The 288,358-nt window shown below is 42.9% G+C and overlaps 5 protein-coding genes, 1 long non-coding RNA gene and 1 other non-coding gene across 18 annotated transcripts; 6 read left to right on the top strand and 1 right to left on the bottom strand.

The window, feature by feature from the left end:
- The first annotated feature begins 15,260 nt into the window (after positions 1-15,260).
- Positions 15,261-31,598, top strand: LOC101387325 (uncharacterized). The gene is made up of 3 exons (XM_014794379.2): positions 15,261-15,508; positions 18,350-18,476; positions 26,720-31,598. The coding sequence occupies exons 1-3, from the start codon at positions 15,476-15,478 to the stop codon at positions 29,209-29,211; spliced, it is 2,652 nt and encodes an 883-aa protein (XP_014649865.2). The 5' UTR covers positions 15,261-15,475; the 3' UTR covers positions 29,212-31,598.
- Positions 31,599-93,712: 62,114 nt separating this feature from the next.
- LOC147912691 (U6 spliceosomal RNA) lies at positions 93,713-93,819 on the top strand. The gene has a single exon (XR_015549667.1). It is a non-coding gene; the product is annotated as a U6 spliceosomal RNA (small nuclear RNA).
- Positions 93,820-95,258: 1,439 nt separating this feature from the next.
- On the top strand, positions 95,259-114,429 carry LOC106800304 (uncharacterized). Of its 3 annotated transcripts, none has more exons than XM_087420974.1 (3): positions 95,259-95,470; positions 98,899-99,020; positions 109,301-114,429. In XM_087420974.1, the coding sequence occupies exon 3, from the start codon at positions 109,560-109,562 to the stop codon at positions 112,044-112,046; it is 2,487 nt and encodes an 828-aa protein (XP_087277100.1). In that variant the 5' UTR covers positions 95,259-95,470; positions 98,899-99,020; positions 109,301-109,559; the 3' UTR covers positions 112,047-114,429. The 3 variants fall into 3 exon arrangements, with proteins under 3 accessions (XP_087277100.1, XP_087277098.1, XP_087277099.1); XM_087420972.1 differs by having other exon boundaries at positions 98,894-99,020; XM_087420973.1 differs by having other exon boundaries at positions 98,894-99,020; positions 109,284-114,429.
- Positions 114,430-137,188: 22,759 nt separating this feature from the next.
- On the top strand, positions 137,189-155,898 carry LOC101388360 (uncharacterized). Its single transcript, XM_087420980.1, has 3 exons — positions 137,189-137,436; positions 140,733-140,859; positions 148,034-155,898. Exons 1-3 carry the CDS (start codon positions 137,404-137,406, stop codon positions 150,160-150,162), a joined length of 2,289 nt encoding a protein of 762 aa, XP_087277106.1. The 5' UTR covers positions 137,189-137,403; the 3' UTR covers positions 150,163-155,898.
- On the top strand, positions 140,784-273,280 carry LOC147912689 (zinc finger protein 211-like). Of its 9 annotated transcripts, none has more exons than XR_015549400.1 (5): positions 186,916-187,424; positions 190,134-190,260; positions 227,169-227,271; positions 230,784-231,983; positions 269,052-269,113. XR_015549400.1 is itself a non-coding variant. In XM_087420926.1 (4 exons), the coding sequence occupies exons 2-4, from the start codon at positions 169,680-169,682 to the stop codon at positions 200,121-200,123; spliced, it is 2,658 nt and encodes an 885-aa protein (XP_087277052.1). In that variant the 5' UTR covers positions 166,271-166,369; positions 169,587-169,679; the 3' UTR covers positions 200,124-200,318. The 9 variants fall into 9 exon arrangements, 5 of the variants coding, with proteins under 5 accessions (XP_087277053.1, XP_087277052.1, XP_087277054.1 ...); XR_015549399.1 differs by lacking the exon at positions 230,784-231,983 and adding an exon at positions 272,714-273,113 and having other exon boundaries at positions 186,923-187,424; positions 269,052-269,124; XR_015549398.1 differs by lacking the exon at positions 230,784-231,983 and adding an exon at positions 273,143-273,280 and having other exon boundaries at positions 186,931-187,424; positions 269,052-269,124.
- Positions 160,374-166,345, bottom strand: LOC147912690 (uncharacterized). The gene is made up of 3 exons (XR_015549403.1): positions 165,949-166,345; positions 165,380-165,481; positions 160,374-164,141 (listed from the first exon to the last, which is right to left on the bottom strand). It is a non-coding gene; the product is annotated as an uncharacterized LOC147912690 (long non-coding RNA).
- Positions 273,281-273,353: 73 nt separating the features above from the next.
- Positions 273,354-281,426, top strand: LOC101389156 (zinc finger protein 552-like). 2 transcript variants are annotated; one of them, XM_087420988.1, is made up of 3 exons: positions 273,354-273,485; positions 276,765-276,886; positions 278,303-281,426. In XM_087420988.1, exons 1-3 carry the CDS (start codon positions 273,361-273,363, stop codon positions 279,607-279,609), a joined length of 1,554 nt encoding a protein of 517 aa, XP_087277114.1. In that variant the 5' UTR covers positions 273,354-273,360; the 3' UTR covers positions 279,610-281,426. The 2 variants fall into 2 exon arrangements, with proteins under 2 accessions (XP_087277114.1, XP_014649882.1); XM_014794396.2 differs by lacking the exon at positions 273,354-273,485 and adding an exon at positions 273,516-273,679 and having other exon boundaries at positions 276,760-276,886.
- Positions 281,427-288,358: the final 6,932 nt, after the last annotated feature.

Here is a 288,358-nt window from a genome sequence, read left to right as displayed (position 1 = left end):
TCACAGGTTTAGATCCCAGGCATGGACCTATGCATGGCTTATCATGCCATGCTGTCGCAGGTGCCCCACATCTAAAGTAGAGGAAGATGGGCATAGATGTCAGCCCAGGGTCAATCTTCAGCAAAAAGAGGAGGATTCACAACAGATATTAGCTCAGGGCTAATCTTCCTCACCAAAAAAAAAAAAAAAGATTGTTTTTCAACAAAAAAATTTTAACCAGAGACCCTGATTGATGGGCAAGTTCGTCTACTTGCTCTGGAGAGCAGAAGACACTTAATGAAATCCTCCCTGTGTCTCCACACAACCCCTGTGACCAGGGGAAGTTTTGGGCTGCCATTGCCTGTGAAGCATGGCAGTTCTTCAAGGGCTGCAGCGTTCAATAACCACGGCACTGTGGTCTCTGTGGCTCAAGGAAAGTGTTAATTCCCACACTGTGTCTATTGGCCTGCATTTTGTTACTTAAACTCATTTTATGATTTCCCTTCAAAATGACTCCCAGTCTTTGCCATTTCTCCTGCTCTTACTTCCATTCAGTGTTCCAGTTCTAGGATATATTTTTGTTAGAGCTGAGATTTCATGTCCACAGACCACACAGGATTACTGCTAGTGGGGTCAGCTCTTCCCCTGCCCCACACTGGAATCTCCACAAGTTGACGTGCATGTTTGTGAAGAGTCAGTTTCTTCCCCCCAAATTTAATCCTTGTTGCCCTCTTTTTAATCAAAGACGTAATTGATAATGTAATGGAAACTACTAAAATATGATTACAAAAAAGAAATTCTCATGTCTGTAAGTCCTAAATTAAATGCCAAAAATAAAAAATTGGAAGCTATTAAGAAATGCCATTGAGGTAGAAGTGGGTGATAAATCTATCCAAGATTATATAAATCTGTGAGTATTCTGAACTCAGATTTGCAACATTTTTACATGTTCAAACTATATTAAAGAACACCACTTGTAAATCATCTTTGGGTAATTATGGTTTATGGCAGGAAAGGAAAAAATGTAGCCTCTTATTAGAGGAATTCAACCCACAGTAAAACTTGGGCAAATTAGTATATGTTATAGTTAAAAAGAATGGAGTATAATTTTAATTTTGTTTGCATTTGTGATCATTTGTGAGAAAACATATTTTATAAATTTTTACTTATTCTCAGTACTGACTCTTCATACATATGGCCAGCATTTTTTTTTCATTTATCCAACTGATTAGTATCAATAATGAAGTGATTATCAAGTTTTCTCTGTTACATTCTACATATTTACATATTTTATTCTGATTTAACATTAATTTTAGTTTCATTTTTTTGAAATAAAATGGACTCTGGTCTGTGCCATATGTGGTCGTGCTTCTCCCTATCCAAATATGTGAAAAATATACATAATTATTTGATCTAAGGTCTTTGTCATTTTTTACTTTTAGATCTTGTTTTTAAAGCTCTCTACTGTGTGAAGTCAACGTTTACCTTTATTCTATTAACAAAGTCTCAAAAAATTTTAATATTATATAATAATTTTCCCAAGTAATTCAAATTTGAATTGACTGTGTTTGTGTGTGGGCATGCATGTATAGACATCCTGTTATGTTTCATGGAACTAACTGTAGATTTCTGTGTCAGTGAAAGATGTTGCTAATACACTTTATCTTTGTTGGGGCAAATTCTCTTCATGGCATGATTTAAACTTACATTCATTTTTATTAATTTTTAAAATACCTTGAAATTACTAGAGGAATTTTAGAGAGATTACTATTTGGTTGGGATTACATTCATAAGATACATATTTTTGAATTGAATTGAAGTCTTCAGTTTTCTCTCTCAGTCCACAGTGTGTCTCTGCTGCTATTTTATTTTGATCTTAATATATTAAGAATTTTCACTTTTGCTTCATTATCACGTACAATTATTTAATTTTAGTGTTACTTTGCAAAATTATTGCCCTATGTAAGATAATTTCCTTTTTTATTTTAAAGATAATATTGCTTATAGACATGAAATCTGTTGATATCTGATTATTTTTTCTAGCCTGTATGTGTATCATAAACTATGTATTAGTTCTAATCATGTTATATGATTCTATAGTATTTTTGCAGTAAACAAGCATATCAACTCTCAATATGAATGCTTAACATTTTAATTTACAGTGATGACATCTCAATGATATTCTTCCTTCCCCATGAAATGACCACAACAGGAAATTAGTGAGTCAGTACAGTTATGGCTGCTGTAGTTGTCTTGTTCCTGATCCACTTGAGAATATCTCTGTATTTCACCACCCAGGACTGAACTATCCATGCATTTCTGAAAGTAAGACACGTTCTTGAAGGGAATGTATACCCTTAAAATGTTGTTGAGTTTATTATTTTCTTAGTTTGTACGTCTGCATTTTTATCATTGCCTAAAGATGCTTTTATTTTATGTAACACACTGGCCATCTAAGTGTCTCATCCAAAATAGAGCAGTTTTGTGTGCTACACAGAATTTCCTTTTTGTCTATTTTCCATCTTTCAACATTGGGAGGTTTTCTATAACAAGATAGAGTCTTCTGTTATTTTGGAAAATGTGCTTATCTGAAAACACATTTGAGTAACTGGCTAAGCTTAGAAGCACTTGTATATTAGGCAGCATTTACTTTCTCCACATTGCTCAGTGTCTTTTTCTTTGGTCTTTCTGGATACAGAATTCATTTGAATCTGTGGCTCCTGAATTTATGAAAACACTTATAAATATTATAAGAATAAAATGCTGGGCCGGCCCTGTGGCTTGGTGGTTAAGTGCGCGCGCTGCAATGCTGGTGGCCCGGGTTCGGATCCCGGGTGCACATCGAGGCACCACTTCTCCGTCCATCCTGAGGCCGAGTCCCACATACAGCAACTAGAAGGATGTGCAGCTATGACATACAACTATCTACTGGGGCTTTGGGGGGAAAAAATAAAATAAATAAAATCTTTAAAAAAAAAAAAAAAAGAATAAAATGCTGTAACAAGGAAAAACATTGAATAAAAATATATTCTCTTAGAGTGAAACAAAGATATCACCAGTGGCAAAAGATTCCAAAAATTACTGATGGAAGGAAGTTTATGAAAGCTGCTATAGCTGCTTTATAAAGCTAAATGTGTGAGATATACAAAGAGAGAATAGCCTAATAAACCCCATAAATGAGTCAGGAGCTTCAAAAGTTAAATATCAGCACACACCCTTCTCATTTAATCTTTTCCCCACCCATGTTTCTCTAATGGATTATTTATAGAAAATCCCAGGTATATCGTTACATCAAAAACCAAAGAACCGTGAATGTATCTCTAAAAGATGGGATTCATTCGTGAGCAGAACATGGACAAGATTTTCACACCTACAAAAATAACAATAACATCAAATACACAGTCAGGGTTCACACTTTCTGAATTTTCTCCAAAAAAAGGTTTTTTAAAAAATTTAGATCATTTGACTCAGGATCTCAGTGTTGTACCTACATGGCATTTACCTGTTTTGTCTTTTAGGACTCTTTTAATTAATATCTCTTCCTCTTTTTTTTCCTGCTTTTTCCATTTTCATGAAGAAGAAAATGGATCATTTGTTTAGAATAATTTCCATCATTCTGCTAGCTAATCGTGGCCTTTTGATGTTGTCTAACACGTTCTCCAGATTGCTAATAAATGCATGATTTGCTCTGGAAGATAATCAAAAGCAGGTTCAGCTTTTTGTCAAGGATACTTCAGAGGCAGTGCAGAGTCCTCCTCATTGCCTACAGTGCGTGCCATTATGACAGGCTGTCGCCCTGTCTGTGATGTGAAGATTGACCAGCAGATCCGTGTGTGTTAGCGTCTCCCTGATATCAATTTCCCACTAGCCTGTGATTCGTTGATTTCATGAGAGGGATGAGAGAGAGAGCATCACTGATGATCATTCTGTGCATCTGTTACTATATTAGAGGAAGCAAAATGTTGATATTCCATTACTATTTCTGCATTTTCACTTACATTTCTTCTACAAAGAACTTTTGCTCATCCTCTACTTGGTTACCCTGAAATAGTCTGTACTGAAAATACAGGAGAAATTATTCATATTTCCCTTCATTTTTCGGCTTCCAGAATAGTCAATTCCTTAACTAACTTTCTGAAATCTTTACTACTGTGGCTTTCTATCATTAAGAGCATGTGGACATTTAAAATACTTGTTGGTGGTGTTCAGGTCAGGCCACCCCAAGATGCACCACTCTGGTATGCAGATTATTTTGAGCTGAAGACAATAAAGACTCAGAAGACTCAGGAAGAACATTTTAGTTTCTCCTCCCAAACTGCCTAAAGAATTTCACATAGAAGATCTGTTTCAGGAAGGAGCCAGTATCATATGATGGCTGTAGTATAATGTAAAATAAGACACTGCAATAGGAAAGATAGGAAAGGCATCAAGCAAATTTTATCAAAATTTCTGTCTCTCCCTGGCCACATTCTCTATAGGTGACCCTGAAAAGAGTTGTCAGACAAACATTTGCATTTCTATCTCCATGTGAATTGTCTTCTTCCCCTCTAAAATCCCAAACCACTACCCGCTCAACACCTTCCATGCCTTTAGCTACAATACTTAAGCAAGCAGCTTAGAGAGAATGATGAGCTGCTCATTTCTGAGTTTCTCCCGCATATACGTGTTATTAAACTTGGTATTATTTTCTCCTGCTCACCTGTCTTTAATTATTTGGCCAACAATAAGAACCTTAATGGACAGGGCGGAGGGGGAATCTCTCTCTCAATTAGGTACTTTTATTTGATGCTTAATTTGTATCATTATTGTGGAGCAGAGTCTTTTCAAGTTGAATCCTGTGGCATCCTCATCCTAAAGTGACTCCGGTCGTCTGGTAGAATCTCCTCGTGTCCTGGTTTGAATAGATGTTCCATACTGAATTTCCTGCCCTAAATCTGGAACTGGCAATTTTTAAAAAGACACTATTGTCTTTTAATAAGAATATGCATTTGGGGAACACGGCCTGAGTAAGTGGAATGGTAATTACTCAGGAGAAGGTGGTTATCTGTAGATCCATTTAATGGAAAGAGAGAGATTATACATATATGGTTTAAATCAAATACAGATCAAAGTAATGGTTTTTCTTCCAAGCAAATTTAAAATTATATATTTTTCGCTTAAATTCTTTTCCTTTCAATTTCGTTTTTCCCCTTTTGATCAAAGTGTCTCTTCTCACTTATATAATATGCTTACTTGTTAACTAAAATATTAATATCAATATTTTATGAAAATATAATAAAATTCAAAGATATTTGTAGGTATTTTGCATAGATATATTTCAGTAGAAATATACAGTAAAAACTTATTTTTTTAAATAAACTTGAAGTATTAATATTTTGTATGGATAGACTACAAATTTATTACAGAGTCAGGTTTATATATTTTATTTTAATTTTGCCGTTACATTTGGTTGATTGTTTTAACTTCATTGTGATGTAATATTGTTTGATAATTATGTAAAATATTTATATTTGTCAAATAGACAAAACTATAACTAAAGTAAATTCAGCTATATCTACTTTCTATTTCTGTCCCTCCATGCTGTTTCATCTCTGCCCCTCTATATCATTATTCTTGCAAGTTTCTAGTTTCTTTGAAAATAGATTTGTAATGCAATTGAATGTATATGTGCGCATGTGTTTATTTACATTTATTTTTATATCTATTCCTTCACAATCAAAAGAATAATTGTAACTGATTATACACTCTCTTCCCCATCTCCCTTTTTTCCCTTAAGAATGTGCTGTGGAGGTAACTTCATACATGTATAGAGATAATCTTTACTCAGTTTTGTGACTGTAGAGAAATATACTGTGTGAATGATGCATTGTTTATTCAAACAACCCCCTTTCTGTGGACATTTAGACTGATCCCACCATAAGACCTTAATTAATAACCAGTGCACTCACAACCACATATTCTTAAAGTCCACGTAAAGTGAGAAAATGTGTTACCAAAAGAGGGGAAACATGTTACATTGAGCAGTAGATACAGCTCAGCAGAAGCAGGTAACATATTTGTATTTGTTTATCTTTCTACCATTTCTTTTTATCTCAAATGAAAATCAATATCTCCTAGATATGAGAGTGATGGGCATGCCCACTTGGAAATGGGAATTATCTTCCTCACTCAGATTGGAGCTGGGATCCTGGAAAACGCCTCCCTCCTTTGTCTTTATAACTTCACTTTGCTCACTGGATACAAGATGAGACCCACAGATCAGATTCTTAACCAACTGGTGTTAGCCAAGAACTTGGCTCTTTTCTTCAGAGGGATCCCACAGACAATGGTAGCCTTTGCGTTGAAATATTTCCTGGATGATGTTGGGTGTAAGCTTGTCTTCTATTTATACAGAGTGGCCAGAGGGGTTTCTCTCAGCACTACCTGCCTTCTGAGTGGCTTTCAGGCCATTGAGTTTTGCCCCAGAACCTCTTTTTGGATGGAGTTCAGAAATAGATCCCCAAAATGCATTGGCTTCCATAGTTTTTCTTTCTGGATCCTACAACTCTTGGTAAATGTCTGCATTCTTATGAGAGTGATTGGCCCCAGAAACAGCAAAAATGTAAGTGTGAAAACAAATTATGGCTCCTGCTCCTCACTCATGCCAGACAGATTTATCAGCTTGTTACAGGCAGTTATATTATCTTCCATTGTTGCTATGGGTGTGGGTTTCATGATACAGACTAGTGGGTACACAGTGTTTGTCCTGCACAGGCACAAGCAGTGAGTCCAACACATTCACAGCAGCAGACTTTGCCCCAGAACTTCCCATGAGGCCAGAGTCATACGCACCATGCTGATCCTGGTGAGCTTCTTTGTCTACTTTTACTGTCTCTCCTCCATTTTGACTGTTTGTATTACTGTAATTGTGAATCCAGGCCACTGGCTTGTGGACACCTCTCTGCTAATAGCTTCACATTACCCAGCCTTCAGCCCCTTTGTGCTCATCAGCAGCGACACCTGAGTCTCTCAGTTAGTCTTTGATTTCTGCACCAGAAAATGTTTTTTTCTCATCTAGTTCAACAGCTATAACTCTTATGATTTCTGCAGTTTGATCAGTTATTCATTAATATTTTTAATTTTTTAAAATTAGATAACTATCAGGTACAAACTTTCTGCTAGAACCTGTGATATAATGGTGAATAAGTACAACTCTGCCTTTCTAGATCTAATAATGTAACCAAAATTCAAAATTTTTACACAGTTAAATAGAACTTAATCTAATTATGTTTCATTAGCTAATGGGGAGTCCTGGGAAAGTTTTGAGTATGTACAATGGAAAGAAACATCATATTTGGGGGGAAAGAGTTGTGTCACTATGTACTTATTTTTCATGTGGTTACCTGAAAAACATTATGAACTTTTAGAGCATATTTGAATTTTTTTTATTTTGTTTATTTATTTTTCCCCCAAAGCCCCAGTAGATAGTTGTAGGTCATAGCTGCACATCCTTCTAGTTGCTGTATCTGGGATGAGGCTTCAGCACGGCCGGAGAAACAATGCATCGGTGCGCACCCAGGATCTGAACCCCGGCCGCCAGCAGCGGAACGCACACACTTAACCGCTAAGACATGGGGCCAGCCCTAGAGCATATTTGAATCCAGCAGTTTCACATAGAGAAAAAAATCACCTGGTTAGACCTCTGCATGTGAATTTACACACAGTTTTCAGTGATCTGAAGAAATCCACCATGTTTGGAATGTAGAGAGTGAGGAGGCATACAGTGGGAGGGGAAGCAATAAATATATGTAATGACTGGTTCTGAAATGTATTATAGGACCAGTCTAGAATTCTAACGCTTGTCCTAAGAATAGTGACAGGCCCATTATAAGGTCTAACCAGATGCCCAAATTCAGCAGCTCTATAAATTATTTAGTAAATGTTCAACAAATGAATGGATAAAGAAGATATGTTATATATATACAGTAGAATATTATTCAGCCACGAGAAAGAAGGATATCCTGTGATTGGCGACAACATGGATGGACCTTGAGGGCATTATGCTAAGTGAAATGAGCCAGACACAGAAAGACATATACTGTATGATCTCACTTATATGTGGAATCTAAAAAAGCTGAACTCGTAGAAACAGAGTAGAATGATGGTCACCAGGGGCTAGGGGTTGGGGAGATTGGGGAGATTTGATCAAAGGACACAAACTTGCCATCAGAAGATGAATAACTGCTGGGGATCTAATGCACAGCATTGTGATTATCGTTAACAACACTGTATTATATACTTGAAAGTTGCTAAGAGAATAGATCTTAAATGTTCTCACTACAAAAAGAAATGATAATTATGTGCATAACAGCAGTAAACATACTGCAATATATAAGTCTATCAAATCAATATGTTGTACACCTTAAACTTACATAATGTTATATGTCATTATATCTCGATTTGAAAAAGATACGTTATGTATTTTATTAAAATTTTATGTTTTCACAACATTCAATTTAGTCTTTTTCCATGGTATTAATTGGTTTGAAGAGAAATAATTTTCATTTTGGAGGTTCAGATTTTGTTAAACAATATTCAAATATAAACTTTTTTTGCTCGGTCATTGCCAATACATGGCAAAAATTTTGACATAACTCAAATTATATTTTCCTTTTTTCTATTATTTATCACCAAAAAAGTTGTTTCTTTTCAACAATCTTATCTCCTTTCATTGAAGTCTTCTCATGTTTTCTAAAAGACTTTTAATATACCTAATTTTCACAATAGATCAGGTATTTGTGCAATTTTTTGTTGTTTATTTATATAACACCTTTAGTTTCATTTCATTTCCTGGGAACGAAAAATCTTTAATTTATTGCACCAAAATTATGAGCTTAAACAATTTTCCTAATCCAGAACTCTTACATTAATGTTGGTTTATCTATTCCAGTCATTTTCAAATGCACCTGGAAAGCCTGTTAAACCCTGATTACCAGCCCCACCTCCAGAGTTTCTGACTGAGGAAGTGAGGGTTAGCATGCATAAATTTGCATTTGTAACAATTCCCAAGGGATGCTGATATGCCTCATCTGGGAACTGCATTTGTGAAATACACACTGGATCTATCCCAATTTATCACAGCTCACACAATTTATGAACATTTTTTGCCCATGTTTGTGCTGCATTCTAAGAAGTGTCTTTTCATTTGATTGACTCAGTTTATTCAAGAGTTTCAACCAGGAAATGATTTTGTATGTTTCATATATGATTTCAAAACTTTATAATTAACTAACAATAGTCATGAACAAATAGTTCCAAACTGTAGTCCTTTGGTCATTTTTAAATCCAATTCCTTCCTGAATAACTATCAATCAGTAATATTACTCTACTTTAAGCTAAGTAAATTCAGATTTAATGGAAAACATGTAGGACTGTATAGGCTGTGGTTTGTTTCACTCTGAAAACTTCACGGAACTATACATTATCTTACATGGAATTGAAGATTTTCTATTTTGTTATTCTTCTGTTAGAGTCAAACTTGAAAAAATGAGCAGCACAGTGCTGTATTGTGTGAGTTTTTAAAACTCTCAGGATCACTTTTTGTTTTGTCGGGGGAAGAGGGTGAATCCCCCTCTGCCCTTTTCTTTAAGGTTCTTATGGCTGGCCAAATAATCAACAAGACAGGTTAGCAGGAGAAAATAATACCAAGTTTAATAACACGTATACATGGGAGAAGCTCAGAAATGAGCAACTCATCCCTCTGTCTAAGCTGCTTGCTTAAGTATTGCAGCTAAAGGCGAGGAGCCTGTTGGGGGTGGGTAGTGGCCTGGGACTTCAGAGGGCAGGAGGACAGTTCTTTTCAGGGTCATCTATAGATAATGTGGTCAGGGAGAGACAGAGCTTTTGATAAAAGAGGCTTGGTGCCTTTGCTATTGTAATCTCTATTCTACATTATCTTTACAGCCATCATGATAGAAGATCTGTTCCAGGAAGGAGCCACCATGTCAAATTCTTTAGGCAGTTAGTGGGGGAGGTCAAATGTCCCTAGAGAAAACAACCAAGGTAAAGAGATAGATTTCAGGGTGGCCAAATCTTGATCTCCCACAGTTTCTTTCAAATACATTCTTAAGAGATATATCAGGAGTACAGCAGACCAAGATACACTTTCAAACTCTGGCACTGACTATTAGCAAACTATTAGTTTAAAGTGGGAAAATAAAGGTTAAATTGAGGAAGTAAAACTTAAGACGAGAGATGTGTAAAGAGTTCTTCTTGACTTACTCTCCTTACTTAAATACTTTCTCTGTTAGTGCCTTCGATGCTGGCAGTGAGTGTGGTAAAGACTCTTCTGACTTTTAGCGTTGAATACTTGTACTAATCTTCCCTTCTAAAATAACATGCTGGCTACATAGGAAAAGATCTCGGTTTAAAGGTTATTTTTTCTTCAATTATTTAGAAGCCTTACTACTTTCTAGTCTTGCGCCTTCTGATATTGTTGAGAAGTCTGAACTCAATTTCATTATTCTTCATGGGTGATCCATTTTTTCATACTATAAGTTTGTAAAACTTTGTCTTTAAAGTTTTTTAAATTTTATAATAATTTTTATCTAGGCATGGATCTTCCCTTTTGAACTCTTTCCTCCTCTTGGCAATATTTCCTCTTTTATTTGTATTATTATCTAGATATAGATGACTTGCATGTACTAGACAGTAGGAAACACGAGAAAACCATGGCACTGGAAAAGGATGGTACTGTCGGGGGAAGAGGGAGAATCTCCCCCTGCCCTTTTCCTTAAGGTTCTTATGGCTGGCCAAATAATCAATAAGACAGGTTAGCAGGAGAAAATAATACCAAGTTTAATAACATGTATACATGGGAGAAACTCAGAAATGAGCAACTCATCCCTCTGTCTAAGCTGCTTGCTTAAGTATTGCAGCTAAAGGCGAGGAGCCTGTTGGGGGTGGGTAGTGGCCTGGGACTTCAGAGGGCAGGAGGACAGTTCTTTTCAGGGTCATCTATAGATAATGTGGTCAGGGAGAGACAGAGTTTTTGATAAAAGGGGCTTGGTGCCTTTCCTATTGTAACCTCTATCCTACATTATCTTTACAGCCATCATGATAGAAGATCTGTTCCAGGAAGGAGCCACCATGTCAAATTCTTTAGGCAGTTAGTGGGGGAGGTCAAATGTCCCTCAGAGAAAACAATCAAGGTAAAGAGATCTATTTTAGGGTGGCCAAATCTTGATCTCCCACAGTACGTGAATAGCTAAATCAGCAATGAAGTGAGACAGAAATCTGACAGGCAGACCTAGGTGCATGAGGGAGTGTTACACAAGATGTATGTGTTACCAAACCAGGTTCGTTTTGCCTGCCCAAAAAGCCTATCACCAAGACGACAAGATTGCAGAGAGAGAGGGTTTAATCACAGGGCAGCCACGTGAGGAAACAAGAGAATGAGTCTCAAATCCACCTCCCCGAAAACAGGGGCTCAGGGATATTTATCCAGAAGGGGGCAAGGTGGTCTGAAATGTGGAGATATATGATTGCAGGTGAGGAGAGGTGAGGTAATTGATGATCTGCTCAGGTGTAGTCAGACTTAATGCCTCTTCATAGGACGCATGTTCACAAAACATGGCGGTGTTGGCATGACCTGAGGGTGGAGTTTTTATCTTCTTGATGTCAAAAGGTCACTTATCGGACATCCGCGTGGGCCCAGGTGATGAGTGGGTGGTCTCAACCAGCCTGAAGTGGACAAGGGGTTCTAATTCCTGAAAAACAGCTCAAACATCCATTACCATGGTGACCCAGGCTTCAAGGAGATGTTATCTATAGGAATCTAGTGGGAGTCAGATAGCATATTGCCTAAACAGCACAGTTAACAATGGGCAGGTAAACAGCTAAAAGCTATAGTCAGTAATTGCAAAAAGGAAAAAAACTTTAGTCTTTAGTTCCTAGCTACTTAATCATCAATGGTCAACTTTTTGCCGGTTTCATACCTTGCTTCAGAAATCAACGATGTATTGTGTGATGTTTAGTACCCTGTGTCACTGTTCCTTTAAATGGCTTCCTTCAATGTTTCCCATTAGGCAGAAAACCACAGGGTCAGTTCTCTCCAGACTCACTTTGCTATAGAATCACTGGCTTATTGATGCTTCTGAGAAATGCCAAACCTGTTTTAGAGCTTTACCCTCATTATTTCCACTCTTTGTAAGCTCATCCTCCCATCCCCTTGCATCACATTCCTGCTGATGCCTTCCCTGGACCTTTCTGCTTTGCACAGACCAAGAATGAAAGGATGGCCTCTCATTTCCCAGAAAGCCCTCACCCATTTCACCACACATCTGCACACTGCATCAAGGACCACCTGACAGATGACAAAAGTAGAACTGCAAAGATTTCAAGGCATATTAAGAATTTATTCACGGAGCCAAGATATATATTGCCTTGAGAAAAATGTGTATCCATCACGGATATTGTTTAATAATGCATAATATTAATTTTTGCATTAATTAATATGCATAATATTAAACAATATCCGTGATGGATACACATCCACATGTCAATAATAGTAAACATTGTCTATAATGGCTGAGTCCTCCCTTTTCACTGCTGTGGCCCTTGCTCCCACTCCAGAAGTCGGGCACACCCCCCAGGCAGCCAGCAGCAAGTCTCCACAACTCTAGGCCCAGGAGAAGTCCTCCCTGCAAGGGGAAGTCCTCCCTGCAAGGGGAAGTCCTCCCTGCACTGACCAAGTCCTCCTGGCAGGCCAAGGCCACATTTCTACCTCCACGTGTGGCTGTCAGGAGGTGCCCAAGGAACCCGCCAGGTCTTGAGCCAGGGTCTTCCCAGGTGGTCCCTTTACCACCCGATTTTTCAGCCTGGAGATCTGAGAGCACAGGAGTGGTCCCACACTCAGGAGGGGACGTTCGGGGATCAAGGGGCAATGGTAGTCCCCAACTGGAGTCCATGGTGTAAAAAGACAGTCGGATGCAATGCAAACCCTAAAAGAAGGTGGCAGCTTTAGGTGTCCAACTGGTTGAGATAAGGAAGTACCTGGTGTAAAATGAGGAAGCAGATTTTTTGTGTGTGTGTGAGGAAGATCAGCCCTGAGCTAACATCCATGCTAATCCTCCTCTTTTTGCTGAGGAAGACCGGCTCTGAGCTAACATCTATTGCCAATCCTCCTCTTTTTTTCCCCCAAAGCCCCAGTAGATAGTTGTATATCATAGTTGCACATCCTTCTAGTTGCTGTATGTGGGACACGGCCTCAGCATGGCCAGAGAAGTGGTGCGTCGGTTCGCGCCTGGGATCCAAACCCGGGCGGGCAGTAGCGGAGTGCAAGCACTTAACTGCTACGCCACCGGGCTGGCCCAAGGAAGCAGATTTAGGTTGTGCAAGATATATTGTTAAGTCAGCAAAGCAAACTACAGATCTGTATACAAAGTATGACTTCCTTGTAACTAAACAAAAAATAACTTGTATAGGAATATATATGAATGCACAGGCACACACGTGGTAGTCTAGTTGTTAAGATTCTGGCTCTCATCCCTGAGGCTGGGTTTGTTTCCTGGTCAGGGAACCACACCACCCATCTATCAGATGTCGTACTGCGGGGGCTGCATGTTGCTGCGATGCTGAAAGCTAGGCCACAGTATTTAAAATACCAGCAGGGTCACCCATGGTGGACAGCAAAGCTTCCAGACTAGACAGACTAGGAAGAAGGACCTGGCCACCTGCTTCCCAAAAAATTGGTCATGAAAACTCTGTGAATAGCAGTGGAACATTGTCTGATATAGTGCAGGAATCAACTGGAAGGAATTAACAAACAAATAAAACAGGTACACACATATGCATGAAACCGAGAATGAAGGAGTTAAAAATCTTCCTTGGGCTAGAAGAAGAGAAAAAAAAACTTTGAGATAAGCTTTGCTAACTGCAGCTGTGCATACTCAGCATAATCAGCTGTTGTTCAAAACTAACCAGGTCTTTCTTCCCTTCCTTAGTGTATGAGTGAGCTGTCTTTCCCAGGAAGTCAAGGTCCAGATGTCAAGGTTCAACCTCACAAGGCCAAACACAGGCTGAAGATGAAAACAAATCAAGACAGTCCAGACAGTCAAGGGAAAAGAAAGTCAGTCTTCAAGGCCAAACGCAGGCTGGTGAGAAGGTGCTAACCAGCAAGGCCACATGCTCTCCCTCCCCTACCTAAAACCCCAGCTAAAAACCCTTACCTTTTCCCCTTTGAGGAGGTGGATCTGAGTTTTAACTGCCATCTCCTCGTCTGGCTGCCTTTTGACAATAAACGTCTTTCCTTGCCACAAGCCTGGCATTCCAGTTATTGGCCCTTCTGGGCAGCAGGTAAACAAACCTGTGTCTCTGTTTGGTAACATGCATCCACGTGCAGATAGAATTCTAAAAAGATACCATGCTGCAAAGATTGATTCTCTCCAGGAGTAGAATTATCAGAAACTTTTGACTTTCCGTTTTATAAATGTACATAGTACAGTACTTCTTAGTAAACAACAGTTAATTTGATTTTTATACATTAAAAACTTTCCACGTATATCAGGAAAAAGAGTGTGCATGTATAAAACAGTTACAACTATGTTATATGGGTAAAAAAAATTCTATGTTTTATGGATAAGACAGCGTTTCTCACTGAGTTGGGCACAATCACTGACTATACAGGCAGGAGAGACGTTTTCTCTGGAGACCAGAGACCCAGATCCCACCTTGTCCATCTGCTTCATAGCCGCCTAATATCTCCTCTTCCATCTTCTCCATCATGGTCCTGAATGGTGTCTTTTCTTGTCCCAGACTGAATCCACCACAGGTCACAAAAATGACTTTAACACTTCAGGCTGCATGTGTTTGAAGTGCAATAAAATAAGGTTTATTTGCTTCTAGCTACCAGTGGATGACCACTGTAGTCGGCTTCATGGAGTCTGAAATAATGTCTCAACACTTAAGTGATCAGTAGCGTTGAGGACTCTTAAGAACACTTAAGATTCCCCAGAAATCGGCCTGCCGCCCCTTTAAGAAGGAGCAAAGCTCCTTCCCCGCTCTGTAAACACAGTGAGGTCATTTCCCAGCGGCCTTGCGCAGCTGCTGGGCCGCTTCTCTGGGAAATTCTCTGAGCTGCTTACTGGCCTGTGCTGCTGTGGGAACCACATTACCCAGAAAGCTATGCGTTGAGCGGCAGCGGGATTCCTCCAATGAAATTCCAGAGAGGGGGCATTTACGGGAGGGCGAACCTCCTTGAGGTGGGTCTTCTGGCGTTTTTGTGGCGGTCGTTGTAGCGGCTTTCCGGTCCCTTCACCCGGTGAGAAGCTCCGGCTCCGGATCGCCAGGTGGGGACGGAGGTCACGGACAAACAAGGCGCCACAGGAGGCGCTGTCCGCGCTGCACAGGGCGGGTCAGAGGCCCGGCGACGCCGCCTGGGGGACCCGGGACAGGGACCGCCGTGCCCGGGTCTCCTCCTCTCCCGCCGCTCCCGGCCCCGCTCCGCCCCCGGAGTCCGATGGCGGCGGCCGCGCGGAGGGAGCCGGCTCAGGTCAGTGCTCGTGCTCCGCGCCCTCCCCGCCCTCAGCCCAGCCCAGCCCTAGAGCCCCGAGTGCGGGCGCCGCTCACGGGCCTGCAGCCCAGGCCCCGGTGTCCGGGACGGGGAGGCGCTCGTGGGGCCTGTTTCTGAGAGCCGGGGTGACGGGTGTGGGAGAGGGTCCCAGGGGAGGGCCCAGCGGGGGAAAAGTGTGGAAGGCGATTGAGCGGGAGGAGTCGGGGACCCAGGGGTTGTGTTCTGTGTGGAGTGAACAGAGTGTGAGGAGGAGTGTCACCTGGACTGGAGGCTGAGGAGCTGTTCCTTCTCCGAGGGCCCTGGGAGCCGTGGAGGGTTGTGAACAGAAGAGGGACACTGTGTGTGTTCTGGTTTAAATAGTTTTCCCAAAGCTGCTCAGCGAGAGAACACACTGGAATGGGGGTGATGAGGCCAGTGAGGCACAGGGGGGTTGAGTCCTCGTCTAAGGTCGCAGAGCTGGTAAGAGGCAGCCCTGAGGACTGAGGCACAGAGGTTAGTCCCTTAGTCCGAGGTCACCAGATTCCAGGGCTGGGCTGGGATACAGGGGAGGCCTGTGCATCTGGATCCCAGCCATGGTTGCCTGTCTCTTCCCACAGATTCTGAAGGTTGAAAAAGCACTTAGGGAACCTACACAGGGAAGGAGAGGGCGTCCCAGACCCTCCGTGGTCCTGACACCACCTGTGTCAGGGATTTTGGTGACTCGAGCCTCTTCCCTTGCTATTTCCCTGGCTTTGGGGTGTAGGCACCCTGGGGATACCCTTAAGCCCAGGGTCCTGAGTGAGGCCAAGGGTAACGTGGAGGTGTTTCCATTTCTGGCAGACAGTGTAAAACACGTGTGAAAGGTTATCCCAGGAACAGATACCAGGAACATAAGTGTGTGCAAATGCTTGGAGATGTGACTGAGCTGGAGACAGGGGACAGCAGGTTTCCATTCTTTCTGTTAAGAAGAAAGAGCAGGGGGTCAAGAAAAAGGCCTGTAGTGTGGCTACCTGAGAAGTTGGGCGTCTGTTAGGGAGGTAAGGGGAGGTTTGGATAAGGGGAAGGAGCTGGTCTTACCCAGGTTTAACAGGCTCCATCTGACTGCACAGTGCAGACCAGACTTTTGAGTTAAGCCAGGAGGCAGGGAGACCAGGAGGAGGCAGCTACTGTAATCCAGATGAGTGTTGATGGAGCAGAGTGGTGGCCATAAAGATGGGCAAAAAGTTGGACTCTGTCCGTTTTCTTAACAAGGGTCAAGGAGATCTTTTGGGTGTTGTAGGTGAGGGAGACAAAGGGAAGAGTCAGGGATGACTGCGGTGTCACTGGTCATAGAAGCTGAAAGGATGGAAGCTCCAACTGGGATGTGGAAGTTCATGACAGATTAATTTTCCTTGGGAACATCAGAAGGTTTTTTTGGCACTGTTAAGAGTGTGACATTTCAGAGAACAGTGAGTGGGGGCATCAGATGGGCAGCTGGACACACAGATCTGGAAATCTGAGGAGGGGTTCAGGATGGAGACATCGAAAAGTGGTGTCTATTGTTGGACCAGGAAGGAGCTGTGCATCCCATTTAGGTGGGGGAATGCAGGTCGTCATGGTGATGCTATTCGCTGGTCAGAAAGAGGAGGATGCAAGATGGTGAGTGGTTTTCTTGCTGTCCACCTAATGAGGTGCAGAGGTGCACACAAACCCGGGTGAAGGGGAGAAGTGGTCATGGTGACCGTATGGGAGAGAGCATGGTCTGGCAGGTGACTAAGGCTTCCGTGGGATGAGTGGACCTGAGATGTCTGTGGAGGCAGAGGAGTAACTGAGACAAGATGACACTGAGGCCAGGGCTCCCACTCCTTCACTAATGTACAGCTTCACCAGAATTTTGTGGTGAGCTTCAGTAGGGTCTGGGGTGTTCAGTGTTGATGGTGAATGAGGTGTAAGGCAAATGTGGTCATTTGTGAGAGTCACTGTGCCTGACACAGAGACCATCAGGGCTGGGGTTTTAAGGAAGGTTGAGTGGAGAGAGGAGGGTTGTAGTCTCTGAGGAGACAGGAAGTGCAGCACATAAATGGAAGTAGGTCTTGGGTATCTGTAGTTCACACGTGCTTCTGAGTGGTTAATATTGAAGCAAGGATCAGAGGTATAGAGGAGGCCTTCAGAGCAGCCTTTGGGGATTTCCTTAAATACAGAGCTGTGAGAGTGCAACTGTGCGCACTGAAGAATTGTGAGAGGTATAATCTACAGAATGATGTGCACATCAAGAGGACGTGTGAGCTGATGGCCCTAGGGCTATGGTGTTGGAGACTGAAGGCCTCCAGTTTGGCTGTGTCCTGGAGTCCAAATGTGGAGACTCCAGGGGAATTGATTGACAGGATAGGTGGGACCCTACAGGCCAGGACCAGAGCTTGGATGACGTCTCTGTGCCCCCCTGCCTGATGTTTCTGAGGGCTGAACACAGTGAATAAAGAGACCCTGGGGGGCCGGCCCCGTGGCTTAGCGGTTAAGTGCGCGCGTTCCACTGCTGGCGGCCCGGGTTCGGATCCCAGATGCGCACCGACGCACTGCTTCTCCGGCCATGCTGAGGTCGCGTCCCACATACAGCAACTAGAAGGATGTGCAGCTATGACATACAACTATCTACTGGGGCTTTGGGGGAAAAATAAATAAATAAATAAAAAAAAATTAAAGAGACCCTGGGGATAGGGCGGGCATTAATGGCACCTAGGCCTGGAATTCCTCTGAGGTGGGGAGCTCTGGAGGAGGATGCGTGTGGAGTAGATATGTGGGGAGATGGATTATGGGATCCCAGAGAGACGATGTTGATGGTTTCATCTGTCCCGATCATAACAGGACAGTGTGACCTTTCATGATGTTGCCGTGTACTTCTCCCAGAAGGAATGGAGGCTCCTTGATGAGGCTCAAAGACGCCTGTACCTGGATGTGATGCTGGAGAACTTTGCACTCATATCCTCACTGGGTAAGACTCTCACGGCCTCACCAGTGATCTGGACTAGGCTCTGTTCCCCGCTCCACAGCCCTTCTCAATCGTTTCATGTGGACAGTGGACTTTAATTGCTTTCTCGGTTTTCTGGGTCGTTGCTGTGTTGCTAGGACTGGGGTGTTTGCCCTGCCCTCTTCTCTCCCCTGCAGCCCTGATAACCTGCTGTATGGAACCCTCTTGGGAAAGGATTCCAGGTTGGTAGTATTGCAGTGAGCTTAATGGATTCCACCGTGCTTGCCCCTCCTCTCTAGGTCACTGTATCCAGATCCATATCATTTCTGTGTCCCAGGTTTTGATCCCTTGTTTTCCCTGACATTTCCTCATGGTTGCTTGTGCCAGGCGTGCAGGCATTGTCATGGTCACTGCTTACCTGAAGCATGGGCTACTTTTCAGCACCCTCCTGCGTGGTTTGTAGTGTTTAGGTCTGTTTTCCTTTTTTTTTTTCCAGGCTTACCTAGATATAAAATTGTATACTGTCATTCCTTGGTATCTTCAGGAGGTTTGAGTGGTTCCAGGATCCCCCATGGACACTAAAATCTGAGAATGCTCAAGTCCCTTATATAAAGTGGCATAGTCTTTGCATATAACCTATGTACATCCTCCTGTATAAATCATTAAATCATCTCTAGATTACTTATAATACCTGGTACAATGCAAATGCTATGTAAATGCCTACACATAACTTCATTCATGTGGATTCAGTGTAGTGGTGGTGCATGGCAAATTCAAGGTTTGCTTTTTGGAACTTTCTGAAATTTTCTTTTTTCAGATATTTTTGATCCATGGTTGGTTGAATCCATGGATATGGAACCCATGGATATTGAGGCTGACTGTATATTAAAGTGCACAACATGATGATTTGATATATGTATACATTGTGAAAAAATTGCCACAATGAAGTTAAACTTCATCATCTCATAAAGTTACCTTATTATTATTATTATCATCATCATTATTATTATCATCCTTTGGTAAGAATGCTAAGATCTACTCTCAGTAAATTTCAAGTGTTATTAACTATAGTCACCATGCTGTACATTACATCCTCAGAACTTATTCATCTTATAACTGCATGTTTGTACCTTTTGACTAATGTCTCCCCATTTCCCCCATGCCCCAGCTCTTGGCATTCTACTCTCTGTTTCTATGATTTTGATTTTTTTTCTTTTTTTACATTCCAACCACAGTGAATAAGGGTTCCCTTACATCTGCACCCTCACCAACACTTATATCTGCTCTTTTTGATGGTAGCCATTTTTTTTTTAATTTTTTTTTTCAATTCTTATTTATTTATGTTTTTCCCCCAAAGCCCCAGTAGATAGTTGTATGTCATAGTTGCACAGCCTTCTAGTTGCTGTATGTGGGACGTGGCCTCAGCATGGCCGGAGAAGCGGTGCGTCGGTGCGCGCCCGGGATCCAAACCCAGGCCACCAGCAGCGGAGCGCGCACGCTTAACCGCTAAGCCACGGGGCCGGCCTGACGGTAGCCATTTTATCAGGTGTGAGGTGATATCTCACTGTGGTTTTGATTTGTATTTTCCTGATGATTAGTGAGGAAGAGCATTTTTTCATATACATGCTGGCCGTTTGTGGATCTTCTTTCATAGAACGTCTGTTCATGTCCTTTGCCCATTTTTAATTGGATTGTTCTGTTGCTGTTGAGTTGTATGAGTACTTTATATATTTTAGATATTAACCCCTTATGATATACAACATTTGCAGATATTTTCTACCTTTTCATTTTGTTAATTGCTTTCTTTGCTATGCAGAAGATTTTTAGTTTGACATAGCCTGACTAGTTTATTTTTGCCTTTGTTGACTGTGCTTTTGGTGTCATATCCAAAAAATTGTTGCCAAAATCAATGTCAAGGAGGTTTTTCTCTGTTTTTTCCAAAGCATTTTACATTTTCATGTCTTACATTTAAGTCTTTAATCCATTTCGAGTTAATTTTTGTGAGTGGTGTAAGGTAGGTTTCTTTTTTTTTGCACGTGCATATCCAGTTTTCCCAACACCATTTATTGAAGAGACTATCCTTTCCCCATTGTGTATTCTTGGCACCCTTGGCAAGGAGTAGTTGATCATATATGTATGGGTTTGTTTTTGGGCTCTATATTCTATTTCATGGGTCTGTGTGTCTGTTTTTTCAGTGCCATACTGTTTTATTACTGTTGTTTTGTAATATAGTTTAAAATCATGAAGTGTGATGCCACTAACTTTGATCTTGATCAAGATTGCTTTGGCTATTTGAGATCATCTGTGTTTCGAATTTTAGGATTCTTTTTCTATTTCTGGTAAAACTGCCATTGGAATTTTGGCAGAGATTGCATTGAATCTATAGGTTGCTTTGGGTAGTAGAGATATTTGAGCAATCATAATTCCTCCAATCCAAGAACATGGAATATCTTTCCCTTTATTTGTGTCTTCAGTTTCTTTCATCAATGTCTTACAGTTTTCAGTGTACAGATCTTTTGCCTCCTTGGTTAAATTTATTCCTAAGTATTTTATTGTTTTTCATTTTGTTGTAAATGGGATTGATTTCTTAATTTCTTATTGAGATATTTTATTGTTGGTGTATAGACACAGCTGATTTTTGTATTTTGATTTTATGTTCCGCAAATTTACTGAGTTCATTTATTCATTCTGACAGTTTTTTAGTAGAATTTTTTATGGTTTTCTTTATGTAAGATCACATCATCTGCAAATACAGACAGTTTTACTTCTTTTTTTCTAATTTAGATACCTTTCCCTTTTTTTTTTTTTGCCTTTTTGCACTCGCTAGACTTCCAGTACTATTTTAAATAGCAGTGGTGAGGGTGGGTATCCTTGTCTTGTTCCTGATCTTAGAGCAAGAGCTTTTAGCTTTTCATTGTTGAATATGCTGGTAGCTGTGGGCTTATCATGTATGGCCTTTTTGATATTGAGGTACATTCCTTCTATACCTAATTTTTTGAGAAGTTTTTCCATGAAAGGATTCTCAATTTTGTCAGATGCTTTTTCTGTATCTATTGAGATGATCATATGATGTTTTGCCTCCTTCTGTTTATGTGGTATTTATTCATTTCCTTATGATGAACATCCTTGCGTCCCAAGGATAAATCCCACTTGGTGACAGCTTATGATTCTTTTCGTATGCTGTTGAATTGGGTTTCCTAGTGTTTTGTTGAGTTTTTTTACACTTATCTTGATCAGGGATGTTGGTCTGAAATTTTCTTTTCTTGTAGTGTCCTTGTCTGGCTTTGGTGTCAGGTTAATGCTGGCCTCCTAAAATGGATTTGGAAATGCTCCTCTTCAAATTTTTGGAAGAGTTTGAGAAAAATTGATGTTAATCCTTCTTCAAATGTTGATAGAATTCATCAGTGAATCTATCTGTTTGTGGCCTTTTCTTTCTTGGCAGATTTTTGATTACTGATTTAATTTCATTACTTGTCACTGGTCTATTCAGATTTTCCGTTTCCTCATGATTTTGTGTTGGTAGGTTGTATGTTTCTAGGAATTGATCTGTTTCTTCTAGGTTATCTAATTTGTTGGCATATAACAGTTTATAGTAGTCTTATGATCCTTTGTGTTTTTGTGCTGTCAGTTGTAATTCCTCCTCTTTTACTTCTGAGTTATTTTATTTGAGTTTTCTCTCTATTCTAAGTTAGTCTAGCCAAAGGTTGGTCAATTTTATCTTTTCAGAAAACTAACTCTTAGTATTGTTGATCTTTCTATTGCTTTTATAGTTTCTTTTTTATTTATTTCTGCTCTGATCTTTGTTTTGTTCTTTATTCTGCTAACTTTGGTCTTAGTTTGTTCTTTGAAGTGTAAAGTTAGGTTGTTTACTTGAGACCTTCCTTTTTTCTTAATGCCAGCATTTATCACTCTAAACTTTGCGATTAGAACTGCTTTTGCACGTTCCATATGTTTTGTTTCATTTTTGTTTGTCTCAAGATATTTTTTGCTTTTTCCTTTGACCAATTGATTGGTCAAGAGTGTGTTGTTTAATGCCCACATATTTGTGAATGTTTTAGCTTTCATCCTGTTACTGATTTCTAGTTTTACCCATTGTGTTAGGAAAAGGTACTTGATATGATTTCACTCTTCCAAAATTTGTTAAGACTCTGTGGACCCAGAATTTGTTAAGAGGATAACATAGGATCTGTCCTAGAGAATATTCTGTGTGCACTTGAGAAGAACGTGTATTCTGCTATTGTAGGATGGAATGTTCTGTATATGTCTGTTAGATCCATTTGGACTCAAGTATCATTCAGTTCAAATATATCCTTGTGAATTTTCTGTGTGGATATCCACGAGTCGTTGAAAAGGGGGCTATTAAAGTTCCCTCTTAATATTCCCTTGCTATCTTTTCTGCCTTCAGATCTGGTTGTATTTGCTTAATAATTTAGATGCTCTGATGTGTGCTGCATGTATACATACAGTTGTTACATTCTCTTGATGAAGTGACTCTTTTATCATTATATAATGATTTTCTTTGTCTCTTGTGACAATTTTTGACTGAAAGTCTATTTTATCTCATATAAGTATAGTTACTCCTGCTCTCTTTGGTTTCCGTTTGTGTGGAATATCTCTTTCAGTGCCTTCACTTTCAGCCTGTTTGTGTCCTTAAAGCTGAAGTTACTCTATTGTAGGCAGCATATAGTCAGATCTTGTTTTTTTCCCCCCTTCAGCCACTGTATGTTTTTTGATTGGAGAATTTTTTTAGGACCTACTATTGCCATTTTGTTAAATATTGTCTGGCTGTTTTGTAGTTCCTTGGTTCCTTTCTTCCTCTCTTGCTGTCTTCCTTTGTGATTTCCCATGGTGGTATGCTTTCACCCCTTTCTCTTTTGTGTATCTACTATAGGTTTTTGCTTTGTGGTTACCATGAGGCTTATATAAAACATCTTATAATCATAGCGTTGTATTTTAAGCTTATAACTTAACTTCCATCCCATACAAAAACTCTACTCTTTTGCTCCCCCCCACATACATTGTATGTCTTTGCTGTCACAATTTACATCTTTTATATTGTGTGACCGTTAACAAATTATTGTGGGTATAGTTATTTTTCATACTCTATCTTTTATCATTTATACTAGAGTTGAGTGCTTAACACACTATTACATAATAAGAGTATTCTAAATTTGACTATATACTTACCTTTGCCACTGTGTTTTATATTTTCATGTTACTAATTAGTGTACTTTCATTTCAGCTTGAAGAAGTCCCTTTAGCATTTCTTGTAGGGTAGGTCAAGTGGTGATGAACTCCCTCAGCTTCTGTTTGTCTGGGAAAGTCTTTTTCTCTCCTTCATTTCTGCAGGGCAGCTTTGCTAGTAAAGTATTCTTGTTTGCAATATTTTTCTTTCAGTACTTAGAACATCATCTCACTCTGTCCTGGTATGTAGTGTTTCAGCAAAGAAAACTGCTCATATCTTTATGAGGGTTGTCTTGTATATGTTGAGTTTGTTTTCTCTTACAGTTTACAGAAGTGAGTTTTGTTATGTGTCTTGGTGAAGTCCTCTTTGGATTGAATTTGTTTAAAGACTTATGAGCATCATGTACCTGGATGTCTGCTTCTTTCCCCAGATTTGAAGAGTTTTCATCCATTATTTCTTTCAATAAACTTTCTTCCCCTTCCTCTCGCTCTTCTCCTTCTCGGGCTCCCATAATGCAAATATAGTTTTGTTTTATGACATCCACTACTTTATGTAGACTTTCTTCACTCTTTAGTTCTTTGGTCTTTTTTCTTCTTTCACTGGATAGGTGAAGGTAGGTCAGAAGACCTACCTTCAGTTTCAGATTCATTCTTTGGATTTATCAAGTTTGCTATTGCATTTTTTTCATTTATTATAGTCTTTAGTACCATCATTTTTGTTTAGTTCTTTTTTATATTTTCAATTTTTCTGTTGGAAATCTTGTTTTGTTTGCTTAATGTTTTCCTTATTTTGTTGAATTGTCTATCTCTGTTTTCTTGTAGCTTGCTGAGCTTCCTTAAAAAATTATTTTGAATTCTTTGACAGTTCATAGATGAACATTTCTTTGGAGTGACTGGTAAATTATTGTGTTCTATTGGAAGTGTCATGTTTCCTTGATTTTCGTATTTCTTGTAGCTTTGTGCTGATGTCCGTACATTTCATGAAGCAGTCACTTCTTCCAGACTTTACAAAAGGTTTTGGTGGGGAAGCTCTTCACCCCGTGTGGGTGCGAGTGTGTCATCTTGGTGGGGTGTGGTGGTTCATACTACAAGAAGGCCTAGTGGCTTAGTGTCTGTGCAGCTCTGTCACCTGAGGTCAGCATCAGCGAAGATTGCAGGGGTCCTCAACAGCGAAGGCTATGGGTGTGCTCAGCAGGGGAGAGTGCTGATGGAGGGACCTCCTGATCTCTTTGTCCCATGGGAAATATGTTGACTGAGGGTTTCCCTGTTGATGCCAAGTCTGGCTCTTGGGTGCCTTCATGGTGGTGGTGATATTGATGTCTGATGTGGAGGCACCTCTCGTGCAGCTATGGCTCTGGGTTCTAGTGTGCAAAGAGACACGAAGCAATAGCAGTTCTAGGGTCCCAGATGCTGAATAGCCTGCAGCAGCATTGACTTCACTGTGTAAGATGCAGTCACACTCTGAGTGGTGATGAAGCCTGTGACCCGAGCACGGCTGAACACAGAGAGACAGAGTCTCTGGAGTCTGAGGAGCTGTCTGGCCCACAGCAACCATGGCTCTGGTGTCTGAGGTACAGGTGCTCAGGTGACAGTCGTGGAGTCAGGTTGTGGAGTATTGGCAACCGTGGAGCAGTTGTGGCTCTAATGTCTGTGACATGTGCAGGATTGAGAGGGGTGACAGCTGTGATCCTGAAACAGAGAAATAGCTCCTTCATTTAGGGGGCAACTCTGGGAGGTGTCTCATGGCATTAGATATTGGTTACCTTAGTGAGAAAGCTGCCCGTGTTCTCTGCAGAGCAGTCAGCTGGAATCCACACCTGTAAACCCTCGGCCTCCTCTACTGTGCACACTGTGGGTTCAGCAGCTGTAGTGAGGGCTGCGGAGGTTCTCTGCAGCAAAGGCTGCTGGGGTCCTCTGCAGAGCAGGTTATTGGGGACTGTGATGGCATCTGCCCTCTGGCTGATACCCCCAGCCCCTGCCCTTCTTCTTAGTTCCTGTTCATCTCCAGGTGTCTTCACTAAGTCAGTGTCCCCAGTGATCTTTTTTGAGTGGTTATTCTCCTTTGTATGTTCCGATGTGTTGCTGTGGTATCTTAATTGGGCTCTTGAGCCCTCCAGGGGCCAATTTTGTTCATAGATAGCTGTCTAATTGTTTCTTGTTGGTGGCAGAGGCTGGTTTCCTCCTCTAGCCTGCTGAGATCACTCACTTAGATCTCTTTTCTGTGATGTGTTGTGGGCTGAGTTGCTCTGAGTGTGTGCCATTCACCTCCTGTCATTCCCTTAGGCTTTGTATCCTCCATGTCCCGTGTAGTTGCCCAGCTAAGGCTTAGGGGAAAGAGTTCTTGGTGCCTCACAGGATGGATATGACTGCAGCCATAGCAAGGTGGGCTCAGAGGGGGCCTGGCCCTGGGAGTAGCATCTGGGGAGCGTGTGACGTCAGGCCCATATTCAGATCATAGCAGGAGCCTATCCTGTTCAACCAGATTTGGTGCCATTGCTGGTAGCCACACCCCACTTTTACCTTTCCTTCCCCCTATTGACACTTTGCCAACTTGTGCATTCTACTATTTGTCTACTGTGACTTCCAGCCCAGGGAGAATCGCCATGTCTCTGGACTTCACATATGACCCGTTTCTCTCACCACTCCTGCAGTGCTCTCCACCGTTGGCATTCACATGTTGGGCTCTGAGGTGTGAACATATCCCTGTATTCACATTGAGCAGCAGCTAATGCGTTGTGATTGGATTTTCATGGGCTTGGATGCACCCTTCTACTGAGCCTCACATCAGCAGCAGAAAAGGTCCTGCAGGAAGCTGTGGACAGAAAACTAGGTGTAGACCCTGCTTCTCTTACTTCTGTCATACCCTGTCTTTGAATCCTTCCCCTGGTGAGGTCTCCACCAATCTGTGACCTTAGGGGCCCAGTGATGCAGAGCAGTCAGCTGCTCCTTCAACTGAATTCTAACTTCCTTGTCTTGAAAAGCATCCCATAGATTCATTGTGAGATGAGAGAGATGCACACTTGTGATGGGGTTGCCCCTCTCTGTAGTCAACACGTACTTCATCAGGGTTTCTTTGTGTTCAGGTTGCTGCTGTGGAGCAGAGGATGTGGAGGCTCCCTTTGAACAGAGCGTTTCTGTAGAAGTTTCATCTGCCAGGACTCCCAAGGCAGCTCCATCTTCCCAGAAGACCCACCCCTGTGAGACATGTGGTCCAGTCTTGAGAGAGATTTTCCACTTGGCTGAGCAGCAAGGACCACAACACAGACTGCAACTGTTGAGGTGTGGGGCTTGTGCAAAACAATTTGATTTCAGTGCAAAGTTTCAACAGCACCAGGAGCAGCACACGGGAGAAAAACACCTCAGAAGCAGTGTGGACAGGGCCTCGTTTGTGAAGAGCTGCAGATTCCATGTGTCAGAGAAGCCCTTTCCCTGGGGGGAGGTTGGGAAGGACTTCCTGGCCAGCTTGGGACATCAGCAACAACTGACCACTCATACTGTGGAAAAGCCAAACAAAATCACCCAGTACGAGGCCACTTTACCAGGCAGAAAAAGTCATTACACCTGGGGAGAATACAAGAAAGCCTTCAGCCCCAAAGGCACACTTGTTCAGGACCAGGGTGTCCACTCTGGAAGACAGTGTTTTCTGTGCCATGAGTGTGGGAAAACATTCAGGTACAAATCCTCATTTGTTGTGCACCAGAGAGTCCACACTGGAGGAGGGCTTCATGTGTGTGAAGAATGTGGGAAATCTTTTATCACTCGTACTGCTCTCCGGTATCATCACAGAGTTCACACTGGAGAAAGGCCTTATGAGTGTAGTGAATGTGAGAAGTCCTTTACCCGAAAAAATGACCTCTTTATACACCTAAGAGTTCACTCAGGAGAAAGGCCTTATGGGTGCACTGAATGTGGGAAATCTTTTACCTTTAGCTCCAGCCTTCGTTATCACCACAGAGTGCACACAGGAGAAAGGCCTTATGAGTGCCGTGAGTGTGGGAAATCTTTTAACGATAGGTGGACACTCATTCGACACTGGAGAATTCACACAGGAGAAAAGCCATATGTGTGCAGTAAATGTGGGAAATCTTTTACCTTTAGCTCCACCCTCCGGTATCATCAGCGAGGTCACCTTGGAGAAAGGCCTTATGAGTGCAGTGAATGTGGGAAATCTTTTACCTCTAGCTCTGCCCTTCGTTATCATCAGAGAGTTCACACAGGCGAAAGGCCTTATGAGTGTAGTGAATGTGGGAAATCTTTTATCTCTAAGTCTTATCTCCATTCTCATCAAAGAGTTCATTCTGGAGAAAGACCTTATGAGTGCAGTGAATGTGGGAAATCCTTTATCCAAAGAAATAACCTCACTTTACACCAGAGAGTTCACACAGGAGAAAAGCCTTACAAGTGTAGTGATTGTGGAAAATCTTTTAACAATAGGGTGACGCTCATTCAACACCGGAGAGTTCACACAGGAGAAAAGCCTTATGAGTGCAGTGAATGTGGGAAATCCTTTACTACTAGCTCTGCCCTCCATTATCATCAGAAATTTCACACAGGAGAAAGTCCTTATGAGTGCAGTGAATGTGCGAAATCTTTTATCTCTAAATATGACCTTCATTCTCATCAGAGAGTTCATTCTGGAGAAAGGCCATATGAATGCAGTGAATGTGGGAAATCTTTTACCTCTACCTCTGGTCTTGGTTATCATCAGAGAGTTCACTCAGGAGAAAGGCCTTATGTGTGTGGTGAATGTGGGAAATCTTTTATCTTTAGCTCCAAACTCCGTTATCATCAGAGAGTTCACACTGGAGAAAGGCCTTATGAGTGCAGTGAATGTGGGAAAACTTTTAAGGATCGATCCCAATTCAATAAACACCAGAGAGTTCACACTGGTGAAAGGCCTGATGAGTGTAATGAATGTGGGAAGTCCTTTACCCAAAAATCTTCCCTCTTAATACACCAGAACATTCATAGTAGAAAAAAGTCTTATGAGTGCAGTGAATGTGGGAAATCTTTTACCTCTACCTCTGGCCTTGGTTATCATCAGAGAGTTCACTCAGGAGAAAGGCCTTACAAGTGCAGTGAATGTGGGAAATCTTTTATCTTTAGCTCCAAACTCCGTTATCACCAGAGAGTTCACACTGGAGAAAGGCCTTATGTGTGCAGTGAATGTGGGAAATCTTTTTTCAGTAGCGACACCCTCTCTTATCATCTGAGAGTTCATGCAGGAGAAAGGCCTTATGAATGCAGTGAGTGTGGGAAATCTTTTACCTCTAGTTCCACTCTCCGTTATCATCAGAGAGTTCACACAGGAGAAAGGCCTTATGAGTGTAGTGAATGTGGGAAATCTTTTATCTCTAGCTCCAACCTCCGTTATCATCAGAGAGTTCACACAGGAGAAAGGCCTTATGAGTGCACTGAATGTGGGAAATCTTTTATCTCTGGCTCCAAACTCCGTTTTCATCAGAGAGCTCACACTGGAGAAAGGCCCTATGACTGCAGTGAATGTGGGAAGTTTTTTATGCGAAAATCTACCCTCTCTAGACACCGGAAAGTTCACACTAGAGAAAGGCCTTAGATGGGCAAGGAATGTGCAATTTTCTTTGCAGTGGAATGACACCACTGGGAACTATGTGAAGAGCCATCTGTCTGAATTGATTCTCATACATCTGAACATGCACAGTGGGGAGATTTCCTGTAAGTTTCAGTTATGTGGGAAGCTTGTGTAAATACGTTGCCCTTTCTAACCTGTCTCTTTCTAGATTGATGTCACTCCTAGTTTCTGTAGACCAAGCCATTTCACCTCTACCACCTGGCAGGTCCACACAGTGTGCATCAGTCACGACCCCAGTGTGCTCAGGGAAGCTGACCTCTGTTCTCCCATGTATTAGAGCAAGTTAGGAGTAGCCTGAGCCCTTAGGGCTCAGCTTTCCCTCTGCCTTGACTTCCTTCAATATGGACCTGAATCACTTGCCCCACAGAATACCATGAGTTGCACTGGCAGCTTACAGAGAATAACTACTTTTTTTAGGGACATGTGGTCTCACCTGATACTTGGGATGAATTTTTCTAGCTTCCAAGTCACGAACTCAAACTGCCTGCCGCACATTGCTTTGTTTTGTACAATGATGAAGGCCTCGTAGTTTAAATTCCTCCTTGATCTTAGGTGTTCTGTTTACTGTGTGGAGTTGTTCATAAATAGATTCGGGCTCTACAAGCATGAAGGGGTGAACAATTTTTTATGGGCCTCAAACTTTGTGTGCCTGAAGAGAGACAGTATGATGGTAGAAAGTAACTTGCCGGTTTTGACCAAATTTCCATTGCTGCCTATAGCCTCCCAGGAGAGACTGCAGGGCTTTCTGGTCCTCATTTGAGGCCTGGATGCTGTGTGTTCCAGGAGTCTCAGTGATGACCTTGAGGAGAGGGCTGGTGAGAACCTCAAGTGCATCTGAGAGCAGCATGAATTTTTTCCCTTCCTCACAGGAGGTCTCACAGGGGACACAGGCACTGTGGAGGGGATATCTTCCCCAGATCTATGCAGAGCCATGTGCCCTGATGTCCACAGTTGGTTGGATGAGGGTCACTGGTTGTAAGACCATTGGGTCCAGGGGAAACCATAATTGGTACAGAAACACAGGCATAACAGGGAGTGGAGGAGACTGCAGCCAACCAGATGGAATGTGCCTCTTCTAGAAGTACATCCAGAAATGTTTCAGTGAAGGTGACTGTGCAGGATCAGTTTGTACATAAATCTCGGGACCTGTTTGTCTTGTGTAGCTGAAGTCATTTTCAGAGAATATAATAAAAATAATTGAAAGGTTTTGTGGAGTTCTGTAGCCTCTCAGTGATGTTCACCTCAAGGCCATTACTGCACAGGCAGGAAAAAGAGAAAAAGGGTATTCGTGCTTGACTGATGTGGCTCTTATGACGCAGGCAGCATTCCTGTTGACTTGAGTGGCAGTGTCCTTTATTGCTTCCCATATTTGCTACCACTGAGGGAAGACTGACCCTCCCAGATGGCATGAGGAGAGAGTTGGTGGAGTCAGTATAGGGTTGTTAGTGCCATCAATTCAATTCTGACTCCTAGAAACCCGGTGTACAGCAGAGTGGAACCCTGCCCAGTGTTTTTGCCCGTCCTCTCACTTCTTGGCACTATAACAGACAAGGCTCCTCTGCAACTCATAGGGTTTTCATGGCCAATTTTTTCAAAAGTGGGTGGCCAGGTCCTTCTTCCCAGTCTGTGTTAGTCTGGAAACTCTGCTGAGACCTGTCCACCATAGGTGACCCTGAAGGTATTTGAAATACGGGTGGCAAAGCTTTCAGCAACATGCAGGCACCACAGTATGACAGCCGACAAATGGGTGGTGGGGTTCCCGGACTGGAAATGAACCCGGCACAGCAGTGACAGCGGTGAATCTTAACTGCTAGACCACCGCAATGTTGTGTTGTAAACTTATTTTCCAGTTGAGTGGGACGTACAGATTTTTTTTTCTCTTGAGCCAAATTTTAAAGCTTTATTATGGTATAATTTCCATGTACTAAACAGCATGTATTTTAAATGTACAATTTGATAAGTTTTGACATAGGTACGAACCTCTGAAACTATCATAGTCCTGATAATGACCTCTGTCTTGGTATATTTACCTCATGTCCTGTTATGTTCTTTCCTCACCCTTCCCACCTCTCCAGCTAACCACTCATTTACTTTCCTTACAATAGATACTTTTACATTTTCTTGAATTTATATGATTGGAATCATAAATTGTTTATTCTATTGTTTTTTCTGGTTTCATTTATGTTTCATAATTTGAGATTTATGAGTGATATTATATGAGTAGCTCATCTTTTCTTTTGCTGAGTGATATTCTTTGGAAATACCACTGTTAGGTTATCCATTCATCTGTTTATGGGCTTTTTGGTTATTTCTGTATTTTGAGTATTGAAAATAAAGCTGTTACAAACATTTGTGTCAGCTCTTTATATGGTATGTGTTCTTTTATCAATAACGTAGAGTGCAGTGTCTGAGTCACGGGGTAGATGAATTTTTAACTCTTGAAGAAACTGCCAGCCCGTGATGTACTGTGATTGCTCTGTTTTGCACTCCCAGCAGCAGTGTGTGCAAGTTCCATTTCCTCCAAGTCCCTGCCAATACTTGATATGGTCAGTCTTCAATTTCAGCCTTTTGGTAAATGTGTCATGTTATCTCAGTGTGGTTTTAATTGCATTGCTGAAAGGATTTGTGACTTTGAGTATTTTTCATGTCTTATTTGCCAATTTTTGTCTTGTGTACAATTTCTGTTATGCCTATTTTCTTTCATATGAGTTACCGTTTCCCTTTTCATTTTCAAATAAGACACTGAAACAACAAAGACATGTTGGAATTTTTCTCCTAAATGGCGTTAAACATTTTCCTGTATGGAGTCATTGTTTCTAAATACTAGAAGGATGTTTCCTCATTGTTTTTCCTCAGACTTTTTGTGTCTCACATAATGTCATGGCCAGAAACACCATGCACGGTTAAGTTTCGTCTGCATTATTACCATAATCTCCATCACTTAAGTCCAGGCATTCAGTAATACAGTAAATCTACCCCCGGTTTGCAGTGTTTGCCAATTTCCACAGTGTAAATTCTCCCCCATGGAAGTGGGATGTGCTAAGAGAAGGAGCGGAGGAATTCCACTCGCCTCCCATGGTGTTGGGCAGAAAACCAAACTTGGCGTGTGCGGGCGACTTGACAAGGCCAGGCAGACAGCTGGGGGGCTGCGGGAAGGTGGGAGGTTGCAGAGGCATCACAGGCGGGAGACATTAGAATCCTGACGGGTCAGAGGAGAGGGACCTCCCTGAACATCCTGGGGGGTCTTGGAGATCCCTAGTGGCCTGGCCTTAGTGACAAGGCATCAGAGCAGACACCTTCGGTTCCCAGTTGCCTCCTCCGACCCGACCCGGGACCTTGTAAAGGCTTCTCACCCTCTGGACGCTCTCTGTCCCGCCCTTTTCCTCGTTCCCTCTGTGCTCACTGCCTGTTGGTCTCCAACCGGGGTTCCCCTTCCGTGCGTTTCCCACCCCTGTGAGCTGCTTTTCCACACACCCCGGCTCCGGGAGGACTCCTGCCTTCCCGGGTGGGGGCGGCGGGTCGAGGGGCCTCCGGGCGCCCCACGCGAGCTGTCCCGCCGGGCTCTCCCTACTCCTGCTTCCCGGGGCCCCTGGGGAGGTCTTGTCCTCCGCGGCCCCACGTGCTTCCAGTCACTAGAGCCTCGTGGGGTCGGAGGTCGCATCTGGAGGGGACGGTAGGAGGGGGCGAGCCAGGTCGGGCGCAGGGTGGGGTGCTGGGGGCCCACGAGGCAGCGCAGACCCACGGTGCCCGGGGCGGGCGGCCCGGAGGAGACAGCCGGGGTGGTCGCACCCCGCGGACAGGGTTCAGGAAGGAACCACCGCGCCGCGCCCGCTTCTGCCTCTGAGGCGACGCCGCGCCCAGCGCTCCCGCCCCCAGCAGCGCCCTGCCCTCCGCCCCACGGCCCGGGGACGCTCGGAGCCGCTCGGGCGCCCCCTGGCGGCGCGCGTGACCGTCGGGACTCAAGTCCGCGGTTCGGTTGTCCGCGGTGTGTTGTCGACGGAGAAATGGATGTCAGACGGCGGACCACAGAGGCAGAAAGCGCAGAGAACACTCAGCAGAATGAATGCCAGAAAGCTCCATGTAGCTTGTCATTTTCAAATTGCAGAAAATCAAGTTGAGGACATAATCCTGAAAGAAGCCAGAGGGGACAAATACCTTCCTTTACCTGTAGAGGAACAAGATAGGAATTACACCCAACTTCTCCTCAGGAACCATGCAAGCAAGAAGAGAGAGATGAGATATTTAGTGTTGAGAGAAAAAATCACCTTCCTAGAATTCTATACCTGACGAAATTATCCTCCATTAGTGCAGGGGAGACAAAGCCTCTGTCAGACAAACAAAAAGTGAGGAGGTTTGTTGCCGGTAAACCTGCCACCTTAGTCCATTCCGGTTGCTGTAACAAAATACCACAGACTGGGTAGTTTATAAAAAATAAGTGTTTATTTCCCACAGTTCTGGAGGCTGGGAAGTCCAAGGTCAAGGTGCCGGCCTGGGCGAGTCTCTGGTGAGGACCCTCTTCGTGGTTCATAGCCCTTCTTGCTGTGTCCTCACATGGTGGAAGGAGCTGGGGATCTCTCCAGAGCCTCTTTCATAAAGACACTGATCCTGTTCATGAGGGCTCCAACCTCGTGACCTAAGCCCCTCCCAACCGCTCCAGCTCCTAATACTTCTATTAGGATTTTTATATCTTTAGGGGTCAGGATTTCAACATATGAATTTTGGGGGGACATAAACATTCAGACCATAGCATCTGCCTTGCAAGAAATTTTAAAAGTGCTTCTTTAGAGACAAGGAAAATGATCTGGTTCAGAAACTTGGATCTACATAATGAAAGGAAGAGTATCAAAGAAGGAATAAGTGAAAGCAAAATAAAAAGTATTATTTTTCGTCTTAATTGATCGAACAAAGACCAATTTGTTCAAAATAGTAATACCAACAATGTATTCTATTATGTATGCTTATATTATGAGTATGTGTGTGTATATATATGCTTATTATGCTTTTATATAAGTGGAAATTATGACATCAATGATAGAAGGGACTGGAGGGAGGAATTGGGGTTATTTTGTTATTAAAAGATACTCACACTACCTGGGAGGTGGTATAGTGTTATTTGAAAGTGGACTTGCATTAGTTGTCAATGTTGATTGCAAATTCTGGGACAACAACTTAAAAAGATAAAAAAAGAAGTATAATTGATATGCTAAGAATCGAGAGAACAGGGAATCATATAAAATGTTCAGTTAAAACCACACAAAGGAGAAAAAGAGTGGAAGACAAAAGTGGAAATTAGTAACAAATATGGTAGATATTACTCCAACTGTATCAATAACCTCTTTGAATGGCAAAATACTAATTTATAGACCAATTCAAAGAAATTTTCCCAGTGGTCAAAAACCAAGATCCTGCTATAGGTTGTCTACAGAAACTGCGATGATACATTTGCACTGTTTTAAGCCTCGAAGTTGGCAGTAATTTGTTACAGGGGCAATAAATAATGAATAGAGGGACAAACATGGAAAGAAATGAAATAATCGAGAAAGACAAAGTTAAAGGAAGTCAGCGAGTGCTCACTTCTTTATGAAGGTTCTGACTGTGTGATGCTGTGGGGTCAGTGTGGGTAAGGAAACTGCTTTATTTACTGTGGCGTCATTGCTTAGCAGTATCCATTAGCTGTTATCAGGCAAAGGTATAATTGTGTATTGATGTTTCCTCCTAAAATTATTCAGGATGATGGGGTTAGAAATGACCTTAGGACTACAGGGGCCAAAAGTTAGTTGGTGGCCTATTTAGCTAACTGGAAAGCATTCAAGTCATTCTGGTTTAACGAAACCCACCCTTGACCTGATTGGGACATTTCTGTGAATGGAAGTATGGGAACCATAGGGTCTCATCACAGCCTATTGCATGAACCTAAGCCCAATAACTATTCACAGAGTGTATGCAATTTTATAAATATGAAATCATACTCCAAGAATAATATGAGGGTGTGGAATTAAACAAGCTTTTAAATGTCGTCATTGACCTTGAAACAGACACATAGATCAATGGTACAGAATAGAGAGCCCAGAAATAAATCCGTCCATATATGGTGAATTTATTTGTGACACAAAAGCCAAGAATACACAATGGAGAAAGGATAGTCTCTTCAATAAATGGTGTTGGGAAAACTGGACCCCTATCTTACACCATAGATAAAAATCAACTCAAAGTGGATGAAAGACTTGAATGTAAGACCTGAAACCATAAAACTCCTAGAAGAAAATAGGAGGTAAGCTCCTTGCCAGTGGTCTTGGCGATGATTTTTTTTTAATTTGACACCAAAAGCAAAGATAAACAAGTGAGACTACATCAAACTAAAAAGTTTCTGTACAGCAAAGGAAACCAGCAACAAAATGAAAAGAGAACCTACTGAATGGGAGAAAATATTTGCAAATGATATACCTCATCAGGGGTTAATATCCAAAATATGTAAAGAACTCATATAACTCCATAGGAAAAAAAAGCTAATTAAAAAATGGGGAAAGGAACTGTATAGACATTTTCCCAAAGAAAATATACAAATGGCCAACAGGGACATCAAAACTAAGTCACTAAATATCAGGATTTGCAAATGAAATCCAGAATGAGACTTCACCTCACACCTGTTAGAATGGCTACCATCAAAAAGACAAGAGACAAGAAGTGTTAGCGAGGATGTGGAGAAAAGGGAACACTTGTGCAGTGTTTTTGGGAATGAAAATTGGTGCAGCCCATGGAAAAGAGTAGCAAGGATCTTCAAAAAATTAAAAATAGAATTCCATGCCTCACAGCAATTCTAACTATGGGTATAATTCCAAAGGAAATGAACACAGGATATCAAAGCAATATGTGCACTTCCGCGTTCATTGCAGCGTTATTCACAAAACCGAGATATGGAAACAACCTAAGTGCCCATCAATGAATGAATGGATAAGGAAGATGCTGTATATATATGTGTATGTGTATATATATATATATATATATATATATATATATATATATATACACACAACGCAATATTATGCAGCCATGGGAAAGAAGGAAATCTTGCCACTTGTGACAACATCGATGGATCTTCAGGACATTATGCTAAGTGAAATAAGTCACACAGAAAAAGACAAATACTGCGTGGTATCACTTATATGTAGATTCTTTAAAACAAAAAAATTCAAAGTCACTCTCAGAAACAGAGTAGAAAAGTGGCTCCTGGGAGCTGAGGGGGTTGTGGGAAATAGGGGAAGTAGGTGAAAGGGCACAAACTTTCAAGTATAACAGGAACAAGGTTGGAGGATCTAATGAGGATCTAAGACACGGTGAGTATAGCTGATAATGCTGTATTATATAATGGAAATTTGCTTAGGGAGTAGAACTTAAATATTCTCACACACACAAAAGATAAATAGGTGATGGATGTGTTAACTTGGGGAAATCCTTTCACAATGTACACATGTATCAAATCACCAACATACCATGTACACTCTACTATCTTACAATTTTATGTCAATTTTAACTCAATAAACCTGAGATTAAAAAATAAAATAAAATAAAAATTTTAATGTAAATAAAAACATAAAAAAGTCAAACCCCCAGACATGCGTTTCTTGATCAAACAAATATCAAATCTATTTGATACTTTCTAAATAATCTCCAAGAGAAAACTCCAGACCCTGACAGACTTACAGAAAGAAAGTTCCATGGATCATTCAATGAAAGGATGTATCCAAACTTATTCAGAATCTTTCAGAGATTCCTATTCCCCAGCTCATGATATGGTGCTAGAATAGCGTTGTTGTAAAACTTAATTAAATTCAGCTGTGCTGGGCCGGCCCCGTGGCTTGGCGGTTAAGTGCGTGCGCTCCGCTGCTGGCAGCCCGGGTTCGGATCCCGGGTGCGCGCCGACGCGCCACTTCTCTGGCCATGCTGGGGCCGGGTCCCACATACAGCAGCTAGAAGGATGTGCAGCTATGACATACAACTATCTACTGGGGCTTTGGGGGGAAAATAAATAAATAAAATCTTTAAAAAAAAAAAAATTCGGCTGTGCTTACGGAATGTAGTACAAGGTGGAAGCATCTCAGGAATTCAAAAATATTTCATTGTTGTGGTGAACATGATGTAATCTATGCAGAAATAGAAGTACAATGATGTACACCTGAAATTTTTACAATGTTGTAAACCAATGTTACTGCAATAAACAAAAAATTAAAAAAAAAAATTTCATTGTTGAAAAATACATTAAGATCATCCAACATGTTAATAGATTGTAAACATCATGTGACTATCTTAATAAATGCAGAAAAGATAAATACAAATCCATTCACATTAGAAACACCACACTATGCATAGAAATATACACCTTTAATTAGTTGAAATTTATTGATGAAAACACTGCAATAAATCTAAATTTTAGTAAGAAAATATCAGAAATTTTGGCTTTCAAATTAGCAACCATGGACCTGCCTGGTGGTGCAAGCGGTTAAGTGCACGTGCTCCGCTGCGGCGGCCTGGGGTTCACTGGTTTGGATCCCAGGCGTGCACCAACGCAGTGCTTGGCAAGCCATCCTGTGGCGGTGTCCCATATAAAGTGGAGGAAGATGGGCATGGATGTTAGCCCAGGGCCAGTCTTCCTCAGCAAAAAAAGAGGAGGATTGGCAGATGTTAGCACAGGGCTGATCTCCTCACAAAAAAAAAAAAAAAAAAATTAGCAACCAAACAAGGTTGTCATTATTAGTGCTTAAATTAAATATCCTACCAGAAATTCTAGCTGGGGCTATGACACAGACAAAAAAGAATTAAAATAATTGGAATACCACTTACAGATATATAATTTCTCTAAAATTGTATGATTGTCTACATAGAAAATTTTCAATAGCTAACATGTCATGAATATCTGGTGTACTTATGATGGTTCATCAAGTTTGCCATATATAAGTATCCAAAAATAAATTACTCTTCCACAAGTGAGAATCATAAACCAAAAAGGAAATTTTAAAAAATTATTTGCCTTATAACCAAAAAAAATACTGATACCTGAAAAATTAACAAAACGTTTGTGTGCTAGAGACTGCAAATTTTCTACTAACATTTCTCTCCTTCCTGGGCCTATGCCTGCCCGCTCACATTCCTGTCTCCTTCTGGCTGGGTCATGAGATTTCCATTTTGGATGGAATAGGATCAAAGGGCATGTGCCATCCCTGGATCTCAGGGTGTTGACCTGGCCTCCACCACACTCTCAGCCAGGGGCCATCTGAGACACTGCCCAGCACACTGGCTCAGAGTCCAGCCGTCCATCAGCACCAAAAAACCTGTCGAGCCAGTGTCCTCTCTCTTTTTTTTTTTTTTTTTTGTGAGGAAGATCAGCCCTGAGCTAACATCTGTGCTAATCCTCCTCTTTTTTGCTGAGGAAGACCGGCTCTGAGCTAACATCTATTGCCAATCCTCCTCCTTTTTTTTTGCCCCCCAAAGCCCCAGTAGATAGTTGTATGTCATAGTTGCACATCCTTCAGTTGCTGTATGTGGGATGTGGCCTCAGCGTGGCCGGAGAAGCGGTGCATCAACGCGTGCCTGGGATTGAACCCAGGCCGCCAGTAGCGAAGCGCACGCACTTAACCGCTAAGCCACGGGCCGGCCCGCGAGTGCCATCTCTTGAAAGTGGATTCTTTATCAGCCATCAGTCTTTCCCAGCTCATGTCACTTGGACTGCCCAGAGTTACCTCAAGGCAACATCTGCAAAATACAGGAAATCCTCGTTATTGGTAAACGCAGAGCAAGTAATAATTGCCACTGAACCAAGGGGTTGGGGACTTTTGTCCAGGAATAGCAGTCACTAGCTCTGCGTCCTGATGTGCACAGAGCTCACCGTTTTCATCTAGGGTCTCCATATATGTGCCTAGAAACTGGCCAACACATAGTATTTAATCATTCATTTCTTGAATGAATGTGAATAAACATGATCACTGCCTGGGGCTTTATTCTACACTGGTCAAATCTGGACACGCACCCAACCTTCTGAAATGGGTAAATGGATAAACAAATGTGTTATGTCCACAGAATGAGATACTACTCAGCAACAATAAGGAGTTAACTATTGCTAAATGTCGGAGGGTGGAGGAGTCCCAAGAACATCATGCTAAGTAAAATAAGCCAAACACATGGCATATATTCCATTTATACAGCATGTTTGAAAAGGTAACAGAAACCTAATGAGAGAAATCAAATCAGTGGTCATCTGGGGCTGGGGTTGTAGGGGACACTGATGGCAGTGGGATACAAGGAATGTTGAGGGAGATGAGAAGGTTCTATATTTTGGTTATGGTGGTGGCTACACAAGTACAAACATTTGTCAAAACTCAAAGAATTGTATACTTCAAATGGGTGCACTTTCTTGTTTTTAAATCATGCCTCAATGAAGTGGGAAAAAACTCTTAGCTTGTTTAAATGCTCACCAGAATTAACAGCCTAACCTTCTCATTGTCCAAAATGGGACACCGTCACAGAGAGGGCTACCTCTGTGTGGGAGAGAGGAGAAGGGAGTTACCCAATGTCACACAAATTGGAAGTGTCAGGCCTGAGGCCAGAATGCAGGTCTCCTGACACCCAAGCAAGTTTCCTTCACACTCCTGCCTCCCAGATGAAGGCCGTGTCTGCCTTCCCTGAGGGAACATGGGCACTTCCCTCCAAAGACAGGCCCTGGTCAGGGGGCCACAGGGCGCTGTTCACTCCCACCTCCAGGTGACCATAAAGCCTGGTCTGCTGGTTGACTTGTTCAATAGTTTGCATCGTGAGGATAAGCTCAGCCTGCCAGGGTGGGGATGGGTGGAGAGTCGTCCCCCAGGGTTCTTCTACCTGTCTCCAAGGTTGGTCTCTGAAACTGCTGAGAGACAGAGACTTCTGAATATATTCAAGGATGTTGAAGCCTAAGGGAGCACTGAAAAGACTCAGGAGAGTTCAGATATCTTCATTTCTCCCAGTTAGAATTTTTCTTTTCTTTTGAATTCTCAAGGAGAGAACCTCACCTGTCAGATAAGTTCTTCATTTTCTGTGAGCTCACTGGACCATGACACATCCCCAGATGGAAAAGTGAGTCTGTGAAAAACTTAGTAAGAAGAGTTTTGGACATCCACTTGTCCTTGGAGGAGGTTAATAATTAGGTGGGTGAAAAGAATTCATAACTTTTGCAGTTGTCTGTTGTTGCATGAAAACATGACACCAAACATAAGTGGTTTAAAGTATCAGTGCATTAACTCTCAAAATTTTGGGGTCAGAAAATCAAACAGGGCTCAGCTGGGTGAGTCTGCTCTTCCATGTGGCATCAATGGAAATCACTTGGTGATACTCGGGTGGTGCGTGGGTTGGTTTAGAGGGTCTGGGATGACCTCACTCACATTGCTGTGCCTTTTTATGGATGGCTGGAAGGGTGGGCTCTGTGGGAACTTTCAACCAGGGCACTTACACATGGGTAGACTTCTTACACGGGAGTCCAAGGTGTTTCAAGAGACCCACACAGAAGCTGCAAACTCTGTGTCTTGTTCTCAGAAATTAAAAAAAAAAAAAAGTTACATCCACCAATTCTTTTTGTCAAGCAAGTCATCGAGTTTCAGGGTGAAATGAAATAGACTCACTTTTCAATGGGAAGAATAGCAAAGAATTTGCTGTCTTCCTTCATATACCACAAACACCTCCTGAGAGCTCTGTGGCAACGGGGATGCTGTGATGCATGGCCCAAGGACCAGTTGGGTAGGAAGATCAAAATAATCATAACATGATGCTGCACTAAATGATGGAGATTGGAATCTTATGGGAACACTGAGGATAGAGCAATGGTTAGTGAAGCCTTTGTTACCGAGCTCTAAGGGATTGGTGACCCCCAAGTGGGTCCTTTTGCCTGGAGCCACTCTCACCAATAGAACAAGATCGGGTTTGGAATAGCAGAGGAGAAACTTTATTCATTGATCAATGAATGGAGGAGGCAGAGTTCATGCTCTAAAACACCTTCTTCCTCAAGGGAAGGTGAGCAGGGTTCTTATGGGATGTGAAGGGGGAGGGGTCTCCACATCATTGCTCGGGGTTGGGGGCTTTTGGGGCATGCACAGATCTTCTCTTGTAAAAGGTACTTTTTGCACAAGTTTCCTTTTGTGCATGGCACCTTTTGCACACGTTTCATTTCGCACATGGCACCCCATCTCCATCTTGGACTTTTCTGGTTTGGTCTGGTTCTGCCATTTGTTCATCTGGCATTTTTCTTCCTTGGTTCCTATAGGCAAGTACAACTTAAAAACAAAGCATTAGACATGGAAAATATTTTAGGGACTTCCCTAATGACAAAATCCCTCCTCTGACTATGTCCTGTTCCTCATTCTTGAGGTGCAATGGATAAAGTTCCATCTTTCTTAACTGCTTCCAGCTGACCAGGGGCATCATCATAGGGGCCTGTAGAGGAGCAGAACTTATCCCTAGCAACTTTTAGATATGTTTGATTGTCATCTGGCTAGACTCCTAACCTCTCATATCCCTGAGTAATACCATGTGGAGTTTAATTAGTCTTTTGCTAGCAAAGGAAACCAGACAGTTTAGGATGCAAGGCCCAAAGAGTAGAAGAAGCAGAATAGCCCCTAGAGGCCCAAAAAGTGATAGAAACCAAGTCAGGTTTGGAAAAGCCTGTTTAACCCCCAGATCTATTTTGTTAGGTCTGGTTGCCCTTTTTCATTTAACCAATTAGACTCTTTTTGTAGCCTAGTGGAACTGTACATATAGGCACTCCAGGGAGAGCACAGGTCAGGGTGAGGAGAAGTATAGTTATGAGAGATGATAGAAAAGGAGTCCCAGCACCTCCATGAGGGTGGGATGCCAGGCCACCAAGGACTTATCTTTGTGTCTCCAGAATAAGAGCTTCAGGTCTAAGAGGTGCTCATAGGAGAAGTCAGGATGGCTTGGAGTTTCCAAGTCTTCCAGTTTGGGGGCTCTCTTGACTTGGGTATGGTGCACCTGAGGGGTGACTCCCTGTAATTTTAGGGCAGAGAAAGTGGTTAGAATCACCAGATAAGGCCCATTCCACTTAGGATTGAGCTGGTCCTGTGAGCTCCCAGTTTGCCATGATTTTAGGTATACCCAATCCCTGGGCTGGAAGGAATGGAGGGTCAGGTCCATGCAACCAGGCAGGACCTGCTTGCCATATGCTGTGAGTACCTTCACTGTTTCTTCTACCTGAAGGGCACACTCTAGTTGTTCTCCTATACCTCTAATATTCCCCGGTTTGCTTTTTGACAGGTGAATTGGAGTGTTGCATGCTAATTGGCATGGCCTGATGAGGCCTTGATTGATCCAGTTCTTTATGACAGGGGCATGATGTTTAGGGCATCCTATCTGAGAGGATATTGTTTAACATTTGGGCGCTTGTGCCCAGATTTTAGTTCAACAATCATGAGGTCTGCTCAGACAGCATATCCCATTTTTCCTTGGGACCAAACTCAAGGATTTACCTCTGGTAATACCATTATTTCCCTTTAAGTCTTTTGACTCAGTCTCTTTTGTTAAGAGCATAATCAGCTGGTGGCTGAAAGCTGAGGAGACATTTACTTCCAAATGGTCCCCTTTCAAATAAATGGAGGCTCCTAATTTATGCAGTAGGTCCCTACCCAGTAAAGGAATAGGGCATTCTGGCATGTATAAAAAGGAATGGGTTAACTGTTTTTCACCTAATTTGTAGCTTAAGTGTTTAATGAACCACTTGTTCTCTGGGGCCCCTGATATCCCCACCATATTACATCTCTGGCTAGTAAGTTTGGAGATTTGTAGCCAGATATTTGAGGAAACTAGAAGAATTTAAGATCCATTCCAGTTTACAGGTAGAAAATAAAAACCTCAAAGACAATTAACAGGAGTAGAATCTAATATCCACAAATATGTATTATAGCTTCTACTGAAACATAATTTTTCTAAAGTCATCCTCAGTTTTACCAAACATAGCCAAATTAAGACTAATTAGTTTGTAAAATAAGTCTAGTTTCAATAAACTTGGCCCAATTATTTACATAAGTACAGCAAGAATAGCAATTGATCATATAGGCTCATTTAAATCTCCTTTGCTGGAATTTTTTATAAGGAATCTCAGATTGAATTTTAAAGGCCTCTTGCTGGAAAGCAAAGCCAAGGATTCATCATCAGACTCTGCCTATAATACCTATAGATTTGGGTGAATTCCTCTCTTCTCTTGAGGTTCCTTGTGTCTGTCATGGAAGTGACCTTCTTTACTCACCCAGTAAGGTTACTGGGAACCCTGTAAACAAGGTACCAGGCCAATATTTCCATGTGGCTTTATTCCATAAACTCCAATCTTTGTCCCTTAGCTGTCTTGTCATATCTGAGTCTGAACTTATGCAAATAACTATATTGCCATGAAAATAAGAATATTCACTCACTAAGAGTTTCCAAATTCTGGAGGGATCAGGTAGGGAGAAAAGATAAATGTTTCAATTCTGCTTACAAGGGTATAATTTACCAAATTGCTATAAGTCATAGTTAGCTTAAGAGAAAATAGAAAAAGGTTTTCTTAAATCTGAAAAAAACAAAACATTAAAAAATCAGCAATATTTTAAATGAAAAAATATTTCATTTGTCCCATGTAATCAATTCTTGATCTTCTGTTAGCAGTTTCATGAAGTCATCAGTTTTTCTGTTAGAGTTCTGTAATTTCTACCCAGTTCAGTATTATGATCTGAAAGTTTGTCAGAAACCTGTATTCTAGAATAAGTGTCAAGAGTCCTTTCCATGAATCTCTCTGAAGATGAAACATTTTTTCAAAAGCATCAGAGTAAAACAAAACTATCTGTAAATGACAAAAGACTTAAAAATGGCAATTGGCAAAGCAATTAGGTTATTTCTGTGACATATAACACTTTAAAATAACTAGAATTATGACTGACAACCAAGGCAGATCAGAATTTTAGGAATGTTATGCAATTTTTTAAACACTCATAACATTTACCAACATTATATCATAGGTTCCTATGAAACAATGCTTAGTTATCCATTTAACCATGGTGACAATTAAAGATTGTCAGAAAATTAAATAGCTGGAAGAAAAACTTTAGCACCTGTGATTAAAGACCTGATAAAAACAATGCAGGAAATTTAATTTTATGAAACATAAAATCCTACCCTTCTGGTAGACTACTCAAAGAAAAAACCTTTTGTAATCTCTATATCAAAGCAGACTACAAGTTTAAGAAAATTATCCTTTTAAGAGAGGGAAAAACACAAATTCTAATTTTATACCAGCTTACTTTTGACATTAAAACTCATTTAATTAATTAGATTCATTTCAATCTTACCCAACTTGACCATGCATAACACTTTTTCAGGGTTCCTCTTCCACAAACGTTCTATAACTTTCTTTTTACATTCAGAATTTGTCCCATGCCTTTTGTTTGTTTGTTTGTTTTTAGTACTTTAGGACAAATTTATCTTTCTTAACAAAACAAACAAAAATATTTCCATTCTTTATACCTTCTTTACTGAAAACATACATCTTACTTTCATTGAATACAAAGATGTTTTCCTTATTAAGTTTTAATCACATATATTAATTAGAATTCTTAACCCTTACAGACCTTAATTTTTAGTGAAAACTAAGAAGAAATTATAAACTGTCTTTTCCATTAGCATTCTGTGGCTTGGCAAATTTATAAATACTTTTTATAATTTCTAGAAACATGTTACTTCATAGTACAATCTTTTAATAAAATACAAGACATGTTTACTAACAGAACCACACATCTTTTAGTTTCTCTGTAATAAGAAGCCAAATGTAGATAAACTTGGACATGTTTAGCAATAATGTTTTAGTATTTTATCATATTTGAAAATGATCTAGATATGCAATGAATTTTTATCATTTAATTTCACTTAGCAAAACTTCAAAGTTTCAAGTTACCAAAGAGATTTTGAAAGTTATTTTAAATACATATGCCATAATTATTGTTAAAAAGTTCACCCAACATTCTTATCTTTTTCACATCTACTTAGTTTACTTGTTCCCAACAATTATGTAGATAGCCTACAAAATTTCATGAGACATTAGAGAAAATTAGCTATCATTTTGTTATTATTTTTGCTAACCAGTTTTATAACAGAGATAACATGAGCTTATTTCACTAATAAAGGCTACATGTCTGCATCATGTCTGATGCTGATAACTCTAAAGACATGCCTATTTTAATCAAACTGTTGCCAAACACAAACACAGATTCTTTTAACCACCACACAGTAGGACCAATAACTGAAATGCCAGGCTTGTGGCAAGGAAAGAGGTTTACTATCAAATGCGGCCAGAAAAGGAGATGGGAGTTAGAACTTAGATCCACCTCCTCAAAGGGAAAAAGATAGGGGTTTTTTTCTGTGGTTTTAGGCAGAGGAAAGAGAGCATGTGCTGGGGTTTTAGGTAGAGGAGGGTGCATGTGGCCTTGCTGGTTGGTGTCTTCCCACCAGCCTGCATTTGGCCTTGAAGACTGAATCTTGATGTCTAGACCTTGAATTTCTGAGAAAGACAACTCCCTCACTCACTAAAGAAGGACAGAAAGACATGGTTAGTTTTTTTTATTTTTTCATTTTTTTTATTTTGGTGAGGAAGATCAGCCCTGTGCTAACATCTGCCAATCCTCCTTTTTTTTTTTTCTGAGGAAGATTGGCCCTGGGCTAACATCAGTGTCCATCTTCCTCCACTTTATATGGGACACCGCCACAGCATGGCTTGCCAAGCAGTGCGTCGATGCATGCCCAGGATCTGAACCAGTGAACCCCGGGCAGCCGCAGTGGAGTGCATGCACTTAACCACTTGTGCCACTGGGTCAGCCCCCTAGACATGGTTAGTTTTTTTGTTTGTTTTGTTTTTTTTCAATTTTATTTATTTATTTTTCCCCCCAAAGCCCCAGTAGATAGTTGTATGTCATAGATGCACATCCTTCTAGTTGCTGTACGTGGGACACGGCCTCAGCATGACCAGAGAAGCGGTGCATCAGTACGCGCCCGGGATCCAAACCTGGGCCGCCAGCAGCGAAGCGCACGCACCTAACCACTAAGCCACGGGGCCGGCCCAACATGGTTAGTTTTGAACAACAAACATGTTGAATTTGTACAGCTGCAGTTAACAAAGCTTATCTCAAAGTTTTTGCTCTAGGGAAGATTTTTTAACTCCTTAGTTCTCAGTTTCAAAACCAACAAACTTAAATAAGCTTTGTTTCATATCACCTTAACTTGAAAGACTTGGGTTAGTTTCTATTACATTTAGAAATAATTTATGTAAGCCCTTACTTTAAGCCAATTAAGCAGAGCTCTTAATTTTGGCAATACATCTGGAGGTTGTAAAATATCACATATAGACACACACATAAGCAAAAGACAGATACAACAAAGATTTTATAGCCTGTGTTTTAAAATTTTTCCTTAGATTTTTGGGCAAGGGTGCTTTCAGAGCAGTCTGCAACTCCAAAAGCTTCTTTTCCCATTTTTTTTTTTTCTCTTTCAGTCTTAGGAATCTGGAATGGCCTAGATAATAGCTCCCAGAGAGGTCACAAATTTTTGAGATTAACAGGGGAAGTTAGTTACTTATCAAAGGACTGACACACCCATCCAGTTACATTATCCTTAATTTGCTTGGTTCCCCTCTGGGTACATAGTTTTATTGTAATTTAGGGAAGAAGGCCTAAAAAGTTTCTATCAAGTTTTAAATATCAGCTTCTGATTTGGCCAAACTTCTGATCATAAGTTACTAAATCTTGTCAAGTTTCAGCTGGTTCAAACAATAATTATTCCTGACAGCATTATACAACTCCATTAATTTTTTTTTATTTTAGTTTTCCCTTGACTGTTTAAGGTTAGCAGTTTCCCAGAAAATCTCCCAGAGTCTTGTTAACCCTGGGAGGGGCTCATATTGGGTCATCCCCCAAAGGTAGATTACGGGGGTTTCTGTAAAGCCATGACTCAATACGTTCACTTCTTGAATGATCTTACCTAACTGGAACAGTCCTTCTAACAGCCAATGTACAAGTTTTGGAGGCTCAAAGGAGCCTCAAAGTGGCCACTGTAATTTTAAATTATCCCGGGTTATCTTCATCCAAAGATTCTTTTCTTTTTGCAGTAAGGATCCTTTTTATAGCTGTTTTTGAAGTCAATTTGACCATTTTAAAATGAGATCTCCTTTACCATGCTTAATTAACATTGCCTGAAGGGTGGATTTATATGCCCTCATAATATCAGGCAAGGGAAACGTTTCCCAGTGAGATGCAATATTTATCCCCACAATATAATTTAGAATATAATCAAGCATAAGAGGTGTAATCACTTTTATGTAAAGCCCATCATTCCTGGCCAGTCCTGTTGGAAGAAGGTTAGTGCAAAGACAAAAACCCTGAACAGCTGTTCTTACCTCCTTCCAGCACCACCTCAAAATCTCCCACTGAGGTGTCTTGGCCATGAGGATTGGGCGCCCCTAACCGTGACCTGGGGTGATCAGGCATCCCTGATCCCTCACCTAGTCCATCCCTCACAGACTAGTACCTGTCCTTGAGAGAGGGGCTGCTTTAAGGGACTGGCAAAACCATTCCCAGGGAAAGAAGCTCCTTCAGTCCTTTTCTGAGGAAAAGAGCTCCCTCAGTCCATTCCTGCGGAGAAGCCCCTCTTCTCCCTCAGTCCTGCATGTACACACACCTTCTGTTCTGATGCTAAACCAAAGGTAGACTTTATGTTGGCTTGTAAGAGATACTCCTTGACTCAAACCAAGCGGCAGAAGACAAAAGTTAAGTGCAGCTGCAGGTGCTGGCTTGGTAAGAGTCAGTGGGGAAAGTCCAGTGGCCAAGCACCGGGCAGGACAGTCCTGATTTCCCTTCCACTCACGTACCTCCGACAGCATAGGTGAGTCAGCCCGGCACGTGCTTCCACAGCCCATTGCTTCACCCACTGGGAGCCAAGAGGCCAAATTCAAGAAGAGGAGCGAGTGACTATTCCAGTCCCTTTGTTGTTGCCATATTTTGTTACTGATCCCTAAGGGACCAGTGACTCGCAAGTGGGTCCTTTTGTCCAGAGCTGCTCTTGCCAATAGAACAAAATGGGGTTTGGAATATCAGGGCAGAAACTTTATTCATTGATCAATGAATAGAGGAAGCAGAGCTCATGCTCTAAAACACCTTCTCCCCAAAAGGAAGATGAGCAGGGGGAAGGGTCTCCACGTCATTGATCAGGGCAGGGGGCATTTGGGGCATACACACTTCTTCCCTTATTGTACACAGCACCTTTTGCACAAGTTTCTTTTTGTGCATGGCACCTTTAGCACATATTTCCTTTTGAGCACGGCACCCCATTGCCATCTTGGATCTTTCTGGTTTGGACTGGTTCTGCCATTTGGCCATCTGGCATTGTTCTGCCTTGGTTCCTATAAGCAAGCACAACTTAAAAACAAAGCATTAGATATGGAAAATGTTTTAGGGATGTCCTTGCGTGACACCTTGGGTAATAGAGAAGTGTTCTCAGCGGTAACCTTGGAGGAGAGATGAGATGTGCTGAGGGAAGAATCAGGCACCAGTTTCATCACACTTGCCTCTTTCTCCAGCATGGGAGGTCCATTGGAGCAAAAGCTCTGTGTCTGTTCTGTCCACAACTGCAGCCACAGAACTTCACACAGAGTGTCATTTGTTCACTAAGTGTTAATGAGAAGAGATGAGCAGATATGAAAATGCACACAGCTGCAAATATAGAGTGTCAAGAGATTTTCACATATTGAGGTATATGGGGTAGCTATTTGGGTTCAAAACTGATTCGACTTGAACTAAAAAGCCTGACTTAAGGCCTATCAAACATACATTGTACATCTGCTTTAACCATTAAAGAATGCACTCTCTTAAGACAAGAATGCATACTTCCCCTCCTACTCTTGTATAGGTAACACCTATCAGTAACTCCCTTATTAATCTCTTGCCTGACATCCGGGTCACGATGACCTGCTAATTTGCAACTGAATGCCTCTTTGAAACTTTGATGAAAATGTATCCTGGGTGTGTTTAATGTATGTTCTTTGTTCTAAAAAGATATAAGACTATACTGAAAACCATGCTTTTCTGGAACACTTTCTTTCTTTCTGGAAAATGCCTTCCCGGGTTATAATCCTCACTCTGGCTCAAGTAAAACTCACCTTATTTCCCTTATCTATAGATATGTATCTATCTTATCTGTAGAATAGTTATTCGTTATTTTGTGTCAACAATAGAATATTCAAAGAAGGCGAGCAGACATAGGAGGCTGAAGGTTTTTGTGAATGGAGAGAGTTGATAGGGGTGAGGCTGCAGACGGAAGCTTAACACCATGTCTCACAACTTAAAAAATAAATAGAATAATAAACATTCATAACATTTTCAATTGTAAGGTTAGATGTTCATATGATGTAACAGTTAAATAAGACATTATACAACTACTTACCATGGTTTAGTTGGGAGTAAAACATGCATTCAAACTGAGGAGTATTTTTCACTTGGGTGTGTAATTTTCACAGGAATGTGAGCCGCCCTGGCCACAGCCTTCCCACCTTCAGTTGAGGCCAACTTCATCCTTGCTGTTGCTGAGTCCACAAACCTAGGGACCATCCTTGATTCGTTCTTGTTCTCACTCCCCACATCCAGTCCTACAGACGTCTTGCTGGCTCTGTCTTCACAATGTATCCACAGTGGGACCACTTTCCATCACTGTCTCTGCGACTAGCCTGGACAGTGCCACCATGTTCTCTTCCCTTGGTTTGCTCATTGGTTGTCTGACTGTTCTTCCTCTTCCTCCCCTTCTTCTCTGCAGCGTATTCTCCCCTCACCAGTCAACATGAACCTTTCAATGGGTGAATCACATAGTGTCTATTTTGGTCAAATCCTGTAATGGCTCCCATTTTACTTAGAGAAAATTCAAAATTCTTGTAGAAACCTAGACCGCCTTACATGTCTTCCTCCCATGTTTTTCTCTGACCTCCTCCTTACCTTCTGCCCCCCACCTGGTTCCACGTGCACTGGCCCTTGGCTTTCCTGGGACATGACACTGCTGCTTCCTGGGTTGGGGTGATATACAGATGAGATCTGCCTGGCTTACTTCTCATCTTTTTTCAAGCAGTGTCTGAAATAGTCACTTGTCCATGAGGTCACCCATTACTACCCAGGTGATATTGCTTCCTCCCCTCAATCCCTGCTCATACGCTAACCCAGCTCTTTTCTTTTAATTCCAAGGCACTTACCATCTTGTAACATACTGAAGATTTTATTTATTATTTGTTATTGTCCATCTTTCTCATCTCTAATATTGGCTCAGTAGAGGCAGGTCTTTGCAAGTCATCTTTCCTGGTCCCCCTCAGACGCCAAGAACAATGTGTGACAGACATCGATGCTTCACCCATGCCTACTGAAGCTGTGAGGAAAGGTGTCTGCACTTTCTCCAAGGTTATTTCTAACACTCTGGCATTTTGTTCCTAATCAACACTTTCTTTCCTTCTCCCTTCCAGGCTGCCACTGTGCAAAGTTACCAGAGTTGAAAAATAATCATATTTTGGAGGCAAACACCTCAGGTTGACAAGAAACAATGTGCAGTCTTGTTCTCAGCTTCCTTCTCTCCCTCCCCAGACCTCGGTGTCCGTGTCTCCCTGTCACTTTCACCTGGTCTTTTCCAGGCCCCTGAAAGATGTTTTCCCTTTCCGTTTCTCAGTCTCTCTCTCTCTCTTTCTAGTTGGTTAATCATGACAAATTGTTCCTAATCACTTTTGGTAATTTGCACATTTCTCAATTGTTTTTCTGAGAAAATTTCCACTCCCCATGGAGACACTGTGCCTGCACTTCCAAGGGGAATGATAATCAGTCCCCAGCAGGGAGGTGACCTCATTGTGTCCCCAGCCTCATCTCGGGGACAAGATGCCCCCTTTGCACTTGTGCTCAGGCTGTGACCATGGTAGCTACTGTCCCAGCAGCAGCAGCATTTGGTGAGTGGGCCTTCTTTTTAGACAGAGAGATGGATTCCTAGTGACAAGAGATTTTCACATATTGAGGTATCTGGGATAAATAATCAGGTTCAAAACTGATTCAGCTTGAACTAAAAAGCCTGACTTATGGCCTATCAAACATACATTGTACATCTGCTTAACCATGAAAGTAAAGAATGCACTCTCAAAATAAGAATGCATACTTCCCCTCCTACACCCTATTGGTAATGCCCGGATTAGTCCCTTTCCTGACATCACGGTCACAGTCACGTTGACCTGCTAATTTGCAATTGAATACCTCTTTGAAATTTTGATAAAAATGTATCCTGGGTGTGTTTAATGTATGTTCTTTGTTCTAAAAAGATGCAAGACTGTATGAAAACCATGCTTCTCCAGAAGGCTTTCTAATGCCTTCCCGGGTTATAATCCTCACTCTGGCTCAAATAAACTCACCTTATTTCTCTTTTCTATAGGGTGGTTATTGGTTATTTTGTATCAACACCAAGAAAGCAGAATGTTTCTCTAGAAACCTCCTAAGAAATATGGTGTGGACGTGACTCCTCTCCCCACCCCCGGAGTTGAAACTGAGCACAGAAAAAGACATGAAGGAGCGATATTTTCTGAGGGTTCCTGAGAGGTAGAGCTAACCCCACCTTCCTGTCCCCGGGTGCCTGGCGTGTCCTGTGCCCCTTCTCTGTCAGTGCCCCTTCTGGAATCCTCTCCCTGAGTGCAGACACCCTCCCTCACGCCCCCGCTCCTGCTGACAAGATGCTGCCAGTGTGTTCAGCGCTCAGCTGCTGTGTACACACCTGGTGTCTGGTGGCACCTAGGACAGAGGACACTCATGACATCTGTGCTGGTGTGTCGGGCTTTGCTGGCTGTGACAGTGTGTCTGTGAGAACTTTCTGTGATCAATGCAAAACTGGAGACCTCCGTCTCCTTTACTCTGGGTTCTGTGGAGCAGGATGCACTTTCTTGCACCAGTACTTTCATCTCTATAGAACATTTCTGGGATAAGTGTGAGGAAGGTAAACTATATCTCCCATGTAGTGAAATAGGAATCTCATTTTTTTTGAAAGTGAGAGAGATTGCCAGGCTTAGGGAGCAGGAGTAGTCAGGGATTACAAATGTGTTAACGTCTCACTGCAACTCTGACCTGTAACCAGATAAAAGTGCTGTGATGGTCTGCGAACCTCTGCATCTGCTCCAGACCCACTGTGGCGTCTGAAGCTGTCGCCCCACTGGGTTTTCAGCAGTGAAAGCTTCGACCGCTCCCAGCTGGGAGAGCTGTGGAGCCGGCATCTCCCCATCACTGCGCGGGAAGGAAGATGTGCCCGGTGCCCCCGAATTGTGCCTCCGTAGGAAACACTTTGATGAAGGGAAGGAGAAAGGTCTTTGTTTTTCCATGAATGAGTGCAGTTCTTGAAGGGCACCCAGATCCACAACCACAGCTGGTCCAGGATTTGGAGATTTTCTTGCTCAAAAATATTTACCAAAATTTAGCTGTTCTCTTTCTTATTTGATAGTCTGGCCTGCATATAATTCAAATTTATTTTTATGACTCCTTGATAATTTCTCAGGGCATTCTCCTATTTCTCTTATTTGGATTTTTGATAGATTTCTACTACACTTTCAATGTGTGTAGTATGCTTTCTTTATTCCTAAGAGAAATTTGAACAGATCTTTGTGCATGTATGTGAAATGCATGTTCTTTTCTCATCCACTTTTCTCTCCCTCTTCTCTCACACAGAGGTTAATATATTATTGACTGTTGTGCATCGTTCCAGAAACATTTTTGATTTTTTAGCACCTATTTCTTTTAACTAATTTGTACTCCATCTGGATTCTACTATTTCCCACATTTTAATGCTGGGTAAATCACTTATTGTAATTTAATAATTTTTTTTTTTTTTTTTTGGTGAGGAAGATCAGCCCTGAGCTAACGTCTGATGCTGATCCTCCTTTTTTTTTTTTTTTTTGCAAAGGAAGACTGGCCCTGGGCTAACATCCGTGCCCATCTTCGTCTACTTTATATGGGATGCCGCCACAGCATTGCTTGACAAGTGGTGTGTCTGTGCGTGTCTGGGATCGGAACCTGCGAACCCTGGGCCGCTGCAGCAGAACTTGAGCACTTAACTGCTACACCACCAGGCCAGCCCCAATAACTTGTTAATTATTAAAGTAAACAAGTAAAATAGTATTTCAAAAATAAAGACAGTTGTTTTGTTGAATCCTAATTTGAATTCTACGGAAAACATCTAAATTTTAGGTGATTATAAAATTTTCTGTCAAATTGAATATGACTATAAAAATTTATTTTGGGGCCAGCTGGGTGGCGCAAGTGGTTAAGTGTGCACGCTCCGCTGCGGCGGCCCGGGGTTCACAGGTTCAGATCCCAGGCGCGCACCGATGCACGGCTTGGCAAGTCATGCTGTGGCCGCGTCCCATATAAAGTGGAGGAAGATGGGCATAGAGGTTCGCCCAGGGCTGGTCTTCCTCAGCAAAAAAAGAGGAGGATTGGCAGATGTTAGCACAGGGCTGATCTTCCTCACAAAAAAAAAAAAAATTTATTTAATAATATCATGTCAATGCAGAAGGATTCTATTCTCATTCTGCTTAAGTAATGCTGAACTGAGAAACCATGATTAATTCACTGAATTTTGTCTAGACATGATCATGCAAAACTTAAGATGATCATTATACAAATGATTAAGCTTAAGCTGTGACCCTAAGTTAAACATTTGGCAAAAAAAAAAATGTATTTTTAAATGAAAAATGATACCTCTTTTAAAATTTACTTTGTATGTGCATGATAATTTTGAGGGAAACACATTTTATATTTGATAGTACTTTTTGTCCTAAGAAAGGCTTGTTTATATAATTTCTCTGCTTAGAAAACATATGCTCCTTTATCTAATTGTTTAGGATGGGCACTTAAAATCTTATCAACAACCTCTCTTTTATATTTTGTTATATAAAATATTTTCTAATGTTCTGTTTCATCTTTATATTTTTGTGTCTTTCATTTTATGTGAGTTTTACTAGTATATATATTCTAATATTCCTAGATTATTGTATGGCGCCACACTTTTTTTCTATTGCTTAATGTGTATTTGCCACAACTCATGTTTCAAAAAAAGTACACACATTCCTATATGATTAATCTATGGTATTTTAATTTGTATATTTATATGCCAGTATATGAATAGGTTTATTTATCTCGATGGCATACACTAAAAATGTGCCGTTTTTCTACCTGTGTCCAAATATTTTTATACTATGTATTTAATAACATTTTTGCAAGTAATTTTATCTCATTTTTAGTTATACACTAAATTGATAATATTTTTTATACCTTAAGTCTTAGCTCTCTATTTTTAAAAAATTTAAAAATTTAATAGATCTAATGACTTTTCTATCTCTGTATCTATTTTCCTATCTACCTACCTACCAAATACTTAAAATTATTTTTTGGATTCTCTGTTCTATATCCTTGGTTCACTATAAACAAGCTGTATTTGTAATTTAAAAAACATATTTTTCAGAACTACTCCATTACATTCAATTTCATTTTCTATCTTCTCCTTCTCCTCCTTCCCCTCCTCCTCCCCCTCCTTCTTCTCCTTCTTCTCCTTCTTCTTTGTCTTTGTCTTTGTCTTCCTCTTCATCCTCATCTTCGTCATCTTCATCTTCATCATCGTCTTCTTCTTCTTCTTTTCTCCAGCACAGGATATTTGGGAATGTTGCATTTAGTTATAAATTACATGGTTTATACATGCTGATATTTAGTTGATCAAAATATTTAAAATATCAAAGCACTCCATGCAAGATAATTGTTTCTCTCTGCATTTCTTTAGATGCTATTTTAAGTTCTTCATTTTCCTTTTTTTTTAAAGATTTTATTTATTTATTTATTTTTTCCCCCCCAAAGCCCCAGTAGATAGTTGTATGTCATAGCTGCACATCCTTCTAGTTGCTGTATGTGGGACATGGCCTCAGCATGGCCGGAGAAGCGGTGCGTCGGTGTGACCCCGGATCCAAACCCGGACCTCCAGCAGCAGAGCGCGCGCATTTAACCGCTAAGCCGGGGGCCGACCCAGTTCTTCATTTTCTTGAAATATTTATTCCATATTTATTTAATTCTGTGGTTGTTCTGTACATTTGCACACGTTTTCTCAAAGCACTTTTTTTGTCATGTTCAAATATAACATGGTCTCTAGAGAGAAAAATTTGTAAATTATTCATTTTACCAGCATTTGTGCATTTTCTAAACTCTTATAACTATTAATAATTCATTTTATTCCATTTACTAATTAGCAATTGATTTCACAATTATTCAACTGAGTCATCTCCACGGGTTAAAAGGTAAATGTGTGATGACCATAGAATTCAGTATGGTTGTACTTTTGCCTTCTGAATTGTTCTTGTTACAGATACTGGATACTGAATTTTTAAAATGGTAGATTTCAACATGTGGTCTTATTTCTGAACGATTTTCATGTGCTGCTAAGTATAACCACTGTAATACTTAAAAGGGTGATTTTTAGTGTTGGAAAAAAGGAAAATTTTACCAGAGATAGTGTTCCCTTGAGAAACCTCAGCTTTATCCATTACTGGGGTCTGAAAGTGGAAGTCAATAAGTGTCACCTAAATAGTAAGTAGATTGTGTCTGTTTGCTTTGGGTTTTAAATGGAAATTTGTTTTTTTACAAAAATTAAGGGGGGGCGGCCAGCCCCGTGGCTTAATGGTTAAGTGCTTGTGCTCCGCTGCTGGCGGCCCGGGTTCGGATCCCAGGCGTGCACTGACACACCGCTTCTCTGGCCATGCTGAGGTGGAGTCCCACATACAGCACCTAGAAGGATGTGCAGCTATGACATGCAACTATCTACTGGGGCTTTGGGGAAAAAAAAGAGGATTGGCAATAGATGTTAGCTCAGAGCTGGTCTTCCTCAGCAAAAAGAGGAGCATTGGCATGGATGTTAGCTCAGGGCTGATCTTCCTCACAAAAAAATAAAAATAAAATAAATAAAAAATAAATAAAACAAATAAAAAGATTTTAAAAAATTAAGGAGGGGCCAGCCCGGTGGCGTAGTGGTTAAGTTCGAGCATTCCACTTAGGCAGCCTGGGGTTCACTGGTTCGGATCCTTAGTGTCGACCTACTCACTGCTTATCAAGCCATGCTGAGGTGGCGTCCCACATAGAGCAACTAGAAGGATTTACAACTATGACATACAACTATGTACTGGAGCTTTGGGGAGAAAAAAGGAAAAAAGGAGGAAGATTGGCAACAGATGTTAGCTCAGGCCAATCTTAAAAAAATATTTAAGGATTTTTTTTTTTTTTTTTTAAGATTTTATTTATTTTATTTTTTGCCCCCAAAGCCCCAGTAGATAGTTGTATGTCACTGCTGCACACCCTTCTAGTTGCTGTATGTGGGACTCGGCCCCAGGATGGACAGAGAAGTGGTGCCTCGATGCGCACCCGGGATCCGAACCCGGGCCGCCAGCATCGCAGCGCGCGCACTTAACCACCAAGCCACAGGGCCGGCCCAAGGATATTTTTTAAAAAACAATCTAGATTTGATGAAGTGATAACACAAATGTTGACAAAAACTTAGAACTGGGAGCAACAACCATTTCTTTGGGTCTTTCATTCTGTGTTTTCCAGTTCTTCCCACGTGGCTGGCCTCTTTCCTTTGATTTGTCTCTCTGAATAGGGAAGGCATTTAAATTTTTGAATCTGGCTTCTGAAAAAAGTAGAAATATAATAATATAAAGAGACTCCAGTTCAGCATAACACTATCTGAAAATTGCCGGTGAAGTGACACAGTAAACAATTATGGTGCCCAGAAGAAAAAAAAATGTCGCAGCAAATAGAAAACAAAATCTCAATATTTGTTAAATATTGAAATAAGAATTTTTAAACATTAATATGGAAATTTCCAGACATCTACAAAAGATGAGGAGGTGATATAACAGACCATGTGAATGTGCCACCCAGCTCCACCAGGACCAATCCAGGGCTCAACTCATTTCAGGTCTAATTGCATCCAGGTCTCCTCCAGGAATTACTTAAGTTCAAGCAAATCCTAGCAGCCATATATTTGCATCTCTAAATACATCATTAATTTCTCTAAAAGACAAAGGTGCTTTTCTTTTTATCATTTACAGGATCTTATCCTCCATAAACATGTTAATTCTTTGGTATCATCAAAAACAGGTCATTGTTAAAATTCACCTGAGTAATTATTAAAAATTCAGAATATTTTGTTTGATTCCACATCCAACCAGTTTTCTGACCCTTGTATCATATATATATGTCCTTTGATTTTGTTATATTTTACAGATACTCTCCCTCTTTTATCTTCAAATATTTTGTTTCATTAAAGACGTCATTTATCGTATAGAACTTTCCTTATTCTGAGTTGGCTTATTGTCTCCTTGAGGTATCATTCTGCATGACTTTTTTTGCCCCAGAATTCCTCAAACAGATGGTTATTCTACTTAATGTAACATTTGGGTAGACTCATTCATAGATATTCATGTCTACTTCTGTCTACTTCTTTTTGCATCACATGAAAATGTAATATCCATCCAGTAGGATATTCACCATTGAGCTGGCTCCTAAAGAGTTTTGCACTCATTGATGTTAATGGGGTTCAGGGCAGGCCGCCCCAAGATGTGCCACTCTGGTATGCAGATTATTTTGAGCTGAAGACAATAAAGGCTCAGAAGACTCTGAAAGAAACTTTGACACCTGCCCCCCCCACCACTAACTGCCTACAAGGATTTAAGATAGAAGGCCTGTCCCCAGGACAGGCCATCACCATAGATAACTCTGAGTATGGCTACACTGGGAGGGTCCTTGCTAAGCCCATTTTTATCAAAGTTCTGTTTACCAAACATTTACATTTGTACCAGAAATCTCCATTTGTAAAGGTATCTCCCTATCTGTACTGGGAAGGGGGCCTTCTAGAAGTTTGTCAATGTGGATGGCTAGGCCTTAAATCTGCATAATAACATTACTCTTTTTTACTGTGCTTTTCTGGTAATCTCCCATAGCTGACTCTCCCCACCCCCAACATCCTCCTTTGTCTTTACATGAATATGCTGTTTAAGAAGAGAACCTCTACCATTTTGTGGAGTTACCCAGTTTTTCCGGGTCTCTCCCATGTATACATGTTATAAAGCTTTGTTTGATTTTCTCTTGTTATTCTGTCTCATGCCAATTTAATTCATACCCCAGCCAGAAAGGACCCAGAGTGAGTAGAGGATAGTTTTCCTCCCCTTCAATGTTTAGTGACTGTACGCTCAGGATAAGGATGATCCAGGTCAGTCCTCCCTTTACCTCTGTTAGGTGGAAACTGTCTACCAAGAAGAGAAAGTTTCCTGAGGAACAGTTCTGAGAGAAAAGAAAGATCTTGATCCTCCCTCTTTATTTCTACTTATCATTGTGGTTATTTGGTTCTTTACCATTCTCCAACTGTGTGGATTGTTCTGTTTTGCTTTTAGCAGTATCAAGCATATAGGATTGTATATATTCATTTTAATCATTACAAATATTACTTGGTGCCATAAATGTCCCACCCATTGCCAGTGGGACTCCTTCATGCCAACCTTTCTCTTTTCTGTTCCCATGAACCCAGTTGTCTTTGGTGGCTCCTCTGCTTTCTTGTGCAGAAAGGGTTCTAAGCTCCTCCCCTGTACCTCCTGCTCTAGGTGTGGATCCAGCAATTTCTTCAGGAAGCTTGGGTTGCTTTTAGTAAAGATGGTATTTAAAGACTACATATATATATATCTCATATATATGCATATATAAAATTGGAAATGAATTACTCATTATATTTGTTCACAATATTATTATCGAAACATTTTACTTTTCTTTTGTTCAATTATTTATTAAAGCAGAACATATATTCAAATAATTTTGCTTAAAACTCAGTGGACGGGGCCAGCCCCATGGCATAGTGGTTAAGTGCACATGCTCCACTGTTGGCGGCCTGGGTTCGGATCCCGGGTGGGCACCGATGCACTGCTTGTCAGGCCATGCCATGGCGGCATCCCACATAAAGTGGAGAAAGCTGGGCACAGATGTTAGCCCAGGGCCAGTCTTTCTCAGCAAAAAAAAAGAGGAGGATTTGCATGGATGTTAGCTCAGGGCTGATCTTCCTCACCAAAAAAAAAATTCAGTGGAAATAATTCTTCTTTGTTTAGTTAAACCCTAATTTGGAATAAAGTTATGTTTATTTCCTTAGAGTTTTTTTATTTTCTCCTTAGTTTTATGAATTATATTTGAAAATATTTTTGGCAATTTATGCATTTGAGAAAAATACTTATAAACTTATAAACCAAACCGAGATACGTTCAGAGCAGTGGAGCTTCATCCTGTCTCCTAGGCAGTTTCCTCTCTTCCTCACAGGTACCCATTTTTATTTTTTTTATTTATTTACTTTTTTTGTGTGTGAGGAAGATCAACCCTGAGCTAGCATCTAATGCCAATCTTCCTCTTTTTGCTGAGGAAGATTGGCCCTGGGCTAACATCCGTGTCCATTTTCCTCTACTTTATATGGGACACCACCACAGCATGGCTTGACAAGCAGTGTGTCGGTCTGTGGCCAGGCTCCAAACCTGCAAACCCCAGGCCGCTGCAGTGGAGCATGTGCACTTAACCACTATGCAACCAGGCCAGCCCTGGGTACCCATTTTTATACTTTTAAAAATTTATTGTTGAGGGGCCGGCCTAGTGACATAACAGTTAAGTGCACGTGCTCCGCTTCAGCGGCCTGAGGTTCGTAAGTTTGGATCCCGGGTGGGCACCCAGGTACCACTTGTCAAGCCATGCTATGGCTGCATTCCATATAAAGTAGAGGAAGATGGGCATGGTTGTTAGCCCAGGGCCAATCTTCCTCAACAAAAAGAGGAGGATTGGCATCAGATGTTAGCTCAGGGCCCGTCTTCCTCACATAAGAAATAAAAATTTAAAAAATTAAAAAATTAAAAAAATTAAAATTTATTCTTGAGCCAGCCCTGATGGCCTAGTGGTTAAAGTTCTGCACTGTCACTGCTTCAGTGGCCTGGGTTCACACCCTGCTCACAGAACCACTCCACCCATCTGTCAGTTGCTGTGCCGTGGCAAGGCTCACACAGAAGAACTAGAAGGACTTACAACTAGGATATACAACCATGAACTGGGGCTTTGGGAGAAAAAAACAAAACAAAAAACAAGAGGAAGATTGGCAGCAGATGTTAGCTCAAGGCGAATGCTTCCCTACAAAAAAAAAAATTATTATTCCAGTTTTTAAATACAAAGATATAGACATACACACAAAAAAACATATCAATGTATATTTCTCTCTGGGTCTTAGTAAAATAAAGCTAATGACACAGGATGTTCTGAGACTTTCTTTTTGTTTCTTTGGACATGACAGTGTGTCCCGTCAGGGTGACAGTCAAGAGAACATCCTCACTGCATCCACAGTGGCCATGGTTCTGGGTTTCATGGGGTGGGGGGAGGCACTGGGATTCATTCCGTCATGCACTGAGAGAAGGTGGGTGGGTTCCAATCTTTGTAGTTACAAATGATTCTGCAAGAAATAGATCTGTGGTTCTGAATGGCCTGTTCTTCACGTTCATTTGTTGCCCTTGTTCTTTCTTCCTATTTTTGCCTTCCATGCTCTTTCTACCTTTTGTGGTTTTAATTGAGCATTTTATATGATTCCATTTCGTCTCCTTTCTTAGCGTATCAGTCATACTTCTTTTTTTACTGTTTTTAGTTGTTGCCCTAGAGTTTATAATCAAAGTTGACAACTAATCGATGGGTTTTTTCCTTCAGTATTTACTGTGTGAATCTGGTCGAGCTCCTGGAGGGAAATCTCACAGTTTTGTGGAGGCCCTTATAACTGGGCCCCTGGAATTTCTAACTCTCAGAGTTGTCAGCCCTGAGCCTCCAGCAATTCATCAATTACAGTCCAGGTTTCCCAGCCCCAGCGCAGGTTCCCATGGCACTTTCTGCTCATGAGTTTCTCTGCTCCCCTGATCCATAACTCTGTGTTTTCAGTCATTTGTCTCTCCAATCTTGGGGTCAGTGGTTTGCCCTGTGTCCTACCCTCTGTTACAGATCCAAGAAAAGTTGTTGATTTTCTAGTCTGTTTAGCTTTTTACTTTCTGTGAAGTCAGCATGGTGAATTCCAAGCTCCTTATGTGCAGAACCAGAGAAGAGAAGTCATCCTTCATGTTCATATTCACTGAGAATAAAGGGTATTTTGAGAAAAGAAACTTCCTGTCTCTTCAACAAATAGTGTTGGGAAAACTGGACAGCCACATGCAAAAAAATGAAAGTAGACCATTATCTTACACCATACACAAAAATTAACTCAAAATGGATTAAAGACTTGAATGTAAGACCTGAAACCATGAAACTTCTAGAAGAAAACATAGGCAGTACACTCTTTGACATCAATCTTAGCAACATATTTTCAAGCACCGTGTCTGACCCAGCAAGAGAAACAATAGAAAAAATAAACAAATGGGACCACATCAAACTAAAAAGCTTCTGCACAGCAAAGGAAACCATCAACAAAATGAAAAGACAACCTAACAGTTGGGAGAAGATATTTGCAAACCACACATCTGATAAGGGCTTAATCTCCAAAATACGTAAAGAACTCATGCATCTCAACAACAAAAAAAACTAACAACCCAATTAAAAAATGGGAAAAAGACCTGAACAGACATTTCTCCAAAGAAGATATACAGATGGCCAAGAGGCACATGAAAAGATGTTCAACATCATTAACTATCAGAGAAATACAAATCAAAACTACAATGAGATATCACCTCACGCCTGTCAGAATGGCTATAATTAACAAGACAGGAAACAGCAAGTGTTGAAGAGGATGTGGAGAGAAGGGAACTCTCATACACTGCTGGTGGGAGTGCAAACTGGTGCAGCCACTATGGAAAACAGTATGGAGATTCCTCAACAAATTAAGGATAGAACTACCATATGATCCAGCTATTCCACTGCTGGGTATTTATCCAAAGAACTTGAAAACACCAATGTGTAAAGATACATGCACTCCTGTGATCATTGCAGCATTATTCACAATAGCCAAGACTTGGAAGCAACCTAAGTGCCCATCAAGGTACGAATGGATAAAGAGGATGTGGTATATATACACAATGGAATACTACTCAGCCATAAGAAACGATGAAATCCAGCCATTTGTGACAACATGGATGGACATTGAGGGTATTGTGCAAAGTGAAATGTCAGAGAGAGAAGGTCAAATACCGTATGATCTCACTCATTTAGTAGTAGATAATAACAACAACAAACAAACACATAGAGACAGAGATTGGATCGGTGGTTACCAGAGGGGAAGGGGGGAGGGAGGAGAGCTAAAGGGATAATTAGGCATATGTGTGTGGTGATGGATTGTAATTAGTATTTGGGTGGTGAACATGGGAACATGATGTAATCCATGCAGAAATAGAAGTATAATGATGTACAACTGAAATTTATACAATGTTATAAACCAATGTTACTGCAATAAACAAAAAATTTTTAAAAAGAAAAAGTAAAAAAAAAGAAAAGACACTTCCTGGATGTAATGAGAGTAACCCAATTTTCTCTTTCAGTCTCCACATTCCTCTGATTCAAATAAAATCAAACTTCACCATCTCCTCTAAATGGATGGATTGATTTCTATTAACTTAAAGAGGGGTCATACCTTCCTCACTCAGATTGGTGCTGGAGTCCTTGGAAATTGTTCACTCCTTTATCTTTATAATGTTACTTTGTTCAATGCATGCATCGTGAGACCCACAGACCTGATTCTCAATCAGCTGGTCTTAGCTAACAACTTGGTTCTTTTCTCTAAAGGGATCCCTCAGACAGTGGCGGCTTTTGGATTGAAATGTTTTCCCAATGATACTGGATGTAAATTTGTCTTCTATTTACACAAAGTGGGCGGGGGGTGGGCTTCCTCAGCGCCACCTTTCTCCTCAGTGGTTTTCTGGCCATTACACTCTGCCCCAGTTTCTCTGTGTGGATGGAGCTCAGAATGAGATCCACAGTGTGCATTGGCTTCTACTGTTCCATCTGCTGGATCCTACATCTCCTGTTAAATATGTTTATTACTGTGAATGTAACTGACCAAAAGAACAGCAAAAACGTGAGTGTGGAAAACATTCATAGATACTATTCCTCACCCATTCCTGAGAGATTGATATTCTACAGAGCTGCAGTCATTTACTCCTTCACTGATGGTACGTGTTTGGGTCTCATGGTCTGGACCAGTGGCTCCATAATCTCTATCCTGCACAGGCACAAGCAGTGAGTCTACCACATTCACAACAGACTTTCCCCAGACCCTCCCATGAGGCCAGAGCCACACGTGCCACCCTGATCCTGGTGAGTATGTTTGTCTCCTTGCACTGTCTATATGCTATTCTATCATTTTGGATGACCCAGGCTGTGAAGCCAAGCCATTAGCTGATGAACACCTCTGTTCTGGTGTCTTTTTTTTGTTTTGTTTTGTTTTGTTTTTGGTGAGGAAGATCAGCCCTGAGCTAACATCCATGCCAATCCTCCTCTTTTTTTGCTAAGGAAGACTGGCCCTGAGCTAACATCCATGCCAATCTTCCTCTACTTTATATGGGACAACGCCACAGCATGGCCTGACAAGCGGTGCATCGGTGTGCACCCGAGATCCAAACCCAGGCCACCAGCAGCGGAGCTCGTGCACTTAACCGCTAGGCCACGGGGCCGGCCCCTCTGTCCTGGTGTCTTTAGTCTTGCCAACATTCAGCCCCCTGGTATTCATTTTCAGTGATACCCGCATCTCAAAGTTTTGCTTTGTCTACTGGGCAAGGAACACAAAGGCTCCAAGCATGGTCTCTGTGCCATAAGTTCCCTCCATAACATCCCACCATTTGTTAGATTACTTTTCTCAACATTTGTGGGCTTATATGCAAGGACTTTGAGATTCAGTATTGAATAAAAATTATAACTATGACCTCATAACTCTTAGTGGACTCGCAAAAACTGAACATGATATAACCTAATGAACATGGTATTACTCAAATGTATGGCAGTTCCTGAAAAAATTCAACTTAGAATTACCATATGATCCAGCAATTCCACTATACTGAAAATCATGGAAGCAGAGACTCAAACAGATATTTGTACCCCAATGTTCACAGGATCATTATTCACAATAGGCAAAAGGTGGAAACAACCCAATGTCCATGGATGGATGAATAGATAAACAAAATGTGGTGTATACATACAGTAGGAGATTGCTCGGCCTTAAAAATGAATTAAATTTGACACATGGTACAACATGGAAGAACTTTGAAGCTATTATGCTAAGTGAAGTAAGCTAGACCAGAAAAGACAAATGTTGTATGATTCTATTTCTATGAGGTATCTAGAGTAGTCAAACTCGTAGACACAGAAAGTAGAGGATTAGTTACCAGGGGCTGGGGGAGAGGGGAAGGGAGATTTTTGTCTCCTGAGTTTGGAGTTTCAGTTTGGGTTGATGTAAAAGTTCTGGAGATGGATAGTGGTGATAGTTGCACAACAACGTGAATGTACTTAATGCCACGGAATTGTATACTTAAAATGGTTAAGATGGCCAATTTTATGTTCTATTTTACCTCAATAAAAAATGTAAAAATAATAGTAATTACTCAAAGATGACTTTCTAAAGTGATGGCGGTATTCACTGCTGAAATTTGAGTGTTTCATGATAATACCGTGTTGGACATTTCCAGTGTTTTGGAGTTCTGAGGTAGAAACTGTTGGGGAAATATAATTAGAAACAAAAATCTCCCGCTAACCAAAAAAACCTCTCCACACAAGTAGAAAACAGTTATATTCTTGAATAAGCATGAAACAGGATGTGATGTGCATCAAGGGCAACCCACTAAAGAGACCATAAAGTCATTAAGAACTCTCAGCCTTTACATAGTCAGGCAGATACAACCCAGGATACACATGTTCTTAAGATAAACAATAACTAGCCCTCAGGTAAGAGGACTTGACAGCACGTTTGTCACACACAGTCCATCTTAAATTCACCTCGTAAGCTGAATGGACATTGGTGTTTGCCAATTGCCTTTATCCTAAGGAAAAATAAATTTCACATGTCTTTATGGCAGGAGGGAATTTTGTAAGTTGGACCCAGGCTTCTGCTGAAGTTAGGCTCCTACCCTTCCATGGAGACTGGGAGACGTGATCCGAGCTGTTCCCATGGTTACATTTCAGCGATGTGGCTCAGGTCTGCAAGAAAAAACTACTGGGTTGTAAAACCGGCAAGAGGCTTATTTAGCTTTTAAAAAATTTACATATATCTCCAAGGGGCAGAGGAAGAATTCACAATTACACATTTTCTAAAGCAAATACTCTAAGAAAAGTGTTGAATGGGTAGTAGTGGCTATCCCTTTTGGCCTCAGGGTTTTTTTTTTTTTTCTTTTTTAGATTTGTATTTACCCTTATAAAACTGCTGATTTGAACCGTAAGCTGATACTCAAAAGATTTATTTGCATTTTCTAAGCATATTTAGTGAAGGTCCTTTCAAATGGAAAGAAAAAATCCTAGAAATATCTAGATCGTAGAGGTTTTTCAAGGCTTCAAAGAACTGAAGGGGGTTTAAGAAAAGTGTGTGTGTGTGTGTGTGTGTGTTTGTATGTTGTCCATGCAGAATAACCGATAACCATTCTACAGATAAGAGAAACAAGGTGAGTTCTACTTGAGCCAATGTATTATAACCTGGGAAGGCCTTTTCCAGAAAACGTTCCAGAGAAGCATGGTTTTCAGTACAGTCATATACCTGTTTAGAACAAAGAACATAATAAACGTGCCCAGGATACATATTCATCCAAGTTTCAAAGAGGTATTCAGTTGCAAATTAGCAGGTCAACATGACCCTGATGTAGGGAAAGGGACTAATAAGGTCATTATCAATAGGGAGTTACCAATAGGGCATTACCAAGAGGGGAAGTATGCTTTCTTATATTAAGAGAGTGCATTCTTTAATAGTTAAACCAGGTGTACAAAGTATGTTTGATAGGCTATAAGTCAGACTTCTTTAGTTCAAGCAGAGCCTGAATAGTTACCCCATATACCTCAATATGTGAAAATCTCTTGTCAGTGTGTGTGTGTAAGATAAAGCAGAGGAAATAGTAAATCTTTCTTTTGCCAGGTCTTGATGGATGCTCAAATATCAAAAGCCTTCCAGAGGAGACATGATGTGTCACTGAGTGTTTATTCACGTGGATGAAATGATCAGATTTCTTTTAAACATTCAATTGAAATAAATTTACTTTATTTTATTGACCACTAAATTTAACCACCATTAAAGGTCAGTTTCAAGTATTTTTTTTTTGTCTTTCTTTTTATTGTGAAATTTTTGTTGTACATTATTGTTTGTCAGTCACGATATGAGTGCATCCCTCCACCTCTTGTGCCCACCCCCCCCACCCCCATAGCCACCAAACAGTTCTATCTGTCCATGTGTTGGTTTATCTTCCACATATAAGTGAAATCATGCAGTGTTTGTCTTTCTCTGTCTGGCTTATTTCACTTAACATAATACCCTCCAGGTCCATCCATGTTGTTGCAGATGGGACGATTTTGTCTTTTCTTATGGCTGAGTAGTATTCCATGGTATATATATATACACCACATCTTCCTTATCTAATCTTCAGTTGAGGAACACTTGGGTTGCTTCCATGTCTTGGCCATAGTGAATGATGCTGCGATGAACATAGGGGTGCATAAGCCTCTTTGGATTGTTGATTTGTTATGAGAGCTTCGGGGATTCAATCGGAGACATAAAAGAAACTTTCCACTCCAAACAAATGGACTGAATGTATATTTTATTATATAGAGGATAGTAAAGGCGAGAGTCTGCAAACAGATTCGAATAGGTCAAATATTAAGAGGGAAAAACATCAGCTCGACTGGAAAGTGAAACACCAGATCGACTGAAGGGAAATGACACAAATCAACCGGAAAGAGAAACACCAGGTGGACTGAAAAGAGAACACATCAGATCAATTACTTCACAATAAATCAATTATTCACAACATCCACGCCCCATTGCTGGGAGAGTCCTGTCAATCAACGCGGCTGGGCAGGGATCACAAGTCCTGGGCAAGGCGTCCCTTCCACAGGTGGAACTCTCACTAGGACTCAGTTTCCAGCAGTTTTTATACCATCAGTAATTTTCAGAGTAAGCAATTACAGAGTTTGCAGAACAAGCATTTAGTGTTTCCATGCACAAATGCTTATCAGTGGCGTACGTGCACTGAGCCTCCTGGCTAATGTCCCAGCCCAGTAATTGTGTACGTGCATTGTTCCCTCTGGTTATCGTCCTAGCCGGGCACAGATGGCCAGTCCATCCCGAGCTACGATGCTCCAAGAGCCTTGAAATGTTACAACTTGCAACTCTCTCCGTGGGAAAAAGGCCAGTTCCCAGGAAAAGGCCAGTTCCCACCACACAGAAAGCAGCTTTATATTTCTTTGTGTGCTGGTGGCTATAGCTCAATGGAGCAGCCAAACATGGCTGTACTCATGTCAAGACATGATTTCAGGTTCGTTGGGTAGATACCCAGTAGTGGGGTAGCTGGGTCATAAGGTATTTCTATTTTTAATTTCTGGAGGAATTTCCATACTGTTTTTCATAGAGGCTGCACCAGTTTGCATTCCCACCAGCAGCGGATTAGGGTTCCCATTTCTCCACAGCCTCTCCAGCATTTGTCGCTTTTTGTCTTGGTGATTAAAGCCATTCTAACTGGTGTAAGATGATATCTTAGTGTGGTTTTGATTTGCATTTCCCTGATGATTAGTGATGTTGAGCATCTTTTCATGTGCCTATTGGCCATCTGTATATCTTCTTTGGAGAAGTGTCTGTTCATTTCCTCTGCCCATTTTTTGATCGAGTTGTTTGTGTTTTTGTTATTCAGTTGTGTGAGTTCTTTATATATTATGTAGATTAACCCCTTGTCAGATATATGTTTTGCAAATATTTTTTCCCAGCTGGTGGGTTCCCTATTCATTCTATTCATTTTGATCCTGGTTTCATTTGCCTTTCAGAAGCTCTTTAATCTGATGAAGTCTCGCTTGTTTATTTTTTCTTTTGTTTCCCTTGTCTGAGTAGACATGGAATTAAAAAAGATCCCTTTATGGCTGATGATGAATAGTGTACTATCTATATTTTCCTCCAGGAGTTTTATAGTTTCAGGTCTCACCTTCAGGTCTTTGATCCATTTTGAGTTAATTTTTGTGGTGAAAGAAAATGGTCTACTTTCATTCTTTTGCAACTGGCTGTCCAGTTTTCCCAACACCATTTATTGAAGAGACTTTCCTTTCTCCACTCTATGTCCTTAGCTCCTTTGTCAAAGATTAGCTGCCCATAGATATGAGGTTTTATTTCTGGACTTTCAATTCTGTTCCATTGATCTGTGTGTCTGTTTTTGTACCAGTACCATGCTGTTTTAATTGCTATCACTTTGTGGTATGTTTTGAAGTCAGGGATTGGAATGCCTCCAGCCTTGTTCTTCTTTTTCAGGATTGCTTTAACTATACAGGATCTTTTGTTGCCCCAAATGAATGCTAGTATTCTTTGTTCTATTTCTGTGACGAATGTCCTTGGGATTCTGATTGGGATTGCATTGAATCTGTAGATTGCTTTAGGTAGTATGGACATTTTAACTATGTTTATTCTTCCAATTCAAGTGCATGGAATATTTTTCCATTTCTTTATCTCATCATTGATTTTGCTCAATAACGTCTTATAGTTTTCATTGTATACGTCTTTCACTTCCTTGGTTAAATTTACTCCTAGATATTTTATTCTTTTTCTTGCAATTGTAAATGGGATTGTCTTCTTGAGTTCTCTTTTTGATAGTTCGTTGTTGGTATATAGAAATGCAACTGATTTCTGTAGGTTGATTTTGTCCCCTGCCACTTGGCTGTAGTTGTTGATTATTTCTATTAGTTTTCCAATGGATTCCTTAGGGTTTTCTATATATAAGATCATGTCATCTGCAAACAGTCAGAGTTTCACTTCTTTGTTGCCTACTTGGATTCCTTTTATTCATTTTTCTTGACTAATTGCTCAGGCCAAAACCTCCAGTACTGTGTTGAATAAGAGTGGTGAAAGTGGGCACCCTTGTCTTTTCCCTGTTTTTAGAGGGATGGCTTTCAGTTTTTCCCCATTGAGTATGATGTTGGCTGTGGGTTTGTAATATATGGCCTTTATTATGTTAAGGTACTTTCCTTCTATACCCATTTTGTTGAGAGTTTTTATCATAAATCGATGTTGGATCTTGTCAAAAGCTGTCTCTGCATCTATTGAGATGATCATATGGTTTTTATTCCTCGTTTTGTTAATGTGGTGTATCACATTGATTGATTTGTGGATGTTGGACCACCCCTGGTATAAATCCCACGTGATCATGGTGTATGATCTTTTTAATGTATTGCTGTGTTCAGTTTGCCAATATTTAGTTGAGGATTTCTGCATCTATGTTCATCAGAGATATTGGTCTGTAGTTTTCCTTCTTAGTATTGTCTTTGCCTGGCTTTGGTAACAGGGTGATGTTGGCCTCGTAGAATGTGTTGGGAAGTGTTCCATCCTCCTCTATTTTTTGGAATAGTTTGAGAAGGACAGGTATTAAGTCTTCTTTGAATGTTTGGTAAAATTCTCCAGAGAAGCCATCTGGTCCTGGACTTTTATTTTTGGGGAGGTTTTTGATTACTGTTCCAATCTCTTTACTTGTGATTGGTCTATTCAGGTTCTCTATTTCCTCTTGATTCAGTTTTGGGAGGTTGTATGAGTCTAGGAATTTATCCATTTCTTCTAGATTGTCCAATTTGTTGGCATATAGTTTTTCATAGTATTCTCTTATAATCTTTTGTATTTCTGTGGTATCTGTTGTAATTTCTCCTTTTTCATTTCTAACTTTATTTATTTGAGCCTTCTCACTTTTTTTCTTGGTGAGTCTGGCTAAGAGTTTGTCAATTTTGTTTATCTTCTCAAAGAACCATCTCTTTGTTTCACTGATCCTTTCTACTGTTTTTTTAATTTCAATTTCATTTATTTGTGCTCTGTTTTTTATTATTTCCCTCCTTCTGCTTACTTTAGGCTTTGTTTGTTCTTCTTTTTCTAATTCTGTTAGGCATAGTTTGAGGTTACTTATTTGGACTTTTTCTTGTTTGTTAAAGTGGGCCTGTATTGCTATGAGTTTCTCTCTCAGGACTGTTTTTGCTGCATCCCATATGAGTTGGTACAGTGTATTTTCATTTTAATTTGTCTCTAGATATGCTTTGATTTCTCTTTTAATTTCATCAATGATCCGTTGGTTGTTTAGTAGCATGTTGTTGAGTCTCCACAGCTTTGTCACTTTCCCGGTTTTTATCTTGTAGTTGATTTCTAACTTCATGGCATTGTGGTCTGAAAAGATGCTTGTTATGATTTCAGTCATCTTAAATTTATATAAGCATGCCTTGTTTCCCAACATATGGTCTATTCTTGAAAATGTCCCATGCACACTTGAGAAGAATGTGTAATCTGCTGTGTTTGGATAGAGTGCTCTGTATATGTCTATTAAGTCCATATCATCTAGTTTTTAGTTTAGGTCCATTATTTCCTTATTTATTTCCTGTCTGGATGATCTGTCCATTGATGAGAGTGGGGTGTTAAGATCCCCTACCATTATTGTGTTGTTGTTAATATCTCCTTTTAGGTTTGTTAATAGTTGCGTTATGTACCTTGGTGCTCCTGTATTGGGTGCATATATATTTAAAAGTGATATGTATTCTTGGTGGAGTGTCCCTTTTATCATTATATATTTCCCCTCTTTGTCTCTCATTACCTGTTTTATCTTGAAGTCAACTTTGTCTGATATAAGTATGGCAACACCTGCTTTATTTGTTGGCCATTAGCTTGGAGTATTGTCTTCCATCCTTTCACTCTGAGCCTGTGTTTGTCTTTAGAGCTGAGATGTGTTTCCTGGAGGCAGCATATTGTTGGGTCTTGGTTTTTAACCCATCCTACCACTCTGTGTCTTTTGATTGGAGAGTTCCGTCCATTTACATTTAGGGTAATTATTGATATATGGAGGCTTGTTGTTGTTATTTTATCGCTCTTTTTCTGGTTCTTTTGTATTTCTTTTGTTTCTCATCCCATGTGTTTTGGACTACCAATTTAGTTTGCTAGTTCTGTATGGGGGTTCTCTTAGTTTTCTCTTTCTTTATCGTGTGTGATTCTGTTCTGATTATTTGGTTAGTGGTTACCATGAAGTTTGTATAAAAAATCTCGTGGATGTGATAGTCCATTTTTTGATGGCCTCTTATTCCCTTAGACTAAGTCTATTCGATCCCATTCCTCTTCCCCTTCTAAGTTATTGTTGTCACATCTTATTGCTTCTTGTGTTGTGAGTTCGTGTTTAACATGATGAGGTTATATTTATGCTTGGTGCTTACCTTCCCTTGATCTTTGGTTTTATAATTAAGTGTTTGATAATCTATTTTGATAGAGGACTGCAATTTTTCTGGTTTTGTCGACCTATTTTCCCCCTTGTTCAAAACTTTGAATCCCTTTTCTCTTTTTTTCCTCAAGAATGAGGGCCTTCTTGAGCACTTCTTGTAGTGGGGGTCTTGTGGCAATGAACTCCCTTAGCTTTTGTTTATCTGGGATAGTTATTATTTCTCCATCATATCTGAAGGATATTTTTGCTGGATAGAGTATTCTTGGCTGAAAGTTTTTGTCCTTCAGAATTTTGAATATATCATTCCACTCTCTCCTAGCCTATACAGTTTCTGTCGAGAAATCGGCTGAGAGCCTGATAGGAAATTCTTTGTATGCTTTTTTTTTTTTTTTTTTGTCGTCTAGCTGCCCTTAATATGTTTTCTTTGTTGTTGAATTTTGCCTGCTTTATTACTATATGCCTTGGAGAGGGTCTTTCCCTGTTGATAAATTTAGATCTATTTATTTCATTCACTGGTATTTCCAACTCCTTCCCCAGGTTTGTGAAGTTCTCAGCTATTATTTCTTCGAACAAGTTCTCTGCTCCTTTTTCCCTCTCTTTTCCCTCTGGAATACCTATAATCCTTATGTTGGATTTCCTAATTGAGTCGAATATTTCTCAGAGAGTTTCTTCATTTCTTTTTAGTCTTAGTTCTCTTTCCTCCTTCTTCTGGAGCATTTCTGCATTGCTGTCCTCAATATTGCTAATTCTTTCCTCCATATTGTCAGCTTTGATGCTTAAGGTTTCCAGATTTGTCTTTATCTCCTCTATTATGTTTTTCATCTCTAAGATTTCTGATTGGTTTTTTTTTATAGTTTCAATCTCTTGTGAAGAAACTCCTGATTTCATTGAATTGTCTGTCTGTGTTTTCTTGTATTTCATTAAGATTTTTTATGACGGCTATTTTGAATTCTCTGTCATTAAGGTTATACATTTCTGTGCTTTCTGGGTTGACTTCTGGGTGCTTGTCATTTTCCTTTTGGTCTGGAGATTTAATATATTTTTGCATGGTGCCTGTCAGTGTTGGCTTACTTTTCCTCATAGTGAAAATATATGGTCACAGTTTCCTCTTGCTGCCGCTGGGTGGGGGTCAAGGGCTGCATATTCTGGCCTGCCTCAATCCACAGACAGTTTCATCTGCCCCTGGCTGATCTGAGGCGTGGCTGAGCAGAGGCTGCTGGGGGAGAAGCGTGGGAACAGCTGGAGTGTGGGAACAGCTGAGACTGGAGCACAGCTAGGCGGAAGTAGCTGGGGCTCAGGGGCAGGTGGGTTGAAGCAGCTGCAGGTGAAGTGCCACTGGGTCAAAGAAGCAGGAGTCAGAGCACCACTGTGCCAAAGAAGCTGGAACTGGAGTGCACTGGGCCGAAGAAGGAACAGCTGGAGCGCCGCTGGGCCAAAGAAGCTGGAACTGGAGTGCGCTGAGCCAAAGAAGGAGGCGCTGGAGTGCTGCTGGACCGATGAAGCTGGAACTGGAATACACTGGGCCAAAGAAGCTGGAACTGGAGTGCAGTGGGCCAAAGTTGCTGGCACCAAGTCAGCTGGAGCCTGAGCACAGGCCAAGCCGAAGCCACTGGAGCCAGGCGGAGGGGGGCTGCTCAAGCCAAAGGAGCTGGGGGTGGGGCACGGTCCAGCTGAAGCAGCTGGGGCTGTGGCATGGTGGGGCCTGAGATGCCACTGCCTCTGGTGCAGGGGTGCAGACTCGCCCCACTGCTGGTCGGGCCAGAGCACCTGGGGGCCACTGCCTGTGGGGACGGGGCTAAGCTGAAGTGCCGCTATGCTGAAGCACCAGTCAAGCAGGCTGGGTGGGGGAGGGGTGCTTACTTTCACCTCCCCAATCTCAGAGGTTTCTCACCTTGCTGTCACTCTCTGCTCTCCTGGAGGGCTAGCTTGTTGAAACTACCCTGGCAACAGTTGTGCTCCCTCCATAGGGGGATCCCCTCGGGCTGTGAGGGGTCTTGGGGAGTACCATTTTTCACGTGGTGAGCTGCCTCTCTCCCTCCTCTGAGAGCCATGTGGTCTCAGCCTCTGGGTCGCTGTCCTTGGGAGAGGAAGGGAGCTCCTCTTACCACCTACCACTTACTCTGGGGATTCCAGTACCTCAGTCCTCAGGTGTACAGCTGCCTGGGTGCCTCTCCCATCCCCTGTGTTGTGTGAATAGATTCTGTTGGAATATGAATGTCCTTTTTGTTGTGTCTTAGAGGAGGAGTGTTCAATGGTGGAAGCCCACTCTGCCGTGTTGCTGATGTCACTACCCAGTTTCAAGCATTAAAGGAATATTTTGGAATTTTTTTATGAAATGAAAACAATTTTTAGAAAAATTTGACAGTGATTGGCATGTAATGGCAACTTTCAAAGAGCTGAATTTTCATTTCTTCTTTATTATCCATATTTAAATAGTTGTCTTTTATTTATTTATTTTTTTGTTTATTGCAGCAACCTTGGTTTATAACATTGTATAAATTTCAGGTGTACATCATTATACTTATATTTCTGCATGGATTACATCATGTTCCCATGTTCACCACCCAAATACTAATTACAATCCATCACCACACACATATGCCTAATTATCCCTTTAGCCCTCCTCCCTCCCCACTTCCCCTCTGGTAACCACCGATCCAATCTCTGTCTCTATGTGTTTGTTTGTTGTTGTTATTATCTACTACTTAGTGAGATCATGTGGTATTTGACTTTCTTTCTCTGACGTATTTCACTTTGCATAATACCCTCAATGTCCATCCGTGTTGTCACAAATGGCTGGATTTCATCGTTTCTTATGGCTGAGTAGTACTCCATTGTGTATATATACCACATCTTCTTTATCCATTCGTACCTTGATGGGCACGTAGGTTGCTTCCAAGTCTTGGCTATTGTGAATAATGCTGCAATGAACACAGGGGTGCATGTATCTTTACGCATTGGTGTTTTCAAGTTCTTTGGATAAATACCCAGCAGTGGAATAGCTGGATCATATGGTAGTTCTATCCTTAATTTGTTGAGGAATCTCCATACTGTTTTCCATAGTGGCTGCACCAGTTTGCACTCCCACCAGCAGTGTATGAGAGTTCCCTTCTCTCCACATCCTCTTCAACACTTGCTGTTTCCTGTCTTGTTAATTATAGCCATTCTGACAGGCGTGAGGTGATATCTCATTGTAGTTTTGATTTGTATTTCTCTGATAGTTAATGATATTTTCACGCACCTGTTGGCCATCTGTATCTCTTCTTTGGAGAAATGTCTGTTCAGGTCTTTTTCCCATTTTTTAATTGGGTTGTTAGTTTTTTTGTTGTTGAGATGCATGAGTTCTTTATCTATTTTGGAGATTAAGCCCTTATCAGATGTGTGGTTTGCAAATATCTTCTCCCAACTGTTAGGTTCTCTTTTCATTTTGTTGATGGTTTCCTTTGCTGTGCAGAAGCTTTTTAGTTTGATGTGGTCCCATTTGTTTATTTTTTCTATTGTTTCTCTTGCCTGGTCAGACATGGTGCTTGAAAATATCTTGCTAAGACTGATGTCAAAGAGTGTACTGCCTATGATTTCTTCTAGAAGTTTCATGGTTTCAGGTCTTACTTACTTAATCCATTTTGAGTAAATTTTTGTGTATGGTGTAAAGTAATGGTCTACTTTCACTTTCTTGCATGTGGCTGTTCAGTTTTCCCAACACCATTTGTTGAAGAGACTTTCCTTTCTCCGTTGTATGTTCTTGGCTCCTTTGTCGAAGGTTAGCTGTCCATAGATGTGTGGGTTTATTTCTGGGCTCTCAGTTCTGTTCCACTGATACATGTGTCTGTTTTTGTGCTAGTATCATGCTGTTTTGGTTACCATAGCTTTGTAGTATATTTTGAAATCAGGGAGTGTGATACCTCCAGCTTCATTCTTTTTTCTCAGGATTCCTTTAGCTATTTGGGGTCTTTTGTTGTTCCATGTAAATTTTAGGATTCTTTGTTCTATTTCTGTGGAAAATGTTGTTGGCACTTTGATAGGGATTGCATTGAATCTATAGATTGCTTTAGGAAGTATGGACATCTTAACTATGTTAATTCTTCCAATCCAAGAGCATGGAATATCTTTCCATTTCTTTGTGTCTTCTTCAATTTCTTTCAACAATGTTTTATAGTTTTCAATGTACAGATCTTTCACTTCTTTGGTTAAGTTTATTCCTAGGTATTTTATTCTTTTTGTTGCAACTGTAAATGGGATTGTATTCTTAATTTCTCTTTCTGCTATTTCTTTGTTAGTGTATAGAAATGCAACTGATTTTTGTATGTTGATTTTGTATCCTGCAACTTTACCATGTTCATTTATTACTTCTAAAAGTTTTTTGGTGGATTCTTTAGGGTTTTCTATATATAAAATCATGTCATCTGCAAATAGTGACAGTTTCACTTCTTTCTTTCCAATTTGGATCCCTTTAATTTCTTTTTCTTGCCTGATTGCTCTGGCTAGGACTTCCAATACTATGTTAAATAGGAGTGGTCAGAGTGGGCATCCTTGTCTGGTTCCTGTTCTTAAAGGGATAGCTTTCAGTTTTTCACCCTTGAGGATGATATTAGCTGTGGGTTTGTCATATATGGCCTTGATTATGTTGAGGTACTTTCCTTCTATACCCATTTTATTCAGAGATTTTATCATAAATGGATGTTGGGTCTTGTCTAATGCTTTCTCTGCATCTGTTGAGATGATCATGTGGTTTTATTCCTTATTTTGTTAATGTGGTGTATCACATTGATTTGCAATGTTGAACCATCCCTGTATCCCTGGAATAAATCCCACTTGATCATGGTGTATGATCTTTTTAATGTATTGCTGTATTCAGTTTGCCAATATTTTGCTAAGGACTTTTGCAGCTATGTTCATCAGCGATATTGGCCTGTAACTTTCCTTCTTTGTGTTGTTCTTGTCTGGCTTTGGGATCAGGGTGTTGTTGGCCTTACAAGATGTGTTAGGAATTGTTCTGTCTTCTTCAACTTTTTGGAATAGTTTGCGAAGGATAGGTATTGAATCTTCTTTGAATGTTTGGTAGAATTCACCAGGGAAGCCATCTGGTCCTGGACTTTTATTTGGGGGTAGGTTTTTGATTAAAATTTCGATCTCCTTACTGGTGATTGGTCTATTGAAATTCTCTATTTCTTCTCGATCCAGTTTTAGAAGGTTGTATGAGTCTAAGAATGTATCCCTTTCTTCCAGATTGTCCAATTTGTTGGCATATAGATTTTCATAGTATTTTCTTATAATCTTTGGTATTTCTGAGGTGTCCATTGTAATTTCTCCTCTTTCATTTCTGATTTTACTTATTTGAGCCTTCTCTCTTTTTTTCTTGGTGAGTCTAGCAAAAGATTTGTCAATTTTGTTTATGTTTTCAAAGAACCAGCTCTTGGTTTTTCTTATTTTTTTCTTTTGTTTTTTTAGATTCTATTTCATTTATTTCTGCTCTGATTTTTATTATATCCCTTCTTCTACTGATTTTGGGCTTTGTTTGTTCTTCTTTTTCCAGTTCCTTTAGGTGCATTCTTAGATTGTTTATTTGAGATTTTTCTTGTTTGTTGGGATAGGCCTTCCTATCTTCCCTCTTAGAACTGCTTTTGCTGTATGCCATAAATTCTGGCATGTCATATTTTCAGTTTCGTTTGTCTCCAGGTATTTTTTGATTTCTCCTTTGATTTCTTCGTTGACCCTATCGTTGTTCAGTAGTATTTTGTTTAATTTCCACATATTTGTAGCTTTTCTGATTTTCTTCCTATAGTTGATTTCTAGTTTCATACTGTTGTGGTCAGAAAAGATGCTTAGTATTATTTCAATCTTCTGAAATTTATGGAGACTTGTTGTGTGGCCTAATATGTGACCAATCCTGGAGAATGTTCCATGTGCATTTGAAAAGAATGTGTATTCTTGGGTTTTTGGATGGAATGTTCTGTATATATCTACTAGGTCCATCTGTTCTAGTGTGTCATTTAAGGCCAATGTTTCCTTATTAATCTCCTGTTTGGATGATCTATCCATTGGTGTAAGTGGAGTATTAAAGTCCCTTACTATTATTGTGTTACCATGTATTTCTCTTGTTATGTCTATTAATAACTGCTTTAGGGCCGGCTCCGTGGCTTAGCGGTTAAGTGTGCGCGCTCTGGTGCTGGCGGCCCGGGTTCGGATCCCGGGAGCGCCCCGAGGCGCCACTTCTCCATCCAACGCGAGGCCGAGTCCCACATACAGCAACTAGAAGGATGCGAACCTATGACATACAACTATCTACTGGGGCTTTGGGGGGAAAAAAACTGAATAAATAAAATCTTAAAAAAAAAAAAATAATAATAACTGCTTTATATATTTAGGTGCTCCTACAAATGTTATATCCTCTTGTTGGATTGTTCTCTTGATCATTACCTAGTGCCCTTCTTTGTCTCTTGTTACAGTTTTTGTTTTAAAGTCCATTTTGTCTGATATGAGTATTGCTACCCAGCTTTCTTTTCATTGCCATTTGTGTGGAGTATCTTTTTCCATCCCTTCACTTTCAGTTTGTGAGTCTCTTTAGGTCTGAAGTGTGTCTCTTGTATGCAACATATATATGGTTTTTTATCCAATCATGTTTTTTATCCAATCAGCCACCCTATGCCTTTTAATTGGAGCATTTAGTGCATGGACATTTAAAGTAGCTATTGATAAGTATGTACTTACTGACATTTTTAAACTTTTTTTTCTTGGTGTTTTAGTAGTTCTTTTCTTTTCCTTTCTTCTTCTCTTGCTCTCTTCCCTTGTGATTTGATGGCTTTCTTTAGTATTGTGTTTGCGTTCCTTTCTCTTAGTTTTTGTGTATTTATTATAGTTCTCTGGTTTGTGATTACCATGGGGTTCATATACAGTAACATAGGTATATGGCAATCTATATTAAGTTGATGGTCTCTTTGGTTTGACCTCTGTCTGAAAGCTCTACTCTTTAACTCCCCTCCTCTCACATTTTATGTTTTTGATAGCATATCTAACCTCTTTTTTTTTTTTTGCATTTGTATCCATTACTCTCGTATCATGGAAATAGATAATTTTTCCTATTTGTGGTCTTCTCTTTTCCCCTTAAATAAGTCCCTTTAGCATTTCTTGTAGTACTGGTTTCTTGGTGGCAAACTCCTTTAACTTTGGCTTGTCTGGGAAACTTTCTATCTCTCCTTCCATTTTGAATGATAACCTTGCTGGGTAGAGTACTCTTGGCTGTAGGTTTATTATTATTATTATTATTATTATTATTATTATTGATGTCTTAATAGTTTATAACATTGTGAAATTTTTGGTTGTACATTTTTGTTTGTCGATCACCATATACATGTCTCCCTTCATCCCTTGTGCCCACCCCCTAACACTATTGCCCCTGGTAACCACAATACAGTTTTCTCTGTCCATGTGTTGGTTTATATTCCACATATGAGTGAAATCATACACTGTTTGTCTTTCTCTTTCTGGCTTATTTCACTTAACATAATACCCTCCAGGTCCATCCAGGTTGTTGCAAATGGGATGATTTTGTCTTTTTATATGGCTGAGTGGTATTCCATGGTATACATATACCACATCTTCTTTATCCAGTTATCAGTCGAGGGACACTTGGGTTGCTTCCACTTCTTGGCTATAGCAAATAACGCTGCAATGAACATAGGGGTGCATAAGCCTCTTTGGATTTCAGGTTCGTTGGATAGATTCCCAGTAGTGGGATAGCTGGGTCATAGGGTATTTCTATTTTTAATTTTTTGAAGAATCTCCATACCATTTTCCATAGAGGCTGCACCAGTTTGCATTCCCACCAGCTGTGTATGAGGGTTCCTGTTTCTCCACATACTCTCCAATATTTGTTATTCTTTGTCTTGGTAATTATTGCCATTCTAAGGGTGTGACGTGATATCTTAGTGTTGTTTTGATTTGCATTTCCTTGAAGATTAGTGATGTGGAACATCTTTTCATGTGCCTATTGGCCATCTGTATATCTTCTTTGGAGAAGTGTCTGTTCATTTCCTCTGTCCATTTTTTGATTAGGTTGTTTGCTTTTTTGTTGTTCAGTTGTGTGAGTTCTTTATATATTATGGAGATTAACCCCTTGTCAGATATATGTTTTGAAAATATTTTCTCCAAGCTCATGGGTTGTCTGTTCATCTTGATCCTGGTTTCATTTGTCTTATAAAAGCTCTTTAATCTGATAAAGTCCCACTTGTTTATTTTTTCTTTAGTTTCCCTAGTCTGGGTAGGCATGTCATCCGAAAAGATTCCTTTAAAACCAATGTCAAATAGTGTGTTGCCTATATTTTCTTCTATGAGTTTTATAGTTTCAGGTCTCACCTTCAGGTCTTTGATCCATTTTGAGTTAATTTTTGTGGATGGCGATAGCACATGGTCCACTTTCATTCTTTTGCATGTGGCTGTCCAGTTTTCCCAACACCATTTATTGAAGAGACTTTCCTTTCTCCATTGCATGTTCTTAGCACCTTTGTCGAAAATTAGCTGTCCGTATATGTGTGGTTTTATTTCTGGGCTTTCATTTCTGTTCCATTGATCTGTGTGTCTGTTTTTGTACCAGTACCATGCTGTTTTGATTACTATTGCTTTGTAGTATGTTTTGAAGTCAGGGATTGTGATGCCTCCTGCTTTGTTCTTTTTTCTTAGAATTTCTTTAGCTATTCGGGGTCTTTTGTTGCCCCATATAAATTTTAGTATTCTTTTTTCTATTTCTGTGAAGAATGTCATCGGGATTCTGATTGGGATTGCATTGAATCTGTAGATTGCTTTAGGTAATATAGACATTTTAACTATGTTTATTCTTCCAATCCATGTGCATGGGATATCTTTCCATTTCTTTATGTCATCATGGATTTCTTTCAATAATGTCTTGTAGTTCTCATTGTATAGGTCCTTCACCTCCTTGGTAAGATTTATTCCTAGGTATTTTATTTTTTTTGATGCAATTGTAAATGGTATTATCTTTTTGAGCTCTCTTTCTGTTAGTTCATTATTAGCATACAGAAATGCAACTGATTTTTGTAGATTGATTTTGTACCCTGCAACTTTGCTGTAGTTGTTGATTGTTTCTAATAGTTTTCCAACAGATTCTTTAGGGTTTTCTATATATACAATCATGTCATCTGCAAATAGTGAGAGTTTCACTTCTTTGTTGCCTATTCGGATTCCTTTTATTCCTTTTTCTTGCCTACTTGCTCTAGCCAAAACCTCCAGTACTATGGTGAGTAAGAGTGGTGAGAGTGGGCAGCCTTGTCTCATTCCTGTTCTCAGAGGAATGGCTTTCAGCCTTTCCCCGCTGAGTACGATGTTGGCTGTGGGTTTGTCATAAATAGGCTTTATTATGTTGAGGTACTTTCCTTCTATACCCATTTTGTTGAGAGTTTTTTTCATAAAGGGATGTTGGATCTTGTCAAATGCCTTCTCTGCATCTATTGAGATGGTCATGTGGTTTTTATTCTTCGTTTTGTTGATGTGGTGTACCATGTTGATTGATTTGCGGATATTGAACCATCCCTGCGTCCCTGATATAAATCCCACTTGATGATGGTGTATGATCTTTTTAATGTATTGCTGTATTCAGTTTGCCAATATTTTGTTGAGGATATTTGAATCTATGTTAATCAGCAATATTGGCCTGTAATTTTCCTTCTTTGTATTGTCTTTGTCTGACTTTGGTATCAGGGTGATGTTGGCCTCGTAGAATGAGTTAGGGAGTGTTCCATCTTCCTCTATTTTTGAAATAGTTTGAGAAGGATCGGTATTGAATCTTCTTTGAATGTTTAGTAAAATTCACCGGAGAAGCCATCTGGTCCTGGACTTTTATTTTTTAGGAGGGTTTTGATTAATGTTTCAATCTCTTTACTTGTGATTGGTCTGTTCAGATTCTCTATTTCTTCTCGGTTCAGTTTTGGGAGGTTGTATGAGTCTAAGAATTTATCCATTTCTTCTAGATTGTCCAATTTGTTGGCATATAGTTTCTCATAGTATTCTCTTATAATCTTTTGTATTTCCATGGTATCCGTTGTAATTTCTCCTCTTTCATTTCTTTTTTTTTTTAATTTTATTTATTTATTTTTCCCCCAAAGCCCCAGTAGATAGTTGTATGTCATAGTTGCACATCCTTCTAGTTGCTGTACGTTGGACGCAGCCTCAGCATGGCTGGAGAAGCGGTGCATGGGTGCGCGCCCGGGATCCGAACCTGGGCCCCCAACAGCGGAGCGCAAGCACCTAACTGCTAAGCCACGGGGCTGGCCCCTCCTCTTTCATTTCTAATTTTATTTATTTGAGCCTTTTCTCTTTTTTTCTTAGTGAGTCTGGGTAAGGGTTTGTCAATTTTGTTTATCTTCTCTAAGAACCAACTCTTTGTTTCATTAATCCTTTCTACTGTTTTTTCGGTCTCAATTTCATTTATTTCTGCTCTGATTTTTACTATTTCTCTCCTTCTCCTGACTTTGGGCTTTGTTTGTTCTTCTTTTTCTAGTTCTGTTAGGTGTCATTTAAGGTTGCTTATTTGGGGTTTTTCTTGTTTTTTAAGGTGAGCTTGTATCACCATGAGTTTCCCTCTCAGGACTGCTTTAGCTGCAACCCATATGATTTGGTATGGCATATTTTCATTTTCGTTTGTTTCCAGATATGTTTTGATTTCTCCTTTAATTTCATCAATGATCCATTGGTTGTTTAGTAGAATGTTGTTTAATCTCCACATCTTTGTCACCTTCCCAGTTTTTTTCTCATAGTTGATTTCCAGTTTTATAGCATTATGGTCTGAAAAGATGCTTGTTATGATTTCAATCTTCTTAAATTTATTGAGGCTTGCTTTGTTTCCCAACATATGATCTATCCTTGAGAATGATCCATGTGTGCTTGAGAAGAATGTGTAGTCAGCTGTTTTTGGATAGAGTGCTCTGTATATGTGTACTAGGTCCATCTCAACCAGTTTTTCATTTAAGTCCACTGTTTCTTTATTGACTTTTTGTCTGGATGATCTATCCATGATGTAAATGGGGTATTAAGATCCCCTACTATTATTGTGTTGTTGTTAATATCTCCTTTTAGGTTTGTAAATAGTGCCTTTATGTACTTTGTTGGGTGCATATATATTTATAATTGAAATGTCTTCTTGGTGGAGTGTCCCTTTTATCATTATGTATTGCCCTTATTTGTCTCTCTAACCTGTTTTATCCTGAAGTCTACTTTGTCACATATGTGTATGGCAACACCTTCTTTCTTTTGTTTGCCATTAGCTTGGAGTATTGTCTTCCATCCTTTCACTCTGAGCCTGTGCCTGTCTTTAGAGCTGAGATGTGTTTCCTGGAGGCAGCATATTGTTGGGTCTCTTTTTTAATCCATCCTGCCACTTTGTATCTTTTGATTGGAGAGTTCAATCCATTTACATCTAGAGTAATTATTGATATATGAGGGCTTAATATTGCTGTTTTGTCACTTATTTTCTGGTTCTGTTGCATTTCCTTTGTTTCTTGTCCTATGTGTTTTGGACTGCCAATTCAGTTTGGTTGTTCTGTCTTATGACTTATCTAGTTTTCTCTTTATCATATATGATTTTGTTTTGATTATTTGTTTAGTGGTTACCTTGAGGTTTGTATAAAAAATCTTGTGCATGAGATAGTCCATTATCTGATGGCCCCTTATTTCCTTATACTAAGTCAATTTGATCTCTTTCCTCTTCCCCTTCTAAGTTATTCTTGTTACAACTTATTCTATCTTGTCTTGTGGGTATGGTTTTACAGTGATGAGGTTATATTTATTTTTGGTGTTTTCCTTCCTTTCATCTTTGATTTTGGTATTTAAATGGTTGCTAACCTATTCTGGTAAAGATCTACTATTTTTCTGATTTTGTCTACCTATTTTTCTCCTTGCTCCAAGCTTTGTATTCCCTTTTTCTTCTTCTTTTCAGGCCTGCGGGCCTTCTTGAGCATTTCTTGTAGTGGGGGTCTAGTGGCCATGAACTCCCTTAGCTTTTGTTTATCTAGGAAAATTACTATTTCTCCATCATACTTGAAGGATATTTTTGCTGGATAGAGTATTCTTGGCTGAAAGTTTTTGTCTTTCAGTATTTTGAATATATCATTCCAGTCTCTCCCAGCCTGTAAAGTTTCTGTGAGAAATCCACTGAGAACCTGATGGGAGTTCCTTTGTACGTTATTTTTTGTTTTTGTCTAGCTGCCCTTAATGTTGTTTCTTTGTCATTGACTTTAGCCAGCCTTACTACTATATGCTGTGGAGTGGGCCTTTGCCCCTCGACATATTTAGGCGACCTATTGGCTTCACTTACTGGTATTTCCTGCTCCTTCCGCAGATTTGGGAAGTTCTCAGCGATTATTACCTTGAATAGGCTCTGTTCCTCTTTCCTTCTGTTCTCCCTAAGGAATACCTGTAATTATTATGTCACATTTCTTAATTCAGTTGGATATTTCTCAGAGACTTTCTTCATTTCTTTTTAGTCTTAGTTCTCTCTCCTCCTCCATCTGGAGCATATCTGTATTCCTATCCTCTATAATGCTAATTCTTTCCTTCATATTGTCAGCTCTGTTCTTTAAAGATTCCAGATTCTTCTTTATCTCTTCCATGGTGTTCTTCATCTCCATCAGTACTGATTGGTTTTTCTTTCTGATTTCAATCTCTTTAGTGAAGAATATCCTCATCTTGTTGAATTGTTTATCTCTGTTTTCTTGTATTTCATTGAGCTCTTTTATAATAGCTATTTTGAATTCTCTGTCATTTAGGTTATGGATTTCTGTGCCTTCGAGGTTGATTTCTTGGTGCTTGTCATTTTCCTTCTGATCTGGCAATTTAATGTACCTTTGCATTGTGGTTCTTGGATTCGCTTTGTTTTTCCTCATCCTGGAAATATCTGGTTGCAGTTTCCACCTGCCACCACCATGTGGGGGTTAAGGGCTGTGTAATCTGAACCCCTGCACTCTGCCCTGGCTGCTCCATGGCAGTGGCCACCTGCCTGTGATCTGCCCTGCCGCTCTGTCTGGTTGGCTGAGCTGCAGTGTCAGTCATGTGGGAGCTCTCTCTTTTGCCCGCTAGGTCCCTGGAATGGGGGACTTCTCACTCACCCCTCGTTATCTGCTCTCCCGGGGTGCTCAAATGTTGATGGCACCCCTGCAGCTGTTCTGAGTCCTCTGTGTGGGAGTTTCCCACTGGCTGAGAGAGCCCAAAGAGCTATGGTTTCCCCACAGAGGGCTGCCTCTCCCCCCTATCTGGGAGCCCTGTGGACCTGAATCACCAATCTGATTGGGAGGGAGAGGATTTCTCCTTACCTCTCCCCACTTCCTCTGGGGGCCCCTGCACATCCACTGTCAGATGTGAGGCAGTGTGGGTCTTTCCGATCCTCCTTTTTGCTGTGTAAGAGTCCCTGGTTGGTCTGTGACTATCCTTTTTATTGTATCTTATCAGGGGAAGAGTTTACGGGAAAGCTCACTCTGCTGTGATGCTGACGTCACTCTTGGCTGTAGGTTTTTTTCTTTTAACACTTTAAATATATCATGCCACTCTCTTCTAGCCTGTAAGGTTTCTGCTGAGAAGCCAGCTGATAGCCTTATGGTGTTTCCTTTGTATGTAATCTGTCTTTCTCTTGCAGCTTTTAGGATTCTCTCTTTATCTTTAATTCTGGACATTTTAATTATGATGTGTCTTGGTGTGGGCCTCTTTGGATTCATCTTGTTTGGTGCTCTCTGTGCTTCCTGTACCTGGATGTCTGTTTCCTTCCTTAGGTTAGGGAAGTTTTCAGCTATTATTTCTTCAAACAGATTCTCTGCCCCTTTGTCTCACTCTTCTCCTTCTGGGACACCTATAACACGGATGTGAGTGCACTTGATGTTGTCCCAGAGGTCCCTTACACTGTCCTCACTCTTTTTAATTCTTTTTTCTTTTATCTGTTCAGCTTGGGTGATTTATTCTAGTCTTTCATCCAGCTCGCAGATACAGCATTCTTCTGTATCCTCTACTCTGCTTTTGAGTCTCTCTAGTGAATTTTTCATTTCCAGTATTGTATTCTTCATTTCTGATTGGTTCTTTTTTATATCTTCCATTTCTTTGTTGACATTCTCACTGAGTTCATACATTCTTCTCCAAAGATCTGTGAGCTTAACACTGTTTGTTTGAACTCTCTGTTGGGTAGGTTGCTCATTTCTGTTTCACTTAGTTCCTTTTCTGGGGTTTTGTCCTGTTCCCTTACTTGGAACACATTCCTTTGCCTCCTCATTTTGCCTCTTTCCCTGTGCTTGTGTCTATGTATTAGGTCGTTCAGCTACATCTCCTGCTTTTGGAGAGTTGACCTTATATAAGTGATGCCTTATGAGGTCCGGCAGTGTGCTTCCCTCAGTTCTGAATTTTCCAGGAGTGACCCCTATGTGGGCTACGTGTGTCCTTCTGTTGTGGCATGGTTGTTCTCCCTGTAGGCGCCCAGGGAGGCTGAGTTATGCTCCTGGCCAGCTGCTTGTAGTTGTTGTGGGCCCTTCAGTCTCTTTATCAGGTATGGGGAGCCCCAGCACAGTTGGCTGCAAGTTCTAATAGGACATTCCTGTTTCAGTATTTCTATTAAGTGAGTAGGTCCCCAGCATGGCATGATGTTAGGCTCAGGGGCTTACAATTGCTATAAGCCTCCATCCTTTGGGTCTCTTGTCAGCTCTCTGAGGACTGCAGCTGGGTAGGGCTGGCCTGAGGCAATGGAACACCCAATTGTTTCAGGCTTTGGAAGTTGGGGCTGATCCTCTATGTGGCTGTTTGAGAAGCACAAGTCTTCTCCAGCTGACAAGCCCCACCACCCACAGGTCCACACATACAGTCACCACAGTCCTGCACCACGCACCTGCCTTGACTTCCTGAAGTGGACCCAGTCTCTCCAAGGTGGGAGCCCCACACACTCCACCACTGCCCAACACTCTCCACCTGCTCCTTGTGCACAGCCTGCCCCACAGAGGTGGGCCCAGTTGCCAGGCTGCAGAGAATCCAATCACCAATCTATGCAGGCCCACAAGTTGCCCGAGGGCTTGTTGTTGGGTGGGTAGGGACTACCCTAGGGTGGGCTGCCCACCCTGGCTGAGCTGGATTAAATTGGTGCTCTAGTGGTTGGGGCAGACCCTGGGCTAGCAGGCCCCAGAGAGAACTCCAATGGCATCTGCCAGCGTCCATGTCAGCACACCCACACCAGGCCACAACAATGGCCGCCACCAATGTCTCAGTCCCTGGAGAGGTCTCACCTCTCACTGAGATGCACTCAGAGCCTATCAGGTGAGTATCTTTTCACCAAAGGACAGTGCACCTTTCTTTTTGGTGATTTTAGGATGCTTTCTGAAACAGGTGAGTTTCTGCATGGGCCCTGTAAGAGCTGGTTTCTATTTCTTTGTGAACCAGCTTTTCTGAGGGTACTCCCCAATGTTTTAGTAGCAAGAAAAGTCAGACATTATGGCACTCATCTCGATTGTGCTGGGTCCACAAAATGCCTATAGTGGGCACACTCCCTGGCTCAGGGCCCCGCTCCTCCAGGGAGGGCTGCATACCTTTGGGCTGCTCCCGGGCAGCCGTGAAGTGTGGTGCTTTGTGAAGGTGGCATTTTTTTCTCTCCAGAAGGGAATTTCTGCCTCTTCCATCTCAATTAGGATTGTCATTTTTTGCAGGCGTTTCTCTTATCCAGTTTGCAGTTCTGTCTCAGGGGTAATTTTTCCAAGAGTAGTTGTAAATTGGCTATGTCCGTGGGAGGAGGTGAGTTCGGAGTCCACCTATGCTGCCATCTTGACTTCTCTCCAATTGTCTTTTATTATGACTAACTTACGAACATAATACTGGGTCATTGAAAAATCATCTTCTCTGTCATTGAATGTACAATGTGCAGCTAAATGTAGTTTTGCGATGTCTGCTTTACACAAAATTGATTTGAAAATTAATTTTGTTTTAATTTTAATCATGTAAATTACTGTTTAATGTCACTAAATATGAAGCACATAATTGTCTAAATAGCATTTTAGTCCAGTGTATTTAGGTAACATGGATGTTATGAATGATAAATCTTGCTGATATGTTACATTTATTATCTCCAATAAATTCAATACCAACATTATTTCCCATAGTGAGACCTGTTTCTTTTCACCAGTAGTCTATATTCCAATAGTAAATTGAAAATCTGCATGTTTTCTTTGAAGATTTTAATTTCATAGTTTATAGTTTTGTCACTACTATCTGCCCCAAGTAACTCAAAGGAGGTTTTGGAAGCACTTAACTGTCTCCTAGTTACGTTGAGAGATGCAATCACCAGCTGCCCTGAACCAGTCCAAATCCCACCAAAAGAGCGATGCCTGTGCAGACAGGCGAAGATGTTCCCAAGAGTTAGCTTTGCCTCATTTTTTTTTTTTGTGAGGAAGATTAGCCCTGAGCTAACATCCATGCCAATCCTCCTCTTTTTGCTGAGGAAGACTGGCCCTGAGCTAACATCCGTGCCCATCTTCCTCCACTTTATGTGGGATGCTGCCACAGCACGGCCTGACAAGTGGTGCATTGATGCGCGCCCTGGATCCAAACCTGGGCCACGAGCAGCGGAGCATGCACACTTAACCGCTATGCCACGGGGCCGGCCCCTACCTTTGCTTCATTTTAATGTTAAGATCTCCACCCCAGGAGGAGCTGAGGCCTTATTTATATAACATGTGATGTATGTTGAAGCACGTTTTCAAACTGCACCTGCGTGAGCAACTACCCACCTCTACATGTGATGATGAAACTTCCCTTTGAATATTCATTCCCCATCTGAAATAAAAGAACCATGGTTTCCCTTGCTCAGGGAGCCAGAGCTCGGGAAATAATTCCACATGGTCTCCTTATCTGCTGCAAATAAATTATACTTTGTGTGACAACTATTTCTGGTAAAGGCTTTGATTTCAACTCACCAAGAAGCGGACATACTTTGGTTCAGTAACAATTTTCACAGGCTACAAGTTTTAGTAAGTGCTCAATGGCTTACCTAGATGACCTCTGAATGGGATGCCATTACTTTGAAATGTTGAATCTTTTCATTGTTGTCACAAATATTGACTTTGAAACCTGGCCTAACTCAAGATCCTCAAAGTTATCTGTTGTTCATTTACTGCATTTTTAAAAAGCACACATATTGGGCCGGCTCCGTGGCTTAGCGGTTAAGTGCGCGCGCTCTGATGCTGGCGGCCCGGGTTCGGATCCCGGGCGCGCCCCGAGGCACCGCTTCTCCGTCCAACGCGAGACCGAGTCCCACGTACAGCAACTAGAAGGATGTGAACCTATGACATACAACTATCTACTGGGGCTTTGGGGGGAAAAAAATGAATAAATAAAATCTTTAAAAAAAAAAAAAAGCACACATATGATGTGAGGATTTTTTTGTGCCTATGATGGTGTCCTATGTCTGTTAGTATCCAAAACTTAATTCTAATTTGTCTAAGTGTAAAGAAAGCTCCACTTTGAGAATTTGTTTTTGAAACTCTCAGAATCACCTTTCTTTTCTTCACATGTGTTGTAGGTTCTGGCTTTGATAGAGTACAGGGTCTGAGTCACACCCTCACTGTGCAGAGTGTGACTACTACAGGGTGACAAAACTACTAAGCCATCAAATTAAAATCTGAGAGCAGATTATGTATGGGGTTGAGGGAGGAGGCAGGGAGCCCAGGAGGAGGCTATTGCAATGCTCCAGGTGAGTGTTGATGTATCAGAGTGGTAGCCTTGGAAATGGGAGAAGTATATGGATTCTGGGTCAATTCTTGTAGAAGGGCCAAGTAGATTTTGGATGTTTTAGGTGAGGAAGACATAGGGAGTAGTCAGGAATAACTTAAGAGTTTTTAGTCCTAGCAGCTGATCAGATGGAAGCTCCATCAACTGGGATAGGAAGTTGGTTGTAGACTACTGTTCACTGGGAATACCGGGAGGTTTTGTTTTGGCCCTGTGAAAAGTCTGAGATGTTTTAGAGAACTGGGAGTGAAGTCGTGAAGTGGGCAGGTGGACACAACAGGTCTGGAAATATGGGGAGGGGTTGAGGATGGAGAAATCCACAAGTGGTGGTTATTGTGTGGGCCAGGGTGGAGCTCTGGATCACATTTAGGATGGGGAATTTATGTCGTGGTGGTAAGACTATTAGTATGTCGGGAAGAAGTAGGTGGTACCAAGGACTGGGTCTCTTGCTGGGGCACGTGGTTGAGGGTGGTGGGCACAAACACAGATGAAGGAAATTAGTGGACATGAAGGGGGTAGGTGAGTGAGGACAATGGTCTGGCAGATGACCAATGCTTCCATGGGGTGAGTGGACATGAGGTGGATGCAGAGGCGTAGGAGAAACTGAGACAAGATGACACCGAGTCTGGGCTGCTGTTATTCACTATTGTACGAAATCAACAGAATTGTGTGATGAGCTTTGTTAGGGTCTGAGGTGTTTCAGTCTTGCTGGTGGATAAGGTCAGGGGCAAAGGTCATCATCTGTGAGAGTCACTATGCCTGTCATGGGGACCAGTGGGGCTGGGATTTAAATGAAGGTTTGGTGGAGAGTGGTGGGTTGTGGCTGCTGAGGGGACAGCAAGCACAGCACAGAAGTGGAAGAGGGCCATGGATGCCTCAAACTCACATGTGGTTGTGGGTGGCTAATACTGAAGGATCAGAGGCAGGCAGGGGAGCCTTCAAAGCAGCAATCATGGCTTTCCCTGGCAGTGGGATCCATCAAAGGTCTGGGTTGTGCCGAATCATGTTTGAATTTGCCAAGCATTCTCTGGATGCCATGTACCAAACACATACATGAGTCCAGGGAGATGCCATAGGGTGGAGCAGGGAGGTGATGGTGGCTGTTGGAAGGTGACTCCAGTGTCCAGAGATGTGAGAGAAACATGGTCTACAGAATGACGTGCATATCAAGAGGAAATGTGAACTTGCTTTTGGGGACTGAGGTGGAATTGTGAAGCCAGGTTGCCTTGTGTCTGGGAGTCATTATCTTGGGGGCCCTAGAGTTATTGCCTTGTAGGTGGGGCTGGGATCTGCAGTCCACACCCACTGCATCTAAGAGATGGCATCTACCTACCTATCTGCCTGTTGTGGCTGAGGACTGACCAGGGTGTTAATGGGACCAAGAGGAGAGAGAGGGCATCAGTGGCACCAAGGACTGGCATCTCCTCTGAGATGTGGAACTCTGTAGGAAGGTGAGTATGGATGTGGGTCCTTAGAGAGGCTGCTCCTCATCTAATCTGTCCCCATCATGATAGGGTGCTATGATATATGAGGACACACTTGTATATTTCTGGGCGGAGTGGGGTTCCTTGATGAGGCTCAGAGACACTTGTACCATGAGGTGATTCTGAAGAGCTTGTCACCTAGATTCTCATATCCTCACTGGGCAAGGCACTCACACCCTTTCCAGTGACCTGGTCTAGGCTTTGCATCCACCCTTCCCCCGCCCTGCTTTCCCCAGGGGGTGGCACCATGGGCACTGCTTCCTTCCCCATTTCCCTGGGCCGGTGCTGTGGTTGACAGGGCTCGTTGTTTGCACTGGCCTCTTCCCTCCTCTGCAGCCCAACCCCTACTGCCCTGAAGCCCCATAGGGAAAGATTCTCGGTCAGAAGCTTACAGTGAGCCTAATGGAGCCAACTTTGCTTGCCTTTCCCTGGCCAGTGACTGTGTCCAGATCCATGGCACCTCTGTACCCCAGGTTTTTGCCCTTCCTTTAGCTAATGTTTCCTCATGCTGGTTTGTGCCAGGAATTACACACATTCCCATGGTCTCTACTCCCTGGACCATGAGCTGTTTTTCAAGACCTCCTACATGGTTCTCTGTAGTGTTTAGATCTCTTTTCTGTGGTCTGTTGTGTGCTGAGTTGCTCTCGGTCAGTGCTGGCCACTCACCTGTTTGGTTTTCCCTTCAGTACCTGTGTCCTCCATGTCTCATGTAGTTGTCCAACTAGACCTAGGGGAAAGAGTCTTTTGTGCTTCACAGGATGGACCTGACCCCAGCCATGGCAGGGTAGGCTCAAGGGGCCTGGCCCTGGTGAGTGGCAGCTGGGGAGGGCATGACTTCAGGCTCATGTTCATATCATAGTGGGAGCCTCTCCCGTTCAACCAGAGCTTTGGCACCACTGCCAATGGCCACACCCCATTTCTACCTTTCCTTCCCCATATTGACACTTTTGCTAAGTTGTCAATTCTACTATTCATCATTTCCTCTGTGACTTCCAGCCCAGGGATAATCTCCACCTCCCCAGACTCCACATCTGACCTATTCCTCTCACCAGTCCTTCAGCAGTGCTCTCCAACATTGGCCCACACATGTTATGCCATGAAGTGTACACATATCCTTAAATTGGCCTTGAACTCCTGATAATGTTGCATTTGGAGTTTCCTGGGCTTTGACAGGCCTTTGCACAGTCTTACATGTCACTGGCACACAAGTTCCTGCTGAAAGCCTTTGGTGGAGGAAGGAGTTGTAGACCTGTCTTGTCTCTCTGTGCCACATCCTGTCCTTGTGCCCTTCCCCTGGTGTGGCCTCTAACATTATGTGACCTTATAGGCCCAGTAATGCACAACCAGACCCCCATTCCCACTTCTTGAAAAGCATCCCATAGACTCATTCCTGGATGCAATTCAATGGAGTAATTCAGTTGGTTGTAATTCAACGAGTCAGTGTAGACTCATTCCTTTCAACAACATCAACACATACTTCTCTGTCATTTCTTGGCTTTCAGGTTGTTGGTGCAGCGCAGAGAACAAAGAGGTACCTTCCGAACAGTGTTTCTGTAGAAGGAGTGGCACAGGTCAGGACTCTCAAGGCAGGTCCCTTCATCCAAAGGTCCACCCCTGTGAGATGTGTCTCCCCATCTTGAAACACATTTTACTCTTGGCTGAGCACCATGGAATGCATCGTGGGCAGAAAGTGTTTACAGGAGAGCAGCCTGTACCAAACAATTTCATTTCAGTGCAAACCTTCAATGGCACCAGGAGCAGCACGTTGGTGAAACACTTCAGAAGCAACATGGACAGGGCCTCATTTGTGAAGAGCTGCAAATTCCATGTGTCCAGGAAGCCCTTTACTTGTGTGGTGGCTGGGAAGGACTTCCTGGCCACCTTGGGCTATCTCCATAAGCAGGCCACTCATACCAGGGAGAGAGGCCAAACAAAATCACTGAAAATGAGTTTGGCAGAAAACGTCATCAGAACTGGAGGGAATGCAAGAAAGCCTTCAGCTGCAAACACACTCTTGTTCAGGACCAGGGTGTCCACACTGGAGAAAGGTTTTATGAGTGCAGTGAATGTAGGAAATATTTTAGCCGTAGCTCCACCCTCAATCATCATTGGAAACTTCATACTGGAGAAGGACCTTAGTTGTGCAGTTCCTTTGTTCAATATAGCAAAAATGGAGCAAAGCCTCTGTGACTAGCCATCAGTCTGATTTGAATCTCACGCATCCAAACATGGAGGGGAGATTCCACCTAAGTCTAATTTATGTGGGAAGCATGTGTGGCTGTGTTGCGCTTTCTACCCTGCCCAGGGCCCTTCCCAGATTTATGTCATTAGCAGTTTCTGTTGTTGAAGCCATTTCACCTCTCCCACCTGGCAGGTCCACACAGTGTGCATCAGTCTCTACCCCAATGTGCTCAAGGAAGGTGACCTCTGTTCTCCCAGGTATTGGAGCAAATTAGGAGTAGCCTGGGGCCAGCCCGGTGGCGCAGGCGGTTAAGTGCGCGCACTCCGCTGCAGCAGCCCGGGGTTTGCCGGTTCGGATCCCGGGCGCGCACCGACGTACTGCTTGGCAAGCCATGCTGTGGCGGCATCCCATATAAGGTGGAGGAAGATGGGCACGGATGTTAGCCCAGTGGCAGTCTTTCTCAGCCAAAAAAGAGGAGGATTGGCAGATGTTAGCACAGGGCTGATCTCCTCACAAAAAAAAAAAAAGGATATATAAGTGCTCGCTTCGGCAGCACATATACTAAAATTGGAACGACACAGAGAAGATTAGCATGGCCCCTGCGCAAGGATGACATGCAAATTCGTGAAGCGTTCCATATTTTTCTCTTTCAATATTTTCAATGCCTGTGGGTCAATAACAATAAATGTTTATTATACACCTACATAAAAAAAAAAAGGAGTAGCCTGAGCCCTTAGGGGGTCTACATTCCCTTTTCTCTGACTAGTTGTGCCATGGACCTCCCCCAGGTTTGTCCTAGAGGATACCAGTGAATTCTACTGGCACCTTGCCAAGAAGGACTACTTTTTCAGGGACATGTTGGTCTCATGTGATACTTGTGAAGAGTTTTTCCAGTTCCCACGTCACCAACCCAAGAACTACCTGCCGCACACTGATTTGGGTTGTAGGATAAGAAAGGCCTTACTGTTTAAGTTCTCTTTTTCTTGGGGATTCTATTCACTGTATGGGGTGGTTTATAAACAGATTTGGGCTCTGCAAGCATTACAACTTTTACGTAGTCCCAAATGTTGTGTGCCTCTGAGGGAATAGTGTTACTGCACAAAATTGGGGTTCTCTTTCCCAATGGGCATAAAGAAGCCAATTAATTACAGCATCAGCCTTTGGGGAAAGGAATCAGCTTTATTCTGCAAGATCGATGTGCAGGGAGGCAGGGGGCGTGTGCCCTCAGATCTGTCTTCCTGATTCAGGGTTTGGGGTGAAACTTAAGAGGTTAGGTAGAACAGGACGGCACTGAGATATGCTGGTGAGACAGGTTTTGACTGGTAGGCTTCAAGCATTTATGGTAAGGTTCTAAACATTTCTGATGAGGTTCTAAACAATTATGGTAGGGTGGGGAAGGTATTTTAAAACCAGATCTTCCTGAATGATGGCCCCCTTGCTTCTGATAAGAATGCAACTTTTAAGTTAGGGTCATTTCCAGGTCCTTCAGTCCTGTGGGGAGGAGAATCTTGTGTTCTGTGGTTATTTCAGGTCAAGATTTCTTCTTCTGGGTATGCTCTGGCTGTGTGACTTTGCATATTTTCCAAAAGACAATTTTTAATTACTCCGCTGATAAGATGGGGTCAGTTGAACTGGTCCTGGAGGGCCTGCAGTTACAACAGTATTAGAGCAAAAAATGGCACGTAAGTTTTGGGCAAATTTGCTTTGCTTCTCATCGCCTTTTGGGAAAGATTTGCCATCCTAATTCACGGCCTGAATGCCTGGGTGATCAGTTGCAGAAAGCAGTCTCCAGAAATCTCACATGGCCCCTTTAAGAAGGGATGACGCCTCCTCTGCCCTTGGAGAGACAAGCATCATTTCCCAAGGTCCCTAGCGGTAGATCTTTAGTTTTGCTCCCGGAGGCCTGTGGGCAACCCCCTAGCTCGGCCTCCGCCTGTGGGCACTACATTGTCCAGAATGCTCTGCGACGAAAGATGGCGTCACTCAGCCAATGAGAGCTCAGAAAAAAGGCGTTTCCCTTTAGCCACAGGGGTGGGGGCGGGACTTTGTGCGTCCTCCTCGAGGGGGTCATTTTGGCTGTTCGCGGGTTTCTTCACTTTGTCGAAAGTTCCGAGGGGCCGGGGTGAGACGAGGAGGCGCAAGAGGAGGCTCTTTCCCCGCTGCATTGAGCGGGTCTGAGGCTCGGCGACGCCGCCGGGGGGACCCGCGCCCCAGGGCCGGGACAGGACCGCCGCTCCCGGCCCCGCTCCGCCCCAGAGTCGGATGGCGGCGGCCGCGCGGAGGAAGCCGGCTCAGGTCAGTGCTCGTGCTCCCCGCCCTCAGCCCAGCCCAGCCCTAGAGCCCCGAGTGCGGACGCCGCTCACAGGCCTGCAGCCCAGGCCCCGGTGTCCGGGACGGGGAGGGGGCCTGTTTCTGAGAGCCGGGGTGACGGGTGTGGGAGAGGGACCCAGGGGAGGGCCCGGCGTGGGCAAAGGCGTGAAGGGCGACTGACCCGGAGGGAGTCGGGGACCTGGGGTCCGTGTTCTGTGTGGAGTGAACAGAGTGTGAGGAGTAATCTCGCCTGAACTGGAGGCTGAGGGGCTGTTTCTTCTCCGAGGGCCCTGGGAGCCGTGGAGGGTTGTGAACGGAAGAGGAACACAGTGTGAGTTAAAGGTCTAAAGAGTTTTCCAGGGCTGGCCTGGTGGCCTGGTGGTGAAGTTCGGCGCGCTCCACTTCGGCGGCCTGGGTTCAGTTCTGGGCGGGGACCTACATCACTCCTCAGCGGCCATGCTGGCTGCGGCTTACAGACAAAAAGAGGAAGATTGGCAACAGATGTTAGCTCAGGGCGAATCTTCCTCTGCAACAAAGAGGAAGATTGGCAACAGACGTTAGCTCAGGGCGAAACTTGCTCAGCAAAAAAGAGGAAGATTGGCAACAGATGTTAGCTCAGAGCGAAACTTTCTTAGCAAAAAAGAGGAAGATTGGCAACAGATGTTAGCCCAGGGCAAAACTTCCTCAGCAAATAAAAAAGAAAAAAAAATGTTTTTCAAAAGCTGCTCAGAGAACAGACTGGAATGGAGGTGATGAAGACGGTGAGGCACAGGGAGTTGAGTCCTCGTCCAAGGTTACAGCTGGTAAGAGGCAGCTCTGAGGACTGAGATTCCAGCGCTGGGCGGGGATACAGGGGAGGCCTGCGCACGTGGAACCCAGCCATGGTTGCCCCCCTCTTCCCGCAGGTTCTGGTACTAGAAAAAGCATTTACGGAACCTACACAGGGAAGGAGAGAGCGTTCCAGTTCTTCAGTGGTCCTCACATCACCTGTGTCAGGGATTTTGGTGACTTGAGCCTTTTTCTTTGCTGTACTTCTGGCTTTTGGGTGTAGGCATCTTGGGGATACTATTAAGCCCAGGGTTCTGAGTGAGGCCAAGGGTAACATGGAGGTGTTCCCATTTCTGGCATCCACTATAAACAGGTGTGGAAGGTTATCCCAGGAACAGATACCAGCATGTGCAAATACTTGGAGGTGTGACTGAGCTGAGTACAGCAGAACTCCATTCTTTCTGTGAAGAACAGAGGTGGGGGTGGGGCGGTCAGTAATGAGGACTTAATGTGGCTGCCTGAGAAGTTGGTTGTCTATTATGGAGGTAATGAGAGGTTTGGATAAGAGGAAGTAGGTGATCTTACCCAGGTCTTAATAAGCTCCATCTGGCTACAGAGAAGAGCACAGTCGATTGGGTTAAGGGAGGAGGCAGGGAGCGCAGGAGGAGTGTTGATGGAGCAGAGTGGTGGTGATGGAGGTGGGAGAAAAGTTTGGATTCTAGGTCTATTTTTGAAGAAGGGCCAAGTCGATTTTGGGGTGTAGTAGTTGAGGGAGGGCCAGCCCTGTGGTCCAGTGGTCAAGATTCGGTGTTCTCACTGCTGCAGCCTGGGTTTGTTTCCCGGTCAGGGAACCACACCACGTTTCTGTTGGATATCATACTGTGGCAGCTGCTTGTTGGTGTGATGCTGAAAGCTATGCCACCAGTACTTCAAATACCAGCAGGGTCACCCGTGGTGGACAGGTTTCAGCAGAGCTTCCAGATAAGGCAGACTAGGAGGAAGGACCTGGCCACCCATTTCTGAAAAACTTGGCCTGGAAAACCCTATGAATAGCAACGGAGCATTGTCTGATACAGCACTGGAGGATGAGTGGATGGTGCAAAAAAGACTGGGCAGGGTTCCGCTCTGCTGTACACAGGGTTGTCAGGAGTCTGAATTGACTCAATGGCGCTAACAGCTACAAAGTTGAGGGAGAGGTTAGGGAGACTCCACGGTTTTGGGTTGTAGCCGCTGAAGGGATGGAAGCTCTATCAAGTGGGATGTGTAAGTTGTCAGTATGTTTATTTTCCTTGGGAACATCAGAAGTTTTGTTCTGTCCCCGTTAATAGTCTGAGATGTTTTGGAGAACAGTGAGTAGAGGCATCAAGTGGGCAGCTGGAGACACAGGTCTGGAAATCTGAGCAGGGGATCAGGTCAGAGGCTATCTAAAGTGGTGGCTATTGTGAGGACCAGGGTGGAGCTGTGGATCATATTTAGGAAGTGGAATACAGGATATAGTGATAATCCCGTTAGCGAGTCAGAAAGACTAGGGTGCATGCTGAGAAACGGTTCTCTTGCTTAGCTCCTGGTTGAGGTTCCTGAGTATGAGAAACACAGGTGAGGGAGGGAAGTGGTCATGGAATGGTGTGGGAGAGAGGATGACCTGGCAGGTGACCAAGGCTTCCATGGGATGAGGGGGTGTGAGATGACTCCAGAGGCAGAGGAGTAATTGAGACAAGTTGACAGTGAGACTGGGGCTCCTGCTAATTCACTACTGTTCACATTCACAGGAATTGTGTGGTGAGCCTTGATGGGGTCTGGGGTGTTTCAGTCTTGCTGGTGGGTAAGATGTGGGGTGAATGTAGTCATTTGTGAGAGTCACTGTGCCTGGCAGGGAGACTATAAGGGCTGGGGTTTTAAGAAAGATTGAATGGAGAGGGGAGGATTGTGGCTGCTGAGGGGACAGAGAGTGCGTCACTGAAGTGGAAGAGGGTCATATGGGGATTTGAAATTCACATGTGGTTCTGGGTGGCTGATCTTGAAGCAAGGATCAGAGGCAGGTGGGGAGGCCTTCAAAGCAGCATTCGAGGCTTTCCCTGGCTGTGGGACCCATCAGAGGACTGGGAAGGTACTGGATTGTGTTTGAGTTTGTCAGGCACCCTCTGGATGCCATGTGCCACGTCCATGGGTGAGTGCAGGGAGATGCCTGTATTGTAGGGCAGGGAGGTGACAGGGCTTTGAGGACTGAAGATGTGAGAGAGGGGGTGTCTCCAGAATGATTTGCGTTTACATAGATAGAGTGAGCTGAGGACCCTAAGGCCCTGATAGTGGGGACTCAGGGGTGGAGCATGAGCCCACATTTAGCTGTGTCTTGTGGGTACAATCTGGGAGATGCAGGGGATTTGCTTGGCAGGAGGGATGGGGCCCTGCCTGCCAGGCCCGGAGCTTGGATGGCCTCTCTGTGCCCCCTGCCTGTTATTGCTGAAGGCTGAACACAGTGATGAATGGGACCCTGAGGAGAGAGTGGGTATCACTGGCAGCAGGGCCTGGTATGTGCTCTGAGGTGAGGAGCTTTGGAGGAGGAGTGTGGACTAGATGTGTGAGATGATGGATTGTGGGTTCTGATAAAGTTCATGGTTTCATCTCTCCCTATCTTGACAGGACAGTATGACGTTTGGAGACGTTGCCATGTACTTCTCCTGAGACAAATGGAGGCTCCTTGATGAAGCTCAGAGGCACTTGTACCTCGATGTGATGCTGGAGAACTTGGCACTCATATCCTCGCTGGGTAAGGCCCTCACCCTCCCCGTGACCTGGACTAGGCTCTGTATCCTGCCTCACCCCCCTTCCCCAGGGGGTGCTCTATCGTTCTCACTCGGAAATGTGGGCACTGCTTGCTTCCCCAGCTCTCTGGGTAGTAGCTGTGTTGCTGAGGCTGGGGTGTTGCAGTGCCCTCTTCCCTCCCCTGCAGCCCCAGTACCCTCTGTGCTGAACCCTCATAGGGAAGGATTCCAGGTCAGTAGTCTTGCAGTGAGGCTAATGGATGGCACCTTGCTTGCCCTCTCCCTGGCCAGGTGAACGTGTCCAGCTCCATGGCACTGGTGTGTGTATGACAGGGTTTACTCCCTTCCTTTAGCTGAAATTTCCTAGCACCTGCCTATGCCAGGAATTGCAGGCATTGTCATGGTCACTACTTTCCTGGGCCATGGGCTACTTTTCAAGACTATCCTATAAAGTACTTTTTATAGTGTTTAGACCTCTTCCCCAATTCCTACTCACCCTGCTTTATTGAAGTATAATTGAGGAATAAATTTATATGTATTTAAGTTGTATAGCATGATGATTGAATAACATATACATTATGAAAGAATTACAACGATGTTAGTTAATGCACCCATCACCTGAGCTAATTATCTTTGTGTTTCTTTTTTGTTTTTTGGTGAGAACACTTAAGATCTACTCTTTTAGCAAATTTCTAGTGTACAGTAGAGCATGATTAACTATTGTCACCATGCTGTACATTAGATCCTCAAAACTAATTCATCTTATTAATGGAAGTCTGTGCCCTTTGACCAACGTCTCCCTATTTCCCCAACCCTCAGCTTCTGGCATTCTACTTTCTGATTCTGTGAGTGTGACTTTTTATTTTAGATTCTACATAGAAGTAATACCATACAGTATTTGTCTCTGTCTGAACGGCTTATTTCGCTTAGCGTAATGTCCTTCAGGTTCATGACTGAATAGTCCAGTGTGTGTGTCTCACATTTTGTTTATCAGTTCATGCACTGATGAACATTTAGTTTCCCTATCTGGGCTATTGTGAATAATGCTGCAATGAATATGCACGTGCAGATATTTCTTAGAGATACTGATTTTGTTTCCTTGGGATATATACCCAGAAGTGGGAATGGTGGATCACATGGAAGTTTTCTTTTTAATTTTTTGAAGAACTTCCATAATATTTTCCATAATGACACTAATTTCCGTTCTCAGCAACAGTGTTTAAGGGTTCCCTTTTCTCTGTATTAATTTGATATAGTCCCACTGGTTGATTTTTAGCTTTTGTTGCCTATGATTTTGATGTCATATTCAAAAAATCATTACCAATAACAATGTCAAGAAGACGTTTCTCTATATTTTCTTCTATGAGTTTTAAGGTTTCACTTCATACATTTAAATTTAAGTCTTTAATCCATTCTGAGTTCATTTTCATGCATGTTATAAGATGAGTATCCTGTTTCATTTTTTTGCCTGTAGCTGTCCAGTTTTCCAAGCACTATTTGTTGGAGAGACTATCCTTACCCCCTTGTGTGTTCCTGGTGCCCTTGTCAAAGATTAGTTGACTGTATATGTGTGGGTTTACTTCTGGGCTCTTTCTGTTTTGTTCCATTGGTTTGTCTGTTTTTATGCTAGTACCATACTGTTTTGATTACTATAGCCTGTAAGGTAGATTGAAATCAGGAATGTGATGCCTCGATTGTATGTTCTTGGCTCCTTTGTTGAAGATTAGCTGTCCATAGATGTGTAGTTTTATTTCTGGGCTCTAAATTCTGTTCCATTGATCTGTGTGTCTGTTTTTCTGCCAGTACCATGCTGTTTTGTTTATTATAGCCTTGTAGAATGTTTTTAATTCATAGGGTGTGACACCTTTGTCTTTGTTCTTGTTTTCTCAGGATTGCTTTGGCTATTTGGGTGGGGTCTTTTGTTGTTCCATGTGAATTTTAGAATTCTTTGTTCTATATCTGTGAAGAACGTTGGTCGGAATCTGTAGGTTGCTTTAGGCAATATGGACATTTTAACTATGTTTATTCTTCCAGTCCATGAGCATGGATTATCTTTCCATTTCTTTATGTCTTCTTGAATTTCTTTCAATAATGTCTTATAGTTTTCAGTGTATAGGTCTTTCGCCTCCTTGGTTAAATTTATTCCTAGGTATTTTACTCTTTTTGTTGCAGTTGTAAATGGGGTGGTATTGTTTTTTTTGAGGAAGATTGGCCCTTAGCTAACATCTGTTGCCAATCTTCTTCTTTTTTGTTTTTTTCTTTTTTCTCCCCAAAGCCCCAGTACATAGTTGTATATCCTAGCCAGGAGGTCCTTTTAGTTCTTCTATGTGGGATGCCGCCTCAGTGTGGCTTGAGGAGCAGTGAGCAGGTCCGCACCCAGGATCCAAACCAGCAAACCCTGGGCCGCCAAAGCGGACCACACAAACTTAACTGCTACAACACCTGGCCAGCCCTGGGATTGTATTTTTGATTTCTCTTTCTTCTAGTTCATTATTAGTTTGTAGAATGCACCTGATTTTTGTATGTTGCTTTTCTACCCTGCAACTTGACTGTATTCATTATTTATTTCTAACAGCTTTTTGGTGGATTCTTTAGTGTTTTCCATGTGTAGAATCATGTTATCCACAAATAGTGACAGTTTACTCCTTTCTTTCCAATTTGGATACCTTTTATTTCTCTTTCTTGCCTAATTGTTCTGGGTAGGACTTCCAATAATGTGTTGAATAAGAATGGCAAGAGTGGGCATCCTTGTCTTGTTCCTGTTCTAAGAGGGATAGCTTTCTGTTTTTCACCATTGAGTGTGATGTTGGCTGTGGGTTTGTCATGTATGACCTTTATAATGTTGAGATACTTTCCTTTTTACCCATTTTATTGAGAGTTTTTATAATAATAGATGTTGGATCTTGTCAAATGCTTTCTCTGCATCTATTGAGATGATCATGTGATTTTATCTTCATTTTGTTAATGTGGTGTATCACATTGATTGATTTGCAGATGTTAACCATCCCAGCATCCCTGGAATAAATCCCACTTGATTGTGCTGTGTGATCCTTTTATTTATTTATTTTTTGTGAGGAAGATCAGCCCTGAGCTAACATCCAATGCCAATTCTCTTCTTTTTTTGCTGAGGAAGATTGGCCCTGGGCTAACATCCATGCCCATCTTCCTCTACTTTTATGTGGGATGCCACCACAGCATGGTTTGACAAGTGGTGCGTCTGTGCGTGCCTGGGATCCGAACCTGCGAACCCAGGCTGCGGAAGCGGAGCATGTACACTTAACCGCTGCACCACCGGGCTGGTCCTGATCCTTTTTTTTTTATTATTGAGGTCATAATAGTTTATAACATTGTGAAATTTCAGCTGTACATTATCATTTGTCAGTCACCATATAAATGTGCCCCTTTACCCCTTAGTCCCCCCCAACTCCCTTCCCCTCTGGTAACCACTAATCGGTTCTCTTTGTCCGTGTGTCAGTTTATCTTCCACATATGAGTGAAATCATATGATGTTTATCTTTGTCTGGCTTATTTCGCTTAACATAATACCCTCAAGGTCCATCCATCTTGTTGCAAATGGCACAATTTTGTCTTTTTTTTTTTATGGCTGAGTAGTATTCCGTTGTATATATATACCACATCTTCTTTATCCATTCATCAGTCGATGGGCACTTGGGGTGCTTCCACATCTTGGCTATTGTGAATAATGCTGCAGTGAACATAGGTGTGCATAAGCCTCTTCGAATTGTTGATTTCAAGCTCTTTAGATAAATACCCAATAGTGGGATAGCTGGATCATATGGTATTTCTATTTTTAATTTTTTGAGAAATCTCCATATCTTTAATTTTCCTCTATGTTTGCAATAGTGGCTGCACCAGTTTGCATTCCCACCAGCAGTGTATGAGGGTTCCCTTTTTTCCACATCTTCTCCAACATTTGTTATTTTTTGTCTTGGTGATTATAGCCATTCTAACGGGTGTAAGGTTATATCTCAGTGTAGGTTTGACTTGCATTTCCCTGATGATTAGTGATGTTGAACATCTTTTCATGTGCCTATTGGCCATCTGTATATCTTCTTTGGAAAAATGTCTGTTCAAATCCTCTGCCCCCCCCTCCTTTTTTTTTTGGTGAGGAAGATTAGCCCTGAGCTAACATCTGTTGCCAATCTTCCTCTTTTTGCTGAGAGAGATTGGCCCTGGGCTAACATCTGTGACCATCTTCCTTTACTTATTATATATGGGACACCTGCCACCGCATGGCTTGATAAGCAGTGCATAGGTCCATGTCTGGGATCCAAACCTATGAACCCTGGGCTGCCGAAGCAGAGCACATGAAGTTAACCACCATGCCACCGGGCTGGGCCCCCTCTGCCCATTTTTTGATCACGTTGTTTGTTTTTTTGTTGTTATGTTGTGTGAGTTCTTTATATATTTTGGAGATTAACCCGGTCAGATATGTGATTTGCAAATATTTTCTCCCAGTTGGTGGGTTGTCTTTTCGTTTTGTTCCTGGTTTCCTTTGCCTTGCAGAAGCTCTTTAGTCTGATGAAGTCCCACTTGTTTATTTTTTCTTTTGTTTCCCTTGCCTGGGTAGATATGGTATTCGAAAAGATCCTTCTAAGATCGATGTCAAAGAGTGTACTGACTGTATTTTCTTCTAGGAGTTTTATGGTTTCAGGTCTCACCTTCAAGTCTTTGATCCATTTTGAGTTAATATTTGTGTATGGCGAAAGATAATGGTCTACTTTCATTCTTTTGCATGTGGCTGTCCAGTTTTCCCAGCACCATTTATTGAAGAGACTTTCCTGTCTCCATTGTATATTCTTAACTGCTTTGTCAAAGATTAGCTGTCCATAGATGTGTGGTTTTATTTCTGGGCTTTCAATTCTGTTCCATTGATCTGTGTGTCTGTTTTTGTGCCAGTACCTGATCACTATATTATTTTGATTACTAGAGCTTTGTAGTAAATTTTGAAGTCAGGGGTTTTGCTGCCTCCAGCTTTGTTCTTTTTTTTCAGAATTGCTTTAGCTATTTGGGGTATTTTGTTGCCCCATATGAATTTTAGGATTCTTTGTTCTATTTCCGTGAAGGATGTCATTGGGATTCTGATTGGAATTGCGTTGAATCTGTGGATTGCTTTAGGTAGAATGGACATTTTAACTGTATTTCTTCTTTCAATCCATGTGCATGGGGTATCTTTCCATTTCTTTATGTCATCGTTGATTGCTTTCAATAGTGTCTTATAGTTTTCATTGTATAGGTCTTTCACCTCCTTGGTTAAATTTATTCCTAGGTATTTTATTCTTTTTGTTGCGATTGTAAATGGGATTGTATTCTTGACTTGTCTTTCTCTTAGTTTGTTATTAGAGTGTAGAAATGCAACTGATTTTTCTAAGTTGCTTTTGTACCCTGCAACTTGGCTGTAGTTGTTGATTATTTCTAATAATTATCCAATTGGTTCTTTAGGGTTTTATATGTATAAAATTGTCTTCTGCAAACAGCAAGAGTTTCGCTTATTCATTGCCTATTTGGATTTCTTTTATTTCTTTTTCTTGCCTAATTGCTCTTGCGAAAACCTCCACTACTATGTTGAATAAGAGTGATGAGAGTGGGCGCCTTTGTCTTGTTCCTGTTCTCAGGGGGATGGCTTTCAGTTTTCCCCCATTGAGTTGGCTGTGGGTTTGTCATATATGGCCTATATTATGTTGAGATACTTCCCTTCTATACCCGTTTTGTTGAGAGTTTTTGTCATAAATGGATGTTGGGTCTTGTCTCATGCTTTCTCTGCATCTGTTGAGGTGGTCATGTGGTTTTATTCCTTATTTTGTTAATGTGCTGTGTCACATTGATTTGCAATGTTGAACCATCCCTATATCTGGAATAAATCCCACTTGATCATGGTGTATGATCCTTTTGATGTATTCCTGTATTCAGTTTGCCAATATTTTGTTGAGGATTTTTGCATCTATGTTCATCAGCAATATTGGCCTGTAATTTTCCTTCTTTGTGTTGTTCTTGTCTGGCTTTGGGATCAGGTTGTTGTTGGCCTTATAAGATGTGTTGGGAATTGTTCTGTCTTCTTCCACTTTTTGGAATAGTTTGAGAAGGATAGGTATTCAGTCTTCTTTGAATGTTTGGTAGAATTCTCCAGAGAAGCCCTCTGGTCCTTGACTTATTTTTTGGGAGATTTTTGCTTACTGTTTCAATCTCTTTACTTGTGATTGATCTATTCAGATTCTCTATTTCTTCTTGATTCAGTTCTGGGAGGTTGTATGAGTCTAAGAATTTATCCGTTTCTTCTTGGTTTTCCAATTTGTGGGCATATAGTTTTTCATAGTATTCTCTTATAATCCTTGTATTTCTGTGGTATCCATTGTAATTTCTCCTTTTTCATTTCTAATTTTATTTATTTGAGCCTTCTCTTTTTTTCTTAGTGAGTCTGGCTAAGAGTTTGTCAATTTTATCTTCTCAAAGAACCAGCTCTTTGATCCTTTCTAGTGTTTTTGTGGTTTCAATTTCATTTATTTCTGCTCTAACTTTTATCATTTTCCTCCCTCTTCTGACTTTGGGCTTTGTTCTTCTTTTTCTAATTCCATTAGGTATAGTTTAAGATTGCTTATTTGAGATTTTTCTTGTTTGTTAAGGTGGGCCTGTATAGCTATGAATTTCCCTCTTAGGACCGCTTTTCGTGCATCCCATATGAGTTGGTACGGTGTATTTTCATGTTCATTTGTCTCCAGATATTTTTTGATTTCTCCTTTAATTTCTTCAATGATTCATTGGTTGTTCAGTAGTGTGTTGTTTAGTCTCCTCATATTTGTCACTTTCCCAGTTTTTTTCTTGTAGTTGATTTCTGGTTTCATAGCATTGTGGTTGGAAAAGATGCTTGGTATGATTTCAATCTTCTTAAATTTATTGAGGCTTGCCTTGTTTCCCAGCATATGGTCTGTCCTTGAGAATGTTCCATTGCACTTGAGAAGAATGTGTATTCTGCTGTTTTTAGATGGAGTGTTCTATATATATATATTAAGTCCATCTGGTCTAGTTTTTCATTTAATTCCGCTGTTTCCTTGTTGAGTTTCTGTCTGGAAGATTTATCCACTGTTGTAAGTGGGATGTTAAGGTCTCCTACTATTATTGTGTTGTTATTAATATCTCCTTTTAGGTGTGTTAATAGTTGCTTTATGTATTTTGGTGCTCCTGTGTTGGGTGCATATATATTTATAAGTGTTATGTCTTCTTGATGGTGTGTCCCTTTTATCATTATGTACTGCTCCTCTTTGTCTCTCATTGCCTTTTTTATCTTGAAGTCTACTTCTGTCTAAGTATGGCGACACCTACTGTCTTTTGTTTGCCATTAGCTTGGAATATTGTCTTCCATCCTTTCATTCTGAGCCTGTGTTTGTCTTTAAAGCTGAGATGTGTTTCCTGGAGGCAGCATATTGTTGGGTCTTGTTTTTTAATCCATCTAGCCACTCTGTGTCTTTTGATTGGAGAATTAATCCATTTACATTTAAAGTGATTATTGATATATGAGGGCTTAATGCTGTCATTTTCTCACTTGTTCGTAGGTTGTTCTGTGTTTCCTTTGTTTCTCATCCCATGTATTTCGGACTGTCTATTCAATTTGGTAGTTCTGTATGACGGTTTTCTCAATTTTCTGTTTGTTTATTGTCTGTATATCTCTGTTCTGATTATTCGTTTAGTGCTTACCATGAGGTTTGTATGAAAGATCTCGTAGATGAGATAGTCCATTTTCTGATAGCCTTCTTATTTCCTTAGTTTAAGCTGATTCCCTTAGTTTAAGCTGATGCCATTCCTTTCCTCTTCCCCTTCTGTGTTACTGTTGTCACAATGTATTCCATCTTGTGTTGTGAGTTTGTGGTTAAAATGACAAGATTATAATTATTTTTGATGTTTTCCTTCCCTTTATCTTTAATGTTATAATTGCTAGCCTGTTCTCATAGACAGCTGCAATTTCCTGATTTTGTCTGCCTGTTTATTGCCTTGCTCAAGGCTTTCTAAACTCTTTCCCTTTTTTTTCAGGTATGAGGGCCTTCTTGAGCATTTCTTATAGGGAGAGTCTTGTGGTAGTGGACTCCTTTTGCTTTTGTTTATCTGGGAAAGTTTTTATTTCTCCATCATATCTGAAGGGTATTTTCACTGGATAGAGTATTCTTGGCTGGAAGTTTCTGTCTTTCAGAATTTTGAATATATCATTCCACTCTCTCCTGGCCTGTAAGTTTTCTGCTGAGACATCCACTGAAAGCCTGATAGGGGTTCCTTTGTAAGTTATTTTCTTCTGCCTTGTTGTCCTTAATATTTTTTCTTTGTCATTGACTTCTGTTAGCTTTATACTATATGCCTTGGAGAAAGTGTTTTTACATTGATATATTTAGGAGTTCTAGTAGCTTCTTCGACTTGTATTTCCAGGTCCTTCCCCAGGTTTGGGAAGTTCTCAGCTATTATTTCTTTGAACAAGCCTTCTGCTCCATTCTCCCTCTTTTCTCCTCCTGGGGTACTTATTATCTTTATTTTACTTTTCCTAATTGAGTCAGATATTTCTTGTAGAATTTTTTTTTTTTCTTTTAAATCTTAGTTCCATCTCCTCCTCCTCCTGAATCATTTCTAGACTTCTATCTTTGAGCTCACTAATTGTCTCTTCCATATGGTCTACTTACTGAGAGAGTTTTATCATGAAAGTATGCTGAATGTTTTGAAATGCGTTTTCTGGCATATATTTCGATGATCATATGATTTTTATCCTTCATTCTGTTAAGGTAGTGTATCATATTGATTCATTTCCATATATTGAGGCATCCTTGCATCCCAGGGATAAATCCCACTTGATCTTGGTGTGTCGTGTTTTTAATGTACTGTCAAATTGGGTTTGGTAACAGTTTACTGAATATGTCTGCACGCATGTTCATCAGAAATATTGGAGTGTAATTTTCTTTTTTTAAAGTGATCTTATGTGGCTTTGGTAGGAGGATAATGCTGGCCTCATAAAATGAGTTTGGAATCAGTCCATTCTCTTCAGTTTCTGGAAGAGTTTGTGGAGGATTGATGTTATTTCTGCTTGAAATGTTTGGTAGAATTCACCAGTGAATGCCTGGTGCTGGGCTTTTTATCATTTACAGATTTTTGGTTACTGCTTCAATCTACTTACTAGTTATACATCTATTCAGATTTTCAGTTTTTCATGATTCAGTCTTGGTAAGTTCTGTTTGTAGGAATTTATCCGTTTCTTCTAGGTTATCCAATCTGTTTGCATTTAATTGTTGATAGTGGTCTGTAATGATCCTTCGTGTTTCTGTGGTATAAGTTGTAATGTTCCTCTTTCATTTCTGATGCTTTGAGTCTTCTTAGTGTACCTAAAGCTTTGTAAATTTTATATTTTCAGAAATGAAATCTGTGTTATTTATCTTTTCTATGTTTCTAGTCTCTGTTTCATTTATTTCGGCTCTGCCCTTTATTCTTTTTTCTCTAGTTCCTTGAGATATAAAGTTAGGTTGTTTATTTGAGATCTTTCTTTTTGCTAATTTAGGCATTTAGTGCTCTAAATTTCCTTCTCAGAAGTACTTTTGCCGTTTCCCGTAAGTTTAGGTATGTTGTGTTTCTACTTTCTTTGTCTTAAGGTATTTTTTGGTTTCTTCTTGGACCTATTGGTTTTTCAGGATTGTGTTAATTTCCACATATTCTTTGAATTTTACAGCTTTTCTCCTCTTATTGGTCTCTGGTTTCATACCACTGTGGTTGGAAAAGATACTTGATATTATTTCAGTCTTCTTAAATTCGTTAAGACTGGTTTTATGACCTGTATGTATGATCTGTGCTAGAGAAGGTTGTCTGTGTGCTTGAGAAGAATATATTTTGCTGCCTTTTGGTGGAATGCTCTGTATGTGTCTATTAAGTCCATTTGATCCAAAGTATAGTTCAAGTCCAAAATTTCCTTAGTGATTTTCTGTCTGGATGATCTACCCATTGTTGGAAGAGGAATATTGAAGTCCTCTATTATTGTTGTGTTATTGTGTATTTCTGTCTTGTACACCCTACCACTTCCTTGTGTCCCACCGTATTTTTGTATCCTTCCCCTGGTCAGGTCTCCACCATTCTTTGACCTTAGGGGCCTGGTAATACAAGCAGCACTTCAACTGTTTGCCAACTTTCTTGTCTTTAAGAGCATCCCATAGACGCATTCCTAGATGAAGCAGATAAACGTTTGTGAGGGGATTGCCCACTCCCTGTAAAGTTAACATGTGCTTCTCCAGGATTTCTTTGTGTACAGGTTGCAGCTGCGGAGCAGAGGACGTAGAGGCCATCTTTCAGCAAAGCATTTTGTAGGTGTGTCACCAGCCACGACTCCTACTATAGCTTTGTCTTCTCCAAAGACTCACCCCTGTGAGACGGGTGGTCCAGTCTTGTGAGACATTTTCCACTTGGCTGAGCAGTTGGGAACACAACACAGCCTGAAACTGTTGAAGTGTGGCGCCTGTGTGAAGCGATTTTATTTCAGTGCAAACTTGCAACAGCACCAGGAGCAGCACATGGGAGAGAAACCCTTCAGAAGCAGCATGGACAGGGACTCGTTTGTAAAGAGCTGCAGATTCCATATGTCAGGGAACCCCTTTCCCTGGGGGAAGGTTGAGGAGGACTTCCTCGCCAGCATTGGACATCTCCAACAACAGGCCACTCACACCAGGGAGAAGCCAAAGGAACTCGCCCAGTGCGAGGCCACTTTACCAAGCAGAAGTCATTACACCTGGGGAGAATACGATAAAGCCTTCAGCCCTAAAGGCACGCTTATTCAATTCCAGGGTGTTCACAGTGGAAGACAGTGTTTTGTGTGCCATGAGTGTGGGAGAACATTCAGGTACAAATCCTCATTTGTTGTGCACCAGAGAGTCCACACAGGAGAAAGGCTTCATGTGTGTCAAGAATGTGGCAAATCTTTTAGGCAAAGCTCAACCCTGAATCAGCATCGAAGAATTCATGCTGGGACAAGGCTGTGCAAATGCAGCAAATGTGGAAAATCCTTAAGCCACCAATCTGTCCTCATTCATCCCCAGAGAGGGCACAGTGGAGAAAACAGCTATCTGTGCAGTGATTGTGCAAAATCTTTTAGCCGTAGGTTGGTGTTCATTCAACACAGGAGAGTTCAAATTGGAGGGAGGCCTTATAAATGTAGTGACTGTGTGAAATCTTTTACCTCTAGCCCTGCCCTCAATTATCATCGGAGATCTCACAAAGGAGATAGGCCTTATGAGTGCGGTGATTGTGGAAAATATTTTTTCTCTAGGTCTGTTCTCTGTTATCATCAGAGACTTCATTCTGGAGAAAGGCCTCACAAGTGCAGTGAATGTGGGAAATGTTTTATCTTTAGTTCCCAACTCCATTATCATCAGAGAGTTCACAGTGGGGAAAGGCCTTTTGAGTGTAGTGAATGTGGGAAGTCCTTTACTCGAAGAAATCACCTCATTATACACCTAAGAGTTCACTCAGGAGAAAGGCCTTATGAGAGCACTGAATATGGGAAATCTTTTACATGTACCTCCACCCTCCAGTTTCATCAGCGAGGTCACCTTGGAGAAACAACTTATAAGTATAGTGACTGTGCAAAATCTTGTACCTCTAGCTCTGCCCTCAGTTATCATTGGAGATCTCACACAGGAGAAAGACCATATGAGTGCACTAAATGTAGGAAATCCTTTAAGGATAGAAGCCAATTCAATCAACACCAGAGAGCTCACACTGGAGAACGGCCTTATGTGTGCACAGAATGTGGGAAATCCTTTATTCAAAGAAATTGTCTCATTTCACACCAGAGAGTTCACACAGGAGAAAGACCTTACAAATGCAAGAAATGTAGGAAGTCTTTTACCTCTAGCTCCAGCCTTCGTTATCATCAGAGTACTCACACAGGAGAAAGACCTTATAAATGCAGCGAATGTGGGAAATCTTTTACCATGAGCTCTGTCCTCCGTTATCATCAGAGGATTCATAGTGGAGAAAGGCCTTATGAGTGCAGTGAATGTGGGAAATGTTTTATCTTTAGCTCCCAACTGCGTTATCATCAGAGAGTTCACACTAGAGAAAAGCCTTACAAGTGTAGTGAATGTGGGAAATCTTTTAAGAATAGGTGGAAGTTCATTATACACCACAGAGTTCACACTGGAGAAAGGCCTTATGTGTGCAGTGAATGTGGGAAGTCCTTTACCCAAGGAAATCTCCTCACTATACATCTAAGAGTTCATTCTGGAGAAAGGCCTTATGAGTGCAGTGAATGTGGGAAGTCCTTTACTCAAAGAAGTCACCTTACTATACATCTAAGAGTTCATTCTGGAGAAAGACCTTATGAGTGCAGTGAATGTGGGAAATCCTTTATCCAAAAAAAGAACCTCATTTTACATCAGAGAGGTCACACAGGAGAAAGGCCTTATGAGTGCAATGAATGTGGGAAATCTTTTATCCAAAGAAAGAACCTCATTTTACATCAGAGAGGTCACAGAGGAGAAAGGCCTTATGAGTGCAATGAATGTGGGAAATCTTTTACCTCTAGCTCAGGCTTCCATTATCATAACAGAGTTCACACAGGAGAAAGGCCTTATGAGTGCAATGAATGTGGGAAATCTTTCACCTCTAGCTCGGGCCTCTATTATCATTACAGAGTTCACTCAGGAGAAAGACCTTTTGAGTGCAGTGAATGTGGGAAGTCTTTTACTTCTAGCTCGGGTCTCCATTATCATCAGCGAGTTCACACAGGAGAAAGGCCTTATGAGTGCAGTGAGTGTGGGAAATCTTTTACCTCTAGCTCTGGCCTCTGTTACCATCAGCGAGTTCACTCAGGAGAAAGGCCTTATGAGTGCAGTGAATGTGGGAAATCTTTTACCTCTAGCTCGGGCCTCCGTTACCATCAGAGAGTTCACACAGGAGAAAGGCCTTATGAGTGCACCGAATGTGGGAAATCTTTCACCTCTATCTCGGGCCTCTGTTATCATCACAAAGTTCACTCAGGAGAAAGGCCTTATGAGTAATACAAATGTGGAAATCATTTATCACTAGTCCTAGACTCCATTGTCATCAGAAAGGTGACATAGAGAAAGGTCTTGTGAGAGCAGTGAACATGGGAAATCTTTTATGGGAAAATCTACCTTCAACATCAGAGAGTTCAAATTAGAGAAAGACATAGATGTGCAAGGGATGTGCAATTCCCTGGTTTGGTGTAAGGACACCAGAGGAAACTGAGAAGCCATTTGTCTGAATTGAATCTCATACATCTGGACATGCACAGTGGGGAGTGTCCCCGTAACTTATGGGAAGCATGTGTGGTATGTTGCCTTTTCCAGGCTGTCTAGGACTCTTGCCACATTTATGTCACTGCTGATTTCTGCAGCCAAAGCCCTTTCACCTCTACCACCTGGCAGGTCCACAGTGTGCATCAGTTACCACCCCAGTATGCTCAGGAAAGCTGACCTCTGTTTTCTCGTGTATTGGAGCAGATTAGGAATAAGCTGAGCCCTTAGGTCAGCTTTCTGTCCTTGACTACGTTGGACATGGACCTGTGTCAGTATTGACTCGGGGTATTATATGGGTTTGGCTGGCAGCTTTTCACAAAGAACGACATTTTCCAGGACATTTTGGCCTCACGTGATACTTGTGGTGAGTTTTTCCAGCTTCCTAGTCATGAACTGGAGAATTGCCTTGTATTGTACAATAATGAAGGCGTTACTGTTTAAGTTCTCTTTTAATCTTGGGTGTTCTATCACTGTGTGGGGTAGTTTATAAACAGATTTGGGCTCTACAAGCATGAAGGGAAAACACTTTTTAAGGGTCCCAAACTTTCTGTGCCTGAGGAGAGACAGTATGATGACAGAAAATAATTAGGCAGTTTTCACTAAATTTGTGAATTGCCACCCATAGCCTCCTAGGAAAGACTGCAGGGCTTTCTGGTCTTCATTTGAGACCTAGATACTATGTGTTTCCAGAGTCTCAGTGATGACCTTGAGGAGACGGCTGGTGTGAGAATTTCAAGTGCATCTGAGAGCAGCATGAATTTTTTCCTTCCTCACAGGAGGTTTCACAGGAGACAACAGCACTGTGGAGGGGATATCTTCCCCAGATCTACAAATAGCCATGTGCCCTATGTCCACAGTTCAATGGGTGAGGGTCACTGGTTGTAAGACCATTGGGTCCAGGGGAAACCACAGTTGATAGAGAAACACTGGCTTAACAGGGAGTGGAAGAGACTGCAGCCAGCTAGATGGAATTTGCCTCTTCTAGAAGTGCGTCCAGAAATGGTTCTGTGACAGTGACTGTGCAGGCTCAGTTTGTACACAAATCTCAGCACTGCCAGTCATGTTTATCTTGTGTAGCTGATGTCATTGTCATAAAAAATAAATGCTTTTGGGGCCGGCCCAGTGGCACAAGCGGTTAAGTGCACGTGCTCCGCTGCGGCGGCCTGGGGTTTGCTGGTTTGGATCCTGGGCGTGCACCGACACATTGCTTGTCAAGCGATGCTGTGGCGGTGCCCCGTATAAAGTGGAGGAAGATAGGCACGGATGTTAGCCCAGGGCCAGTCTTCCTCAGCAAAAAGAGGAGGATTGGCAGATGTTAGCTCAGGGCTGATCTTCCTCATAAAAAATAAAATAAAAAAAATAAAAACTTGTGTGGATTTCTGTAGCTTCCCAGTATTGTTTACCTCAGGGCCATTACTGCACAGGCAGGAAAGAACAATGGGGATCCATAGTCCATGGATGTGGCTCTTGTGACCCAGGCAGCATTCCTGTTGACTCAGGTGGACATCTCCTTCATTGCTCCCCATATTTGTTGTCACTGAGGGAAGAATGACCCCCTGGGGGCATGAGGAGACAAATGGTGGAGTCAATAAAGGGTTGCCAAATCTATTTTCCAAAAAGAGTGGGACATACAGTTTTTTTTTCCTCTTGAACCAATTTTTAAAGCGTTATTAAGGTATAATTTACATGTACTAAACTACGTGTATGTAAAGTGTACAATTTTATAACTTGACATGTATGAACTTCTGAAACTATCATTATAGTCCTGAGAATGACCTTACCTGTCTTGGTATATTTGCCTCACATCCCATCATCATCTCTCCTTGCCCTTCTGACCTATCCAGCTAACCATTCATTTACTTTCCTTTACAAAGATACCTTTGCATTTTCTTGAATTTGTATGAGTGGAAGCATAAGCTGTTTAGTGTATTGTTTTTTTTTTTTACTGATTTCCTTAATGTTTCATAATTAGACATTTACCAATGATATATGAGTAGATCATCCTTTTTTCCTGAGTAATAGTCTTATCTTTGGATATGCCACTGTTCATCTTTTTATGGTCATGTAGCTTATTTCTAAATTTTAACTATTCAAAATAAAGCTGTTGCAAACATTGGCCTCAGTTCCTTATAAGATCTGTGTTTCTTTTATCTTTGTTGATAACCTAGAGTGCAATGTCTGAGTCACAGGGTAGATGAATGTTTTCAACTCTTGAAGAAACTGCCATCTGGTGATCTAACATGAGTGCCCTCTTTTGCACTCCCACCAGCAGTGTGTGCAAGTTCCATTTCCTCCAAGTCCCTGCCAATACTTGATGTGGTCATTCTTCAATGTCAGCCTTTTGATAAATGTGTAGTTTTAGCTCAGTGTCATTTTAATTGCATTGCCCAAAGGTTCTTGATTTGGAGCATTTTTTCATGTCTTTATTTGCCAATTTATTGTACAATTTCTGTTCATCCCATTTGCGTATTTTCTTTCATATGAGTTATGGCTATTTCCCTTTGAATTTTCAAATAAGACAGCGAAGCAACAAAGACATATGTTGGAATTTTTCTCTTAAATGGCATGAGCAACATTTTTCTTTATGGAGTCATTGTTTCTAAATACTAGAAAGATGTTTCCTCATTGTTTTTCACACAGTTTTGTGTCACACATAATGTCATGGGCAGAAACACTATACATGGTTAAGTGTCGTCGGCATTGTTACCATAATCTCCATCACATAAGTCCAGGCATTCACTAATACAGTAAATCTAGCCCTGGTCTGTCCTGTTTGCCAACTTCCGAAGTGTAAATTCTCCCACCATGGAAGTGGGATGTGCTGAAAGAAGCAGCAGAAAAATGCGCCCGGGGCCGCTGGTGTTGGGCAGAAAACCAAACTTAACGTGTGCAGGCGACTTGACGAGGCCAGGCAGACAGCTGGGGGGCTGCGGGAGGGTGGGAGGTTGCAGAGGCATCACAGGCGGGAGACATTAGAATCCTGACGGGCTGGAGGGGAGGGACCTCCCTGAACATCCTGGGGAGTCTTGGAGACCCCGAGTGGCCTGACCTTAGTGACAAGGCATCAGAGCAGACACCTTTGGTTCCCAGTTGCCTCCTCCGACCCCACCCTTGTAAGGGCTTCTCACCCTTTGGCCGCTCTCCGTCCCGCCCTTTTCCTCGTTCCCTCGGTGCTCACTGCCTGTTGGTCTCCAACCGGGGTTCCCCTTCCGTGCGTCTCCCACCGCTGTGGGCTGCTTTTCCAGACACCCCGGCTCCGGGAGCACTCCTGCCTTCCCGGGTGGGGGGCGGCAGGTCGAGGGGCCTCCGGGCGCCCCACGCGGGCGGGTCCCGCCGGGCTCTCCCTGCTCGCGCTTCCCGGGGCCCCTGGGGAGGTCTTTTCGTCGCGGCCCCACGTGCTTCCAGTCACCAGGGCCTGTTGGCGTCCGAGGTCTTATCTGGAGGGGACGGGAGGAGGGGGCGAGCCAGGTCGGGCGCAGGGAGGGGTGCTGGGGGCCCACGGGGCAGCGCAGACCCACGGTGCCCGGGGCGGGCGGCCCGGAGGAGACCCCCGGGGGGTCGCACCCCGTGGAGGGGGTTCAGGAAGGAGCCTCCGCGCCGCGCCCGCTTCTCCCTCTGAGGCGACGCCGCGCCCAGCGCTCCCGGCGCTCCTGCCCGGCGGCCCCGAGGGACGCGGTGCGGTCCCGGCCCAGCTCCCGCCCCCGGCAGCGCCCCGCCCTCCGCCCCAGGGCCGGGGGACGCTCGGAGCCGCCCCGGCCCGCCGCTCGGGCGCCCCCTGGCGGCGCGCGTGACCGTCGGGACTCAAGTCCGCGGTTGGGCTGTCCGCGGTGTGTTGTCGAGGGAGTAATGAATGTCCGACAGCGGACCACAGAGGCAGAAAGCGCAGAGAACACTCAGCAGGATGAATGCCAGAAAGCTCCATGTAGCTTGTCATTTTCAAATTACAGAAAATCAAAGTGAGAAAGTAATCCTGAAAGAAGCCAGAGGGGACAAATACTTCCTTTACCTGTAGAGGAACAAGATAGGAATTACACCCAACTTCTCCTCAGAAACCATAAGAGCAAGAAGAGAGGGATGAGATATTTAGTGTTGAGAGAAAAAATCACCTTCCTAGAGTTCTCTACCTGACGAAATTATCCTCCATTAGTGCAGGGGAGACAAAGCCTCTGTCAGACAAACAAGTGAGGGGATTTGTTGCCGGTAAACCTGCCGCCTTAGTCCATTCCAGTTGCCATAACAACATACCACAGATGGGTAGTTTATAAAAAATAAGTATTTCTCACAGTTCTGGAGGCTGGGAAGTCCAAGATCAAGGTGCCAGCCTGGGCGAGTTCTCTGGTGAGGACCCTCTTCCTGGTTCATAGCCCTTCTTGCTGTGTCCTCACATGGTGGAAGGAGCTAGGGATCTCTCCCGAGCCTCTTTCATAAAGACACTGATCGTGTTCAAGAGGGCTCCAACCTTGGGACCTAAGCCCCTCCCAACCACCCCACCTCCTAATACTGTCATCTTTAGGGGTCAGGATTTCAACGTATGAATTTTGAGGGGACACAAACATTCAGACCATAGCACCTGCCTTGCAAGAAATTTTAAAAGCACCTCTTTAGAGACAAGGAAAATGATCTAGGTCAGAAACTCAATCTACATAAAGAAAGGAAGAGCATCAAAGAAGGAATAAGTGAAGACAAAGTAAAAAGTATTATTTTTCTTGTTCTTAGTTTTTGTTGTTTTTTTTTATAATTTTATATATTTATTTATTTTGTCCCCTAAAGCCCCGGTAGATAGTTGTATGTCATAGCTGCACATCCTTCTAGTTGCTGTATGTGGGATGCAGCCTCAGCATGGCGGGAGAAGCAGTGCGTCGGTGCGCACCCGGGATCCGAACCCAGGCTGCCAGCAGTGGAGCGCGCGCACTTAACCGCTAAGCCACGGGGCTGGCTCTCTTCTTCTTAGTTGATCGAACAAAGAACAGTGTTCAAAATAGTAATACCGATAATGTGTTATGTATGCATATCTTATGTGTATGTTTGTATATATGTGCTTATTATGCTTTTATATAAGTGGAATGAATTACATCAATGATAGAAGGGACTGGAGGGAGGAATTGGGGTAATTTTGTTAGGATAAGGTGCTCACACTGCCTGGGAAGTGGTATAGTGTTATTTGAAAGTGGACTTGGATTAAAAAAAGAAGCATAACTGATGTGCTAAGAAAGGAGAGAAAGTGGAATCATATAAAATGCTCAATTAAAACCACACAAAGCAGAAAAAGAGTGGAAGACAAAAATCAGAACAAAGTAGAAATTAGTAACAACATGTAGGTATTACTCCAACTATATCAATATCACTTTGAATGGCAAAAGACTGATTCAAACACCAATTCAAAGAGATTTTCAGAGTGAGTCAAAAACCAAGATCTTGCTATAGGTTGTCTACAGAAACTGCGATGATACATTTGCACTGTTTTAAGCCTCTAAGTTTGCAGTGATTTGTTACAGGGGCATGTAGGGGCACTAGCCTACATGTCCCTTTAAGCCATGTGTCCTTGAGGCTCCTTGTCTGGGCTACATGCCAGCACTCACGATGATAACCCAGTCCTGGGTTTGGCCAACCCAGCTGTTTTCTCATGGAAGAGTTAGCACAAAGACCCTCTCCGTCTGAGGGAACACGGAGGTCCTCCAGGGGGCTCTAGTCTCTCGAATGTAGATCATACAGGGACGATCCCCCTTGGCAAGCATGCAGCCTTTGTCCTCCGCCTACTTAAACAAGCTTCTCTCAGGGAGTGGTATCGGGTGCACATTTCTTGTCCAGCTGGCTGCCACTGGACCTTCCCTGTAACTCCCCAATAAACCCATATGTTTCATTCCCAGGCTCCAGGTCTTTTCTTCAGTCTCTCAACAGCCTATCCCACACTGTCCACCCAGCTGGGCATGTGGCAGAACACTTGGCGAGCCAGCCAGGAGACCAAAAAACCTTTTGAGTGCCGAGACTGTGGGGGATGGGAAGGGGAAATCTGCAGGGGGTAATCCCAGGTTGGCTGGTGTCCTGCCTGTGGGGCCAGTCGTCACTATCCTTGATGGATTGGGCCCACTGCGTGATTACGGGGACGCCCCCAAAACGCCAAAGGGCCTAGGGCAAAGTCCTGGGCATGAAAGAAGCCCAGGCCTTCGCTACAGCCCTGGGATAGCCCCTCCTCACTGTGGGATGGCTTGCAATGAAGGCAAGGGAAGTGTTGGGCATGATAAGTGATGAGAAAGCATGTATTTCTAGAAAGCCTGTATACAAGGAAAGTAAAATATATGTTTTCAGTAAAGAAGCTATAAAGATATTTTTCTTTGTTTTTTTAAGAAAGATAAATTTGTCCTAAAGTACTAGGAAAGGTAAAAAGAGAAGGCGGCGTGGGACAAATTCTGAATGTAAAAAGTAAGTGACAGAAGGTTTGTGGAAGTAAAACCCTGAGGAGTTTTGTGTATGGTCAAGTTGGCTGAGATTAAAATGAATGAGTTTCAATATCAAAAAGTAAGACAGTCACAAGAAGAGCCGCTGGGTCCAGTGCGTGTGCAGGAGCACTCTGGCTGGGGGCAGAAAGTGCCTGCAGGGCAGAGAGAGCACGGGGAGCGTTGGTCCAGGCACCCTGGCACCGCACGGAGGCGGAGTGAAGTGGGACGCTGAGTCTCCAGCGGCAGGTGGCCGGGACTCCCCGCCCCTCCCTCCTGTCCGGGCGGCACGACTAAGGCTGAGCAAAGCATGGGGAGAGCAGTCTGCGTGGCGGCTGTGGCAGCCCCTAGGAACGGCAAACATCCCTCAAGGGAAAAAAAGTGAGAAAAACCAAATGCTGTTCTAGTGGTTTCAACAGCGCCCCCAGTGACAGCCTGGGAACACCCTAGCCCGCTCGACTAGGGGAAAGACCAAGGGACCTCTGCCCATCCCTGCAGCGCCGTGTGGGTGGCTCAGGTATCTGGGGAATAGAGGCCACCTGTGGAAATAACAATGTATTGGTCTACAGGAACAGAAGGCATCTCGCTGTCAGGGGTGGAAATGAGCAAAATGAGTCCCATCCCTTCTCACCCCACCCTGTGGCAATGCTTCTATAGCACCACCCAGTGGACAAAACCTCCTGGTGTTGCCTTGTTCCATTATGTGATTGATGTCATGTTAACCTCTGAGTCTTTTTCAGACCTTCAAGAAGCCCCCTGCTCCCTCATTGCCCACTTATGTCAACGAGGATAGGTGGTGAACGACAACAAAGTACAAGGGTCTGGGTTATCTGTCAGATATTTGGGTGTTGTCTGGTCAGGTAAGACAAAAGTGGTTCCTGCTACTGTTATAGATAAGATACAGGCTGTCCTCTTTATAAGTTGGTGCAAAGGGGTGTTATCTGGGACTAGGGGACCACCGAGCAGGAGGCATTCACTCAAGCCAAAGTAACAATGAAACAAATCCAGTCCTTGGGTGTTTCAGCACAAGGACAACTGTGTGAATTGGACATTTCCAGTTACCCAGAGGGGTTCAGATGGGGTATCTGGCAAAGGCAAGGCAATAAACGAATGCCCCTTAGCTTCTGGTCTCAGTTGTGAAAAGGGGCTCACCCTGTGGATGGCACAATGGGCACGACAAATGTGGACTATTAATGGTTGCCCGTTGTGGGAGACAGACAGAACTCTAGAATGATATTTGGCAGCAGGTCCAGAGAATAACAATAATAGTGTACCATGTGTCTGCACATCAGGTGACAATGCCACCAGGAAACCAACAAGCAGGCAAGTTAGCTCAGATCCGTCTCCTGGAAGAAGTGCCAGGCGAAAGAGTGGTAGAGTGGCTACACAAGAAGACTGGACATAAAGGACAAAGGACCCTATGGGACCTTGACAGGTCTGTCAAGCATGCCCTTCTTGTTCCTTGCAGAGACGCTGAGCCATTCCCCAGGACACAGGCCAAATTGCAAGGGCAACCAGCCTGATCAATGCTGGCAGGTGGACTACATTGGGCTCTTGCCTGTTTCTGATGGCTGCTGGTATGCCCACGTATACAGGACTGCTACAGGCATACCCCAGCAAGAGGGCCACACAAAAGACCACACATAAGAGGCCTGGAACACCTCTGTGCTGCATACAGTGTTCCCACGGGCATCGACAGTGAGCAAAGTACGCATTTCACTGGCCACCAGGTACAGACATGGGCTGATCAAATGGACATACACTGGCATTTTCACCTGCCATACAATCCCACGGCTGCAGGGCTGATGGAACAAATGAACAGCTTGCTGAAACAACCGAAGACAGAAGACAGGACCCTAGCCCATTGTACGAGACACCTGACAATGACAATATGTCAACTGAATGAACATGAGAGGTGCACCCGACCCAGTGCATATCAGATGTTGACACAACGACCTGATACGACAGTCTACAGACAAGAGCTAATGAAGGACACGTGCTACAACCACAGGTGGGCACTTAGAACAACTTGCACGGGCCGGCCCGGTCGCTTGGCGGTTAAGTGCGTGCGCTCCGCTACTGGTGGCCCGGGTTCAGACCCTGGGTGCGCACCGACGCACCGCTTCTCCAGCCATGCTGAGGCCGCATCCCACATACAGCAACTAGAAGGATGTGCAACTATGACATACAACTATCTACTGGGGCTTTGGGGAAGAAAAAAAAGGAGGAGGATTAGCAATAGATGTTAGCTCAGAGCCGGTCTTCCTCAGCAGAAAGAGGAGGATCAGCATGGATGTTAGCTCAGGGCTGATCTCCCTCAAAAAAAACAAAAAGAAGTAGGGTAATAAAGATATTTAGAAAAAAAAAAAAGAACAACTTGCATTTTCCTCTGCCACAAGAACTCCCTACTGGGACCCATGTGGTCACTTGGCCCTGAGACTGACAGGTGGGGCCCCACTGGTGGGGTCTCTTAGCCCCTTGGGGAACAGGCTTAGAACAGGATATCACAGTAACACTGTTTATCGTGGGGAAGCCACCCAAAACCTTCAAACTTACTAAGCCAGGGCCTCCAATTCCCCAAGGTACGTTCATCCTTCCCTTCTGGTGTGTTGTTCTTCCTCTCTTATCCTATACCTCTGCTCCTGCGATGCCCACACCAACTGGGCCAGTGGTGTGGTATTGCCGGCCTGGTCTGAAACCACAGGCCAGTACCATACTGACTCAAGACACTGCAACTGCATGTGTCTTGCTAGACAGTCATGACCTTGCTATTCTGGTCCCCTCTAAACATCTTACTTTCGTCTTTAGGACAACATCTGCCAACATTTTCTCTGCTTGGGCACGCACTGTTGCTGACTTACAAAATTGCTCCAACTGCTGGGTATGCAGCAAGCTGCCTCTCTCTTCAGCCACAGGGTTACCATGGCATCTCCAAGCTGCCAATGCCTCTGACTGGAGACCCCTGCGAGAGTGAAGGAGCATCACCCACTTTCCCGTTTCTACTCCCCTCTCGCCAAGTAACCTGTCCTTGCCCTCTTATGCTGCCTCTTGAAAGTATATCTTCCAGCTTGTGCATGAGCAGATTGATATACCCCAAAGCTGGAGTACTCTGTTTTTGATGGTTTAGGATGGTTAACTGCTGTACCAATAGAATTAAGAGGTTCTCTTCCCTGGTGCATTGAACGTCACAATAACTTCGCACCACCAAATGAAAGCATCTCAAAAAATGTGAGGTGGACACCTAAAGCAATGTGTAACCAAACAATTATTATTCCTGCTGATATGTGGCTGGGGAAACAAGACAACACCATCAGAGGAGGCTATGCCTCTCCTCGGTTGTGGGCTTCTAGCACTCATGGCTGGCCCTATCTGCCTATAATTGGACTGGCGGATGCACATGGGGGCGCCCCTACATGCCTGCATGCATCCTATCCTCCCTTCAACAGCCTCCTTCTAATTGGGACGCAGTCCAGGCATGCCATCATTTGTGATGCACTGCAGGGTGGTTTTACCCCCTCACTATCTTTTCCCCACAGGCTGTGGTTACGGATGTAAAATGGCAGTGTCTGCCCTAGCCAAACATGTGGCGACAGCTCTCAATGATATCAGACACGCAATAACTCTACTAAATGAAGAAACTTCCCAAATGAGACAGGTAGTGTTATAAAATAGAATAGCTTTGGACATGCTTACTGCAGCCCAAGGAGTGACCTGTGCCCTGATTAAAGAATGCTGTGTGTATATATCCCTGATTATGCCCATAACGATTCCTCTGCAATGGCCTCCTTACGTGCTCATTACAGGCCATTGATGACCTGTCCACTGTATCAGTATCCACTTGGATACAATCCCTCCCCACCACCTGGCAACATGTTTTCTTTGGTGTCCTTGCCTTTTTATTACTTTTTGTTTTCATGTTGTGCTCTCTATTACTGTTGTGGTCTCTGGCTACAGTGCTCCTTTCTGTGTCTGGCTCAAGGGAAACCGCAGAAGGCTGGCGCAATGAGATTGTAAGGGCCATTTGGACACATGGTGGGTAGAGTGTCGGGGCACTAGCTAGCACGCCCTTTAAGCGATGTGTCCTTGAGGCTCCTTGTCTGGGCTACGCATCAGTACTCATGATGATAACAGTCCTGGGCTTGGCCAACCCAGCTGTTTTCTCATGGGAGAGTTAGCACAAAGACCCTCACGGTCTATGGGAACACGGAGGCCCTCTGGGGGGCTCTAGTCCCTGGAATGTAGGTCATACAGGGACGACCCCCTTGGCAAGCATGCAGCCTTTGTTCCTCTGCCTACTTAAACAAGCTTTTCTCAGGGGGTGGTAACGGGTGTACATTTCCTGTCCAGCCAGCCGCCACTGGACCTTCCCTGTAAGTAACTCCCATATGTCTCATTCCCTGTCTCCAGGTCTTTTCTTCAGTCTCTCGACAACCTATCCCACACTGCTCACCCAGCTGGGCATGTGGCGGAACAGGGCAGTAGATAATAGAGGGACTGACATGTAAAGAAATGAAATAATTGAGAAAGACAAAGTTAGAGCAAGTGAGCTAGTGCTCACTTCTTTATGAAGGTTCTGACTATGAGTGACCCTGTGAGGTCAGTGTGGGTAAGGAAACTGCTTTATCTACTGTGGCTTAACAGCATCCATTAGCTGTCATCAGGAAAAGGTATAATTTTCTATTGATGTTTCATCTTAAAGTTGTTCAGATATGCCTGGGTTAGAAATGACCTTAGGAGCCAGCCCTGATGGGCTAGTGGTTAAAGTTCAGCACTCACCACTTCAGCAGCCCAGGTTCACTTCCCAGTCGTGGAACCACACCACCCATCTGTCGGTTGCCATGCTGTGGCAGTGGTTCACATAAAAGAACTAGAATGACTTACAACTAGGATATATAACCATGTACTGGGGCTTTGGTGAAGGGGGAAAAAAAAGAAATGACCCTAGGACTACAGGGGGCAAAAGTTAGTTGGTGGCCTATTTAGCTAATTGGAAAGCATTCAAGTCATTCTGGTTTAACAAAACCTACCCTTCACCTGATTGGGAAGGTTCTGTGAATGGAGGTATGGGAAGGATAGGGCCTCATCACAGCCTATTGCATGAACTTAAGCCCAATAACTATTCACAGAGTGTATGCAAGTTGATAAATATGAAATCTTACTCCAAGAATAATATGAGGGTATGGAATTAAACAAGCTTTTAAATGTCATCATTGACCAAGAAACAGACACATAGATCAATGGAACAGAATAGAGAGCCCAGAAATAAATCCATGTGTATATGATCAATTTATTTATGAGAAAAAGCCAAAAATACACAATGGGGAAAGGAAAGGCTCTTTAATAAACGGTGTTGGGAAAACTGGACACCTATCTTACACCATAGACAAAAATCAACTCAAAATGGATGAAAGACTTGAACGTAAGACCTGAAACCATAATACTCTTTGAAGAAAACATACGGAGTAAGCTCCTTGCCGTTGGTCTTGGCAATGATTTTTTTTTTTTTTTGAATTTAACACCAAAAGCAAAGGCAACAAAATAAAAAATAAACAAATGGGACTACATCAAACTAAAAAGCTTCTGCACAGCAAAGGAATCCAGCAACAAAAGGAAAAGGCAACCTACGAAATAGGAGAGAATATTTGCAAATGGTTTACCTGATAAGAGGTTAATATCCAAAATATATAAAGAACTCAATAGAAAAGAAAAACTGATCGAAAAATGGGGAGAGGAACTGAATAGACATTTTGCCAAAGAAAATAGACAAATGACCAACAGGCACATCAAAAAGTGCTCACATCACTAAATATCAGGATATGCAAATCAAAACCATAATGAGATATCACCTTACACCTGTTAGAATGGCTATCATCAAAAAAGACGAGATAAGAGGTATTAGTGAGGATGCGGAGAAAAGGGAACTCCTGTGCAGTTTGTGGGAATGTAAACTGGTGCAGCCCATGGAAAAGAGTAGGGAGGTTCCTCAAAAAATTAAAAATAGGATTCCATGCTACCCAGCAATTCCAATTATAGGTATAATTCCAAAGGAAATGAACACAGGATATCGAAGTGATATCTGCACTTCCATGTTCGTTGCAGCATTAATCATAATACCCAAGATATGGAAACAACCTAAGTGTCTATCAATGGACGAATGAACATAGAAGATGCAATATATATATATATATATATATATATATATATATATGCAATGCAATATTTTTGTGTGTGTGTGTGTGAGGAAGATCAGCCCTGAGCTAACATCCATGCCAATCCTCCTCTTTTTGCTGTGGAAGACCGGCTCTGAGCTAACATCTATATGCAATGCAATATTATCCAGCCATGAGAAAGAAGGAAATCTTGCCATTTGTGACAACGTCAATGGATCTTGAGGACATTATGCTAAGTGAAATAAGCAACACAGAGAAAGACAAGTACTACATGATATCATTTATATGTAGATTCTTTAAAAAAAAAAAAAGTGGGTGAAAGGGATAAAGGGGCACATATGTATGGTGATGGATAAAAATTAGACTGTTGGTGGTGAGTACGATGCAGACTATACAGAAAATGATAAACAATAATGTACACCTGAAATTACATGATATTATAAACCATTGTGACCTCAATTAAAAAAAAAAGTCAAAGTCATAGAAACAGAGAGTAGAAAAGTGATTCCAGGGGGCCTGGGGGGTGGGGAAAATAGGGAAAGTGGGTAAAAGGCACAAACTTTCAGCTATAACAGGAACAAGGTTGGTGGATCTAATGTAAGACACGGTGAGTATAGTTGATAACACTGTATTGTATAACGGAAACTTGCTAAGGGAGTAGAACTTAATGTTCTCACACACGAGATAAAAAGGTGATGGATGTGTTAATTAATGTGGGAATCCTTTTATGATGTACACATATATCAAATCACCAACATACCATGTACACTCTCATAGCTTACAATTTTATATCAATTTTAACAATAAAGCTGAGATTAAAAAATTTAATGTAAATACAATAAAAACATTAAAAAAATCAAACCCCCAGACATGCCTTTCTTGATCAAACTAACAAATATCAAATCTATTTGATACTTTCTATTTTTAAATAATCTCCAAGAGAAAATCCCAGACCCTGATAGACTTACAGAAAGACAGTTCCATGAATCATTCAATGAAAGGATGTATCCAAACTTATTCAAAATCTTTCAAAGATTCCTATTCCCCAGCTCATTATATGTTGCTAGAATAACATTGTTGTAAAACTTGTTAATTAAATTCAGCTATGCTTACAGAATGTTATACAAGTTGAAAGCATCTCAGAAATTCAAGAATGATTTATTATTGGAAATACATTAAAAGCATTCAACATATTAATTGAAAAATATGTGACTATCTTAATAAATGCAGAAAAAATAAAATACAAATCCATTCACAATAGAAACACCAGACCATGCATAGAAATATACACCCTTAACTAGTTGAAATTTGTCAATGAAAACACTACAATAAACCTGAATTTTCATAAGAAAATATCAGAAATTTTGGCTTTTAAATTAGCAACCAAACAAGGCTGTCATTATTAGTGCCTAAACTAAATATCATACCAGACATTCTAGCTGGGGCTATGACATAAACAAAAAAGAATTAAAATAATTTGAATACCATGTACAGACCTATAATTTCTCTCAAATTGTATGATTATCTACATAGAAAATTTTCAAACTCTAACATGTCATGAATATCTGGCGTACTTATGACAGTTCATCAAGTTTGTCATATATGAAATAAATGTCCAAAAATAAATTACTTTTCCACAAATGAGAATCATAAGGCCAAAAAGGAAATTAAAAAAAGATAACCAAAAAAGATTATAACCAAAAAAGATTACTGATACTCAGGATAAATTTAACAAAATGTTTGTGTGGTAGAGACTTCTACTACTAACAATGCTTCTCCCCTTCCTGGGCCTATGGGTGCCTGCTCACATTCTTGTCTTTCCTTATGGCTTGGTCAAGAGATTTCTGTTTTGGGTGGAATAGGATCAAAGGGAATGTGCCTGTACCCATCCCTGGATCTCAGGGTGTTGGTCTGGCCTCCACCACACTCTCAGCCAGGGGCCATCTGAGACAGTGCCCAGCACACTGGCTCAGAGTCCAGCCATCCATCAGCACCAATAAACCCGTCAAGCAAGTGCCGTCTCTTGAAAGTGGATTCTTTATCAGCCATCAGTCTTTCCCAGCTCATGTCACTTGGACTGCCCAGAGTCACCTCAAGGCAACATCTGCAAAATACAGGAAATCCTCATTATTGGTGAACACAGAGCAAGTGATAATTGTTAGTGAACCAAGGGGTTGGGGACTCTTGTCCAGGATTAGCAATCACTAGCTCTGCGTCCTGATGTGCACAGAGCTCACCGTTGTCATCTAGGGTCTTAATATATGTAACTAGGAATTGGCCAACACATTGTATTGTTCATTCATTCATTTCTTGAATGAATGTGAATAAACGTGATCACTGCCTGGAGCTTTATTCTATACTAGTCAAATCTGGACACTCACCCGATCTTCTGAAACAGGTAAATGGATACACAAAATGTGTTGTGTCCATAGAATGAGATACTACTCAGCAACAATAAGGAGTTAACTATTGCTAAATGTCGGAGGGTGGAGGAGTCCCAAGAACATTATGCTTAAGTAAAATAAGCCAAACACATGGCATATATTCCATTTATATAGCATGTTTGAAAAGGTAACAGAAATTCAAAGAAATCAAATCAGTGGTCGTCTGGGGCTGGGGTTGTGGGGGACACTGACGGCAGTGGGACACAAGGAATGTAGAGGGAGACGGGAAGGCTCAATATTTTGTTTATGGTGGTGGCTACACAAGCGCAAACATTTGTCAAAACTCAAGGAATTGTATACTTCAAATGGGTGCACTTTCTTGTTTTTAAATCATGCCTCAATGAAGTGGGAAAAAACTCTTAGCTTGTTTAAATGGTCACCAGAATTAACAGCCTAACCTTCTCATTGTCCAAAATGGGACACAGTCACAGAAAGGGCTACCTCTGTGTGGGAGAGAAGGGAAGGGACTTACCCAGTGTCACACAAATTGGAAGTGTCAGGCCTGAGGCCAGAATGCATGTCTCCTGACACCCAAGCAAGTTTCCTTCACACTCCTGCCTCCCAGATGAAGGCCGTGTCTGCCTTCCCTGAGGGAACATGGGCACTTTCCTCCAAAGACAGGCCTTGGTCAGGGGCCACAAAGCACTGTTCACTCTCACCTCCAGGTGACCATAATGCCTCGTCTGCTGGTTGATTTGTCCAATAGTTTGCATCATGAGATTAAGCTCTGCCTGCCAGGGTGGGGATGGGTGGAGAGTCGTCCCCCAGGGCTGGTCTCTGCAATGGCTGAGAGACAGAGACTCCTGAATATATTCGAGGGTGTTGAGGTCTAAGGCGGCACTGAAAAGAGACACAGGAGAGTTCAGACGTCTTCATTTCTCCAAGTTAGAATTTTTCCTTTGTCTTGAATTCTCAAGGAGAGAACCTCACCTGTCAGGTAAGTTCTTCATTTTCTGTGAGCTCATTGGACCATGAGGGATCCCCAGAGGGAAAAGTGAGTCTGTGAAAGAACTTACAAAGAAGAGTGTGGGACGTCCACTTGTCCTTGGAGAAGGTTAGGAATTAGGTGGGTGAAAAGAATTCATTACTTTTGCAGTTGTCTATTGTTGCATAAAAACATGACACCAAACATTAGTGGTTTCAATTATCAAACAATGCGTTAACTCTCACAATTTTGGGGTCAGAAAATCGAACAGGGCTCAGCTGGGTGAGTCTGCTCTTCCACGTGGCATCAATGGAAATCACTTGGCGACACTCGGGTGGTGTGTGGGTTGGTTTAGAGGGTTTGGGATGACCTCACTCACATTGCTGTGCCTTCTTATAGATGGCTGGAAGGCTAGGCTCAGCGGGAACTTTCAACCAGGGCACTTACACCTGGGTAGACTTTGTACATGGCAGCCTAGGGTGTTTCCAAAGACCCATGCAGAAGCTGTAAACTCTTTGTGTCTTGTTCTCAGAAATTAAAAAAAAAAAAACACATGCACCAATTCTTTTGGTCAAGCAAGTCATCCACTTTCAGGGTGAGATGAAATAGACTCACTTTTCAATGGGAGGAATAGCAAAGAGTTTGCTGTCTTCCTTCATATAGCACAAACACCTCCTGGGAGCTCTGTGGCAATGGGGAGGCTGTGATGCACTGCCCAAGGACCAGTTGGGTAGGGAGACCACAATAATCATAACATGGTGCTACACGAAATGATGGAGATTGGGATGTTATGGGAGCATTGAGGGCAGAACAAGGGTTAGTGAAGCCTTGGGTAACAGAGAAGGTTCTCTGTGGTGACCTTGGAGGAGAAGTGAGATGTCCTCAGGGAGCCTGGAGGGCAGGCACCAGTTTCATCACACTTGCCTCTTTCTCTAGCATGGGAGGTCTGTGGGGGCAAAGGCTCTGTGTCTGTTTTGTCCACAGCTGCAGCCACAGAACTTCACACAGGGTGTCATTTGTTCACTAAGTGTTTTGAGAAGAGATGAGCAGATGTGAAAAGGCACAGAAGAGGAAATATACAGAATATTCAGGGAAGATGAGCAGAGATAAGAGGCTGAAGGTTTCTGTGCAACCTTAGAGGGTTGGTAAGGGGTGAGGCTAGATGGAAGCTTAACACCATGTCTCACCATTTAAAAAATGAATAGAATAACACACATTCATAGCACTTTCAATGGAGGTAAGATGTTCATAATATGGTATGACAGTTAAATAGGACATTATACAACTACTTACTATGGTTTAATTAGGAGTAAAATGGGCATTCAAACTGAGGAGTATTTTTCAACTGGGTGTGTGATTTTCACAGGAATGTGAGCTGCCCTGGCCACAGCCTTCCTGCCCTCAGTTGAGGCCAATTTCGTCCTTCCAGTTGCTGAGCCCACAAACGTAGGGACCATCCTTGATTCGTTCTTGTTCTCACTCCCCACATCCAGTCCTACGGGACATCCTGCTGGCTCTGTCTTCACAATGTACCCACAGTGGGACCACTTTCCATCACTGTCTCTGCGACTTACAGAGTCACCATCTTCTCTTTCCTGGGTTTGCTCATTGGTTGTCTGACTGTTCTTCCTCTTCCTCCCCTTCTTCTTGGCAGCATATTCTCCACTCAAGAGTCAACATGAAGCTTTCAATGGATGAATCATGCAGTGTCTGTATTTTGGTCAAACCCTGTGATGACTCCCATTTTAATTAGAGAAATTCAGAATTCTTATAGAAACCTAGACGGCCTTACAGGTCTTCCTCCCATGTTTTTCATAGGGGTTCATGTCTACTTCTGTCTACTTCTTCTTACATTACATGAAAATATAATATCTTCTTGTCTCTATTTTTGTGACACTATGATCAATGTAATCAGTAGGTTCCTGTATCATCAGCCAGATCCATCCAGTAGGATATTCACTATTGACCTGGCTCCTAAAGAGTTTGGAAGCTGGTGATGTTCAGTGACTGTACGATCAGGATAAGGACGACCCAGGTCAGTCCTCCCTTTCCTCTATTAGGTGGAAACCATCTACCAAGAAGAGAAAGTTTCCTGAGGAACAGTTCTGAGAGAAAAGAAAGATCTTGATCCTTCCTCTTTATTTCTACGTTTTCATTGTGGTGATTTGGTTTACCATTCCCCAACTGTGAGGATAGTTTTGTTTTGTTTTTAGCAGTATTAAACATATAGGCTTTATATATTCACTTGTTTTAATCGTTACAAATATTACTTGGTGCCATAAATGTCCCACCCTTTGCCAGTGGGACTCCTTCCTGCCAACCTTTCTGTTCTGTTCCCATGAACCTGGTGGTCTTTGGTGGCTCCTCTGTTTTCTTGTGCAGGAAGGGTTCTGAGCTCCTCCCCTGTACTTCTTGCTCTAGGCGTGGATCCAGCGATTTCTTCAGAAAGCTTTGGTTGCTTTTAGTAAAGATGATATCTAAAGATTATATATATATATATCTTCTATATATATATGTATGCATATGTAAAATTTGGAAATGAATTACTCATATCCACAATATTGTTATCTAAACATTTTATTTTGTTCATTTATTAATGCAGAACGTAATCAAATAATTTTGCTTAAAATTCAGTGGAAATAATTCTTTGCTTAGTTAAACCCTAATTTGGGACACAGTTACATTTATTTCCTTATGTGCTTTTTAGGTTTTGTCTTTAGCTTTATAAATTAGATTTGAAAATATTTGGGGCATTTTTTTTTTTTTTGTGAGGAAGATCAGCCCTGAGCTAACATCCATGCTAATCCTCTCTTTTTGCTGAGGAAGACCGGCTCTGAGCTAACATCTATTGCCAATCCTCCTCCTTTTTTCCCCAAAGCCCCAGTAGATAGTTGTATGTCATAGTTGCACATCCTTCTAGTTGCTGTATGTGGGATGCGGCCTCAGCATGGCCGGAGAAGCGGTGCAACGCGTGCCCGGGATCCGAACCCGGGCCGCCAGTAGCAGAGCGCGCACTTAACTGACAAGCCACGGGGCCGGCCCTGGGGCATTTTATATATTTGAGAAAAATATGTATAAACTTCTAAACCAAACCAAGACACAGTCAGAGCAGTCGAGCTTCATGCTGTCTCCTCAGCAGTTTCCCCTCTTCCTCACAGGAACCCATTTTTAGCGTTTTTAAAATTTATTCTTCCATTTTTTACATATAAAAATATAGACATACACACACAAACTTATCAATGTATATTTCTCTCTGGTTCTTAGTAAAATAAAGCTAACGGCACAGGATGTTCTGAGAGTTTCTTTTTGTTTCTTTGCACATCACGGTATGTACTGTCAGGGCGACAGTCAAGAGAACGTCCTCACCGCGTCCACAGTGGCCTGGGTTCCGTCAGGGGAGGCGCTGGGATTCATTCCCTCCCGCCCTGAGTGAAGCTGGGTGGGTTCCAGTCTTTATTGTTACAAATGATGCTGCAAGAAACAGATTTGTGGTTCCGAGAGGCCTGTTCTTCACGTTCATTTGTTGCCCTTATTCTTTGTTTCTTTTTTTTTTTTTTTTTTTTTTTTTTTTTTTTAAAGATTTTATTTATTTATTTTTTCCCCCCAAAGCCCCAGTAGATAGTTGTGTGTCACAGCTGCACATCCTTCTAGTTGCTGTATGTGGGACGGGGCCTCAGCATGGCCAGAGAAGCAGCGCGTCGGTGCGAGCCCGGGATCCGAACCCGGGTCGCCAGCAGCGGAGCGCGCTCACTTAACCACCAAGCCACGGGGCCGGCCCCCATCTTTGTTTCTATTTTTGTCTTCCACGCTCTTCCTGCCTTTTGTGGGTTTAATTGAGCATTTTATATGATTTCATTTTCTCTCCTTTCTTAGCACATCAGTTATACTTCTTTTTTTTACTGTTTTAAGTTGTTGCCCTAGAGTTTACAATTAACACTGGCAACTAATCGACGGGTTGTTGTCTTCATATTTACTGTGTTGAATCAGGTCGAGCTCCTGGACGTAAGTCTCACAGTTTTGTGGGGCTCCCTTACGACTGGGACCCTGGAGTTTCTAACCCTCAGAGTTGTCTGCACTGAGCCTCCAGCAATTTATCAATTACAGTCCAGGTTCTCCAGGCCCAGGGCTGGTTCCCATGGCACTTTCTGCTCATGAGTTTCTCTGCTCCCCTGATCCATGACCCCTTGTGTTCACCTATATGTCTCTCCAATCTTGGGGGCAGTGGTTTGCCCTGTGTCCTACCCTCTCTTATGGATCCAAGAAGAGTTGTTGGTTTTCCAGTCTGTTTAGCTTTTACCTTTCTGTGAGGTCAGCATGGCAATCTCCAAGCTCCTTATATGTGGAACCAGAAACCAGAAGTCAGGGGCCAGCCCAGTAGCGCAAGAGGTTAAGTGCTCACGCTCTGCTGGGATGGCCCGGGGTTCACCGGCCCGGATCCTGGGCGCGCACCAACACACCACTTGTCAAGCCGTGGTGTGGCGGCATTCCATATAAAGTGGAGGAAGATGGGCATGGATGTTAGCCCAGGGCCAGTCTTCCTCAGCAAAAAGAGGAGGATGTTAGCTCAGGGCCGATCTGCCTCACACACACAAGAAAAGAAACCAGAAGTCACCCTTCATGTTCATATTCACTGGGAATAATGGGTTTTTTGAGAATAAGACACTTCCTAGATGTAATGAGAGTAACCCAATTTTCTCTTTCAGTCTCCACATTCTTCTTTTTTTTTTTTTAATAATTTTATTTATTTATTTTATTTTCCCCCAAAGCCCCAGTAGATAGTTGTATGTCATAGCTGCACGTCCTTCTCATTGCTGTATGTGGGACGCGGCCTCAGCATGGCTGGAGAAGCAGTGCCTTGGTGCGCGCCCGGGATCCGAACCCGGGCCGCCAGTAGCGGAGCGCATGCGCTTAACCGCTAAGCCACGGGGCCGGCCCTCCACATTCTTCTGATTCAAATAAAATCAAACTTCATCATCTCCTCTAAATGCATGGATTAATTTCTATTAACTTAAAGTGGGATCTTACCTTCCTCACTCAGATTGGTGCTGGAATCCTTGGAAATTGTTCATTCTTTTGTCTTTATAATGTTACTTTGCTCAATGGTCACATCTTGAGACCCACAGACCTGATTCTCAATCAGCTGGTCTTAGCTAACAACTTGGTTCTTTTCTCTAAAAGGATCCCTTAGACAGTGGCAGCTTTTGGATTGAAATCTTCTCTCAATGATGCTGAATGTAAATTTGTTTTCTGTTTACACAGAGTGCTCATGGTGGTTTCCCTCAGCACCACCTGCCTCCTTAGTGGATTCCAGGCCATTAAGCTTAACTCCAGCTTCTCTAGTTCGATGGAGCCCAGAATACGATCTCCAAAGTGCTTTGAAGTTTGCTGTTCCATCTGCTGGGTCCTGCATCTCTTGTTAAAAGTTTATTACTATGAATGTAACTGGCCCAAAGAACAGCAAAAACATGAGTATCGAAAACAGTTATAGACACTGTTCCTCACCCATTCCTGAGAAATTGGTATTCTGCGTGGCTGCATTTACTCCTTCACTGATGGTATGTGTTTGGGTCTCATGGTCTGGACCAGTGGCTCCTTGGTCCTTGTCCTGCACAGGCACAAGCAGCGAGTCCACCACATTCACAGCAACAGACATTCCCCTAGACCATCCTGTAAGGCCAGAGCCACATGTGCCATCCTGATCCTGGTGAGCATGTTCATCTCCTTGCACTGTCCATCTGCTATTCTATCATTTTGGATGACCCAGGCTGTGAACCCACACCATTGGCTGATGAACACCTCTGCCCTGGTGTCTTTGGGATTACCGACATTCAGCTCCTTGGTGTTCATTCTCAGTGATACCTGCATCTCAAAGTTTTGCTTTGTCTGCTGGACAAAGAACACAAATGCTCCAAGCATGGTCTCTGGGCCAGAAGTTCCTCCAGAATATCCCACCATTTACTGGATTACTTTTCTCAACATTTTTGGGCTTACATGCAAGGATTTTGAGATTCAGTATTGAATAAAAATCATAATAAGTATGACCTCATATTGCTTATTGGTCTGCCAAAAAATGAACATGGTATAATTACTTAAATGTTTGGCAGTTCCTGAAAAAACTAAACTTAGCATTACCATATGATCCAGCAATTCCACTATACTGAAAAGAATGGAAGGAGAGACTCAAACAGATATTTGTACCCCAATGTTCACAGGAGCATTATTCACAATAGGCAAAAGGTGGAAACAACCCAATGTCCATGGATGGATGGATGCATGCATGGATAAACAAAATGTGGAATATACATACAGTAGTGTAACAGCTAGATCTTAAGTTAGCATGAGGGAAGCGATCTTAGGGAAAGGAAGCAATATTGTAACTATGGCCCTGAATCACTAGTCTCTGAGAATGCGCTGTAGTCTGCACATAGCCTAAATGATTAAGCACCTCTTGCTTTTGCAAAATACATGATCTGCTAGTTCTGACTCTTGCTTACGTATATCTCCCAGCTGTGATAAGACGATCACTTTGTTCTCTGAGTCTCCCAGGAACATGATGACCTCCAGAAAGAAAAACTCTGCATTGATATCCATCACAAATGACAGAAGAAAAAGATAATGTGGTGCCTTGAAGTTCGTCACACCAGATGGTTGACATGCCTAAACCCCCTCCTTCCCTGCCCATTTCCCCTACATAACTGCCTCAAGATTCTGTATGATTTTAAGATGGTTCTTTAGGACACTAGCCACCATCTTCTGATTATGCTAGCTAATCATATAAACTTTCCTTTCTCAACCACCAGCTTGTTTGCAATAGATTGGCACTGGATTGCAGCGAGCAGAAGGAGCCCCATTTTGCTCGGTTACAGTAGGATATTATTCGGCCTTAAAAATGAATTAAATTCTGACACATGCTACAACATGGATGAACTTTCAAGATATTATGGTAAGTAAAATAAGCTAGACAAAAAAAACATGTATGATTCTATTTATGTGAGGTATCTAGAGAAGTCAAACTCGTAGAGACAGAAAGTAGAGGATTAGTTACTAGGGGCTGAGGGGAGAGGAGAATGCGGATTTCTGTTTCCTGAGTTTGGAGTTTCTGTTTGGGATGATGTAAAAGTTCTGGAGATGGATAGTGGTGATAGTTGCACAACAATGTTAATGTACTTAATGCTGCAGAATTGTATACTTAAAATGGTTAAGATGGCCAATTTTATGTTCTATTTTATCACAATAAAAATTGTAAAAATAATAATAATTACTCAAACATGACTTTCTAAAATGGTAGTGGTGTTCCCTACTGAACTTGAGGATTTCATGATAATGCCGTATTGGGAATTTTCAGTGTTTTGGAATTCTGAGGTAGAAACTGTCGGGGAAATATAATTAGAAACAAAATCTCCTGCTGACCACGAAACCTCTCCACACAAAGAGAAAACAGTTATACTGTGGAATCAGCACGAAACAGGATGTGATGTGTTGGAAGAAAGTAACAGTTCAGAGCAGTAAGGGCTTCACTGAGCTGCAGCGTTTCTCATTGGCTGGGCTGTTGCTGGGTGGAGAGACAAATCTTCTTTCAGCAGTAGAGTAGTTTTACTTCCCGTCAAAGACGCAACAGTGTGTCTCTTCCAGGCTGGTGTAATTGACTGTGGGTGATAGCGTGTGAGAGCTCCCCCTACAGGCCTTCCTGGCTCCAATTTAGTTAAGGTTTCCTTTATTAATTTCCACAGCCAGAAATCTTTTAGCTATAGCTCCAGCCTCAATTATCATTGCAGACTTCACAATTGAGAAGGACCTTAGTTGTGCAGGGAATGTGCAGTTCCTTTGTTCAATATAACAAAAATGGAGCAAAGCCTCTGTGACTAGCCATCAGTCTGATTTGAATCTCATACATTCAAACATCCAAAGATCCAGGGGAGATTTCCCATAAGTTTAATTTATGTGGGAAGCATGTGTGGCTGTGTTGCACTTTCTACCCTATGCAGGGCCCTTCCCAGATTTATGTAATTACCACTTTCTGTTGTCGAGGCCATTTCACCGCATCAGCTGGCAGGTCCACACAGTGTGCATCAGTCACCACCCCAACGTGTTCAGGAAAGCTGACCTCTCTTCTCTCAGGTATTGGAGCAAATCAGGAGTAGCCTGAGCTCTTAGGGACTCCACAGCCCCTTCTCTCTGAGTAGTTGTGGCATGGACCTCCCCCAGGTTTGTCCCAGAGGATGCCCAATGAATTCTACTGGCACCTTGCCAAGAAAGATTACCTTTTTCAGGGACGTGTTGGTCTCCAGTGATACTTGTGATGAGTTTTTGTAGCACTCAAGTACCCAACTCCAGAATTACCTGCCACACTTTGATTTGGGTTGTACGATAAGAAAGCTTTTAGCGTTTAAGTCTTCTTTTTCCTGGGGTTTCTGTTCACCTTGTGGGATGGTTTTTAAACAGATTTGGGCTCTTCAAGCATTATAACTTGTGGGGTCCCAAACTTGGTGTGCCTCTGAGGGAACAGTATTACGCCACAAAATAGCACGTGTGTTTTGGGCAAATATGCCTTGCTGCCCATGACCTCTTGGGAAAGATCTGTCATCCTAACTCATGGCCTGAATGCCTGGGTGATCAGTTACAGAAAGCAGTCCCCCAAACTCCGCATATGGCCCCATTAAGAAGGGGTGAACCGCTCTTGGAAAGAGAAGCGTCATTTCCCAACGCAACTCGTGGTGTATTATGACATTTGTCATGGAGTTCATTGAGGAACCTTCTTAGCTCGACGTTGGACTGTGGGCACCACATCATCCGGAATGCTCTGCGACGAAAGACGGAGTCGCTCAGCCAATGAAGGCTTAGAAACAAGGCATTTCCGTTTGGTTACAGGAGTGGAGGTGGGACTTCCGGCGTCTCCCTCGAGGGGTTCGTTTTGGCTGCTCTGGGGCTTGTTCGCCTTCTGAAAGGCTCTGAAGGGTTGTAGCGGGGCCGAGAAGGCGCAAGAGAAGGCGCCGTCCCCGCTGCACAGGGCGGATCTGAGTCTCGGCGACGCCGCCCCGACCCGCGCCAGGGCCGGGACAGGGACCGCCGTGCCCGGGTCCCCTCCTCTCCCGCCGCTCCCGGCCCCGCTCAGCCCCGAGTCCGATGGCGGCGGCCGCGCGGAGGGAGCCGGCTCAGGTCAGTGCTCGTGCTCCGCGCCCTCCCCGCCCTCAGCCCAGCCCAGCCCTAGAGCCCCGAGTGCGGGCGCCGCTCACGGGCCTGCAGCCCACGCCCCGGTGTCCGGGACGGGGAGGCGCTCGTGGGGCCTGTTTCTGAGAGCCGGGGTGACGGGTGTGGGAGAGGGTCCCAGGGGAGGGCCCGGCGGGGGAGAGGCGTGGAGGGCGACTGAGCCGGGAGGAGTCGGGGACCTGGGGTCCGTGTTCTGTGTGGAGTGAACAGAGTGTGAGGCGGAGTGTCGCCTGGACTGGAGGCTGAGGGGCTGTTCCTTCAATCCGAGGGCCCTGGGAGCCGTGGAAGGTTGTGAACCGAAGAGGGACACAGTGTGAGTTAGGGTTTAAAAAGTTTTCCAAAAGCTGCTCAGCGAGAGAACAGAGTGGAATGGGGGGTGATGAGGACAGTGAGGCACAGGGAGTTGCCTCGTCCAACGTCACAGAGCTGGTAAGAGGCAGGTCTGAGGACCGAGATTCCAGCGCTGGGCCGGGATACAGGGGAGGCCTGCACTTTTAGCCCAGCCATGGTTGCCTGCCTCTTCCCACAGGTTCTGGTACTAGAAAAGCATTTATGGAACCTACACAGGGAAGGAGAGAGTGTCTCACTCCCTCACTGAAAAAGACACCACCCATGTGATGTCTGGGATTATGGTGTCTTGAAACTCTACTTGCTATATTCACAGCTTTGCGGGGACCCTGAGGATACCCGGGAGCCCTGCGTCCTGAGTGCAGACCAAGGGTCGTACCGGTGTTCCCATTTCTGGCTGCCAGTGTAAACAAGTGTGGAAGGTTATCCCAGGAATAGATACCAGCATGTGCAAATACTCGAAGGGGCCCACCTGCTGGTGTAGTGGTTAAGTTCGCGCGCTCAGCTCCTGCTGGAGTTCGCGGGTTCGAATCCTGAGCGTGGACTGATGCACACTCATCAAGCCATGCATCCCACCTACAACAATGGAGGAGGATTGGCAACAGATGTTAGCTCAGGGCCAGTCTTCCTCACAAAAAAATTAAAATGAAAAAAAAAAAAGCAAATGCTTGGAGGTGTGACTGAGCTGGGAACAGGGTACACAGGTCTCTATTCTTTCTGTTAAGAAAAGAGAGGTGGGGTGGGTAGGTCAGTAATGAGGCCTTAATGTATCTGCCTGAGAAGTTTGGGATCTGTTATGAAAGGTTTGGATAAGAGGAAGTAGGTGATCTTACCCAGGTCTTAATAGGCTCCATCTAGCTACAGAGAAGAGCACAGTCTGTTGGGTTAAGGGAGGAGGCAGGGAGCGCAGGAGGAGGCTACTGCTATAATCCAGATGCGTGTTGATAGACCAAAGTGGTGGCCATGGAGCTGGGAGAAAAGTTTGGATTCTAGGTCCATGAAGAAGGGCCAAGTCGATTTTGGGATGTTGTAGTTGAGGAAGGGCCAGCCCTGTGGTCCAGTGGTTAAGATTCGGCGCTCTCACTACTGCAGCCTGGGTTTGTTTTCTGGTCAGGGAACCACACCACGTTTCTGTCAGATGTCATACTGTGGCAGCTGCTTGTTGGTGTGATGCTGAAAGCTATGCCACCAGTACTTCAAAAACCAGCAGGGTCACCCATGGTGGACAGGTTTCAGCGGAGCTTCCAGATTAAGACAAACTAGGAAGAAGGACCTGGCCGCTGATTTCCGAAAAACTTGGCCATGAAACCCCTATGAATAGCAACGGAGCATTGTCTGATACAGTGCTGGAAGATGAGAGGATGGTGCAAAAAAGACTGGACAGGGTTCCCCTCTGCTGTACACGGGGTCAGTAGGAGTCTAAATTGACTCGATGGCACTAACAGCAACCAAGTTGAGGGAGAGGTTAGGGAGACTTCAGGGTTTTGGGTTGTAGCCGCTGCAGGGATGGAAGCTCCATCAAGTGGGATGTGGAAGGTGTCGGTAGGTTTATTTTCCTTGGGAACATCAGAAGTCTTGTTCTGGCCCTGTTAAGAGTCTGAGATGTTTCAGAGAACAGTGTGTGGGGAAGTCAAGTGGTCAGCTAGAGACACAGGTCTGGAAATCTGGGGAGGGGTTCATGATGGAGGCTTTCAAATGGCTATTGTGAGGACCAGGGTGGAGCTGTGGATCATATTTATGAAGTGAAATGCAGGATATAGTGATAATGCTGTTAGCCAATCAGAAAGATTAGGGTGCATGCTGAGGAAAGTCTCTGTTCCTTAGCTCCTGGTGGAGGTTCCTAAGTATGAGAAACACAGGTGAGGGAGGGAAGTGGTCATGGAATGGTGTGGGAGAGAGGATGGTCTGGCAGGTGGCCAAGGCTTCCATGGGATGAGTGGGTGTGAGATGACTTCAGAGGCAGAGGAGTAATTGAGACAAGTTGACAGTGAGACTGGGGCTCCTGCTAATTCACTACTGTTCACATTCACAGGAATTTTGTGGTGAGCCTTGATGGGGTCTGGGGTGTTTCAGTCTTGCTGGTGGGTAAGATGTGGGGTGAATGTAGTCATTTGTGAGAGTCACTGTGCCTGGCAGGGAGACTGTAAGGGCTAGGGGTTTAAGGAAGATTGAATGGAGAGGGGAGGATTGTGGCTGCTGAGGGGACAGAAAGTGCATCACTGAAGTGGAAGAGGGTCCTGGGGATCTGAAATTCACATGTGGTTCTGGGTGGCTGATCTTGAAGCAAGGATCAGAGGCAGGTGGGGAGGCCTTCAAAGCAGCGTTCTGGGCTTTCCCTGGCTGTGGGATCCATCAGAACTGGGAAGGTACTGGACTGTGTTTGAGTTTGTCAGGCACCCTCTGGATGCCATGTGCCACGTCCATGGGTGAGTGCAGGGAGATGCCTGTATTATAGGGCAGGGAGGTGGCAGAGCTGTGGGGGCTGAAGATGTGAGAGAGGTGGTATCTCCAGAATGATGTGCATTTGCATAGGTAGCGTGAGCTGAGGGCCCCAAGGCCCTGGTAGTGGGGACTCAGGGGTGAAGCATGAGCCCACGTGTGGCTGTCTTGTAGGTGCAATCTGGGAGATGCAGGGGAATTGCTTGGCAGGAGGGATGGGGCCCTGCCCCCCAGGCCCAGAGCTTGGATGGTATCTCTGTGCCCCCTGCCTTTTATTGCTGACGGCTAAACACAGTGATGAATGGGACTCTGAGGAGAGAGTGGGTATCAGTGGCAGCAGGGCCTGGTATCTGCTTTGAGGTGAGGAGCTCTGGAGGAGGAGGAGTGTGGAGATGTGTGAGGTGATGGACTGTGGGTTCTGATAAAGTTCCTGGTTTCATCTCTTCCCATCTTGACAGGACATTATGACCTTTGGAGACATTGCCGTGTACTTCTCCTGGGAGGAATGGAGGCTCCTTGATGAAGCTCAGAGGCACTTGTACCAGGATGTGATGCTGGAGAACTTTGCACTCATATCCTCGCTGGGTGAGGCCCTCTCCCTCCCTATGACCTGGACTAGGCTCTGTATCCTGCGTCACCCTCCTTTCCCCATGGGATGCTCTGTCCTTCTCACTCGGGAAGGTGGGGACTGCTTGCTTCCCCAGTTTTCTGGGTCGTTGCTGTGTTACCAGGGCTTGGGTGTGTGCCCTGCCCTCTTCTCTCCCCTGCAGCCCCAGTACCCTCTGTACTGAACCCTCATGGGGAAGGATTCCAGGTCAGTAGTCTTGCAGTGAGGCTAGTGGATGGCATCTTGCTTTCCCTGTCCCTGGCAAGATGAATATGTCCAACTCCATGGCACTTTTGTGTGTATCCCACGGTTTGATGGCTTCCTTTAGCTGACATTTCCTAGGACCTGCCTGTGCCAGGAATTGCTGACATTGTCATGGTAACTACTTACCTAGACCATGGGCTCTTTATCATGACGCTCTTGCACAGTTTGTAGTGTTTAGTATAGATCTCTTTTCCTTTCTTCCAGCTTTGGTCTATTAAATGTTATGTATTTAAAGTGTACAACATGATGATTTCATATATATATACATTCTGAAGTAATTGTGTAATCAAGTTAATGAACACCTCCATCACTGCGTATAGTTACTTTTATTTTTTTAGTAAGAACACTTAAGAGGTACTCTCCTAGTAAATTTCAAGTGTAAAATACGTTATTATTAACTGTAGTCACCATGTTGTACATTAGATCCTCAGAACTTATTCATCTTATAACTGAAGGTTTGTGCTTTAATCAACATTTCCCCATTTTGCCCACTCCCCAGGCCCTGGTATGCTACTGTCTATGAGTTCACCATTTTTTGTTTGTTTGTTTTAGATTCCCCATATGAGTGGTAACATACAGTATTTGTTTTTCTCTGACTGGCTTATTTCACTTAGCATAATGCCCTCCAGATATTTCACTTACCATAATGCCCTCCAGATTCATCCATATTGTCACATATGGCAGGATTTCCTTCTTTTTTAAGGCTAAATAATATTCTAGATGCGTATATTACACTTTTTTAATCCATTTATTCATTTATGGATACTGAGGTTGTTTCCGTATCTTGTGTATTGTGAATAACGCTGCAGTGAACATGAGAGGGCAGATTATCTCTTCCACATTCTGGTTTCATTTCCTTCGGATATATACCAAGAAATGGGATTGCTGGATCATATGGTAGTTCTAGTTTGAATTTTTTGAGGAACTTCCATACTCTTTTTCATAATGGCTCTACCATTTTCCATTCTAACCAACAGTGAACAAGGGCTCCCTTTGCTCCATTCCCTTGCCAACACTTATCTCTCCTGTTTTTGGTGATAGCCATCCTAAGGTATGATGTAATACCTCATTGTGGTTTGGATATACATTTTCCTGATGATTAGTGAGGAAGAGCAATTTTTCATATACCTGTTATGTGTATATCAGATTTGGAAAAATGTCAAATCAGATCCTTTGCCCATATTTTAATCAGATTATTGTTTTACTGTTGAGTTGTATGAGTACCTTATATTTTTAAAACATTATCCCCTTATCAGATTCATGGCTTGCAGATATTTTCTCCCATACTTTAGGTTGCCTTTTCATTTTGTTGGTTGTTTCTTGTGCTATGCAGAAGCTTTTCAGTTTGATGTAGTTCCACTTGTTTATTTTTAATGTTTTTTCCCTGGACTTTTGGTGTCATATCCAAAAAATCATTACCAAAACCACTGTCCAGGAGCTTATTCTCTATGTTTTTTCAAGGGGTTTTACATTTTCATGTCTTACCTTTAACTCTTTTTTTTTTATAATTTTTTTTTTTTTTTTTTAAAGATTTTATTTATTCATTTTTTCCCCCCAAAGCCCCAGTAGATAGTTGTATGTCATAGGTTCGCCTCCTTCTAGTTGCTATACGTGGGACTTGGCCTCGGGTTGGATGGAGAAGTGGTGCCTTGGGGCGTGCCCGGGATCCGAACCCGGGCCGCCAGCATCAGAGCGCGCGCACTTAACCGCTAAGCCACGGAGCCGGCCCCACCTTTAACTCTTAAATCCATTTCGAGTTCATTGTTGTTAGTGGTGAAAGATGGGGCTCCAAGTTCATCTTTTTACATGTGAATATCCAGTTTTCCCAACACCGTTTATTGAAGAGACCATCCTTTCCCCATTGTGTGGTCTTGGCGCCCCTGTCAAAGATTAGTTCACCATATATGGTGGGGATGTTTCTCTGTGCTCTTTATTCTGTTCCATTCCTGTGTGTGTGTGTTTTTATGCCAGTACCATGCTGTTTTGATTACTGTAGCTTCCTAATGTAGTTTGAAATCAGGAAGTGTGATACCTCCAGCATTGTTGTTCTTGCTCATGATGGCTTTGGCTATTTGAGATCATTTGTAGTTCCATATGAATTTTCAGATTCCTTTACTATTTCTGTGAAAAACTCCGTTGAAATTTGGATAGAAATTGCATTCTGTACGTCGCATCGGGGAGTCTAGGCATTTTAACAGTATTAATTCTTCCAATCCAAGAACATGGGCTATCTTTCCATTTATATATGTCTTCATTTTCTTTCATCAGTGACCTACAGTTTTCAGAGTCCAGATATTTCACCTCCTTGGTTAAATTTATTTGTATGTTTTTAATTGTTTTTGTTGATATTGTAAATGGATTGCTTTTTTAATTTCTTATTTAGATATTTCACTATAAGCATATAGAAAGGCAACTGATTTTTGTATGTTGATTGTGTATCCTGCAACTTTCCTGAATTTGTTTCTTAGTTGTAAGAGTTTTTTGGTGCAGTCTAGGGTTTTCTATCTCTAAGATCATGTCTTCTGCAAACACAGACAGTTTTACTTCCTCTTTTGTGATTTTGATACCTTTTGTTTCTTTTTCTTATCTATGTGCTCTGGCTAGGCCTTCCAGAACTATGTTGAGAGGAAGTGAGGAGAGTGGGCATCCTTGTCTTGTTCCTGCTTTTACAGGAAAAGCTTTTAGCTTTTATCCATTGAGTGTGATGTTAGCATGGGCATATCGTATATACCTTTATTATATTGAGGTACACTCCTTCTATACCTAATTTCTTGGGAGTTTTTAACATGAAAGTATGTTCAGTTTTGTTAAGTGCTTTTTCTGTATCTATTGAATGATCATACGATTTTTATCCTTCATTCTGTTAACATGGTGTGTCCCGTTTATTGATTTGCATGTGATGGGCCATATTTGCATCCCAGGGATAAATCCCACTTGATCATAGTGTAAGATTCTTTTAATATGCTGTTGAATTTGCTTTGCTAGTATCTTGTTGAGGATTTTTCCTTCTGTGTTCATCAAGGATATTGGTCTGTAATTTAATTTTCTTGTAGTTTCCTTATCTTGCTTTGGTGTCAGGGTAATGCTGGCCTCGTAAATTGAGTTTGGACATTTTTCTTCCTTTTTAATGCTTTGGAAGTTTTGGAGTTGAGGAAGGATTGGTGTTAACTCTCCTTAAAATCTTTGCTGGAATTGCCCAGTGAATCTATCTGGTCCTGGGCTTTTCTTTGTTGGGAGATTTGTTTAATGATTCAATTTCCTTACTTATTATTGGTCTATTCAAATTTCCTATTTCTTTATGATTCAGTCTTGATAGATTATATGTTTGTAGGAATTTATCCATTTCTGCTAGTTAATCCAGTTCATAGTAGTCTCGTAAGATCTTGGTGTTTCTTTAGTATCAATTTCAGTGTCTCCTGTTTCATTTCTGATCTTATTTATTTGAGTTTTCTCTCTTTCCTAAGTTAGTCTAGCTAAAGGTTATGAATTTTTGTTTGTTTTCAGAAACCAACTCTTTGCTTTGTGGATCTTTTCTATTGTTTTTCTATTCTGTATTTCATTTATTTCTGCTCTGATCTTTGTTCTTTTCCTTCCTTCCCCTAAATTTGGGCTTAGTTTATTGTTCTTTTTCTAGTTCCTCGTGGTGTAAAGTTAGGTTCTTTATTTGAGACTTTTCTTTTTCCTTAATGTAGGCATTGACTGCCATAAATTTTACTCTTAGAACTGCTTTTGCTGCTTTTCATAAGTTTTGGCATGTTTTGTTTCCATTTTCATTCATCTTGCGATAATTTTATTTTTAACTTTGATTGTTTTCTTTAACTCATTGATTGTTCAGGGGTGTGTTATTTAATGTCCACATATTCATGAACTTTCTAGCTTTGTTACTGATTCCTAGTTTCATACCTTTGTAGTCAGATAAGATTCTTGATATGATTTTAGTCTTATTAAATCTGTTCAGACTTGTTTTGTTACCTAACATTTGATCTGTTCTAGAGAATGTTCTGCGTCGACTTGAGAAGAATGTATATCCTGCTGTAGTTGGATGGAATGTTCTGTATTTGTTTGTTAGGTCCATTTGGTCTAAAGTGTACTTCAAATATTTCCTTATTGATTTTCTATCTGGATGATCTACCCATTCTTGAAAAATGGTTATTCAAGTCTGCTATTGGTGGTTTGTTGCTGTCTTTTCTACCTTCCCATATACTTGCTTAATATATTTAGGTGCTCTGATGTTGGGTGTGGGATAATTGTTATATCCTCTAGATGAACTGACTCCTTTATCATTATATAATGACTTTCTTTGTTTCGTGAGACAGGTTGTGAGTTAAAGTCTATTTTGTTTCGTATGAGTACAGCTACTTATAAGTATAAGTTACACTCTTTTGATTTCCATTTGCATGGAATAATTTTTTCGATTTCTTCACTTTCAGCTTACTTGATTCCTTAGAACTAAAGTGCATCTCTTGTAGGTAACATGTAATTGGATCTTGTTTGGTTTATCCATTCAGCCACTCTGTGTGTTTTGATTAGGGAATTTTGTAAGGACTTGTGGATTGCCATCTTGTTAATTGTTTTCTGGCTCTTTTGTAGTCTCTTTTCCTCTCATCTTCTCTTCCTTTGTGATTTGATGATTTTCCCTAGTGGTATGCTCTGATTCCTTTCTCTTTATCTATTGTAGGTTTTTGCTTTTTGGTTACCATGAGGTTTACATAAAACATCTTACAACAGTCTATATTAAGCTGATAACATCTTAACGTCAATAACATAAAAAGTACCCTTTTAGTATCCCACCCCCCTGAATTTTTTGATGTCACAGTTTATATCTTTTTACATTGTGTAACCATTAAGAAATTATTGTGGATAGGGTTATTTTTAATACTCTTGTCTTTTATGCTTTATACTAGAGTTCAGTGATTTACACACCACCATGTTAGAGTATTGGTGCATTCCGAATTTGACTGTATATTTGCCTTTACCAGTGTACTTTATATTTTCATGTTTTTATGTTACTAATTAGTGTCTTTTCATTTCAGCTTGAAGAACTCCCTTTAGCATTTCTGGTAAGGCAGGTTGAGTGGTGATGAATTCCCTCAGCTTTTGTTTGCCTAGGGAAGTCTTTATCTCTCCTTCATTTTTGAAGGACAGCTTTGGTGGATAAAGCATTCTTGTTTGGCAGTTTTTTTCCTTCAGCATTTTGAATTTATCACTTCACTCCCTCGTGGTCAACCTGGTTTCTGCTGAGAAATCCACTTACAGCCGTATGGGGTTTCCCATGTATGTGATGAGTTTCTTTTCTCTTGCTGCTTTTGAAATTCCCTTTGTCTTTGATTTTTGAAAGTTTTTTTATAATGTGTCTCTGTGAGGATCTGTTTAGATTGAATCTTTATGAGGACCTATAAGCATCATGTACCTGATTGTCCACATCCCTCTCCTGATTTGGTAAGTTTTCAGCCATTATTTCTTTAAATAAGCTTTCTCCCCCTTTCTCCCTCACTTGTCCTTGGGGCACTTCCATAATGTGTATATTATTTCCCTTGATGGCATCCCATAATTTACATAGTCTTTTCAGTCTTTTTTCTCCTCTGACTGGCTAACTTGAAATGATCTGATTTGAGCTCACATGTTTTTTGCCTCTTTGATCAGTTTGGCTGTTCATGCTCACTTTTGTATAATTTCAGTGTTATAGTTTTCATTTCATTCATTGTAATCATCACCTCCAGAATTTAATTCCTTATTTTTATTATTTCTATTTCTGATTTGTTCGTTTATTATTTTCCTGATTTCACTGAGTTGTCTGTGTTTTCTTGGATCTGGCTGAGCTTCCTTAAAACAATTATTTTGAATTCTTTGTCCAGCAGTTTGTAGATCTGTTTCTTTAGGTTCACTTACTGGAAACTTATTGTGCTCCAATGGTGATGTCATGTTTCCTTGATTTTTCATGTTCTTTATGGCCTTTTGTTGATGTCTCCACATTTGATGGATCAGTCACCTCCTCCAACCTTTAGGGGCTGGTTTTGGTGGAGAAAGACCTTCACCTTGGATTGGTTGTGAGGTCACCGGCTGCATGGGTTGTGGCGTTTTTGGCTCTGGGGAGGTCCCAGCCATGTAATCACCCTGAACCTCTGTCAGCTGAGGTCAGCAGTGACAAAGATTGTAGAGATTCTCAATAGCCAGGGCTGCAAGATGAACTCACAGGTACCTGGGCCTCGTGAGCCTGTGGAGGGTGTGACATCAGGACTGTTTTCAGATCATACCAGGAACGTTTCCCATTTAACCAGTGTTTTGTTGTTATTGCCAGTCCCACACCCCATTTCTGCTTTTTCTTCCCCATGGTTGATACTTTGTCTTCTAGTCAATTCTACTACTTGTGCTTTCAACTCTGACTTCCAGCCCAGGAAGAATCTCCACCTCTCTAGACTTCATATCTCACCCATTTTTCTCATAACTCTTCTTCTGTTGCTCTGCAACATTGGTTCACGTGTGCCATAAGGTGTGCACACATCTTACATTGGCCTTAAACTACAGCTACTCAATTGCAATTGTTTTTTCCTGGGTTTAGACATGCTTCTATGCAGCCTCATGTCACCACCAGTAAAGGTCCTGCAAGAATCCTTTAGCAGAGGAGCAAGATTTAGAATATGCCTCTCTTCTTTGTGTCACACTCAATCCTTGTGTCCTTCCCCGGTGAGGTCTCCACCATTCTTTTGCCTTAGGAGCCCAGTAATGCCCTGAAGTCACTTCCCCAACCCCAACGGATTCCACCTCCCTTCTCTGGAAAAGTCTAATGTCCATAGACTTATTGCTAGATGTGACAGATGTGGTTTGTGATGGGTTATCACTCTCCTTCTAAAGTCAACATGTACTTCACCAGGGTTTCTTTGCATTCAGGTTGCTGGAGTGAAACAGAGGATGTGGAGGCACCCTTTCAACACAGTGTTTCTGTAGGTGTGTCACAGGCCAGGACTCCCAAGGCAGGTCTGAGAAAAAGTCACTTCACCTGGGGAGAATGCAAGAAACGCTTCAACCCTAAACACATACCTGTTCAGGACCAGGGTGTCCACACTGGAAAACAATGTTTTGTATGCCGTGAATGTGGGAGAACATTCAGGTACAAATCTTCATTTGTTGTACACCAGAGAGTCCATGCTGTAGAAAGGCTTCACATATGTGGAGAATGTGGCAAATCTTTTAGGCGAACCTCAACCCTCAGTCGGCATCAAAGAATTCATTCTGGGGCAAGGCAGTGCAAGTGCAGCAAATGTGGACAATCCTTTAACCAAAAATCTGTCCTCATTTATCCCTGGAGAAGTCACACTGAAGAAAATTGTTACTTGTGCAGTGAATGTGCCCAGTCTTTTAGCCGTAGTTCCACCCTTATTCGACAACGAACAGTTCACACTGGAGAAAGGCGTTATGAGTGCACTCAGTGTGGGAAATCTTTTAGACGAAAATTCTACCTCCTTGTACACTGGAGAGTTCACACTGGAGAAAGGCCTTATGAATGCAGTGAATGTGGGAAATCTTTTACCAGAAACTCGGTACTCATTCTCCACCAGAGAGTACATACGGGAGAAAGGCCTTTTCATTGCAGTAAATGTGGGAAATCTTTTTCATCTGGGTCCAAACTCAGTAATCATCAGAGAGTTCATACAGGAGAAAGGCCTTATGAATGCAGTGAATGTAGGAAATCCTTTCTCCAAAGATCCAAACTTGTTATACACCAGCGAGTTCACACAGGAGAGAGGCCATATGAGTGCAGTGAATGTGGGAAATCTTTCACCACTAAGACAACCCTCCTTTATCATGAGAAAGTTCACACAGGAGAAAGGCCTTATGAGTGCAGTGAATGTGGGAAATCCTTTATCCAAAGATCCAAACTTGTTATACACCAGAGAATTCACTCTGGAGAAAGGCCTCATCGTTGTACTGAATGTGGGAAATCCTTTATCCAAAGATCCAACCTTGTTAAACACCAGAGAGTTCACACAGGAGAGAGGCCTTATGAGTGCAGTGAATGTGGGAAATCTTTCAGCGTTAGGGGTACCCTTCGTGATCATCAGAGAGTTCACACTGGAGAAAGGCCCTATGAGTGCAGCCAATGTGGGAAATCATTTAGAGTAAATTCTCATCTCATTCAACACTGGAGATTTCACACTGGAGAAAAGCCTTATAAATGTAGTGAATGTGGGAAATCTTTCTCGTCTACCTCGAGTCTTCATTATCATCAGAGTGTTCACACTGGGTTAAGGTCTTATGTATGTGTTGACTGTGGGAAATCATATACCAATAGCTCGACACTTATTCGACACAGGAGAATTCACACAGGAGAAAAGCCTTATAAGTGCGGTGAATGTGGAAAATCCTTCTGGCGTAGTTCACAATTCAGTGAACACCAGAGAGTTCACACTGGAGATAGGGATTATGAGTGCACTGAATGTGGGAAATTGTATAGGGATCGTTCCCAACTCAAAAAACATCAGAGAGTTCACACTGGAGAGAGGTCTTTTGAGTGTAATGAATGTGGGAAATCTTATACCAATAGCTCAGCGCTTGCTAAACACCGGAAAATTCACACTGGAGAAAGGCCTTATGAGTGCACTGAATGTGGGAAATCATTTAGGTATAGTTCCCAATTCAGTGATCACCAGAGAGTTCACACAGGAGAAAGGCCTTATAAGTGCAGTGAATGTGGAAAATCCTTCATGAGGAGTTCACATTACAATCAACACTGGCGAGTTCACTCGGGAGAAAGGCCTTATGAGTGTACTGATTGTGGGAAATCATTTAGGTATATTTCCCAAATCAGTAAACACCAGAGAGTCCACACTGAGCAAAGGCGTTATGAGTGTAGTGAATGTGGGAAATATTTTGCCTGTAGCTCAACACTCATTCAACACCAGAGAGTTCACACTGGAGAAAGGCCTTTTGAGTGCAGTGAATGTGAGAAATCTTTTACCCAACGCTCTGCACTCCGACAACATGAGAGACTTCACACTGGATCAAGGCCTTATGAATGAGGCCAATGTGGGAAATTCATTAGCTAAAGGACTGTGTTCCTTCCACATCAGAAATTCACACTGCATCATGCCTTATGTGTAGTGAATGTCGAAAATGCTTTCCTAAAACTCCAGTGTCATTCAACACAGGAGAATTCACAATGTAGGAAGTCCTTATGCTGTACCGAATGTGGTTAATCATTTTTAATTTAGCCCTTTTGATAATTTTGTCATGCTATTTCACTCTTGTTTCGATTGCATTGCCCTAAGGATTCCTGATGAGCAGTTTTTCAGATGTTTATTTGCTATCTGTAAGTCTTTGATAAAAAGTGTGCTGATACCTTTTGCCTGTTCTTTTATAAACTTTGGTTATTTTCCTTTTCATTGACAAATAGGACAATGAAGCAACAAATATATATGTTGGAATTTCACTCATTCTCAAATACATCAGTGACTTCCTTTTTTAATGAAATAAATAATTGTTTTCAGTACTAGAATATATCCTAATTTTTTCCAAAATTTTTTGTGCTGTGCACAATGTGATGGACACATAGTCTTAACATTAATCTGCATTGTTAACATATTCTCCATCTGTTTCTTAAGTTCAGACATTCAATAATACAATAAAGTCTTCCTTTGTAGTGTTTGCTCATTTTCCTGGTCTATATTGTTGGCTTGGCACTGATGGGGGACCAGATAGTATCAGGATGGATTGGGTGTTCAAAGCCCCGTGGGGAGAGAAAGAGGACACTGATCAGATACCTCAGGTGCCTAGGTTTGAATCTCAGTTCCCCGACCATCACTGGAGCTCAAGACAATGACTTCCTCTAGGCCAAAGTGTCCTCCTATAAAATGGGGCTGGGGTTGACCCTGCCTCAGGTTGTTGGAAGAGGTGAAGAGCCAAGGTGCCCATTAACTGAGTAGCGGCTGCACCTGTGGTCTCCATCTGTGTGCCATGATGATCCCAGGGCAAGGCACCCTTTGTCCCTGCGGGCAGGAGGGGGCTGCAGCGTACTGAGGTCTCAGTGTGAGTTCCCCAATAGGGAATGTCTGAGTGACTCACTAGAACTCCTGGGGGCTCAGGGCACTGACTGTGTGACATGCAGGTAATGATGGCATTTACCTTGGCTTCTGTGAGGATCAATAAAAGGAACAAAACACACCATCTCTTACCTGCTTTTTGAGCATTTTCTCTTTAATTCTCACAACAACCTGGGGAAGGGGAACTATTACTGTATTACTGGGAAAACTCCAGGATCACAGAATGAAGTGGGTTCTCCAGGTTCACACAGTGGACAAGTGCCAGATTCAAGAGGCTGGATTCATACCCCTGAGTCTAGCTCCAGAGCTTGGAAAGTTTAATCCCTTTACCTCGGCATGTGACGCTCTCAGCCCAGGGCAGACACATGGCAAGGACCAGGGAGGCTCAGCGGTTGCTGCTGCTGCTACTGCTGTGTTCATTGTTGGAATTATTGTCATGATCATTTCTCCCTATTCCTTTGATGTCCCAGAGCACTTACCCTCTTCCCCCAAGTTCTCAAGGGAACCCCACTGATTCTCTCCATTGGCTTCACCCATGGGAGGCTTTCCTCTCAGCCATAATTGTTAAGTCCAGAGGCTGTATCCTATCTCCTTTGAGCTCAGCACAGAGCTCAGGAATTTTGTATTTGCAGGTGATGCTGGAGGCCTGTTCACTCCTGGTCTCACTGGGTAAGGGCTCCCCTCTCCATGCAGGGGATCCACGGCCTCCTTGATTCTGCCCTCTCAATCAGGCCCACAGGTTTAGAAGAGCAATGGAGCTCACCTTTCTTCCTCTCTCTAGCTCTCACCATGCTCTGGACCCATGTTCTCCTTTCTAATCTCCCTTTGTCTGAATCAGATGTCTTTGGGTAGAAAGCGTCTTTCTAAACAGAAACCCTCACCCCAGTGCCCAGCACATTTGGGCCTCAGTCTGATCTCCTTATTCCAGATTCCACAGGAGGGAAGCTGACTGGCTCAGCCTGGTTGGGCCAAGTGTCCCCACAGCCCAATAGCAGGGTTGTGGGTGAGGGGATGTTCTCAGAAGTGGGGGTGAATCAGGCAGCACCCCTAGGAAGACATTTGCCAGGGGTGCTCCCCATGTATCTTCCTAACAACACAATCTCAGTAAAAATGCCCTTGAGGGCTGCGCCTTCATCCCTTGTTTCCTAAGGCTTGGGCCCAGCTCCTGCACTGGTCCAGGAGATGATTTTAGAGGGTGCACAGAAACAGCATCAGGTGGCAGGCAATGACTCCCTGAGAAAGCTGCTCCTTCTTCCTTTCTGTTTCCTTCTGAGTGTTGTCAGGAGAAAGTCTTGGAATCGTGTTGCATCTGTAATGTCCCCCTAACTGTTACTAATTTCTTTTTTCAAGATAGGGAGCAGCCCTGAGCAGCCCCCATGAGCTTCCTAAGATTCAGAGCAGTATTTTGACTATGGTTGTGTTTTCATAGTCAGCTTCCATTTGTGGCAAAGTCCAAGTGGTTCTCCTAATTAGCAGAGAGACAAGTGTGCTTTTTAGAGTACACTCTAAGACAAATGGAATGTGGGTTAGTTTAACAAGAATAAATTAGTAAGAATGGTCACAGCTTAGGTCCCTTGAGCACAGAGAGGTGTCAGGCCTGTTGCAGACAGTGTTTATTTCAACTCATTTAGTTCTAATGAAATCCCTGTCCTCGGCACAGTAAGGAAAATTCGGCCACTGTTGTGAGTCCCTTAGATACCTTATTCAATGCAGAAGATCTTCCTTCATGCTGAGGTGCTGTCCTCTGCTTTCTTTGCTTGTCAAAGTCCTATCTTTTATAAAAGTATGAGTGAGAGTAGATGATAGTTGTCCATGAAATGTCCTTATTGGATCAATTCACTGTGTGAGTTTTCTAATTTTTTTTGTGTGTGTGAGGAAGATCAGCCCTGTGCTGACATCTGCCAATCTTCCTCTTTTTTTTTTTTTGCTGAGGAAGACTGGCCCTGGGCTAACATCCATGCCCATCTTCCTCCACTTTATCTGGGACACCGCCACAGCATGGCTTGCCAAGCAGTACGTTGGTGCACGCCCGGGATCTGAACTGGCAAACCCCGGGCCACCACAGCAGAGTGTGCGCACTTAACCGCTTGCGCCACTGGGATGGGCCCATGAGTTTTCTAATTTTTAAAAAATTTTAGAGGTTCATGAAATATCTAAATCTGGGAATCACCAAGTTGTCTCCTCACACAGATTCCCCTTCCCTAAGGATTAAATACTCCAGTCACCTACCCCGCCCCTCATGGCCCACCTTCTTTATGAATGCTGGCCCCACACAGTAGCTAGGAAATGTTTCCTCCTTGGTGTCACACTCAGGAGGCTGGGCCCTGGAGCCAAGTTTCCTGGTGAGGATCCCAGCTGTGCACTCACAGGCTGTGTGGCCCCAGGCAAGTTTCTGAACCCCTCTGTGCCTCAGGTTCCACCTTGGCAAAATGGGGTAAGATGGTATCTACGTCACAGCATTGTGACTGTGAATGAGTTCATATATGAAAAGGACACAGAAAACAGTCGGTTCCTCCTTGACTGTGCAAGATCGAGGTATGAATCCTGCTGCCATCACTGCTGTTGTTTACACCCTCATCCTCATCATGATCATCCTCATCATCATTATCCCCATCATCATGATGGACGTGCTGGGACTTGGCATCTTCTGGAACAGGGTTGTGTAGCTTTGTGGTTCAACAGAAAAATGATAGAGAGGGCCAACCTGGGTCTCTGATTTGGATCAGCCACATATCCATGTCCTTCACAAAGCAGTTAACCTCCCTGAGCCTCAGTTTCTTCATCTCAAAAATGGGGCCTCTGAGGCCGGCCCCATGCCTTAGTGGTTAAGTGCGCACGCTCCGCTACTGGCGGCCCGGGTTCGGATCCCGGGCACGCACCGACACACCACTTGTCCGGCCATGCTGAGGCAGTGTCCCACATACAGCAACTAAGAAGGATGTGCAGCTATGACATACAACTATCTGCTGGGGCTTTGGGGAGAAAAAGGGGGACAAAAAAAAAAGGAGGATTGGCAATAGATGTTAGCTCAGGGCTAGTCTTCCTCAGCAAAAAGAGGAGGATTGGCATGGACGTTAGCTCAGGGCTGATCTTCCTCACAAAAAAAAAAAAAAAAATGGGGCCTTTCCTGCACCTGCTACATGAGAAGCCTGCAAGGAAAACCCCAAATAGAATCTTTTAGTTCAGGGTCTACAGGAAGGGCCATCTCATTCTTTACAGAGGATGAACATAACACGCTCCTGAATGAGGAAACTCAACATTTTATACATGTGACTTCTACAAATTAGTCCATAAGTTTAATGAATTTCAGAAACTTATAATGCAATTGAAATGCCTGAAAAAGTCGCTGGGTCGTGGGAACACCCTACAAGTATTGGTTCTGGACTGAGTGTTAGGGATAAGCATCCTGTGGCAGCGTGTGATGGAGCACCTGGACCCAGAGCCAGCGTGTGACTCCTTCCTGGTGCTGACACTTACTAGCAGTGGGTTGTGGGACCCATCCCTGAACTCCTCTGGCCTCGGTTTTCTCATCTCTACACTGGGGATAATAGTATGAGTACCCCCTCATAAAGTTCCTGTGTGGGTTAAAACACATCAATAACCGTAACACATGTAGACGAGAACTCCGCTGTTAGCCAATGCTGCACACGTATTTGGGGCTGTTAACTTTGTGTGCCTCGGTGCGGCAGGATGGCAGAGAGCAACTTCTCAGTCCAGTTGGGGCCTAATTCACCTTGCTGCCCAAGGCCTCTTGGAAAGACTGACAAGCTTTGTGAGTGTAAACTCCACATGCCTCCATTATGTGAAGACCCAGAGGTCACTCTGGAGAGGGGCACTTGCTGTGATAACATCCAGTGCAGGTGGGAGCAGCATAATTGGGGCCCTTCTTTCCAGCATATGTTCTGTTTTCCTCAGCACTGATGGAGGAAACCTGTTCCCTGGGACCTGCCCAGCATCCATGTGCCCTGAAGTCTGGAATCTAGTGGGCAGGTGTTACTGGCTGTGGGGGATGGTGTGGGAACCACAGTTGGCACAGAATCAGGCAAGATGAATAGGGAGTTGGGCAGACTGCAGCTGAGTAGGGAAGATGTGCCCCTTCTGAGGTGACCTCCACAAATATTCCCAAGAATGTGGAGGTGCGCCATCAGGGCGTACAGAAATTCTCAGTACGGCCAGTACTGACCACAGGTGCAGCCACTGCATAGTGAATGTGCACCTTGGCTATGGGCATCTACAGAATCTTTAGACTATTTGTATAGCCAGTGACCTGGGCCATGAGGGACACAGCACTGGATGTACTGAGAATTTCTGTACACCCTCATGGTGCGCCTCTATATTCTTGAGAATATTTTTGGAGGCCACCTCAGAAGGGGCATGTCTTCTCACCAAGGAGGCCACTTGGTGGAATTAAGGGAATGCATCACACATGTGCCCTCTCCGTGTCCCCCCCCACACAGGGAAGGAATTGTGAATTTTCCAATTTTGGACACGAGGAAATGGAGGCCGACAGCAGGGAGGGATTTGGTCAAGGTCACAGTCCTGGGAAGGGGCACAGTCGAAATCCATACTAAAGTCTCCAGACTCTGCAGCTCCCTGGTGCGTCTTGGTCCACAAGGACTGTGCAAGGTCAGGAGTTCTGAGAAACCCCACTGTTCTCTCCTTGCACCAGGGAAACAGAAGGGGCTAGAAGCTAGAGAGTGCTGGGGGCAGTGGGGAACAGGGAGAGGGGGTGGCTTGAGGGACAGAGGGGCTGAAGGAGGTGTGAGGGACAGAGAGGGCCAGAGTCCACCCAACCTGAAGCTAGCTGAAAGTGAGCTGATTGCTCTTGTAAAGCCCGCCCCACCCTACTGCGCACTCCTGCCCCGAGACCGCTGTTTCAAGGTATTCTGAGTAAAGCTATCTGCCTCCTGGGCTCAGGCTGATTACCTCCCACCAAGTGTCCTCGTGCACCGACATTCATGCATCAAACGTGTGTGAGTCTCCAGGTTTGGCCAATCTGTGCACCTGGCTCCCTGTTCTCACTCCAAAGGAGCCAAGAACATACAATGGGGAAAAGAAAGTCTCTTCAACAAATGGTGTTGGGAAAACTGGATAGCCATATGCAAAAAAATGAAAGTAGACCCTTACCTTACACCATACACAAAAATTAACTCCAAATGGATTAAAGACTTGAATGTAAGACCTGAAACTGTGAAACTTCTAGAAGAAAACATAGGCAGTACGCTCTTCGACATCAGTCTTAGCAACATCTTTTCAAACACCACATCTGACCAGGCAAGAGAAACAATAGAAAAAATAAACAAATGGGACTACATCAAACTAAAAAGCTTCTGCACAGCAAAGGAAACTATCAACAAAACGAAAAGACAACCTAACAATTGGGAGAAGATATTTGCAAACCATACATCTGATAAGGGCTTAATCTCCAAAATATATAAAGAACTCATGCATCTCAACAACAAAAAAACTACCAACCCAATTAAAAATGGGCAAAAGACCTGAACAGACATTTCTCCAAAGAAGATATACAGATGGCCAACAGACACATGAAAAGATGTTCAAAATCACTAACTATCAGGGAAATGCAAATCAAAACTACAATGAGATATCACCTCACGCCCGTCAGAATGGCTATAATTAACAAGACAGGAAACAACATGTGTTGGAGAGGTTGTGGAGAGAAGGGAACTCTCATACACTGCTGGTGGGAGTGCAAACTGGTGCAGCCACTATGGAAAACAGTATGGAGATTCCTCAAAATCAACGATAGAACTACCATATGATCCAGCTATTCCACTGTTGGGTATTTATCCAAAGAACTTGAAAACACCAATTTGCAAAGGTACATGCACCCCTGTGTTCATTGCAGCCTTATTCACGATAGCCAAGACTTGGAAGCAACCTAAGTGCCCATCAAGGGACGAACGGATAAAACAGCTGTGGTATATATATACCATGGAATACTACTCAGCCATAAGAAACGATGAAATCCAGCCATTTGTGACAACATGGATGGACATTGAGGGCATGATGCAAAGTGAAATAAGTCAGAGGGAGAAGGTCAAATACCGTATGATTTCCTTCATTAAGTAGTAGATAATAACAACAATAAACAAACACATAGGGACAGAGATTGGATTGGTGGTTACCAGAGGGGAAGGGGGGAGGGAGGAGGGTGAAAGGGATAATTGGGTACATGTGTGTGGTGATGGGTTGTAATTAGTATTTTGGTGGTGAACATGATGTAATCTATGCAGAAATAGAAGTACAATGATGTACACCTGAAATTTTTACAATGTTATAAACCAATGTTACTGCAATAAACAAAAAATTAAAAAAAAAAAAAAAAAAAGGTGTCACCAGATCTGCAGGGATGAAGCGGGGGGGGGGGGGGCGATGTTCTCTCTAAGCCAGGCTGTGCCTGTCTTATGACACTCAATCCATAGACACTGTGTGATTGTGTGTGGCCCACACTCCAGCTTTGGGGCGTCCCTGTCACATGCCTGTCTCACAAGTCTCTGTGCAGTATGTATGTGTTCCTGTGGCCACGCCTGCTGTGGAATGTCAGCATCTCCATCCTGTCCCAGAGGTGTTTTGCATGTGCAGGTTGTGTCTCATGTCTGTCACACTTGTGTCCTATGGTCAGTGTGGTACATGTGTATGTATGCCCAGGCTATGTTGAGGGTGTCAGCATCCCACACCTGTCACACAGTGTCCTCAGGGTGGGGGGGGGCACCCCCATGTTGGACTGCAGTTTGTCAATACCACATACAGGTTACACACGGTCACAGAGATTTGTGTGTGTGTCTAGGCTGTGCTGCAGTGTAAGCAGGACTATTGTCACACACCTGGGACCTACAGAGTCTGAAATGTGTGTGTTTCCAGGCTATGCCATGGGATGCTGGGAAAACACAATCACACTGCGTGTGTTTGCAGGTGCGTCACCATCACACCCTTATCTGGACCACACGTCACTCTCCCATCTCATTACTGTCTAGTTTATAGGAAACATGGGAGAACTGCGAGCAACTTAAAACAGCATCAGAGATAATGCAAAAGAGACAAATCTAGTCCGACAAGTTCTAATGGACAAACGACTTAGCAACTTCAAGAAATAAAAAGAATTAAAATGAGAAAAGTGATACCTATAGGTAAAAAGAGATTTCTGAGATATAAGTCATAGGGAAATATTTTGGAACCTGATTGCAACAAACCTGCTTTAAAAAACAAACAAGTTTTTGAGAAAATGGAGAAAACTGGGCACTAATAATATATTTTATTATGCTTTATATATTTTTGTTGGAATATGCTGTTAGTTATGAAAGAGCCCTTAGACTTTGGAAATGCCTCTGAAGAAATTATACATTAAAAGACAAGATGTCAGGATTATCAGCAAAACAGCCCAGTACTGTGCTTAAGAATTGATGAAGAAAGAATTACCATGACATGACAAACGATGGAAAATTGGGAAAGCGTTCATGGGACTTCATAACACAGTCCTTTCTGTGTGTCTGTACTTGAAAATATCTGTCACACAAGGTAGAATGTGTCCTGGTATCAATAACTTTAGACATGAAGGATGGATGAAAAGGGCAGGAGGAAACTTTTCGTCCCAGGGGCTTAAGTATGTATCAAAACACAAATTATAAACTTTAAATACACACAATTTATTATAAGATAATTATTCTGTGGATCCTCCTTTTTTCATGATTCTATGTTTGGAAATCCCTACTTTTTTTGGAAATTCACCTACTTGCTTTTTTATTTGTAATCCCTAAATCTATACTAACAACAATTTTACATTCATTTGTGAACTTGTGCAGAGCTGTGAAAAATTTGAGTCAGCCAATGTGTATGTTCCCCTTTAGCTCTCCTGCTATAAACAAATGTCCTTTCTGTGGTCTATTTCATGCCACATTTGTGGTTTTTCTTGGTGTTTCCATTGTTTAAAATGGGCCCCAATGGGCCGGCCCCATGGTGTAGCGGTTAAGTGCGCACACGCCACTGCTGGCGGCCCGGGTTCGGATCCCGGGCACGCACCGACGCACCGCTTGTCAGGCCATGCTGTGGTGGTATCCCACATAAAGTGGAGGAAGATGGGCACGGATGTTAGCTCAGGGCCAGTCTTCCTCAGCAAAAAGAAGAGGATTGGCATGGATGTTAGCTCAGGGCTGATCTTCCTCACAAAAAAAAAAAAAAAAAATGGCCCCCAAGTGCTGTCTAGTGTTCCTGAGTGCAAGGCTGCGATGTGTCTTAGAGAGAACAAATGCATGTTACCTAAGCTTTGTTCAGGTGTGAGTTACAGTGCTGTTGGCCATGAATTCGATGTTAATAAATCAGCAATACATGACAAATAAGGTCTCTTTAAACAGAAACACACAGGAAATAATGCTAAGAATTGATGAGTTGATGAACATGTTGGGACCAGAGGCTCTCAGGGAGCTCAACCTGTATGTAGAGAACATAACTACCGTGAATAAGAGTGGCTTCAGAGAACATAACTACTGTGGACAATTAAAATAGATTGTACTTCAGTAAAGCTGTTAAAAAAGGAAAGGTGATTCTCAACATTTGTGTCTTCCCAATTATTTTACCATGTTTTGCTATTACGTATGTTCTTGAGGTTATTTATGACTACTGAATCCGTAGGTGGGAACAGAATACAATGTTGTGCTACTGCACATCTCTCCCAACTCCATTTTCACTGACATCATTTTGGCTGCTTGAAATTGACCATGGAGGGAGTATTTACACCAGGGAAATGGACAATCACTACAAACCAGGGCTGGCTTGTTTAATCGAATGCCTAGACTTTAGAAAGTGGTGAACAATGTGTTAAGAAAGCAGATTATACTAAAAAGTGTATAGTGTCTATGGCTGTTACATTATGAATAGCACAAAACTTTGAGGATGTATTCTTTACTACTCAAAAACAATTGTTGTGGACTGAATTGTGTCCCCTACAAATTCATATGTGAGAGCCTTAACCCCCAGTGCGACTATAATTGGAGACAGGGCCTAAAGACATAAATAAGGTGAAATAAACTGATAAGGGTGGGGCTTTAATACAATATTACTGCTGTTTTTATAAGAAAAGGAAGATAGCAGGGAGACGCACACACTGAGAGAAAGGGCCATGTGAGGACACAGCAAGAGGCTGGCCATCTGCAAGCCAAGGAGAGAGGCCTTGGAAGAAATTAACCTTGCTGGCACCTTGATCTTGGACTTCCGGCTTCCAGAACCACAAGAAAATAAATTTCTGTTGTTTAAGCCACCCAATCTGTGGTATTTTGTTATGGCAGCCCAGGAAGACTGATACAGACTGCCTCAAAAGGACTCTTCTCTGTACTCATACCAACACTCAGTACTTCAGTTCTGACCCTAGATGTGTGGGGTTCTTCCCACACCAACCAATTCTCCAGCTCTCCATGGATGCCAACTGGGTGTCCTACAATTGAACTGAATTCTGACAATTACCTTCCCGGAGTTGGCACAGACCCCACAGGATAAGAGCTCAGTCCCACAAGACGGCCCCCACTTCAGATGCCAGTCACAAGTCCAGGTTATCAACTGTGCTTCTGAACAACGGGCTATAAATTGGAGGTGCTCATGACCCCCCTCTCAGGTATAACAATTTGTGAGAATGGCTCCCAGAACTCGAAAAGTTTACTTACTAGATTACAGGTTTCTTATAAAGGGGTACAACTTAAGAGCCTCCAGATGGGACAGATGCATAGGGCAAGGTATGTGAGCAGGAGTGTGGCCCTACTGTGCTCTCTCTGAGCCTGCCAGTCTCCCAGTACCTCCACATGTTCACCAACATGGACACTTTCCAAACCCTGTCCTTTGGGTTTTTATGAAGGCTTCATTACATAGGCATGATTGATTAAATCAATGGCCATTGATGATAAACTTCATCTCCAGTCCCTTTCTCCTCCCCAGAGGTCACGGTTGGGACTCAAAGCTCCAATCCCCCAATCATATGACTGGTTCCCCTGGCAACTAGCCCCCATCTTTAGGGGCTTTCCAAAAGTCATCTCATTAACATAAAGTCAGGTGTGGTTTAAAGGGGCTAGTTATGAATAATAACCAAAGACATTCCTTTCACCTTTATAGCTCTTTCTTACTTAGGAAATTCCTGGGGTTTTAGGAGCTCTGTGCCAGGAACAGGGACGAAGACCAAACACATATTTCTTATCACCATACCACACTGTCATAGCAGAATGCCACAGACTGGGTGGTTTATACAACAAAAATTTATTTTTTCACAGTTCTGGAAGCTAGAAGTCTAGGATCAACATGTCAGAGCAGGTTTCTGGTGGGGCTCTTTTCCTGGCTTGTAGATGGCCACCTTCTCACTGTGTCCTCACATGGCCTTTCCTCTGTGCATGCACATGGAGAGAGAGAGCCCTCTGGTGTCTCTTCCTCTTCTTCTAAGGGCACCAGTCTTATCAGATTAGTGTCCTCCCCTTATGATCTCATTTACATTAATACCTCCTTAAAGGCCCTATTGCCAAATATACTCCTGTTAGGGATTAGGCCTTCAACATAAGAATTTTGGGAGAGACACAATTCAGTCCATAACTTAATTCTGCTCTCTGGCTGCCCCAAATTCATATTCTTCTTGCATGTAAAACACATTCACCCACTCATAACAACACCAAGAATCATAAACCATTCTGACATCAATTCCAAGTCCAAAGTCTCACCTGAACATATAAATCAGATATGAGTGAGACTCAAGGTAGGACTCATCCTGAGGCAAAAGTCCTCTGCAGGCATGAACTTGTGAAACCAGACAAGTGCTGCTGAAATACAGTGGTGGGACAGGTATAGGATAGACATCTGCAGTCCAAAATGGCAAAATCAGAGAAAAAGAGAGGGGTGACAGGTCCCAAGCACATTCAAAACCTAGCAAGAAAAATTCCATTAGATCCTAAGCCTCCAGAACAGTTCTGTTTGGCTGGATGCTCTGCCCTCTGGGGCCACTGAGGTGGAAGCAACACTCCCACAGACCCAGAGAGTGGCCACAACATCTCGGTTTCTCAAGGGCACCCCCGCCCCCTCAGCTCTGCAGGGCAGCCTTACTCCTGAGACCTGTCCAGTGGTTTCCTGGCCCATTGAAACTGAAGAGTGGGCCCTACCCTCCGAAACTGAGGAGGAAACAGCCCTGTCCCCTGGCCTGTGTTGGGAGTGGCAGCCCTGATGATGTCTTAATTGCATTTGGGGTCATTGTTCTCTTTTCTTGAAGGATAACGCATGTCTGCATTCAGATACCTCTCCTGTCAGGTCCCATGAAATCCCACAAGTCCAACAGCCTTTCTTCTTCTCATCCTTTTTTTTCCTGTCTCATTTAGTCTCAGCTAGCAGTGTTTCTGCTGATAAAATGCCATCTCTATTCCTGGGTTCTCCTGAGATGGTTGATTAAAATTGATTCACATCCATAATATCTTTTTTTTTTTAATTTTGTGTGTCCTTATTTATTCATAATCTTTTTTTTTTTTTTTTTTAGTTTTTTGGGGGTTTTTGTGTGTGTGTGTGCGAGAAAGATTGGCCCTGAGCTAACATCTATTGCCAATCTTCCTCTTTTTGCTTGAGGAAGATGGTCCCTGAGCTAACATCTGAGCCAATCCTCCTCTACCTTGTATATTGGATGCCACTACAGCATGGCTTGATGAGTCCACCCCGGGATCCGAACCTGCAAACCCTGGGCCACCGAAGTGGAATGTGCAAAGTTAACCACTACACCACCGGGCCAGCCCCCATAATCTCTTTATCAAATAATTTTCCAGCCATATCTTGGTGGTGTGTCTAGAACACGGTTTCTTATTTTTTTGCATTATGGATGATGGAAAACTTTCCAAATCTTCAAATTCTGATTCTTGTTTGATTAAAAAGTCTTTCTTCAGTTCATCTCCTACCTCTTGCATTTTACAATAAATAGTAAAGAAAACCCAAGCTGCACTTTCAACACTGTGCTTAGAAGTATCCTCAGGTAAATATGCGAGTGCATCACAAACCACATCTACCTGCCCAAACACTCTAACACAATTTCGCCATGTTCTTACCACATTATAACAAGGATTGCCTTTGCTCCAATTTCTAGTCACATTTCCATCTTAGTTTCCATCTGAGACCTTAGCAGAATCACCATTAACGTTAATATTTCTACCAACAGTCCCTTGAAGGCAATCTTTTCTTTATATGGTGTGGAATGAGATAAAATCAGAAACCTCCAAACACAGAATAATAGAGAAAAACAAAATGGACTCTGTGTGGCTAACTGGGCCCTAAAAACAGGGTGGAGTCAAGTGGCCATAATGGGACCAATGTGCAGTCACATATTCTGTTCTGTTGAGAAAAACCTCAAGCTGTACTTGTAACCAAATGTTTCCTTCTGTATCTAGGTAGCTCAGCCCAATATAGCCTCACCTTAACCCAGCAGGGAGTCAGCGCAAGACAATAGTTTCTATGTGAGGATAAGCTAGTAGAGGAACTGCGAAAATGTTCCTGTGGCTTCTGTGGTTTTAGCCTTTAAAACCCTTGCTGGGCCTTCCCCCTCTTCAGAGTGTACTTTCAGGTTGCCCCAAACTCTGCGTCTCCCTGGTTTGCAAACTGTTCATGCAAATACAACAAAGCTTTCCTTTGACAAAACTCCTGTTTTCCAGAGATTTTTATCAATAATAGCATGTACCTCAAAACTCTTCCAGGCTTTACCAATTACTCAGTTCCAAAATCACTTCCACATTTTTAGGTATTTGTTACAGCAACATCCAACTCCTGCTACCATAATGTGCATTAGTCAGCTCAGGTTATCATAACAAAGTACCATAGAGTGGGTGCCTTAAACAACAGAAACTTATTTTCTTACAGTTTGGGTGTCTAGAAGTTCAAGATCAAGGTGCCGTCAGCATTGGTTTCTAGTGTGAACTCTCTTCTTGGCTTGTAGATGACCTTTCCTGTTGTTAAAATAAACAAAATAGAGACCAGGCTAGAAATCCCCCAAGCTGACAAAACCACTTAAACCACCTAAGCAAAACTAAATCTAGCTTATTTCATGAACATAATCTAAACTTAACTTATTTCTTATAAATGCCTCTGATAATCATAAAAGCAATTTAAGTCATCTTCCTAAAACGGTATAAGATAATCACTTTTTTTTTTTTGATTTTTTGTTTTTGAGGAAGATTGACCCTATGCTAACATCTGTTGCCAATCCTCCTCTTTTTTGCTAAGGAAGATTAGCCCTGGGCTAACATCTGTGCCCATCTTCCTCTACTTTATATGGGACGCCGCCAGAGCATGGCTTGATAAGTGGTCTGCCGGTCCGTGCCTGGGATTCGAACCCCCGAACCGTGGGTCGCCAAAGCAGAGTGCGAGAACTTAACCACTACCCTACTGGGTCGGCCCCTAAGATAATCACTTTTAATGAATCCCATGCCATTTAGAAACCCTCATTGTGATAACTGATCATCGTAATCATTATACAACATCTTCATTTTCACTTTATAAGCCATCCTGTAACTTCATGCCTCTGAGCTTCATATCAGTTTTGGATTAAAAGACTCCAAGTTCACGAACTGTTCTTTTCCACGCAATGAACACTTACTAAATACTATTTTACTGATGGCTTTAACTTTTTGTTTCTACATTTTTCACACTCTGTGTATGCATGAGTAGAGAGAGCCCTCTGATGTCTCCAACTATTCTTATAAAATCACTGTTAAATCAGCCTGTATTTAGCCTTAATTACCCTCTTAATATAGACAAATTGGGTGGTAGGGCTTCCACAAAAATGAGGTGGAGGGAATAATTCAGTGCATAACACAGTACTAACTGTGTTATATTAATGCCTTCACCTCATTTGAACATTGTCATGTGTTAGGAGATTGAAGCTAAAGGTAAAGGATTTCCCACATTCAATGCACTCATAGGCCTTACCCCAATGTGAACTCTCTGGTATCAAAGTAGTGGAAATCTTTTGGAAAATAATTTCCCACATTTGGTGCATTTGTAAGGCCTTTATCCAAAATGAACACTTGGGTGCTCAATAAGTGTGGAGGATTGACTAAATGATCTTCCACACTCACTGCACTAATATGGTCTTTCTCCAGTGTGAACTCTCCAATGTTTAACGAAGCTGTACTTGCCGATACGTAATTTGACACATTCATCATACTTGTGAGGTGTTACTCACCTGTGAACACATTGCATGTGGCGGGGCTGGAGGTATACGGGAATTCCCTGTACCTTCCGCTCAGTTGTGCTATGATGGTAAAACTGCTCTAAGAAATACAATCTGTTAGAAAAAAATAGTATTAGTTAAGTTTTCTCTGGTTGAGATATATGTAAGATTGCTAAAAGTAATTGAGTATATCTTAGGATATGGACTAAGAATTATTATATGGATAAAACACTATTCCTCAATGGGTAGAACACAATCGCTGTCCAAAAGGCAAGGGAGAAGTTTTCCGTGGGAACCAGAAACAGAGCTCCTGCTTGTCCACCTGTTTCAGGGCAGCCTAACATCCCTCTTCTTCCTTCCCCTCATGGCCCTCTATGGAGTCTTTTTCTTCTCCCTGACCAAACGTACCCTAACTCACAACACTGGATAACACTTCAGGAACCACGCATTTTAAGAGCAATAACAATGTTTCCAGCTATGCGTGGACTCATTTTATGTCAGACTGACTCTATGGAATGACATGGCCATGTAGATTTGAAAGCCTGTCAAATACTCGTTTTATCCTGTGAGAACAGGCTCACCTTCACCGAGTCTGAAATTACATCTCTTCGCCGCCTTTAACAGGGAGCAAAGCCCCTCTCTCTGGGTACGAGCACCAATTTCCAGCATCTCTCAGGGGACCCGTGGCCAAGACCGTACTGGGTCAGGATGGAGAACACTCTTCCCCGCGGCCTCCAGAGCTCCGGGAACTATGGCACCCTGAAGAACTGAGGGAGAGAGACTGCAGAGATGAGCCAGTGAGGGACCACAATGAGGCGTTTTCGTGCGCGCGCATCGCTTCTGGGCGGGACTTCCCGCTCCTGCACTTGGCGGTCATTTGTTTGGAGGTTTTAGCCGGTAACGCGGGTGCTCGGATATCCTTGACCGAGAACGGCCCTCCTCGAGGGAAGGTCGCCGTCGTGGAGCAGTGAGGGAGAAGGGAACACCCGTCTAGTCAGCAAGGTCGCCCTCACATCCCTCGCAGTCCTTTTGGCTTCTCTCTTGTCGGCTCACCCCGTTAGAGGCTCCGGGGTGCTGGATCGGGGCTGAGGTGACGGGACCGAGGAGGCGCGAGAGGAGGCGCCGTCCCCGCTGCACAGGGCGGGTCTGAGTCTCGGCGACGCCGCCCGGGGGGCCCGCGCCAGGGCCGGGACAGGACCGCCGTGCCCGGGTCCCCTCCTCTCCCGCCGCTCCCAGCCCCGCTCCGCCCCCGGAGTCCGATGGCGGCGGCCGCGCGGAGGGAACCGGCTCAGTCAGTGCTCGTGCTCCGCGCCCTCCCCGACCTCAGCCCAGCCCAGCCCTAGAGCCCCGAGTGCGGGCGCCGCTCACGGGCCTGCAGCCCAGGCCCCGGTGTCCGGGACAGGGAGGCGCTCGTGGGGCCTGTTTCTGAGAGCCGGGGTGACGGGTGTGGGAGAGGGACCCAGGGGAGGGCCCGCGGGGGAGAGGCGTGGAGGGCGACTGAGCCGGGAGGAGTCGGGGACCCGGGGTCCGTGGTCTATGTGGAGTGAACAGAGTGTGAGGCGGAGTGTCGCCTGGACTGGAGGCTGAGGGGCTGTTCCTTCAATCCGAGGGCCCTGGGAGCCGTGGAGGGTTGTGAAGGGAAGAGGGGCACAGTGTGAGTTAGGGTTTAAAAAGTTATCCAAAAGTTGCTCAGAGAGAGAACACACTGGAATGGAAGTGATTAGGACAGTGAGGCACAGGGAGTTGAGTCCTCGTCCAAGGTCGCAGAGCTGGTAAGAGGCAGCTTTGAGGACTGAAACAGAGGTTAGTCACTTAGTCCGAGGTCACCAGATTCCAGCGCTGGGCGGGGGATACAGGGGAGGCCTGTGCATCTGGATCCCAGCCATGGTTGCCTGCCTCTTCCCACAGATTCTGAAGGATGAAAAAGTACTTAGGGAACCTACACAAGAAAGGAGAGGGTGTCCCAGACCCTCAGTGGTCCTAACATCACCCATGTGGTGTCTTGAGACTCTTCCTTTGTTATTTTCTCAGCTCTTGGATGTGGGGACCCTGAGAGTGCACCAAGCCCTGGGTTCTGAGTGCAGGCAAGAGTTACATGGAGATGTTCCCATTTCCGGCAGCCAGTATAAACAGATGTGGAAGGTTATGCCATGAACAGATGGCAACATGTGAAATGCTTGGAAGTGTGATTGAGCTGGGAACAGTGAACAGCAGGTCTCCACTGTTAAAAACAAAGAGCAGGGGGTCAGTAATCAGTCTTGTAATGTGGTTGCATGAAGAGTTGGGTTTCTTTTTTTTTTTTTTTTTTGCTGAGGAAGCTTCACCTGACCTAACATCTGTTGCCAGTGTTCCTCATTTTGTATGTGAGCCACCAGCACAGCACAGCCACTGACAGACAAGTGGTGTAGGTCCTCACCCAGGAACTGAACTGGGCCGCTGAAGCAGAACACACCAAACTTAACCACTAGGCAACCGAGGCTGGCCCAGGAGTTGGATTTCTGTTACAGACGTAATGAGAGGTTTGGAGAAGAGGCAGGAATTGGTCTTACCCAGGTTTAACATGCTCCATCTAGCTGCACAGTGGAAAACAGGCTTTGGGGTTAAGGGAGGAGGCAGGGACCCCAAGAGGGGGCAACTACTGTAATCCAGATGAGTTGTTAATGGACTGAGTGGTGGCCATAGAGGTGCGAGAAAAGATTGGATTTTAGGTCCATCCTCTTTAAGAAATGTCAAGTAGACTTTTGGATGTTATAGGTGAGGGAGAGTCAGGGATGACCACAGGGTTTTTGGTCCTAGCAGCTGAATGGATGGAAGCTCCACAAGTAGAATAGGGAAATTGGTGGTTAATTTTCCTTGGGACTATCAGAAGGATTTTTTTTGGCCCTGTTAAAAGTCTGAGATGTTTCAGAGAACAGTGAGTGGAGGCGTCAAGTGGGCAGCTGGACACAGGTCTGGAAATTTGGGGAGAGGTTCAGGATGGAGACATCCAAAGGTGATGGCTATTGTGTGGACCAGGGTGGAGCTGTGGATGACCCTGAGGAGGGGAATACAGGTTTTGGTGGCAATGCTATTAGTGGGTCAGAAAGGCTAGGGTGCATTGCCTAGGAGTGGTTCTCTCCCTTGACACCTGATTGGGGTTGCTGGCCCTCAAACCCAGGTGAGGGAGAGAAGTGATATTGAGAATGGTGTGGGAGAGAGGTTGATCTGGAAGGTGGCCAAGGCTTCCCTGGGATGAGTGGACTTGAGGTGGCTGTGAAGGCAGAGGAGTAATTGAAAGAAGATGACACTGAGTGCAGGGCTCCTAGTAATTCACTACTGTATGGATTCACCAGAATTGTGTGGTGAGCTTTGATGGGGTCTGGGGTGTTTCAGTCTTGCTGGTGAATAAGATGTGGGGCAGTTGTGGTCATTTGTCCCAGTCACTGTGCCTGGCATGAAGACCAATGGGACTGGTCTTTTAATGAAAGTTGAGTGGAAAGTGAAAGGTTGTGGTTTTGAGGGGAGAGCAAGTGCAGCACAGAATTGGAAGAGGGTCATGGGCATCTGTATTTCACACATTGTTCTGGGTGGCTAATACTGAAGCAAAGATCAGAAACAGAAGGAGATGCCTGCAAAGCTGTATTGTGACTTTCCCTGGCTTGGGATCAGAGGACTGAGGCTGTAGTAGATCCTATTAGAAATTTTCAAGCACTCTCTGGATGCCATGTGCCAAGTACATGCATGAGTCCAGGGAGATGCCCGTGGTGTGGGACAGGGAGGTGGCAGAGCTGTGGGGGTGCAGTGATCGGGTCTGAAAATGTGAGAGAGGTGGAGTCCACAGAATTCTGTGCACATTGAGAGGAAGTGTGAGCTGATGGTCCCTGGGCCCTGGTGTTCGGGATGAATGGTGAAGCAGTAGCCCACTTTTGTATGTGTCTTGGAGGCACAATCTGGGAGACTCCAGGGGAATTGCTTGACAGGAGGGATGAGATTGTGCAGGCCAGGCCCAAAACTTAGATGGCATTTATCTGCTCCCCTGTCTGTTATTGCTGAGGGCTGAACACAATCATGAATGGGACCCTGAGGAGAGATCAGGCCTCAGTTGCACCAGGGCCTGGTGTCTGCTCTGCAGTGGGTAGCTTTGGAGGAGGATGAGCATGGGGAAGATGTGTGAGGATTTGGATTGTGAGTTCTCAGAGATAGAGAATGATCATGGTTTCATTTGTGTTGGTCATGACAGGGTGTTGTGACCTTTGAGGACATAGCTGTGTACTTCTCCTGGAAGGAATGGGGCCTCCTTGATGAGACTCAGATTCACCTGTACCACGATGTGATGCTGGGGAACTTTGCACTCATATCCTCGTGGGTAAGGCCCTCTCCCTCCCCAGTGACCTGGACTAGACTCTGCATTTCCCGCCACTCCTTTTCCCCAGGAGATGCTCTGTCCTTCTCACATGTGAACTGTGGGCATTACATACTTCTCTGTCTTTCTGAGTAGTTGCTGTGTTGCTAGGGCTGGAGTGTTTGCATTGCCCTCTTCTCTCCCCTGCAGCCCCAATACCCTCTGTTCTGAACTCTCAAAGGGAAGGATTCCAGGTCAGTGAGGCTAATGGATGGCGCCTTGCTCGCCTTCTCCCTGACCAGGTGAATGTGTCCAGATCCATGCAATTTCTGTTCTCTATGGTTTGATCCCTTCCTTTAGCTGAGAGTTTCTTGTGCCTGCCTGTGACGGGAATCACTGGTATTGTCATGATCACTACTTAGCAGTACTGTGGGCTATTTTCCAAGACCTTCTTGTTTCATTCTTTTTGTAATGTTTAGACTTCTTCTTCTTGCCCTCCACACCCCCCTTTATGGAGGTATAAATGACAAATAAAATTATATGTATTTCAAGTGTAGCGCATGATGATTTGATATATGTATACGTTATGAAATAATTACCACAACGAAGTTAATTAACACACCCATCATCTGATGTAACTACCTTTTCTTGGTTGGTGAAAACACTTAAGATTTACTGTCTTGCTTGGCAAATTCAAATGTACAATAGAGTATTATTAACTGTAGTCACCATGCTGTACATTACATCCTCAGAACTCACTCATCTCATAAATGAAAGTGTATATCCTTTGACCAACATCTCTGCATTTCTCCAGCCCCCAGCTTCTGACATTCTACTGTCTGTTTCTATGAGTTTGACTTTATTTTTATAGGCGTACATATAAATAATACAGTACAGTATTTGTATTTCTCTGTGTGGCTTATTTACTTAGTGTAATGTCCTCCAGGTTCATCCATGTTGTTGCAAGTGGCAGGCAGTTTTCCCTACTTTTTTTTGATTGAATAGTCGTGTGTGTGTGTGTGTGTGTACGTGTACCTCATTTTCTTCATCAGTTCGTTTATTGCTGGACACTTAATGATGCTTCCCTATCTGGGCTATTGCGAATAATACTACAATGAATATGCACATACAGATATTTCTTGGAGATACTGATTTTGTTTCCTTGGGACATATACCCAGAAGTGGGCATGGTGGATCATATTTTTAATTCTATTTAGTTCTATTTTTAATTTTTTGAGCAACCTTCATAATATTTTCCATGATGACTGCACTGATTTACATTCCCAGCAACAGTATTCAAGCGTTCCCTTTCTCCACATCCTTGCCAATGTGTGTTACCTCTTGTCTTTTTGATCATGGCCGTTGTTACAGGTGTGAGGTGATATCTCCTGGTTTTGATTTGCCTTTCCCTGATGATTAGCGTTTGTGAGCACCTGATGGCCATTTGTATATCTTTTCCACTGTGTTGATTGTTCCTTTTTTTGTTCACAAGTTTGTTTGTTTGTTTGTTTGTGAGGAAGATCAGCCCTGAGCTAACATCCATGCCAATCCTCCTCTTTTTGCTAAGGAAGACCGGCCCTGACCTAACATCTATTGCCAATCCTCCTCCTTTTCTTTTTTCCCTTTTTCTCTCCAAAGTCCCAGTAGATAGTTGTATGTCATAGTTGCACATCCTTCTAGTTGCTGTACGTGGGATGCGGCCTCAGCATGGCTGGAGAAGCGATGCATCGGTGCGCGCCCGGGATGCAAACCTGGGCCGCCAGTAGCGGAGCACACGCACTTAACCCCTAAACCATGGGGCCGGCCCTGTTGCCTATGCTTTTGATGTCATATTTAAAAAATTATTGGGGCCGGCCTGGTGGTGTAGTGGTTCAGTTCGGCACACTCCGCTTCAGTGGCCTGGGTTCGTGGGTTCGGATCCCAGGCACAGACCTACACCACTCATCAAGCCACGTATAAAAAATAGAGGAAGATTGGCACAGATGTTAGCTCAGGGCCATTCTTCCTCGCCAAAAAAATGCTTCTCCAGAAAATACAAAGAATAAATAAAAATAAAAAATTATTGCCGTGTACAATGTCAAGGAGCGTTTTCCCAGTGTTTTCCTCGAGGAGTTTTATGGTTTCAGGACTTACATTTAAGTCTTGAATCAATTTTGAGTTCATTTTCATGAGTGCTAGAAGACAGGGATCCCGTTTCGTTTCTTTGCATGTGAATATCCAGGTTTCCCAATAGTACTTATTGAAGAGACTATCCTTTCCCCATTGTGTGTTTTTGGTGCTCTTGTCAAAGGTTAGTTGACTGTATATGTGTGGGTTTACTTCTGTTCCATTGGTCTGTTTTTATGCCAGTATTGTGCTGTTTTGATTACTAGAGCTTTGTAAGATAGTCTGAAGTCAGGAATGTGAAACCTCCAGCTTTGATCTTCTTTCTCGAGATTGCTTTGGCTATTCAGTGTTCAGGCTCTTTTGTGGTTCCATACAGAGTTAAGGTATGTTTTTTTTTTTTATTTCTGTGAAAGATACCGTTGGAATTTTAATAGGAATTGCATAGAGACTGTAGATTGCTTTGGGTATTATGGCCATTTCAACAATATTAATTCTTCCAATCCATGAGTATGGAATATCTTTCTGTTAATTTCAGTCTTCTTCAATTTTCTTCATCATTGTTTGAGTTTTCAGTGGTACATATCTTTCTGCTCCTTGGTTAATTTTATTCCTAAGTATTTTGTTGGTCTTGATGCTACTGTAACTGGGATTGCTTTCTTCCTTTCTCTTTCAGGTGGTTCATTGTGAATATACTAAAATGCAAGTGATTTTTGTATGTTGAGTTTACATCCTGCAAATTTACTGAATTTCTTTATTCGTTCTAACAGTTTTTTGAGGTGTTCTTAGTGTTTTCTGTATGTAAGATCATGTCATCTGCAGAGATGATTTTACTTCTTACTTTCCAATTTGGATGTCTTTTCTTTTTCTTGTCCACTTGCTCTGGCTAGGACTTCAGCACCATGTTGAAAAGAAGTGATGAGAAAGTGGCCATCCTTGTCTTGTTCCTGATCTTAGAGGACAAGCTTTCCACTGTTGAATATGATATAGGCTGTGGGCTTGTCAAATATAGCATCTATTATGTTGAAGTACGTTCTTTATTTTTTTATAATTTTATTTATTTATTTTTTCCCCCAAAGCCCCAGTAGATAGTTGTATGTCATAGCTGCACATCCTTCTAGTTGCTGTATGTGGGACGCGGCCTCAGCATGGCCGGAGAAGCGGTGCGTCGGTGCGTGCCCAGGATCCAAACCCGGGCCACCAGCAGTGGAGCGTGTGCACTTAACCGCTAAGCCACGGGGCCGGCCCGGAAGTACGTTGTTTCTATACCTAATTTGAAGGAGTTTTTATCATGAACATATGCTGAATTTTTTGCAGTGCTTTTTCTGTATCTATTGTGATGATCTAATGATTTTTATCCTTCCTTCTGTTATGGTGGTGTATCACATTGATTGACTTCCATATGTTGAGGCATTCTTAGATCCCAGGGATAAATCCCACTTGGTGATGGTGGATTATCTTTTTATTGTGCTGTTAAATTTGGTTTGGCAGTATTTTAGGAAGGATGTCTGCATGTATGTTCATCATGAATATTGGGGTGTAAATTTCTTTTCTTGTAGTGTCCTTGTCTGGCTTTGGTAGCCTCATGAAATGAGTTTGGAAGTGGTTCATCCTCTTTAATTTTTGAAAAAGTTTATGGAGGATTATATTAATTTTTCTTTAAAGGTTTGGTAGGATTCACCAATGAATGTATCTGGTTCTGGGCTTTTCATTGTTGGCAGATGTTTGATTACTGATTTCATCTCCTTATAGGTCTATTCAGTTTTCAGTTTTTCCTGATTAGTCTTGGTAAGTTGTATGTTTCTAGGAACTTATGCATTTTGTCTAGGTTATCCAATTTGTTGGCGCTGAATTGTTCATGGTAGTCACTTAATGATCCTTTGTGTTTCTGTGCTGTCAGTTGCAATGTCTCCTCTGTCATTTCTGATTTTAATGAGTCTTCTCTTTTTTCTTAGTGTACTTTAAGGTTTGTCAATTTTATTTATATCTTTAAAACACCAGCTCATTGTGTCCATTATCTTTTCTGTTTTTCCAGTCTCTTATTTCATTTATTTCTGCTCTGCTCTTTGTTATTGCCTTCATTCTGCTAAATTTGGGATTAATTTCTTCTTTTTCTACTTCCTTGAGATAGAAAGTTAACTTGTTTGAGATCTTTCTTTTTCTTTGTTTTTTTTTTTTTTCTTTTTTTGTGAGGAAGATCAGCCCTGAGCTAACATCCAATACCAATCCTCCTCTTCTTTTTGCCAAGGAAGATTGGCCCTGGGCTAACATCCATGCCCATCTTCTTCTACTTTGGTTTCTTCTTAAACCCATTGGTTCTTCAGGATTGTGTTGTTCAATTTCCACATATTTGTGAATTTCCCAGCTTTCCTCCCGTTATTGATTTTAGTTTTTGTGTGTGTGTGTGTGTGTGTGAGCAAGATCAGCCCTGAGCTAACATCCATGCCAATCCTCTTCTTTTTTGCTGAGGAAGACCGGCCCTGAGCTAACATCTATTGCCAATCCTCCTTTTTTTCCCTTTTGCTCCCCAAAGTCCCAGTAGATAGTTGTATGTCATAGTTGCATATCCTTCTAGTTGCTATGTGTGGAACACCACCTCAGCATGGCCGGACAGCGGTGCATCGGCGCGTGCCCAGGATCCGAACCCAGGCCACCAGCAGCAGAGCGCGTGCACTTAACCGCTAAGCCATGGGGCCAGCCCTGATTTCTAGTTTTGTGCAGGCATACCTCAGCAATATTGTGGGTTTGGTTCCAGACCACTGCAATAAGGCGAACGTCATAATAAAGGGAGTCATGTGAATTTTTTGGTTTCCCAGTGCATACTAAAGTTATGTTAACACTATATTTTAGTCTCTTAAGTGTGCAATAGCGTTATGTCTAAAAAAACAATGTACATATGTTAATTTAAAAATACTTTAGGGCCGGCCCCATGGCGTAGTGGTTAAGTGCCTGCGCTCAGCTGCTGGCGGCCCGGGTTCAGATCCTGGGCACGCATAGACACACCACTTGTCAGGCCATGCTGTGACGGCGTCCCACATAAAGTGGAGGAAGATGGGCACGGATGTTAGCTCAGGGCCAGTCTTCCTCAGCAAAAAAGAGGAGGATTGGCATGGATGTTAGCTCAGGGCTGATCTTCCTCACAAAAAAATAAATAAATAAATAAAAATAAAAATACTTTATTGCTAAAATATGCTAACCATCATCTGCTCCTTCAGTGAGTTGTAATCCTTTTGCTGGTGGAGGGTCTTGCCTCGATGTTGATGGCTGCTGACTGAGCAGGGTGGTGGTCATGGAAGGTTGTGGTGGCTATGGCGATTTCTTAAAATAAGACAACAATGAAGTTTGTCACATCGATTGACTCTTCCCTTTCACAAACCATTTGTCTAGCATGGGATGCTGTTTGATAGCATTTTACCCACAGTAGAACCTCTTTCAAAATTGGAGCCAGCCTCTCAAACCCTGTCACTGTTTTATCAAGTCAGTTTATGTAATAGTCTAAATACTTTGTTGTCATTTCAACCAGCTTCACAGCATCTTCACCAGGAGTAGTTTCCATCTCTGGAAACCGCATTCTTGGCTCATCCATAAGAAGAACTCCTCATCCGTTAAAGTTTTATCATAAGATTGCAGCAATTCAGTCACATTTTCAGCTCCATTTCTAATTCTAGTTCTCCTGATATTTCTTTTTTTTTTTAATTTTATTTATTTATTTTTTCCCCCAAAGCCCCAATAGATAGTTGTATGTCATAGATGCACATCCTTCTAGTTGCTGTACGTGGGACGCGGCCTCAGCATGGCTGGACAAGCGGTGTGTCGGTGCACGCCCGGGATCCGAACCCGGGCCACTAGCAGCGGAGTGTGCACACTTAACCGCTGAGCCACGGGGCCGGCCCTCTCCTGATATTTCTACCACATTTGCAGCTATTTTCTCCACTGCAGTCTTGATTCTGTCACTCATTCCTGAGGGTTGGAATCAACTTCTTCCAAACTCCTGTTAATGTTGATATTTTGACCTCTTCCCATGAATCACGAATGTTCTTAATGGCATCTAGAATGGTGAATCGTTTCCAGAAGGTTTTCAGTGTACTTTGCCCAGATCTGTCGGGGGAGTCACTATCTATGGCAGCTATAACCTTACAAAATGTATTTCTTAAATAATAAAACTTGAAAGTCGCAATTACTCCTCGATCCATGGGCCGCAGAATGGATGTTGTGTTAGCTGGGGTGAAAACAAAATTAATGTTGTTGTACATCTTCATCAGAGCTCTTGGGTGACCAGGTACATCATCAATGAGCAATAATATTGTGAAAGGAATCTTTTTTTCTGAGCAGTAGATCTCAACAGTGGGCTTAAAATATTCAGCAAACCCTTTTTTAAACAGATGTGCTGTCATCCAGGCTTTATTGTTCCCATTTATAGAGCACAGGCAGAGTAGATTAAGCATAATTCTTAAGGGCTCTAGGAGTTTTGAAATGGTAAATGAGCATTGGCTTGAACTTAAAGTCACCAGCTACATTACAAGAGAGTCAGGCTGTCTGAAGCTTTGAAGCCAGGCATTGACTTCTCTCTAGGTATGTAAGTCGTAGATAGCCTTTTCTTCCAATATAAGGCTGTTTTGTCTATATTGAAATCGGTTGTGTAGTGTAGTCACCTTCATTGATTTTCTTAGCTAGATCTTCTGGATAACTTGCTGCAGCTTCTACATAGCTCTTGCTGCTTCACTTTGCATTTTTATGTTATAGAGATGGCTTCTTTCCTTAAACTTCATGAACCAACCTCTACTAGCTTCAAATTCTGCAGCTTCCTCACCTCTCTCAGCCTTCATAGAATTGGAGAGAGTTAGGGCCTTGCTCTGGATTAGGTTTTGGCTTAAGGGAATGTTGTGGCTGCTTTGATCTTCTACCCAGACCATTAAAACTTCCTCCATATCAGCAATAAGGCTGTTTTGCTTTCTTATCGTTCTTTTGTTCACTGCAGTAGCACTTTTAATTTCCTTCAAGAACTTTTCCTTTGCATTCACAATTTGGTTAATTGTTGGCTCAAGAGGCCTAGCTTTTGGCCTGTTTCGGCTTTCAACATGCCTTCCTCACTAAGCTTAATCATTTCTAACTTTTGATGTAAAGTGAGAGACGTGCGACTCTTCCTTTCCCTTAAACACTTAGAGCCCTTGTAGGGCTATTAATTGGTCTAATTTCAATATTGTTGTGTTTCATGAAATAGAGTGGCCCTAGGAGAGGGAGAGAAAGACAGAGGAATGGCAGGTCAGTGGAGCAGTGAGAACACACACAACATTTATTAAGTTCACCGTCTTATATGGGCATGGTTTGTGGCACCCCCAAACAATTACAACAGTTAACCTCACAGATCACTGTCACAGATCACCATAACAAATATAATAATGATGAAAAGTTTGAAATGCTTTTACCAAGAATATGACACAACGACACAAACGGAGCAAATGCTGTTGGAAAAATGGTGCTGACAGACTTGCTAGATGCAGGTTTGCCACAAACCTTCAATTTGTAAAAAACTCAATATCTGCGAAGTACGATAAAGTGAAGCGTAACGAATGAGGTTTGCCTGTACTATTGTGGTTGGAAAAGATACTTGATATTATTTCAATCTTCTTCAATTTGTTATGACTGGTTTTATGACATATGACATATGATCTATCCTAGGGAATGTTCTGTATATGCTTGAGGAGAATGTGTCCTCTGCTGCAGTTGGATGAATGTTTTGTATATGCTAAAGTATAGGTCAAGTCCAAAGTTTCCCTATTCATTTTCTGTCTGGATGATTTGCCCATTTTTGAAAGGGGAATATCGAAGGTTCTCTATTATTGTTGGGTGAAGCAAACATGGGAAATTCTTTAGGTAAAGCTCTGTTTTTTCAGCAGCGATAGTTCACACTGCATCAAGGCTTTATAAGTACAGTGAATGTGGGAAATAGTTTGCTAAAATCTTCAGTCTCATTAAACACAGGAGCATTCACACTGCAGAAAGTCCTTATGATGTGGAAAATCCTTTTCCTACAATTCCACTTTCCCAAAATACCAGAATGTGGACACTGGATAATGGCCTTATGAGTTTGATGAAATTGGGAAACACTTTAGCCAAAACTCTAGCCTCATTACACACTGGAGAATTCAGTTCACACTGGGAGACTTCAGTTCACACATTATGAGTGCACTAAATGTGAGAAAGCCTTCAGTCTTTTCTCATTGGATACCACAAAGTTCACTTCAGAAAATTGATAATGTGCAGGGAATAAATATGTCATTTCTTGTTCGGTATAACAACGTTGGGGAGATCCTTTATGAGGGTGCCATCTGCCTGTATTGAACTTCATGCCCCTGATAAACCACGGAAATTCCAGGAATATGGGAGCTGCATTGTACTTTTTAATTTGCCCAGAGCCCGTAACCAGATTTATGTCACTGCCCGTTCTGTAGCAAAAGCCATTTCACCTCTGTTCTTTGGCAGGTGCTCATGTTGTGCATTATTGACCCACTCACACATGTCCAAGGAAGCAAACCTTGATGGTCTCCATTTGCGGCAGGGATTTGTAAGAAGGCTGAGCACTCATTCCTTTCTAATTACTTTCTCTGATGAGTTAGGTCACTGATCTGACCAATTTTCGCCCCGAGGACTCTGCTGGTGACTTGAAACATGGACCGCCTTTTTCAGGAATATTGTTGGTCCCACATGACTCCTGTGATGGAATTTCCTGCCCTTCAAGTCTTCCCCCAGGAGCAGCCTGCCGCCCATTGCTCTGCTTTGTGTAAAAATGAAGGCCTTATTGTTTAAGCCACTTTTTATCTGGGGGTTCTGTTCACTGTGTGTGGTGGTTTGAAAACAGCTGGCTTCTGCTACAGGAAGGGGTGAATGAATAGCTTTGGTTGGGATCCCAATCTTTGTGTGTCTCAGAGGGGATGGTATGATGGCAGAATATGCCTTTCTCTACAGTTGTGCCCGAGTTTGCATTGCTGCCCAAGACCTCCAAGAAAAGAGTGCGGGGATTTGTGGACCTATTTGTAGCCCAGATGCCATGGTATTTTGTGGTTCAGAGGTCAGTCTGTGGAGGGACAGCTGTGATAACCTGTGCTTTTGAGAGCAACATGAAATTGTTCTCATGTTCACAGGGGATGTTGCATTGTGCTCAGTGCTGCTGAGGGAGGTCTGTTCCCAGGTCCTGCAGTGGAGACATGTGCCCTGATGTCCAGAAATCCACAGAGTGGTGTCACAGGTTATAGGATTATATGGATAGGGGAATCATACTTGTTACAGAAACACTAGATTTATAGGGAGGGGAAGAGACTGCCGCAAACTGGTTGGGATGTGCCACTTTTAAAGGGGCATCCAGAAGGTTCCAGTCACTATGGCTGTGAAGGATGAGCAGGCTCAAAAATTCTCATGGCCTCCAGAACTGTGTATCTTGTGTAGCTGAGGTCATTGTGAGAGGAAAACATGTAAATATTTTGTGGATTCCTGTACCCTCTCTGGGCTGTTCACCTGAAGGCTATTGCTGTGCAGGAACATGAGGCTTCAGAGGCCAGCTGTGTGGCCTTTGTGCCCCAGCCTGCATTCCTCTTGAATCCTGTGGGAACTGGCTCATAGCTCTCCAGTATTTGCTACCACTGAGGCAGGGCATCCCTCCAGGGCATGAGGAAAGAGGTGGTAGAGTCAATATAGGTTTATCAGACTGACATTCCAAAATTGTAGGAAATCCAGATATTTATTTTAACCATATTTTTAGCGTTCCAATAAGGTATAAATGACATGCAATAAATTGCTGTACAATGTGGTAAGTTTTGATACTCATTTAAACCCATAAAACCACTATCATAGTGATGATAAGTGAAGCTCTCCATCATCCTCTTATTTACCTCGCCCTGTCATGTCTCTCTCTCTCCTCTCTCTGCCCTCCAGGTAACCTTTGATTTACTTTCCTTTACAATAGATTAGTTTGCATTTTCTAGAATTTTATATGATTCTTCTCATAAAGTGTTTGCTCTTTTTTTTCCCCTGAGTAGCCTTGTGTGGAGTCTTCATTTTGAGATTCCTCAATGGTGCTCATGTGAGTAGTTCTTTCTTTTTATATTGCTGGGAAGTGTAATGTTCTGTGGATGTACCACTATTTGTTTATTCTTTTGTCTGTTTATGCATATATGAGTTGTTTCCAGTTTGTGACTGTTGCAAATAAAACTGCGAAGATATTCGAAGACAGTTCCTCATATCCATATGTTTCATTGACCTTGTGTTAATTTTTTGGGGTGCAATGCCTAAGGTGCAAGGCAGGTGGGTAGATATCTTTTTAAGAAATGCCAGACTGTGACATAACATGATTGTCCTCTTTTGTCTCCCTGCCAGCAGTGAATGTGACTTCTAATTCTTCCGTTTCCTTGCCAATAGTGGGTATGGTTGGTTTTAAAATTTTTTGAGCCTTTTGATCAATGTGTAACCGTATCTCACTGTGGTTTTAGTTGCAATTCCCTGATGCTTCCTGATGTTGAACATGTTTTCACTTGTTTATTTGCCACTGGTATGTCTTCTTTTGTAAATGTTTTTTTGTATCTTTTTCTTGTTTTTTAAATAACTTTTGGCTGTTTCCCTTTTCTCAAAGAAGATAGTGAAACAACAAAGACTCAGAACGTCCTTCTTTGGTGATGTGACTTCTTTGCTGTAAGGAATGACTGGTTTTGAATTCGGGAATATTTCCTGAGTGTTTTTTGTGCTGTACCCAATGCGGTGACCACACACAGTATACACTGTAAAGGCTAATCTGCATGATAAACAGATTCTCTGTCACCTTCTTAAGTCTGGATATTCAACAATACCATGTATCAAGCCATGATTTGTAGTGTTTTCCGATTTCCCTGGTGTAAACACTCCCACCATGGCCAATTTAAAACTGCCTACATGATGTCATTGCACATGGAGTTGGGAAGAGTTGCCAGTGGTACACTATGATATTCTATTGCTGGCATACTGGTACAGTAGTTACCAATAACCTCTAGAACATAGAAAATAATAAAATGTAGTGAAATGATTAGAAAGTGAGAAGTTTTTTTGCTTTTTAAACATTTTAATGGCAGTGTAATTGATTTATAGTAAACTGCACAGACTTACATGTGCATTTTGATGTTTGATGCATGCTTACAGCCTGACACCAAAAGCTTCCTCCTGCCTTTTTAAATGCATCCTTCTCAACATATAAAAATACAGAAGCAATGACATATTCTATGTTTTGTTATGACTATTTTCAATATATACGAAAATGGAAAAGAGTGTTAGGAAGCCACATGAACCTTTCCCCAATCTTTTATCAATTTCTATCATTTCATGGCCATTATTGTTTCATCTCTCCCCATGTACAAGAGTGGAATATACTACTTATAAATCCAAACGTCATATCATTTAATGCATATCCTCTTCAGAACACATGTTTGAAATGGAAGGTCTTCATAACCCAATAACTATTACACAAAACAAAAGTATTTTAAAATATGGTATCTATGTTATCACCTCTCCATTTTCTCAGTTGTCTCAGAAATATGTTTGCTTCTTTTTTTTTTAATTAATTAATTATTTTTATGAGGAAGATCAGCCCTGAGCTAACATCCATGCCAATCCTCCTCTTTTTTGTTTGCTGAGGAAGACTGGCCCTGGGCTAACATCTGTGCCCATCTTCCTCCACTTTATATGGGATGCCGCCACAGCACGGCCTGACGAGTGGTGTGTTGGTGCATGCCCGGGATCCAAACCCCGGGCTGCCAGCAGCGAGCGCGTGCACTTAACCACTACGCCATGGGGCCGGCCCATGTTTGCTTCTTAAATCAGATGAATTTCAATTTCAGTCAGGATCCTAAGTGTATCCTGATGGCTTTCGGGAGCTGTCTCCTCTTAACCTATAGTTCCACTTACCTTTTTTTATTCTTTTTATTTATCTCTTGAAGTTGCTGAGTGATTTGCTCATTAGAATTTGTCACATTCTAGATGCAGCTTCTTGAATCTGTGATACTGTTTAACTGATCACCCTCCCGCTTGATCCTGTGCACTAGATATTGATGAGATGGGTGAGGAGGTTTGGTCTCAGCAGACAGATGGGTGATGATGACTTTTGGGGAAATAAGAACAAAATCTTTTCCCAATCCAGAAATCCTCTCCACAACAGTAGTAGAGACCTCTTAAATAAGCATGAAGCCAGAGTTTGATGTGCATCAGAGGCAATTTGCTAAGAAATTGCAGAGACAGAAAAAAATCTCACCCCTTTACATAGATAAGCAGATAGAACCCATTACATACATATATTCAAGATAAACAAGAACTATTCCTCAAGTAAGAGGAATTGACAGCACCATTTGTCATACAGAGCTCCTTCTAACTTTACACAGTGATTGAGGTGACTATGGTAGCTTTTTGCCTTTATTCAGAGGAAAGGCAAACATTTTTGTGACAGGAGGGTGTTTTCCAAATTGGAGCAAGGGGAGCACTGACGGTAGGCTCCTTCCCTTTCACTGGAACTGGGAGTTTGGAGAGCTCTCTCATGATGTTTGCATTTCAAAAAATGGCTCTCGGGATGTTTCCTTTTTTTTTTTTTCTTTTTTTGTGAGGAAGCTTGGCCCTGAGCTAACATCTGTACCAATATTCCTCTATTTTGTATGTGGGACGCCACCACAGCATGGCTTGATGAGCGGTGTGTAGGTCTGCGCCTGGGATCCAAACCTGTGGATCCCAGGCCGCCGAAGTGGAGTGCATGAACTCAACCACCTGCCACCAGGCCGGCCCAGAATGTTTTCATTTTAAAGAGATGGCTTCCAGCTTCTTGAGAAAGACATTCCTCTATCATAAAGCTGGAGGAACAAAGAAGCAGCCAGCTGAGGAAAGGACTGGTTTGTGGCTCAGAGCAATTCAGCACACAACAGAAAATGGGAAAAACAATATACTACTACAAAACCCTCAAAAGAGGTTCTTAGAAGAACAGCACCTGGTTCGTGTAAATAGTGATCTGTGACGACACTCGCAGTTCTTAGCGCAGGCAGCACCAAGAAATGTCACCCAAAGGAAGGGGACAAAACCTGAAACACAGACGTATCACCTTGTCTCCATACCAAGGAGAAGGCAAGCCAGGTGAGATCCATTAGGCTGACTGCAAGGTTCCCTATTCCCTGACACTTCCTTCCCCCTGTGAAGCAGCAGGTGTTAGGGCTGCTATGGAAGAGAGTTGCTGGGGCCAGTGCACACAGCTCAACACTAGTGCACACAGCACAAATGCCAAGAAAGTATGGGCATTAGTAGAGCCCATGGTCCAGCTGTGCAGTGACAGAGATGACTCTGGGGAGGGAGGGAAGATACAGACCCACTCAGGACGCTAGGAGGGATGTGAAGGTCTTACCCATAGATACCGTCAGCGCGGAGTTCCCAGCATCATGTTGCAGTACATGAGCCTCATCCAGGAGCCCCCACTCCTGGGAGACGTTAATGGCCACATCCTCCAAAGATCATACTCCCATAATGGAGATGGTTGGTTCTATGATTAGCTTCTCAAACTGTATGTTGATCCTCCCACATCCATCCCCTGGATACCCTATTCCCTTTCTCCCCACCTCAGAGAAGATAAGAGGCCCTGGTGCCCGCTCTCAATTCATGGCCACGTTGATCACCATCTCAGCACACGGCAGGACCAAGAAAGTGGGCAGATAACAATATCCTGCCTCTGGGCCTGGCGTGTGGGGCCCCAGCCCCTCGCACCCTGCCTGGGTTCCCCAGATTCTGCCTCCCAGACACACCAAATGTGGGCTCACCCTTTGCACATATGCATCTCCTTGGCTCACCACACATACTGAGCACCAGGCGTCCAGAGAGTGCTTGGCAAATTCAAACAGGAGCTGGTACTACCACAGACTCTGAATGTCCCCACTGCAGCCTTGACCCCTGCTATCAAAGCCTCCCTCTTGAATCTGTTCCTTGCTTCATCCTCAGGCACTGTGAACTGCCTCCAGTCTCAGAAACGCACAGCTCTCTTCTGCTTGTGTTGCACTTGCTTCCCTAAAACCAGTCACAGCCCTTTTCTGTCCACCTAACTCTCATTTGAAGCCCGGCCCCACTGGCTCTCCACCTCAGGCCCACTTGCTCTACTAGAGTGCCACTGTGCCCCTAAGCTAATCTACCAGCCTGAGTGAAACAGCCTAGACCCCACCAAGGGTCACAACAAAATCCATGAGTCTGTAGAGCAGGGAATAAACAGCAGGCCTCAGTGTCATCTTACCACGTTTACACCTGTGCCTCCACATCTGTTCATTCCTCAGAAGCTGTGGTCCCCTGCCAGATCATCCTCTGTCCCACACCTGTGCTTGTGATCCTCTCCACCCTCACCCCAGTATCCAGGCTAGACGTGCACTTGTGGCACCCACCCTTCCCTTCCTGATTTGCTATTAGCATTACCATCATGCCTAGGATTTCTCCTATAAACATTACTAGAAGCTCCCCCTGGTCCACACACCGTTCACCACCTTTTGTGTATGTGTCCGCCTGGAAGCCCTTCCCATGGTTTCAGACCTGTGTGTCCAGCTGCCCACTAAGTAACTCCACTCCCTTGTGCTCTAAAATATCTCATACCCTCAACTTGGCCAAAAAGAAAACTGCTGATATCCCTATTAAAAATTACTCCCACTGAGGAATACCTATCTCAGTTGATGGAGCTTCTATCCTTCCAGCTGCTAACACCAAAAATCTTGGAGTCATCCCTGACTCCTACCTTTCTTTCTGTCACCAATACAATCAGAAAATTTGGGCGGTCCTATTTAAAAACTTATATAAAACCCATCCACTTCTCCCACCTCCACCACCACCCCCAATGTCTTGGGGAAGAGGTGGAACCAACTGGAGCCCTGGGAGTGGGATTCCCACCAGGCAGATCCCTGGGGGCAGGGATCTCATCCAACACAGCAGCAGAGACAGAACTGCTGCCCCCAGTGGCTCTGGAAGGCTGAGCATCGAGCCAAAGAGGATTATTCTTGAGCCATAGGATCTCTCATGATATGAAGTTTGCCTTGGTAGGTTTTGGACCTGCTTGGGACCCCTTGCTCCTTCTTCACTTCCCGTTTCCCCTTTTGGAATGGAAATTATTCCTTCCCTGTCCCACCATTGTATTCTGGAAACACCTAACTTTTTTGGGTTCTCAGGTTCATAGCTGGAGAGGAATTTTGCCTCAGGATGAATTGTACCTTGAGTCTCACTCATATCTGACTTAGATGAGTCTTTGGAATTTTTTCTGTCACAATAAGCTGCTCTATAATTGCATACTTTTTCTTTCCAGTTTCCTGTCTGTGTTCATAGAAGAATGTAAGCTGCATGAGCGCAGGGGTCTTTGTCAGGTCTCTCAGGCACCTCCAACAAAAGTGTCTGATACTGAGTATTTGCTCAATGAACATTTGTTAGAGCTGTGAAGAAACACCTCAACTTCTTGTTCATTTTTATTAATTCGGACATTAATTCTCAATGTCCATTTCAATTCTTTGTCCAGGCTAGTGTTGCTTAATGTTTTCAAGAATAAAAGCCCTACCAAAAATTCTCAAGTGTTAATTTTCTTCAACATCCTCTGATATTTCCCCAGAGGTATTTCTGCCATTATCTTTGCATAACTAAATACACATTAATGATTTTCTGAAACTTGCATTTCTTCACTGTTTTTCTGAGATGATCTCAATTCCCTAGAAGAACCGTACCTGCAATCACTGGAAAATGATAATTATTTAGCAGCAAGAACATGAGATCATGGGCTTAAGATGCCCGGTTTATTTCGGTGTTCAGATACTCCCTTGGCGCACATGCTGCGACTGTGAGAGTTGCAACCAATGAGCCATACCAAAACAGCATTAGTTAAGCTTTCCATTTGAGATAGATCTGTGTTCACTGAAAGGAATTGAGTGTATCTTAGGATATGGTGTTAGAAATATTATATGTATAAAAATGTTGCTCAATGGGTAGGACATAATCACTGACTCTGCAGGCGGGATAGAGGTTTTCTGTGGGAACCAGAAGTAGAACTCCTGCTTGTCCACCTAGTTCAGAATATCCCTCTTCTTTCTTCCCAATCATGGCCGTGAATGGAGTCTCTTCTCTTGTTCCTAGCCCATCTTTATAGAACTCACAAAACTGACCATTGTCTCAGGCTACATGCATTTGAAGAGCCATAACATAATGTGCCCAGCTACCCTTGGACTCGTTTTATATCAGACCACATGGAATGATTTGGCCATTAAGATCAGTAGATTTGGGGGCCGGCCCCGTGGCTTTGTGGTTAAGCACGCGCGCTCCGCTAATTGCGGCCCGGATTCGGAACCCCGGGTGCGCACCAACGCATTGCTTCTCCGGCCATGCTGAGGCCGCGTCCGACATACAGCAACTAGAAGGATGTGCAACTATGACATACAACTATCTACTGGGGCTTTGGGGGAAAAAAATGGCGGAGGATTGGCAATAGACGTTAGCTCAGAGCCGGTCTTCCTCAGCAAAAAGAGGAGGATTAGCATGGATGTTAGCTCAGGGCTGATCTTCCTCACCAAAAAAAAATCAGTAGATTTGGGAGCATCTCAAATACTAGTTTCATCTTGTGCGAGTCCTTCACAGCGTATAAAATTGTACCTCCTTTCCCCCTTTAACAAGGAGCAAAACCCCTCCCTCTAGGTGAGGGCATCATTTTCCCCTTATCACGGTTCCGCCTGGCGAATGTTCTGGATGGGCCTGATAGAGAACACCCTTCCCTCCGGAGTCTACCCTGAAGAACTGGCGCCGGAGTCCTGCCAATGACAGCTCACGATGGCAGCATATCCCTGCGAATTCAGCTCTCCGGGGCGGGACTTCCGGCGTCCTCGTGGCGGCCATTTTGGCTGTTCTGGGCTACTTCTGGGTCTGGGGTGCTGGGTCACAGATTGAGGTGATGACGCCAAAAGGCGCCACAGGAAGCGCCGTCCCCGCTGCACAGGGCGGCTATGAGGCTCGGTGACGCCGCCCGGGGAACCCGCGCCAGGGCCAGGACAGGAACCGCCGCTCCCGGCCCCGCTCCACCCCGAGTCTGATGGCGGCCGCGGCGTGGAGGGAGCCGGCTCAGGTCAGTGCTCGTGCTCCGCGCCCTCCCCGCCCTCAGCCCAGCCCAGCCCAGCCCTAGAGCCTCGAGTGCGGGCGCCGCTCACGGGCCTGCAGCCCAGGCCCCGGTGTCCGGGACCGGGAGGCGCTCGTGGGGCCTGTTTCTGAGAGCCGGGGTGACGGGTGTGGGAGAGGGTCCCAGGCGGAGGGCCCGGCGCGAGAGAGGCGTGGAGGGCGACTGAGCCGGGAGGAGTCGGGGACCCGGGGTCCGTGGTCTATGTGGAGTGAGCAGAGTGTGAGGAGGAGTGTCGCCTGGATTGGAGGCTAACGGGCGGTTCCTTCAATCCGAGGGCCCTGGGAGCCGTGGAGGGTTGTGAACAGAAGAGGGACGCAGTATGTGTAAGGGTTTAAAAAGTTTTCCCAAAGCTGGTCAGAGAGAGAACAGACTGGAATTGGGGTGAAGAGGACAGTGAAGCACAGGGAGTTGAGTCCTCGTCCAGGGTCGCAGAGATGTTAAAAGAGTCTTCTCTGAGGACTGAAATACAGGTTAGTAAGTGAACTTGAGGTCCCCGGATTCCAGGGCTGGGCGAGGATACCCGGGAGGCCTGTGCACATGGAACCTGTGCAAGGATGGAGGGAGCGTCCCCGTCCTTCGTTGTTAGTATTACTCGGACAATAATACCAGCCATGTGGTGTCTGAGATTGTGGTATATTCACAGCTCTTGGGTGCGGGGACCCTGAGCACACCCCAAGCCCTGTGTCCTGAGTGCAGGCCAAGGGTCATAGAGGTGCTTCCATTTCTGGCCGCTAGTATAAACAGGTGTGGAAGGTTATCCCAGGAACAGATACCACGATGTGCAAATGCTTGGAGGTGTGACTGAGCTGGGAACAGGGTACGCAGGTCTCCATTCTTTTGTGAAGAACAAAGTGGTAGTGGTAGGGGTTTAAGTAATGAGGGCTTAATGTGGCTGCCTGAGAAGTGAGGTGTCTATTAGGGAGGTAATGAGAGATTTGGATAAGAGGTAGTAGGTGATCTTACCCAGGTCTTAATAGGTTCTATCTAGCTACAGAGAAGAGCACAGTCTGTTGGGTTAAGGGAGGAGGCAGGGAGCGCAGGAGGAGTGTTGATGGAGCAGTGTGGTGGCCGTGGAGGTGGGAGAAAAGTTTGGATTCTAGGTCCATGAAGAAGAGCCAAGTTGATTTTGGGGTGTAGTAGTTGAGGGAGGGCCAGCCCTATGGTCCAGTGCTTAAGATTCGGTGTTCTCACTGCCGCAGCCTGGGTTTGTTTCCCATCAGGGAACCACACCACGTTTCTGTTGGATATCATACTGTGGCAGCTGCTTGTTGGTGTGATGCTGAAAGCTATGCCACCAGTACTTCAAAAACCAGCAGGGTCACCCATGGTGGACAGGTTTCAGCGGAGCTTTCAGATTAAGACAAACTAGGAAGAAGGACCTGGCCGCTGATTTCTGGAAATCTTGGCCATGAAACCTCTATGAATAGCAACGGAGCATTGTCTGATACAGTGCTGGAAGATGAGAGGATGGTGCAAAAAAGACTGGACAGGGTTCCGCTCTGCTGTACACAGGGTTGCCAGGAGTCTGAATTGACTCGATGGCACTAACAGCGACAACGTTGAGGGAGAGGTTAGGGAGACTCCACGGTTTTGGGTTGAAGCCGCTGAAGGGATGGAAGCTCCATCAAGTGGGATGTGGAAGTTGTTGGTAGGTTTATTTTCCTTGGGAACATCAGAAGTCTTGTTCTGTCCCAGTTAATAGTCTGAGATGTTTCAAAGAACAGTGAGTGGAGGCAGCAAGTGGGCAGCTGGAGAGACAGGTCTGGAAATCTCCAAATCACTTTGGAGCCTTTCTAAAGTGGTGGCTATTGTGAGGACCAGGGTGGAGCTGTGGATCATATTTAGGAAGTGGAATGCAGAATATAGTGATAATGCTGTTAGCCAATCAGAAAGATTAGGGTGCATGCTGAGGAATGGTTCTCTTGCTTAGCTCCTGGTTGAGGTTCCTGAGTATGAGAAACACAGGTGGGACGAAAGTGGTCATGGAAAGGTGTGGGCTCGAGGATGACCTGGCAGGTGGCCAAGGCTTCCATGGGATGAGTGGGTGTGAGATGACTTCAGACTGGCTTATTTCACATAGCATAGTGCCATCCAGATTCATCTATATTGTCACATATGGCAAGATTTCCTTATTTTTTAATGCTGAATAATATTCGACGTGTGTGTGTACATCACACTTTTTATAATCCATTTATTCCTTTATGGAATCTGGGGTGGTTTCTGTATCTTGTGTATTGTGAATAACTTGTCTTGTGAGACAAGTTGACAGTGAGACTGGGGCTCTTGCTAATTCGCTACTGTTCACATTCACCAGAATTGTGTGGTGAGCCTTGATGGGGTCTGGGGTGTTGCAGTCTCTTGCTAGTCAGTAAGATCTGGGGTGAATGTAGTCATTTGTGCGAGTCACTGTGCCTGGCAGGGAGACTGTAAGGGCTAGGGGTTTAAGAAAGATTGAGTGGAGAGGGGAGGATTGTGGCTGCTGAGGGGACAGAAAGTGCATCACAGAAGTGGAAGAGGGTCCTGGGGATCTGAAATTCACATGTGGTTCTGGGTGGCTCATCTTGAAGAAAGGATCAGAGGCAGGTGGGGAGGCCTTCAAAGCAGCATTGTGGGCTTTCCCTGGCTGTGGGATCCGTCAGAGGACTGAGAAGGTACTGGATTGTGTTTGAGTTTGTCAGGCACCCTCTGGATGCCATGTGCCATGTCTATGGGTGAGTGCAGGGAGACGCCTGTATTGTAGGGCAGGGAGGTGGCAGAGCTGCGGGGACTGAAGATGTGAGAGGTAGTGTTTCCAGAATGATTTGCATTTACATAGGTAGTGTGAGCTGAGGGCCCTAAGGCCCTGGTATTGGGGACTTAGGGGTGAAGCATGAGCCCACGTTTAGGTGTGTCTTGGGAGATGCAGGGGAATTGCTTGGCAGGAGGGATGGGGCCGTGCCCGCCAGGCCCAGAGCTTGGATGGCATCTGTGTGTCCCCCTGCCTGTTATTGCTGGGGGCTGAACACTGTGATGAATGGGACTCGGAGAAGAGAGCGGGTATCAGTGGCAGCAGGGCCTGGTATCTCTTCTGAGGTGGGGAGCCTTGGAGGAGGAGGAGGAGGAGTGTGGAGTAGATGTGTGAGGTGATGGACTGTGGGTTCTGATAAAGTTAATGGTTTCATCTGTCTGCATCTTGACAGGACGGTGCGACCCTTGAAGATGTTGCTGTGTACTTCTCCTGGGAGGAATGGAGGCTCCTTGATGAAGCTCAGAGGCACTTGTACCTCGACGTGATGCTAGAGAACTTCGCACTCATGTCCTCGCTGGGTAAGGCCCTCTCTCCCCCCGTGACCTGGACTAGGCTTTGTATCCTGCCTCACCCCCCTTTCCCCAGAGGGTGCTTTGTTCTTCTGCCATGGGAATGAGGGCACTGTTTCTTCCCCAGCTTTCCTGAGCAGTTGCTGTGTTGCTGGGGCTGGGGTGTTGCAGTGCCCTCTTCCCTCCCCTGCAGCCCCAATACCCTCTGTATTGAATCGTCATAGGGAAGGATTCCAGGTCAGTAGTCTTGCAGTGAGGCTAATGGATAGCACCTTGCTCCCCCTCTCACTGGCCAGGTGGACGTGTCCAGCTCCATGGCGCTTCTGTATCCCAGGGTTTGATGGCTTCCTTTAGCTGACATTTCCTTGTGCCTGCCTGAGCCTGGAATTGCAGGCACTGTCATGGTCACTACCTACCTGGATCATGGGCTTTTTTTCAAGACTGTCTTGCACTGTTTGTAGTATTTAGTTTAGATCTCTTTTCTTTTGTTGCGGCGTTGTCATTCTATTAAATGTTGTATACTTAAGGTGTGCAATGTGACGATTTTAGATATGTAAACATTATGAAATAATTGTGTAATCAAGTTAATAAACATCTCTATCACCTCATATAGTTACTTTTTTTTTGGTAAGAACACCTAAGATATACTCTCCCAGTAAATTTCAAGTGTAAAACATAGCATTATAAACTGTAGTCACCATGTTGTACATTGTAGATCCTCAGAAGTTATTCATCTTATAACTGAAGATTTGTACCTTTTCACCAACAGTTCTCCATTTTTACCACTCCTCATTTTTCTACTCTCTATGAGTTGAACATTTTTTGTTTGTGTGTTTTAGATTCCCCATATAAGCGATATCATATAGTATTTGTTTTTCTCTGATTGGCTTATTTCACTTAGTATAATGCTCTCCAGATTCATCCATATTGTCACATATGACAGGATTTCCTTCTTTTTTAAGGCTGAATAATATTGCAGGTGTGTGTGTACATCACACTTTTTTAATCCGTTTATTCATTTATGGACACTGAGGTTGTTTCCATATCTTGTGTTTCCATTGTGAATAATACTGCAGTGAACATCAGAGGGAAGATTATCTCTTCCACATTCTGGTTTCATTTCCTTCGGATGTATACCAACCAATGGGATTGTTAAATCACATGGTAGTTCTCTTTTAAATGTTTTGAGGATCTTCCATACTCTTTTTCATAACGGTTTTACCAGTTTCCATTCTAACCAACAGTGTGCAAGGGCTCCCTTCTCTCCATACCCTCGCAAACACTTATCTCTCCTGTTTTTGATGATAGCCATCCTAAGGTATGAGGTAATATCTCATGGTTTGGATTTACATTTTCCTGATGATTAGTGAGGAAGACCAATTTTTTATATACCTGCTATCCATTTGCATATCGGATTTGGAAAAATGTCTAATCAGATCTTTGCCCATATTTTAATCACATTGTTCTTTTGCTCTTGAGTTGTATGAGTACCTTATATATTTAAAATATTATCCCCTTATCAGATTCATGGCTTGCAATATTTTCTCCCATTCTGTAGGTTGCCTTGTCATTTTGTTGATTGTTTCTTTTGCTGTGCAGAAGCTTTTTAGTTTGATGTAGTTCCACGTGTTTATTTTTGATGTTTTTTCCCCTGAACTTTTGGTGTCGTATCCAAAAAAATCATTATGAAGACTGCTGTCAAGTAGCTTATTCTCTGTTTTTTCAAAGGGTTCTACATTTTCATGTCTTACCTTTAACTCTAATCCATTTCGAGTTCATTGTTGTTAATGGTGGAAGACAGGGCTCTAATTTCATCTTTTTGCATGTGAATATCCATTTTTCCCAAGACCATTTATTGAAGAGACTGTCCTTTCCCCATTGTGTGGTCTTGGCACCTCTGTCAAAGATTAGTTTACCATGTATGGATTTTTTCTGGGCTCTTTATTCTGTTCCATTCCTCTGTGTGTGTGTTTTTATGGCAGTACCATGCTGTTTTGATTACTATAGCTTCCTAATGTAGTTTGAAATCAGGAAGTGTGACACCTCCAGCTTTGATCTTGCTCAAGATGGCTTTGGCTATTTGGGATCATTTGTGGTTCCATATGCATTTTCAGATTCTTTTTCTATTTTTGTGAAAAATTCCATTGTAATTTGGTTAGGAATTGCATTGATTCTGTACATCACATTGGCGAGTATGGGCATTTTAACAATATTAATTCTTCCAATCCGAGAACATGGGATATCTTTCCATTTATTTGTGTCTTTAGTTTCTTTCGTCAGTGTGTTATAGTTTTCAGAGTCTAAATATTTCAACTCCTGAATTAAATTTATTTGTATGTTTTTCATTGTTTTTGATGATGTTGCAAGTGGATTGCTTTCTTAGTTTCTTATTTAGATACCTCACTATGAGCATATAGAAAGGTAACTGATTTTTGTATGTTGATTTTGTATCCTGCAGCTTTCCTGAATTAGTTTCTTAGTTGTAAGAATTTTTTGGTGGAGTCTTTAGGGTTTTCTATCTATAAGATCATGTCTTCTGCAAACAGATTTTTACTTTCTCTTTTGTGATTTCGATACCTTTTGTTTCTTTTTCTTGCCTAAGTGCTCTGGCTAGGCCTTCCAGACCTATGTTGTGAGGTAGTGAGGTGAGTGGGCATCCTTCCGTTGTTTCTGCTTTTAGAGGAAAAGCTTTTAGCTTTTAACTGTTGAGTGTGGTGTTAGCATGGGCGTATCGTGTATAGCCTTTATTATAGCGACGTACATTTCTTCTATACCTAATTTCTTGAGAGTTTTTAACATGAAAGTATGCTCGAGTTCCTTATTGCTTTTTCTGCATCTATTGAATGATTATATGATTTTTATCCTTCATTTTGTTAATATGGTGTATCCTGTTTACTGATTTGACGATGATGATCCATCCTTGCATCCCAAGGATAAATCCCACTTGATCATAGTGTAAGGTTCTTTTAATATGCTGTTAAATTTGGTTTGCTAGTATGTGGTTGAGGATTTTTCCTTCTATGTTTAAGATTATTGACTTTGAATTTAATTTTCGTGTAGTTTCCTTATCTTGCTTTGGGTATCAGGGTAATGTTGACCTCGTGAATTGAGTTTTCCTTCTTCTTCAATGTTTTGGAAGAGCTGAGGAAGTACTGATATTAATTCTCCTTAAAATCTTTTGTAGAATTGACCAGTGAATCTGTCTAGTCTTGGGCTTTTCTTTATTGGGAGATTTTTGTTTACTGATTCCATTTCCTTACTCATTATGGGTCTATTCAGATTTACTATTTTTTTGTGATTCAGACTTGATAGATTATATATTTGTAGGAATTTATCCACTTCTTCTAGTTAATCCAGTTCATAGTAGTCTCTTAAGATCTTTGTGTTTCTGCTGTATCAGTTTTAATGTCTCCTGTTTCTGTTCTGATTTTAATTTATTTGAGTCTTCTCTCTTTTCTGTCTTAGTCTAGCTAAAGGTTTGTGGATTTAGTTTGTTTTCAAAAACCAACTCTTAGCTTTGTTGATCTTTTCTAGTGTATATTTCATTTATTTCTGCTCTTATCTTTGTTCTTTTCCTTCCGTTTCCTAAATTTGGGTTTAGTTTGTTGTTGCTTCTATTGTTTCTTGTGTAAAGTTAGGTCGTTTATTTGAAATTTTCCTTTTTTTTAATGTAGGTACTGATTGCTCTAAACTTTATTCATAGAACTGCTTTTGCTGCTTTTCATAAGTTTCAGCATATTTTGTTTCCATTTTTGTTTGTCTCAAGATAATTTTACTTTTCATTTTGATTTTTTTATTTAACCTATTGATTGTTCAGGAGTGTGTTGTTTCATGTCCACATATTTGTGAACTTTTTAGCTTGCATCCTGTTACTGATTTCTAGTTTCACACCTTTGTGAGTCAGATAAGATTGTTGATATGATTTCAGTGTTATTAAATTTGTTCAGACTTTTTTTGTGATCTAAGATGTGATCTGTCCTAGAGAATGTTCTGTGTCCACTTGAGAAGAATGTTTATTATGCATAGTTGGATGGAATGTTCTATATATGTTTGTTAGGTCCATTTGGTCTAAAGTGTAGTTCAAGTCAAATATTTCCTTATTGATTTTCCATCTGGATGATCTGTCCATTCTTGAAAGATGGGTATTGAAGTCGGCTGTTAGTATTTTGTTGCTGTCTTTTCTACCTTCCAATATGTTAATACTTGCCTAATATATTTAGGTGTTCTGATGTTGGTGCATATATACTTATAATTGTTATATCCTCTAGATGGATTGATTCCTTTATCATTTTTTTTTTTTTTTTTTTAAGAAAATCTTTTTTTTTTTTTTTTTAAAGATTTTATTTATTCAGCTTTTTCCCCCCAAAGCCCCAGTAGACAGTTGTATGTCATAGGTTCACATCCTTCTAGTTGCTGTACGCGGGACTCGGCCTCGCATTGGACGGAGAAGTGGTGCCTCCGGGCGCTCCCGGGATCCGAACCCGGGCCGCCAGCATCAGAGCGCGCGCACTTAACCACCAAGCCACAGAGCCGGCCCTCCTTTATCATTATATAATGACTTTCTTTGTCTCCTGTGACAGATTTTGAGTTAAAATCTGTTTTGTCTGGTATAACTACTTATATTCCATTTGCATGGAATAATTTTTTTGATTCTTTCAGTTTCAGCTTATTTGCACCCTTAGAACTAAAGTGGGTCTCTCTTGTAGGCAACATGTAATTGAGTCTTGTTTTGTTTATCTGTTCAGCCACTGTGTGTCTTTTGCTTGGAAAATTTTGTAAGGACTTGTCAATTGCCATCTTGTTAATGTTTTTCTGGCTCTTTTGTAGTCTCTTGTCCTCTCTTCCTTTGTGATATGATGACTTTCCATAGTGGTGTGCTTTGATTCTTTTCTCTTCATTGTAGGTTTTTGCTTTGTGGTTACCATGAGGTTTATATAGAACATCTTATAACAGTCTGTTTTAAGCTGATAGCAACTTAATGTCAATCGCTTAAAAAGTACCCTTTTAATATCCCACCCACCTGCACTTTATCTTTTTGATGTCTCAGTTTACAATTTTTATATTGTGTAGCCATTAAGAAACTATTGTGGCTATGGTTATTTTTAATACTCTTGTCTTTTATCCTTTATACCAGAGTTAGGTGATTTACACACCACCATATTACAATATTGCTGGGTTCTGAATTTGACTATATAACTGCCTTTACCAGTGTGCTTTGTATTTTCATATGTTTTTATGTTACTAATTAATGTCTTTTTATTATTATCATTATTATTTTTTGGTGAGAAAGATTGGCCATGAGCTAACATCTGTTGCCGATCTTCCTCTTTTTGCTGAGGAAGATTGGCCCTGTGCTAACATCTGTACCCGTCTTCCTCCATTTTGTATATGGGACGCCACCACAGCATGGCTTGATGAGTGGTGCGTAGGTCCACGCCCAGGGTCGGAACCTGCGAACTCCAGGCCACTGAAGTGGAGCACGCGAACTTAACCACTACATCACCAGGCTGGCCCCACTAATTAGTGTCTTTTCATTTCAGCCTGAAGAACTGACTTTGGCATTTCTAGTTAGGCAGGTTGAGTGGTGATGAACTCCCTCAGCTTTTGTCTGTCTAGGAATGTCTTCATCTTTCCTTCATTTTTGAAGGACAGCTTTGGTGGATAAAGCATTCTTGTTTGGCAGTTTTTTTCCTTCAGCATTTTAAATTTATCATTTTACTCCCTCCTGGTCAGCCCTGTTTCTGCTGAGAAATCCACTTATAGCCTCATGGGGGTTCACATGTATGAGTTTCTTTTCTCTTGCTGCTTTCAAAATTGTCTTTGTCTTTGATTTTTTCAAAGTTTTATTATAATGTGTCTCAGTGACGATCTCTTTGGATTGAATCTGTATGGTGACCTATGAGTATCATGTACCTGGATGTCCACATCCCTCTCCTGATTTGGGAAGTTTTCAGCAATTACTTATTTAAATAAGCTTTCTGCCCCTTTCTCCCTCACTTGTGCTTGTGGCACTCCCATAATGTGAATATTTTTTCCCTTGATGGCATCCCATAATTTACATAGTCTTTCTTCTCCTCTGACTGGGTGAGTTGAAATGACCTGATTCTAAGTAACACATTTTTAGTCTGCTTGTTTAAGTTGGCTATTGGTTATTGGTTCTCTCTATTGCATTTTTTATTTCATTCATTGTATTCTTCAGCTTCAGAATTTAAGTTTTTTTTCTTTCTATATCTAAACTTCTTGATTTGTTCTTGTATATTTTCCTGATTTCAGTGAGTTGTCTATCTGTGTTTTCTTGGATCTGGCTCAGCTTTCTTAAAACAATTATTTTGAATTCTTTGTCCAGCAGTTTGCAGATCTGTGTTTCTTTGGGTTCATTTGCTGGGAACTTGTGCTCCATTGGTGATGTCATGGTTCCTTGATTTTTCATGTTCCTTATGGACTCTTGGTGATGTCTCCACATTTGATGGGTCAGTCACCATTTCCAGCCTTTAGGGGCTGGTTGTGGTGGGGAAAGACCTTCACCTTGGGTTGCTTGTGAGGTCACCAGCTGGGTAGAATGTGGCGGTTTTGGCTCTGGGGAGGTACCAGCCATGTAATCACTGTGCCGCTTTGTCAGCGGAGGTCAGGGGTGACAAAGATTGTAGGCATTCTCAGTAGCCAGGGCCACAGGGTGAACTCACAGGTATCTGGACTGCCAAGGCTGGGGAGAGTGTGCCATCCCCAAATCTGTGTTCAGATCATAACTGAAACGTTTCCCATTTAAGCAATGTTTTGTTGTGATTGCAGTGCCACACTCCATTTCTACTTTTCCTTCCCCATGGTTGATACTTTGTCTTCTAGTCAGTTTTTCTACTTGTTCTTTCTACTCTGTCTTTCAGTTTAGGGAGAATCTCCACCTCTCTAGACTTCATATCTCACCCATTTCTCTCATAGCTCTTCCTCTATTGCTTTGCAACATTGGTCCACATGTGCCATGAAGTGTGCATACATCATTACATTGACCTTGAACAGCAGCTACTCTGTTGTAATTGTTTTTTCCTGGGTTTGGACACTTGCTTCTACACAGCCTCACGTCACCAGCAATAAAGGTCCTGTAGGAATCCTTTGGCAGAGGAACAAGTTTTAAAATATGCCTCTCTTCTTTATGTCACACCCTATCCTTGTGTCCATCCCTGGTGAGTTCTCCACCATTCTTTTTCCTTAGGGGTCCAGTAATGCCCCGTAGTCACTTTCCCAACCGGATTCCAACTCCTTTGTCCGGAAAAACATTCCATAGACTCCTTCCTAGATGTGGCAGATGCACATTTGTGATGGGGTTTCCCCTTCCCTCTAAAGTCAACATGTACTTCACCAGGGTTTCTTTGTGTTCAGGTTGCTGGAGTGGAGCAGAGGATGCAGAGGCTCCTTTTGAACACAGCATTACTGTACGTGTGTTACAGGCCAGGACTCCCAAGGCATCTTCAACTTCGCAGAAGACCCACCCCTGTGAGTCGTGTAGTCTGGTCTTTAGAGATATATTGCACTTGGCTGAGCACCAAGGAACACAACACTGCCAGAAAGTGTTCGGGTGTGGGGTGTGTACAAAACTATTTTATTTTAGTACAAACCTCCGAAAACACCAGAGGCAGCACATGAGAGATAAACCCTTTAGAAGCATTGTGGACAGGGCCTCCCTTGCAAAGAGCTGCAGATTCCACATGTCAGAGAACCCCTTTACCCCTGAGGAAGTTGAGAAAGACTTCTTGGACACCTCTAGACATCTCAAGGAACAGACCACTCACACCACGGAGAAGCCAAAGAAAATCACGCGGTGTGGTGACACTTTACAAAGCAGAAAAAGTCATTACATCTGGGCAGAATGCAAGAAACCCTTCAGCCCCAGACACACACTTTGTCAGGACCAGGGTGTCCACACAGGAAGACAGTGTTTTGTATGCCGTGAATGTGGGAAAACATTCAGGTGCAAATCCTCATTTGTTGTGCACGAGAGACTCCATGCTAGAAGAAGGCTTCACGTGTGTGGAGAATGTGGCAAGTCTTTTAGGCGAACCTCAACCCTTAGTCAGCACCGAAAAGTTCATTCTGGAGCAAGGCCGTGCAAGTGCAGCAAATGTGGACAATCCTTTAACCAAAAATCCATCCTCATTTATCCTTTGAGAAGTCACCTTGGAGAAAGTTGTTACTTGTGCAGTGAATGTGCACGGTCTTTTAGCTGTAGATCCACCCTTATTCGACAACGAACAGTTCACACTGGAGAAAGGCGTTATGAGTGCACTGAGTGTGGGAAATCTTTTAGAAGAAAATTCTATCTCATTGTACACTGGAGAGTTCACACTGGAGAAAGGCCTTATGAATGCAGTGAATGTGGGAAATCTTTTACCAACAGCTTGGTACTCATTCTCCACCGGAGAGTACATACAGGACAAAGGCCTTTTCAGTGCAGTAAATGTGGGAAATCTTTTAGCAATACCTCGATACTCATTCTACACCAGAGAGTACACACAGGAAAAAGGCCTTATGAGTGCAGTGAATGTTGGAAATCCTTTAGCCATCCATCTTACCTCACTCAACACCAGAGAGTTCATAGTGTAAAAAGATCTTATGTGTGTAATGAATGTGGGAAATCTTTTATCTCTCGCCCTGGCCTCCGTTATCATCAGAGAGTTCACAATGGATCTAGGCCTTATGAGTGTAGTGAATGTGGGAAATGTTTTACCTCTCGCCCTGGCCTCCGTTATCATCAGAGAGTTCATGCTGGGAAACGACCTTATGAATGTAGTGAATGTGGAAAATGTTTTATCTCTAGCTCCCAACTCCATTATCATCAGAGAGTTCATACTGGAGAAAGACCTTATCAGTGTAGTGAATGTGGTGAATGTTTCATCTCTAGCTCCAAACTCCATTATCATCAGATAGTTCATACTGGAGAAAGACCTTATCAGTGCAGTGAATGTGGAAAATCTTTTTCATCTGGTTCCAACCTCAGTAATCACCAGAGAGTTCACACAGGAGAAAGGCCTTATGAGTGCACTGAATGTGGGAAATTCTTTATCCAAAGATATCATCTTGTTATACACCAGAGAGTTCACACAGGAGAGAGACCTTATGAGTGCAGTGAATGTGGGAAATCTTTTTCATCTGGTTCCAATCTCAGTAATCACCAGAGAGTTCACACTGGAGAAAGGCCTTATGAGTGCAATGAATGTGGGAAATCCTTTATCCAAAGATATCACCTTCTTATACACCAGCGAGTTCACACAGGAGAAAGGCCTTATGAGTGCAGTGAATGTGGGAAATCTTTCACCACTAGGAGGACTCTCCGTTATCATCAGGAAGTTCACACTGGAGAAAGGCCTTATGAGTGCAGTGAATGTGGGAAATCTTTTACCTCTAGTTCCACTCTCCGTGATCATCAAAGAGTTCACACAAGCAAAAGGCCATATGTATGCACTGAATGTGGGAAGTCGTTTAGAGGAAATTCTTATCTCATTGAACACTGGCGAGTTCACACTGGAGAAAAGCCTTATACATGTAGCGTATGTGGGAAATCTTTTTCGTCTAGCTCTGGCCTTCGTTATCATCAGAGTGTTCACACCGGGTCAAGGCCTTATGAGTGTAGTGAATGTGGGAAATCTTTTCCCAAGAGCTCGGCACTCATTCAGCATCGGAGAGTTCACACAGGAGAAAGGCCTTATGAGTGTGGTGAATGTGGGAAATCTTTCAGGCAAATCTCTGCACTCCGTCAACATCAGAGAATTCACACTGGAGAAAGGCCTTATGAGTGCAGTAAATGTGGGAAATCTTTTACCCAAAGCTCTGCACTCCGTCAACACCAGAGACTTCACACTGGATCAAAGTCTTATGAGTGAAGCCCACGTGGGAAATTCTTTAGCTACAGGTCTGTGTTCCTTCAATATTAATAGTTCACATTGCATCAAGGTTTTATGAGTGTAGTGAATGTAGGAAATCCTTTACCCAAAGAATTGCCCTTATTGTACACCAGAGAGCTGGCAAAGGAGAAAGATCTTATGAGTGTGGTGAATGTGTGAAATCCTCTACCTCCGCCCTTCATTATCATCAGAAAGTTACAGAAGAGAAAGGCCTTATGGGTGCAGTGAATGTGAGAAGTCTTACCTCTGGTTCTACCCACCATTGTCAGCAGAGAGTTCATACAGGAGAAAACCGTTTTGAATACAGTGAATGTGGGAAATCCTTTAGGGATAGTTCCCAGTTGAGTCAACATCAGAGAGTTCACACTGGAGAAAAGCCTTACGAGTGTAGTCATTGTGGGAAATCTTTTACCTGTAGTTCCACTCTCCACTGTCTTCAGAGAGTTCACAAGAGAAAGGCCTTATCAGTCCAGGGAATGTGAGAATTCCTTTACCCAAAGGATTTACCTCATTACACATCATAGAGTTCACACTGAAGAAAGGCCTTAGAGGTACAAGGGAATGTGCAATTTCTTTGTTCAGTGTAACCACACTGGAAGAAACCTTGAAGAACCATCTATCTGAATTCGATCTTATACGTCCAGTTGTCCACAAAGGGGAGATTCCACATAAGTTCCAGTTATGTGGGAAGCATGTGTAGCTATGTTGCACTTTATAACTTGCTCAGGGCTCTTTCAAGATTTATGTCACTGCCATGTTCTTGTTGTGGAAGCCATTTCACCTTTGCCACCTGGCAGGTCTACACAGTGTGCATCAATCACCACCTCAATGTGCTCAGGGAAGCTGACCTCTGTTCTCTCAGGTATTGGAGTAAATTAGGAGTAGCCTGAGGTGTTAGGGGGTCCGTATTCCGTTCCAACTAGTTTGGGCAAGGACCTGACCCAATGTTGGTCCAGACAATATCATATGAGTTTGGCTGGCAACTTGCAGACAAGGACAACCGTTTTTCAGGGACATGTTGTTCTCACATGATGAATCGTTGCCACTTTCAAGTCGCTAATCCAAAGTGTGCTCACATTGCTTTGGTTTGTACAATACGAAAGCCTTGCTGTTTAAGTCTTCTTTCATTTAGGGTGTTCTGTTTACTGTGTGGGATGTTTTATAAACAGGTTTGGGCTCCACAAGTGTGAAGGGTGCACAATTTTTATTGGGGTCTCAAACTTTGTGTGCCTCAGAGTGTACAGTATAATGGCAAAAAAGAGCTCGCCAGTTTGGGCCAAATTTGCACTGCTGCCAACAACCTAGGAACCACTGTAGGGCTTTCTGGTCATCATTTGAAGCTTGGATGCTGTGAGTTTTAGGAGATTCAGGTCACCCTGAGGAGGAATCAGATGTGACAATCTCAAGTTGTTCTTGGAGCAGCATGAATGTTTTCCATTGTTCACAGGGGATGTCAGCACTGTTGATGGGAATTTCTTCCCTAGGTCCTGCAAAGAATCATGTGCCCTGATGTCCACAATTCCACGGGTGATGGTCAGTGGTTGCAACACCACTGGGGTCAGGGGAAACCATAACTGCTACTGAAAGTGCACTGTATTAGGGATTCGAGAAGACTGCAGCCAACTAGATGGAATGTGCCTCTTCTAGAAGTGCATCCAGAAATGTTTTTGTGACAGTGACTGTGTAGGATCAGTTTTTACACAAATCTCAGGGCCTCAGGTTTGTTTATCTTGTGTAGCTGAAGTCATTGTCAGAGAAAATAATCAAAAGATCTTGGGGATTCCTGTAGTGTAGTCTCTCAGTGATGTTCACCTCAAGGCTATTGCTGCACGGGGAGGAAAACAAAGAGAAAAGTAGTCCAGGGATGTGACTCTTGTGACCTAGCCAGCATTCCTCTTGACTCCAATGGAAATATCCTTTGTTAGTAGCCAGTATTTGCTGCCACTGAGGCAAGACTGACTCCCAGAGAGCATGAGGAGATAGATGGTGGAGTGAATATAGGGTTGCCAAACCTATGTTCCAAAAAAATGACCAATAAAGACTTTTTTATCTTGAGCCATTTTTAAAGCTTTATTAAGGTATAGTTTACATGTAATAAACTGCATGTATTTAAAGTGTAGTATTTGATAAGTTTTGACATACGTAAGAACCTATGAAAACATCATCACAGTCCTGGTAGTGAAGATATCTGTCACTGTGTAATTTGCCTTATGTCCTTCTATGGTCTCTTTCCCTGCCTGTCACCGCCCTCCAAATAACCATTGATTTACTTTCTCTTACTACAGATACCTTTGCATTTTCTAGAATGTATATGATTGGAGTCATTAAATGTTTAATTTTTTTTTCTGGTTTCCTTCATGTTGCATAATTACTTTGAGATTCATCAATAATATAAGAAGGTCAACTTGCTTTTTGTTTTTTTGCTACCTTTGGATATACCACTGTTAGTTTATCCATTCATCTCTTTATGGACATTTGAATTATTACCAGTGTTTTGACTGTTGTAAATAAAGCTTGTACAAACATGTACAGTTCTTTATATGGATATATGTTTATCTTTTTTCAATAACTTTGGGTGTAATGTCTGAGTCACAGGGTAGGTAAGTGTTAACTTTTGAAAAAACTAACAAATTGTGATCTAAAATGATTATACCTTTTTTCATTCTTACCAGCAGGGTATGAGAGTTCCATCTCTCCACGTTGTAGTGATTACTTGGCTTGGCTTATCATTTTTAATTTAGCCGTTTTAATTAGTTTGTAGTGGTATTTCACTTTGTTTTAATTGCATTTCCTTAAAGATTCATGATGAGCAGTTTTTCAATTGTTTATTTGCTATCTGTATGTCTCGGATAAAATGTCCGCTCCTAACTTTTGCCTATTTTGTGAACTTTGGCCATTTTCCTTTTCTTTCAAAAACAGGACAATGAAGCAAGAAAGATATATATTAGAATTTCACTCATTCTTGAATACATGAGTGACTTCTTTGCTTAATGGGTTAATTGTTTTTAATACTGAAAGAATATATCTTAATTCTTTTCAATTTTTTTGCTATGCACAATGTAATGGGCACATATACCATACACTTTTAAGATTAGTCTGTATTATTAACATCCTCCCTCTGTTTCTTAAGTCCAGACATTCCATAATACAGTAATGTCTTGCTTTGTAGTGTTTGCTGATTTTCCTGATCTTCATTGGTGGGTTGGAGCAGATAGGGAACCAATTGGCATCAGGATGGCCTGGACATTCAAAGCCCAGTGGGGAGGGAAAGAGGAAGGCAGTGATCAGACTCCCCAAGTGGCTGGAGTTTGAATCTCAGATCGCTGACCACCACCGCAGCTCACAGACAGTGGCTCTACTTTAGGCCTCAGTTTCCTCCTGTATAAAATGGGGATTAGGGGTGACCCTGCCCCTGGGCTGTTGGAAGAGGTGAAGAGCTGAGGCACCCATTCATTGTGCAGCAGCTGCACCTGTGGTCTACATGTGCATGTGGTGACAATCCTGGGGCAAGTCACCCCTCTGCCACCGGCAGGCAGGAGGGGGCTGCAGGGTACTGAGGTCTCAGTGTGGGTTCCCCACCAGGGAGTCTCTAGGTGATTCACTAGAGCTCCTGGAGGGCAGGTCACTGACTGTGACATGTACCTTGGCCTCTGTGAGGGTCAATAAAAGTAACAACAGTGAGCATTTAGCAGCACCAGATTTCCAGCATTTGCATTTTGAGTATTTTCTCTAATTCTGTTAGTTCACAACATCCTTGGGAGCTTCCTGGGTGTAATCTGAAATTGGCCCAATACATGGAGGACAGAGCAAGACTGAAGAAACAGGCAGACCACTCCAGATTAGTAGGTGGCAGTTTTAATGAGCAAGGGAACTCAGAGTGCTTGTCTTGGGCAGCCACAAGACAAGTAGTTTTCCACACCCACCTGCCAAATCTTAATTAAAAGTTTATATAGAGACCCTAACTGGATTCAGTCACATTTATTTTACAGACTCAACATCACATTACTATCTCGAGGCTTGTGTCCTTGGAGCAGCTTCTGGGAGTGGAGAAGGCAAGACAGGTGTCACATTCAAGAGGCTGGATTCATACCCCTGAATCTAGATCCAGAACTGGGTAGTTGAATCCCTTTATCTCAGCATGTGAAGCTGTCAGCCCAGGGCAGACACATGGCAAGGACCAGGGAAGGTCAGCTGCTGCTGCTGTTTTTATTGTTGGAGTTACTGTCATGATCATTTTCCCCCATTCCTCTGATGGCCGAGAGCACTTACCGTCTGCCCCCAAGTTCTCAAGAGAATCCCACTGATTGTTTCTCCAGTGGCTTCATCCATGGGAGGCTTTTCTGTCAGACACAATTATGTTATGACCAAAGGCCACGTTCTCTTCCCCTTTGAGCCCAACACAAAGCTCAGGCATTCTGTATTTGCAGGTGATGCCGGAGGCCTGTTCACTCCTGGTCTCACTGGGTAAGGGCTCCCCTCTCCACGCAGGGGATCCACAGCCTCCTTGATTCTGCCCTCTCAAACAGGCCTCGCTGGTACGAAGACCAGTGAAACTCACCCTTCTTCCTCCCTCTACCTCTCACCGTGTTCTAGACCGATTTCCTCCTTTCCAGTCTCCCTATGTCTAAATTAGGTATCTTTGGGGAGAAACATTGTCTTTCTAAACACAAACCTTCACCCTTGTGCCCAGCACATTTGGGCCTCAGTCTGAGCTCCTTATTCCAGATTCCACAGGAGGGAAGCTGACTGACTCAGCCTGGTTGGGCCAAGTGTCCCCACAGCCCCGTAGCAGGGTCGTGGGTGAGGGGCTGTTCTCAGAAGAGAGGGTAAGTCAGGCAGCACCCCTGGAAAGACATTTGCCATGGTGCTCCCTACATACCTTCCTGAACAACACAATCTCAGTAAAAATGCCCTTGAGGGCTGCACCATCGTCCCTTGTTTCCGAAGGCCTGGGCCCAGCTCCTGCACTGGTCTAGGAGATGATTTTAGATGGCACACAGTAATGGTATCAGGTGGCATGCATTGACACTCTGAAAAAGCTGGTCCTTCTTCCTTTCTTTTTCCTTCTGAGTGTTGTCAGGACAAAGTCTTGGAGTCGTGCTGCATCTGTAATGTCCCCCTGTTACTAATTTCCCTTTTTTATCAGAGAGAGCAGCCCTGAGCAGGACCTGGGAGCTCCTTGGGATTCAGAGCAGTATTTTGATTTCATGTTTTTATTTTCATGATAAACTTCCTTTTGTCAAGTTGAACTGGTTTTCCTAGTTAGGGGAGAGACAAATATGCTTTTTAGAATACATTGTATTTAAGGCAAAAAGTGTGTGTGTCAGTTTAAAGAGAATAAAATTAGTAATGGTCACAGCTAAGGTTGGTTCTCTTCTGCTTTCAGCTGTCATAAACAAGTGTCCTTTCTGTGGTCTACTTAGTGCCACGTTTGTACTTTTTATTGGTTATTCTACTGTTTAAAATGGCCCTGAAATGTAGTGCTTATGTGCTGTCTAGTATTCCTAAGCACAAGGCTGTGATGTGCCTTAGAAAGAACGTATGTGTGTTAGATAAGTTTTGTTCAGGCATGAGTTACAGTGCTGTTGGCTGCAAGTCCTATGTTAATAAATCAACTGACAGCAAATAAGGTGTCTTTAAACAAAAATATACATGAAACAATGTTATGTATTGATCAGTGGACAAAAATGTTGTGACTGAGGCTGTAAGGAACCTAAACCTGTATTTCCTCTAGGAGCAATGGTTTTGTATGCAAAAATTCAGTATTACAAACACTGAATTAGTGCATACGAAACCACTGCTTTAGAGATCATAACTACCATAACAACAGTGGCTTTAGAAAACATAGCTACCGTGAATAATAAGTGACCGTATTTCAATAGCTGTTAAAAAAGCAAAGGTGATTCTCAACATTTGTCACTGCCTAATTATGTTACCAGGTTTTGCCATTACCTATGTCCTTGAGGCTATTTATTACTACTGAATCCGCACGTGGGAACAGAATGTAATGTTGTGCTACTGCACATCTCTCCCAGCTCCATTTACACTGACATCATTTTGGCAGCTTGAAATTGGCCATGGAAGGAGTATTTACCCCAGGAAAATTGACAATCACTACAAACCAGTGCTTGCTTGTTTTATTGAATGTCTAGACTTTAGAAAGTGATGAACAATGTGTTAAGAAAGCAGATTATACTAAAAAGTATATAGTGTCTGTGGCTGTTACATTATGAATAGCACAAAACATTGAGGCTATATCCTTCAGTACACAAAAACAATTGTTATATACTGATCAGTGTCCCCTCGAAATTCACATATGAAGCCTTAATCCTAATACGACTGTATTTGGAGTTAGTGCATTTAAAGAGACAGTTAAAGTTAAATGAGATCATAAGGGTGAAGCTTTAATACAATATAACTGCTGTTTTTATAATTAAAGGAAAAGACACCAGGGAAGCACACGCACAGAGAAAAGGCCATTTGAGGACACAGCCAGAAGGTGGCCATCTGCAAGCAAAGGAGAGATGCCTCAGGAGAAATCAACCTTGATGGCCCCCTCATGGCACCTTGATCTTGGTGTTCTAGCTTCCAGATCAGATTCCTCTATGCATACATGCATAGAGAGAGAGAGGCCTCTGATGTCTCTTCCTCTTCTCATAAGGATGCTAGTCTTATCACATCAGGCCTCATTTAACCTTAATTACCACCTTTAGGGCCCTATCGCCAAATGTAGTCAAATTGGGCGTTAAGGCTTCAAACAAGAATGGTGGGGTAGAGGTAGGGGTGAAATAATTCAGTCTATAACACGGTACTGTCTTAGGTGAAGGCCTTCACCCCATGTGAACATTCTGATGTCTTAGGAAACTGGAGTTGTAGGCAAAGGATTTCCAACATTCACTGCACTCATAGGGCCTTTCTCCAGTGTGAACTCTTGTGATGTTCTAGGAGCAAAAATCTGCAAATTTCCCACACTCATTGCATTTGTCAGGTCTTTCTCCAGGATGCATTCTCTGGTGTTCAGTTAGGTTGGAAGATTGACTAAATGATTTTCCACATTCACTGCACACATAAGGACTTTCTCCAGTGTGAACTCTGTAATGTTTAATGAGGCTGTCCTTTGTGCTATATAATTTGCCACATATATCACACTTGTGAGTTCTTACTCGATTGTGAACGCACTGGTGATGGAACAGACTGGAGCTGTAGGCAAAGAATTTCCCACACTCAATGCACTCATAAGGTCTTTCCCCAGTGTGAATTCTCTGATGTTGAAGGAGCACAAATAATATGCAAAAGAATTTTCCACATTTTTTGCATTTGTAAGGCCTTTACTGTGAACTCTCCAGTGTTTTATGAGGCTGGAGGACTGACTAAATGATTTCCCATACTCATTACACTCATATGGCCCTTTTCTAGTGTGAACTCTCCAATGTTTAATGAGGCTATATTTAGTGCTGTATAATTTGCCACAATCATCACACTTGTGAGGTCTTACTTGAGTCTCCTCTGATTTTGGAGGAGACTATAGCTGTAGGCAAAGAATTTCCCACACTCACTACACTACACTTTCTCCACTGTGAACTGTCTGGTGTTTAATGAGGTTAGATCTGTGGTTAAAGGATTTCCCACATTCCCCACACTCATAAGGCTTTTCTCCAGTGTGAACTCTCCAAGGGACAATGAGATTACAGCTTTTGCTAAAAGACTTCCTACATACACTGCACATATAACATCTTTCTCTAGTGAAGTCTCTCTGGTGCTGAACAAGTGTGTGTGGCTGAGAGTTTTTGCAATCTCCCCAGTTGCAATGAGTTTTTATCCTGTGAAAGGCTGTGCTACACTCAGTCCACAGTTTGACTTCTCTCTAGTGTTAGGGGTCTGTTGCTGGAGAAACCCCAAGCTGGTCAAGATGTCCTTTGCAACCTCCCTGTAGGCAAAGTGCTTCTGTGATACATGGAATTTGCACCTCTTCAAAAACAGGGCTCTCCATACCTTACTTCTGAAGTGTTTCTAATGTGCTGCTTCTGGTGCTGATGAAGGTTTGCAGTGAAATAGAATCATTTCTCACATGCCCACATATGTATAGTTTCTGCCCACGATGTGTTCCTTGGTGGTCATCTAAGCACAAAATGTTTCTCAAGACTAGGCCACAAATCTCACAGGGGTGGGCTTTCTGGGGAGATGGAGCAGTCTTAGGAGTCCCATGCAACACTCCCTGTACGGAAACACTCTGCTCAAAACACTCTCATCCTCCACTCCATGCCAACAACCTGAAAGCAGGGAAATGCTGGTAAAGTGCATGTTGACGTTGGAGGGGGTGACCTGCATACAAGTGTGTGTCTGACAAACCCAGGAATGAGTCCGTGGGTTGTTTCCAGGAGCAGGGAGTAGGTTCAAGGGGAGTGTTGGGCTGCAGTAGTAGTACAGCCCTATAAAGATGGGGGAAGCCTCCCAAGGTGAAAGATACAACCATCAACCATGGGGTGTGACACAGGGAGGAGAGGTATGGTTTACTATTCGCTCCTCTGCAAACAGCATTCAGCAGGATTTTGTCTGCTGTTCACATGTGAGCACCGTGCTGAAGGGCATGTCCAGGTACCAGCAAATTTGACTGCAACAGAGCAGCTGGTGTTCAAGGACTGTTTAAGGATATGTGCACACTTCATGACAACATGTAGAGATTAATGTTGGAGAGCACTGCAGATGGAACAGGGAGAAAGACGGGTGAGACGCAGAGTCCAAAGACATGAGGATTAGCCCTAGACTGGAAGTAAGAGTAGTTGGGGCCAGTCCGGTGGCGCAGCGGTGAAGTGCGCGCATTCTGCTTCGATGGCCCAGGGTTCCCCGGTTTGGATCCTGAGCGCCGACCTACTCACCACTCATCAAGCCATGCTGACTCGGTGTCCCACATAGAAGAGCTACAACTCTACAACTATCATACACAACTATGTACTGGGGCTTTGGGCAGAAAAAAAAAACGAGGGAGATGGGCAACAGATGTTACCACAGGGCCAATCTTCCTCAAAAAAAAAAAGTAGAAGTGACTAGCAATAGAACTGACAAGTCAGCAAAGTGTCAAGAATGCAGAAGGAAAGGCAAAAATGGAGTGTGGGCATGGTGATGGCACCAAAACACTAGTCAAACAGAATAGGCTTCTGGTATGATTTGTACACAGTCTTGATGTCATATTCTCCTTCAGGTGCCTCTCCTCAGGGCCAGGCTCCTTCTGACCCCATCTTGCTGTGGCTAGATTCATATCCATCTTGTGAACCACTAAGGGCCCTCCATCACACCACCAAGATGATTATCTACATGGTACTTGGATGATGTAATCATTAAGGGAAAGACAGAAGAGCAGCTAGCACTGGCCAAGACCAGCTCGGGACATGACAGCCCACATGAAAGAAAACTATCACCAAGAGAACTCCAGAGGAAGGTCTTGCAAGAAGAGCCCATGGTGCAATTAAGTATTGACTATGTCAGTGGTGGCAAATCCTGGCATAGGGAGGTATTAGGAAATGTCAATTAGAGGAAGGAATTACAACCTGGGGCACACAAGTGCCCTATTTCTGGACAAAGTGACCCAGCCAGGGAGAGGGCAAGCAAGGATGGATTCATTTGGCTGAATGCAAGATGTCTGACCCTGAATCCTTCCCTGCAGGAGTGTAGGGAAGCAGGTGTTGGGCCTGCTCAAGGCCAGTGCACATACCTCAACTGTACCAACCACAGCGCCTACCTAAGTTAACTGGAGAAGGAAGCAGACACGTTGGTCCTGATGGGAGGAGGACGTAGCTGCCCCTGGGGAAAAGGAAAACGATAGAGGCTAGGTCAGAGCACAGAGGTGGGTGTGAGGGCTTACCCAGGGAGGTGATAAGTGTCAAGTTCTCCGGCCCTGGCGTGGGTCTCCCCCGCGGCGTCGCGGAGCCTCAGACCCGTGCTGTGCAGTGGGGACACCGCCTCCTCTCGCGCCTTGTCGGTCCCAGCACCTTGGTCTGGAAACAGCACTCAGACTGTTCATCTGTGGTCGGGAGAGCAGCCAAAGTGACCGGGAGGAGGACACCGGAATTTCCTCCCTCTCATTTTGTGACGCACGGAGACGCGCCTCTTTTCTGAGACTTCATTGGCTCAACGACGCCGTCGCCTGATGCTTAGATTTCTGGGTAATGTAGTTGCCACATACACAGGCCGCGGGTAAAGATGCTCCCTGCCGGACTCCTGGAGAAACGGCCAGGTTCCACCTGGAGGGAATTGGCGAGTCTGGGCCAAGGGTTCTGGAGGCGCGGCTCCAGTTCTTAAAGGGCTCGTATTCAGGTGTTTTGGGAGTGTCGTGGTAACTGATCACCCACTTGTTTGTAGATGAATTATATCAGACACCGTGAAGCTCAGCAAGCTCCCGAGGGTAAAAATATTATTTCAGATGCTCCCAACGCCTACAAATCCAAATGCACATATCATTCCATGCAGTCCTTCAGATACAATATGCGTCCACTGGAAGCGCCTACTAAACATACTGCAATTCAAATGCATGCATGCTGAAAACTTGGAGTAAGTTTTATCAACCTGTATACATCCTGTCAGGGAGAGGAAAAAAAAATACTCCAAATAGTGCCATGACAGGGAAGACAGAGGAGAGAGATTGGGCGACCATGAAACGGGAGTACCAAGATGGATATTTGTCTGTGGTTCCCGCGTGAAACATTCCTCCTGTCTGTGTAGTCAATTACTGTGTCTATTTCAGTGAGCAGCATTTGTATCCATTTAGGAATGTGACATTGAGAACTGAGCTCAGCACAGAACTCTGTCCAAACCCGGCACTGAGAGACTTGACCAAATTCTAGGATGCCTTCTAGCAGCATAAGGCCTAGTCCCTTGGATAACTCCAGCCCTCCATTGACCTCAGCCTCCGTTAAAATGCCAGACTGAGAAAGCTCAAGGCTACCAGGAGAATTTACTATTTGTTCTAGCTAAGCCTGATGATAGACCCCTGACCTCTTTTTCTTTGAGCCTTTACTGAAAAAGGCTTACAATTGTAAATATATATCTCTTCCACTTCAGAAGTGTGTTTCTCAGCGGCTTGCCCAGTGGCCTAGCGGTTAAGTGTGCGCGCTCTGCTTCGGTGGCCCAGGGTTCGCAGGTTCAAATCCCGGGCGCGTACCAACACACTGCTTGTCAAGCCATGCTGTGGTGGTGTCCCATATAAAGTAGAGGAAGATGGGCACGGATGTTAGCCCAGGGCCAATCTTCCTCAGCAAAAAGAGGAGGATTGGTGACAGATGTTAGCTCAGGGCTAATCTTCCTCACACAAAAAAAAACAGGTGTCTTTCTCAAGGACCTACGATCTATTCCTTTGAAACGTAATCTTGAGGAAGGATAAGGCCTCTATCTCCCAGTGTCTGTGGAAGGATAGAATTGTAACTTCCGTAACTACCGCCAGCAAACACAGCTGCACTAATCACATTTACATTGACCAACCCTTTGTAATTTTTCAGTTTTGTGACTTTGCTGAATCCCCGTTCTCCCTGCTCCCTTATCCTCCCTTATTTAATTAATTAATTAATTTTTTTGGTGAGGAAGATTGGCCCTGAGCTAACATCTGTGCCCCTCTTCCTCTACTGTGTATATGGGACACCACCACAGCATGGCTTGATGAGCGATGTGTAAGTCTGCACCTGGGATCTGAACCTGGGAACCCTGGGCCACTGAAGCACAGCTCAAACTTAACTACTCTGCCACCGGGCCGGCCCCTCATTCTCCGGCTTGATTGGAGAATCGCTTGATCACCTCTGCACAAATCAGAATGGAGTTCAACTCTTTGCCCTACTGTCAGTAGTTACTGAATAAAATATGTTTTTACCTCTTTAACTAATGTCTGGCTGTGTTTGTCTTTGACAACATCAAGCTCAAAAGGGGAACATGGAAACACACGCTGTTTTGGTATAGGGCAATGGCTGCAGTGTTCAAAGTAGAGCATATATGTCAGTGGTGCTCTGGATCCTGAAATATTGGGAATATCGTAAATCCGTGATTTTATCTCATTGCCGGGAAGTATCATTTCTTTTGTGATTGCAGGGACTGTTCTACATGGGGAATTTATATTATCTGTATTAGGGTTCTCCAAAGAAAAAGAGCCAATAGGATATATAGATATATATAAGAGAACATTTATTATAGGAATTGGCTCACATGGTTATGGAGGCTAAGAAGTCCTCCAGTCAGCTGGCTGCAAGCTGGAGAACCAGGAAAACTGGTGCTCTAATTCAGTCCAAGTCCGAAGGCCTGAGAATGAAGGGTCTGCTGTTGTAAATCCCAGTGTCCAGAGGACTGAGATCCAGGAGCTCCCATGTCCGACGGCAGGAGAAGATGGACTTGTTCTGCACAGACATTAGCGGCGAGTCCAACACGTTCATAGCAACAGCTTTCCCTGAGACTTTCGCATGAGACCAAGGCGCCATTCTCACCCTGGTGAGACAAAAGCCATGTCACCGTCTCATTCTGGTGAATATGTTTATCTCCTTTTACTCTCTCTCCTATTTTATCTTTTTGGATAACCCTGATTATGAACCCACGCCATGGTCTAATGAACACCTCTGCTCTGGTGTCTTTGGGCTCCCGGACATTCATCCCTTCGTGCTCTTTGGCAGTGACATCCGTGCCTCTCAGTTCTGCTTTGCCTGCTGGGCAAGGAAAGTAAAGTTTCCAACTGTAGTCTCTGGACTATAAGTTCCCTCTAGAACATCTCACCTCTTATTTAATCAACATTATGTATTTGTAGGCTCACATTTTACACTGTTTAATCATCCAGGACATTTTGATTCAAAATTGAATAAGAACGATAATAACTGCACTTTGTATTGCTTATAGCATATAAAAACATGAAAGCTACTCATAATTATTCAAACATAATTTTGTAAATTGTATAATGTTATTTACTAGAGATTCAGAGAATTTTATGATACTATATATAGGAATATTCAAAGTTAAGGAGGTTGAAGAAGAAACTTACTTGTGATTAGAAATTCATACTGATACCTAAAAGATTTCTTTCTTCTTTTTTTTTTTTTTGTGAGGAAGATCAGCCCTGAGCTAACATCTATTGCCAATCCTCCTCCTTTTTTTTTTTCCCCCAAAGCCCCAGTAGATAGTTGTACATCATAGTTGCACATCCTTCTAGTTGCTGCATGTGGGACTCAGCCTCAGCATGGCCCGAGAAGCGGTGCGTCGTGCGCCCGGGATCCGAACCCAGGCCGCCAGTAGCAGAGCGTGCGCACTTACCCGCAAAGCCACGGGGCTGGCCCAAGATTTATTTCAAATTACAAAGCAGAGTGGGAAAAAGATGTTTCGGTTGAAGAAAAAAGGACCTGGGAATACTCTGAGTTGGAAAGGCACATGTGCAATTCAGAGAACTGAAGGAAGGTCAATGTCTTTGTGGTACAGTGTGTGATGGGGAGAGTGGAGAGAAAAGCAGCCGAGAAGCTAGGTGAAGGCTTTCTCTGCCGGGTATCGGAGGACACTTCAACAGTCAGAATGATCAGAACTATACATCAAGGAGATGATGGGTCCTGAGAGTTTAATCAGGTGGGATAAATAATCAGCATTGCTTATGATAGGAAGTGCGAAGTATTCAACTGAAACACATTTATTTCATTAAACGCTACATTTTAGCAGCTTTTAGCATTTGTTTTAATTGAAAGCTTTTTTGTTACTTAAAAGTAATGCATTGGGCCAGCCCCATGGCTTAGCGGTTAAGTGCATGCGCTCTGCTACTGGCAGCCCGGGTTCGGATCCCGGGCGCGCACTGATTCACCGCTTGTCTGGCTATGCTGAGGCCGTGTCCCACATAACAGCAACTAGAAGGATGTGTAGCTATAACATGCAACTATCTACTGGGGCTTTGGGGGGGAAAAAAATGGAGGAGGATTGGCAATAGATGTTAGCTCAGAGCCAGTCTTCCTCAGCAAAAAGAGGAGGATTAGCATGGATGTTAGCTCAGGGCTGATCTTCCTCACACACACACACACACACAAAAGTAATGCATTAATGTTACTTAAAAGTAATGCATTTACAGTATTTAGTGGGCAGCTTTTGGAAATTATGTTGTTTTTTTTTTTTGTGAGGAAGATCAGCCCTGAGCTAACATCTGCCAATCCTCCTCTTTTTGCTGAGGAAGACTGGCCCTGGGCTAACATCCATGTCCATCTTCCTCCACTTTATATGGGACGCCGCCACAGCATGGCCTGACAAGCGGTGCATGGGTGCGCGCCCGGGATCCGAAACTGGGCCACCAGCAGCGGAGCTCGCACACTTAACCGCTACGCCACGGGGCCGGGTCCCTGGAAATTATGTTTTTATAAAAGTCACTTTTAGAAATTTTTATGAGCCACTGGCACCTGGAAGATACTTTCAAATAGTTAGATGCTCTTTTCCTCTTTATTACTCAACTTTAGTGACTCATTTGCTTTTCATTACCACTAACACTTATTAACATAGTACTTATCATATTTTGAAGCCCTAACCCCCAAGTGACTGTATTTGTAAATAGGACGTTTACAGAGGTAATTAAGGTTAAATGAGGTCATAAAGGTGAGGCCCTACTCCATTAGGACTGGTTTCCTTATAAGAAGAGGAATAGACCCAAGGAGTGAGCCCACAGGGAGAAGAGGCCATGTGAGGACACAGCGAGAAAATGGCCATATGCAAGCCAAGGAGAGAGGCCTCGGGAGAAACCAAGCCTGTTGACACCTTCATCTTGCACTTCCAGCATTCAGAACTGTGAGAAAGTAAATTTCTGTTGTTTAAGCTAACCAGTCTATGGTATTTTGTTATGGCAGTCCCAGCAGAGTAACACAACTGCCATTAAATGTGTTTTCTTCACCAAATAAATAATAAGGCTCAACATCCAAAGAGATATAGTTAGGAGACACAACTGGTATAATTCTAAAAATGCTACAGAACTATAAATTAGTTTCTTTAAAAATTGGGGAGATTTAGTTTGGAGCTTCCTTTTTGCTTCCACTTCTGTTGGGAACCAAAACTTAGCTCCAATTTGCAAAGTCCAAAAAGAAGCCAGGTAGTGAGAGTCAGATGCACAGCAGGTGAGGTTGCATCCTGCCTTCCTCCGGCCAGGGCACTTTTGAAACCTGCACAGGGAAGGGGAGCCCAGAGAGCAGACGGTGGAGGCAACAGACCTCAGAGATTAGGGCTGGGCAGGCAACAGAAAATCCTGCAGCTGAGTCCTCTCGGGGGTCTTCCTTGGATTGGGGGGGAATATAAAGGCTTTTTCAATGCCCTTACCACAGAGGTGGAGACCCTCCCTCCGACATCAGAGGTCAGGTGCTTACAGGCACCTCCAGCCACTGAAGCCCAGCTTCCTCCTCCAGAGGCAGTGTCCTCTGCTGGCCCCAGAGGCTGAGTCCCCACTTCTTCCTCCAGAGACTGATGCCCCCCTTTAGCACCTGAACAGTGCCAGTCCCACATGTTGGGACAATCTCAGGGACGAATCTGCAGGGCAAGGTACAGCCGGCAGGATGTGGTCCTCCTGGACACTGTGTTGGGCACCACAACCAAACTTGACCCCAACCAGCAAGATGGGACAGTTCTGGTTCCCCAGGCCTAGTTCAGCATCACCAGCCTCCTGGCCTTCATGAGACACTGCCTGGTCCTGGTTCTCAGCCCTGGCAACACTTGAGAGCAGCCTGACCAGCAAGAAAAACTCGAAAGGACTTGAGGAGTTTCTGTGGCCTGGAAGGAGGGGCCCTGCCAAGAAAATGGAAAGCAGTCTTCACAAAGAGGCAGCTTTAGGTCCACAAAGTGTGGAGATGAGGAGGTCTCAGGTGTAAAATGAGGAAGTAGCTATAGATTGTCCAAGATACATTAAGTAAGAAAATCAATCTATGGATCAGTATACAATATATGCCTTGATTTTTACTAAGAAAAAACAATATGTATAGGAATATATTTGAATACAGAGATATACACAAAGAGTGATGCACACATGTGCAGACACAATTCTGAAAGGATAATTCTATACTGCAAACTTTGTTTTTCTCCAGGAGCTAGAATGATCAGAGCCTATTCAAGTTCTATTTTATAAACATATATAGTGTAATACCTCTTTCATAAAAACTTGAAAATTTGACATCTTGTAATACGTAAAACTTATGTATTTTAAAATACAATGTATTTATGTAACCTCAGTGCAAAAATCTTGTGGGTTTTTAAGGGATTCCAGTTAACAAGAAATACAGGCACCTCGTACACAGGAATCACAAGAGAAGCTTGGAATGTTCTTCATGTGCATCAAAATCTCCTGGAGCTTAAGACACAGATTCTAGGGCCTGACTCCCAGAGTGCCTGATTCAGTTGGTCTGCATTCAAAACTGAGAAGATGCATTTCCCATGAGTCCCCAGGTGACACTGATGGTGAAGGTCCAAGGATCAAACTGAGAAAACCAGAGTTGTATAAAGTCCTGGCTGCCTGGTTCCAGGCCCAAGTCCACTAAGGTGGAAAATTGTAGGCTGTAAGGGGTAGACCCAAGTTTGCTTACCCACATCCCCTGAGTGTCTCTGCAGTGAGCAAAGGAGATGAATGGCTAACTGGGCTCAAGTCTCAGAACCCACCCTCCCCCCACTGCTGTTGAATGCTGTGAGGGCTCCACCCACCAAAGCCAGCTAGTCACCTGCTTCTCTTCTGCCCTGAACTTATCTGAAAATACCCACATGACTCATCCCTCACCTCCTTCAAGTATTTTCTCAGTGCCCCTCTTACTCTTATTAAGGGGCACCCCCACCCTCGACAACTTACTGTGCTGTGTAATATTACATTCCATACTAGACGTCTCAGGACACACACCTTGTCTTGTTTTTATTGTTTCCACCACATTCTAACTGTGAAAGATGACATGAGTGGGGCCACATTAAAACAGAGCCAGAGCAGCCATTTCCGAGGAATTGCATGTCTTGTTTTCTTTATCTTCCAAACTGGACCAAACCACCAACATTCCAAGAAGTCAGTAAGGACAAGAATATCTTGTTTGTAAGAACTGATAACATTGGACTTTGCTGATGACTGAATCTCAACCAATGAATGAAGTACAAGTCTACCCTTCTGCCTGATGACTGAATCTCAAGCCCATCTATGAAGTACAAACCTAGCCTCTCCTCATCTAGCACCAATAAACTCTTCTTTAATACAACTCACTTCCTCCTCCCTTTTTCCCATAAAAACTCTAAGCCCTTCGTCTGTAATTGGGACACTATTTGGGTTTCTACCTGAATCTGTGCTCCCTGAATTGCAATTCTTTGATCCCAAATAGACACTTTGCCTCTTAAGCTGGTTTCTGTTTTTGTAAGTTGACATAACTTACTGTGTAATTTTGTAATTTTCTTTCATAGTACCTGCATGTGTTTTTTGAAGAATGTAAGCTTCATGAGGACAGGGGTCTTTGCCTCTCTTGTGTCCCAATGTCTCCCATCCACCAACCATAGTGCCTAAAACTGAGTATTTGCTCAATGAACGTCTGTTAGAGTGAATAAACATGACACCTCAGCTTGTTATTCATTTTTGCTAATCTGACTACTATAAATGTCCACTTCAACTCTCCCTTCGAGCTGGTATTGCTTAATGTTTTCAAGAATAAAAGCCCTGCTAAAAATTCTCTTAGATCTTAACTTTCTTCAGAGTTCCCTGATAATTCCCCAGAGCTGTTTCTGACACTTTGAATAACTGCATAAACTTTATTACTAATTGAAATTTGCATTTCAAAATGTTTTGGAGATAATCTCAATTCCCCATGCAGAACTGTCCCTGCAATTATTAGAAAATGATAATCACTTCCCAGCAAGGAGAGAAGATCATGGGATTCAGGTGCCCTGTCTATCTCAGAGTTCAGATGCTCCCCTTGTACCCCTGCTTGGACTGGGAAAGATGCAACCATTTACCCTTTACAAAATAGCCATAGTTGGGGTAAGGGATGGAGGGAGTGCTTTGTGTTGGTCTCAGCTTATCTATAGCGATGCAATCAGCTAGAAATGCCTGAGGCACTCACCTGGGCAGTACTACTTGTGGCAGCCCTCACAGACATTTCCCCAGAGCAAATGTTGTGGCTGGACTGGTCCTTGTGGTTCTTATTATGATTGCAGGACACACCTCAGCAAAACCATCAGTGAACTTTGAAAAAACAAGATTTTTGGGCCTGCCCAGTGGCGTAGTGGTTAAGTTCGTATGCTCCACTTCAGCCGCCCAGGGTTCGCAGGTTTGGATTCCAGGCACAGACCTACACACTGCTCATCAAGCCATGCTGTGGTGGCGTCCCACGTACAAAGTAGAGGAGGATTGGCACAGATGTTAGCTCAGTGACAATCTTCATCAAGCAAAAAGAGGAGGGTTGTCAACAGATGTTACCTTGGGGCCAATCTTCCTCACCAAAAAAAAAACAAAACCGATTTATTATTCACAGGTTCTGGGGGATACATGGGACACCCAAGGACCACACAGAGAGGTTGTTACTGCACAAAATTGGAGTTCTTTTGCCTGATGCACATGAAAAACACCCCAATTAATTACAGCATCAGCTTTTGGGGGAGAAATCAGCTTTATTCTGTGAAATTGACCTGCATGGAGACAGGGGGCGTGAATCCTGATTCAGGATTTGGGGCAAAATTTAAGAGGTTAGGGAGAATAGGCTGGCACTCTGAAACACTGGCGGAACAGGTTTTGCTTGGCAGGCTTCAAACATTTATGGTAAGGTTTTAAACATTTATGGCAGGGTTCTAAACTTTTATGATGAGGTTCTAAACTTTTATGATAGGGTTGTAAACATTTTTGATGAGGTTGGGAAGGAATTTTAACACCAGATCTACCTGAACGAGGGACCCCTCGCTTCTGATAAGAGTCCTACTTTCCAGTTCTGGTCATGTCCCCGTCCTTGGTTTCCCTGGGAAGGAGGATCTTTGGTTCTGTGGTCATTTCAGGTCAAGATTTCTTCTTCTGCACATGCTCTGGCTACGTGACTTTGCAGATTTTCTGAAAGACAATCCTTAATCACTTTGTTGATAAGAGATGGGGTCTGTTCGAACTGGCTCTAAATGGGCCCCTGGTTACAAGGTCACTAGTAGAGAGAGATGGAGGAAGCCTGGATCTGGGGCTCTGTGTTTATTAGGATTGAGGGTAGGCTACCTAGGCTTTCACAGGTTCACTCTTTATTGGAGAATTTAAAATATAAGAGTCGGGGGCCAGCCGGTGGTGTAGTAGTTAAGTTCGCGCGCTCTGCTTCAGCGGACTGGGGTTTGTGGGTTCGCATCCTGGGCAGGGACCTACGCATTGCTCATCAAGCCATGCTGTGGTGGCATCCCACATAGAAAATAGAGAGAGATGGGCAGAGATGTTAGCTCAGGGCTAATCTTCCTCAGCAAAAAGAGGAAGATTGGCAACAGATGTTAGCTTAGGGCCAGTTTTCCTCACATAAATAAATAAATAAAATAAATAAATAAATAAATAAATAAGAGTGGGAATTAGAATGCAGAGAGGAAAAAACAGGGTTACTTAAACGATCAGTCATCTAGATTACCCAGGGCTTTATAAAAGGGAAACTTCATGGGTGGGGTGGCCTGGTTTCTTATCTAGTTGTTTTAATAGTAGCTGTATCTACAGCTGACAATATGTTTATTTCAGATGCATGTCTTGGAAATGGATGGCTTGGCAATAAAAAGCTTATTGTCAGGCCCTTAAACTACAGGGAGGGATGAATAGGCGAAGCACAGAGAATTTTTAGGTCAGTGAAACTTCTTTGTATGATATTATAATGGTGGATACAGGTCATTATACATTTGTCCAAACCCATAGAATGTACAACACCAAGAGTGAACCGTTATGTATACCATGGACTTTGGGTGATAATGATATGTCAGTAAAGGTTCATAAATTGAACAAAGGTTCATAAATTGTAACAAAAACAAAATTGTAATTGTAAATTACTAATATCCCCCTGGTGGGGGATATTAGTAATGGGGGAGGCTATGCATGTGTGGGGACCAGAGGTATAGGGGAAATCTCTGTACCTTCTGCTCAACTTTGCTGTGATCCTAAGAATAAAGTCTATTAGAAAAAAGATAGCATTAGTTAAGTTGCTCTCGGATTCAGATGTCAGATTGCTAAAAGAAACGGAACATATCTTAGGATATGGGGTAAGAAATATATATGGATAAAAAGTTTTCCTTAGTGGGTAGGACACAATCACTGATGATACAGGCAAGAGAGTTGTTTTCTGTAGGACCAGAGGCAGAGCTCCTGCTTGTCCACCTGCTTCAGGGCGGCATAACATCCCTCTTCTTCCTTCCCTTCATGGCCCTACGTGGAGTCTTTCCCTTCTTCCTGACCAAACATAATGAAACTCACAACATTGAATAAGGCTGCAGGCTACATGCATTTGAAGAGCAATAACATAACGTTTCCAGCTATGCCTGGACTCCTTTTATGTCTGAACGACTATGGAATGACATGGTTATTTACATGAGTAGATCTGGGAGCATCTCAAATAATATTTTTATCCTCTGGGAGTAGGCTGAGCTTCATGGAATCTGAAATAATGTCTCTCTTCCGCCTTTAACAATGAGCAAACCCCTCCCTCCGTTTAGGTAGGAGCGCCGTTTTCCTACTTCCTCCCTACTGCCGCACAACTGACCTGGTTGGTCAGGGTGAACGCCCTCAGCTGCCGCCTCTAGAGTTGTAAGAACTACATTACCCAGAAGATCGTGCGCCGAGAGGCCGCAGTGAGGAGCCAATGAAGGATTAAGATAAAGGATTTTTTTTTTCGTCCGTGCGCATCATCGCGTCTGGGCGGGACTTCCGGTGTCCTGCTGCAGGCGGTTATTTTGGGTGTTGAGGGGTGTGTTCCGGGTACAGAGTTGTGGGTCCCGGCTGAGGTGGCGGGCAGAGAACGTGGGAGAGGAGGCGCTCTTCCCGCAGCACAGGGCAGGTCTGAGGCTCGGCGACACCGCCGGGGGACCCGCGCCCGGGTCCCCTCCTCTCCCGCCGCTCCCGGCCCCGCTCCGCCCCGGAGTCCGATGGCGGCGGCCGCGCGGAGGGAGCCGGCTCAGGTCAGTGCTCGTGCTCCGCGCCCTCCCCGCCCTCGGCCCAGCCCAGCCCAGCCCTAGAGCCTCGAGTGCGGGCGCCGCTCACGGGCCTGCAGCCCACGCCCTAGTGTCCGGGACGGGGAGGCGCTCGTGGGGCCTGTTTCTGAGAGTTGGGGTGACGGGTGTGGGAGAGGGTCCCAGGGGAGGGCCTGCGGGGGAGAGGCGTGGAGGGCGACTGAGCCGGGAGGAGTCGGGGACCTGGGGTCCGTGTTCTCTCTGCAGGGAACAGAGTGTGAGGCGGAGTTAAGCGTAAAATAGCAAGTTGTATCTTTATTCTGAGGACCCATGAAGCCATGGAGAGTTTTGAACAAAGGAACATGATTCACATTAGCGTTTTAAATGTTGCCAAGGCTGTTCAAAGGAAAAACAGAGTCAAGGGGAGTGATGAAGACATGGAGGCACTAGGAGGTTGAATGTTTGTTCACCGTCGCACTTCAAGTCAGAGTCCACACTGAGGCCAGAGATTAGGTTAGACAGCCAGCCTGAGGTCACCTGGCTCCAGGGCCAGGGAAGGGTATAGGGAGGCATGAGCCCATCGCCGCCCTCGCTTCACCCCGCATACACACCCACGGTCGCATTTTTCTAAGGCCTGCCTCTCCCACAGAGTCCCAAGGCTGCAGAAGCGCTTATGGAACCACCACAGGTATTTAGAGGGTGTCCTAGTCCGTTGGCCGTGACCACCACTCAAATGTTGTCTGGGTTTTGTTTCCTAGGACTCTTTAATTGCCATGTTCCTAGTCCTTGGATCTGGGGACCCCAAGCCCAGGGTCTTAAGTCCATGCCAGGGGTTATCTAAAGGTGTTCCCATTATTGGCAACCAGTGTAAACAAGTGTGGAAGGTCAAGCCAGGAGCTAGTACCAGGATGTGCAAATACTTAGAGTTAAAACTGAGCTGAGAGTATTCAGGAAACCACAGGTCTCCTTTTCTGGTATGAACAAAGAACAGGGGACAGAAATGAGGACAGGAATAGCTGCCTGATAAGTTGAGTGTCTGTTCTGGAGGTGATGGGGGGTTTGGATCAGAGGGGGCAGGTGATGTTACCACGCTCCATCTGACCATAAAGTGGAGAACAGACCGTGGGAGTGAGGGAGGAACAAGAAAGATCAAGATCAGGGTGGAGGCTACTCCCGTAGTCTAGGTGAGGGTTAATGGACCAGAGCTGTGGTTTAGGAGGTGTGGTTGGATTCTGGATGCATGTTTTTAAAAAGGGCAAGTAGATTTTCTAATGTGGATGGTGAGGGAGTAAAACAGAGGAATCAAGGATAACTCCATTGTATTTGGTCTTAGCACTGTAGAGATGGAAGCTCCAACTAAGATGAGGAAGCTGGTGACAGAAGTAATACTCACTGGGAATATCAGGAGCTTTATTTGGCTGTGTCGAGTCTGAGGTGTTTAAGAGGTATTTCTGCTACATGGAGGCATCAAATTGGCAGTTGGATGTAAAGTTGGGAATTCAAAGGGAGGGGTTCAAGTTGGAGGGGTTCAGTGTGGTGGCTACTATGTGGGCCTAAGTAAATGACCTGTGGTTACATTTAGGAGGTATAGTCTTGTGTTATGCTCATAAATCTGTTTGGGGGCCAGGACATGAAGGGTGTGGGCAGCTGGGTCACTTGGTTGAATACCTGAGTGATAGTATTGGGTTTATTAAATGCAGGTGAGGGAGGTAAGTGGCCATGAAGGTAGAGTGTATCAGATAGGATAGTCTGGCAGGTAGCCAAGGCTTCCAAGAGAAGAGTGGAAATGAGATGGATGCAGAGGCCTAGGAGTAATTGAGACAAGGTGACACTCAGCCAGAGCTGTTGCTTATTCATCACTCTATGGACTCACCAAGATTTTGTGAAGACTTTGGTGGGGCCTGGGGTGTTTCATTCAGCTTGATGGATATGGTCAGGAGCAAATATGGTCATCTGTGAGAATCACTAGACCTGAGGTGGACGGTAAATGGGGCTGGGCTCTGAACGAGGGTTAGGTGGACAGAGAATGTTGTCACTGCTGAGGGGACAGCAAGTGCAGCACAGAAGTGGAATAGGGCCATGGGTATCTGAGATCCACAGGTGCTTATGTGTGGCTGTCTCAGGCAAGGAACAGAGCCAAGCAGGGAGGCCTTCCTAGGGGGATTAGGTGTTTCTACCCCTTGTGGGAGTCATGGGAGTTCTGGGCTAGTATTGGATGCTGTTTGAATTTGCCAGGCAACACTGGATACTTGCTGCCAAGTTGTATTTTAAGGCCTAAAATTAAGGCCCATTATTATGCGCTGCCTTGACACCTGGTGAAATCCAGAGGGCCTCGAATGGCCTGAGTGCAAGTTCCCCTCCCCACTCTGTAATCTTGGATAAGGCCTCCTAGCCAAACATCCCCTTTTTATCAAGGGGACTAGAGCAGTTCCTGCTTATTCCTTTGAAGCAGGTTTCAATTCTCGACTAGCCCGCAGAGTTACTCAGAGAAGACGTTCTCATCATCCCATGGGAATCAGCTTATACCACACCTCTTGATCCTCCAAAACTTGCAACTCACAGCCCCTGGTTTTTCACTCTTTTCTGGTGTACAACATTCACGTGGCCCTGTATGCGGTGTGGTGTCCTCCTCTCACAGGCTGTGAATATGTGTGATTAGTAAACTGCTGTCCGTCTCCTCTGTCCGAGGTCGGGTGTCTTGTGTTTGGCCATCCCCATAACCCTAGGACAGGAATTCCCCCTTTACCAGTAGGGTAAAGAGGAGGTGATTAAAATGAAAGTAACGTGAGGAGGCCAGAGAGATGCCTATGCTGTGGGGCAGTGAGGTGTGGTGTCTGTGGCCATGTGGCTTGGTGTCCAGGGATGTGAGGAATGTGCAGTCTAAAGAATGATGTGCACTTGCAGAGGGAGTATGTCTGATGACCCAGGGCCCTAGTATTGAGTCTTACATGACTTTGATCATGTCAAGGGAATCGCTTGGCAGGAGCAGGTGGATACCTCTGTGCTGGGGCCACAGCTTAGACATCTGTTTATCCACCTGCTTCTTGTTGCTGATGTTTGGACTTCATGACCAGTGAGCCGATGAGGAGACAACAGTGCAAGCTGCACCAGGGCCTGGTTTGTCCCCTGAGTTGGGCCTGGAAGGAGGATGGGGTGGGGTAGATGTGTATGGGATGGATTGTGGGTGCTCATGAAGAAGGGCTGTTTATGGTTTCATCTGTCGTCGTCATGAGAGGGCACTGTCACCTTGTGGCCGTGTACTTCTGGGAGGAGTGGGGTCTCCGTGATGAGGTTCAGAGACACGTATCCCGTGATGCGATGCTGGAGAACTTTGAACTTATAACCTCCCTGAGTAAGGGCCTCACACCCACCCCTGTCCCCTGAGATATTCTCTGCTCTTCTATTTTTCCCCAGAGACTGGTCTGTCTTTCCACATTAAGACCATGGACACTGCTTCCTTCCCCAGTTCCCTAAGTAGGTGCTGTGGCTGTAGGGCTAAGGTGTGTGCACTGCCCTCTCCTTCATTAAGCAGCCCCAACACCTGCTTCCCTGCAGCCTCACAAGAAAGGATTCAGGGTCAGGCACCTAGAAGTCACTAATTGATTGTCCTTCTTTGCTTGTCCTCTCCATGGCCCGTTGACTTTGTCCAGATCCAAAGCACCTGTGTGCCCCAGGTCTGCTTCCTTCCTCAAGCTGATGTTTTCTCAGGCTTGCCTGTGCCAGGAATTGCCATCACTGACGTGGTTATGACTTACTTGGGCTGGGGTCTTTCCTTACAAAACTGTCCTGCAAAGTTTTCTGTAATAGTTTTCTTTCCTGTGGGCTCTTATGTGCTGAATTGTTCTGGCCCAGTACTGGCTGCTGTTTTGTAATGTCTTTCCCTTAGTAATTGCATCATACAGGTGCCATGTATTTGCTCATCTTGGAAGTAGGGTGCAGAGCCTTCAGTGGTTCATAAATGGCTGTTAATCCAGCCACAGCAAGATGTATTCAGGAGGATCCTAGGGAGGGCATCTGGGGGAGGGTATGATGTCAGGACTGTGTTCAAACTATAGGAGAAGCCTCTTCTGCTTGATTAGTATTTTGGTGCCAGTGCCACTGGCCACACCTAGTTTCTGCTGGTCCTTCCCCAGGCTTGACACTTTGCCTCCTTGTCAACTTTCCTTGTCACTTCTGACCTTACATCCCATGTAGGACTAGTCCTCACCTCTCTGGCCTCCATGTCTCGCTCTTCTCACTGCTCCATCTGCAGTGCTCTCCAACACTGACTTCTACATATTGTGTTATGAGGTGTACACATATCTTTAAATAGTCCTTGAACACAAGCTACTCTATTGCAGTCAGATTTTCTTGGTCCTGGACATACACTTCTACATAGTGCTTGTGTGTCACCAGCAAATGAGAGCCTGCTGGAAGATATTTGCAGAGAAACAGGTTGTAGTCCCTACTCTCCTCCAGATGTCACACCCCATGGTTATGTCCTTCACCTTGCGAAACCTTCTCCATTCTGTGCTCTTTATTCCCCAGTACGGCAAAGCAGCCTCATCCTCAGCCTGAACCGACACCTTGGTCCTGCAAACAGTCCCATGGACTCGTCCAGAGTTTGTCATACACACTCTCGTGGTTGGGTGGCCCCCTCCAACCAAAGTCAACGTGTACTCTTCCAGGATTTTATTCCTTTAAGGTTGTTGGTGTGGAGCAGAGAATGAGGAGGCCCCTTCTGAGCAGAGCGTTTCTGTAGGAGTGTCGCAGGTCAGGACTCCCAAGGCAGGTGCGTCTGCCCAGAAGGCTTATCCCTGTGAGGTGTGTAGCCTAGTCCGAGAGACATTTTGCACTTGGCTGAGCACCAGGGAACATATATAGGCCAAAACTGTACACCTGCGGGGCCTGTGGGAAACAATTCTATTTCACTGCAAACCTTCCAAGCGCCAAAAAGCAGCACGTGGGGGAGAAACACTTCAGAAGCAAAGCGTCACTTGTGAAGAGCTACAAATTCGGGGTGTCAGGAAAGCCCTTTACCTGCAGGGAGGTTGGGAAAGACTTCCTGGCCAGCTCGGAGTTTCTCCAACAACAGGTCACTCACACCAGGGAGAAGTTGAATGGCAGAACTTAGTATATAGTGAGTGGCCTTTCATGGTGTGAAAATTCATTGTAACGGGGAAAGGGACATGAAAGCTTTCATGCGCAGACACACTTTCATTACCAGACAGACCTCACTAGAGAAAGATGTTACATATGCAGTGAATGTGGGACATTCTTTAGCAAAAGGTACAGCCTTGCTCACCATTGGAGAGTTCACACGAGAGAAAGGCCTTATGAGTGTGGGGAATGTGGGAAATTCTTTACTTACAGCACCAGTCTCTTTAATCACCAGAAAATTCACACTGAACCAAGGTCTTCTGAGTGCAGTGAATGTGGGAAATGTTTTAGACAAAGCTCTATGCTCCTTCAATAGCAGAGAGTTCATACTGGAGAAGGGCCTTTGGAGTGTGTGGAATGTGGGAAAGCCTTTAGCCAAAGCTCCAACCTCATTACACATTGGAGAGTTCACACTGGAGAAAGGCCTAATGAATGCAGTGAATGTGGGAAATTCTTTACCTACAGTTCCATGCTCTTAAAACACCAGAGAGTTCACACTGGATGAAGGCCTTATGAGTGTGCTGAATATGAGAAAGCCTTCAGGTGAAGGCCTTAATTATTGAATACCAGAAAGTTCACATAGGAAATTTAGGGAATTAATGTGGATGTGCAGGGTATGTGCTGTTTCTGTGTTCATTATAACACAGGAGGAGATCCATTATGAGGGTGCCATCTACATGTATGTATGTAATCTCATACATCCAAACATCCACTAAATTCCAGGTATGTGGGAGCTGCATTGTACTTTTTAACCTACTCAAGGCCTTTGCCAGTTTTATGTCGCTTTTAATTCTGTTGCAGAAGCCATTTTACTTCTACTTGGAAGGTGCCCACGGTGTGCATCATTCACCCACCACATCATGTTCAAGGAAGTAAAACTTGATGTTCTCCCATTTGCAGAAGGGTACGTGAGAATCCTGAGCACTTAATTCCTTTCTTATTTTTTTCTCTCTGATGAGTTAGGGTATGGACCTGACCTAGTTTTGGCCCAGAGGACTCTGCTGGTGATTTGAAAACATAGACTTCCCTTTTCAGGGATGTTGGTCTCACATGGTTCTTGTAATGGAATTTTCCAGCCTCCAAATCACAAACCTAGGAACAGCCTACCTCCTGTTGCTCTGGTTTGTGCAATAATAAAGGCCTTATTCTTTAAGCCACCTTTGATCTTGGGGGTTCTATTCACTGTATGTGGTGGTTTGAAATCAACTGAGTTCTGCTAACATGAAGGTGTCACCAGCTTTTGTTGGGATCTCAAACTTGTTTGTCTCAGAGGGGACAATATCATGGCAGATTAGAGCTGTCTCATTTGGGGCTAGTTTGCATTGCTGCCCAAGGCCTCCCAGGAAAGACTGCAGGACTTTGTGGTCCTTATTTGTAGCTTGGATGTCATGATACTTTGTAGGTTCGGAGGTCAACTTGAAGAGGGGACAGTTGTTGTGACAACCTCTGGTGCTTCTGAGAACAACATGAAATTGTTCTCATGTTCACAGGGGATATTGCATTGTGCTCAGCACTAATGAGAGAAGTCTGTTCCCAGGTCCTTTAGCGGAGCCACGTGCCCTGATATCCTGAATTCCTTAGGGTACACTTGTTGAAAGATTATATAGAGGGAATCATAATTGTTACAGAAACATGGATTAGTAGGAAGTAGGGAGATGGCAACAAACTGGTTGGAATGTGCTTCTTTTAAAGGGCCATGCCCAGTGTTCCTGTTACTATGGCTATGAAGGATGAGCAGGTATAGAAGTTTTCAAATCATCTGAACTGTGAAGTAGCTGAGGTCATTATGAGAGGAAATAATCTAAAGGTTTTGTGGGTCCTGTAGTTTTTCTATCTCAAGACAATCACTGTACAGGCAGGAAAACCAGGGTAGAGAGAAGGGAGATCTCTTGGTCAGTGATGTGGTCCTTGTGACCCAGCCTGCATTCCTTTTTTTTTTTTTTTAATAATTTTATTTATTTTTTCCCCCCAAAGCCCCAGTAGATAGTTGTATGTCATAGCTGCACATCATTCTAGTTGCTGTATGTGGGACGCGGCCTCAGCATGACCGGAGAAGCGGTGCATCGGTGCGCGCCCGGGATCTGAACCTGGGCCGCCAGCAGCGGAGCATGCGCAGTTAACCGCTAAGCCACAGGCCGGTCCTACATTCCTTTTGAATCAGGTGAAAGTGGCTTTTGTTGCTCACCAGTATTTGCTACCACTGAGGCAAAGCGCCCCCTCCTGGGGCGTGAGGAGACATATGGTGGAGTCAATTTAGGAGATTTTCCAAAAACAGTAGGAAATCCAGATTTTTATTTTGAACTCTATTTTTCAAGCTTTTTTTTTAAAAAAAAAAAATTTATTTATTTATTTTTGTTGTTGTTGAGGAAGACGCGCCCTGCGCTAACATCCGTTGCCAATCTTGCTCTTTTTTTTTGTTTTGTGCTTGAAGAAGATTAGCCATAATTTATGCTAACATCTGTGCCAATCTTCCTCTGTTTTGTACGTGGGATGCCGCCACAGCATGGCCGATGAGTGGTGTAGGTCTGCACCTGAGATATGAACCCACAAACCCAGGCTGCCAGAGTGCAGCGCGCTGAACTTAACCATTACGCCACAGGGCTGGCCCCTTTTTCAAGCTTTGATAAGCTAGAAATGACATGCAATAAACTGCACATATTTAAACTGTACAATTTGATAAGTTGAAATTCATATAACCCATGAAACCATCATCATATTAATGATGATGATCTATCCATCGCTCCCATATTTATGTTGTGCCTTTAATGATATCTCTCTCTCCCTGCGCTCCCTGCCCTCCAGGTAACCGTTGATTTACTTTCCTTTACAATGGATTAGTTTGCATTGTCTAGAATTTTATATGATTGAAATCAAAGTGTTTACCTCTTTTTTTCCCTGGGTGCCCTCATTCAGCATGTTTGTTTTGAGATTTATCAATGATGCTTATATGAATAGTTCTTTCTTTTTAAATTGCTGAGAAGTATGATTTTCTGTGAAATATTGCTATTTGTATATTCATCCATCTGTTTATGGATATTGAATTGTTTCCACTTTTGGTGGTTGCAAATAAAACTGCTACAGACATTTTAATACAATTCTTTATGTGGCTGTGTTTCATTTCTCTTGTGTTAATACTTCAGGATACAATGCTGGAGTCATGGGGTAAGTGAATGAATGTATAGCTTTTTAAGAAATGTCAAACTGATCTAAAATGGTTGTTCCCTCTACTAGCAGTCTATGAGACTTCCAGTTCTTCCATATCCTTGTCAGTAGTGGATATGGTTAGTCTTTTTAAATTTGAACCCTTAATTAATGTATCTCAGCATCTCACTGTGGTTTTACTTGCATTTCCCTGATGTTTCATGATGTTGAGCATTTTTTTATTTGCCACATGTATGTCTTCTTTCGTAAAATGTTGGTTCATATCTTTTGCCTGTTTTTAAAAAATGAATCCTGACAAATAAGATAGTCAAACAGCAAAGAAAGATAGATCATGTGTTATGCCACAAAACAAGTCTTAAACAAGTTCAAGAAGATGGAAATCATATCTAGTATCTTTTCCGACCAGGGTATTAAACTAGAAATAAACAGTAGGAGGAAAATGGGGCAATTCACAAATAAATTGAAATTAACACATTCTTGAACAACCAGTGGTTCAAAGAAGAAATAAAAAGGGAAATCAAAAATGATCTTGAAACAAAAGAAAATGGAAACATAACAAACTAAAACTTATGGGATGCAGGAAAATCAGTTCTAAGGAAAGTTTAGAGATATAAACAACTTTTTTTTTTTCCCCCCAAAGCCCCAGTAGATAGTTGTATGTCATAGTTGCACATCCTTCTAGTTGCTGTATGTGGGACGTGGCCTCAGCATGGCCGGAGAAGCAGTGCGTCAGTGCACGCCTGGGATCCGAACCTGGGCTGCCAGTAGCGGAGTGCACGCACTTAACTGCTAAGCCACGGGCCCGGCCCTATAAACACCTATATTAAGAGAAAAGATAGATCTCAAATAAACAACCTTACTTTACACTGAAGGGAACTAGAAAAAAAAAGAATAAGCCCCAAGTTAGCTAAAGAAAAGTGATAAATATGAGAACAAAATAAATGAAATAGAGACTAGAAAAACAATAAAAATGACAAATGAAACTAAGAGTTGGTTTTTTTGAAAAGAAAAACAAAATTGACAAACCTTTAGCTAGACTAACCAAGATAAAAAAGAGAGGACCGAAATAAATAAAGTTATAAATAAAAATGGAGGCTTTAACAGCTGATAGCACAGAAATACGAAGGAGCATAAGAGACTACTATGAACAATTATACAGCAGTGAGTAAGACGATTGTAAAGCAGTACGATTTGGTGAGTTGAGGTCCGTTTGGTGACAGCAGTGACTGATATGAGACTGTCCTTATGCTCTAGATGAGAGCTATGGAAACCCTGGACCATAAGGGCAGTGGAATGGAGAAAGCCAAACACATTCTCATCTATTTTTCAGAAGTGGGGAGACATGGCTCCCCACAACACAGGTAACATCTGTGTGTTCTTGCACATGCCAAATAAATTGGGGTCTCTACAGCAACCTTACGGATTTGTAGTGCAAGAAGCAATAGAATGAGGCCGAATGTCTGTCTTGTCTCAAACTAGCTGAACTCTCACAACAGAATGCCACAGTCCCTCAAGTGTTAGGTTCCTTTTTTTTTTTGAAACAGTGTTTCTTCTCTTAGCCCTTAAGTCTCCTACCAGATCTTTAACTTACCACCTTACACCTCTACCATTTGTAAAACAGTTGAATTAACTGATCACAAACATCAGTCTCCTTGTCCCTGGAATCTAGTCACTCAGACCAAAAATGTAATTTAAAAGATTCCCTAAAGCACAAATTTGTGAGGAGGAGGAATGAAAGGAGCAAAGGTGGATCAAGAGACTTAGGATGAGATCAGATGAAAGCTACTTAAATTAGAAGACAAAATCTTAGGAAAACATTTGAATTTTGAAACTGATAAAATCGTTTATTATTCCTGCTGTCTGAAATAACTGTCTATTTCTTAAATTCTTATTTTCTTGATTTAAGAGGGGAGGGAAGATTTTTCCTCTTCAGCAGGTCGCAGAATTTTTTTCCTGTGGAGGCACAATCCTGATTTTTTTAAGCATGTCCTTCTCACCCCAATTAATGTGAACTCACCTGCTCACATTAGTCAGGCTCCAGATGGTGTCATAAGATTTGGAATCTCTGCCTGAATTGGGGGCTTCCTACATACTGTGTTATCTACCATCATCTACATGATAAAAATACTCATGGCTCTGCAGGGTGAAGAGGCATCATGAGGTTTTCAGAAGGCAGATGGAAGAGCAGATAGAAGGTAGAAATACAGTCTGTAATTGCACTATAAAGATTAGGTTTCATAACTGTCAAAACTCGAACAACTCCATCCTTGAGGATCACTAAACAATATGAAAAACAGAGAGATAGAAAATGTCTGACATCCAAGTCCTCATCTTGATCAACCTGTAACATTTCCTCTTCATTTTGCGAGGAATAAATCCATGTGGAGAAGATTCCAAGTCTGGGAAGCCATTCCAGATGGCTCGTCATTCTCCTGTGTTCCCTTTTTGTGGAAGGTTAGTACAAGGTCACTGCATACATTTAATTGCCTGTGGTCCAGTGTGATCTTGATCAGAGAGAGAGAGCAAATACATAGGCTAAAGCACGAGAGAGTGATATAGCATACAAGGGATAGAAGGAGAGGGAAAGGGGACAAGAGAGAATATGAATCACATTAGAAATTACAGATAAAAAATACCAGGAAGTGACATAATTCTGGAAGATGAGAGAGTGTTGGAGTTATATGTATGGTTTTTGAATATGGAAAACAGTAACGCATAATATTTTCTGATAAAAATCATTTAAAGATTTTATTTATTCATTTTTTTCCCCCCAAAGCCCCAGCAGATAGTTGTATGTCATAGGTTCACATCCTTCTAGTTGCTGTACGTGGGACTCGGCCTCGCGCTGGACGGAGAAGTGGTGCCTCGGGGCGCGCCCAGGATCCGAACCCGGGCCGCCAGCATCAGAGCGCGCGTACTTGACCGCTAAGCCACGGAGCCGGCCCTAAAAATCATTTAAATTCAATTATTTTCTCAAGATATAAAGAATGAGAAGCAATTCATTAGAGATAAGGGGCAAGCTGTAAAGAGCAAAACTGCAATCTAGACTCATGAAAATCCAGATTCTCAGGTGGTTGGGGCAGTATTATAAGTCTTCAATAATGAGAAACAGAGACTGACATAACTACATATCAGGAACTGAAGGAAAGTATGTTTTCTAACACAATTAAAATGAGATGAACTTAAAGGGAGAATAATCAAAACAATTCTAATAAAGATTTATTTTGTTGAGCCAACAAACTGTCTCTGTACTCTGATATCAAGAGAATTGATAGCAGCAGTGTTCAGACTGCCAAAAAAAGGAACATGGTATATATAATTACTGAAATGCATGATGGTTCCTCAAAAAATTAAACATTGAGTTACCATATGATTCAGGAGTTTCACTTCTAGATACATATGCAAAATAATTGAAAGCAGGGTCTCAAACAGACATTTGTACACCAGTGTTCATAACAGCGTTATTTGTAATAGCCGAAAGGTAGAAAACCCACAGATGTTCATTGAGAGATGAATGGATAAACAAAACGTGGCATATACATACAGTAGAATATTATTCAGCCTTAACAAATGGAGTTCTGACACATACTTTAACGTGGATGGAACCTTGAAGATATAATGCTAAGTGAAACCAGCCAAACACAACAAGACGAATACTGTGATTTCTCATTTCACTTACATGGGATACTGGGAGTCAGAAAGTAGATTGGTGGTTGCCAGGTTCTGCAGGCATGGGGAAATGGGGAGTTGTTGTTTCATGGGTACAGAGTTTCAGTTTAGCATAATGTAAGAGTTCTGGAGATGGATAGTTGTGACGGTTGCACAACAATGTGTATGTGCTGAACTGCCACTGAACTGTACACTTTTAAAATGGTTAAAATGGTAAATTTTGCATTGTGTATATTTTACCATAATAAAAAATGTAAAATACTCAAAGATGACTTTCTAAAATGTTAGTGTTATTCATTAACGTAGTTCCGGGATATCCTGGTAATGCCATGTAGGGGATTTCCAGTGTTTTGGAGTTCTGAGGTAGAAACTGTTGGGGAAACGTAATTATAAACAAAATGTCTTGTTAACCCAGAAAACCTCTCCACGCAAGTAGAAGGAAAAAAAAATTTTTTATTTTCGAATAAGGATTAAACGAGAATGTGATGTGCATCACAGGCAATCCAGTAAAGAGATTGTAAAGTCAATAAGAACTCTCAGCTTCAGGCAGATACAACCCATTACATACATGTTCTTAAAAATAAATGAAAACAAGTCCTCAAGTAAAAGGGCTTGACAACACCATTTGTCATATGGTTCATCATAAATTCTCGTAATTGGAGGGGCCATTGGCATTTGCTGAGTGCCTTTATTTAAAGAAAAAAATTTCTCATACCTTTATGACAGGAGGTAGTCTTATGACCTAGACCCAGGCTTCTGCTGAAGTTAGGCTCCTACTCCCACTAAAACTGGAGGATAGGGCACTGTCTTCCTCAATGATTGCATTTCAAAGAGCTGTCTCTCAGGTTCTGGAGAAGATTCCTGGGTTGTAAAACTGGCAAGAGGCTTATTTAGCTTTTTTTTTTTGTGAGGAAGATCAGCCCTGAGCTAACTTCCGTGCTAATCCACCTCTTTTTTGCTGAGGAAGACTGGCTCTGAGCTAACATCTATTGCCAACCTCCTCCTTCCCGCCCCCCCGCCAAAGCCCCAGTAGATAGTTGTATGTCACAGTTGCACATCCTTCTAGTTGCTGTATGTGGAATGTGGCCTCAGCATGGCCGGAGAAGCAGTGCGTTGGTGCACGCCCGGGATCCGAACCCGGGCCGCCAGTACCAGAGCACTCACTCTTAACCGCTAAGCCACGGGGCCGGCCCCTTACTTAGCTTTTTTTTTTTTTTTTAATAATTTTATTTATTTATTTTTTTCCCCCAAAGCCCCAGTAGATAGTTGTATGTCATAGCTGCACATCCTGCTAGTTGCTGTATGTGGACGCAGCCTCAGCATGGCCAGAGCAGTACGTCAGTGCACGCCCGGCTTCCGAACCCGGGCCGCCAGCATCCGAACGCCAGCACTTAACCGCTAAGCCACGGGGCTGGCCCTCCCTTACTTAGCTTTTAAAAATATTTACTTAACCTCTTTTTTTTTGTTTCTTTGTTTTTTGCTGAGGAAGATTCACCCTGAGCTAACATCCGTTGCCAATCTTCCCCTCTTTGCTTGAGGAAGATTCGCCCTGAGGTAACATCTGTGCCCGTCTTCCTCTATTTTTTATGTGGGTTGCTGCCACAGCATGGCCACCGACAAGTTGCGTAGGTCCACGCCCAGGAATAGAACGTGGGACGCTGAAGTGGAGCATGCCAAACTTAATCACTGGGCCACGGGGCCGGCCCTGTAAAATATTTACTTACATCTTAATAGGTAAAAGGAAGATTTCACAATTACAAGTTTTCTCAAGTAAATGTTCTAAGAAAAGGAGATGGTGAAAGTCTCTTTCCCTTTTGGCCTCGGGATTTTTTTTTTCTTTTTTAAGATTGGTATTTACCTATAAAAAACTCACTGTTGATTTGAACTTTAAGCTGACACCCAAAAAGATACATTTGCATTTTCTAAGCATATCGGGTGCAAGTCCCTTCAAATGGAGAGAAAAATCCCGGGACTGTGCTGGTTTGTGGAGGTTTATGAAGACTTCAAAGAACTGAAGGGTGGGGCCAGCCTGGTGGCGCAAGCGGTTAAGTGCACGAGCTCCGCTGTGGTGGCCCGGGGTTCGCCAGTTCGGATCCCGGGTGCACACCACCGCACCACTTGTCGAGCCATGCTGTGGTGGCATCCCATATAAAGTAGAGGAAGATGGGCATGGATGTTAGCCCAGGGCCAGTCTTCCTCAGCAAAAAGAGGAGGATTGGCAGATGTTAGCTCAGGGCCCATCTGCCTCACACACACAAAAAAAGAAGAACTGAAGGGAGTTCAAGAATGTGTGTGTGTGTGTGTGTGTGTCTGTGTGTGTGTGTGAGATAAAGCAAAGGAAGTCATCATTTCTTCTGCCAGGTCTTGATGGACATGCCAAAGATCAGAACCTTTCCAGAGGAGACATGATGGGTCACTGAGTGTTTATTCGTGTGGGTGAAGTGATCACATTCCTTAAAAAACTAAATTTACTTTATTTTATTAAAGATTACATTTACCACCAAAGATTACATTTACCACCATTTAACTTTAGTTTCAAGTACTACATGAATATTTTAGATATTTTTAAGTGAAATATAAGTTATTTTTAGCACAATTTGACAACCATTGGCACCTGACTTTTAAAGAGCTAAATTTTTAGGTAGTCTTTTTTCTTTTTTGGTGAGAAAGATTGTCCCTGAGCTAGCATCTGTGGCAGTCTTCGTCTATTTTGTATGTGGGACGCCTCCACAGCATGGCTTGATGAGCAATGTGTAGGTCTGTGCCTCGGATCAGAACCTGTGAACCCTGGGCCACTGAAACGGAGCATGCGAACTTAACCACTACGCAACTGGGCCGGCCCCTAGGAACTCTTTGTTGTCCATATTTTATAATTTTATTTATTTATTCCCCCCCCCCAAGCCCCAGTAGATAGTTGTACGTCATAGCTGCACATCCTTCTAGTTGCTGTACGTGGGACGCAGCCTCAGCGTGGCCGGAAAAGCGGTGTGCCGCACCCGGGATCTGAACCCGGGCCGCCAGCAGCAGAGCGTGCGCACTTAACCGCTAAGCCACGGGGCCGGCCCTGTTGTCCATATTTAATAATCATTTGCCTTTGTTATGACTAACTTATAAACATAACACTTGGTCATTGAAAAACAGTCTGGTCTGTGCCTAAATGTGTAATTCTGCGGTTCTGTGATATCTACTCAAAATTGATTGGATAATTGTTTTAAATTTTTTATATTAATCATATACCAATCATGTATCTGTTTAATGTATCTAAATATGAAGCACATGACTGAATTGTCTAAATAGTATTTCAATCCAGAATATTTTTTGTTGTTGTTGTTGTTTGCTGCGGAAGATTCGCCCTGAGCTAACATCAGCTGCCAGTCTTCCTCTTTTTGTATGTGAGCCGCCACTACAGCATGGCCACTGACATACGAGTGGTATAGGTCTGCACCTGGGAACTGAACCCAGGCCGCCGAAGCGGAGCGGGCCCAGCTTAACCACTGGGCCACCAGGGCTGGCCTCAATCCAGAATATTTAGGTAATATTGATGTTATTAATGATAAATCATGCTGGAATAAGTTGTATTTCTTACCACTAGTAAATATCATAGCAACATTATCTCCCAGAGTAAGAGCTGTTTCTTTTTGACGTTAGTCTATATTCTCTTAGTAAACTAAGAATCTGCATGGTTTTCTTTTTTTTTAAGATTTTAATTTGACAGTTTACTATTCTTCAGAGGCGCAGAGTTTTTAGTAAGTGCTCAGTGCCTTACCTAGATGGCCTCTTGAATGTGATGCCATTTTTTTGAAATGTTGAATCTTTTTTTTTGTTTTCACAACAAAATGTTGACTTTGAAATCTGTCCTAATTCAAGATCCTCAAAATTGTCTGTTGTTCACTTATTGCATTTTTCAAAAGCACACATATTGTGGCAACTTTTTTTGAGCCTGTCACGGTGAAGCGATCTGTGGGGAGCCTCCCCTATTCCCACAACTTCCCATGGTATTTACAGTGAGAAACTCGAGGTCACTTAAATATATGCAAATTAGGAGCCAGCCCCGTGGCGTAGCTGTTAAGGGCGTGTGCTCCACTGCTGGCTGCCCAGGTTTCGATCCCGAGCGCACACTGATGCATCGCTTGTCAGGCCATGCTGTGACCGCGTCCCATATAAAGTGGAGGAAGATGGGCACAGATGTTAGCCCAGGGCCAGTCTTCTTTAGCAAAAAAGAGGAGGATTGGTGTAACGTTATGTCAAAACTCAGTATTCCAGAGACTGGATATGATCTTTGGTAATGATTCATTCCTCAGGATATGTTTTATGATTCTGTATCTTTTTTTTTTTTTTTTTTGGTGAGAAAGATTGTCCCTGAGCTAACATCTGTGCCCATCTTCTGTTTTTTGTATGCGGGATGCCTGCCACAGCATGGCTTGATGAGTGGTGTGTTGGTCGGAGCGCACTAACTTAACCACCACGCCACCTGGCCAGCCCCTATGATTCTGTGTCTTATTTATTTATTTATTTGTTTGTTTGTGTGAGGAAGATCAGCCCTGAGCTAACATCCATGCCAATCCTCCTCTTTTTGCTGAGGAAGACCGGCTCTGAGCTAACATCTATTGCCAATCCACCTCCATTTTTTTCCCCAAAGCCCCAGTAGATAGTTGTATGTCATAGTTGCACATCCTTCTAGTTGCTGTATGTGGGATGCCGCATGGCCAGAAAAGCGGTGCGTTGGTGCGCGCCCAGGATCCGAACCCGGGCTGCCAGTAGCACAGCGCGATCACTTAACCGCTAAGCCATGGGGCCGGCCCTGATTCTGTATCTTAATAGATGAAAAAGACACTGGTAGAAAACAAGGCGATTTCCTTCACTCCTTTGACCTGAACATAGATCAGAACTACCTCATTATAGGAATGAACACAACTCCTAGTTCTCCAAACTCTCCATTCTCTTCTTCATAATCCTTGCACGTCTTTCCTCTTACACTGTCTCTTAGTGGGTTCTTTATTAGCAACAAAATGAAAATTAAAAAAGGCTCATCTTAGAGGATATAGCTAGTGTCCTGATTGGTGTCAGCTCTGGAAATCCCTCATAACTATAAGCTTATATAGAAGTGGAGAAATTGAGTTTGGAGATGTATATTTTGTGACACATCTATTAGAAACCAAAACTTGGCTCCAATTTTCAAGGTGTAAACAAAGCTCTACATTGAGTTTTAGGTTTTAAAACCCTCAGAACTGCTTTTATTGTTTTCAAGTGTGTTGTTGGTTCTGGTTGTGATGTAGTAACAGACTCTGACTCACTTCTGCCGTAAATGAGTGTAAAAGTGGCAAAATACACAGAGTTCTGGCCCAAAGGCACAAGACAGCACACAGCAGGGGCTGTGGTCCTTGAGGGAAGAATGGCACTGGAGGTGAGGTCTCATCCTCCCATCCTCCTGCCAGGGCACTTTCCAAACCTGCACAGGGAAGCAGAGCCCAGAGAGCAGAGACAGAGGCAACCGAGATCAGAGCCCAGTGCTGCAGAGGGAGCTGGAAATGCTGTGGCTACATCTTCTCAGGGGGACCCTGCTGCATCTTCTCAGGGGTGTCCTCCCAGGCAGGGGTGTTCCAAAACCTCAGGCCAGGCTCCCTCGGACCCCCAGCCCCAGAGGCAGAGACCCTCCCTCTTGTATTAGAGGTCAGGTGCAGACAGGTGCCACCAGGCACTGCATCCCGGCTTCCTCATCCAGAGGTGATGTCCTCATCCCTGGCTCAAAAGCTGAGGCCCCACTTCCTCCTACTCCAGAAGTTGACGCTCTACCTGTGGCATCTGAACAGTGCTGGCCCCTCTTACACATGTGTCCATGCAATCTTGGGGACCTGCCCTTGGGTCAGGACGTGGCCTCATGGGCTCCGCGTCGGGAACCATGGCTGAACCTGACCCCTGGGACATGGTTGCCAGCCTCTAGGCTTTCATGCCATCACTACTTGGTCTGGTTTTTCTGCCTGTGGGGAGCTTCAGAAGGGTTGGACCAGCACTGGAAGACTCTGGTTGCCTCTGAGGAGTTTTCTTTAGGCTTGGAGAAGGGGCCCTGCAGGGACTGAGAGATGAAGAGTAGCCATGAGCCCTGCTCCCTCACAGCAGCTGGCCAGCCATGGTACATGCAGAGGACAAAATGCAAAGGAATCTTTAAAAGGAGGCAGCTTTACGTCCACAAGGTATGGAGAGAAGGAAGTATGGCGTATAAAATGAGAGAGTAGCTTCAGGCTCTCCCATGTTAAGTGAGAGAATCAAAACAGATCGGTATACAAAGTCTGACTTTATTTTTACTGAGAAAAATAATTTATAAAGGAATATATTTGAACACCGAGACACACACAGTGATGCACACATGTGCAGACACAGTTCTGAAAAGATAATGCTATACTGCAAACATTTTTCTCTAGAAGGTAGAAATATCACAGACTTTTCACACTCTATTTTATGATAGTATCTAGTGTTTTGTATTAGGAAAAATAACCTATTCTGACACCCCCCCCCCCTTTAATATCAGTTCCAAAATCCTGCAGATTTAGAGAGGACTCACTGCCAGAAACACAGTGACCTGGTCCACAGAAACCACAACAGGATGGAACGTTTTTGAACGTGCATCAGAATCACCTGGAAGATTGCTAAAACACAGATTCTAGGGCCTGACCCACAGAATGTCACTAGGTTGGGTTCTGAAATGAGAAAGCGTTTCTAACCAGTCCCCAGGTGACACTGATGGTAAAGGGCCAGGAATCAAACTTGAAAATCAGGGTTCTATGAAAAATGAGGCTGCCTGGTTCCAGCCCCCAGTCTACCAAAGTGGAAATTTGCTGACTCCCAGAGGGAGAGGCAGGGTTCCACACCCTCATCCCCTGAGTCTCTGCAGTGAGCAAGTCAGGCTAGTGGCCAACTTAGCTGGAATCCTAGGCTCTCCAGGAGGAGGAGGAGCCCTGTGAAGGCTCCACCTGCCAAAACTATCTAGCCACCTGATTATTCTGCCTAGAACTTATTCCAAAAATACCCACATAGTCATCCCTCATCTCCATCAAGTTTTTGCTCAATGACCCTCTCAAAGAGGCCTCCCTTACTGCACTATGTAATATCCATACCATATGCTGCTTCTAAGTGTATTCACCTTATGTACTTTCCATTGTGCCTACCACATTCTGACCTACTATATGATTTAGTATTTCTTCTTTTATGATTCCTGTGTCTTCCTTGAATATAACATAATCCTCAGGAGAGCAGGAGTCTTCCCCTGAGGGGTCCTTTTGTGCCCCAATGTCTCCCATGCATCTACAATAAGTTCTTGAAGCCAAATATTTACTCACTGATAATTTGTTAGAATAGTGAATAAACAAGACACCTCAGCTTCCCTGTATGTTTTTACGATTTTGCCCACTCTTAATGTCCCCTTTAACTTTCCCTGAACACTGGTATTGCTGAATGATTTTAAGAATGAAGAAGAATCGCATTTTGGAGACCAAGTCTTGAGAGTGATTGTTCTAGTTGCATGCTCAGCTTAATTGTATCTCTTCTCAGACATCACTGCTGTAAGATCTTCACATTTTTACTGTCCACTGATAGTTTCTCCAAGACATCTCTGAATCACTACATAGTCATTATTAATACCTTTTGTAGTTTGCATTTTACAACTGTTTTTCTCAGATAATATCACTTCCTCATGCAGAACAGTCCTTGTAATCACAGGGGAAATGATAACCACTTTCCAGCAATGAGATGAGATCTTGGATTTAAGTTACCCCCTGCATTATGGGGTTCAGAGCACCCTTTTCATACATGCTCCACCTGTGAACATTGCAGCCACTATCCCGTATCAAAATAGATTAACTTTCGTTATTCTATTTTTGAGACTGATGTCAGATTCCCAGAAGGAAGTGACTATCAGGCTATCCAAAAAGAGAGATTAAATGGATAAAAGCATTGCTCACTAAATTGGACACAATAATTTACTATACAGTCAGGGGAGATATTTTCTGTGGTAACTACAGAGATCCACCTTTGTATTCCCGCTTCAGGATAGCCCAGCATCTCTCGACTCTTTCCTGTCATGGCCCCATCTGGAGTGTTTTTTCTCTTGTCTCTGACCGAACATACAGAGGCTGATAAAACCGACTCTTAACAGTTCGTAGTGTCTGGTTTTGAATTGCAACGTTGCATGTTTATTAGCTTCTGCTATCAGTGGACACATTTTGTGTCTGAAAGACGACAGAATGATATGTGCATTGGATCTGTAGCCTTTGGGAGAATTATGAATAATTTGTTTAGCCTTTAGGAGGATGCTGAGCTTCACAGAGTCTGAAATTACACATCCTCAAACACTTGGGTGAACAGCTACAGGCAGCACACCACTCCCCAGAAATCTGAGTTCTGCCTCATTAAGAAGGGACGAAGACCGGTCTAAGCCCTTGGACCAGACACGCACTTGTCACCGCCCCTCACAGGTCTAAAATTCTCTGCTGGAGGTCTGGTGGGGAACGCTTTACCCGTGGTATTTGAATCTGTGGGGACTACATTACCCTGTGTGCTCTGCGTCTAACTGCTGCGTCGCTGAGCCAATGAAGGCTCAGGATAGAGGCGTTTCCGTGTGTGGCACTAGCACGGGGCGGGACTTCCGGCGTCTTCCTCCGGGCGGTCATTTTGGGTGCTAGGGTGTGTGCATCCGGGCAGAAGTTCGAAATCACTGTGTCGGGGCCTGGGTGACGATACTGAGAAGGACTCGGAGAAGTCGTTGTCCCCATTGCACAAAGGAAAGTGTGAGGCTCGGTCGCGGCGCCGCCCGAGATGATCCGCACCGGGGTCGGTGTGAGAACCGCTGGCTCGCTCCGCCCACAGGCCCGGATCGCGGCGGCCACGCTGATGGACCCGGCTGAGGTAAATGCTGCGTCTCCGGGGCCTCACCCCTACCCAAACCCTAAAGCTCCGGATGGAGGGGTGTCTGCTCGCGTTCTTACAGCCCAGGCCTCGGTGTCTAGGACGATGAGGCGCTAGTAGGTGAGGTCCTGTTTCTGACAATGGTTGTGAGTAAACCTTCCGCTTAGCTTCCCTGTTTAATTTTACTATTGGGGGTGTGATGGCGTGTGGGAGAGCATTACAGGCAGAGAAACCGGCATGTGCCAAGGCGTGGAGGTGCACCTGAGCTGGGAGTGAGTATTAGGGAAAGGTGGGGTCCGTTGTGCTTGCGAGGAACAGAGTTTCAGGCAGAGTCACGCTTGGAATAGCAGACTGAGCGTTCTACCTACATTCTCAGGATTCTAGAAGCTGTGGAGAATTTTAAACAAAGGAAGGACACAAACTACATTAGGGTTTTAAAAGTTTCCCGAGGGCCTTTCAACGGAAGAACAGACTGAGGGAGGGTGGTGAAGACATTGAGGCACTAGGAGGTTGAATCTTTGTTCAAGGATACAGAGCTTGTAAAATGAGACACAGAGGCTAACAGAGGTTAGACATGCAGCCCTAGTTCACCTGGCTCAAGGGTCAGGTATGGCTACATAGGGGCCTGAACCTGTTGAAACCTGACATAGTTGTATTTGTCTATAAACTGCCTCTTAAAACCTGGCTGTAGAAGAGCTTATGTATATGTGTAGAGTGTCCCATTCCCTCATTGGCTGCTACCCCCACCCATATGTTCTCTGTGTTGTGGTGTCCTGGAACTCTAGGTGCTGTTCCTCCAGACCTGGGGGTCTGGGGACCCTGGAGAAACCCCACCACACCTAGAGTCCGTACCAGGGATTATATGGAAGTATTTCCATTTCTGGCACCTAACATAGACAGGTGTGGGAAGATTATCCCAGTACCAGGATGTAAAAATGCTTAAAGGTAAATCTGAGCTGTAAGCATTAAGGAAACCATAGCTCTCCTTTGCTTCAGGTGGGAACAGAGGGCAGGAGGACAGGATTAAGGACTGGAATGGCTGCCTGAGAAGTTGGATATCTGTTTTGGAAGTGATGGGAGGTTTGGATGCGAGGAGGGAGATGATCTTACCCAGGTCTTAACAGGCTCCATCTGGCTGCACAGTGGAGAACAGATTGTGAGGGAGGAGGAAGGAAAACCAGGGTGGAGGCTTCTGCAGTAGTCGGGTTGAGAGTTGATGAAACGGAATGGTGGCTTAGGAGAACTGGCTGGATTCTGGATATGTTTTTGTTTAGGGTCAACTAGATTTTCTAATGTGGAGTGGAAGGAAAATGTCTTGGTTTGCTTGGGTCACTATAACAAAATACCATAAACTAGGTAACTTACAAAGAGCAGAAATTTATTTCTCACAGTTTAGGAAGCTACAAGTCCAAGATCAGGATGCCTGCGTGGTCAGATCCTGTGTCTGGTAAAGGCTTGCTTCCTGGTTCATAGACAGTCATCTTCTCTCTGTGTCCTTACATGGTGGAGAATAGACAGAGAAGCAAGCTCTCTCAGGACTTTTATAAGGGTACTAATCCCCTTCATGATGGCTTCTAACTCATCTAATTCTAATTTCCTCCCAAAGGCCCCATCTCCTAATACCATGAGATTGAGGCATAGAGTTTCAACCTGTGGATTTGGGGGGGGACACAAACATTCAGTATTTAACAGTGAGAAGGTGAAGCAGAGGATTCAGAGGTGACCCTAGGGTTTTGCCCTAAGCAGCTGGAGGGATGATAGTTCTATCAGCTGAGAAGAAGAAGTCGATAGTAGGAGTAGTTTTCACTGGGGATATCAGGAGCTTTGCTTTGGCCATTTTAAGATCTGAGGTATTTCAAAGACCACTGAGTGAAGGCATCAAGTAGGCAGCTGGACACTCAGGTCTGGAAATCTGGAGAGGGGTTCAGGATGGAGACATCCAAAATATTGTAGCTACTGTATATGTCCAGGTCAGGGAGCTGTGAGTTGTATTTAGGCGGGGCAATCTCTAGGCTATGATGGTAAAGGCATTTTCAGACTAGCTAAAGGGAAGGTGGTGACGGAGGACTAGGCCTCTTGCTTGGATATCTGGTCGATGGCATTGAGCTACACATATTCAGGTTAGGGAAGTAAGTCGCCCTGATGGGACAATGTGTTGAGGAGAGAGTAGTCTCACAGGTGGTGAGGGTTACCAGGGGAAGAGTGGACATAAGATGGATGCAGAAGCATAGGAGTTGGCAGATTAATACTCAGTCCCCAAAGCTAGTGCTTATTCCACTTCAAGGGACTAACGTGGATTTTTGGCAACTTTGGTGGGGCCTGAGGTATTGCATTCAGTCTGGAAGATAACGTCAAGGGCAAATATGGTCATCTGTGAGAACAGGTAGGACTGGAGTGGGCACCAGTGAGACTGGGCTTTGAGTGAGGGTTAAGTTGAAAGAGGGAAGTTCTGACTGCAAAGGGCCCAGCCAGTGAAGCACAGAAGTGGACAGAGGCCATGGGGATCTGAGAGTCACAGGTGATCCTGGGTTGTAGAGGTTGTAGCAAGGAACAGAGTTAAGCAGGGAGGCCTCCATACCAGGCTTTGGAGCTGCCTCTGGCAGTAAGGATCATCAAGAGGGCAACTGGGTCTTTTTTCTGGTGAGGAAGATTCACCCCGAGCTAACATCCATTGCCAGTCTTCCTCTATTTGGTATGTAGGTCACTACTACAGCATGGCCACTCTTGAGTGGTGTAGGTCCGTGCCTGGGAACCGAACTCGGGCTGCTGAAGTGGAGCACGCCAAACTTAACCATTAGGCTGTGAGGCTGACCCCTCAATTGGGTCTTGATTGAATTTACCAAAGACTCTCTGGATGCCATGCATTGAGTAACATGTGGGGAGGCCAGGGAGATGCCTATGATGTAGGGGCAGGGAGGTGGCTGTGGCTTCTGAAAAGAAACCAGGGAGAGCCTCTTTGGGAAATTAAGATATTTAAAGGCAGCCGTATATATTGGAATTAAAACACACACATACACACAAGCACAGGGAAGATGCATCCCTAGAAGAGGTTTGAGTGATCCCAGAACCTCTAAGCTAGAGTGATTAGTGAAGGTCTTCCCCTACACAAAGCCAGGCTTTAATGATTGAAAAATTGGCTGTTTATTCAAATATCCATATCTCAACAAAAGATCACAAAGCATGCAAAGAAACAGGAAAACATGACCCAATCAAAGGAACAAAATAAATCTCCAGAAACTGACTGTATAGCAATGTAGGCCTCTGAGTTACTTGACAAAAAATTTAAAACAATTGTCCTAAAGAAAACACAGATAGACAACAATATCAGAAAACAACACATGAACAATGTGAGAATCAACAAAAAGAAACTAAAAGAAAACCAACCCAAAATTCTAGAGCTGAACAATACAATAATTGAACTGAAAAATTTACTAGAGGGGTTCAGTAGCAGACTTCATCAGGTAGAATAAAGAACCTGCAGACTTGAAGACAGGTCATTTGAAATTGTCAAGTCAGAGGAGCAAAAAGAGAAAAGAATGAAGAAAAGTAAAGTGAGCCTAAGGAACATATTGGTTACTATCAGGCTGACCAGTATATGCATTATGGCAGGCCCAGAAGAAGAAAGGGACTTTATTAAAGTTAAAAACTTTGTTTTTCAAAAGATGGAAAAATGAAAAATCAAGGCAGAGACTAGAAGAATATGTTTGCAAAACATACACAACAGAGGACAAGTATCTCAAATATATAAAGAATATTTGCAACTCAATAGTTAGAAGAGATGGGCCGGCCCCGTGGCTTGGCGGTTAAGTGCGCGCGCTCTGATGCTGGCGGCCCGGGTTCGGATCCCGGGAGCGCCCCGAGGCACCACTTCTCCGTCCAACGCGAGGCCGAGTCCCACGTACAGCAACTAGAAGGATGTGAACCTATGACGTACAACTATCTACTGGGGCTTTGGGGGGAAAAACTGAATAAATAAAATCTTTAAAAAAAAAAAAAAAAAAAAGAAGAGAAACAGTTTCATTTTTTAAAAAACAGGCGAAAGATTTGGACAGGTATTTCACAAAGAAGTTATGGCAAATAATTACATTAAAAGGTGCAGAAAAGAATTAGTAATTAGGAAAATGAAAAATTAAACTCATAATGACTTAACACTGGGCACCTGTTAGAATCATTAAAATTTAAAACTCATATTATACCAAGTGTTGTCAAGCATATGGAGCAACTGGAACTCTCATCCACTGATGGTAGGAATGGAAAATGTACAACCACTTTGGAAAGCATTTTGGCAGTTTCTTTAAAAGTTAAACATGCAACTTGCATAGAGCCCAGCCATCCCATTCCTAGGTATTTATCCAAAGGAGATAAAAGCATATGTTTATACAAAGACCTGTACACAAATGTTCAAAGCAGTTTGATTTTTAATAGCAAAAGAGGGGAAATAATCCAAAAGTCCATCAACAACAATTGAATAAATAGATTGTAGTACGTCTATATAATGGACACTACTCAGGAATAAAAAAGAATTGACTTAGTCTGCTGTAACAAAATACCATAGACTGGGTGGCTTAAAGAACAGAAATCTGTTTCTCACAGTTCTGCAAGCTGGGAAGTACAAGATCAAGGTGCTGACTGATTTGGTTCCTGATGAGGGCTCTCTTCTTGGCTTGCAGATGGCTGCCTTCTTGTTGTGTCTTCACATGGTGGAAAGACAGAGGAAGGGCAGGTTCTCTTGTGTCTCTTATAAAGGCACTAATCTCATCCTGAGGGTCCCAGCCCGATGACCTCATCTAACCTAGTAACCTTCCCCAAACCCCACCTCCTAATAGCATTATGTTGGTGGTAGGGGTTCAACATATGAATTTGGGGGGACACACCTTCCATCCATACCAGGAATGAAATATGGATGTATGCAACAACATGGATAAATCTCTAAATAATTATGCTGAGTGGAAGAATTCAGACAAATAAAGAGAACGCAGCGTGATTTCATTTATAAGATTCTAGAAAATGCAAATTAATCCATCATAACGTAAGCAGATCAGTGGTTGCCTGAGAATGATGGTTGGGATGAGGAGGGATATAGTGAAAAGGATTCTGAGAAAACTGGGTGGTAATGAATATGTTCATTATCTTGACTGTGGTGATGGTTTCATGGGTATATACCTATGTTAAAACTCATCACATTGTACATTTTAAATATGTTCAGTTATAGCTCAATAAAGCCATGAAAATATAAATAAATAAAAAATACTTTTACTTACAGTAAGATAAAGAATCTATCTGAGGAGAATGGTTGGAATGAAAGCAATAAGGGAGAAATTGTAGCTACCAGAATAGAATTCTGAAGAAAAGGGAAAACTGGGTTGGGTTTTTTCTTCTTCTCTCCAGTGATATCAGTATGCAGTTAAGGATAAAGGAGAAACTACCCAAAAAGAAGATGGAGTTGTTGGAGTCACTGTCATAGCGTCAAGGCTAGAGGAGGATCCAGCACTAGATATTCCTAAAACCATATAACCCAATACTGTTCCTAATGAGAGGGTGGCCTGCGGGAGAACAATTGAGAGAGAGAGAGAGAGAGAGAGAGATCATTCTGGATTTTGAGAGTTAGAGTAGTTTCTAAGCCAAAGGAGTACGCAGAATACTGCCCCACTTAAAAAAAAAGTGTTCATTCTAATGGTTAGGTTACATGGTTAACTCTTAGGTCACATGGTCAAGGAGAATTAAGGTAGTAGATGGAATGAAGAATGCTAATTAACTGACCTTGAGATGTAGAAATTATCTTGGATTATCTGGGCCTGCCTAATGTAATCATAAGGGTTCTCATATGGGGAAATGATAGGTGACAGAAGAGGGAAAATAAGAGTCATGCAGGGTGAGAAAGACTCAACTTTTGAGATGGAAAGGGGCCATGAGCCCGGGTATGTGGGTGGCCTCTAGAACTGGAAAAGGCAAGAAAATGGATTCTTTCCTATAGCCTCCAGAAGGGAAGGTAGCCGTGCTGACACCAGTGAGATCCATTTTGGACTTCTGACTTCCAGATTTGTAGTATAAAAAATTTGTGTTGTTTAAGCCACTAAGTTTGTGGTAATTGTTACGGCAGCGGTAAGAAACTAATACAGCTGTTTTCACATATTAAAATTATACCCAGTTGAACTAGTGCCTTACTGATATACTTAGAGTTGCCAGATTTAGGAAATAAAAATACAGGACACTCAGTTAAATGTGAACTTTAGATAAACAATGAATTTTGTTTAGTATAAATATATCCCATTCAGTGTACCTTATAAAATTATTCATTACTCATCGGAAATTCAAATTAAACTACGTATCCTGTGTTCTGTCAGGCAGCTCTGGGTATGCTAGAAAACACAATGGGCACAAAATCTGGTGGGCATGTACACTCCAGCACTATGAGCATGTTTTGCTAGTTTTAGAACCCTGGTTATTCCTTATGATAAAGAAGGGTAAAAACAAACAGACGTTCATCACTCAGCTGACTGATGGTAGATAAAATGAAACAATAGATATGAAAGCACACAGAAAAGTGGTCAGATGTGTCCAGTTAGCTTCAGGCTGTTAAGAGAACCTTGTGAATCACTTGGAAAACATTCTGGGGCCCTGATGCAGTTGTGCAAATGCACTACATTGAGTTAGGATAACCAAATCTTTTATGATGCACAATTTGATCAACTTTAGGAGTACCCAGAAACACCCCTACATGTCTGTCCCTTTCCCTGCCCTACCCACCCACATGAAGCACACACAAAGACATACAAACACATGCATACACACAAATGTGCGTGTATGACACATGCATACATGCAAATGCTTGCACTAAAACACACTTGGCACTTGCACTCATGTACACGTGAACACACACAAGAGATTTTCATTCTTCAGAAATCACATCAGGGCCGGCCCCGTGGCTTAGTGGTTAAGTGCGCGAGCTCCGCTACTGGCAGCCCGGGTTTGGATCCCGGGCGCGCACCGACGCACTGCTTCTCCGGCCATGCTGAGGCTGCGTCCCACATACAGCAGCTAGAAGGATATGCAACTATGAGGTACAACTATCTACTGGGGCTTTGGGGAAAAAAAAAAAAGAAAACACATCAGCATTTTGTAGAGATATCTTTCTGTGATCTGAAGTTATCTTGAAGTGGATATGGAGGAATGGGAATTCTCGTCTGTTTGCTGTTGGCAATGCAAAATGGTACAGCTACTTTGAATACAGTTTTCCAGTTTCTTATAAATTTAGATATACGTTTACACATACAACTCAGCAACCTCATTTCTAGTGAAATGAAAACCTAAGTTTAAAACCCATAGGCAAATGTTTATAGTGGCTTTACTCATAATCTCTGAAAACTGGAAACAACCCAACGTCCCTCAGCTGGGGAATGGATAAACTATGGTACATCCACAGTGGAATACTACTCAGCAATATAAAGAATGTACTACCGATTCCCACAAAAACAAGGAGGAGTTACAAATGCATTGTGCTAAGTGAAAGAAGCCAGACTCAAAAGGCTGCGTGCTGTTTGTTTCCCTTTATCTGATACACTGGAAAAGTATGTGCCCAAAGCCTGAGGGCCAGAGATCGCGTTGTAGGTTTCATAGGGCTGGGGATGGGGGAATAACTTTATACAAAGAGGATAGGAGGATTTAGGGAAAGATGGGGTTCTGTATATTTATTATGTTAATGAATTTATGATTGTGCTGTCAAAACATGGAGAACTGTACATTAGAAAGACGTCACTTTACAGCATATAATATTGTAGAAAATTAAGACAAATGCCAAAGAGTGGCTATTTTTAATAGGACTCTATTTAAAGGACTCTGTAATAAAATGACATTAGGACAGTGGCTTGAAAGGAGTGGGCAGCAGGCACTTCATGTGGCTATTCAAAAGAGAAGAAATTTAGGCAGACAGATCTGGAATTAGAAAGCCCTCTGGGGTTTGCTTAGGCAAAATCAAAGAATTCCATTTGGTTTTGTTAAGAAACAAAATTCAACTGAGTAAATTTTAAAGATCTTATTGGCTTTATTCAATGATTCATGAGTTGGGCAGCATCCTGTCTAGCAAATAGAAAGGAACTCTGAAGAGCTGTACAAAATGAAAGACTTTTATAGGCAGAAGGGGCAGGACAAGGAAGTTATACTAGCAAAGAACTGATTGTGGCAGTTTCTTTAGGGGATGGCAGGGGTCTGTCAGGCAGATTACCTCACTATTGCTGACGAGGTAATTCCATATTGGTTTAAGATTCCATTCCTGGGGGAAGCTGAAACTAAGTAAGTTAGGTATTAAGTCTCAATTTGGTGATATGGGGCTTGGCATAAGTGATTCTATTTTGGGCCTATTGTCTCTTTTTTTTTTAACAATTCCTGTCTTTTGATCTGACTCTCAGCTTGAGAGATGTGATCAAAATTTAAAGCATTAGTGCCACTCTCAGCTACCACTCTGAAGTTCTCACAGTTTTTGCTGATCCTATTTGTGGTATTCACAAGTCAAGACTTCAGGTTCATGTGTTTTAAGTCAGTCGTTCTCTTTGTTCCTTTTCTGATGTTCCAATCTTAGGGAGATTATTTGCTTGGTGGTTAGTGGCTGTGAACATGCATTTAAAGCTCTTGAGAGAATACAGCACACCGGGGAGACTACTATATTATAAGCAGGATAATTCCCAATTTCTGGAGTGTACTTTGGAGCCATAGTCCCCAAGGCCCAAATCAATCACAATCAAATAAGTCAAAGAATGACCCTGTTGAAGGAGTCACTTTCTTAAGGCAAATGGCTTGTTCAATGATTTTATGTAGCTGAGTTTCAACTTCCCCAGAAGTGTTAATCTAGGTGCAGCAAGTGATGTTGGCCACATCACAGACATCTCCTTGTTCAGCTAGAAGACAGTTAAGGGCTATTTCATTAGCAAGAACAACCTGGACCAGAAAGTCTAAGCATTTTTGTTGAGTAGTTATTGCTTTAGCAGCAGATTCTGCAATACGTTGAAGAGTTAAGGAGAGGTTCCTCATTATAGCCTCATTTGTACTCACTCCTAACTGGGCAATTAGGGAACTGCCAAAGAAATCAAATCCTGAATCATGGAGAGCTGCCTGGTAGGTCCTTTCTAACTTGACGGTATAAATTCGGGGGAGTTGACCAGTGAAATGTCTCGGTTTGTTTGTGCACAGTTAGGAGCGTTTGTTAGATAATCTAAGAGGCCTTAGGTTAATGCACTGTTAATAGATTCATTTGCAGGGATTATTGCATTTGCCCCTTCAAGCCAGGGGTCAGTTAGGTTTTCAGCACACTTGGAAAATAAATCTATTAGCCTGAAATAAAAAGTTGCTCTAAGTTCCTTGCAAAGATGGGTGCTACTGGTGAGATCTTTTCGTGATTGGGGGCAGATCTGATTTAGATAATCATAAGAACTTGGAGATGCAGATGTACTACGATTTGCATAGTTGTTTGTGTTTAATTGGGCAAGTACAGCCATAATTTGAGAAGAGTAAAAACAAGGCACTGGGTGTTCTAGCCCTAAAAGTTGGACTCTTAAGTGACTTCTAAGGGGAGTTGATTGTAGTTTATAGTGACATTGGGAGTAGAAGAGAAATTGGTCACAGTGATGACTAGGGAGTATCTAGCAACATGGACAGATTGGAGTCTTTGATGACAAATCTAGTAGTCTGAAAGGTTACCCCCCTTTGCAATGGCCTGGAAGATACTGATGGTGGCATTATCTTTCCAGGCCAGTGCCAGAGTAAAGGAAAGAAAAAGGAAGAAGAAAGGATTTCATGTTTAGTTAAAGTATGAAGTCTTGATCTGATGTCTTAGGTGGAAGCAGTCTACCTTGATGTCAGCTGCTTCTTTTCCTAGTCAGTTTGATTTGAAGGTCTCCAGCGTTTGCACAGGACCAGAAGTCAGGTGGAGTCTTTTTCAGCTGTGAGGTGTGTATCTAAGGTTCCATGTTTTCTAGTTTCATGGCAGTCAGTGGGCAGGAGCACTTGGTAAGGACCTTCTCATGAGTCTCGTTTTTGCAAAAGCATCAGAGTAAAACAATAACTGTCTGTAAATGACAAAAAACTTAAAATGTCCATTGTTAAAGATCTGATGAGAGTTCATTTGATAATGAAATGTAGTTATTTCAGTGATTTACAACATTTTATGATAATAACTGGAATTATGACTCATAACATTATACCAGGACATTAGATTTCTGGGAATTTCATACAATTCCCGGAACACTTATAACAAATACCTATAACACAATAACAACACCTATACAAATACAACATAAAGAAGACTTAGTATTACTGCCTATTTTGACAATGCTTCCCATGTAATTTAACATATATCAAATAAGCCTAATTAGTTTAACATTTCTCTTTTTATAAAGAGAGAGAACAAATTTTTGCAGTGTGCTATCAAAAGCAGACCAAAAGTCCAAGAAAACTTTGTCCTTTTAACAGAGAGAAAACCAATTCTAATTTTGTACCAGCTTACTTTTGATACTAAAATTCACTCATTTATTTTTTTAAAACTTAATTAAATTCATTTCAATCTTAGCCAGCTTGACTACACATAAAATTCTTTTCCAAAGATTCTTTTTCCACAAACCTACAGCTTTTTTAATATCCCGTCAGATTTTGTCCTGTGTTTTTCCTCTTTCTCATTCTGGAACAATCAATCGTTTTATTTTCTTTACTTACTTTTCATACACAGTCGTTTCTTTTCACCCTTATTATTTATAAGTTTTAATTACATATGTTGATTAGAATTCTTAATACTTAACATCCTTAATTCTTAGTGAAAACTAAGAAGTAAGCAATTATGGACTGTGTTATACATTAGCATTCTGTGGATTGGTAGGCTTATAAATACATTTCATAATTTCCAGAAGTATATTTTTCCTCATAGTAAAATTTTTAGTGTGGCACAAAACATATTTACTAATAGACTCCAATATTTTAAGTTTCTTGGTAATAAGCCAAAAGTAGATGAACCTATGTTCAGTTATTAATGTTTCAGTATTTTATTTTATTTGGAAATGATCTAGATATTCAGTGACTACCATCATTTAATTTAATTTAGCAAAACTTTAAGGTTTCAGGTTACCAAAAAGATTTTGGGAAACTGTAGGTGGTGTAAAACATTTCAGAGACAAACATAAAATATACTATACCATAAAATATAATTATTGTTGAAAAGTTCACCTAAAAACTTTTATCCTGCTTACCTCTATTTATTTATTTATTTATTTATTTTTTTATTTATTTATTTTTTTAAGATTTTATTTATTTATTTTTCCCCCAAAGCCCCAGTACATAGTTGTCTGTCATAGCTGCACATCCTTCTAGTTGCTGTATGTGGGATGCGGCCTCAGCATGGCTGGAGGAGTGGTGCCTCGGTGCGCACCCGGGATCCGAACCCGGGCCGCCGGCAGCGGAGAGCACGCACTTAACCGCTAAGCCACGGGGCCGGCCCGCTTACCTCTATTTAAATTGATTTGTTCTCAACAATTATATTCAGATTAATCATGAAAATTTCATCATACAAAGTTATTTTTCTTGCTGACAAATTTTGTAACAGAGATAACATGAATTTGACTAGTAAAGCAGGTTTACTAGTAGAATAAAAGTTGTTTATCTGCATTATATTTAGCGCTGATAAGTGGGAAGGCATGCCTATTTTAATTAAACCAGCAAACTTCAACTAGCTTTTATTTACCAGAGATTTTTCTAGATCATGTGAACTTGAAAAATATTTGGGTTAGTTTCTGTATTTCTGAGAGTTGTAGAATACCCAATCCTTACAAGCGCTGTCCTTCAACCCAACTAAATAGAGCTCTTTTACAAATTAATTTTGGCAATACCATCCCTAGGTAGAAAAATATCACACATCTCTAACACATAAACATACAGATATAAACACACATAAACATACAGGCAGGCACGGAGACCTTATAGCTATCATTCTAAAATTTCAGCAGTAAGTTAGGTACAATACTACAAAATTCACTGGTTTATAAGAGTTGGATCCAAATTTTGTTTTGGCAGTTGGAATGAGGTAATTTCACCTGTTCAGATGGCTAAAGCTTTTTACTATTTCTAAAGAGAACATTTAAGATTTTCATTCCCCTTAAGTTCCAAATAACCTTTCCTCCTTTTGTTTTCCTTCTGATAAGAATTACCTCCCTGAAGTTTGCATTTCAAAGGGATGACTTAGATAAGACTTCTTGGAGAGGACCAAGTAGAATATTTACGTCTCAAAGGCACAGGGAAAGAATGCAAGTTCCTCCAAGGAGGACTTGTGTTTCCTAAGGCCAGAATTTTTGTATCTGCAAACCTTTTGAGATGAATAGGGGGAGATTTTGGGATTGGTAAAAAGGATAGGTGGACTTTGAATTATTTCTAGAGCTGCATTTCTGGTTTTGTAAAGACTTGTAAAATAAGGACAGTTGCTTTTAATTCCTCAAAGAATTGAGTTGCAGACTAAATGATATCAAGGGACTGATCTGCCCGACTAACCATATTATCTTTAATTTGCTTTTTTTTTAAATGTCAGGGAGAAGATTTCCAACTAAGATGGAAATCAAAATACTTTTATGTTCTGGATTTAGAGCTGTCTTTGGAATGTTTAAGCAAATTTTTCTACAAAGGGTTCAGAAGGTTTTTTTTTTTTCCGTCTGTGTACATAGTTTCATTTTAGCTTAGGGGAGAAGGCCAAAAAAGTTCTTTTCAGGCTTTGAATATCAACTTTCAATTTGGCCAATTTCTGACCACAGAGCTACTTTGAAAAAAATCCTTTCAGATATATTCTCAGTTTTCAGCCTGGACAAGCCTGCCAGTAAATATTTCTGGCAGTATTGAATGACCCGTTGGATTCAAGAGTCCCCAAAAAGCATGCAAAAGATATTACCCTCCCAAGATCCAGAGCCATTCCTAAAAAGAGATTTAGGTAATTCCCCTGAGGGCTGGATGTAGTTTGGTAGGACCCTTGCTGCCTTTGGCGTTCAGCCCACATTTCTGTCCAGCCATATCTAGCTGCAAATGGAGTGCAACCCACATTTCTGTCGGGTCATATTTTGGGGCCTCCAACCTGACAGTTATCAAACCAAGTTCTCAGGACACAAAACAAGACAAACAAGAAGGTAATGGCTGTCCCTGGGAAAGAAAGTATTAATAACCAATGGGTCTGGATTTGGAAAGGAAGGGACTATGTGGAATTGCATTTTCCTCTCTTGACCAGGCACTATAGGTAGAGATTCGGGAGAGCTGACTCTGGTAAGAATTCTCACCCTTTGCTGGCTTCTGCCAGTTTTCCCAGGATCCCCTCGGCAGGCTCTGGTATCTGTCAGAATTTGGTAAGGTTTTCCATTAAATTTGATTTTACTTTCCATTGGCTATTTAAGGGAATAAGGTAGCAGTTTACCAGAAAATCCCTAAGAGTCCAGTCAACCCTGGGCAAGGTCCATATGGGGGCATCTGTAAGGCCACTAACTTGACAGACTTGCTTATGGTCGTGTGATCTCTTCAGAGTGGAAAGACAATTCAGACAGTATTAGTAGAATGAGGACTCAAGTAAAGGAGGATAGAGGGGAGCAGTAAGAGTTGTGTCAGTCTTACAGTCTTGTTTTAGGTACCTCTTGTGTCTTTAATTTTTCTTTAGCCTTTTGTAACGAACTTTTCAAAGAAGCTATTTTGGAATCTTGAAGTGTTCTGGAAGCTTTTACATACCAATTAAAATAGGTATCCCATTCTGTTTGTTTGATTTGGGAAACCTTGCTTTCAAGTGCACTTCTTAAGTGAACCATCTTGTCTAATTGGAATGTTGCCCCTTATGGCCATTGTAATTCTAGGTTGTCTTTAGTAAGATTTTGCCATTTTTGTAGATATTCATAGCTTCTGGGATCGTAGTTCTTAGACATAAAATAAGTAGGTGTACCAGAAGGTCATGTGCTCGACTCTTTGAAACTTAAGGATTCCATTTTAGCTAAGCCTTGGGTCTCTTGGAGCCAAATGAATACCTGAGAGGAATGTGCTGCTGGGTTTGAGATTGTGTGGTGTTTTTTTGTTTTGTTTTGTTTGTGAGGAAGATCAGCCCTGAGCTAACATCCATGCCAGTCCTCCTCTCTTTGCTGAGAAGACTGGCCCTGAGCTAACATCCGTGCTGATCTTCCTCCACTTTATGTGGGACACCGCCACAGCATGGCCTGACAAGCAGTGCATTGGTGCGTGCCCGGGATCTGAACCCAGGCTGCCAGCAGCAGAGTGCACGCACTTAACTGCTGCGCCACGGGGCCGACCCTGTGTGGTGTTTCATAGTGTACCTCGTTGCACAGACATTTTCTTGAGTTTGGCGGGTTACCTACTGTCATCTAACCCATTCCGTCACCAACTTATCCTAACACAAGAGTCTTTGAGTTAGGTGGCAAACGCTTTAACAGCTTTTAAGTGCTGGACCTTTGCCCACCTGTTTTGCATCTTTTGACTTCTGAGATTGCCATTAGCGATAGCCTTTACCTCATGTGCACATTAACACACCAGCAGTAACCAAAGAGATGTTACTGCAGACTGCCTAAGAGAAGGCCTTATGTGCCCACCACCAGCGGTTCCCAATATGGAACTACAGATGGAACCAGCAGACCCCAACAAATGTGGACCACAGGCTTAACCAAGGGCTAGGCATTTGGGTTCTTTGTGGAACTGTCTGCCAGCTCGAGCTGACCTGCTGTATCCTGGATTGGGACTGCAGACTAACCAAGAGCGAAGAACTGGTTCTCTAAGAGCCTCCTGTCAGTCTAGACTGACCTGTTAACCCTGGACTGGAAAGCCAATTAGATTGGAAGCTCGATGCGAAGAGAGCGGAGCTCAGAACTGAGAGGAACTTATGCACGGCCCTCGGAAACAGCAAGAAAGACAGAACTCAATGGGTTCACGGATACCGGTGCCTGTGTTTCTCATTTTCCCTGAAGTCGTCAGAAGTTTCTTTTGGATCCCAACACTGCCACCAAATCTGTTAAAAAAAAAAAAAAAAATTGAACTGAGTAAATTTTAAAGATCTAATTGGCTTTATTCAATGATTCATGAATCAGGCAGCATCCCCTCTAGCAAATATAAAGGAACTCTGAAGAGCTGTACAAAATGAAAGACTTTTATAGGCAGAAGGGGCAGGACAAGGAAGTTATACTAGCAAATTGCTGATTGTGGCAAGGTCGCCTTTCTTTAGGGAACAGCAGGGCTCTGTCAGGCAGTTTACCTGACCAGGTGATTCCAGACTGACTCGTTTAGACTCCATTCCTAGGAGAAGCTGAAACTAATTAAGTTAGGTATTTAGTCTCGGTTTGGTGATGTGGCGCTTAGCACAAGTGACTCTATTTGGGGCCTTATGTCTCTTTTTTTTTAACAGTTTTAAGGAGAACACATTTTGTGAAACAAGTAGTTTTCCCAAATTTATAATCTCTGATTTAACATCCACAATGCTAAAGGCTTCTGGAAATCTTTCCCTTTTTTTGTACACAAACCGTACTTCGGTTTTAAATGGATGTAATATCATCTCATGATGTGCCATAGGCTGTTTGCTGCAGACATCATAATTTCTTTTTCTAACTGAAACTCTCCGTATACCACAGCCACCAAATCACAGCACTTTGTTGTCACATGCCATCAAGTTGGCTCCGACTCCTAGCTACCCTATGAATGAGTAATGTCCACGATGTCCTGTCCTCAACAGCTCTACTCAGCTCTTGTAGACTCATGCCTATGGCTTACTTTATGGAGTCAGTCTATGTCATATTTGGTCTTCTTTTCCTGCTGCCTTCTACTTTTCCCAGCATTACTGTCTTTTCCAAAGAATTCTGCCTTCTCGTGATGTGCCCAAAGTAGGACAGCCTCAGTTTTATCATTTTTGCCTCCAGCAATAGTTCAGGCTTAATTTGCTCTAGACCCACTTGTTTGTTTTTCTGGCAGTTCAGGGTATCCATAGAGCTCTCCTCCAAAACCATATTTCAAATGAATCAATTCTTTTCCTGTTGGCCTTCTTCACTGTCCAGCTTTTGCACCCATACACAGTAATTGGGAATATGAGGGTGTGGATAGTCTTGGCATTGACCTCTAATGACACGTCCTTACACTTGATGTTCTTTCCTAATTCTTTCATTGCTGCCCTTCCAAGTCTGTCTTTTCTTGATTTCTTGGCTGCAGTCTCCATTTAAATTGATGACTGAACCAAGGTAAACAAAATCTTTAACAATTTCAGTGTCTTCATTGTCTACATTAAAGTTGTGTAGTTCTTCTGTGGTCGTGATTTTTGTCTTCCTGATGTTCAAATGCAGTCCTGCTTTGGCACTTCCTTCTTTAAATTTCGCAGAAGGTGTTTCAAGTCCTTGCTGCTTTCTGCCAGTAAGATGGTGTTATCTGCATACCTTAGATTGTTGGTATTTCTTCCACTAATTTTCACTCCTCCTTCATCTGAACCTAGCTCAGGTTTTTGTATGATATGTTCTGCATACAGATTAAACAGATAGGAGATAAAATGCACCCTTGTCTGACGCCTTTGCCTATAGGAAACCCTGTCTCTCCATATTCTGTTCTGACACTGGCTTTTTATCCGCATTGCAGATGGACCATCAAGTGCTGAGGCGCGCCCGTTTCTTTCAGAGCAGCCCCTAGTTTTTCATGATCCATTCAATCAAAGGCTTTACTGTAGTCTGTAAAATATAGACTAACCTTCTGAAATTCCTTGGAGCACTCCAGTAGCAAACGAATAATTGCAGTTAGATCTTGTGTGCCTCTCTTTTCAAAATGCAACTTGGACATCAAGCATTTCTTGCTCTATATAAGGTAAAAAAGCCTTTGGTGCAGCACTTTGAGCATCATTTTACTTGTATGAGAAATTAGAGCAGTGGTCTTATATTTACTGCACTCCTTGGCATCTCCTTTCTTGGGGATTGGGATGTGTATTGAGCATTTCCAATCTGTGGGCCATTGTTTTGTTTTCCATATGTGTTGACATGTTTTTGTTAGGATTTTGACAGATTCAGTCTCTGTGGGTTGAAATAATTCTATAGCTATCCCATTTACCCCTGGTGACTTATTTCTTCCCAGTACTTTCAGGGCAGCTTTCACTCCACATTCTAGAATAATGGATTCTTCCTCATAGGAATCTTCTTCAAAGGAATCTGTCATCCTTTTGTCTCTTCTGTGTTGATCTTCAGTATACTGTTTCTACTTTCCCTTTATTTTCTCCTGATCAGATAGTGTGCTTCTCTGTTGGTCATTCAGCATTCCTAATCTAGTTTAAATTTCCCTTTGATTTCTTGAATCTTCTGGAAGAAACTTCTTGTTCTTTTTTATTGTTCCCTTCTGTCTCTTTGCCTTGGCCATTATAGTAGTTCTTTTTATCTCTACGTGACAGTCACTGAAAAACTGCATTCAGGATTCTAATCCTGCTTTTGTCACCTTTACTTTTGCTTCTCATCGGTCCTTAACAATTTTTAGTGTTTCTTCTGTCATCCATCTTGATTTTTCTTTTCTTTTTACTTCAGGCACTTTTTCTCATTCTTCCTTAATACTTCTGGTTTCAGTCCATAGTTCTGGTTCAACAGTGCAAGTCTGTTTTTCACGTGGACTTTAAATTTGATGGGAATGTTATTTGCATTGTGTTTTCCCACTACGATTCTTTTAGTGCTCTTCTTCAGCTTTACTCTGATACTTGATGTGAATAGTCCGTTGTAAGGACCACAATCTGCTCCTGGTCTTGTTTTGGCAGAGAATACAGCTCCTCCATCTCCTGCTTCCAGTTACGTAGTCTATTGGATTTCTGTATTGGCCATCTAGTGATGTCCATGTAGACAGTTGTCTGTTCAGTTGATTGAAGTATGTATTTGCTATGGACAGATTGTTAGTTTCGCAGAAATCCACGAGCCGTTCTCCTGCTTTGTTTCTGACCCCTAGTCCAAATTTTCCATTGACATTTGATTCCCCTTTATTTTCTGCTTTTTCTAGTCACCTATAATTATCAGCATGTCTTGTTTTGGTATATGATCAATTTCTTCTTGGATATTTGCCTAAAAACTTTCAATTTCGTCTTCTTCAACATCTGTAGTTGGAGCATAAACTTGAATGATGGTTATATTAATAGAGTTTCGCAGAGGTCTGATTGATATTATTCAGTCAGACCTTGCGTTGTAGCCCCTAACTGCCTGTGCTACACCTTGCCTCAGTATTAGAGCCGCTCTGTTTTTTCTGAGTTTGTCATTTTTTATTTCCAGAGTAGAACACTTTGTAGTCATTTGACGGAAAGTGTCCCATTCCAGTCCATTTTAGTTCGCTAATGCGGAGCACTGTGCTATTTTTTTTTTTTTAATTTTTATTTATTTTTTTTTTCCCCCAAAGCCCCAGTAGATAGTTGTATGTCATAGCTGCACATCCTTCTAGTTGCTGTATGTGGGACGCGGCCTCAGCATGGCCAGAGAAGCGATGCGTCGGTGGGTGCCTGGGATCCGAACCTGGGCCACCAGCAGTGGAGCACACGCTCTTAACTGCTAAGCCACGGGGCCGGCCCAACACTGTGCTATTTAAACATTCCATTTCTTGCTTTACAATTTCCAGTTTACCTTGGTTCCTGTTTCTCATGTTCCACGTTCCAATTGTGTGTGCTGTACAGTGTCAGACTTTCCTTTCACCTTTGTGCACTGACCCCGCTAGGCATCCTTCCGACTTGAATCTGGTTGCTCTTTCCCGGTAACTGAGTCCCTTCTGACCCAGGGAGGGGGTGGGTCTCATTTTCCAGCACTGTCTCGTGTTTCATTTTGGACTGTTCTCATCACAGGTTTTTTTCAAGGTAAAAAAAAAAAAAACTAGGGGAGTGTAGTTGCATCTTATCCCAGTGACCCTTGGCACAGTTTCACATGCCAGTCACTCACTGCATGGAGCATTTGCTAGCTTAAAGAGTGGAGACGTCTGGAACCACCAGCTAGGGTCTCAAACACAGTCTCTGCTCTTTAGAGATGTAATTCCGGTTTCTATCCTCATTGCTGTAAGATTTCACTGTTCCCATTGACTACAAAGACTCCACATGGAGATTTCCTTGTTAGTCTTACTGCTTGCCTGCCACCACCTTCAGCCGTTACTTCACTTAGTTGGGGAATGTTCAGAAAAATCTAAAAGTTCTTCCCCTGAACTATCTTAATAATTACTATGAATATTTCAGTACTCTCAGATAAAAGAGCTCATTCACTACAGCTCCAGCACTTTAAACTTCCCAAATCCTGGGCCGGCCCGGTGGCTTAGCGGTTAAGTGCACGCGCTCCGCTGCTGGCGGCCCGGGTTCGGATCCCAGGTGCGCAGCGACGCACCGCTTCTCGGGCCATGCTAAGGCCGCGTCCCACATACAGCAACTAGAAGGATGTGCGGCTACGACGTGCAACTATCTGCTGGGGCTTTGGGGGGAAAATAAAGAAAGAAAGAAAATCTTTAAAAAATAAAAAATAAAAAAATAAACTTCCCAAATCCTGGTCACAGACTTCACCTGAACTCCCGTGCACGTGCCGTCCCCTGCTTCAGCAGCCTCTTTCCGTCTCCTGTTACTTCCCTCTCCGGATTGCAGTTCTTGGCTCAATGTATTCACTAAACTTTTGGCAGTGCCCACAAATCTGATTGTTAATTCATTAAGTTCCCTGGTATTACTCCCCTCTCTCTTGATATTCTGCCCCCATAACACAAAGAACAGAGAAATCACCATTTGAAAACACTTTCTGCTTGCTAACCTAAAACATACCATGTTAACTCTCATGTACCTGCTTATGTCGAAATAGAAATGATTCTTCCCCTCTAATTTAGCCTCAATTACTAATGCCAACCAAGGAACGTGCCACCATCTCTGAACTTCTCTGGAGACTGGTTCTTTATCAAATCTCATGACTGGTAACCTGTCCATTACTGCTCTTTCTCTTTCAATCTCTTTTTAAAATAACATTATAAACATTTGTATCCTTCTAAAAATAATTTTCCCTCCCTTAGTGATCCAGTACATTTCCTGTTCTACCATTTGTCTCTCTCATCTTTTACAACTGAACTTTTACTTAAAGAGTATTTTTTTCTCTGTCTCGGTTACCTCAAGTTCTTTGTAGCTCTCCGCTCATTCGGGTTGGTTTATTAGCCTCACAACTCCATTGCCATTAACAACTCCTAAATCCAATGGTGACTCTTAAGATTTTGTTTAAAATTCCTCTCAGGTTTTGCTACAATTGACATTTTTTATTCTTAATTTGAGTTTGCTGGTTCCTCTTTTCTCCCATCCCTTTAACATTAGAATGCCCAAGAGCTCAATCATTAGTCATTTCTAAATTCTCAGTCTACACACATCCTGTTGTGATCTCATGCAGTGTCATGACTATAAATAGCACCATAAGCCAAAAACTTCCAAATCTCCATTTCCATCACAGATCCCACTGTTACCTATATAATAGTCTACTTGAGACCTTCTCTTGGATTTCTAGTAAACATCACAAACTCAACATGTTCAAAAATTTCTTCTGAGCTTCCTTCCAGTCCTTTCCTGGCCACTGCCTTCCCAATCTTGGTTGATGCCGACTTCCTTCTTCCACTTGTTGAGGCAGACCAAAAATCTAGATATCATCTTTGTTTGCATTCTTTTCTTCACACCCACATCTAGTCTGATAAGAGATCATGTTGGCTCTATTCTCAAAATTTATCAAGAATCTAACCACTTTCCAAACCATTTCTGCCACCGGCCTGGTCGGAGCCAACATCCTCTCTTACCTGGCTTTCTTCAATGGTCATCTAACTGGTCTCCCTGCCCCCACCCTTATTCTTCTGCAGACTGTTTTCAGTTTACCAGACAACATGACTCTTTCAATGTATGAGTCAGAAAAAGTCAGTTTTTTGGTCAAATTCTGTAATGGCTATCATTTTTCTGAGAGAAAATTCAACATCCTTACAGGACCCCTGTGGAACCTCATGTTCCTGTCTGACCTCCTCTCTTAAATGTTCCACCTCACTCAACTGTTCTCGTGTGCATGGGCACCTCGCTTTGCCTGGGACATGATATGATACTAGCTACTTCTTTTGCTTGCATCATATGCCCAAAATATTCACATGGATTATTTCTTCACCTCTTTTCAAGATTTGCCTGAAATATCCAATTGTCAATGAGATCTCCCCTTATTAACATATTTAGTATTGCATCCCTTCCACCTCCCTCCCCCTAATTGGGCTCCTTTTTCTCCTAAGACATCTTTGTCTTATTACATACTGCATATTTTATTTACTTTAATTATTATGTAATGTCCAGCCTTCTGAACTGTCTTGGTTTTCTGATTCTGAGTTTCATTTCTTGATATGTCTCATACACTGAGAATAATATATGACATGCTTTAGATGCTTAACACGTGATTTGGAAGCAGCAAATAAAAGTTTCTTCGTCTTCTTCATGGTTTTTTTTTTTTTTTCTTGTGTGTGTGTGTGAGGAAGATTAGCCCTGAGCTAACGTCTAATGCCAGTCCTCCTCTTTTTGCTGAGGAAGATTGGCCCTGGGCTAACATCCGTGCCCATCTTCCTCTACTTTATATGGGACGCTGCCACGGCATGGCCTGACAAGCGGTGTGTCGGTGTGCGCCTGGGATCCGAACCTGTGAACCCCTGCTTGCCGAAGCAGAGCTCGAGCCCTTAACTGCTACGCCACTGGGCTGGCCCCTTCTTCTTGTTTATTCCTAAGATTCTGACTGTTTTTACTTAAGTGGTTCTTTCTTTGCCTCTCTCTTCCAGACTACAGTTTTGCACGGTTTTCCAAAATGAAAACTCATCATATTTAGGAAACAGGACCCTCAGATCGGCCTTAAACAGAGCCAAGCCTTCGCTCAGCTTTTTTCTCTCACTTCTTAGACCTCAATGTCCTCGTGGCACCTGTCATTTTCACCTGATCTTCTTTAGGCATCTCATATATGGTGGTTCCTGGCACTGTGGCTCATTTCTAAATAATTTGCTTTTGCTTCTAATATTTACCCATGATAATACTTTTTAAAAACTTGTAATTTTGGAAGAAATACAAGTTGTACATGAGGTAGTACATACATATACTGCATCTTTATCCATGAATGGTGTCAGATATCGGGACAATATTGGGATAGTATTGGGAATCCATAAGCTTCTCCTAATCATAGACGTATGTTTATCTGCTGAGTGTTTTAATTGAACCTTTTTTGTTTTTAGTTTTTCTGGCTTAAAAAATTGTTATTTTGGATAACAACTTGAGTTTGATGACCTGGTAATAGAAGTGACAATTTGGTGAGAGCTGTGAAATAACAACCCACACAGTTGGATCTTCCCCTCCCCACTTGACACCTCCCACAGCATGGCTGACTGCTCTGTACCTCTCCTGAGATTGAAGGCATTTAATATTTTTAACCTTACTAAGAAAAAATGAGGAAATATAGTAATATTATCTGAACTTGAGAGGTTATAAGATACAAAATAAGAAAATGTGATACACCACAGAATAAAAAGATAACATTTTAGCAAACACAAAACAAAACGAAACATGTTTATTAATATAAAGGCTTTTGGAAATAATATTACAGGATTTTTTTTTTTAAATACCTGGAAAAGTGAGGAGGGTGATATAAAAAACCACAAGTCCCCATCACAGCCTGAACGATTTCATCTAAACTCCTACACCACCTCCCTCCAGCATCTGCTTATGTTAAGGCAAACTCCACAAGTCCTAGCATTGCCTCCCTAAATACTTCCATGAGTGTCCCTAACAGGCAAGGACTTTTTTGTTTAACTTAATTGCAGTATCTTGATCATATGTAAATATAAACAGTAATTCCTACATATTTTCCAGTACCAAAACAGAAACAGTATGCAAATTTACCTGAATATTTATTAGATAATTTGACAGGTCTGTTTAAAGAAATATGAAATCATTTCTTATCTATTATCACATTTTACATATCTTGATTTTATTGTATTCTATGGAGAACTCCCTTTTATATATTAATTTTGTTTGAAAGAGATCATACACCACGTAGAATTTTCTGATACTCTGATTTGACTTACTGCCTTTTCATGATGTCTTTGATCATGACCTTCTATGCCTAATATTTCCTGCAAAAAGGTAATTATTTTTAGAGATGAGATCAGATTCAGAATTATTCATACGTGGCTATGTTTACTTTTTGCATCACATTATAAAGCATGTAATATCTCATTTTTCTCTTTTTGTGAGATTATGATCAATGTAGTCAATGTATTGACTACACCTGAGTCACTCTTCACCTAAGGGGTTTGGCAGCCATTGACGATTATTGCCTGTACCATCACTGTAGGTGATGGGCCAGTTCTGTCCTCCCTTTCCTTTTATTAGGTGGAACACTTTCTTTACAAAGAAGGAAGTTACTGAAGGAAAAGTTCAGATTAAAAAAAGATACACAGATGGGGCCGGCCCCGTGGCTTAGCGGTTAAGTGCGCCACTCTGCTGCTGGCGGCCAGGGTTCGGATCCTGGGTGCGCACTGACGGACGCACCGCTTCTCCGGCCATGCTGAGGCCGCGTCCCACATACAGCAACTAGAAGGATGTGCAGCTATGACATACAACTATCTACTGGGGCTTTGCAGGAAAAAAATAATAAAATTTAAAAAAAGATACACAGAAATTCTTTTCCTTTATTTCTCCTTTCTCAGTGTGATGATTTGATCCTTTGCTATTCTCCAAATGTGAGGATATTTTTCTTCTAGTAATAGTAAACATATAGAATTTTTAAAAATTTATGTTTTAATCCATTGTAAGTATTTGTTTGACGCAGAAAATATCTGCTACTCAACCATTGGGAGTTCTTCGCGTTAGCGCCTGTGTCCTGTTCACGTGACCCCAGTGGTCTTTCGTGACTCCCTTGCTTTTCTTGTACACTGAGGTGTCTGGGCTTATTTTCTATTCCTCCTGCCTTAGATGTGGATTTAGTCATTTCTTCAAGACTCCCTGTTTTCTTTTTTTTTTTTTTTTTAAAGATTTTATTTATTTATTTTTTTCCCCCCAAAGCCCCAGTAGATAGTTGTATGTCACAGCTGCACATCCTTCTAGTTGCTGTATGTGGGACGCGGCCTCAGCATGGCCGGAGAAGTGGTGTGTCGGTGCGCACCCGGGATCTGAACCCGGGCCGCCAGCAGCGGAGCGCGAGCACTTAACCGCTAAGCCACGGGGCCGGCCCAAGACTCCCTGTTTTCTTTAAGTTAAAATAATATTTGGCAACAATAGACAGATGTGTAAAGGTGTATCAATAGATAAAGGAATAGACAGCTGTAGAGATATATAGACTTAGATATATAAATATAACCATTGTTCCCAGTATTATTAGTGAAATGTTTTATATCAGTTATTTATTAATATAGAAATTAATGAATTTAAAATAGATAGAAATAATTTCTCTTTGGCTAAGGCCTAAGATTTGACATGCAATTTTATTTTTATTTTATTTTTAGCTTTTTATTTTGAAATAATTATAGACTCACAGGAAGTTGCATAAATAGTATGAAAGTCCCATGTTCCCTTCACCCAGTTTCCCCAGATGATGGCTGAGGTCTTATATTACTGTAGTACAGTATCAAAACCAGAGATTGACATTGATGTATCACTGTGTTTTTTTTGTTTTTTTTTTGTTTTTTTGTGAGGAAGATCAGCCCTGAGCTAACATCCATGCTAATCCTCCTCTTTTTGCTGAGGAAGACCGGCTCTGAGCTAACATCTATTGCCAGTCCTCCTCCTTTTTTTCCTCAAAGCCCCAGCAGATAGATAGTTGTATGTCATAGTTGCACATCCTTCTAGTTGCTGTATGTGGGACGCGGCCTCAGCATGTCCGGAGAAGCGGTGCGTCGGTGCGCACCTGGGGTCCGAACCTGGGCCGCCAGTAGCGGAGCGCGCACACTTAACCGCCAAGCCACGGGGCCGGCCCTGGTGTATCATTGTTAATTAGACTACAGACCATATTCAGTTTTCACCATTTTTAACTTGTGTGTGTACTTTTACAAAATTTTTCCCATATATAGATTCATATTACCACCACTGCAATTAAGGTGCAGAATTGGTCTGTCACCACAAAGAGTTCCCTCATGCTATGTTTGTATTCACACCAAGAGCACACCCAACCCCTGTCCCCGTCCTCTGGAAACCACTAAACCGTTCTCTATCTCTATAGTTTTGTGATTTTGAAGAAAGTATATAAATGGAATGGCATAACACCGCATGTAACTTTTTGGTATTTCTTTGCTAAACATAATGTGCTTGAGGTCCATTCAGATTATTGCATGTGTCAGTAGTTCATTCCTTTTACTGCTGAGTAGCACTCCATGGTATGGATGTACCAGAATTTGTTCAATTATTCACCCATTGAAAGACATTTGGGTTGTTCCTAGTAAAGATGCTATGAACATTCATAATGTATGAAAATAAGCTTTCATTTCTCTGAGATAATTGCCCCAAGAGTTTTTATTTTTATGAATTATATTTTAAAATATTTCAGTATATATATATTTAGGCAAAATGTCTATTTAATTCTAAAATAAAAACAACAAAAGGTACATGTAAGGGAGTCTGTCTTTAATCCTGTTTCTTCCACTTTTTTCCCTCTCTCTCTAAATAGATACCATTCTTGTAATGTTTTAAAAACTTTAAGTATTTAATATAAGGATGTACACATATATAATCACACAAATAAATTGTTTCCTCCCATTGTTAGGCAAAAAGAGCTAACTACATATGATATTCTGATACTTTTATATAATGCAAGATTATGACCTGAAAGCTCAACAGTAGAGAAAATTGATTGGTCACGTCCACAACTACTTATTGCTTGTTCAATTTCCCATTGATAGATACTAGGTTGATCCTAATCTTTGTTATTACACAAAATAGCTTTGTAATTATGAAAGACTTGCTCTTATTATTAAATTGAAATAATTTGTTATGTGAGTGAAGAAATTTTCTGGTGTAATGATAATGACCTAATCTTTCTTTGTCACTAGAGTCCTCTGATTCAAATAAAATCAGCCTCTAAGGGCTGACCCCGTGGCTTAGCAGTTAAGTGCGCGCGCTGCACTACTGGCGGCCTGGGTTCGGATCCCGGGTGCGCACTGACGGACGCACCGCTTCTCCGGCCATGCTGAGGCCGCGTCCCACATACAGCAACTAGAAGGATGTGCAACTATGACATACAACTATCCACTGGGGCTTTGGGGAAAACAAAAGGAGGATGATTGGCAATAGATGTTAGGTCAGGGCTGATCTTCCTCACACACACACAAAAAAATCAGCCTCTAACATATCCTCTAAATTGATGAAGTAGTTTCTACTAACTTAAATTTGAATATTATCTTCCTTACTCAGACTAGAGTTGAGATCCTTGGAACTTCCTCACTCTTTTATTTATAACTTAACTTCGTAATTCAAAATGGGGCATGTGTTGAGACTCACAGAGGTGAGTGAATTGGTCTTTGCTAACAAGTTGGTTCTTTCTCTCAAGAGATCATCTACCCATGGCAGGTTTTGGATTGAATGATCCTGGATGTAAACTTGTGTTTTATTTACAGAGAATGGGCATGAGGCTTTCCTTCAGCTTGACTTGCCTCTTGGGTACTTTCCAGGCCATTAAGCTTTGTCCCAGTACCTCTCAGTGGATGGAACTCAGAATTTGATCCTGAAAGTACATTGGCTTCTATTTCCTCTACTGGATCCTGAAACTCTTGGCATATATATCAGTATTCCTATGAGAGTGACAGTTTTGTTGAGGAGCAGAAACATAAGTATGGGGAAAAAATATATGATTTTTTTCTGGGATATTCCAGACAGATTGAAAAGCTTAGGAAATATGGTCAGCATCTGTGATACTGATAGAATGTGTTTGAGCCTCATGGTCTGGCTAATGGCTCCATTGTCTTTCTTCTTTACAGATACAAGCAGTGAGTCCCATACATTCTCAGCAGTAGACTTTCTTCCGGAGCCACATGCACCCTCCTGATCCTGGTGAGCATGTTTAGCTCCTTTTACTTATTCGTTTCTATTTTGTCGTCCTGCATAGCCCTGATTGTGAACCCCAGCTGTTGGCTGATGAACAGCTCTTTTCTCTTCTGTCTTCACGTTTCTCAGTATTTCATTCCTTTGTGCTCATTAGCAAAGACAACTGTGTCTCTCAGTTCTGCTTTGCCTGCTAGGCAAGGAAAACATCTTTTTCCAAATATAGCCTCTGGGCTCTTAAGTTCTCTCTAGGACATTCTATCATGTATTTAATAAATTTTTTTTTTATATTTATAGTCTCAAACTATGCCAGTTTATTGGCTGGGAATTTTGCATTCAGTATTGAGTAACAATTATAATAACCCTGTCCTCACAGAACAGTCATGAGTCGCTTAACGATGGGGATATGTTCTCAGAAATGCGTAGTTAGGTGATTTCATCATTGTGTGAACAGCATGGAGTGTACTTACACAAACCTACGTGGTATAGCTTACTGCACACTTAGCCTATTTGGTACTAATCTTATGGGGACCACCATCGTATATGCGGTGCGTGACTAGTTGTAGGATACACAGAAACCATTGTGTCAATAATTATTCAAAGATGATGCTCCAAAATTGTGTAATGTTATTTCAGGGAATTTCATGAAAATGTAATATATAGCTTTTTCAGGTTTGGAGAGTTTGACAGTAGAAATTCAATGCTGATTTGAATTTTAAGGTAACACCCAAAATGTTTATTTTTATTTTGTAAACATAGTGGGTGAAGAATGTTTCAAGTGAGCAGAAAATGAACTGGGGATATCCTGACTTGGGAAGATGCATGTGGACTTAAGTTAATATAAATATTGTTAAAAAACAAAATTCAACTGAGTGAATTTGGGCAGTATCCCATCTAACAAGTAGAAAGGAGCCCTAAGGAGCTGTACAAAATGGAAACCTTTTATGGGGGTGGGGGAGCGAGACAAAGACATCATAAACAAAAGGAAGGATTGTGTCAGGCAAGGTCACCTTCCTCTGGGGGAAGGGGTGGTCTATCATGCAGATTTTCTCATTAATGCTGACCAGGTAATTCCAGATTGACTGGTTAAAGGTCACATTCCTGGGAGAAGTTGAAACTGAAATTAAGTCTTGGTTTGCTGTTGTGGGGCTTAGCACAAGTGAACCTATTTTGGGCCTGTTGTTTCTTTTTTGTAATAATATAAATCTCTGAATTGTCTAACTAGCATTTTATACAATATATATTTAGGCAACATGGATGCTATGAATATCACGATGAAATAAATTACATTTCTTGTGTAGGGGAGGGAAAAAACCCTTTTTCCCTCTACATTTTTAGGTTCTCCTGCTGGGGCCCTAGAAATGAAACTTTCTACAAAAGAGGGATTAACAAGAGAAAAACAGGGTTTAGTGAGGTGGGCATTGCACATTCATGTGGGAGAGCTCAGTGATGAGTAACTCAAAAGAGGTGGTTAGAATTTGGGCTTATATAGCATCATAACAAAAGAGCAATAAATTTGTAAAGAAGTGACAAGACAAAAGGATTTTAGACTTCCAAGGGCAGCACACTGGGAAGTTAAAAATAGGAGGAAACCAATGGGTTGAGGTTGGTTTGTGCAGGCTGATCAGAGCTCCAACTTTCTGTCTTCTTCATGGCCGTAAAATTTCTCCCAGAGAGGAGATTGATAGCACTTCTCATTTCTCAAAAGTTTCTGCTTTTAATCAAATTGGGGATGCTCCAGGAAGACTTCTTTCTGTAGGTGTTGATTCTCATTTGCCTCCAGCTCAAAATAATCCTCATGCCAAAGTGGCATATTTTGCAGTGATATATTTTGGTGCCCTACACTTGCTTCTAATATAGTAAACGGAAACACTGTTTCTTTTTTTTTTTTTTTTTAAAGATTTTATTTATTCAGTTTTTCCCCCCAAAGCCCCAGTAGATAGTTGTATGTCATAGGTTCACATCCTTCTAGTTGCTGTACGTGGGACTCGGCCTCACGTTGGACGGAGAAGTGGTGCCTCGGGGCGCGCCCGGGATCCGAACCCGGGCCGCCAGCATCAGAGCGCGCGCACTTAACCGCTAAGCCACGGAGCCGGCCCCGGAAACACTGTTTCTCATAGTAAAAACTATTTCTTTTCGGGGAGATTTTATCATCATCTAATCAATTTAGAATCTGCATGTTTTCTCTATGGGATTTATCTAATATGTTAATTCTTCACAGGCTTTTTACATAAGCACTCAGTGGCTTACCTAGATGGCCCTTTGAATAGGGCTCCATTACCTGGAAATATCGAACCTCTTAATTTTCTTGCTTCCACAAGAAAATTATGAGCTTTAAAATGTTTTCTAATTCAAGATCCCAAAAGTTATCCCTGGCGCACCTCTTGTATTTTTTTCAAGAATTCACATATTTTGGAAATGTTCTTTGTGCTTATAATCATGCAGTGGTTTTTGTGTGGAGGACTTGTCCTTCCCAGGTACCTCAACTTACCTGGTTTTGCTAAGCAACTCATAGCATCTTTCATACCAAATGATTTGTATACATGCAGATTAGCAAATCACTGTCACAAAATTTTCATGGAGAGTAGCTATGAGCTTTGGCAACTCAATTCAGGAGTAAATTCCACAAATTGTCCTTAAAGATTCTATATCTTCATCTACTTAAACTCACTAAATATTTAGATAAAATATACATAGAGGAGTTTTATTCACTGCTTTAAATCAAACCCACTCAGTAAGTCAGAACTGCTTCAGTACAGGAATGAGCACACATTCACAGTGGTCCAGTCTTTCTGTTCTCTATTGCCAGCTCTTGCATGAGTACCCCTTACGCTGTCTCTTAGTGGGTTCTACATCAATACAAATAATAAAAATAGAAAAAGGCTCAGCTTCAAAAGCCATGTAAGCTAAGGAACACAGTTGGTGTCCGTCTACATGACTAGATAATGTCTACGTGACATTTTAGTCAGCCGATATAACATTGGGGGGAATTTGGTTTGGAGCTTTGTATATATATATATTTTTTAAGATTTTATTTATTTATTCCCCCCCACCACCAAAGCCCCAGTAAATAGTTGTATGTCATAGCTGCACATCCTTCTAGTTGCTGTATGTGGGACACAGCCTCAGCATGGCCGGAGAAGCGGTGCGTGGGTGCGCGCCTGGGATTGAACCCGGGCCGCCAGCAGCGGAGCACGCGCACTTAACCGCTAAGCCACGGGCTGGCCCTGGAGCTTTATATTTTTAACCCATATCTGTTAAGAATCCAAAACTTAGCCAGAAAGTACTAAAGAATCCAAAAATTTGCCAAAGTGCAAAGAAAGCTGTGCATTAAGAATTAGTTTTTGAGGGCTGGCCCCGTGTCTTAGCGGTTGAGTGCCGGCGCCCCGCTGCTGGCGGCCCGGGTTGGATCCCTGGCACGCACCCACGCACCGCTTCCCCCGCCATGCTGAGGCAGCGTCCCACATACAGCAACTAGAAGGATGTGCACCTGTGACATACAACTGTCTACTGGGGCTTTGGGGGGAAAAAGATAAATAAAATTTAAAAAAAAAAAATTAGTTTTTGAAACCTTTACAATCACTTTCATTTTCTTCAGGTGTGTTGTAGGTTCTGGCTGTGAATCTGTAATAGGGTCTGACTCATACTTCTTCTGTAAATGACTATAAAACTGGACAAAATACAGGAAGTAAATGCTTTCAGATGTTGGGAAAAACACTGGGCTGTGACCCTTGAGAAAATGAAAACATAGCAGGTGAGGTTGCATTCTTCCCAGCTTTCTGCAGAGATCGTTTTTACCTTGTCCCTGATCAATATCCTGAAACTTACGAACACTTCAGGCTACAGGAGTGAATGATCTGCACAAGAAGAGCAGTAAGATAAGGTTTATTAGCTTTCAGTTACAGTGGACAGTGTGTGAGTGACTCTACGGAACGTTATGTCCACTTGGATTTGTAACCTTTGGGGGCATCTGAAATAATATTTGTAGCCTCTGGGAGCATGCTAAACTTTAAGTGCTCCGTTGCAGGCAACTCCGCAGGAATCTGAGTACGGCCCCTTTAAGAAGGAAGGACGCCGCTCCACCGCCCTTGGAGCCAGGACACCATTTCCCAGCGCCCCTTCCGGTGCTGCTCCGCCTTTGTTCCGGGAGGTTCCACGATGGGGCTCCTTTCACCGAGGCCTTTGGAGCTGTGAGAACTGCATTGCCCAGAGGACCCTGCGCCGAGCGACGTCAGCGTTGAGCCAATGAAGGTTCAGGAGAGGGGCGTTTCTGTGTGTGCCGTCACAACGGGGTGGGACTTCCGGCGTCCTCCTCGTGGCGGTCGTTTTGGCTGCTCTCGGCTGTGTTTGCTGGTCCGAGGCTCCGGGGCGTGGGCTCTGGATCGAGGTGACGGGAAGGAGGAGCCGCGAAAGGAGTCGTCGTCCCCGCCGCGCAGAGGCGGCCCTCAAGCATCGGGTTGCAGTGACTCTGCTTCCTGGTCCCGCCCGGCGGTGCCCGTGTCTGCTCCACGCGACTCGACCCCGGAGTCCGATGGCGGCGGCCGCGCGGAGGGAGCCGGTTCAGGTCAGTGTTCGTGCTCCGCGTCCTCCCCGCCCTCAGCCCAACCCAGCCTTAGAGCCCCGAGTGCGGGTGCTGCTCACGGGCCTGCAGCCCAGGCCCCGGTGTCTGGGATGAGGAGGCGCTCGTGGGGCCTGTTTCTTTTTTTTCTTTCTTTCTTTTTTTTTGTTTTTATAAGGAAGATCAGCCGTGAGCTAACATCCATGCTAATCCTTCTCTTTTTGCTGAGGAAAGACTGGCCATGGGTTAATACCTGTGTCCATCTTCCTCCACTTTATATGGGACGCCGCAACAGCATGGCCTGACAAGTGGTGTCTCAGTGCTCGCCCGGCATCAGAAACCGGGCAGCCAGCAGCGGAGTGCTCGCACTTAACCACTATGCCACGGGGCAGGCCCTCGTGGGGCCTGTTTCTGAGAGCCGGGGTGACGGGTGTGGGAGAGGATCCCTGGCGGAGGGCCCGGCGGGGGAGAGGAGTGGAGGGGCGACTGGTCTGGAAACATTCGAGAAACCTGGGGTCTGTCTTGTTCCTGCAGGGAGCAGAGAGTAAGGTGGAGTCTCACCTGGATTGGCAGGCTGAGGGGTTGTGGGCCCTGGGAGCCGTGGGGAATTTCAGCAAAGGGAAAATGTGATGTGAGTTAGGAATACAAGTTTCCCAAGAGGCTCTTGGAGAGGATTGATGACAAGGAGATTGAGCCTTTGTGAGGGTCACACAGCTGGTAAGAGTCAGCACTGAGGCCTGAATCCCAGAGTTTAGACAGTCAGCCCGAGGTCTCCTGGCTCCGGGGGTGGGGTGGGCAGAGGTAGAGTGAGGACTAGAGCCCATTGAGCCCCACCGTGGTTGCCTGCTTCTGCTGATCTCTGCTGGCTGGTTCCCACAACTAGCGAAGCACTTTGGAACCTACACAAGTAAAGGGAAGGCGCCCGAGATCCTCACTGGTCCTCACCCCATCCGTATGGTGCCTGAGATTGTTATGTCTTGGGATTCCTCACCTGCCATTCTCTCAGTCTTTATGTCTAAGACTCTGGAGAAACGTTGAACCCAGCCTTGGGGTTATATAGAGGTGTTCCCAATTCTGATAGTTGGTAAAATGAGATTGTCAGGGGCACAGGTACCAGTAAGTGCAAAAGGATGAAGGTGAGGTTTAACTGTAAGTATTCAACGAAATGTGAGTCTCCCGTCTTGTAGGGCTCTTTTCCTTCTAGGGGGAACAGAGAGCAGGGAGGCGGGAGGCAGGAGGCAGGCCTGCAATGTCTCTCTCAGAAGTTGAGCATACTTTTTTTTTTGGAGGTGGGTGGGGGCAAAGGGAAGTTTGGATCATAAGACGGAGGTGATCTTACCTATGCCTTAACATGTTCTATCTAGCTGCAGAAGAAAACAAACTGGGAGGGTTAGGGAGGAGGGTACCACGATAGACCAGGTGAGGTGGATATAAATTGTGGCCATGGAAGTGGGAGAAGTTGTTGGATTTTAGATTCATTTTTTTAAGTTGAGCCAGTCAGATTTGTCAATGTAGAGAGTGAGGGAGAGAATGGGATGAGTCAGGGTTTCAGAAAACACTGAAGGGAGGTATCAAGTGGTCTGCTGCATATAAAGGTCTAGGTATTTGAGGAGAGGTTCAGCATTAGACATATCTAGGTGGTAGCTGCTGTGTGGTCGGAGTGGAGCTTTGTGTCACATTTAGGAAGAGAAATTCAGGTCATAGTGGTTATGTTAACAGGCAGGAAGAAGAGAGTGGGTACCCAGTCTGGGTCTCTTTCTTGGGCACCTGGTTGGAGGAAGTGGCCTCTCAAACACAGGTGAGGGAGAGGAGTGGCCATAACGTGGGGGGAGGATTTGAGGATGATCTGGCAGGTGGCCAAGGCTTCCGAGGGAAGAGTGGACATGAGATGAACGCAGAGGCGTAGGAGTGATTGAGGCAGGTGGCCCTGAGGCTGGGGCTGCCGCTCATTCACCGTTCTTGACTCACCAGAATTTTGTGGTGACTTTTCATGGAGCCTGGGGTGTTTCAGTGAGGCTAGTGGATGAGCTCAGGTGCAAATATGGTCATCGGTGAGTTACTAAGCCTGGTGTTATGGGCTGAATTTTGTTTCCCTGAAATTTACACATTGAAGTTCTAATCCCCAGTATCTCAGAATGTAACTATATTTGGAGATAAGGTCTTTAAAGAGGTAATTAAGTTAAAATGAGGTTTTTGTATGGGCTCTAATCCAATTGTCCTTATAAGAACAGGAAATTTGGACATAGAGAGAAGCCACAAAAGAAACTAATCCTACCCCTACCTTAATCGTGCTACTTTAGTCTCTAGAGCTGTCAAAAAATAAATTTTTGTTGAAGCTACCCAGTATGTGGTACTTTGTTATCGTTGTCCTAACCAATGAATATACCTGAGGAGGAAGGCCACTGGGTCTGGGCTTTGAATAGGGTAAGTGGACAGAAAAGAGCTGTGACTGGTGAGGGGACATCAAGTACAGCATAAAGTGGGAAGAGGACCAGGGCTATGTAAGATGGAAGCAAAGATCCAAGACAGGCAGGCTGGCCTTCACAGTGGATTTGAGGCTGCCCCAGGAAGTGGAATTGAGCAGAGGTCTGGGGTCGTCCTGTTTGATTTTGCCAGGTACTCTTGGTGCCGTAGAATGAGTAATGTGGGGATGTGGTTGGGCGGTGCAAAGATGCAAAAGCGGTGCTAAGAAAGATGTGCATCTGGAGAGGGAGCAGGAGCTGAGAGCCCCGGGGCCTTGATATTAAGGACTCAAGATTGAAAGGTGAGACCACGTTTGGTTGTACCTGGGAGGTACACCTGGAGAATCCCAGGGAAATTGCCTGGCTGCGGGCTGGTCAGGCCCTGGAGGCCGGGCTCTGAACCTGGATTCTGTCTCTCTGGCACCTGTCTGTTATTGCTGAGGGCTAGACACAGTGGTTAATGGGACCATGAAGAGAGAGTGACATCAGTTTCACCAGGGCCTGGTACCGCCTCTGAGTTGGGGAGCTTGGGAGGAGGATGAACATGGGGTAGGTGCGTGGGGGGTGGGTTATGGGTCCTTGGAGAGGAGCTGTTTGTGGTTTCATATCTCCCATTCATGGCAGGATAGTGTGACCTTTGAAGACGTGGTTGTATACTTCTCCTGGGAGGAGTGGGGTCTCCTTGATGAAGCTCAGAGATGCCTCTACCATGATGTGATGCTGGAGAACTTTGCCCTTGTGACCTCATTGGGTAAGGCCCTCCTCCTCCCCCAGTACCCTGGGGCTAGACTCTGCTCTTTGCTTTTCTCCAGGGACTGCACTGTTCTTCTCACATTTGGACTATGGTGCTGCCTCCTTTCCGGGTTCCCTGGCTAGGTGCTGGGGTCAACAGGCTGGGCTGAACAACTCTTCCTTCTCAAGCCTGCAGCCCCCAAAGTGCTGCCTTAAAACTTCACAGGGAGGCATTCAGGATCAGAAGTCTTGCGGGGAACTTGATGGAACACCTTGCTTGCCCTCTTCCTGGCACTTCTGCCCAGGATTTTCTCCTTCCTTCTAGCAGACGCTGTCTCCTGTCTGTGCCAGTAGTGATCTGTTCCCTACCTTTGGGGACCATGGGCTATTTTTAGAATATTTAGTTTTGTTTCCTGTTGTCTGTCATGTGCACAGTTGCTCTGGGTCAGTACTATCCCTTCACCTGTCCTGTCATTGCCTTAGGACTTATATCATACAGTTCCCATGCAGTTGTTCAACTGGGGTTTAGGAAGAAGAGTCCTGAGTGCTTCACAGAATAGGCTCAGAGGAGGCCTGACCTTGGTGAATGGCAGTTGTGGGAGGACGTGACATCAGGGCTGTGTTCACATCATACCAGAACTTCCCCTGTGTCCACCAGTGTGTTGACACCAGTGCCAGTGACCACACCTCACTTCTGCCTTTCCTTGCTCGTTCTTTTTTTTTTTTTTTTTTTTTAATTTTTATTTATTTTTTTCCCCCAAAGCCCCAGTAGATAGTTGTATGTCATAGCTGCACCTCCTTCTAGTTGCTGTATGTGGGACTCGGCCTCAGCACAGCCGGAGAAGCGGTGCATCGGTGCGCGCCTGGGATCCGAACCCAGGCCGCCAGCAGCGGAGCGCGCTCACTTAACCGCTAAGCCACGGGCCGGCCCATCCTTGCTCGTTCTTGACTGACTTCTGGTCCCTGGCTGCCCCCTCCTTTCTACCTCCATATATCACCTTTTCTCTACTGTTCCTTCTGCAGTGTTCCCCAGTATCAGGTCACACATACACACAACCTTTAGTTTTTGAACACCATCTAGTCGGTTGCAACCAGATTTTCCCGGCCCTGGACACAAACTTCCACACAGCGCTCACGTGTCACCAACAGCCACGGCCCTGCTGAAGCCCACTGGCAGAGGAGTGAATTGGACCTACTTCCTCCTGTGCTGCACCCCATCCTTACATCCTTCATCTTGTGAGGCCTCCCTCATTCTTGTGAATTTTTAGAGTCCTAGTACTGCAAAGCAGCCCCTTCATCAACCTGATCCCACTGCCCTTATGTGGAACTCAGTCCAATGGATTCATTCGTTGGTGTTCTGACAGATTTGTGGTGGAACTGTCCCCTGCCACCATAAACAACATGCACTTCACCACCAGCATTTCTGTGCTTTCAGGTTGTTGGTATGGAATGGAGGATGAGGAGGCCCTTTCTGTGCAGAGTGTTTCTGTAGAACGAATGTCACTGGACAAGACTCCAAATCCAGGTCCATCCATTCAGAAGACGCACCCTTGTGAGAAGTGTGTCCTCGTTGGGAGAGACATTTTGTATCTGGCTGAGTACGAAGGATCACATCTTGGGCAGAAATCATACACCTGTGAGGCATGTGGAAAGCAATTCTGGTTTAGTCCAAACCTCCACCAGCACCAAAAGCACACTGAAGAGAAGCCGTTTGGAAGGGACATGGACAAGGCCTCGTTTGTGACGAGCTGCAAAATCCATGTGTCTGGGAAGCCCTTTACTTGTGGGGAAGTTGGGAAGGACTTCCTGGCCATGTTGAGTCTTCTCCAGCATCAGGCCACTCTCAAAGAGGCAAAGCCACACAGCAATTTGAAGTGTGGAGAGGCCTTTCATAGTGAAAAAAGTCTTTACAAGTGCCGTGAAGATGGGAAATCAATCAGCTGTGAATATAAACTTTTTCAACATCAGCAGATTCACACTAGAGAAAGTTATTATGACTATGACAACTGTGACAAGCCCTTCAACCAAAGTTCCATCCTTAGTAATTGCCAGAGAGTTCACACAGGAGCAAAGTCTCACCAGTGCACCGAATGTGGGAAATCCTTTAGCCAAAGCTACAGCCTCATTCAACACTACAGAATTCACACTGGAGCAAGGCCTTATAAATGCAGCGAATGCGGAAAAGCCTTCAGCTACAAATTCAGACTTGTTCAGCACTTGCAGATTCACAATAGAGTGAAGCCTTATGAATGTGGCGAATGTAGGAAATGCTTTAGCTACAGCTCTACTCTCATTAAACACCAGAGAGTGCACACTGGAGCCAGGCCTTATAAGTGTGGTGAGTGTGGGAATTCTTTTAGCCAAAGCTCCAACCTCATTCAACACCAGAAAATTCACAGTGGAGCAAGGCCTTATAAATGCAGTGAATGTGGAAAAGCCTTCAGCTACAAATGCAAACTTGTTCAGCACCTGCGAATTCACACTGGAGAGAGGCCTTATGAGTGTGGTGACTGTGGGAAATCCTTTAGCCACAGGTCCACTCTCAATCAACACCGGAGAATTCACACTGGAGCCAGACCATATAAGTGTGATGAGTGTGAGAAATCCTTTAGCCAAAAGTCCAACCTCATTCAGCACTGGAGAGTTCACACAGGAGAAAGGCCTTACGAGTGTGGGGAATGTGGGAAATCCTTTAGCCAAAGCTCCCACATCATTCAGCACAGAAAACTTCACACCAGATAACCTCATAAACGCAACAACTGTGGGAAAACCTTTAGCCAATGTCCTCCTGCAATTCAACATGAAAACTTCACAATCCAACTATACTTCCTTTTGTGCAGCAAACTCAGGAAACCCTTCCTCTAAAGGTCTAGATCTTGTTTTGCCGCAGGAAGTCCACATAGGAGAAGGGCCTTTGACCTGCAGGGAACATGATATTTCTTTGTTCGGTGTAACAGAACTAGAGAGTCTTTGTGAGGAGCTGCCTGCCTGAAGTCAAACCCCATACATCTGAGCATCCACAGTGGGGGGATTCCCCATGAGTTCTAGCTTGTGGGGAGCTTGTAGGAGCCTTGTTGCATATTCTATCCTGCCGGTTCCCTGCCAGTTTCTGTGGTAGAAGCCATCTCCCCTCTACCACCTGGAAGTCCACACAGTGTGTATCACCCTCCCCAGTGTGCTCAGGGAAGGCAAATGTCTCTGTTTTCTCTCCCATTCCTTGGAGAATGTAATGAAAGTTCTGTGGGACCTCATTCTCTCCTCTCTGACTAATTAGGGCATGATCCTGACCCAGTTTTGGCCAAGATCAGTCTGGGTAATGCCAGCGGCTTACAGCTTAAAAAGAGTCCAGTTCTGGTCTAACTTGCACTGCTGCCCAAGGCCTCCTAGGAAGGACTACAGGGCTTTGTATTCCTAGTTTATGGCATGGATGCCAGGATTTTTGTGGGCCCAGAGGTCACCTGGAGGAGGGTATAGTTGTCATGACAACTTCTAGTGTTTCCATGAGAAGTTGAAATTGGTTCCCAGGGATGTCACATACTGTCAGGCGCTATTGGGGGAGCTGTACCCCAGGTACTGCAAATCGTGTGCCTTCATATCTAAAGTTTGGATTTTCTTACATCACTGGTTGTAAGACTACAGGGGCCAGGCTGAAACCAGTTTGTACAGAAACACTGGATGTGATTAATTAACATGCACTGGAGGAGACCGCAGAGAAAGGTGCGTCCACAAGGTGTCCCAGTGACTATGGCTACATGGGATGAGTGTATAGTACACTCTATACCTGTGTCCTTCCTGTAGTTGAGGCCATTGTCAGAGCAAACAAAGCTTTGTTTTTTCTTCTAGCCTCGGGACCCTTGACCTCAAGGATAGTGCTGCATAGGCAAGAAAATGAGAGTAGACAGAAGGGAGCTCTTGTAGCCCAGGGATGTGGTTTTTGTGACCCAGCAGCTATTCCTGCTGACCCAGATAGAAAAGATCTTTGCTAATATTTTCTGCCACTGATGCAGGGCTGCCCTTCTCAAGGCATGAAGAGAGCGATTGAGTTGATGTAGGGTTTCTAAACCTCTGGTTAGGAGAAAAGATATCTAGACTTATATTTGAACAGTTTTTACAAAGCTTTATTGAGGTGGAATTGATATCCTATAAGCTGCACATATTTAAACTGTACAATATGGTTTTGACATACATGTACACTCATGAGGCCATCAAAATCATGATAATGGACATATCTGCACCTCTCAGAATTACCTGTGCCCTTTTTTAATCTGTCCCTCTGCCTTCATGGCAACTATTGATTTACTTTCTTTGACAGAAAATTTGTATTTTATAGAATTTTATATGATTGAAATCATAAAATGCTTTTTTTTTAAATTGTGATTTCCCTCATGCTGCATAATTATTTTGAGATTCATAAATGTTGCTTATGTAAATAATTTGTTATTGTTGGGTACTATTTTGCTGTATGGATGTAACATGATTTGTTTACCCATTTCTCTGTTAATGGACAACGGCTTGTTTGCAGTTTTGGGCTATAATAAAGCTTCATTTGTCTGCACAAATGGAATGTGTGCTGAAGGCCTGTGAACCTTACCCCCTTATTCCATCATTGTATGGCTGTTGTTTCATCTAGCCTCCCTATATTAGTGGATTGTTTTATTTAGAAAAATGGTTAAATTTATAGTATGTTTAGGAATTTCATGTGTAGAAAAAGGAATTTAAAACTTAGGAGTATATAGATTATGTATAACATGCATGTAAAAAAATAAGACACTAATAGAAAACACTTATTTTTATTTATTTATTTATGTTTGTGAGGAAGATCAGCCCTGAGCTAATATCCGTGGTAATCTTCCTTTTTTTGTTGAGGAAGACCGGCTCTGAGCTGACATCTATTGCCAAACCTCCTCCTTCCCTGCCCCCCGCAAAGCCCCAGTAGATAGTTGTATGTCATAGTTGCACATCCTTCTAGTTGCTGTATGTGGGATGCAGCCTCAGCATGGCCGGAGAAGCGGTGTGTTGGTGCATGCCTGGGATCCGAACCTGGGCCGCCAGTAGCGGAGCACGCGCACTTAACCGCTAAGCCATGGGGCCGGCCCAGAAAACACTTTTAAAAACATGGAGAAAAGGAAGCTGTTGACATTTTTCCAAGCTGGAAAATTAGTAGGGGAAGAAAAAGCATCTCATGAGAAAAATACCTCTAAATATGAAATTCTTCAATACAAAATTATAAATGAGACTTTTTTTTAAATGCAGACCTAACACGTAATGCAGGCTTATGCATAATTCAGGCTCACACTTCATTTGTTTAATTCGTCTACTCATTGGATTTTGCATCACCTTGTTAATACAAAAACAGAACGAATTCAATAACTGTTCTCACATTGGGATTCTCTAAACAGATTTCTTTAGAATTCTACGTTTACAATACCTAAGTATGGAAATGGAAAGTTTTATAGTTCCACTATTGCTTTTAATTCAAACACCTGAAATGTCTCCCAGAAAATTCAAATTAGGATTAATCAAAATTAGAACACTCTTAAGTGTGTCGCAGTATTTCATTTGTTTAAATTAGTAGTTGTAATTGGCAGTAAAGCTTGGGAAAATTAAAATTTTGACCAAGTACAGCTTAGTGAAGTTACACCTAAGGGTCATATCTATTACAGCTCTAACACCTTTGACTCACTTTTAGACACTTCAAATAAGACTAAGACTTCAGTTTCTCTATAGTTTACCTTCATCCTGGAAATATACTATAAAAATTACTGAAACAATAAAGTTCCTCTTCCCAGAACCAATAGAAAAGGAGATTGATGTTTACACTCTTCCAGTGATCACAGAAAGCTTCTACAGACACACAAACCACACCATACCCACCATGAGACCAAAAAAACAGCCTCATTTTACCAGCAGTTGCCGCCAGACCACCAGTGTACGTTAAATGGTAGAGAGCCACGCAGGCTCTTATCCCTCCTACAAGCAGGGTTGTGAGACTGAACTTCAGCTTATGTACTCGGAGAGGATTCCACACAGGACTGTAGCAGAGGAGGCAGCAAGCAAACCACTATTCAGAGAGCCCTGGGATACGTATGTAGGGGTTTCTACTCAGGAACCTTCAGAAAATATCCCTCCTGCCTATATTTGTATCCATGTTCCAACTCTAGGAGAAAAGTTACATACTATTTCTTAAAGATTCTTTAAGAATAGTTCTCTGAGAATCTAAGAGGAAGTTCCACTTACCAAATGTCATTTACTGCCAGGACAGTGGCTGCCATGGTCGCAGCGCACATGTGCAAAGGGACATCTTATTCCTGAGACAAAGACTTGGGGAGCCATGAGATCACCTCCTTGTGATGATTTCCCCTGTAGGTGCATTGACATGTTCTGCACAGGGAGTGGCTGTTAACCTGGGAGGAACTAATGCTTAAATTACTGAAAGTTAGCCATAATGATTAATTTAGGCAGAATTACCTAGAGGAAAACATGTCAGTGATCACTGAAAAAATACTTGGTGTCAACTGAAACATCCTCAGAGAATAGTGAGATCTGGAAGTGGGAGAACTAATCTGGGCACACATGGCTGTATGGAATTCCTGTCAGCCCTGGGGGTTCTGTCTTCCAAACTGCTGCACTTTAACAATAGAAGCTTGGAGAGCCATCAAGAATAAGAGAAAGCCACCATGAAATTGGCCAAAAGGGGGAAAAAGAACCAAGAGTCTTCAGTAGAAGATTTGTTGCTTTTGTATACACCTACTAGAATCCCTATTGTGTACCATACATTATTCTCACAATAAAGTGTATGAGACGCATGAAAAGACAGAGCCTTCTCTGTTTCACGGGATGAGGAAGGCAGTCAATAAAAATTGATAAAATAAGATGAAACGGTGGGCTGGGCCGGTGGCATAATAGTTCAAGTTCACACACTCCACTTCGGTGGCCCGGGGTTTGTGGGTTCAGATCCGGGGGTGGACCTATGCACCACTCATCAACCCATGTTATGGCGGCATCCCACATACAAAATAGAGGAAGATGGGCACAGATGTTAGCTCAGGACCACTCTTTGCCAAGCAAAAAGCAGAAGATTGGCAATGGGTGTTACTCAAGGCCAATCTTCCTCACCAAAAAAAAAAATGGTAGCTATAATAGACTCTCTAAAGGCCCAGGGTCGACCTACAGATGCATTTCAAAATTTTAACCACTCAGGCAGAGGAGCCTATGCTCGCAAACAGTGCTGTGGAGGAGCATCCAGAAAGGTAGGAATGAAAGGAGAAGCTTCTGGTTGTCAGGAGCCAGAGATGAGTGTCCTAAAGAAAAAAGATGAGTGGCCCAGTTACCTCGCTGCTCTGAAGGAAACCAGAACAAGTCACCAGAAAAAGGTGCCTCTTTGCCACATTGATTATTTTGAAATTGGCACTTAAGGCACAGCAGGTGCAAGAAGTATGCTCTGACTTTCCATTTTCTTCCTAAGAGCAGAAGATAAAACTCCCATGTCAAAGGTACCCTCCCTGTACCAGAAGGAAGGAAGACATCCTTCATCAGCAGAGACAGGTGAGAGCGGTGGGAGAATTGGGGGCCGAGCAATCAGACCAACAAAGCTTGTTAAACTAGCCCCTATCTTCCTCGTCACTTTTTCACCTCTACCCAAACCCCTTTGTCTTGTCCATTCTTCACAAATTTACTGATTCTTTCTCTAAGAGGTGTAAAAGCTTCCTACTATCGTCACTTTTTCAGGTCTTTCTCTTGAGAAGGCCCCCGTGTACTTGGAGACATTTAATAAAATGTGTATGCTCTTCTCCTGTTAATCTGTCTTATGTCAGTTTCAATCTTAGGCCCAGCCAGAGACCCTAAGAGGGTAGAGGAGAAGTTTTCCTCCCCCACAGCTGCTAGAATGTCCAGTGAGATAGTAAATGGAAAGTGGGCATTAGATGTTCACCATGGAAGTCATTGGTGTCCATGGCAAGAGAGAGCAGTTTTTGGAGCGATCTGGTAGATGACTTAAGAGTGTAATGAAATGAAGAGCAGACGTTAGGTGAAGATGTTGAAGGGATGCCTGCTGAAAGGACAAGTATTCACAGAAGTTCGACTCTGATGTGGCCCAAATTGAGGTCTCAAAGAGGAGCAACCATGTGATAGTACTAGAATTTTTTAAATAGACTTTTTTTTAGAGCATTTTTGGGTTCACAGCAAAATTAAGCAGAGTCCAGAGAGTCCCCATACACCCCCTGCTCTGCCCTCAATGCTCCCCCCGAAATGCACACGCACATACACACAGGCGCTCAGAGCCTCCCTCTTCCCCCACTGTCACCTCAACATCCAGCACCAGAGCAGTGTGTTGGTTACATTGGTTACAATGTGATTGACATTGATCATGGTCACCCAGAGTGCAGAGTTTACATTAGGTGAGTAACACCAAGGAGCATGATTGCTGGATCCTATGTTAAGAGTATGTTTAGTTTTGAAAGATACCGCCCATATTCATAGAGTTTCTTGAGATGGTAGCTGAGAGCATGTCAGCAGATTGAAGAATCAAGCCAATGAAGGTCCAAAGATGCCAGAAAGGAAAATGTCACTGAAGCAAAACCTTACCTCCACCCTCTTAGGTTTATGGCTGGTCCTGAGAAGAGAATTACATTAACACAAGACAGACTAAAAGGAGAAAAGCATACAAATTGAGGAAGACCGGCCCTGAGCTAACATCTATTGCCAATCCTCCTCCTTTTTTTTTTTTTTTTTCCCTTTTTCTCCCCAAAGCCCCAGTAGATAGTTGTATGTTATAGTTGCACATCCTGCTAGTTGCTGTATGTGGGACACGGCCTCAGCATGGCCCGACAAGCGGTGGGTCGGTGCGCGCCCGGGATCTGAACCCAGGCCGCCAGTAGCAGAGTGCGCGCACCTAACCGCTAAGCCACAGGGCCGGCCCCAAAACCTAAATGCTTTTACACTGGGTTGAACAATGAGAAGGTATTGTGGAAAACTAACTGCTGTGTGGGGAGGCTAAAGGAAGATAAGAATTATTTTCACAAGGTTTGTTTGTACAGAATTCTCAGCTTCCCATCCTTGACAATAAGAACGCCCCTCTCCTTCTGGCATAGGGAGGACATCTGTTGTGGTGGTGGCAGGGGCAGAGGGGCGGGGAGTTATCTCTTACTTCCAGGAAGAAAGGGTCAGTGTGCCCTTCCTGCACCTGCTGCTTGTTGGGTTTTGATTGTTTTTGTTGTTTTTTTATTTTTTTGTGTGTGTGAAGAAGATCAGCTCTGACCTAACATCCATGCCAATCCTCCTCTTTTTGCTGAGGAAGACTGGCCCTGGGCTAACATCCGTGCCCATCTTCCTCCACTTTATATGGGACGCCACCACAGCACGGCCTGACAAGCGGTGCATCGGTGCGAGCCCGGGATCCGAACCCGGGCCGCGGGCCGGCCCCTTTTTGTTTTTTGAAAAGTGTCTGTAGCTCAAAACAATACTCTGGTGTCCTTTACAGCCAAGTCTTTTATCTCGGGTTTGGCTTTTTATGGGAGGAAGGACATATTTCTCTGAGGGACACATTTTCTGACACGATGGGATGGGTAGAGAAGGATAAGATAGGAGCGGGCGGGCCTGTGCATATTCTTTTCTCATGTAGTGGGAAGATGATTTGGCTCTTGCTGGATGGGATCTAATTTCTGCATGAACAATCAGGCAAGATATCAGGTGAAAAGAGGGAGAGCGAAGGTTAGAAGGACACGGAGATGATTGGTTATAAATGCCAGGGTTTCCGGAGCAGCGATTTCATCAGAGGCACACGAACTTAAATGATTTCTGGACCACGTTTAAGGCCAATTTGGCCTACAGGTCATTTTGAGTTGCTTCCATCTGGCCACTTTTGGATTTCACACCCCGTCTCCTCACCACTAAACAGAAGATGGACAAACAGAACTCCACAGACAGCACCTCTAAAATGAAGGGAGACTCTCATTGGGCAAATTGTGACTCTTAAGTCGTGATCTGGGGTTGTTTTAAAAATTGAACTAAGAGTTAACACGACGAGGAGGGTGTGAAGGTACTTAATACCACTGAACTGTATGCTTATAATATAAACGGCTAAAATGATAAATTGTATGCGATGTATATTTTTACTGCAATTTTAAAAAACAAAACACTCTCTCCTTGACTTGGCATAAGGGAGTTTCTGGGTCTGTCGGAGAGGGTCATTAGCAATTTGAAATATTTTCTTCTTCTCGAAGCAAATAAAAATTGTAAATGACAGTAGGTGTATGTGCTATAATCGAAAAGGAAAGGCAAGGAGAATTTTAGCAGTGAGATGCATACCCTGTCCATCTTTCACAGCATTTACACTGTGAATTATGTGTAATTTCATTAGGGGGGATGGGGGGTGGCACTTGGAAACTCTGCAGAGCAACCAAGCCTGTTGCGAAATGTTTTGTTGGTGGCCACGGCAGACTGTGTGCAACCCCAAGGATGTACAGGATCTTGGTGGGGAGTAGGGGTGGGGAAGAGTTTCCTGTGTATGTCAGCAATCAGCAGGTGTAGCGGAGGAAAAATGATGTCCCCTCTATTACTCTTGAGTTCTTGCCTGAGACTCGTGTAACAAAAAGACAGATCAAGAAGAGAAAAACAGTTCATTAACGTGTGCATATCCTGCAGGAGAAAACTAAAGAAGTAACTCAAGATGGCAGCTCAGAATCCCAGCTTCTATAGCATCTTCAACAAAGAACAATAAAGTTGTAGAGAAATGACAGGAAAAAGGAAGGTAGGTTTAGGCTTCCAAGGTAGGCAAACTGTTGGAAGGTAAGTAGATAGGAAACTAGTGAAGTAAGGTTTGTTTGCCGGTTCTCTGGTGCCCTCTCTGGGCTGATAAGAATGTCTTCTTTTCTCCCTGTCCAGGGAGGATACCTTTCACCGGGGAGTTTTATCTCCCGCTTTTGGGAAGAAAAGGGAGAGTCAGAGTGTCCTTGTGCTTGCTATTTCTTAAGTGCCTAGAATTTAAAATAATCAGTGTGCCAAAGTGGCTTATTTGGGGGTGACATATTCTGGTTTCCTCCTTTCACAGGGAAAGCTGTTCTCTCATTATATAAAAATATGATATGTGTTCACGCTCCGCTTCATCGATGTTGTGTTTGGGCCTCCTGGCTTGGGCTAGTGGCTCCACGGCGAGCATCCTCCACAGACACAAGAGGCAAGTACAGTATATTCACAGCACCCAGCTCTGCCCCAGACTCCCCAGACCAGAGCTCCCCAAACCATCCTGATCCTGGTGTGCACATTTGTCACGTTCTCCTTGCTTCCTTCCATCTGGGTTCTTTATATGGGGCTATTGGTTCTGGCTAATAAACACCACTGTGCTTGTGGGAACACGTTTCCCCACTTTTAGTCCCTTCATGCTCATCAGTAATAACAACTCTGTCTCCAGGCTCTATTTTCCATGCTGGGGGAAAAGGTAATTTTCTCTAAATTTGTCACAAGGACTGGTGGTTTGTGTTCTCTGCAAAATATT

The sequence above is a fragment of the Ceratotherium simum genome, chromosome 33, assembly GCF_057802395.1.
Source record: "Ceratotherium simum simum isolate JZ-2026a chromosome 33, ASM5780239v1, whole genome shotgun sequence".
NCBI lineage: Eukaryota > Metazoa > Chordata > Mammalia > Perissodactyla > Rhinocerotidae > Ceratotherium > Ceratotherium simum.
This window is presented reverse-complemented; position numbering and strand designations above follow the sequence as displayed.

Coding starts and splice junctions, on each gene's coding strand:
- LOC101388360 (XM_087420980.1), top strand. CDS start 137,404: ATGGCGGCGGCCGCGCGGAGGGAGCCGGCTCAG. Junction 137,437..140,732: donor CGCGGAGGGAGCCGGCTCAG/GTCAGTGCTCGT, acceptor CCATCTTGACAG/GACATTATGACCTTTGGAGA. Junction 140,860..148,033: donor TGCACTCATATCCTCGCTGG/GTGAGGCCCTCT, acceptor CTTTGCATTCAG/GTTGCTGGAGTGAAACAGAG.
- LOC147912689 (XM_087420924.1), top strand. CDS start 187,389: ATGTTAAAAGAGTCTTCTCTGAGGACTGAAATACAG. Junction 187,425..190,133: donor CTCTGAGGACTGAAATACAG/GTTAGTAAGTGA, acceptor GCATCTTGACAG/GACGGTGCGACCCTTGAAGA. Junction 190,261..197,625: donor CGCACTCATGTCCTCGCTGG/GTAAGGCCCTCT, acceptor CTTTGTGTTCAG/GTTGCTGGAGTGGAGCAGAG.
- LOC101389156 (XM_087420988.1), top strand. CDS start 273,361: ATGAAGGTTCAGGAGAGGGGCGTTTCTGTGTGTGCCGTCACAACGGGG. Junction 273,486..276,764: donor CTGGTCCGAGGCTCCGGGGC/GTGGGCTCTGGA, acceptor ATGGCAGGATAG/TGTGACCTTTGAAGACGTGG. Junction 276,887..278,302: donor TGCCCTTGTGACCTCATTGG/GTAAGGCCCTCC, acceptor CTGTGCTTTCAG/GTTGTTGGTATGGAATGGAG.
- LOC101387325 (XM_014794379.2), top strand. CDS start 15,476: ATGGCGGCGGCCGCGCGGAGGGAGCCGGCTCAG. Junction 15,509..18,349: donor CGCGGAGGGAGCCGGCTCAG/GTCAGTGCTCGT, acceptor CGATCATAACAG/GACAGTGTGACCTTTCATGA. Junction 18,477..26,719: donor TGCACTCATATCCTCACTGG/GTAAGACTCTCA, acceptor CTTTGTGTTCAG/GTTGCTGCTGTGGAGCAGAG.
- LOC106800304 (XM_087420974.1), top strand. CDS start 109,560: ATGGGAGAGAAACCCTTCAGAAGCAGCATGGACAGGGACTCGTTTGTA.